This window comes from Lepisma saccharinum, chromosome 7 (genome assembly GCF_977018435.1).
Source record: "Lepisma saccharinum chromosome 7, izLepSacc3.1, whole genome shotgun sequence".
Taxonomy (NCBI): Eukaryota; Metazoa; Arthropoda; class Insecta; order Zygentoma; family Lepismatidae; genus Lepisma; species Lepisma saccharinum.
Genome location: NC_139235.1, coordinates 38,850,028 through 39,138,385, shown reverse-complemented (window position 1 = coordinate 39,138,385; position 288,358 = coordinate 38,850,028). Strand labels below are relative to the sequence as shown.

The following is a 288,358-nucleotide window of genomic DNA, read 5'->3' as shown; positions in this document are numbered from 1 at the left end:
TCTTCGTCTTGGTCTTCCTACAGGTCTCTTACTATCAGGTTTCCCAAAAATAATCCTGTAAACTCTTCTTTCCTCTCCCATTTGTACCACATGGCCTAAGTCTTCTTGATTTACTTATTCTAACAATATCTGGACATGAATACAATTTATGCAGTTCTAACTTATGTAACCTTTTTCCACACACCTGTCTCCTTATCCCCTTTAGGTCCAAATACTTTTGTAAGGATTTTATTTTCAATTACTCTTAATTTATGTTCCTCTTGTTTATTGTTGTCAATCTTGCTTAACCCCCCCCCCCCTAAATGTTTATGTGAAGTTGGCGTCTCTGGGTACAGGCCAAATGTCCATCGGTAGATACTAACGCATTTGCTGAAAAGAGTTTTGCGTCTGTTGTATTACATTCCCAACTCTGATACAATCCAGAATACTGTATTTCAGCAAGTGAACTTGATAATAACTTTCCCTTCCTTCCTTCATGCGTTCTAGCCTCCCGTCCCCGATGGCGCAGTGGTAGCGTCGTCGCCTTGTAATAAAGGGGTTCTGGGTATGATACCCGGTGGAGGCACATAGTGGTTCGGATCCCACTTTAAACTGTAGGTGCAGTCCCGATTAGCCTTACTGTACATAAAGTGGACTTAAAACACCAAATCAATCAATCAATCCTTCAGGCGTTCCTGTACAGTCTCCACTGATGCACCCACGCAAAACGTACACCACCACGCTTGACACGAACCCTAGTATCGAGTTGCATTGCATCTAACCCTCTCCCTCCCTCCCTCGCTATTTTGAATAAATATTGAAACCGTATCTCCCCCTCCTCCCGTTCCACGTCTCGCTGCTCAGATGATGACAAGCTTGCAGGCTGGCCAACTGCGCGGCCTGTTTCATGTGGCGGACGTGTCGGGTGACGCTGGGGGTAATAGCTCGGTCACGTGACCCTGTAATGAGAGGGGTTGCCGGTTCGGGCCTGTAATCGGCAGAGACCTGTAATGACCTGTCATTAAGCCACCCGACCTGTGCTTGTTACCCGGGGTAACCCCATCTCAGTCTCCCTGGTGGTTGTGTCTTCGAAACACGACTCCAATTACAGCCTGCATTTGACCCCGGTGTCCCCAACTCCCAGAATTCACTTGGCAAACAGTATTCGTACCGCAAGATCCCCGCACCACGCATGATAAAGGCAAGTCAAGAAATGGCTATATATACACACACCAAGGACGTATTTATGGGGGAGTTGCAGGGGGTCTGGACCCCTCCCCTCCGATAGACTAAAGTACTGAAATTAAATAATGAAAATATGCTTTTTTAGTATTTGTTGTATAATCAAAGGTTAATTACTTCCGCCGAACTTATTGAAAGTCAAGAATTATATTGGGATCATATGGTTGTGAAGGACAGTATCAAAGAAGATTTATGCACACTGCTACTTATAATAATATGCATAAAATATTAATTAGAAACTTTACTTTTAGATCTAACATTCTTTTTTGTTATTCAATAAATATTCAATTCTTTACCCATTTGACATTAATTTCCTAGCCAGGACACTTGTTTTTATGCAATGTTTTGTGATATTAATACATATAAACTAGATAATGAATACCGTAGTGTTGTTATACATTCTTATACCGTCTTTTCACCTATTCACGTAATAATTTACATTTAATTAATGTCATTAATTTAATTTAATGTTTTATACGAGATTATTATTTCTGAAACTTGGTTCGGACCCGCCCCCCGAAATATAGTTCTAGATTTGTGCCTGATACACAGACACACATTACACAGTGTGGCTACCGAACAGATACGATGAGCGATTTCTTTGCAGCCTCTTAACCCGTAAGTAAAATATGATGGCGCATTACTAAGGAACATCAGTGAAAAATTGTAGAATGAGAATACAACAACGTGACGACTCTATAGGGAAGTGATTGCATTCTGATCACAGGAATTGTACAGTGGCAAGCCTCGTCTCGTCTCGTGAAAGAGTCTCCTCTTCAGTCTCGTCCCGAATAGAAAACACCCGCCCTTTTCGCCTCTCCGTTTCCAAATGATCGATTTCATCTCTGAACGCACGGCCATGAAAATAGGCGGCTGGGCAGAATTGCACTGGTGCCACATGTGGGAAAAGCAAAGCGAGAGCGGGACAAAAGTAGCTGGTTCCGGCACACTGTGTGGCAACGTCAACCGGGCTGCGTTGCCTAGTTCGAGCGTCAGACCGACCTCTCTCCGGGGCACTTTTGTGTCATCCCTGGCCTTTGGAGCAAATACTGTCAGTTTGTATCACATGGATTAGAAAGATCAACTCTACAATTCTACAACGAGATCTTTCATCCTCTTAAACCTCCGAACACACGGGACTGTGCTCCGACGTGGCAACAGCACGAACTTCTGCCACCCGCCTAATTTCATTGCCGTGCGTTTAACTGAAATTTCCAGTCTCGTTCTGGGTTCTCTTCGAGCTAGCATAACATATCAATCAAACGACTGGGCGAATTGCACCCGACTTCCTCGTGACCAAACAAGCGAGTTTCACCGGTTCCGGATACATGACGTCATAGCCAGTGCCCGTCTCTCTTCTAGTCAAACAGGCGTTTACATGTGCTGTGGTAACGTGTGTTGCCTGAAGGTACGTAGAGTGAGATTACTTTCGTAACATCTCTGGCTGTTTTGCATTGGCAGCTTTGGAGCGAGTCCTAAGTCCCGGAGCAGCCAATCAACAAACGAGCCGCTGGCGTCATTTCTACCCAGCACCTATCGCTATCCCTGTTGCACGCGCTCTGGACTGTTGGTAGGCTCACTAACTGGACTAGCTCGGTCAGTTGGAGTTGTTATGAAAATAATCTGACTTCTACCTAACTTTGTTAGTATCGAATGTCTTATCGTTTGTTTGAAGTTTCTTAGTAATAATGGATTCTTGATGAGCGAGAAAGGACGTGGGCTTATGGTTTACGATATTCATAAATTTTACAGGCAGCATGAAACGCAAGAAGGACTTAAATGGACTTAAATGGAAAAAATGAAGCAGAAATATAAGAATAAAGGAATAACACGATTTGATTTCTTAAAGGCTATTTCCTACTACATTTCAATGAAGGACAAGAAGAAATAAAATTGAAACATAGAGGTAAAATTAGACAAAGGAAATCCATCCGCAAATTCTTAAACACGCCATGAGCTTTTAGCCATGACAGTCCTAAGGCTGTGAAAAGTGTGAAGGGACAATTAGCGGAGAAAGAGTAAGCGGTGCAACTGACCCCTTGGTTCGAAGAGTTTAGAGGTGCATCTCGCCCATTTAGGTGGTCTCGGGGTGCAACTAACCGTTGCATCTTCGAGCTGAATTGCAGGATGATTTATTGATTTATTTCGTTTATTTTACTTTGCTTTTGTGCCACTTTTGGCTAATCGCGATAATGAGGATGAGTGATGATATGATGAAATTGATGAATGGACACTCACAAAGATCAACCATGCTCAGCCCTGGATTCGAACCCATCAACCCATGGCGTCGTAGCGTGCTGTGATAACCACTCCGCCATGAGGTTCCCACAGCCAGTGTAATCAATCCTCCGCGGAGCTTGTATTGTGTGGTCCATATATATGTTTGATTGTTCCTTCATTCACTTCATAAACTTCAATGAGCACATTATACTACTAAAAGAGCCAAGCGTCTCCTTGGTCTTCCGTACAGGTTCACTACCAATCATCCGTTAGCATATTTTTCAAATCATTTATCTCCCCCATCTGGACCATGGCTTCTATAACTAATGTATCCAGGATTGATTCTGTCCTCAGCTTTTTCCTCGCCATTGCTCGCCATAGAATACCTTCCTTCAGACGCCTCCATAAAACAGATATTATGTCCACTTTGAATATCCAGTCACCACACACTCGTCACGAACTAGCAGACATGAAATTTTTGCATAAAATCGTCAACAGCAGAATTAAAACCGAATTATTGGTCAACCAATTTCATCTAAGAGTACCCACACGGCCAACCCGCAACGTAAAGCTTTTTCACATTCCCACTACAAGGCTCTCCCTTCTACAGCAGTCTGTAATAACCTCCCTGTAAATATTCATATTTTCTTGTCAAAACGCAGTTTCCGACAATCGCTGAGAATGTACGTGTAACATTTTTTTCTCCGCCATCTTGTATTGTCTTGTTTTGTTGTTGCTGTTACTGTTTTCTTGTTGCATAGTTTCAGTATAAAATGGTATTTTAGCACTGTTTATATTTATTTATTTATTTATTTATTTATTTATTTATTTATTTATTTATTTATTTACTCAGAGTTTCAGATACAGTCTTATTTGGTCATTTTACACTGAAACAACATAAAGTAGAAACAAAGATAACAAAAGATAAAAACAATAACAATGTGGGATAGATTTACATGTTCTTGGTCAGTAATATACAAAAATTACGTTCTGGAAGGAAAATATCTACATTCATCCCCATAGTCGCTATTACCAAGAAGGTGCACAAATGCGACGTTCAATAAACTAAATCAATCGAGCTGAAAAACTGTCTCGTTCTCACTATTGTCCTGATATCTTTATCCAAGTCTTGTTAGGCTAACCTATACAAAAATTTGAAGAAAAAAATATTAATAACAATTTTTAAAAACGCCATCATAACTCATAAGCCGATTTTCATCACGGGGATCTTAGACACAGCAAAAGCAGACCACAGGAAGAAGAATCACTTGGATGCTTTGAAAATAATACTAAACAAACGTAGTTTTTCACAATTTTCAATACCTTAGCGGTTTTGCTAAATAAGATGAATTTCGAAAACGATTTTGTTAAATTGACTCAAATTGGGCATCGACCAGGCGCGGATCCACGGGGGTGACGGGGGCGACAGAGGCGATCACCCCTCCCAACTGCCAGGTATAAAATATATTGTCATGCCTAATATTTTTGAGGACTCAAATGTTCTGTCCTTATCACCATGTTTAACAGTCTTGATAATATTTCTAAAGTTTGATTTAAGTCTAGTTTTTGTACTACAGACAGGCTAATTAAAACTGAGCCCATTTAAATTTGAATCGAAACCACTGTACCTCAAAAAGGGATCGAACACGAGACTCCTTGGGAGAATAGATTTTTGTTTTCTTTGTGTGTTCATTTTATTCTTCAAGTCTGATTGTTCAGTTTACCGCGGCAGGGAAATTATTCAAATGGTAAAAAATATTCCAGCTCTGACTGTTTTTGCAAAACAATCTGGTTCCTGATTACAGTACGATTTATTGTTTTTTCAGCAAGGTGAGGTGAGGTACCCCTCCCAAAAATTTAAATTTAGGCTTTTTTTTAAAAAAAAAAAAATATTTTTTTACATTTCCTTCATTTCAATTCACTAGTCTCGGTATCGCCTCAACAGGCATTGGAGGATTATACCCTGTCCCAGATCTAAAAATTTTCTTGCTCGCTTCTCTTGCAATCTGTCATTGTTTTCTGGATGCATTGTAAATTACCAGACAGAGAAATAAGACTTGTCTTAATCGATTTTCTTTTAAATGTATGTAGAATTGTTTTGAGGAAAGGGAGCGTGCACAAGCACATTCGAGAGACAATTTAAGTAATTAATTTTTGCTGTTGGTTTATTGTGCGATGAATGAATTGACTGTGTAATGTATTTAAATAATATATGTTGTATACATAACATAGTATTAAAGAAACTTTGAAAACGTACACAATTTAGTGTCCACGTCGCTTCATGTTGCATATGTGTGAAATATATATTGTGTATGAAAGTTATACATGTTAATGTAAAAAATAATGATATTTGGAATGCATTTATCAAGCATTTTCTGTCTCTCAAAAATAGTTTGTGTGCCTGTTTTCCATTATTCATTTGAAATTGAACGTGTTGAAAAAATAAATCAAATCGTTTGTTCGAACACAAATGCTCTAACACCAACTTCTACCACCTTTTTGCGTAATTTACGAGGATAATAATATTCTTCATACTACTACTATACCCTGTCCCAGCTAACTGTGGAGCAAGGCCGCGCATAGCGTCATAGAAGCGAAGGAATATTGGCCAGAGAGAAGCAGTACACGCTGCTGGGAAGGCTGCTAACTAGAGTCGCTTTCCACCACTCCGTTCCTCTCCCGTGTTCATTGGTGGAGCCGTCTCGCGTCACTACTTGCGCAGAGACTTGTTTGCGTTCGCCTGCTCGACAGTTGGCTGGGACGGAGTATAGTCTCGTTCATTTCTCGATTTTTGAACGAGATCGTGAAACGATCAATCAATGGACTGGGGCATTGAAGCATGTGCGCGCACACTTATGTTCTTGTTGTGTTTTTCAATAACGATTTTGGTCCCCTTGTGATCAAGGTGTCCCGGGTTCGATACCCGGTGGAGGCACAGCACAGTGGTTCGGATCCTACTTTAAACTGTGGGTCCAGTCCCGATTAGCCTTTCTGTGCATAAAGTGGACTTAAAACCAGAATTAAATCAATCAATCAATAATGATTTTGTTATTTTGTACATGTTATTTCGAGACTCAGGACGAGTCGAAGACGAGATCGAGGCTGCAGTTCGAAACGAGAGAAAGAACAAGGCAAGCACTTGCAACTTGAGACGAGACGTGAAACGAGACACGAGTCTCCACTCACGAATCGTGATCATGCTATGCCCAATCTAACCTCGTTTCGTTCTCGTAACTTCCCTATATACAACAATAATAGCGAATATAATCCGGCTAGAGTAGAATAGAACAAAATATAATTTAATAATAGTATGAACCTTTGCAGTTGTTCAGTCATGGACAATTAGATTTAGATTTAGATTTATTTTCTTTTTGTGCGAGCGAGAGGCTGTACGCACTACGTAGTTTCGATTTTTCTACAATATTTTGTTACATTTAGTTTTCTTTTAAGCTGTCTCTTACTTTGTCACCTACAAACACATTCTTCCCCTCCCTCAACAGTTTTTATTCCTTCTTCCTCGCCCCACTTCTCTTTTCCTGCACTCTCACCAAAAAACGCATACATTTTGCTTTACAAACACTTACACTATAAAGATGGCTCGTCTGGAGCATGATCACTCATTTCGCTGCCTTCTCTAATAGCTTCCCCCCCGTTCTCTTACTTCCCCCAGGTATTTGCCCACTTGCTGCCCCGCTTCCTTTATCTTTATTCTGTCGTCTACCACTTCTATCACCTCCCTCCCTGTTAAGTTTTTCATCCATTTGTCCCTTAGGTCACGTGTAGAAGGGCAGCTCAGTAGGATATGCTTGTCCGTCTCCTCCCCATCGCACAAAGGACATATCGTTTCCCCTGCTTCGTTTCTCTTTCTTAGTTCTTTCCATCCCCTAATCTGAACCATGCCAGCGCGCCTCTTTCATTTTTTCCCACAACCTAGATATATTTCGCTTTCCCCCACTCTCTTACTCTTAGCTGCTCCCTGATTGAGGTCTTTGTTTGGCAGTCTGCTATTATTTCTTGTCTGTCTATGTCATGGACAATTATGGGTTGTAATGATATTATTGACTTTCAACTGGGTCTTTACTACCCAGAAATGTCCATGACTGTACATATGGTACCTTACAATATTATTGCACTTTTTTCTAAATTCCATACCTCTCTTGCCCTTTTCCCCTCTTCATTTATTGCGAGTCCACATCTACCTCTACTGTATTTTCCTTTCCTTGCTTTCATTAGGTAATTCCGGGAGAGATGGAGCAGAGGGTGAGATGGGGACCAAGTTCGTTATTTCTGAAACTAGCTGCTAGAATTCACCGGTGGCGATGTTGCCCGCTGCAGGCCCGTAGCCAGGATTTTATTTCGGGCCAGGAGCTCATCCCTTATCAGCACAAGCGTCACCACAAATATTTGTCAAGGGCCCAGGCCACTGATAAGACTTAATTAGTAGAAATAATAATAATAATATATATTACCACGGTTATAATTGTCATTTTACAATAATAACTATTACAAGTTATTTAAAATAAAAAAATCCAAATTTATTATTGTTGTTGTTATTATTATTATATAAATGGAGAGACGTTGCTACTCGATCCACCGTATGAGTGAATATCTAACACAATTGTCCATTATTTTTCTTATATTTTGTACAGTTAGTGCACTGAAATTCATAGTTATTGTATTTTGTTATTAACTTTTACACATTCCGTTAAAAAAGGCTTTAAAAGTTAGGCACAAATTTTACTCATAAAATTTATATTGTGTGACCTCTCACAAAGAAAACTATGCATTTTGAGAGCTGTGGATCCATTAATTCTTTGGATTAAATGGTAGAATATAAAAACATAACCTGGTTCCTCTATTATATATTTTTTTGGGTCCAACCCAGGACATATTCGCGATCAACTCGTTGCTGCTGAATTTCAGCTTTTTTTTTTACAAAAATAAATTGAAATTACTTAAAAGCCTTAACATATTTGAACTATCCATCGATACTGTAACATAATTAATGTTTTCTAAAGAACGCAACACATTATCGAAAATAAATTGCGAAATAACATTAACAATTATTGCCTCGGTTTTGGTTCTAGCAGATGAAACTTTTGGGTCATATAACTTTTTAAAAAGTGCAGTCTGATGTGTTGAAACTGAGTTCGTGTCTTGCAGTGTGGTATGAAAATGTAGCTTCTTTAGCAGCACACTCCAGATCACTGTTATTCCCATCTTTGGATTTAAAAAAATCTCTTATGTTTGCTGAAGCAGTAGCATTAATAACACTCCTATGTTTAACTGTTTTCACGTGGTCTTCAATATCACCTCTTCCTTTATGTGCAACGTAAAATACTCCATTACAAGTGTACATTGCGCACGTTCACTGTCACTGTCGTTACACAGTTTCAAGAATTTGTGTTTCTGCTGCAGGTCTTTTGCCCATTGCCAAATGCAAAGTCCTTGTAAATAGTGTATGATTATCAAAAACGTGTAGACGAGTTACTTCACACGCTTGCAAGACCACGGAAGTACGGAAACTGAAAAGCTCGGAAGTCGATATCTCGGAGAAGGAAAAGGTATAGTCGATCCTTATAATCGATCGATCCTTGCCGGTCATAAATTCTGGTCGTGAATATTCATACAGTCAATATTCAGATTCTCAAAACCCCGGACAGCACAAAAAAACAGGACTGTCCGGGCTAATCCCGTATGGTAAGCCTAAATATACACTATTTTTTCTCGATCTAATGTTTAATCCTGCTAAGGAAGTAAAATGAATTACCACTAGTCCTATACCTATTTAAATTAGATATTCGTAGGATTTCGGGGGCGGCTTCAGTCCCTTAGCCCTCCCCTGGCTATACGTGCCTGAATGGCGGGTATTATTGACACTGTTTTTTGTGTTCATTTAGCAATTATTTTTCCCACTATACCGTCTAAATTGAAATCAGTTGTGTCAAAGTTATTCATGTATTTAACAGTTGGGCTGAAAAGTTCGTAGGCTAACATAGTAAAAAATATTTTTTTGACAAAATTCGATTTTATTATTCAATATAGTTGCCTTCGAGGGCGATACAACGATTATAGCGGTCATACAATTTTTCGATGCCATTTTTATAGTACGATTTCTCTTTAGCCTCAAAATAGGCCTCAGTTTCGGCGATTACCTCTTCATCAGTGCTAAATTTCTTTCCAGCGAGCATTCTTTTAAGGTCTGCAAACAGGAAAAAGTCACTGGGGGCCAGATCTGGAGAATATGGTGGATGGGGAAGCAATTTTATTACGGTTGAATATCGCTAAACATTGCTCCGAATCATCAAAACGTTGTTGCTTTTGATCGATTGTGAGCACGCGCGGCACCCATTTTGCACACAGCTTTTGCATGTTCAAATATTCATGCACAATATGTCCAACATGTTCCTTTGATATTTTTAAAGTCTCAGCTATCTCGATCAACTTCACTTTACGATCATTTAAAATTATTTTGTGGACTTTTTTGATGTTTTCGTCGGTAACAGCCTCTTTGGGGCGTCCACTGCGTGCATCGTCTTCGATGCTCATTTCGCCTCGTTTAAATTTAGCAAACCACTTCTCAACGGTTGATTTTCCTGGTGCAGAGTCCGAATAATGTTTATCAAGCCAAGCCTTGGCTTCAACAGTATTTTTTTTTCGCCAAAAAGCAATGCTTTATTAACACACGAAATTCTTTTTTATCCATTTTTTCACAATAACAAAAGCTGCTTCACTCACAATGCTATATCTCACGAACTAATTATCCGGCAGCTGTGAAATTTATACACGTATCTTTTGAAGGTTAGTACTAAGTAAAAATCACATGGATTTAATTATAGTAACGCCATCTATGAGTCAGCCTACGAACTTTTCAGCCAACTGTTACATGGAATGGTATTACGCATGTAATCTGATAATATTTTTGAACCAGCGTCTCATACAAAGTTAAAAAAGATATCAGTACATCGTTATTCTCTTTCTTAGTGGTGCTAGCACCAACGATGCCATCATGGCTCCCAGACATTTGGGAGAGTTGAACCACGTAGTCACGGCCCACGGGAAAGATGAACCATTTGGTATAGCTATGGGTAAGATGTAAGTTTTCGGTAAGTTATTGATAGTTGCATACTTCGGAAATCCAGTCCATGTAAGGCGTTTTCTTGAAAGATTGATTGATTGAATTGTTGTTTTAAGTATGCACAAAAATGCTAATCGGGACTGGACCTACAGATTAAAGTGGGACCCGAAACACTATGTGCCTCCACCGGATATCGAAGAATCGAACCCGGGACCCCTTGATTACAGGTCGACGACGGTACCACTGCGCCATCGGGGAGGGCTTTCCTTTATAAGAGTACCGTAATCTGTTTATATAGGATGCGTGTGCGGCTGTGTATCTAATGTACGTGTTTGTGTGTGTGTGTGTGTGTGTGTGTGTGTGTATGTCTATGTGTGTTTGCAGTGGCGGCGATTAGGGGGCGATAGGGAGCAGTTGCCCCCCAGTTTTCGCCACTTTTGCCCCCGCACTATGCTACTTAAATCTTATATCTACGAAGGGAAATGTACTGCCTTTGCCCTCCAGTTTTCGCACCTTGCCCCCCACCCCCTCGGTTTTGGGACCAATCGCCTCCACTGTGTGTTTGTGTATGTGTATTTATGGAACTACTGGCACTGAAGACTGGATTCGATATACTGCGTGTTCCCGTTGGCTACATGAGAACTGCAAAAAATATGATCACAAATGTGACTTGTATGCGGAGAACGGATTACAAACTAAAATAATTAACATTTACGGAAAATTGTGATCTGATGTTTTATTTCGTCACAAAGTTTTATTTTACATGGAAGAGACACCTCAAATTTACTATACTGATTATATAGTGTTTAAAACTAAGGTATTGTTCTTTTCCTGCCCTCACTTTTCGGAGGTCCATCTCTCCCATACAGTATGGTCCATCTAAAGCCACGGGTGATATGGGATCGATGGACAACTGGCATATTTTATCCTTATTTTTTTAAAAAAAATATGTTTCTGTTAGTTTCACATTTATAATATTACTTATCGTTAGCATATGTTGCCAAAATACTATGGTTTAATATTCTCACTAGTATTGTCATAAATTACAAAATTATAGCGATTCTTAAAGAGGGGACTTACCCTATAGTTTTTACTATTATCACTAATTTATTGTTTATTTTTGTCAAGAATTTTAATAAAACCCTATCATTACTTCACTCTCTTAACATATTTTTCCTCCTTGTCCTAACACAATGTAAGTAAGACTCCAGGGGTCCCGGATTCGAATCCCGGTCTAGGCATGGGTGCTCCTTGTGAGTGTCCCATCATTAATTTCATCAGATCATCACTCATCCTCATCTTCGCGATTAGCCAAAAGTGGCAGAAAGCGAAAAATAAACGAAATCAATTAATCAAGTTCCCAGATTCCTTATTTGCGCTTCTTCTCCCCTCTGTCTCTCCCTCTTCGTAATCATGTTCATTATCCACTCAGTTCTGTATTCATTATGTCCGTACATTTGTCTTGCATCCACTGTTGTCTCTTCTTCCCCACATATCGCACATTCATTCACGATTCCTTTGGTTGGCCTCTTCGACAGCAGTTTCTATGACGTCATGAGATACGTTGCTTAACCATGAGCTCGTGGAGCCTTTTTATGCATGGCAATTGCCATTGTGTCTTAACACGAAGACTGCAGATGGCAGCAGTGGTCCGCTGATTGTATCTCAACTCCAATTATAATGTTTTCTGCCACCGTGCATCCGTTCACAAGCAAAACAGCCACCGCAACATAATATCTCGGCTGTCTCTGAGCCCTTTCTCAGTCTGTCCACACCGCGGGAATCCATCAGGTATCTCCCGCTGAAGCCTGAAACCAGAGATCGCCCCGGGCAAAACTAGCAGAGCTGCAACAACATCGTTTGTGTCTCGTTCGTATATTTCATCCCCGGTTTCTAAGACCCTCTGACGGACATTCAAGTCCATTAGCTCGAGATGGACTTGTCTGAAGCCTTTGATTGACATCTCTCACATTGGTACCGCCACGGGGGGTGCGCCAGTAGCACAGGAACCGGAGGCTCGGGTTACGATTGGCCGTTTGCTTCCACATGCTAGCTACCTAGGCTATTCTGAGTATCACCTTTCCGGCAGCCACCCATCTGTCCATGTAAAAACCATCCGGGGTAACCGCAAAACCAAAACCAAACAAATACTCCGTGGTTCTTCGGGATCGGGGTCACGGGAGTGTTATGCGTTCCTCCCTAAAACCACAAAAGCAGGAAATGGTCCAAAAAGGAGCCATTGAAGAGAAGATTCTTTAAATCCGATTCCCGTTACCGTGTAACTAAGAGGTCATCTACCTATAACAGAAGTGTTATCCGTGAACGTAAATCCGGTGTTAACATAATCCCATTGACTAAGCTTATTGTGAAGTCTTGTAGGAAGGAATTCTTTACACTGGAATTGACTGCACATGACAAATACCGAGGAGGTAAATTCTCTCCTTGCCTTCATTAGGGACATTTCCAAATATGTCTAGAGAAAAATATCTGTCAAACAATTCAATATGTGGAGGCACATATTGGTTCGGATCCCACTTGAAACTGTAGGTCCAGTTCCGATTAGCCTTACTGCGCATAAAGTGGACTTAAAACACCAAATCAATGAATTAATCAAATCAATAGTTCTTGGGCGAGGTTCAGCAAATGCTGTGCTGCCACCTAACCCCACAAAGAAAGATATACCAGAGTACATGATTATACAGGAAAATTATAAAACACAACACGAATAAAATAACAAAAGAAAAGCTTAAATAAAAAGCTATTGCTACTACTACACAAACAAGACTTAGATGGGCAGGCCTATGCGGCACGAATGGGAGAGGAAAGAAGAGTTTACAGGATTCTTGTTGAGAAACCTGATGGTAAGACACGTATTACGGCTGCAGCAACACAAGCCTTCCATCTGTCCCTATTCTGGACAAAATCAATCCAATCTTTTCAATCCTTACCGATTTCCTTTAGGTCCATCTCAACGTTATCCCTCCATCTTCGTCTTGGCCTTTCTAAAGGTCTCTTACCATAAAGTTTCCCAACAAAAATCTCTAGTAGTCCGTAAACCGAAGGTCAAGACGAAGATGGAGGGATAACGTTGAGATGGACCTAAAGGAAATCGGTATGGATTGAAAAGATTGGATTGATTTTGCCCAGAATAGGGACAGATGGAAGGCTTGTGTTGCTGCAGCCATAAACCTTCGGGTTTAAGAAACTTAGAAAGTTAGTTAGTTAGTTAACGACTACACAGAGGAATGATAAAAGTAAACAGATCAAATATAGGCCTATATACAGGGCATGTATGCAAATAAATGGTAGAAATAATAATAAATATATTATTACTTAGTTTCAGTCCAGTTTAAGCTAATATATTTTCTAATAATTCGCAGCAATTTTCAGTTTTAATCAAATGTGGTCTTTATTTGCATCTGATCATCAATCAGTGAAGATCAAGAAATCTTGCGAAAGTGTTTGTATTTCTGTAGTTTTACTTCGTTTGGGAGTGCATTCCATATTTTAGGTGCCATATAATATGCGTGTCCACAATGAGACTCCAACATTTTGAAAGTCTATTACTTTTTCATTTTAAATTGTACAGCTGTGATTCCGGAAGCAGCAGAAGCAGAAACTCAAAAAGTTTATGTGGTAACGTTTTAGTGTGCGCAATAGCCGTAGTGGCGCTGCAGCACTCGATTGTTTGAAAATTGAGATTCCAAACGAGCGTGCACAGGTTGTGTGGTGGTGTGCAGAAACGAAATCACTTATTCAAGTGCAACGAAACTTTCGTCGTGTGTACAATAAGGATCCTCCGACATTCACGACTATAAAGAAGTGGTGTGATAAGTTTTTGGCGACCGGCAATGTTTTGAAAGGACACTGTGGTGGTAAACCCAGAATCCAGGAACAGGTTGTAGAAAATGTGCGGAGGTCATTCGAAAGGAGTCCACAGACGTCAGTAAGACAAGCAGCGAGAGAACTTGGTATGAAACGGTCGACAGTTCACACAGTTCTTCACTGCTTGTCTTACTGACATCTGTGGACTCCTTTCGAATGAACCTGTGCACGCTCGTTTAGAATCTCCATTTTCAAACAATCGAGTGCTGCAGCGCCACTACGGCTATTGCGCACACTAAAACGTTACCACATAAACTTTTTGAGTTTCTGCTTCTGCTGCTTCCGGAATCACAGCTGTACAATTTAAAATGAAAAAGTTATAGACTTTCAAAATGTTGGAGTCTCATTGTGGACACGCTTTATAACTAAACAAAGATTGGTAAGCAGAAGTTCTAAAATGTGGCATAGCCTATTATGATTAGTGGCATTTCTGGTGGAGTATCAGTGCGTTTCAATTCTACACACAGAACCCGAAACGCGTTAATTAGACCCATACATTTTGACTCCAATAACACATTAACGGTCAGGGATGCCCACAGGGGGAGGGGGGTGCGGGTTGGCGCAGGCTGCGCCATAGAGATTTCCGGGGGGGGTCCCCTTCAAATATAATAAAATTCAACATCTACATATTTTTCCAAAATATATGTAAAAAATTTACACCTTAAACGCACCATATTTAATCCATTAGATGAAGAAAAGGAAGTGTTTAAGGGTATTATCGAAGGGGGGATATACAACTCTTACATATTAGGCCTTAATTGACACGTGGGTTTAGGGGGTTGAATTAAATATTGGGAGAGGACAGTATCCAACTCTAAGTCTTAGATTATGGCTGGTATTTTAGTTAGAGGGGGATTGAGCATTAAATTCAAGGGAGTATCCAATCCTTGTGTATTGTCTTAGACTGTTGCGGAAATTCTCGTGTGGAGACTGAGAATTATTTTTTTGGAGAAGGCAATATCCACTCTTCAATATCAACAGCAAGTCTAAAACGGGTATGGAAGTTGTGGTGGTAAGGATTGAGTATTACATTTAAAGGGGAGATAGGAAGCTCCTTATAAAGTGTTAAATCTTAGATTGTCAAGGGATTTCTGTAGTGGAGAGAGAGTTAGAATATTCAATTTTGGAGACTGTATTTAGCGATATGGTTTCCACACGTTTTCGACCCCGAGTTCCAAGGATCCTAAGAAAATCTAGATACCACGTTAAATTAATATTCTTGAAAGCCTGAAAAGAAACGGATATAAAAATTTTCTTGCTTCGCTCGCATTCATGTGTTGCGAGAATCGCGCTTTACTGAGGTGAATATGAAATTTTATATTATATTATAGTACTATAGCTGCATTATAAGACATAAACGATATTCTCGATATTCATTAATAACATCACTTCTTAAAGTGTAATGCTTAGTGTTAGTATACTAGTATTAATTTAAAGCAGATGCATCGTATTACATTATTGCCCTGAGCTTAAGAATTTCTAGGTATAGGGTTCTGTAATGTCTGGTGAGACAAAAATTGAATCGCTCATACATCTGGAGCATGTTATTTGTTTTGCCAAGGTTGAATTTTCTATCTCTATCTTAAGTTGTGTAAAGATTTGTGTTGAATATGCATATTTACATAATTTAATTTACTACATTTAACCAATCAATGTGCTAGCTTTAAATTTTTTTCGAAATCGAACAATTAATAAATATGGACAATTTTACATGGTATTTCATTCAAATAAACATCAATTATTAAGTATTTATCCAAACTATTTTGGGGGATTATGATGAACGATCTTAGGGGCGATCTTGAGTGATGGGCACCCCTGTTTAAGGAGGAGGGCAGATCAAGTATAGTGTTCAGGAAAGCTAAGAAAAAGTTACTTTCTGTACACTGTAAAAAAAATACACTTCTTGTACACTTTTGGTACACTTTCTTGCATATAATATGCACAAGATGTGTACTGAAGGTGTTGCAAAAGTGTACTTAAAGTGTTCTAGATGTGTGCGACCCGAAATGACGAAATTTTGTACACTTGTTGCACACTTTGGGGACACATTCAAAGTTGTGTGCACTTCTTCAACGCTTTCTGTACACTTTTATTTAAAGTAAGTGTACACTTCTTGTACACTTTTGTAGCACATGATTTCATTTTGTGTTGTTGGTCATATCGATTGTTATTTTATACTTTTTTTACAAATGAATATCTTATGAACATAAATCAATTTCATTATATAAAGCAGTAACACACTTGAAAGCAAGCAACATTAAACAATAACAAAATATAACTATTTTTTTTTCCTGGAACACATGGAAATCGCATTGCATCATGAAACTATCAATACTTTTTTATTTAATGTACCAATTTGATAATTGGATAAATCTCATTGAAATTGAAGAAGGATAAAGTTGAATGTTCCGAGGAAATTAATAGATTTTCTTAAATCGAACTATTCATCTTTAAAGCACACCAAAACAGATCGTTAACTTCGGGGGGCTGGTTGTTGCTGGAAACTTGTCATCATCATTATTATGTAACGCCACTTAAGTGCACTTTAAGTACACAGAAAAAACTGGTTTGTTTGGAATTACCAAAAAAGTTTGGTTGAGCTGTTTGGTTATGCTTTTTGTTTCCGATAACCAAATGTTGCTTGTAATTACTAAATAATTTTGTTTAAGAATACCAAAAAATTTGGTCAGACGAAATTTGGTACTCGTAAACAAAATGATACATATGTAAGTAAAGAGAAACAAAACGTTGGGTTGGGTTAAATTTACTATATGTGCGTGAGCGTGCTTCTGAATTTGAAATAACGATTGTCCAGTTTCGTCGAGTGTAGTATGAAAATACTTTGTCGAAAATTGAAACTCATGTATATAGATAATTACTCGAAGCGAGTCTTTATGTTGTTGTGTAACCTAATATTCTGTAAAAAGCTCAGAATATACTTACTTTATACTGAGTTTCCTACACCGGCCGCTAGATGGTTCTGACAAAATGTGTACAAGAAACATAAGTTTTTGTACAACAAATAATGATACGTTTGATTGTAATCATAGTGAAAAATTGTGCTTTAACACTCTTCGAAAAATATGTGAACATCTAAGATACAAATTAAAGAAGAAAATGTACTGCAGTGAATAAAAGTGAATCTCCCATGAGCAACCTTTTTGATTGTGGACTATATAAGTAGAAGGTACGTGCGTCGCAGAACATCATGGCATCCGGGGAGGCCCAATCCCCGAGAATCAAGGTGGAAACCTAACGGTGACAACTGAAGCCCTGATTGTGCATCGCGAACTGTGCTGCAATCCACGTTTACAGCACTTTGTATTCTGCTTAACTGGAAGCGAACTGTGCTACAATCCACGTTTGCAGCACTTTGTACTCTGCTTAACTAGAAGCGAACTGTGCTACAATCCACGTTTACAGCACTTTGTATTCTGCTTAACTGGAAGCGAACTGTGCTGCAATCCACGTTTACAGCACTTGGTATTCTGCTTAACTGGAAGCGAACTGTGCTACAATCCACGTTTGCAGCACCTTGTACTTTGCTTATTTTGCAACACCTGAAATATAACTGTCTCCTAATTGTTTCGTCTTCGAAAAGGATTACTAGGTTGCCTCCCTTCGCTCACCATGCATAAAGGGCTCCCCCAACAAGTTGGGGGTGCAAACTCTCGAGACAGGATAATCCAAAAACAAGACCGAGGCAACTCAAGAAGCACTTCAGCCGATTCAAAAACACCCAGGGATCGCTCTCGATCTCCTCTTCAACTACCAAAGAAACAAAAATATCAAGAACAAACACGCAATCCAAAGTTAAATCCCAGAGATACCACACAAATTGATGATCGAACTGAAGAAAATTCCACTGTCTACAACTTCCTACTACAAAATTACGACCCCAAGTACAGAACTCCTAAGTTGCTCCTTCAACAGTTACAAAAATACCTCCCCCGAGCACAAGTAGAACAAATTCTATTCACCAGAAATGGCATCATTATCAAATCCAGAGATCCGCAATTTCTATCCACTTTGAGAAACAAAGTTTCGTTCGAAATTTTTGGACCACAGGCTGCTCTATCCCAACTGACACCCAAAACTGCCAAACAATCACCACCCCCAAACAAACCACCTCATATGTCAGTCGTTATTAAAGGCGTAGATCCAGAACTCGCTGACCAAGAAGTATTAGAAGAACTACGGTTGGAAGGGCATGAAGTTATAAAATGCGTTCGAATCCAAAACAACAACGGACCAACTTACCTGATGCGAGTAATAACAGACTGTTCCAGCACAATCGATCGCTTACTTCATGAAGGGGCTTATATATATCGCCAACGACATAGGGTTGAACCATCGCATTCAAGGGCACCTCTTCCGTTACGATGCGAACGCTGCCAGAAATACAACGTCCACACTACGGCAAATTGCCCCGAAACACCTATCTGTGGCTATTGTTCTGGCCAACACACGACTAAAGAGTGCACAAATCTGAATGCACCACCCAAATGTAACACGTGCAAACAGGCTCATCCCTCATATAGTTACCGTTGTGCTGCACGCCCAAACCCCGAAGCCTCACGCCCTGACCTAACTGTACCATTAAGAACTATGGACTCTACAACTCCACCACAGAACTCTCTGAAACAACCAGTGACTGTTGAAGATCTACTTAGATTTCAAACATTAACCCTACAAAATATCCACCCATTTCTACGCCAACATATATTACAACAGATAGTACAGACAGCTAAGACTCTTTTTCGTGTCCACCTCTTCGCTACATATTCTGGTCCACATGTACATTTTCAAATTGTACCACTGGAAACTGAAGTTTAGAAACCTAACTGTTATTTATATAATTATGGCGGGCTATATACAATATAATTTCCTATTTATGAACATCCGTTCTCTACCGAAACATAAAGCTATATTCCAGGAACTTCTCCTGGAAGAAGACATTCATTTCTTTGCACTGAATGAAACCCGTATCCCCAAAGCCACACCCCTTTACATACCCAGGTATTCCTTGCTACATACACCTGGTCCTACAACGGCGCAACGATTATGTGGTGGAGTAGCCCTAGGGATCAAACCAAAATTTCCCTATAGAACAAATATATTACCACCTCAATTTCCATACCAAGAATATTCTATTGCCACACTTTATCTCAAAAGTATAAATGTGACATTGGCTACTGTATATATACGACCCACTAGCCCTCTACCTACGGAATTCTTTCTTTATATCGCTACTACATACCGTCACTACTTCATACTAGCTGATATTAATATACATAGTCGAACAAATGCAGAACGAACAGCTTTCCACACTACCATCGATAACAATACCACAGGTATATTTCAAGATTTACCATCTGCAACTCGTCCAGAGAGTAACACAACCCCCGATGTAGTTTTTGTATCACCTTCCTTAGCTGACAAAATTAACATAGAAGTCCTTGCACCGATAGGAAGTGATCATGCACCAATTAAAATAACTCTACCAGTGCACCACTATACTCAACACAAACAGGTTCCTACAAAGCGGATCTACGATTATAACAGAGCAAATTGGGAAGGTTATCGAGAAGATCTCTCCACTGTCTTTCAAAATCTCACCCCTCCAACGAACTCTAACGAATTAGATAAGGCTGTAGAAAACATCACGTCAGAAGTAAAACAAGCAGCAAGTACACATATACCACAGATAACTGTGAACAGTTTTAAACCTAAACTACCACCTAAATACCTTCATCTAGTAACTGCATCACGTCGTGCCTATCGGGAATACGTACAAACAAGGAATCCTGAATGTCTGCGAGTTCACCGTCAATGGATAAGAACTGTCCATAACTACATAAAGGCACACAAACAACGTCAGTGGATCGACACTTGCAATCACCTTGATGCTGAAAGCCATCCTAGCAAATTCTGGAAACGATTTCATATGCTTACAGGAAAACATACAAGTACTACGTATCCTCTTCTCTCACAACAACAAGCTCTTACAAATGATTACGAAAAGGCAAATGAATTTGCACAAATTCTCCAAGACACATTTACTCCTCCGCTCCCGCTTGCTCCTAATAGCAGATTAGAATCTCAAATAACAAGGAAGGTACATCCTGAAAATAGACAACTGCAACCCAGCCCTCATCATGCTATCAACGCAAATCACCCTCTTACTACTTTAATTACCACAGATGATATAACAAACGCAGTCCGAAACAAAAGAAACACTGCCCCAGGGTTTGATTCCATAACATATGTTTTGATAAAGAAAGCTCCACTAGCAATGTTGTCATTTCTCGCCTTGATATACAACTTAATCCTTCGCACTGGATATTACCCTGTCGAATGGAAAGTGTCGAAAGTACTCATGTTTCCGAAACCTGATAAAGATCGTACAGATCCAAAATGCTATAGACCTATACAACTAACATCAATACTCAGCAAAATCCTTGAAAAAATTTTAGTCCGCCGATTACACTCTCACTTACTGTCAAATAATTTTCTCCCGATACACCAAGCCGGATTTAGGCCACACTTTAGCGTCTTGGATAACCTACTAAGACTCTCAAATCGAATCTACAACCAGTACAATACATCGAAACCCTCTTGTTTAATACTATTCGATCTTGAAAAGGCATTCGATAAAGTGTGGCACACCGGCCTCATATATAAACTGCATAAGTTTCGCCTTCCTTTCTGTTACATTCGTTTAATTTTCAACTTTCTTACCAACCGAATGGCATATGTAACAATAAATAACAATATGTCTCACCCTATCTTCTTGAACGCCGGAGTACCGCAAGGATCGGTTTTATCTCCACTGCTCTACTTACTTTATGTCGCAGATATGCCAACATTCTCTCAGGTGTCAACATACCAATACGCTGATGATACAGCTCTACTGGCTTGTGGTTCTACAATTCAAGCAATAAATCGCATTATGCAACCAGCTATTAATGTATTTCAACGATGGTGCGACACTTGGAGACTCACCATCAATAGCGCAAAAACTCAAGCCATAATATTTCTTCCTACAGGATGTCGCTCACGGATACAAAGAAATCCAAGTCTGTTAGATCTTAAGATCCGTGGCACACGCATAATACCAACCAACAGCGTCAAATACCTTGGTGTCATATTTGACACAAAACTAACATGGACACCACACCTGCAGAACATCAAAAAGAAAGCCAAAAACAGACTACAACTGATGAAGAGACTTGTCGGCACGAATTGGGGACTTCGAGCAAACATCCTCCTAAATACCTACCTGGCCTTTCTTCGGCCCGTACTTACGTATGGACACACAGCATGGCTCTCAGCAGAGGACTCGTTCTATGAACGACTACAAATCATAGAGAGACATGCATGTCGACTGGCATACAGAATCAAACTACCAAGTCCAACTCGACTCTTATATACCCGAATAAGTTTTCCACATATAACACTTCACCTAGAGGCATTGCGAAAAGAATATATAAATAACAGGATGAACAAAGAACACCCACCGCTGGTTCACACAATCCGTGAAGATGCAATACACGACTGCTACCCGTACAGATTGTATACTCCATTACAACATCTTTTAACTCTGTATACTCTGACCATCGGGCCCAGACATCCTGATTATGAACTATACACCATTCATCATCCACCACAATTACGACCACATTTATACCCTTCATATTGCAACTAATAATCACACTACAAGAAAGGGTATTTATTTACTAATATAAAAATGAAAGTAGGGTGTTATATAATATAGCAATGAAAATCCAAGGTCATTTCAAGACCAGGTTAGTGTACATTTCATAATCCCAAAAATAGAAAAAGTACACTTAGCCTATCTATTATTATTATTATATATTTAAAGTATCAGCACGTACCGAAGAGAGGGACATAACCCCCTAAACGGATGAACGGAAAAAAAAAAAAAAAAAAAAAAAAGCGTCGCAGAACATCAGGTATAGGTAATCGTAAGTCGGTCTCTCTTGTGTCACGCATCGTGGGCCAATTATTGCAGGTGGAAGCCGTAAGTCTGGAACGGACAAACGGTACCAATTGTGCCTATACGGTGGTTAGGTGATTGCGAGGAACCTTTTTGGTTGAACACGTTGAGTGGAGCAGACATACGACTTGCACTATTTTTTGAAGCTGTTTTCCCTTACTACCTTCATCCTTCCTCTTCTTTTGTCTTGGGCTCTACAATTAGTTTGGAATTTGGATTCGCTTCTTTGGATTGAGTTGTCAGTTGGTTTGAGTTTGTGCCTCTTTTCCCATAGGATTTGCGTTTGTTCTATTGGATCATATAAACAACTCACGGTTGTGGTCTTCTGATATGCATCATGGTCTTCCTGCAACGCTGCTACGACAGCGAGAAGGGGCGAAAACCTTCACCGGAGGTACTAAACGGACGGACGGTCCAAACTCCGAGACGATGCTCGATTCACGAAGTACCAATGATCCAATGCAAACGTCCAGCTATTCCACAAAACACCGACGTCGCAATTCCTATGAAGGATTACCTCTACCTCAACGTCAACGATCTAGATCACCAATTAAACGAGATACAGGAAATACAGCTCATGCAACCCAACTAAAATCCAAACAACAGGATAACAGCTTATACAACTTCCTGCTCACCAATTACGACACCAAATTCAATACAGCAAAACATGTGTTCCAACAAACATCTAAGTATGTACCAAGGGCACAAATTGCACAAATACTGTTCACCCGTAATGGCATCATATTGAAATCACCAGATCCAGACTTTGCAAAACTAATTAGAAACAAAGCTTCTTTTGAAATCTATGGAGCCAAAGCAAACATCCAAACACTAAATGCTTCCATTCAAAAACAACCACCACCACCACATAAATCCCCACTACTATCAGTTGTCATCAGGGGTGTAGAACCTAGCCTAACAGACGAAGAGATTTTTGAGGAACTGGAATGCGAAGGTGTACAAATCCGCAAATGTATCCGTATTCGCAATAACAACGGACCCACATACATGGTGCGGGTCCTAACAGACTCACAAAATGCTGTAGACACCCTACTACACAGTGGAGCATATATATACAGACGCAGGTACAAAGTTGAACCATCCCGTTCTCAACAACCTCTTCCATTGCGGTGCGAAAAATGCCAACAGTATAACAAGCACACTACCGCTGCATGTCCAAACCGAGATAAATGCGGATACTGTTCAGGACCCCATTCAACCAGAGAATGTCAAAACCAAACTGCTGCACCAAAATGTGTCACATGTACGGAAAACCATCCTACATACAGTTACAAATGCAAAGCCAAGCCAGATGCAATACCTGAACACCCTGATCTAACAGTTCCCCTGCGCACCAATGACACTGCTACAGAACCTGACAATTCACTACGACATCCAGTAACAGTGGAAGATCTAATACGTTTCTTCACCCTGACTCTCCAAAATGTGCACCCATTTTTAAGAACGCACATATTAACCCAAGTAACGGCATCTGCAAAAACAATTTTCAACTTGCAACTCCATGCAACATACTCTGGTCCTCATGTGCATTTCCACATATCCCACTTGGAAACTGCGGTTTAAGGTTTTGAATATGGCAGTACGGAATATGTATAATTTCCTATTTTTAAATATCCGATCTGTTTCTAAACGAAAAGCTTTATTGCAACACCTGCTTTTGGAAGAATCTGTTCACTGCTTTGCGCTAAACGAAACCTATCTTGCTCCAAAAATGATCTGTCATATTCCACCATACAACATCTTACGCCACGATGGTCCGCCGGGCTTAAGAGTAAACGGCGGCACAGCAATTGGAGTAGATAGAAAATTACCATATCGAACAGTTACCTTCCCACCACACTTCCACTTGCCAGAACATACTGCTAGTACCATCTACTTTCCATCCCGGGTCGTTACATTTGCTACCATCTATGTAAGACCAGGGGAAACTATTCCATACCAATTCTTTCAACATATCCAAACCCTTAGCAAACATTATATCATAGCAGCGGACATCAATTATCATAGTCGAACCATGCAAGACAAAACAAACTTTTTACAATTTCTGGACCAAAACACTACAGCAGAATTCCATGTACTGCCCAGAGCCACACGTCCCATAAGTAACACTACCCCTGACGTTGTTATAACATCAACATCTCTAAGTGCCTGCTTGAACATATCTGTGCTGGATTCCATCGGCAGTGACCATGACCCAGTGAAAATTACCTTAAATCTTGGTAACCGCAATACGAGCAGTACAATACAACCTCGAAAAATCTGGTGTTACAACAAAGCGAACTGGGAGGCATATAGTGAAAAGCTACAGAATGCTTTTTCTCACCCGCATCCAGAACCAAACAATTCAGAGGAACTCGATACGGCGGTGGAACATCTTACTGCTCAGATTACCAGTGCGGCAACCACTAACATACCTACGACCACTCTGAATAGTTACAAACCAAAGCTACCTCCGCAATATCTTCACCTAATCACAGCATCACGACGAGCATACAGGGACTACCTCCAGACCAGAAATCCTGAATCCCTTAACTTACACCGTCAATGGCTGCGTACAGTACAAAACTATATAAAAGCTTATAAACAACGTCGATGGATTGAAACGTGCAACCAATTGAGTGATGAAAGCCATCCCACCAAATACTGGAAACGTTTCAAGGTGCTCACTGGACAATCCAGTAGTACTCCTTATCCAATAACAATCAAGGACGCAGCCCTAAACACCGACACTGAAAAAGCTTATGCCTTCGCAAATGTCTTGCAAGACACTTTCACTATAACACCACAACTAGCTCCAAATCTCCGCCTCCAGACCAAAATTGACAGAGTCACCAACACCAATAACAGGCAACTGCAACCCAGTAATACGCACACTATTGATCCTACAAATGCTCTAACTGTTCCTATCACAACAGATGATATTATCAATACTGTGCGTAGGAAGAGAAACACTGCTCCCGGATTGGACAATATCACATACGTATTGATTAAACAGGCCCCGCTTGCATTGCTGTCCTTTCTGGCCATTATCTACAATTTTATCCTCCGCACAGGACACTACCCGACAGACTGGAAGATTTCAAAGGTTCTAATGTTCCCAAAGCCAAACAAAGATAGTACCAACCCAACAAACTATCGACCTATTCAGCTCACATCAACATTTAGCAAAATATTCGAACGCATCATTGTTCGACGCATACACATGCACTTACAAGCACACAGTTTACTTCCGTCGCACCAAGCAGGCTTTAGACCTCAACACAGTGTCCTTGACAATTTACTAAAACTAACGACTCGCATCACAAATCACTTCAACACATCCAAACCATCCTGTCTAGTACTATTCGACCTGGAGAAAGCATTTGACAAAGTATGGCATACTGGGCTCATCTACAAGCTCCATAAATTCCACCTACCGCTTTCCTATGTCAGATTAGTACACAGTTTCCTAACAAATAGGGTCGCTTATGTCACTGTAAATGGAGCAATGTCATACCCCATTTTCCCTTACTCTGGCGTTCCACAGGGTGCTGCTTTATCACCATTACTCTACATACTATACGTTGCCGATATGCCAAAACCCCCACAAGTTTCTATCTACCAATTTGCTGACGACACCGCATTTCTCGCCTGTTGTTCAACCATCCAAGCCATAAACAAAACTCTCCAACCAGCTATAAACTCCTTCCAAAGATGGTGTGACACATGGCGTCTCACAATTAATGCTCTCAAAACACAAGCATTGGTGTTTCTACAGACAGGCTGTCGCTCGAAGATCCAAAGGAACCCAACATTATTAAATATCAAAATACGGGGAACTCCAATTCTGCCTGCCACCACTGCAAAATACCTGGGAGTCATATTTGACTCCAAGCTAACCTGGAAACCTCAATTGCTCAACATCGTCAAAAAAGCTACAAATCGTCTGAGCTTGCTCAAACGGCTAATTGGAACATCCTGGGGACTCAACTCCCAGGTTGTCCTACATACCTACAAGGCTTTCCTTCGACCAGCAATAATTTACGGCCACACTGCATGGATATCAGCGCCAGACTCATTCTATCACAAACTACAAGTTCTGGAAAGACATGCTCTTCGTTGGGCCTTCAGAGTAGTCCTACCAAGTCCTACACGACTACTGTACGAGCGAATAACCTTCCCGGAAATCACAACCCACATCGAAGCCATCCGTCACAAATATATAAGTGGTCGAATGAACTCGCACCATCCACAACTTCTCAGCACAATGTACGAAGATGCTCTACACGACTGCCTTCCCACTTACCACTGCACACCATTACAGCATCTCTTAACCATGTATACCTTCCTGATAGATCCACAGCATCCTGATTATCAGCTGTACATAATCCATCATCCTCCGGAACTACGGCACGTGATATATCCAACACATGCCGCACCATAGCAATTATTACTTTCCTAAGAAGTAATTTTCCCACTACTGAATAAATAACATCTAAGTGAACTACCCCCAGAATAAGTAAATCTGTACCACTTCAATACTGAAAACACACTTAGACCATCACCTTGCAAGAGAAAACATTTATGAAAACAATTCACTTACCAAAGAGAAGGTGTAGCCTTCTAAATGGAAAACGAGGGAAAAAAAAAAAAAAAAAAGCGTCGCAGAAAAACAAACACGCATCACATAAAATTTAAGGTTCACATTTGAAAGTTGTTGCTTTTTCCTCCTCCTTCAATTGTCAAGTTAAATGTGAGTCAACTGTATTTTTATTCTAGAAACTAAGTATGAGTACTGAATTGCGATATATCTCATGTGTGCAAGAAGTGTTCCAAATGTGTAAAGTGTACCAGAAGTGATCAAAAGTAGTTTCTGCAGCACACTTCTTACACACTTCTTCTTTATATTGGAAGCACTTCTTGCACACTTCCTGTACACTTCTTTTGCTGCACTTTTTGTACACTTTTGAAGCACTTCCTGTACACTATTGAAGCACTTCCTGTACACTTCTTGTGCACATTTAATGTGTACAAGAAGTGATCAAAAGTAGTTTCTAGGAAGTGTTCCAAAAGTGTGCAGAAAGTGTATTTATTTTACAGTGTAGACACGCTGTCGTAATTAAATACTCTGTGGGGATTACGATATGATTTGGGGAGGGACGCATAACATGATTTTGGGGGGTGCATCATTTGGCAAGATCATTTCAAAAATAACAAAATTACACATTTAGCTGTGCCAATTGTCATTGAAGGTGAAATTTTGTGAAAATTGAATGGTGCTGAATTTATAATTTTAAACTCTCCAGAAGCCACATTACACTCACAAGGGAGGTTATCTAAGTGTCCCCCTCCGATTTCCATGAAACTTGGCAGATGTATAAAGGGGCCCAAAGGAAGAAATACATGTTTTTTTGTTTCGGCTAAAAAACGGTTTTAGGGGGTAAACCCCCTCAAATGTCTAAATGAGGACAAATTGAAGTGGGCGTTTGATTCCTGTCCCCCCCTCCGATTTCCATGAAACTTCGCAGGTGTATAGAGGGGCCCTATACCCCTTGTTTCTTCCTATGCCATATTTACGTGGTTTCGGGGTCATATCCCCACTTCAATTTGTCCTCATCTTGACAGTTGAGGGGAGGGGGGTGCCTCCTAAAACCGTTTTTAGCCGAAACAAAAAAACACGTATTTCTTCCATTGGGCCCCTCTATACACTTGCCAAGTTTCATGGAAATCGGAGGGGGACACTTAGATAACCTCCCTTGTCAGTGCTTGAAGGGGAGGAAATTTATGTCAATCACTCCCCAGATGTCCAATTGTTACAACATAGGAGCATTTTCCCCAGATACCAACAAGACTCAAGCAAACATCCTCCTAATAACGGTTTCAACTTCCATCAGTGCTAAAGGAGGCTTTGTGGAGGGGCATCCGCATACCATCTCTTTTTGCCCTGCATTCCTGTAAAAGAACTTCAAATGTAGCAAAATGTCCCGCACCGTAGCTTTGCGTCATGCTCTGGCTGCGGGACGCCCGCGGGTTCGAGTCTCCTGGGGGGAAACGTAACAAGTTTTCCTGAGATTTCGGCCTGTGTATGGAACCGTTGGCCACCCACCATCGTGAGGAAATTGGGGAGCTACAAATGAGTAGTGTAACCCGGTCATGGAGACCTGCAACAACGAGTGAGGCTGGTAGGTTATAAATGTACAGTGGGATCCATGAGTATTACCGTGCAAATTGTCCATGACTATTTTCATTAATTTTTCTCTTACATCCTGTGTGTTTTTAAGCGATGAATTTTTATGTATGTTGGTGCAGAAGTTCTCAACAGCTTGTTTTGAGTTTTATTTTAATTCTTGAAGCTCTTATTGGGTCAAATAAAGTGCACGAACATGGTGATGGACAATTTGCACGGTAATACTCATGGATCGCACTGTACGTAGAAAAGTAAACGTACGCCCCTTACGTAAATCCTGGGCACGCCACTGCTTACACCCTCCCCGACGAAAAATCCTAGAAAAATTTTCCCGTAACCAATCATGAACTCGTTCAATCTGTAGAACCAATACTGCCCAGACACCTTGACGGTCGTCAATTTCAAGATGTACATATTAGGCAAGTGCTAAATCTCCCCAGCGCCAACCTAATGAGGCGGATAACTTGGGAATCCTCGCCATCAGGTGCAGCAGACCATCCCGTCCGTGAGGGATCAGTGGTTCCCAAGAACGCGACACCTAATCCAAACATGACACCTGCAGAGGTTGCCTGTCATGGTTTTGTGGCTTCTGTCAGCTCAGGTGTAGCACTCCAGATAACCATCGATGGTTGTCAATCTCCTCCACAGGGCTTAGAACCAACGAATGGTTCTTTCCCATATCTTGGGTCTTCTTCTTGTCGCTCCAGCCCAGGTGGCTATTATTTTTGCAACAGATGTGAACAGAAGATGCTGTAGTTCTCATTGCGTTTTCACAATTCACATCTTACTTGCTTTTTTTTCCCCTTTCATTATTACTACTATTTATGGTGTATTACATTGCTTCAGAGGTATAAAGGCTTTAATTCTACGATAGGATGCGTAAATTGCGACCATTGACTCAAGTGCGCATGCGCCAACCGGACGAGTTCATTGGCAAAATAGTGGTGAAATTTTCAAGTTGGACGGATATGAGAACTTGAAAGTGTTGTCACATGTAGGGAATTTCCTACGGCAAAGAGAAATTCAAGCGGAATTTTAAGTGAAAAACGAAAACATTGCTAGATTTAGCTTAGTTTACTTCACCTTTCTGCCACTTTTCGCTAATCGCGAAGATGAGGATGAATGCGGGAATGAAGGGACAATCAGAAACATGCATGGACAGAACACACGCCCCACAGACAGGCCCATTGCCAGAATTTTTTTTTTCGGTGAGGCTCATCATCCCTTATCAGGAACCACCACCTAAAGGCGAAAGAGTGGAAGCCCCCGCCCCCCCCCCCCCCGATGGAAGCCATGAAGATAAACTTCTTAATATATTAATAATAAACTTATTATACAAGATATTTGATCCTGCTAAGGAAGTGTAATTACCACTACACACTATTTCCAACGAAATATTTGTAGCATTTCAGGGGGCTTCAGTCCCCAGAGCCCACGCCCTGACTACGTGTCCACAGATAATTATACTGGCTGTGAGTCCAGACGCCAGAGCCTAGCTAGTCCGCAAAATGAAGTCCAGGGTGTACTACGTGGAACGGAGGTTTACATTTTGATGTTTTCGGAGATGGTGACACCGTCCCGAAAATTGAAGATGAGAAAATTCATGAAAAATATCGAATTGTAGAAAAGCTTGAATACATCTGGCTCAGACAAGAAAGTCAATGTGAAAAACTTTTCCTCTCTTTTTCGCGATTTTGAATTTTAGGCTTGGGGAAATTAATATGTTCCCCCTTATCATATTAACTTTTAAAATTATTGGAAAAATTTAGTAAGTAGCTATAGAGTAAAAATTTTGATATTTCGTATAATTTTCGCAAGTTTTCAGTTACCATCGATAATCCCTGATTTTCATCAATTCAGTAAGTGAAACACTAGTAATTTTTCTAATACTACTGCTAATAATACTAAAGATAGACAATAAATATTTGTAATTACTGTCTCATTTTCTTTTAGATGAAGGGAAAATTAAAAAGGAAAAATATAAGTTTTGCATCTTTAAAGGGGAATTGAACTTTCTGGTTGTTGCGTCACTGGAACCAGATCCCGTGAACGTGGTCTGGGAGCATTCCATGCTAATGCACCCCTGAATCTCTTTCTAAAATTAAATGGAATGCTGTAATTTTATCTATCTTGTGAGTCAGCAATCTAAAATTGTAATTTGTATAGAAATTCAAGTATTATACATGATTTCGTTAATAGTAAAAGATATTTTACATATCGTTTGATTATTTTAACATTTCGATTTACATTTGTTTTGTATGGTGTGCCACACGTGACACCAAACAACAATTTATTTCTCCTTTAACTTTACATTTCCCCTTCAACTCTACTAGAATACTCAAACAGGTCAATTACTTTCTCTCTTTGTCATGCGTATCGTACCCAAGGTATTGGGTAAGAAGTATAAAGTCTTAGGATAGCAGGAAGCAGAGAAAGGAATGCAGAATAAGCAATTAGGCAAACGTGAGGTGAGTGTTGGGATTGTCAGGTAGTGTGGGCAGTTGGCGAGAATAGGAGAGAGATTAAGGACTACGGATTGTGAGAGAGGAGCAAAGTGGGGAACGACTATTGGACAATGGTGTGTGACAAGAGACAAGTGATAGTTGAGAGGACAAGCTAGGAACAATCTCCATATATTTGTAAGGCAAGTAATATCCTTTCCTTAACCAATCCATATCGGTTCAGTCACGGAGAGTATAAAACCCATATCTAATCTAAGTTAATTTCTATCGCCATTCCTTTAAAAGGTAACCTCTTGCATTTATCACATTTAGGCCAAGCGAGTGATAACCATCTGAGAGATGAATGAGGAATAGCTACATCACCCAGTTAAATCTAGAGGTTCTTGGTTCGATCCCAAACGCAGCATGGGAGTTGCGTTACGTGGTGGAGTCTGCTTAGGGCTTCTCATCCATTTTTGCAAATATGATGAGAAAACACTGCAGTACGTGAAATACTGCGATTTTCATCTATTTCATCCCGAAATATGATGAAAACAATAGAGCCTTCTAGCTTTTCAAATTACTTACGTGAGATATGGCGCCGGAATTTTCACTTGTTAGCGCTTCACGTTGTGTTAATTATCAATTGTTACCAAAGATCAAGAAAAGAAAGCAAAAGGTAGGCCTAGCAATATGCTACGCGGTAAGGCGCAAATAAATAAGAGTAGAGTTTTAACTAGGTTATTCGGCGATTGGCTTGTGAAAAGATGAGAATTAACATTAGGATGTTGCATAAAGGTTGGTTAAATATTTTAAAGATGTGTTCGGTACTGTCGTCACTCTGTTACGCGATTGTTGAACCTAACTTATCAAATTTTTGGGAGAGTAAACAATTGAATTGCTGATAATGTCCTGTCAAAGCCACGGGGGGATGAGAAAAGAAAACAAGCAACTTAGTGCTAATTTTAAGCTAATCAAGCATTTCTCCTGCGCATAGGCTAATCATAGAATCATGGCCCAATCTAGATTTATCCACCCCGACATTCTCGAAACTATCCAGTTTCAAGGTAACATTCACGAGGATGTATTAAAATTCATTGACAAATTTGAAAGTTTAGCTATTCTTAATGAGTGGAATGACTCAAAGAAAAGGCAAATGCTACCGGCATTTTTGGCTGATTCAGCATTGGAATGGTTCAATACTTGGAGTCGAACTCAGGAAGCACAGGATATAGATTTTGTAACTTTAAAAACTAAAATTGTGGAAGAATTTACGGAACCGGGGGATACTTTTCAATTAGAAGAACAAATCAGATTACGCTTCCATCAGGAAAATGAACCTGTTTCAAAATATGTAAGAGAAAAACAGTTATTGTTATTAAAATTAGATCCTGCCATGGACATTAGTGAGCAAATTAAGCAAATAAGCGGGGGTTTACAACCTAACTTTATGAAAGAAGTTTATAACAGGGAATATGATTCAGTGCATGAAATGTTACGAGACCTGAAACATGTTGAACAATTCAAATATCTTGTGCAAAAACGTAAAATTCTAGAAACTGAATGTGAGACAATGAAAGCTCTGTCGTGTTCTGAATCGAGTCGAGCCTACATGCCGACTCAGCAAGCTATCACGTTGCAGCGCACGGTCAATGGTCATGTTGACATAAGTTATTCTCAGGCTAATCGGGAGATCGAGGAAAGATTAAATGCGCTACAACAAGACCTTGATCAATTACAGTCGAACGCGGGACTCCAGTCTCATGAGTCAGATTTAGTTTTGCAATTTCAGAATCTTGAGGCTAAAGTAAATGCACTTGCAGAACATCGGAAAAAACATTCATTCACTGAGTCATCATTCTCATATCCAGTTAGAGAATATGAACATACAAATAGAAACAATAGGAGAACCTATTATCATAATAGTAATCATAGAGCTCAGAATAGAAATACTTGGCATAATAACCACAATAATAATCTCGACACACAGTCGCAAAGCTCGCATAGGGGGCGATGGCGCAATGGCGGTAACCCTCGATTTCAGCGTTCGCATTTTTCATCTTCATCGCCGCGAACATTTTTGGAGCAACAACAGGGACGCGAAGATCCAAATAACCCTACTAAACAGGTTGTTAATACAAATCATTCTACTTTTCGTCAGAACAGAAGCAATTTTAAACGAGTAAGACCTGCATATGACGGGGACCTAGGTGTAGGACCTTCGGGAAAAACTCTAACGGTCTCTACTTTTCCTTCTGAAGATCTGATTTACATCAATGTGAAAGTAGATGGGGAAATTCGACAGTTTATCCTGGATAGTGGAAGTCAAATTTCGGTAACGGGAGATAAGAACATACCAGTCAATGCCAAGCGATTTAATATAAATACTGCGATTAGAGGGGTCACCAATAGTCAACTGATGGTTAAGGAAATTGTGTTACTACCATTTTCTATACATAACCAAACATTTGTTCATCCATTTAGAATCGTTAAGGATTTTAATCAAATTACCATATTAGGAAATGATTTCTTGAAGGGACAAAAGGCTAAGTTAGATTTTGAGGAAAATAAGCTTACATTGCATAGATTCGGCACACCTCCAAGAAACCAAATTAAAAATGAGAATAAGAAAGCTTTTGACGTGTCAATCAAAGTTTCCCATTTATTACAGCATGTTTTGCAACCAGAATTTGTAGCTGCTAAAAAGATAAAAGTGAAACCCAGGACACATTTGTGCATTCCACTGAAATTGGCTAATTCATATGACAAAGATAGGACACTCTTGGAACCGGACCTACAGTTTCAAGAGAAAACGGGATTGATGGTTGCCAGAGCAATTATTAATCCGGATTCGAATCTCATTTGGATCACAAATCCTTTAAATTATAATGTTACAATTAAGAAAGGCACTATTATCGGGAAAGCTGAAACATGGGATAGGCCAATCATGAGTAACACTAATGATGAGAATAAGGATGAGATTGGTGAACAGGCACAGGTTTTTGCGACGGAAGAGTTAGGGAACGTCAGTGACGCACGGGCGGACCCTAGTCGGTTTGATGTGAATCCGAATTTAGAACCCCAGCAAAAGGAGCAACTTTTGGCTGTTTTAATGAAATATCCACATGTTTTTGCGTGGTCAAAGGATGATATAGGTAGAGCCACGAATTATAAACATAGAATTCAACTAAAAGATGACACAGAATTTCACTTAAAATCCTACCCGATTCCAGTCCACCTTCGTGATGAAATTAAAGATCAGATTGAGACTTTATTAAAGCAAGGTGTTATTTCTCCTACAAAATCACCCTTTAACTCTCCAGTTATCCTTGTAAAGAAGGCAAAGGGGGGTTATAGATTATGCCAGGATTATCGCAGATTGAATGTTTCGTCTGTATTTGACGCTCTGGGTGTGAATAACATCAATGAAATATTATACAATATGGGGGGCAAGAAATACTACTGTACGGCAGACTTGAAGAGCGGATTCTTTAATATTCCTCTCACCGAGGACAGTAAGAAATATACAGCATTTACAATACCAGGAATGTCACAGTATCAAATGAACGTCGTGCCACAGGGCCACGTCAGTTCATCAAGTGCGATGACTCGTTGCATTCACCTAGCGTGCACAAATTTGGATCCCAATCACTTTGCCCATTATGTGGACGATTTGTTTTGCTTTGGAAATACCTTTGAAGAAATGCTCGTAACTCTGGAGAAAATGTTACAATGTTTACAGGCCGCGGGATTGAAACTTGCAATAGAAAAATGTCACTTCGGCTACACTGAGATCATTGCTTTAGGACATAAAATTTCAAAATTTGGCTATCGGATCAATGACAAAATCATTTATTCTATCAAGAAATATAAGACACCGACAACTGTGAAACAAGTTCGCACATTTCTCGGATTAACATCTTATGTCAGGAAGTTTTTAAAATCATATTCTGAGATGGCACTTCCCTTGCAAAAATTGATAGGAAAAAAGAAGAAATTTCTCTGGGGGGAAGAACAGCAAACTGCGTTTGAGAGGTTGAAAGAGGCTTTACTTACAGCTCCTGTATTAATGGCATATGATCCATCCAAAGAAGTAAGGGTATATACGGATGCAAGCAGTAAGGCTATTGGCGCGGTGATTTTACAACCGAATGCGAACGGTGATTTTCAGCCTATTTCCTACTGCAGTAGAGTTTTAAAAGACCATGAAACTCGACTTTCAACCATCGAGCAAGAATTGTTGGCAATCATATACGCATTTAAGTCATTCAGATTCTTTTTACTTGGGAGACATTTCGAATTATTTACCGATAACCAAGCAATCACATTCATTCGCTCCTCAACGCAACTTTCAAACAAATTATTTAGATGGTACACGTTGATGGCCGAGTTCGATTTTACGCCAATTCACTGTAAAACTACACAAAATATGGCGGATGCTATCAGCAGGGAAACAGAACATGATCCAAAGGATGAAGACGAGGAGCTTCCAGAGCCACGTACATTGTTATTGTTAGATGAGACAATTGATGTTGCTATACACCAACGAGAGGATTCTTTTTTTGGAAATATCATTAATATTTTGGAAGGAAAAGAAGACGAGGGGGGCAACAACCCACCCAACCTCTCCCTGCAGAGGCAAGCTTGCTATTATGTTATGGAAAATGGACTTCTTTATAGACAACATAAACTGGGGGCTACGACTAAGAAATTATTATGCATACCGAAGTCACTTCGCAACACTGTCATTGAGACATTGCATAGTTTACCAGCTGGAGGAGCGCATTACGGCTTCACAAAAACATACAAAAATGCACTGGATAGGATTTACTTTCCATTTATGAAGAACCATATTCAGAAAATGGTCAAGGAGTGTGTAATTTGTCAGCAGAATAAGCGCATAAAAGGAGCACCATATGGAGAACTTTTAAAGTTCAACTCACAGAAACCATTCGATAGAATCGCTTTAGATTTTAGCGGACCGTATCCACCAAGTGGTTTGCTCCGCCATAAATATATACTAAGTGCAATCGATCATGGTACTCGATTTTTAATTGCTCAATCAGTAGCAGATACTTCAAGTGAGACAGCAGCTAACTTCCTTTTTGAAAATGTAATTTTACGCTTTGGATGTCCCTCTTTTATAGATACGGACAGAGGTACTTCATTCACAGCTAGTTTATTTAAAGAACTATCGGAGAAATGTGGAATCCATCTTAAATTCGCTCCAGCAGCTAATCACAATTTAATTGGATTATTGGAACGATCACATGCTATTTTACAGGGACTTATGAAGAACTTCGTGAACTCAAAACACACAGATTGGCTTTTATACTTGCAATCGGCCGTGTGGTCGTACAATGTTAATTACCAGGAGAATTTGAAGAACAGTCCATTTTTTCTTCTTCATGGATTTACGCCTAGATTAGTCTGGGAGAGCGGACTACATTTAACGCCCAGTGTGAATGTAAACAACGAGATGAGATTCAAGATTCTCGAAAAAGCACGAGAAGCAGCTTATGAGTCTCTACAGAAACGCCACCGACAAGCAAAGAAGTACTACGATAAACGTCATCAGTCCATTGAATTTACGCCAGGAGAATTGGTTCTAGTATACGATGGCAGTCATCGTGTACACACCGCTAAATGCTTTTCGGGAGTATATAAAGGACCTTGTAAAATTATAGCAAAAGAAAATCCCAATGTTTACAAAGTGGAATATAAGACAAAACGGGGACAGACAGTCGTGGACTCAATTTCGGTCCAGAGATTGAAGAAATACTATGCTTCGGAACACGGTAGCGGCGATGAGAATGTAAATGGTGATGATGAGAATGAAGAACAGGAACAGTCAGGAGTGAATGAGTGAGAACATACCTTTTACCCTGTACGTAACTTACTTTTCAGTACTCTAATGCACTAAATAAATTTTACATCTTGCAAATATTTTTTTAAACTAACAAACACTAAAATTATGTGAAATATTATTGTTTAGCCCTTAATAATTGCACGGAAGTGTAAAACTAGTTATTACCACACTAAAATCATTAGTTACAACACGTATACATCAAGGTTTCATAATAATGAACAACAAGTACAGTAACGCGCAAAAATAATAATAATTAATATTATTGTATTCACGGATAGTGAACAAAGGGAATGAATGTAAACAGCGCGCAAGAAATTTTCCTCAGGTTTTTGTAGGCCTGCAGAGAACTGATGGAAATAATCTTTTGTGAACTACAAAAGATAAATAGTGTAAGTCGATAATAGACTTTAGTATTTTTTTTTATGAATAAAATGTGTTAAACACATTCGGTAAGGAAAAATGAGAATTAAAATTCTCTATGATTTAGCGTGGTTAGTCAAAATAGGGTTTAAACAAGTACACATTTTAATATTTCAATTGTTAAATTTATGTTAATTACATTTATAATTTTAATAACTAAATAAATGACAGAAATATGAGATTGTCAGTTTTATAAGTTTTAAATAACGTTAAATAAAGAGAACAGTTATAATAAGAGCTGACTAGGCATACAGCCAGTAAATTATTCAATTAAACGAGCTACAGATCAATAATAACTAAATAAGAGCGATAATAAGAATTATAATATAGATAATTATAATAACGAAGAGAATAGTGAACATATTGAGTTCTTTGATATTTATAATAAAATGTATCACATGGAAATAATATAAATATTAAGATTACCTTTATAATTATACGCATTTTACATTGAGATTTAATTATTTTGTATATTTTTCTTACATAACTTTACATAAAAGCTAGATTTGAAATCTAATATGAAGAGTAATAAGTCAATTAAGAGCATAGAAGAAATAAGTAGTATTTTACACATACAGTTACGATCATGAGTTATCAGCAGCCACTTGTCACATTTTATTAACAATTTAACGACACAGTCATGAGATGAATTACGACAGTCTTGAAGAAGTAAAATATCTTTCATTAAACATGTACATTACATTGATCCATCTAATTTAGGATACTTCATTCCAAATACGACTCAATTAGTTTATTGAATGTTATAATCAAGTTACTTAGAGTACTTCCTAAAAAATTTTTTCCGCATGGTAGAAATTTCCCATCTTGTAAAATTCCCACTTAAAATTTCCCTCACATGTATTTCATACTTCTCGAAGCGATATCCAAAGTCAATTTCAACTGCCTTCATGGTAAAATGTGTTTCGTCAGCAAAAGGATAAGGTTCAACTCGGATGCACCGGGAAAATTCCTTCCTCTTTAAGCAATGGGGAAACTGGAGTGACATTCAGGAAGACAGAACAACTCAAGAAATATGCAAGTGAGGCATTCTATTCGTTTCTTCCGGCAACGATATTTATTTACATCGACAGAAGCAAAATTCTCTCTTAACATGAAGTAACCAACACGTTGCAAATTACACAGCAGATATCTTCCATTCCACATTAACTGGGGAACTGAATAAACTGCGACAGAGCATTCTTTCAACTCAGGTTATCAGATCGAAAGATACAAGGGAACATGGAATTGTATGTCTGTTCAGAACGATATTTCTTCATCTGGCAACATTTGGAATATAAATTGCAATTAAGTTTTTATTTTTATGTTATTTAATGTTAGATGCATATGCATATAGTTACACACTACCAATTGTCAACTTTCATTTTTTTTCCCTCCATATTTTTTTTGTATACACAATTGTATATTATTTTCCTTAAATATTCTTACGCTGATTGCAATATCATTAGGGGGGAAAGAGTCAATAATGGACAACGAGATTTAGGATTCTTAGAATATTATTTTACGTATTCCAATTGTCATGGACACTCTCAGCAAGTTGTTTATTCTACAATTAATCTTTATTAATGACGATATTTTATCAATATTATACTAACAGAAGGACGATTGATCAACACATTATTTTTTAGTAATATTTAAAGTATTTCATTCATTCAATTGTTATTTATAAATATTTTCAGTTAATTTAAGTATTCATATATTTTCAGAAATCAATTATACGTAATTTAAATTTTGCAGTAGTCTACAGTATACACTCATAACACTCTCAAGAGTATTTACAATATTACGTTCAATTCATATATAAAGTTCAATTTGCTTTTAGTAATTATTAGTAGTTATATTTATTTATTTATTTTCTCCATATTGTAATTATATTTGGTGTGTAAAGGATGGCATTAATCAGAATTTGGGTAATTTATAGAAAGAGTAAATGTTATGACTGAATCGGTACTCCTGTTCAAATTCCATTTCCTCAAATATAACAACCCTCAACTACAAGATTTTTCATACTTGTAATATTTACAAGTACTACTTTCTTAAAATAAGGGTGACTTAGAGGCGCCCTTGTCTCAACAAAACCTCTACACATACCGACATATTAAGTTCTCTCACACACACAACATTACACTAACGATCAGGAGGAAATGCCTGTTCGGTATATGAAGCAAATTTCCTTCCCAAAACCTACCTGAATTGCCTCACAGATAATTCAAATTTTAACGGTGAAATGAACATTTTAACAATATTATGAAACCATGTTAACAGTCCTCAGTTCAGCTTTTTCACAGATGTCAATGTCTAGAGATGGTCACCAGCTAAAACCTTGGAGAAATAAGAAATCAACACGAATTACACCTGAAGGACGCAGAGGAATTATTTGTCCTACGATTTTTTTTGAGAATTTCTCAAGATTTTTATTTCTGAGATTTTTATTTTATTTTTTCGACACGTGGAAACAGGAATTACAATTAGACCTTTCATCAATTTATATTACGCAGTTCAGCGAAATCAGTTGATAAGCTAATCTTCAACGCTGATAATATATACATCGATTTGAAGGAATATTTACATACAACTAAATACTTCACATTCACGATTCGACGATATGCAGTTCTCTACTGTACGTTTTTCTTCAATGACAATATTTGTAGCTGCAAAGTTAATGCATCACAGTGAAAAACATTTTTCACGGCCACAAGGAATTGACTATATACATATATATACATGGTTTGGTTCAAGAAGAAACTTCATTGCTATACGCAGAGACTATTAAGTGATGTTAACAAGAGTAAAATTATGGTATTTTACTTGAACTCTTTATGAGAATCAGGATAACTCAAGGATTATTTTATGGACAAATGTTAGTGCTGTGATTTTATCTATCGAACACTATTATATTCTTATCTTCAAATACATAAATTCATGTACATATATTATTACTCAAGGACAGTTACTGATACAGTGTATATATTTTGATTAACTTCAAGTTTTTTAATTAAATATTTACTGTGATAATTGACATATATTATAAATAAAAACGACAGCGATATTTACATGATACACTAAAGTAAGAGACGGTGAAATTTACATCGATAATATGACATATGTGGGCAAGTGTAACTCGGATGAGTATCACAAACTTTGCCGATTTTGTAAATAATTAACTTCAAAATATTTAATAGTGTTGTGCAGTGTCAGTGTTTACAGGATTGATGACATATTACCTCATTAGTGTGTTACTGTGCCACACACCTTTTAACTAGGTCAATACGGATGGAACAATAACCTTATAATTGTGTTACGTGTTGTGTGTTTACATATTTTATGCATAGACAATCATAACGTCAACGTGTGTGAAGTAAAACTCTCAATCATTGCATACATGAGTCAGCATAACAAACTCACATGTCAGTGTTCACCTTTCATACGCTGACAAGTATTGTTTATTTATTTTGTTTATTTATTGTTTATTTTTCTCCATTCCTTTTCCTTTTTTCAAGAACAATATTACTCAAATTTCACATTTTCGGTTATGGTATGTTAATTCAATAATTTTGGGACTATATTTTGTAATAAAAAAAAAATCTCTCCATAGAAAGGATCGATATGGAATACAGCTTTAAAATTTTCATCTTTAGGTGAAAATCAAAAGATTTTCATTAGGGGGTAGAGGAGCGTATCGTACCCAAGGTATTGGGTAAGAAGTATAAAGTCTTAGGATAGCAGGAAGCAGAGAAAGGAATGCAGAATAAGCAATTAGGCAAACGTGAGGTGAGTGTTGGGATTGTCAGGTAGTGTGGGCAGTTGGCGAGAATAGGAGAGAGATTAAGGACTACGGATTGTGAGAGAGGAGCAAAGTGGGGAACGACTATTGGACAATGGTGTGTGACAAGAGACAAGTGATAGTTGAGAGGACAAGCTAGGAACAATCTCCATATATTTGTAAGGCAAGTAATATCCTTTCCTTAACCAATCCATATCGGTTCAGTCACGGAGAGTATAAAACCCATATCTAATCTAAGTTAATTTCTATCGCCATTCCTTTAAAAGGTAACCTCTTGCATTTATCACATTTAGGCCAAGCGAGTGATAACCATCTGAGAGATGAATGAGGAATAGCTACATCACCCAGTTAAATCTAGAGGTTCTTGGTTCGATCCCAAACGCAGCATGGGAGTTGCGTTACGCATGAATAATTTATTTTTCGGATGACTTGAAAATTCACAGAAATTAAAATAAAGTTTTTATTAAGTAAAGGAAGTATTTTATCTGTCTCACCATTGAGAAAAAAATGTTCAGCTATAGCTATAAATCTGGGAATATATTCTGCTTATTCAACAGCGAGTTTCATAATCCAAAGTTCAGAAACTGAAAGAAAGATGTTGCTTAGTAAAATAGTTACGTAGTGTCAAAAATGTAGTGTCCATCCGTGACAGTGAGTGCTGGCACAAAATTGGAGATTCACAAAGAGTAATATTTCCGGCAAAATACGTTATAAGAGGTGATGTTACGAATTGTAACACCCATCGCAAATCACAAACACAACAATACGAACACATGCAACAGGAAAAAAAAGGATCGTTGTTTCGCACATGTTCCTTCATACTTTCCTTTTTTTGCGGATGGATTCGTCTTCTCGAATTATCTTGTCCTTCGTGAAGGATAAATGTTAAATTGAAAAACTGGGTCATCGAAGAAATGGAATTGTCTAAATGATGGAGTGACAGCGCCAGAAAACATTACACTGGCATAATTACATGGGATAGGCAAAGAAATGTAAACATTATGAAAATTTTACGCACATACAAGCCCGTTATAGCCAAAATTTTATTTCACTGGTGTTCTTCCCTTGTCCTCCAGCCGCCATCTAAAGGTCAAAAAGTGGCGGGGTGGGGGGGTAGAAGCACTGAAGATGGATTTTTCAGTATATTTAAACTTTCATGGAAGATCCTGTTTAGGAATTAAAATTAATTACAACTATACACTATTTAAATAGGATTTTGTACGATTTCGTGGGGGATTCAGCCCGCCGAGCCCTCTACCATGTGCTTAATTGTTTTGCTCTCTCTCTCTCTCTCTCTCTCTCTCTCTCTCTCTCTCTCATATATATCTCATTCCATATTCCTCGAATCTCCCTCCTTCTATTTCCATTATATGTATCTTTATTCCTTTCTCTCTCTGCTTCTTGCTCTTATCCCATTCTTTGATTTGATGCATCTTTTTCTCTTCTTATGTCTTTTCCTCTCTCTCTTGCTTTCTTTCTCATTCTGCGTAGTAGTTAGCACAGCACAGCGCATTAAGACGACAGGGGTCCCTGGTTCGAGTCTCGCCCATATCATCACTCATCTTCATCGACGCGATTAGCTAAAAGTGGCAGAAATGCGACGTAAAATAACCTAATTCATTCAATCTTTCCATTCTGTCTCTTTGTGCTGTTTTCCTCTCGCTCTCTCTCTCTCTCTCTCTCTCTGTTTCCCTTTATCTCTTCCCCTCCCTATTTCTTTCCTTCTCTCTAGATTAATCTGTTGCTCTCTCTCTCACTCTCTCTCTCTCTCTCTCTGTCTCTCTCTCTCTCTCTCTCTTTATATCTATATCCTTCTCTTCCATTGAGTCCAATTTTTCTCTTCTGTATTCTCTCAGTCTCTCAGTCTCTCTGTCCACTCTTTTCTTCTATATCTATTTCTCTCACTTCCGTGATCCATCTTAATCTTTCGCTTCCTTCTAATTTTCTTTACCTCAAACTTTCAAGGACAAACGTAAAACATGTGAAGTTGAATAGACATGATTTAATTAATTACATGTAACAGGTGATCAGTGGGATATTTGCTACGCAGTGATACTTACGCTCCGTAACACCCGACACTTCCCTAAAGTTTAGTACAAAAGCATAATTTCATATCGTTTCTGTGTTAAACTTTCTTTAATACTTCCATAAAAATGACCTTACACCTCCCACCTCCCTCCTAAGATCGAAAATTTTGAAAGTTGCATGTTTAAAAAACGTATGGCCTGGGTATATACCATGACTCATCTAGGTAATCGGAGATGACCAGTCTGTAATGTTTAAAAATATATATTTTTTTTGTCTTCGTGATTTTTTTTTTCAAACCAATCTTCGAATCATTCATTTGTTTACTTGCAGCGCGCGAAGTGTTTGCTCGAGAATTCACGAGTGATTTGCCTTATTTTACTTCGCTTTTCTGTCACTACTTGGCTAATCGCGAAGATGGGGATGAGTGATGATAGGATGAAATTGATGAAGGGACACTCGCGAACACCTTTGCCGGGATTCGAACCCTGGATCCCAGGCATTGTACAGCGATGTGCTAACCAATACGCCACGGAGGTCGGCTCAGGAATTCACGAGGTTTCTTCATCCGGGTGAACCTGGCGGGTGAGACGACCCCTTGCCCTCGGGAAAAGGTGCTTCTTCAGTCCAGTGTGCTCATTCAATTCAGTGACCGCCCCTTTTCGGACAGATTCCACAGTAGTACGCCATCTACCTGACACATTCTCGGTCCAAGATCCTTTGCTGTTTCCTCGGTTCGCGATCATTGACCTCTCTGCCATTCTCCCGATGTTCTCTGTGACGGTGCTAAACATAGAAACTGCTGTTTCCAACAGGGAAATTTCCCCAGGAACGAAAATGTCTGAATTCAGAAATAACTGAAATTATTGAATTGGTTTATTAATTGAATTCTTGTCTTAAGTCCACTTTATGCACAGAAAGGGTAATAACAGAAAAGAGAAAAACATCAAAAATGTGAGAAACGATTGATTGATTGACATATCAGCACATAGGCTATCTTTGCCCGTAACACAATACGAGGATAAGCCCCTTTACTAAAACAAAATTGAGGACAGTGGACTAAAGCGCGATCAAATTAATCATGTATACAAGTCGTTGAATTGAACGTAATTGAAAGTCGTTGAACAGCGTTCTTATTGGAAATCTTGAATGGTCTGAAATTGCTAATGTACACGATCAAAGAAACTTGGACAAGTTCACATTTGACCAATACGTGGCAGTGCGTACGGCATGGAAGGAAATAAATAGACTAGCGATTAGCGGTAACAAATATTATTTTTTTCCAAAGGAAGAAGTACGACAGAAAGAAACTCCAAAGAAGTTTGATGCTGATGTATTTTCTCGAGACCGCTTTAGACGGATGAATTTCCTTGAACATTTTTGCTAGCATTAATCATAACTTTAAGTAAATGCTTCAAAAAATCTTATAGCAGATAGACGAAAGCATTTCTTGGATCATTTCGGTTAGCTGTTCCAATTATAATGTATAATACATACAGCACGAAATGCACGTCCAGTTACAACGTCTATGGTGAGTGCACGGTGTTTTGTTTACAATTGAAAAAACCAAAATATTCTTCCATACGTGTACAGTAAACGCTATAAAGTATGTATTTAATCAGCGCCATTCTTTTGTACCTAAAACCATTTAATACGAAGCGATATTCCTCTCCGTTGAATAGTTATCGTCTTTTAAAAATGTGAAGTGATACGTTGTTTACATCTCACCCGGCCGCCATTACAACTGCATTCGTGACCTAGAGGTCGCTTTCCGATAATCGATTTTAATAGCATGTGCTCTGATTGGTCAACAGTCAGGCTTGCGTGTTAATTAGAACCATTCCTAAATAGAAATTCTTTGACCGAACCTTGGATCCAATGAGAAAAATGACGTTGTCTCTGACGTCATTTCATTTTAAGCGTTCAATTCAAGGACTTGTTCATGATTTATTTCATTGTGTACAAGGCGCTTTACAAGAAAATAAAATATGTTTACTAAAAGCTTCCTCACTCAATTTTTAAAAGTACGTCGTTCATGAATTATTTAACAAGAACTAAAATTATACTATTTCCAAGAATAGGATCCCCTTACCTATAAAAGCTGTAGCTGTAAAGGGGCACTAAACGTCAGCAGTCGCCAGTCATACACAAGGACAAACACAGGAAAACATGAATCCTGACCATGAATTCAGGCGCCAGAGCCTTGTTAGACTGCAAGAAACCGTTACCAGCAGCGCTTGAAGTGGAAAATGTTAACTGGGGACAGGGGTGTTTTGGTCGAGCCTTGGGGTTAGCTGGGGGGAATGCTCCTATAGTTTAACATTGTAACAATGAGGCAGGTGGGGGAGGCTTTGGGAAAACTTTTAAAAAACTGAGGTGTTTTTCTAAAGTGCATATTTATTTGCATATTTTGCCTTTTCATATTTTTTTTGGCATAATTGCATGCATATTTTATGTATTTTAAGTGCATAACTATCCGGACCATACTAATAAGCATATCACATTAATAATTATATTGTATGTGCGCCCTCACACACACACACATTTGTATGTATGTGTGTGTGAGAGAGAGAGGAAATTATGGGGGAAAGAGATTGTAAAAATCGGTTGGTGAATTTCGAAACCTGTCTTCACTTCTGAAATAAGTTCCGACGTCCTTGGCTTGTAGAATGAAAAAAAAAATGCTTGCAAGTAAGGAAAACAGCGCCCCCTGTGGTTGCCCTATCAGCAGGAGCTCCTGTTCCTGCAAAAGCTTCCCATTAGTACCTTGAGCAACAGGTGCGAAACAATGCAGTGTTGCCACATAGTTTTCAGTGTTGCCTTATTGTCCTGAAAAGCAAATCGAAAATTTTCACAGAATATCTGAATGGCAGAAACATGGCTACATATAAAGCTGAGGGTTTAACAGTCTAAAACCGTCCATTTGGTTTAGTAAACGGTTGGAATTCTTCTTCTATCTAAACCAACCTAACCTAACCTAGCCTAACCTCACACTAATGACCTCACGTCAGCCAATAGGATTGCTTAAGACTGTTATGGCAGCAATCACTCACTACCTTAGTAAACATTTTTACATTATTTACAATCAAATCAACAATTAATCATTTCATTATTTCTTGGAAGAATGTTGAAAATACAATTTTAATGAAAGGTTTCTCTCAGGCTATCTACCATTTGGAAATGTTAACTTCAGGGTAGAAATGTTTGGTGAAATTCGTAATTTTGATAAATTAATTTCCTTCAAAATTTGGTAACATTTAATTGACAATACTTAATTACGTTAACTCTCGAAACATTTCATCATTCGTCGCCAGGAAAACTTCTAGACTTAATTCAAATTATTTATGTTTCTTTATAATGCATGGCCGCACATCTTCCAATTACAATAGGCCTATTGTTATTTCCTTCATAACCTAAGTGTGTTTCAGGATTTGTTGTAGAAAAATATACTTTAATTGACAATGTATGTAGTGTCAAAAAGTGAAAATTCAAACATATTTTGATAAAGTTTTCGAAACGTTGAAAATATAAATATGAATGCATTCTTACAATAAACAACATGAAGAATAAGAATATTAATAGGTGTACATTGACATGTATAATGAGATTGTTTATATGGAAATATACGAGCATTATTGATTCGTGCACTTTCGACGTTGCCTTTGGCTTGACCACGTTTTGTGTTCATCAATGCTCTCAATGTCTTTGAAATTGTCAGCATGTATTATATTGGAGGAAGGAAAACGAGTGAGTATGTTCGCTTATTTGAAAAGTTTAGAACCTAACGTTGGGTGCGTCACAGACCTCTAATTACAGACTGGAGACGATGCGCTTTTGTTTGAAGCCGCGCATCTTTGCTCGCGCATAGCCTCAAGGGAGTGGCAATATGGCGGAGATGCGCATTCTGATTTGAATCTGCAGAATGAACCATTGTTGCCACTCTGTTCATATTACCTATATTACTTTTTTAATTTGTTGTATTTGCATCCACTGCTCATTACAGTGCTTCAGAACATTTACAAAAGATGTATAAGAGAGTAGTATACTCAAATCTGTAATATTCAAATTATTCAGACAGTATATTGCAGACCTCCGTCACAGAGTGGTTAGTACTGCGCGCTATGACGATAGGGGTCCTGGGTTCGAATCCCGAACTGTGCATGGGTGTTCTTTGAGAGTGTTCCTTAGCAATTTCGTCACATCATCACTCATTCTCATCTTATTATTATTTATTTTTATTTTAACTTTCTCTAGAAGCTTAAATTCACCAAGGTTCATTCACTTGTTCACACCAACTGTCCACTCCTCTTAGTTATTTGAATTATGCACAGTCGAGTGTTAAGCAGACTTCCACTTCCTGATATATTGAGGCTACAAGGTTTACAACAGGTAAACAAGGAGTAAGCAGCTGACAATAATAGGAAGGTAAAAACTCACGTATCAGCGTATAGGAAGTGTCCATGGACAGGGGTTTAGAGGAGCGGACAGACTGGCAGGGGATTCACTTTTGGATTTGATTAGAGACAGGCAAGAGCAATTTGGGAAGGAAAGGAGAGAAGGAGAGCAGTCTGCCTGACTTAGGTGAACAACCTACCAAGCCTGGAGAAAGGATAGTTTCATTTAACTCTTCGATATTAACTTCATTATCATTCTTCTAAGTCTAGACAGGTATTTATCCTAATCCTTGCCATGTATGATTCGGGTTCGAAGGTTCTAAAATCCAACGAGTGACTATTTGCCTTTTCTAGTTGTTTAAGGTATTTTATTTCAGTTGTGCCTTTTGCTGCCAAGCATTTAACTTGTCGTTATGACAAGTACTCTCATCATTAATGAGGATGAATGATGATTAGCTACATCGTCCATTGGGAGTGGCAGGTTCGATCCCATCATTCATTAGAATGATACGGTACAAGTGATAAGCGTATGTAATTCACTAACACTTCTAACCTGTATTTATTATTCCCATTACATATCAATGTGTGTTTAGTGAACCGAACTACGCCAGGAAGTTAGTGTAATTTTAGTACGATTTTTTATTAATGTAATAATATTGATATAAATCTATATCTTGGAGCAATATTGTTATGAGTATCTGGTTATGTACATGACAGTAAATATACAATTTTGACTATTCAAATTGTCAAAAATAAATGTATACATGTGTACATAAATTGGTATTATGAACATTGGTATGGGATAGATACTCGGGTTAGAAATTCTTCTCATCGAATTTGAGATCAGGAACATTAAGGAACATTTACATAAACTCCAAGATTGAAATCTCAAAAATTATTATAATATTTACTGTACATTCTGTAGCAATAAAATATCGTAGTTGCAATGTATGGATAATTATTATATTGGTAAAAAAAGAATGGCTCCGTCTTTAATGTATGTGCAAAATACTGAAATAGGGTATTGGTTAGGGTTTTTCGAGATTCGGTCAACCACAGCGAATAATTGATAAATAATAGTCCTCTTAGAAGTATAAGTTCATTCCAAGAAGAAAAAAGGAACACTTTGAAATCATTAAATTCAGTTTGAATATTATTTGTCCACATGGCAATCGAGCCTCCCCTATGGCGTAGTGGTAACGTCGTCGACTTGTAATCAATAGGTCTCGGGTTCGATAAGCGGTGGAGGCACATGTGGTTCGGATTCCACTTTAAACTGTAGGTCCAGTCCCAAGTATCCTTTCTGTGCACAAAGTGGACTTAAACACCAAATCAAACAATCAATCAATCAGTCCTCATGGGAATCGTTATTGGACGTATTACACTATTGTAACTGCGCGAACATTCACTTGTACAATTACAATCAGAATCAAAAAGTACGTACAGTTACGCTTGTTTCGTCGGTAAAGAAGGGGACGAAATATGCTTATTATTGTTTTCATTTTTATAAAGAAATTATTTGTACTAACTTGTGTAGATGTATATGTAAAGTTATATATTTCCTAGTAAACTTACAAAATGCAATCTTGTGTGGCGCAATGACTCACAATCTTCAAAATATTTGTTACAACTGGAAATATGAAGGTAAGGTTGCCGTCATGATACCATCCCCCGGCTTCGAAATTTTGGCTTCAAGTTGGCCCATGTTAAAAGGCGCACGTCTCTGGTCTGGTACCTTGAGGTCTGTGGAGTATGTACGTGTTCTAATGTAGTACAAATACTCAAAATACTATTGTCTATTATTTTAAAAATAAAATGGGTAAGTATAATGCCATTTCAAAATAGTTACATATTTTACATAAACTAATTCAATAGCGACACTAAATCGGAAAATTATAATATCTACTTCTACATTTTATAAATAATTGAAAAATAATTGTTTTCCGTCATATTCCGCAAATTCCTATCTTGCCCTTTTAATAAATCCTGAGGCTCATACCTTGAAATTCTGGGATAAAATAACATTTATTTAAGTTTCCTAGCAAAGTCCGTTTCCACGGCAAACACGAAAGTATTGTTACATCTCTAAACATATTTTTAAAGCCATGATATATCTATTTTCGTATTGAATAGTAAGTTATGTAATCTCTTATGTAAGTGAACCCAATATGGCCTATTTGCTGTTTCCAATTAGTTACATGTTAATTCAATAGATGACGTCATTGTGTTATTTAGGCTGTCCGAATGACGTGATAGAACCTGTTGACTGTACCTATACTACAGTAACTTGAGGACAAAGAAGCGACCTCGTGATTGTTTTCTACGTGATCTAATATTCCAGAGGTAAGTAATTTCTTACTACATCTTCCAAGTGATGGGTGTTTATATCTAGTACATAGCCTATTATGATAGCTCAAAATTTCTACTTTACAACAATGTACTTAGTTTAGACTTTAAGTATTGTAAAGTAATGTTTATAACGAAGGTAAAAATAACACTATGTAAGGTATATAGACTTAATATGGCCTACACAGGCATATTTCGTGAAAAACATGCGCAATTTAGAGCAAATGTGACATTTGTTACTCTTACGTTCGCGTAGAGTGTGTGGAACTCTCTAACTATGATAAAGAACCTTTCCTTTCCTCAGACTTTGATGTGTAATCCTTGGTCTTCTGGTAAGAAATTGTAACATGTCACTCCCTTGTTTATTGGTTTCTAAACAATGTGATTTCTTTGTGCAAAAGTCTTATGTCATTATGTAAATAAAATGTAAGTGTATCAATATACTTATCTATTTATAAAAACAACATTGTGATACTTTCTTTACAATTCATGTTGCATTTTTATGTGAAAGAACAAAAGATATGGCATAAACGTAACTTCTTAATAAAATCTTCCCTGCACCTATGTTATTATTTCGAATTAGCTCCAATTTTTAGTAAACGTCCACAAATGTTCCCTCTTTTGAATCTTCTGATTAGTTTTACTTTTCTGACTTTGTACACCATTAGAAACAATCGCAAACCTTGGGTAGGCCATATTGGGGTCAGGTTCCTTAGATGTTACTCTTGTTTGAAGCACGTTTTCTAAGTAGGGATTACTTCATATGTGTATTATTGATCTGTGAACGGAAACGGACGTTGCTGGAGACGTAAAAAAAGGGGCACTTTCACCCTTAAAAATGAGGTGAGTGATTTTTCTAAAAAAATTCTTGCTATTTTGGCATATTTTTTGGGGGGGATCATTATTATACCTCCGGGGCTTATTTCACGGAGAACATTCATGTCAGTGGGTCGATCAGTCAGTGGTGGGATTGGGGCTTTACGTATGTTGTACTTTCGCAATTTTAAAGTTGCCTTGGTACACGTCTTGTGTGCTCGTCGATGTGACCTTCGGCCACATTTTAGTTTCTGCAATGCTCTTTAATGTCTTTGAAAATGTCAGCATGGAGGAAAGGAAACGAGCGAGTACGTTCGCTTATTTGAAAAGTTTAGAACATAACGTTATGTGTGTACGTGACCAAATATTGTACAAATACTCAAATTAATTGTGATTTTCCTAATAATAAACTGAGTAAGTACTGTCCGTTTGAAAATAGTTAGTTGGATGTTTTATGTAAACGAATTCAAAAGCAACACCAGCTTGGAAAACAATATTACTTATTTTGTCATTTTTAAATATAGTTGAAAAATAATTGTTTTCCGTCATTCAACACAATTTCCTACTTTGCCTCTGTAATAAATTCTGACGCTCATATCACAGAAAAGTATATATATATCCGTATATATCCTAATCTGCGCTCATATTTTGAAATACGAAAATCCTCAAGTATCACTCACTTACCTTAGTTTTCGGGGCGATAATAACCTTTTGTTTTGGTTCCCTGGCAACGTCCGTTTCCATGGTCAACAACAACCATGGTCAACACAACATTGTTACATATATAAATATTTCATTGAAACAGCCATGAAGTAGCTATTTTAGTATTTTAGGTACTAAGGTGTATATAACTGTTTATGTGGTGTCGTCCTAATTGCGAACACTTCCTGCCTGAACAGGAATATACTCGAAGGGGTGCGTCCCCCGCAACCGTTTATGTAATCTCCGGACTGATTCTTCTTCTTTTGTAGATGTCATAGTCACTTTTGTATGATGCACGTTTTCTAAATAGGAATTGAATGATCTGGGTTGCTGTTAACCTCGAGGGTAAAATTTGAGAAAAACATATCGGATTTCGCCGTGGAAACAGACGTTGCTTGAGACGTATAAAAAATGGGCTTTTTTCCCTTAGGCAGGGAGTAAGTCAGTGATTTTTGAAATTTTCTCGGTGTTTACAGACAATTTCATGGTGGGTCGTAATGATGTTTTTTTTGCCTCCGGGCCTTCCTTCATGAGGAACATTTTATATCAGTGAGTGAGTGAGTGAGTGAGGGATTTGGGCTCACCTCTTTAATTATTATAATAATATTAAAAACCCTTTAACAAATATAATCATTAACATCAAGAAGTAGTTATTACTATTATTATTATAACTATTTAAATTTACTTTTCTTCGGCTGCTGAAAGTTGAACCCCTCCCAATATTTATGTATAAGTACAGCTATTGGCAGACATCCCTGAATCAAGTTTCGTGGTACTAGCCAGAAAACGGTGAGAAAAATACCGTTACGTGCCAGATGCAAGACAAAATTCGGTGAATTGATAGACTTTAATAGATTGGTAGACGTTAATATCTCTACGAAGTTTTCATGTATAATCAGAATTTTCTTTTAAAAGGACAGATTACTTCTTCTTCTTGATTAGGTTAGCATTAGAGGCTATAGTGTGGGGGCAATTGACCCCCACGTCCCCCTAATCACGGCCACTGACTGAGAGTATTATCGATTCTTGCCCACATGATGCAAATCTACATCTCAGATTCCACTGTACATGTACAGTACAAGTGGACTTAATACAAGTTGACTCAGTTTTACTTTTCAAACTCTCAAAACAAACGTAATAGTGAATTATTTAGAAAGAATCCTCAGATTTATGAAGACTGTTGATCAGGGAGTCGTAACGTAACGAAATGAAGCGGTATTTTTAATTACGGTTTCCGTTACGTTACAACCTGAAACAGAGTAACTTCTTTCGTGAACAGAAACGTTACCTCAGGTATATGAAACATTACGTTACAGGTGTGCATAACGGTACCGAACCATAACTGATTTGTAGAGCATTAGGTCGTTAGGTGACACTTTAACGTTACATCCATTGCCGGCAACCAGTAACGTTACAGGGTAAGAAAGAGGTTCGTCACGTATTGACTAGTAACTTTAGTGTATGTGGAAAGTGATAGTAACGTTACAATTAACCAGTAACTTAATTGAGGTCACGACTGTAAAAACGTTACACTCCTTTTTTCAAAGCAACAACGTTATTTATAGCTGGTATCATACAGACATTCCGATGTGCAATACCGTGTCCAATGCCGTGTTCCGGAGAGAATAATTCTCTCGTATAATTGTGCTCGTTATTTTGTAACGTTACAGTTCTTTTCCTCCACAAAAGTCTGTTTCGAAAAAGTGATACACATATCCGTTACGAATAGCAAATACCGTTATCGAAGGCGTTTTCGAAGAAGCCTCATAATTATGATCGGCAGCATACTAACATTACAGTACTTTGACCCCTTGAAAGTCACTAAGTTATAATACATATTTTCGTTTTGGATGTCAGTGAAAAAATTAAATTGTAAAACAAAACGTTCGAAAACATCCGTAAACAAGATTTGGCGTGACAAAAGTTCTGGTTATTGGAATTTACTGATTAACTATGTATTTATCACAAATATATTTATTTTCTGCATACTTAATCGCTTTATGTGAATTTGTTCTAATTTGATTATTTATGCAAGATGAATTTTAACATGTGCGTTCACTTTATACGATAGCAAAACAATCGTTTGTTGAGGGAAAACGTAAAAGGACAGTATAATTTATCATTTACAAGGGCCCTCATCCGCTTACAATTTTGAAAATTACTTTCAGTAATTCTTGTCTTCTTGGTGCATTAAACTTTTTGGTGTAGAAACAGACAGAACGCCCGCCTACCTACCACGTTTGTAAGAAGAGCATAGACAGACAAGAAAGTAATTTTCAAGAACGCAAGAGTGGCAGTCGACATGGACATTTAGCAACATGTGACTGAGAAATACAACCGGAACAAAGGACAAGATTCTTCAAGAAACAGTAATTTTATAAAACTTCCTATCATTAACTCAGTTCATCCTTTTATCCTCTTTTGTTTGTTATACTTTTGTATTATTCATGTTTTATATCGCTTTTCTGCCACTTGTAGATAATCGCGACGATGAAGATGAATGATGATCATATTAAATCTATGAAGGGATGCTTACAAAAAACACAGCCATGCCCAGATGTCTACTTGAACTTGAAACTTGATCCTTCATTTTACTTAAAAAAAAACCTTGATACATGAGATACTACAAATAATTTCAGGCATACCCTCGAATTTTGATTACCTGGCACTTTTTTTTTAACTAAGTAATGAAGTGACGTTTATATTCATATTAGGCATACGACTAGCTCGAACTAAAAACTCTTGTGTAATACTGTGTATATGTTATCCTTGTGAAGTGAGGAACTTCATATTTTGCTAAGAAAATATGTATGAAAAATTATATTTGTAGCTACTACTTGAAAAATTCAAATTATTATTATGATGAAATTTCAACTTACGTATACTCTGCATATAATGTGTTATCGGAGAGGAGTTTTTGTCTCGCAGTCAACATATTTTTAGTTGAGGAACTCGAGAGTAAGTTGGAAATATATAATAACCCACGTTGTGGTGTGCTGTTCGATTAATCAGAATTGGAGTGAGAGAAATCTGTAGTTAAGTTCATTCAACACGTCAATTTGTAACTGTGAATGCAAGTTTTCTTTGATTTAGCAGGAAATCAGTCTGCTATTGTTGTAAGTAATAAATGGAAATATATATATATTTTCTGCTCGAGTAGGAATCCGCAGCCGTTATCCAATCAATCAGTTTCTGTGAGTGAAACTTCTGTCTAGGAAAGCTACATACAATTTGCTTTTACTAACAGCAGCTTCAAAATAACCTATCCATTCTTGTCATGCCAAGTAATGTTTGATTTTGATGTGTTATATTTAACTTTGGTTTTATGCCACTTTTGGCTAATCGCGAAGACGAGGATGGGTGATGAAATGACAAAATTGATGAAGGGACATCACAAAGAAAATAATACACAGGCTGGGATCCGAACTCGGGACCTGTGGCGTCGTATTGCCCTGTGCTAACCACTCCGCCACGGAGCTCAGCAAAGTAATGTTTGACCATACATTGTTCACGAAATAAAACATAACATAAACAGTGGCTCACATTAGTAATCGAATACGTAGCATGTTGCTGCATTTCTTCACAATATTTGAAAATTAACAACATGTACATAAATATAAACGATGGTGAAATATTTATACGCATTTCTTAAAGTTATATGTAACTTTTTTTAATTTTGGGTGCGTCAGCACTTAGGCTATTTTGCACCCGCCACGTTATACGGTGTGAAACCCCTTACCATAACAAATAACATAACTGTAATGTCGCATAACTGAAATATTAAAGTATTCTGACTTAGGTTAAAAGCTGAGACTGTAAAGAGGCACTCAGCACACATGACAGAAAGCAGGAGAACACACAGAATTATACTGGCCATAGGGCCAGTCGCCAGAGTCTCGTTAGTCTGCAAAGAGCAGTCCAGGGTGTACTACGTGGAATGAAGTTGAGAATTGGGTGTAATACGTGGAAGGTCACCCCTTACACCCCTGTTACGTTTTCAAATCTGAAAATAGTTATTTATGTTTGGGTGTGAAAAAAGAGATCACTTTAATATTCAGACAATTCGTGAAAGTCTTCTGTTTCTGTTAAGCTACGTTTCCATTCTGACAAGTTCCAGACCCATGATGCGCAACATGTGCCGGCGCGTCATTTAGTGCACTGGTTCCAATTCAAAACTACTTCTGCAAAATACGCCCGCAACAACACCGGAGTGCAGGACTTGATTGTAGCGTAGTTCGATTGTGCTTTAGAGTAGTCAGTGTTTCTTCTCTTGTATTGTAATAATTTGGTGGTGATTTAACTTGTTTAAAGATGAACAATACAACTATGGCGGGTTTTGTGGTTATGGCAGGCGCGTACCATGAACTTCTAAAAAAAAGAGGCGAAAACGACCTAGATGGTGGATTAGAAGTTTTCTAGCGAAAATAAATTAGGAAGGAGCGTATAACTCGTTGATGAGAGACTTACGTCTTCAAAGTGGATACGAAAACTTTGTAAGAATGACTGTAAGTGATTTTGCATTGTTATTAAATCTTGTTGGACCACAGATTGTTGTCGCGTCGTCTGTTTCTACTCTAGTGCATGCCCCAGGAACTTGCTGCAGGCTGTTTCCATTGTCCGTGGCACATGTTGTGCATGGGGATTCAATTTTCGTGGGGGTCTCTGAACTTCATGCTAATAGCAGTATACAGGCAACCACCGGGATCAAAATTCTACTCAGAACAGTTTTTCGATAACTTTGGAACCTGTCTGTTGCGTTTGGGGGAGGATCACCCGGGAATCAGCATCGTAGTCACGGGCGACCTGAATGCTCGCATAGGGGGGGAGGAAGTTCCATGGGAAACTTACCGAGAGATCGATGGGGACCAAATGACGGATGACAGAATGTATTTGGGACATAGGAGAGAAAGCAGGGACAAAACTTTAAACGCTGGGGGGAGGGCGCTGTTGGATCTCTGTGCGATACACAAGATGCAGATATTAAATGGCAAATTTTTCGATGATCAACCAGGACACTTTACATACGTGGAGGAGGGGGGAAGCAGCACAATTGACTATACCATATGCTCACTCGATATGCTGAAAGAAATCAGGGATTTTCGTGTGCATGCCAAAACGCAATCCCATCATATGCCTCTCGAATTCTCCCTCCAGTACAAAATAAACGGGAAGGCAGTTTTCAATAACAGTAATACGAAACTCAAGACAGAGCCGGGAAAAAATATACGTAAATACATATGGACAAAGGAGGGGGAGGAACGATACGTGGGTTTTATGGGGGATGACATAACAAAAATGATGCGTGAACGCATGTGCGCAGCCTTAGACGAATCCAATATAGACGAAGCGGTCCAGCTGGGATATCATATCTTCGAACGTGCAGGAAGAAATATGGTAAAGGGAGGGGGGAAGGGGGACAGACCAGTAAAGACAGGGTGGTACAACGGGAAGTGTAAAGCGATGAAAAAGAAACTAGATCACGCGTTAAAAGGGTATAGATACTTAAATAGCATGGAAACCAGAAACAACTATATATCTAGTAGAAAGGCTTATAATAACATTTTAACGGAAGAAAAGGAGAAATGGGAACAGGGAAATTTTGAAGATATAAAAAAGGCCGTAGCAGAAAAGAATAACACCGCTTTGTGGGGCATATTACGGAAATTACGGGGCCAAAAGAGCAATTGGGCACATATTGAACCTTACATCTGGGAAGCACACTGCCGTCGTGTCGTCGGGGGAGAAGGGGGGCCACCACGCCTAGAAGTTACGCGGGAAATATACTTTTTAGGGGATTTCGTTCCGATTCTCGACGAAGATATAGGGGTCGATGAGATAAAAATAGCGATAAGGAAACTGAAAAAGGGGAAAGCGGCAGGACTTGACTCCATTGGGGCGGAATTTTTCAAAGCCAACGAAACTGACATTCATATGGTGGAAGCACAAAGCAAACTAATGGACAAGATTTTTAAAGAGGGGTACTTTCCGAAGGACTGGGCAAGCTCCATAATCTGTCCTATTTATAAAGGGAAAGGGGACAGAAATGACGCAAATAATTTCAGGGGCATTTCTTTATTACCTATATGGAGTAAAATTTACACACACATCTTAAACCGTAGGATCCAGAAATGGACAGAAATATTCGACAAAATCTCACCACTACAAGCGGGCTTCAGGAAAGGGTACAGCACGGTAGACAACATATTCATATTACAAACACTAGTACAGAGGAAAATTAAACAGAAGCGGGGGAAATTATACGCATGTTTCATTGATTTTGAAAAAGCATTTGATAAAGTTCATAGGGAAATTTTGTGGGGAAAATTGTATGAGAAGGGAATGTCCGCGCGCATGATCAGAGCACTGCAAGCAATATATGCGAGGGTAGAATTCGGAGTAAGATGCGAAGGAAACCAAGTCTCGGCACTGCAGCCTTCGCTCAGGGGACTGAAACAAGGATGCATCCTATCACCAGTGCTATTTTCACTGTTCATAGATTGGGTAGCGCATGAAATTAAAATGGATCAGGATTCTATCCCATGTATAGGAGTGCAAAGTATACCAGTCCTTATGTATGCAGACGACATAGTCATCTTGTCCGAGACAATAGAGGGTCTTCAAAGGGGCATAGACAGCATATATGAGGGGTGCATCAAATATAAAATGAAGGTAAACATTAAAAAGACAAAAATCATTGCTTTCAAAAATGGCTACATATTTAGCAGACAGGAGACATGGACGTACGGGGGGGATTTAATCGAGCGGGTTAAAAACTTCACATACCTGGGGGCATCACTCTCCATGACAGGGAGTTGGACACACCACATAAGGGCAAGAAAAACTAAAACAAAATTTGCAATAGAACAAGTCATAAGGACAATAAACAAGGCACCTCAAATGCCTTTCCCGGTCATTCAAAACCTCTATTCATCAATAGTATTAGGTACATTAAACTATGGAATAGAACTGTGGGGGTTAAGGGGGGACAACACAATAATTGGCATACAAACAGAATTTTATAAGAGAGTAATGGGCGTAAGTAGAGGCACGGCCAACTGTGGGATTCTTAAGGAATTGGGACTGAACAGAGACACGGTACAAGCACGGATGAGGGTTGTTAAATATTGGATGCGATTATCACAAGAGGGCCAAACTACGCTGAGGGGACAATGTTTGGAAATACAGACAAGGGAGGAAAACGTTTCCAGCTGGGGTCTGGAAGTGAAAAATATCTTATATAATAGCGGAATGGGTTGGGTATGGGAAGAGGGAGGAAGGGGGGGCATCTCATCAGAAATCAAATCAGAAACAGGTTACTCGACATAGACAAACAAGAAATAATAGCAGACTGCCAAACAAAGACCTCAATCAGGGAACAGTTAAGAGTAAGAGAATGGGGGAAAGCGAAATATATCCAGGTTGTGGGAAAAAATGAAAGAAGCGCGCTGGCATGGTTCAGACTAGGGGGATGGAAACAACTAAGAAAGATAAACGAATCAGGGGAAACGATATGTCCTTTGTGCGAGGGGGAGGAGACGGACAAGCATATCCTACTGAACTGCCCTTCTACACGTGACCTAAGGGACAAATGGATGAAAAACTTAACAGGCAGGGAGGTGATAGAAGTGGTAGACGACAGAATAAAGATAAAGGAAGCGGGGCAGCAAGTGGGGAAATACCTGGGAGAAGTAAGAGAACGGCGGGGGAAAGCTATTAGAGAAGGCAGCGAAATGAGTGATCATGCTCCAGACGAGCCATCTTTATAGTGTAAGTGTGTGTAAAGCAAAATGTAGGCGTGTTTTGGTGATAGTGCAGGAAAAGAGAAGTGAGGAGAAAGACTGGAAGAAGAACTGCCGAGGGAGGGGAAGAATGTGTATATAGGGGACAAAGTAAGAGACAGCTTAAACGAAAACTAAATGTAACAAAATAATGTAGAAAAATCAAAAATATGTAGTGCGTACAGCCTATGGCTCGCACAAAAAGAAAATAAATCTATCTATCTATCTATCTTAATCGTTTGGGGCAATTTTGTCCCCGGCATGTTGCAGACAGTTTCCATTTCAACAAATGCTTGGCACATGCAGCGTCGCATGCCGCGCGTCATGTTGCGTGGCAAATTTGTGGTAATGGAAACGGGGCTTTACATAGTTTTTTACCGGTCAACTACAGTGCGGGGAAGGAAGAATTGATGCTACTTCCTGACTACCTTTGTTACCAGTAGCTGCATTGCTCCCTGACTGAAGGACGAGAAAAATGGGTAACAAAAACAAAAAATACAACATTTGACGAACGGCAGCTATTTATTTTTACTGTACCTAACCAAAGGGTGCAGGTACAGGGAAATTGAAAATGTTAAGTACATGTAAGCGTACCGTGGGTGACGCAATAAAACGTAATGAAAAGGAAAATGAGGTAGATTCCGTATCTCAGAAAATTCAACAGAGAGAAATTGGAGAACGAAATGAACAAGCTTCAGTATAAAAAATCAAGACCCTTTCCTCATCCTTACCCTCTTTCCAAACCAAGGGCTCCGAAAGCAGCTGCGCAACTTGGAGCAGTCATTGGGACTGCTGTACGGTTCAGTAGCGTTTCGTCCGAGTTGCAGTTCGTCCGAAAGCGAAATTCGTAGAAACATGCTACAGTTCGTCCGCGACTGTTTAATGAGTTGCATTTCGCCCGAGCCTGGCTGATGATGAGTTACACCTTGACCAACCGGTGGCAGCGATGGAATTGGTGACTAGGATACCTCAGTTTACAACTTTTAAAACTACATTGCATAGACAGCGGAGTGCAGCGCAGGGAGTGCAGACTCAGACAAATTGTCGAGAGAGAGGTCCCGGGTTCGATACCCGGTTGAGGCATAAGTGGTTCGGATCCCACTTTAAATTGTAGGTCCAATCCAGATTAGCCTTAATGTGTATAAAGTGGACTTAAAACAACAAATCAAATCAAAACAAATCGTCGAGAGGAAGTGAACTTGGATCTAGAAATTTTAGTCATGGCAGATGGCAACACTTTCTTACTATGTGACAACTATGAAGGTGAGATTTGCAATTTCCAGAGCGAAAGAAATATTAAAACAACAAAAAAATATTTTCTTGCATGGAGCATTTAAGAGTGTTAGCAAGAGTTTGCTTCATTAAACACTATTAGGATGGTAGCCCTCGGACGAAACGCTACTTGGTCAGGTAACCGTAAGCTGCCTGTTGCTGGAATTCGGACGCGAAACGCTCCGCCACGTGCTGTACACCCGAAATGGTAATCTGGCGGTTCAGAAAGCGAAGATGAGCATGAGCGACGAATGCTGAAACTGATGAAGGGACACTCACAGAGAACACTCATGCGCAGGTCGGGATTCGAAACCGGGACCCCTGGCGTCGTAGCGCGCTGTGCTAACCACTCTGCCACGTAATATTTTTTATTTACTCATTTTTAGCTACTTCCTTTTAAACTAACTAACTAACTCTCTAGCCTTCTTAAACCCGAAGGTTCATGGCTTAAGCAACACCCTTCCATCTGTCCCTATCTTGAGCAAGATCTATATACTCTTTTCCATCCCTACCGATTTCCTTTAGGTTCATCTCAACGTTGTCCCTGCATCTTCGTCTTGGCCTTCCTATAGGTCTCTTACCATCAGGTTTCCCAACAAGAATCCTATAAACTCCTCTTTCCTCTCCCATTCCTGCCATATGGCCTGCCCACCTAAGTCTTCTTGATTTAATTATTCTAATAACATCTGGACATGAATACAAAATATGTAGTTTTAAATTATGTAACCTTCTCCACTTAGCTGTCTGTCTCCTCATCCCTTTTAGGTCCAAATATTTTCCTAAGAATCTTATTTTTCAAATACTCTCAATTTATGTTCCTCTTTCAATGTAAGAGACGCGCCTCCCTGATGGCGCAGTGGTAGCGTCATCGCCTTGTAATCAAGGGGTCCCGGGTTCGATACCCGGTGGAGGCACCAGTGGTTCGGATCCCACTTTAAGCTGTAGGTCCAGTCCCGATTAGCCTTACTGTGCATAAAGTGGACTTAAAACACCACCAATCAATGTAAGGGACAAAGTTTCACACCCATATAATACGAGCACTACAGGCAAAATTACTGTTTTGTATATATTAACTTTTAGTTTCTTAGTTATTAAACCACAAGACAAAAGTTTATGAAGAGAGAAGTAACATGCATTTCCTGAATTAAGCCTACTTTCTATTTCGTCTTGAATATAATTTTCATTTGTTAATATTATTCCTAAGTATTTGAATTTAGAAACTGGTTCAAACGAGTTGTTATCAATAATTAGATTTTGATTGTTACCTAACCCTTGGTTTCGGCCCGTAAGCATATATTTAGTTTTCTCTTTGTTAACTTCCAAACCTATGTCTTTAGCAGTTTTGAAAAATATTTTAGCATTATTCTTAATTGTATGTCTATCATCCCCTAATAAGTCTACATCATCTGCATATGCTAACAACTGAGTCACACCATTTAATTTTAGTTCTTCGTTAGTTTCTTTTACCTTCCTAACAGCATATCCTAAGGCAAAATTAAAGAGCAATGGATATAATGCATCTCCTTGTTTTAATCCATCATGAATTGTAAATTTGTCAGACACATTAATACCCACACGAATTTTACTTTCAGTTTCACTGGTGTATACTTTTATCATATTAACAAGCTTCTTAGGTATTCCAAACTCGACTAATATATTGTATAATTTATCTCTTTTGACCGAATCATATGCTTTTTTGAAATCAATGAATAGCTGATGGACATCTTGATTATATTCCCACTTTTTTTCAAGTGACTTCCTTTTACCTACGCTAAAAAAAAAGAAATTAAAAAATGAATATTAGCCTTTTTTTTCAACATGTCCATTGAGAATGTAAATGATCAGTCCATTTTTCATTTTGTCAGGAAACCTTTAAAGTTTGACATTATAGTTATTGGACCTTTGTCACCATTGCTCTGAAAGTTTACATCATTGCAAAGGTTGATATATCTATCTACCAGATAGAACACTGGAATTGAATGAGATTAGGTAGTTGTTCTGTAATGGAGATAACACAATTCCATTATAACTTTGTCATTGGGTAAAATAATCGATTACTTTGATTTCACTATTATTCAAAATGTATCTATTTGTTAAAAGCAAAAGTAAGAACCGAAGTCCACCATGCAAGCAACACTACTACTTCTAAGCAGCTCCCACAAGTGACTGAGGTTAGAATAAAAGTTTGTCTTGTTTTAAGTTCACTTGTATGCACAGATAGGCTAATTGGGAGTGGACCTACAGTTTAAAGTGGGAAATGAACCACTGTACCTCCACCAGGAATCGAACCCGGCTAGAATGCAAGTGGTTTCTCATACTCAGATGGCAATTGTAGTTGGTTGAGGGAAATTGTAGGCTGCAATTGTTTCATCTCTTATCGTCTGATGTCTACATACAAACAATTTTGGTATATTGAGTGTGTTTTTCGTTCATCTACGCAATATGGCAGCAGCCACGAGAATGCAAACTCAAGACAGGCACACAAATTTGGAAGTAGTAAATACTGTATAGATGAATGAACAGGGCAAATTTAAATTAACACACAAGTATTGCTTTTGGTTTCGCATTAAAGGGAAGACACGCGAATACCACTACTACAGCGCCTTGAATAACGTAGTGTGGAAAACGACCCAAGAAACTGATTCCCCAGACGGATGAGAAACATAGACGGCAGTGCGATCAATCTCGGTGCTATTTTTCTTAAGAAAGTAATGCGGCTTAGTTAGTTTTTGGAATATATTATGTAGATTTGTTTGTCTTGAAAGGCGGTAAGTGAATTGATGGAAACAGTTATATTTGTGGAGTGATTTGCAGTCACGAAATTACATTAATTTGGAAAGAAAAGTAAAATAAAATTAATAAATAAATAGCATGCGTAACACAAGAAGAAACATCGCAAAGTGATTCCGGACGTCAGGTGTTGGATTGTGTACTAGAGTTTTATTTTTCTATGTTATTAGAATATAAATAGTATTCTGAGAGATATTTCATACCGAGGCGACAAACCACAAGTGTCGCTTGGAAGCGAGCAGTGCGTAATCAATGCAGCCTTTCGAACCGTAGGGACACAAGCTCTGACTGCACCGTTTCTTCAAGGAGATTTTACACCAAAGCGAGACGCGACAAACGATACGAGGATTTCACACCAAAGCGACACGGGTCCTTCGGTCCAAGGCAACTTTCACACCGAAGGGACACATGTTGCTTGGAAACGAGCCAATCAAGAGCAACATTTCACATCGTAGCGGCATGACGAAAAGCACAGGCCAGCGTTCGGTTGGTGAAATCCTCAAGCGATAAGTGTCGCGTGCTCCTTGTCGCTTTGGTGCGCAATCTCCCTAAAGCAAGACACTAATTGAATCGCGCATGCGCGAACAACAAACCACGGCAACATATTGCAAGCTATTGAGGAAATGGCCCAGTTTGAGTGACGCACAAGCGACAAAGCGACACGTGTGGCTTATCGTGTCGCCTAGATCTGTTGTTGTAATGTGCGTTTTGTCGGGTCGCCTATCTGTTGTTCGCACAATTAGCAGCGAACGCTTGCCAATAGACTGAAGGCAGCATGTCGCTTGTTACTTAGTTGGGAACTCCCCCTGTAGCGCGTCGCTTCGGTCTCACCACCCTTCCATTAAGGAGCTTTCCGACCGAAGTAACAAGTAGCACGCGAATACGCCATATGAACGCGTCGTTTGCTGTTTGGACCCTCATGTGAAATGAATGCTATTTTACAGTCTGGAAGTGTGTGTCACTAGTGTGACAGTGTGAACATCCCGTGTCGCTTGTCCCATTGGTTTGAAAGTTTCCTTACACCCATGTCGATGGCACTAAGAAAGTTTTGTGGGGTTCCCCTTGTCGTTTCATGGAATTATCATTATCATCATCGCCGCTATTAGTTTAAAGCGGAAGAAAAGAGACAGTAAATATCCAAAAAAATACAAATGCTTCAGTGTGTATATCTTTAAAAGAAATGATGAAGATGATAATAATAATGAACCTAATTCATACACAAAAATTTAGTTGCCAAGAACATTCCACGCGTATTTTTTCTCCCGTATTATTAACGAAAGTATGACGATAACAGGACGTGGTCGACTGTCTAGAACGTTCGTTAATATCTTCGCAACCACTGTACCAAATATCATAGCAATTATCACATTCATAGAAATGCTTCATGTAAGAGAATCAGACGTTGCAGCGAAAACTCCATTTACTTCCATTATAAGCAGTCGAACATCAAGCACCGGGTTCAACACCAGCGCCTCTAGCGGATCATTTTCGAGTGGAACCAGCCAGAGCGCGCGGAACTGTGCCGTTTTCCACACTACGTTATTCAAGGCGCTGTACCACTACTCACTCGTGCATGCAGTGATCGAAGTGGTAGTTTGTATCTAGGGTGGAACGAGCCTTGGAAATCGGTCGGGAAGTTGTTTGTTATTGTTTCACATAATTTGTAGGTAGTCACACGTAGTCTGAGAAACAGAAAAGTCACACATACAAGAACCTTGCTTGCAGGCCACGAACAATAATCTTCATGGGTAAAAAAGTGTAGCTTTCCTGGCGAAGTGTTCTCGCTCGGCTTGCGAGCCAGCTTAAATCGGTGTTAGCGTCCAATGTTCCAAACTTTGGACGCTAATGCCTATATAACCTGGCTCGCAAGCCGAGAATACTGGTAGTCAGACGCGTTACCGACTGATCCACCGCGGCCATATCAAATGTATAGGAGAGGAAATAATGTATTCTTAGGAATATGACTCTTAAACGTGACTCCGCCTTACAGATAAGAATTAGAAGTGGAAAAATGTCGATTTACTACAAATACTCTTCAGAGGATTTTTTCTAACAAAACTGAAAACAGCATTATTGTAGTTACGTTCCTCTGATTCCCGTAGGACGTTAAGTGAAATACATTTCATGAGTGATGTTTGAAAGATGTTGTGTTAAGATGTCAAACATGTAGCCCACAGCCATGCTGTATGAAGAAAGCATAGAGGATAAGCTCCAATCACACTTAATCTAGGCTCACAACAAAGATAGCAGCTGAGTGACCATGCGTAATGAAAGGCAAAGAAAACAGTTAATCATTGGAAGAAACAATGAGTTTCATGTTTAAGATCATTCTATCATATGTATAATTAATGCAGTTGCTTATAAAATTAAAAATGGTCCAAAATGCTTCAAAGTAATTTAAAATATGAGGCGTTGCGGATACGAAGGGCGAACTCAACAAAGTACATTGTGAGGGAAATGCGTTTCAAGTTGCCAGACACAGTGCGAACTCCATAAAAAAACTTTGAAAATCACGCATGAAACATTCCGATCTACTGTTACCAAGTTTTTGTGGAGCTCGAACTGTGCCTGACAACTTGAAACGCATTTCCCTCACAATGTACGTTTGTTGAGTTCGCCCTTCGTATCCGCAATGCCTCATATCGTCTCTAGGAAAAATCATTCAAACTAAAAACCACGATTTTCATACTAAATAGAAGGCACTTTCACCACGTACTTGAAATTAGTTTGAGAAAATCTAAAATGAGAAGAATTCCTATCCCTGTTCTCGTGTTGATATTTCCTGGCAAATAAGAGGCTGTCGTGGTCTATTGCCGCGCTATACATTGAAGAAACAATGCTTTATACTAAGAAGTCGATACCAAAGGTTCATGGACGTCTGCACGTTTTTTTTCCAGGGAGGGGCAAGCAAGGTAGTTTTTTTTTCAGGGGGGCAAACAAGGTGCATGTTCCCCCATAACAGTGTTGTCTCCTCAAAAACCATTGCTTTAATTTGAAGTTATCATGTTCATGCAATAATTAACATATATTATTGTAGCTAAAATGCAATTGCGCGATATATATAATTTTTGGTTGACTTTCATTTTCCAGGTGGGTCGTGCCCTTGCCTCTCTTTCGGACATTCATGCAAAGGTTCTATTTTTATTTCGCGTCTACCATTTTCGGTTAATCGCGATGATAAAGGATGTGATAGGTGATGGAAGTGGTATAAAGACAATTGACCCATCCATATTTTCTAATCCGACATTAGACTTCGCAGTGTATTACGCTAACTAATTTGCCACGGGATCGGCTTCTTCGTGTTTGTCTGCTCATCAAATGATTGATTAGTTATTCAAACTATATAGGTAGCAAAGCTATATAAAATAACGAAACAGAAAAAAAATCCACTTGACGTCTTGTAGTACTATCATCAACCTTCAATTTCATACTCTCAAATCACACACAGAAATCTTCTTGTGGCATTAGTTTTACGGAATGGCCTTGGGGAATAAACATCGCCCATTTCCTGGTTCAGCTCGAAACAATTCAGGTGCCTTATCGAAGTTGCTCTTGAGCACGCAGGGTTTCTAACCTACTTCGCCGTAATTCAGTTGTATCTTGTTTAATATGCTGTATTGTACAGCCAACCGCAGATTAAATAGGAGGAAAAAGATTTTTCCGACGGAAAATAAGTTGGCAATGCTGCGAACACCGAGGCATTCTTGATAAGACGCTTGAGGAGGGTCGAGAAAACTTTCCTGAAAAAGCGCAACCCCAGTATCGAAGGTCATGTTACACGTGGATTGGCAACTTTCGGGAGCATGCTGTCTGTCTACACAATTCTACCCAAATACCTGTTTTAAAATGAATCCTCTTCTCCCATTTTATTTTTCAAATGTAGTTCTGACATTGTAGTCATTTTGCAGTTATTTTTATTTGTTCTTATTTTGCTTTGCTTTTATGTCACTTTTATAATTAATCGAAACTATGAAGATGGATGATAAATAGATTAAATTGATGAAGAGACACCTAAAAAAGATATTCACAGACCAGGACTCGAACCCGGAACCTAAAGCGGATAGGTTGGGGGGGAGACCGTCAATAACTCCAGGCCACGAACTGGCTTATAATTTTTGTAATTTTTTCAGGAGTATTTTTTGTTGTGTTCATGCATAATGCCTGCTTTCGGAAACTTAATTTATAAGTGACACACTTCGTTCGGTGGGGACAAGCCACGTATTGTTTGAGAGGAGGGACACATCTCGTTCATATACTAGATACAATCATGGACTATACTTGAAATGGCCTCCCCGATGGCGCAGTGGTTGCGTCGTTGCCTAGTAATCAAGGGGTCCCGGGTTCGATACCCGGTGGAGGCACAAGTGGTTCGGATTCCACTTCAAACTGTAGGTCCAGTCCCGATTAGCCTTACTGTGCATAAAGTGGACTCAAATCAATCAATCATATACTTGAAATGTGACGTGCTAAACACTACTTTCGGAGATCAGATGGACATGGCAATTTTGATATACAAGTTGCATTTTCTCTACTTAGATTATTTATGTCCAAATTTTATCCTAATAGATAATCTCGCAACAACGCAAAATGTTTAAATTGATTCGAATTCACAATGACTCATATACAGTGTGTTTATAAATGAACGATACGGCTTCAAAAATTAATAATAAATCTATTTATTACCTTACACGGGCAAAACGTACACCGTAAGCCGCAGCAACTGTCCAAGTTTATATAATTTTATTTAAATTTGTATAAAGATAGAAATCGAGAGGGGGCAATTGCCCCTCTGTGCTCCCTTGCAGGTGCTCTTGGCCGTCTGGAAGAAATAGTGCACGAAAGACGTGAAAACTAAATCCATCTTCAGTATCCTTTTGTCTTGCTACTCTTAGATTCTGCAACCTTTCTTTCTATAGTCCAATGTGTGCCTTCCTTACCTCCTAGAATTGATTTCTGTACAAGTTTGAGGGCTAATCTCCCCTGCCCCTTGTGGTTGTGCCACTGCACCTTCTTCCGCCGTTGTTGCTTTGTGAACTTTCATCGGCTTCAAAATACTTCATTTTCTTCAAGAGCACAATATCGTTTAATAACCGGCGATATGATTCCTCTACTCTAAATTTCTGGATTAAAGTATAATAATATAGGGGCATGGAAATCTGGAAGGGGGGCGAGGATGGCCACCTCTCCCCTTTAGAAAACGAATGTCAGTTAAAAGTATATATTTCACACGTATAATTTAATTTGTCATAGTAATTTACATTAATTATTATAATGGGGATGCAGGAATGCGATAATTTCGAATTCAAGTGTTGTTTCTTGAGGGGGCAACACTATTATCGGGTTAATATGCCCCATGGCATATTTCCCTGCGTCTAAAATATCGACAGATGTCCATGATTAGGGGGGGGGCATTTGCCCCCTTGCACCCCGTTCGCACGCCTATTGCTACTCATTTCTACACTAGTTGGAAGCTGTATTCAATTTCGAGCCAAAAATGTAATTTAATATCAAATCAGGGTTGTTAAACGTCCACAAACCCATAAATTCTAATGGGTTCTATTGGGTTGCGCAACAAGACCGGAATCTTTTTTATCGCACAGTTTAAATTCGGTCCAAGTTGCGTATTGTTTCATTTCAATATGGAACTTAGACCGTCTTTAAATTGATCCGGAAAGAAGGTCCCTGTGCCGTATTTCAATTGATCCGGAGAAAAGGTGCCTGGAACGAATTGAAATACTTTAAACATAAAAAGGCTCTTTACGGTCCAGATCCATTTATGCTTGCTAATATTCCCTGCTGAACCGGAAATGAATTGATTTAAAATTCCTGACCCTTTAACAACCCTGGTTGAAATTCATTTTTTTACAAACAACCATATTTTTAAAAGCTATTTCACATTAATCCCATACGATAGGCTATACTGAGTTATTTTTCAAAATGTTCCAATGAAAGGTAAGAGATTTGGGCTATTCCTTTTTCTTCCTTGATGTTAAATAGATTATATTCGTCACGCACCTATAACGTTACTACGAAGCTAACATTTGTGAATTGTTCTTTCCTTGTAACGTTAACATCTATCATACTGAATTTATTTACGTTCCTTATGCAGATGGTATGTACCCAACTGCATTTTGATCCGTTCCGCTACAGTGGTTTACATTTTGTTACATTCCTATGTAAATTAATTAACCATATTGCCTTTCACTTCATTCCGTTACGGAGGATTTCATTCAATTACGTTCCTATGTACCGTTATTTACTACCATGTTGCATTTCGTTACGTTTTTGTAACGCTAGTATATACAGCCCCTGGCCAAATTATTAGACGTACCTCCAAATTTTATGCAAAATTTTAAGGATATGTTATTATCTCGTCTAAATTTTTTGTTATTCTCCATTTTTATTCTATATTTTATTACATATTGGTTACACGTAAACCTTAACAAAAAACAACAATTACTTGACACATTAATAATTACAAATATATTTTCTTACTGTGTTTCTTGAATATTAGCTATACAATACAATACATATGACTGGATGTCAATTTTAACATTTGGTTGAGCTACCTTTGGTCTTTATCAGTACTTGGATTCGTCTTGGCATACTATCAATGCATGCTTCATATGAGGATGGTGATTCCACACTTGAATTATTTTTTCAATTAAGCCAATTCTTGTCGTAATTGTTTGCTTTGCCACTTCTTTTTTCAGTAGGTACCAAACATTTTCAATTGGGTTCATATCTGGAGAATTTCCTTTCCAGGGCAAGAGAGGAACATTTTCACTCTGTAGAAACTGTTTTATTGATTTTGCGGTATGGCATGAGGCTCCATTCTGTATGGATACGAACGGTTCTCCATTTGGGAACCATTCTCTTATTTGAGGTAGCAACTTTCTTCTAAGCACTTCCCTAAACTGTTCTTGCCTCATTCTTCCTCGAACCAAATACAGACGTCCTGTACCTTTGCCACTAATGACTGACCAAGTCGTAACTTATATTGGATGTTTGACAGTCTGCACTACACAACCAGGATTGCATTTTTCACCTGGACGTCTTCTCACAAACAGAGATTTATTCCCCAAGATTTCAAACGTGCACTCGTCACTAAAGCAAATAGATCTACAAAAGTTCAAATCTTTGTGAGCTTTTGCCCAATGAAAACATTTACGAATTATAGCAGGGGTTAATTTTGGCTTCTTAGCAGGTCTGAGTGCCTTCATTTTCATATCAGAAAGCCTAAGCCTTACTGCTCTTTCAGATGCAAGAACACCACTCTTTTCAAGTTTATCTTTAAGTTCCTTTGTACTCGCAAATCTATTCGTGAGGCAAATGTTCTTCAAACAGCTTAAGGATCTTGGAGTAAATATTGTTTTATACCCACATCTGTGTTTCCTTTGTGGCTCACACTCTCTACCATATTCAATTTTCTTCTCTATTCGCCTCACAAATGCTTCAGACACATCAGATCTTCAAGAAATCTCTCGATTAGAGAACATTCCATTACTGTCTTAATTTCAGCAATCTTTGTCGGTGTCAAGACACTTTTTTTTACCATGACTCCCTAATGTTAATAATTAAATTTAAAAAATATACTGACAGTGTACAAACACAATATCACTGCAAGACGTCCTCCTCTCAACTTAGCTTGAATTGAACTGCGGCATGTTCGATCAACAACAATGACGTTTGGTGTTGATGGTATTGTGTTGTTTGTAACAACAACAACAGTACCTCCTCTTTTCATATTGATCATTACAATAATCAAAAGTTCAGCCACAAAGAACCCCATTGCAACATTTTTAATGTGAAAAGTAAGAGAACTGTTAAGTGTCCACTGTGTCGAATTACATTACTTTGTATTATTATTACTATTATTATTATTATTATTATCAATGTTGTGCAAGAAAGTGCATTTGTACGTATTACTCGTATCTGCCAGGGTTCAAATAACGTACAGCAAACTTTTCAGATAACTAATGGTCAATTTTGTACAAGTTTCCCCTTCAAAACACTTATTTTCAAAAAAAATTGCAATGCGTCTAATAATATGGCCAGGGGCTGTACCATATTGCATTTCGTTACTACGTTCCTTGTAACGGTAGTATATACCATATTGCATATTACGTTATGTTCCAATGTGCTCATTTCGTTCCGTTCCTTTATAACGTTAATATCTACCATAATACATTTTGTTACGTTCCTTGTAACGTCAATCTATAACATATTGCATTTCGTTACGTTACATGGGTACCAGCAGTTGAACCATACTCTTCCTCCTACAAAATGGAACGTACCGTGTAACGCAAATTGGGTACGTTACGACTCCCTGCTGTTGATATCTTGCATCAATTCAAGAACACTATTTTTTTTTAAAGAATATGAATTTGTCCCTATATATTAGGAAGAGTTTGGTGAAGTTTCATTGGGAGTTGTGCTGTGGTGTTCAAAGGCAGCTAAGATTCTCATGTTCCTGTTTCCATCTTTCTCTCTTTTTCTTTCAACATTTTTTTAAATGCTTTTCTCCGTCCTCTCTCTCTCTCTCTCTCTCTCTCTCTCTCTCTCTCTCTCTCTCTCTCTCTCTCTCTCTCTCTCTCTCTCCCTATCTCTATCTTCCTCTGTTTCTAGCTTCTTCGTTCCGTATTTCTATTTCTTCCTCTGTTTCTAGCTTCTTCGTTCCGTATTTCTATTTCTTCCTCTGTTTCTAGCTTCTTCGTTCCGTATTTCTATTTCTTCCTCTGTTTCTAGCTTCTTCGTTCCGTATATCTATTTCTTCCTCTGTTTCTAGCTTCTTCGTTCTGTATTTCTGCTATCTTCCTCTGTTTCTAGCTGCTTCGTTCCGTATTTCTATTTCTTCCTCTGTTTCTAGCTGCTTCGTTCCGTATTTCTATTTCTTCCTCTGTTTCTAGCTGCTTCGTTCCGTATTTCTATTTCTTCCTCTGTTTCTAGCTGCTTCGTTCCGTATTTCTATTTCTTCCTCTGTTTCTAGCTGCTTCGTTCCGTATTTCTATATCTTCCTCTGTTTCTAGCTGCTTCGTTCCATATTTCTATTTCTTCCTCTGTTTCTAGCTCTTTCGTTCCGTATTTCTATTTCTTCCTCTGCTTTTTTTTCTATTTCTCCATCTTTCTTTCTTCGTACATTTAGTTCTTTATTACCACCCCTCTCTATATTTCTCTCTTCCTTATCATTATTTCTCTTTACACACTCTCTCTTCCATATCATTATTTCTCTTTACCCTCTCTCTCTGTATCTATCTCTTTCATCCTCTGCTTCTTCCTGCGTCTTTTCTTCACGTTGTTTCAATCGCATTATTTTCTTTTTTTTGTGTTTTTCCTCTCTAACTATTTCTATTTCTATTTCTATTTATTTCTATTCTATTTATCTTTCTGCATCTTTCTATCTACCAGTCTGTCTACAATTTGTTTCTCTCATTGTAGTCTCCAAAGTCGACTCGGCGTTATTTCCGGCCTCCAATAGCATTCATTAAAACATTATTAATTAAGCTACAATTTTTATTACAAACAATTCCCTGTCACTTTATTTATTCTAGAGTTGTAAGATAAAAACTTTAAAAGGTAGCAGAAAATTTACATTTCTTGCAGATTATTTTTTTAAAATTACTTCAAAACCACAGACATTGGCGAAAGATCAAACAATATATTTTTGTGCCACATCCCATTAAGATCCAGACTAATGAAAAATGATCTGCTTTAAGACCGTTAGTTACGGAGATTTGGTCAGAAACATCGTCTGGGGTTTAGGAGGTGGGTGGCGCTGGCTGGGAGAAGGGATGGGACTCTGGTAGTGGTCCAACTACTCAAAAGATAGATTTTATGGAATTATTCCCGACATGAAACTTTACTGACTGCGCTATGATTGCATTGGCACTTCGCTCACTTCTTCAAAATTCGAGAACAACGTCAGAGGGTTTTTCTCATCTTGCCGAGCCGTACTTTCAAAAATTTTGCACAAATATTGAAATTGTGTTCACCTTGCCCAATGTTTCTTTTTTGTAAGTTGTACTTATACGACACATTTTCAAAAAAATCATATTTCAGAAATATACATTCAAAAAGACGTCGGATAAATTAATATTTTAATTCATATTTAAGGCTGTCTCACCACTATAATCGTCATTTACCGCCGCGATCGAGCCAAGAGATAGAAAAGCGTCGTAAAATAAGCGAAATAGAAAGTATTTAATATATATTTTCCGATTTGTTTCGCTAATATGAATCATCTTGCTGTAATGAGTGTAATGAAGTTTTGTGTTGAAGATATTTCGAGCGGAGTGATATTTCAGTTTCCTGAAGGTAATTTTGGACAAAGTAGGAAACTTTTACTGCTGCTAAAGAGAAATCTCGCTAACAGATAATGGCAACACTGCCTCAGTGTCCATTCAGAGATAAAAACCCATTGTCCAGCATTGCAGGAGTGCTTAGATCAACCCTCTCTACTTCAACACTTTCTTTCTTAACACTTTGCCTGGAATGTTTGTCCCAGGTGTGCAAGGACCAGCTCACGAGATACATATCACTTCCCCCCCAAGGTTGACTTCACTCGGAACCTTCTCAGAACCGGGACAAATTGCTGTACCTCTCTTTATTGTGAACCAGTGGGTGGGTAATGTTGTCACCTTGCTTTTACCCGCTAATTTGTATCTTCACTGTCTGCATTCACAGTAATCTTGACATGTGGAAACGGACTCAAGTCTTGATGACATTGACCCATCCTTTCCAGTTGTCTTGTCTTGTCCCCTGAAGATCTATATTTGTAGCCTGCTACGAACCGAGATGGGAGGGGGTACAAGTAAGAGTATATTCTCCCTCCGCCGGAGCGTGGGAACATTTTAAGGGAGGATGACAAGAATACACTAGCAAATGTACTCTGGAAGAGGGATAATTACTTGGGCAGTGTTCGTTCCGATTTTGGATGAGGACCATGGGCGTTGGGAAGGGGGGTCGAAAGGGTCCGTCGACCCCCTCTCCCCGCTCTCATAGAAATTCTAAGTAAACATAACCCTATAAGATTTGATAAGTAAATTATTACGGTGAATTCTTATATACAAGAATGACGTCATTTAACTTAAAACCTAAACTTAACTCAGGACCGACAGGTTAGGCTAGTCTCTCTCTCTCTCCCTCTCCCTCTCTCTCTCTCTCTCTCTCTCTCTCTCTCTCTCTCTCTCATGGTTGCCAATAGACAAAACTGAGTTTTCGACCAATCAGGGGTCTCCTCGATGGCGCAGTGTGTCATCGCCTTGTAATCATTGGGTCTCGGGGTCGATACCCGGTGGAGGCACATAGTGGTTCGGATCCCACTTTAAACTGTAGGTCCAGTCCCAATTAGCCTTACTATGCATAAGTTGGACTTAAAACATCAAACTAGTCGAAAATCAGAATGACTTGTTGATGTCATGCACTGTAGCAGATTCCTCTTTCGTAGTCCACAAATTGTCTCATGATGTGGATCAGACGGTTTTAAACTTAACGGCAAAATAAGCGACAAATCAACAACATAATCAGCAGAGTGGAAAGTATATTGTCCTTCACACAGTTCATAATTTATTCATTGCAAGGGCTATGCAGTTGGCAACCTCTGCAGTAAAAAGCAAAAAGAATATTAATTAAAATAGAGATGGACCTTTCTACTAATATTTATACATCCCACTACATTGCAGAAGATAACTCGAAAAAATATTTAATTCGCAAAAAAATCAGAAAAATCTAACGGACTTTTTCATTTTTTTAAAAGTTGTTTATCTTCCTTTTTAATGAACATCTCGCCAAGCTATCAGATTATGGAGAATTGATTAAAGGTTGTTGAAACAATAAGCAATTTGCAATTTCTCTCGCTAGATGGCATTAATGTCTAAGCCAGCACTGCAGAGCGGGTAAGCAGATTAGTGCAGGATGAAACCTTGTTTTGTTTGGCATCCTGGACCGTGCGGTAGATTAAAAACACGTTCCTGCAACCGGGTTTTGGCTGTAATGGAACTAGCGTTTCGAGCCGGCAGGAAGATGTCGCTAGTGCATCTGTAATTAATTTCCTCAGTGGGTCTCAGTGCGGAGGTAACGCACCGTGTCGCTCAGATAATCACTCAGATATTACTTCTGAAAGCGAGAGAGAGAGAGAGGGGGGTAGGTGGATTCGGCTAAGTTAATTGGTGATTAACGCAGTAATTATGTGTGTATCTTACGGCCCTGAGTAATCTGTTTCCTCTGCTCGCCGTGGGGCGGCGCCACCGGCACGCTCCGAAGGAAATTGGCATGACGACGTGGAACAGCGGGGGAGCAGCGAAGCGGCGCGAATTGACGTGGAGCTGGCAAGGAAGGACTGAGGTTATTTAGCCGGAGCCATCTCCGGGGACGAGTTGCTCGCTTTCTACGCACCGGAGTTTGTTACTGACCAATTTCCGGGGATCCGGAATTGTCTCCGGGTTTTACAGCTCTTCAAAGGCTTGCGCGGTGTTATTTTCGCTTCGAGAATAAACGAGAACATGGCATGTATTTACGCACATGCATTCTAGCCAAGTGTGAGCGTGTGTGCAGAGGGGGGAGGGGGGTATCAATGCCCTGGGAAGAAATTATGCTTTTGACACTTTATAGAAAATTCTGTTGTTCACTTTTGACACGCAAGTGTGTACCCCAACGGCGAAAGAAACAGTAGGCGAATTGTCCACCACCATATATATTCATTCTGGCTGTATTACACAATGTGATGACAATGAATTGAAATAAAGACGTCAATTATCAGAGAACAATGCCTGCTTCGAACCAACATAGTTTCATTCCTTAAAACAACACAGGATGTAGAATAAAAAAAAGTAATGAAAATAGCAGGGGACAATTTGCTTACCATTATCTTTGCCGTTGACTGTACCATAGAGGTGTCCAAAAGTACTCGAAAAGTGTGCAAAAAGTGAACTCAAGGTAATGTCATGTTTGAGACAATTTTTCCAAACATTTTCTCTACTTTGAAAACTGTTTAGCACATATTTAACATGCGCTATAAGCAATCAAGGGGGTACTTCTTTTTAGAAGTATCAGAAAATGTGCAAAAGCCTCAGCGTGCGGTCACATGTAGGAAAATGAATTTATGAAACATGTTAGCAAAATTACTCAAGTGACAATCTCCGAGATAATAGTTCCCGTTAAAGAAAAATGAGTGAGGATTATTATTCAGAGTTGCGTAACAATTGCTATAAAAGTAGAAAAAGAGGATCAGAGTTGCCATATCCAGAATAGTTTGGGAATGAGGTTGTACAAACAAGGAATAAAATTAATTGAGAGAAAGAAAGTTAAAAATGTCGGCATTTAAAACAGTGATTCACGAGATAAATCATTTCTCCGTGCTCATGTAAAGTTAGATCATTTCCAGTACAATGGCTCTCGAGATTAACGTGAACAAAATATATTCCATTAACTTTGCACAGACTTCATCCAGAGAACTCCAATTCATGAAGTTAGCCTTAATGATAAGGCGCCTTAGAATATACAACTAACTGTATCGTTTTAGCTTGTGAACGATTTATAAAGGAGGAGTGTCAAGATTTCATTTTTTTTTTGTTGCTTTTCTATAATACATGTATTAAGTTAATCGCGATGTAAGTACGTAATGAATCGAATGTACAGCATACAAATATCCTATGGATATCTTCTGGATATTTGTGTCGAAGTTCTGGATATCCATAGGATATCCAGGAATGTCAAGTGGACATCCCCTACATATCCATATGTCCATCCAGAGGACATCCACAGGATATCCAAGAAGGATATGATTTAGATGTTCTCTGAATATTTCTTTATATGTTTTGGAGATTGTGTGGATCATTTTTGGATACGTTTTGGAAATTCTGTGGATCATTTTTGGATACGTTTTTGAGATTCTGTGGATCATTTTTGGACATGTTCTGGGCCGATCGCACCGATTTTTGAAAAATATCCAAAAGTGATCCTATGGATGTCTACTGAACATTATCTGGATATATAGGACGGTATATTCCATGGACGTCCTATGGATATTCATGACGGGATATCCTATGGACGTCTAATGGATATCCATAATATACATGGATCTTATCTGGATATTTGTGGATATCCTGTGATTATCCCTTGAAGATTTGTGCTGTTAGGGGTGTGCAACAAATTTTGTTTCAAATTGGGTAAGACCTTCAAAGAAACGCTCAAAATGTTGCAAGGAGCATGTGGGGAAGAGTGTGTGAGCCGGTCACAGTGTTGTGACTGGTATGAGCGGTTCAATGCAGGCAGGACATCCATTGAAGACGTTGCAAAGCCCAGGCCATCAACATCGTTTGTTGACGTGCATGTTGAACAAGTCCGTGCTCTGGTGCGAGAAAATCGTCGGTTGACTGTCCGTGAAATAACAGAAGTGGAAATAAGCAAAACGTCGTGCCATATGATTTTGGTGCAAGAACTCAACATGCACCGGGTTTCTTTCAAACTTGTTCCACGGTTGCTGACAGATGAACAAAAAGAAACACGTGTTGACATCAGTAAAGATCTTTTGAACCGAGTAAATGAGGACGATAGCTTCCTGCAGAACGTCATGACAGGTGATTTGGAACCTGCGGAATTCTTTTTGTTTCCCAGGTTAAAACCCACCCTGAAAGGGCGCCGATTGCAGTCCATAGAAGAGACTAAGGAAAATTCGTTCGGGGCGGGGCCTATAGTCTATTCCCCAAAATGCGTTCCAGAACGCACTCCAACGGTGCAAGAAGCGCTGTGCGCAAGGTAAATACATTTATTTTGAAAACGTTCGGTTTCTTTAGACAAACCTCGTACGTATAGTCATTTGGAAATATTGTAAGCAAAGTTTTATTTTATCATGTTATAGCGGGACAGAGACAACGTACAAAGTACAGTCCGGCTGCCTTAGCCGAAACCATGGACAGAAGTGCGCATGCGTCAACTGGACTTGTTCAGTGTCAAAATAGGGGTGACGGCAGAAGTCGCAGACCTCTAATTTACAGACTGAAAACGATGCGCTCTTGTTTGAATCTGTGCATAATCCTGGGGCTAGAAATATGGCGGAGATGCACATTAGAGCTTGTTAGGTTTTCATTTTTGTGAAGAAATTATTTTTACTCACTTGTGGAGTGTAATATGTAGAGTTATATACTTCTTAGTAAACTTAAAAATTGCAATCTTGTGTGAAACAATGACTCTCAATCTTCAAGATAGTTGTTACAATTAGAAATATGAAGGTATGCTTGCCGCCATGATAGTATCACCCTCTCTACGAAATTTTGGTTGACCATAATAAAAAGGCTCACGTTTCCTGTCTGGTACCTGGAGGTCTGTGGCAGCAATGGCATTTTTGGAAGGTAAGGGTTCCGTGAAAATAGTTTGCTGTGGAAACATCAATGAAGTAAGTAAAGATATGTTTCAAATTATGGAAGGGTTCAAAATAAAAATGAAAACAAGCAAATCTATGTAAATGAAATATCACAGTGTAGTTTGGCTGGTGCTTCTACCTACTTCCCCTCTAGCGTTTGGAATAGACCTTTCCAGCTAGTTTTGTCTTCTCTGGCTGGACTGTAGGCCCAATAGCCCAACCCCACTTCGCTTAATCTCTGAATCTAAAGCTTAACAATTACAATCCCGATTTTACATATGAGCATGTTGCATGCATGTTACTGTTAAAAGCACACAAAAGCATGACTCAAATTTCAATCTTTCAACTCTGATTGAAGTTAGTGTTTCTCACGCGAGTTACAGCATTGGAAGCTTAGAAGTGTCGGAATTTTCCGGCCTTGTCTCCTCATAAAGCGACTCTGAGGCTCACCCAGCCTCAAATCCACAGGTCCCCGGAGGCAAACGTGGGGGGTAAAGGCGGTCGGAGCGTGGTGTTGATCACATCACCTCCAAAATAGCCGAGATGGAGAATGTGTGGAGCCCTACTCCCACATACAATAAATGTGCCTTCATGCACGGGGAACTTTACCTTACCAAAAATTACCCTATGCGAAACTTTATTAAATTTAAGAAAAATAATTCCACTGATATTACCATGTTGGCCACTAGAGGGTACTAAAATTACATAAACAGAGATTTTTGATAATCGACAAAGGAACATGTTTTTTTCTTAACATATATTTGAGGAAAAATTTGGAGAAAATAGATTTCTTAAGAGTAAAGAACAAAATTTCATAACAAATGACAGAAAATTACGTAAAAATAAAAAATTACACTATTTTCCCAAATTTCATGATTATATTATAGCCTACAATTACACTTGCGACAGTGGCAAGTGACATTTACCCTACCCAACTCACGATTAACCAGCCATGACAAAAGACAAATACGATTCACAACTATACGAAGGCAAAGTCTCACGACTGGAACTTCAAACCATAGCAACCGACATGACCCAGGATGCGAGGATGAGAGCCTACATGAAGTGGTCATAAGGTGTTTTGTTAATTTTTAGGCGTCCATTTATATGTATTCGCGTGGTTTGAAATGCAATGAGATATTTCTAGATATGAAGGTGGGTCGTTAGGATGATATGGTTTTCATAACAATATTATTAGTGGAGGAAAGATAATGTTGGCTGGTGAACTAATTGCAACAGAAATGAAACCAACTGAATCTATAGTAAAAAAAATGTGAAGAATCCGATTTTGAAGAGCCTACCACACACTGACATGTAGGTTCGCCGCCATCTTGAAAAAATGGCGTTATAACACCATTAAGCCTTGTTTCCATGATAATCAAAAACTCAATATGCTGACCAAGGCAGAATTTATTTTATTTTAAAACATGAAACTAAACGTTACGTTTCAACCTTCTAGCAAGGTCTTCTTCTGCATTTGGTACAGAGTCTGAAGAAGACCTTGCTAGAAGGTTGAAACGTAACGTTTAGTTTCATGTTTTAAAATAAAATATATTCTGCCTTGGTCAGCATATTGAATTTTTAAAAAATGGCGCCAAAAATTCACCTTCAAAATTAACAAAATATAATATCTCGAAAACGGTACATTGTACACAAAAAGTAAAGATAACCAAAATGAAAGAGCAGAAAATTTACTAAAGTATGTTTTGTTTTTGATAGAGCTACTATAAATCTTAATTCAATTAGAAAGCTTCAAATATTTTCTTTAATTTTTAGAATTAGCGTAAAAGTTGGTTTCCGACACAAATAACAGCAAATATGTAACAAACTATGCAATTTACGACCTAAAGTTACTGGACCAAATTCATAGCTCATGATTTCCTCTAGAGAATGTTTATTGTTTTGTGCCGGTAGGGTCATGGGTTGAGGAGATAGCTATGTAGTTTAAAACAGAGTCTTGTGTTACCATTTATTTGACGTGTTCCATTTCTTTCGATATTCGTGAGAACTTAGTAGATCATTTCTGCAGTGTTTCGTTCATTTGCGATTGTTATATGTTGTTTTAAACTATATGCACACAGTAACGGCGATTGGCTGTCAAACATTGGAAGGGGGAGGAGAAGGCAAGGACAGTTTTCTTCCTCTTGGTACAAGCTTTGGCAGACAGAAAGCGGGGTGTACTGCTACCCCATGCCCCCTCGTCCCTGTATTTATATTTAACTAATCTGATACGGTAAAATACGGTTCTATAACAAGATTTGTTGACAGACCAGCCCAAAACCGGTCACTTCGCCCAATATATATACTCCATTGCAGAAATGTTCGTATATACCAGGGGATAACATGTTCAATTTCATATTTTATGTACATACAAACGTGCACTTGCAGCACAGGTGTTGCCCCTGGTACAGCAAAAGGAGAACATATGCGTAACTGAGTGAAGATATAAACTCCACTTCTTAATATGCTCAGCTTTAATGAAATTCCGAAGAATATCGAGCATCCTAATGTATTGCAACCACAGAGCAGCAGTACCCTGTTATCTTTCAGAATTGTACCAAATGTGGATAAAGATTTTTCGAGATTTTTCAGTCCCTTGGAGCTTGAACTTACATTAGCATCTACTTCTGAATTGAGCATACCAAACATTATTGAACATGTCTCAGAAAATGTATATTTGTGATGCACTTCGCTTCTTCAAGTAGGTACCTGTCTGTGGCACGTCGTGTGTCAAATAAACGAAAAAGGCGACCATCCACGGAAACCAAGGATTTCTTTGCTTCCAGGAATTGCATGCATGGGGCAGCAGCGCGTACTGAACTCCACCCAGTACCCACTTTTTCTTTTACCTTCTCTATCGTCTCCTGGTTCTCAAAGTGTGGGCCCTGGCTGGCTTACAGGGGCGCCGCGAAACGTTCCAATATTTTCACTGAAATGATATGATTGTTTCAAATAGGTACTTATTTAGTACTTTTTACACATAAAATGTTTATTTTTTAACTTAAGGCAAGCAACCTAACCTCACTAACTGAGCCTTACAAGTGTTAGATAGGGCTGACTTGGGCGTCGCGGAAAAAATCTTCAAACACCAAGGGCCCCGTGAAACGCAAAGTTTGGGAACACCTGAGCTAAACTGTTCGTAACTTGACGAGATGAAACCGAGAATGCGACAAACTGCTTTAAAACGAGATAAAACCGAGACTCGCTGGTTCAGTTCGAGAATTTAGTAGGCCTAATATGCATCTTACACACAGAAAACTAAATGCATCATATCGATTGATGCACCAGAATGCATCGATTGATGCACTAAAGTGTGTTTATGGCTTCTTCAAAGAATCAGATTCACATTTGGGTGAATTTTTGAATGTCGTGAAAGAGACACCAAAGTGCATCATTTGATTCAAGTGAGGATTACTTTCAGTCGAGATGCACTTCAATGCATCAGTTGATGTTCCTTGACGCATCTTCCTGCATCTTTTTGGATGATGCACTTAAACGTTTGGTCTGAGCTACAGAGTTTATGTAGCTCAGACGAAACGTTTAAGTGCATCATCAAAGAAGATGCATTCTGGTGCATCAAAACGCATCAACTGATGCATTGAAGTGCATCTCGACTGAAAGAAATCCTCACTTGAATCAAATGATGCACTTTGGTGTCTCTTTCACGACATTCAAAAATTCACCCAAATGTGAATCTGATTCTTTGAAGAAGCCATAAACACACTTTAGTGCATCAATCGATGCATTCTGGTGCATCAATCGATATGATGCATTTAGTTCTCTGAGTGTGTCCATCGGTCAGATCCCTTTGCTTCCATTCCAGTCAGTGCCAGTCAATGTTGCCAGTAGATGTGTGGCTTTGTGTTTATTGGAAAGTTGTGCGAGTTTCGTGCGGATTATTTTTGCGCTTCTTTTCTTGCCCAAATAATTCATATCAAAGTATGTGCTTTTGTTATTTGTTAAAGTAGTGAAAATCTACCTTGCAAACAAGATGATCAGCGGTCGCTACTGAATTAAAATTGTTATTGTAAAAAATCATCATCATCATCGTGGTTACCTAAGAGAACAGATTGATTGAGTTGGTCTTTTAAGTCCACTTTATACACAGTAAGGCTAATTGGGACTGGACCTACAGTTTAAAGCGGGATCCTAACCACTATATATCTCCACCGGGTATCGAACGCGGGACCACTTGATTTCAAGGCGACGACGATACCACTATGCCATCGGAGAGGATCTTAGAGAACAGAAAACGATGTTATGCCTGAATCAAACGAGGGTAGGTCTCCTGCTGTATTTTCCAGTTGCGCTTGGACTTGTGCTGTACTGGTTCAGCTGCTAGTTTTCGCCTCACACGATAGACCGTACTTGTCGTTACACTTTAGTTCCCACAAGGCATTGCGCAGAACAGGCAAGCTAAAAAGATGGACGAGCGATTTGAAGAACGTTCTAGAGGAACAACTATTGCTGTCATTAAAAATTAAAATTCAAAGAATTAAAAAAAGCATGGGCTAGAAATTGGCTCGAAAGGTGTACTTAACAAGCTTTTTTAATGAACTCGAGTATGCATATTCAATGAATATTATTCATGTATGAGATTCGCAGGGTTCATTCATAAAAAAAATATTTTATTCAACTAAATATTTCAAACATTTAATACACTGGTAATTCATTATTGGCTAATCACATTAGTCGTGTACAAAACTCATCGCTTTGGATAAATTCCTAAGATGTTAATGAACACGAATGTATTTTTCTTTCATCGAGCAGAGTGCAAGAAACAACAAACACTCGGAAACCACAAACCCTTCCAAAACAGATTATCTTCACATGACAAAACTATCTCCCTGATTGGCTGTTCCACAAAATCTAGCAGAGAAAGCCAGTTGCAATTAGAACACAGTCTAGTCGTCAAAACCAGTCAAGCACCCAGCCTGGCAGCCATCATGTACAGCCAGGTAGCCAGTCCAGCGCTAACTATGGCATTCCTGCTGGAAATCCAGTTCCGTGTGATTCGGCCTTTAGATTAGCTAACAAGTATTTTCCGTTGCTGGCTCCGTGGTTCAGGGCCGTAAGTGGTGGACTTTACAACTCCTCACAGAAGTTGCAGAAAATATAAAAAAATACAAAAAAGTAATTTCTGTATAATTGTTATTAGTTGGCTACCCTGCAGCAGCAATAAATGAACGAACAAAGCTAGAGTTGCCATCCCCAAAATTATATTCCCACCATGCGGTAACCAATTAAGGACTCCCAACGCGCTTTCCATCAGATGGACCTGATAAAGCCTCCAACCCCCTTTCCCCCACTCCCCCCACCAAGAACAAAAGAGCATCCACACAGTTGCATCTCTTTGCCTGCTCTGATTAGAGAACTTTCGCCAACGCCGTTCTGACATGTTATCTCAACTTCTGCCGGGGGAAAATAAACATTCGCCGCCTGCGAGGAATGAGTTTTGTCACTCTCTCTGCTGGACAATATTACAGGCAACGTTTATCTTTTCTGAGGATCCTGTTGGCAACCAAAATAAACATGGCGTCAGCGAGAGAGCTTTCAGACGGAGAGAAACCAACCTGACTAAAAGAGGAGAGAGAGAGAATTGACTTTTAAACGGAGCAGAGAGGAGACAGAAGTCACAACCGCCTCGTTGGACGAATGCTGGGAGTGGACGACTCTCATCTCGCCAACGAATATCCCCGGTTCTACTGTATCGCCATGATGTGTGGGCCCTCGATTCATTCCAAGCGAATTAAACATTCCACGTAATCTTTCCGGCCTTGTCCCTGCATAAAGGGACTCTGAGATTCACCCAGCCTCATATCAATGGGAACCTGGGGCAGTCCCGTAGTCAGAATTGATCTCCAGGGGGGGTCACGGTTTATGAGGGGGGGGGGCTTTGTAAATCAACTCCATTTCTCAAAAGTTTAACAGTGTTAAATTAAGGTAAATTATGTGTGTGGGGGGAGGGGGGTCATTAAGTTACATAAAGTTTAGAAATATCACACAAATACTACATTTTTTCTACATCTTTTAAAATATCACTTGAAGTGTTGGCCGCTACTGAAATCATCCCTTAATGCACACTCCATACTACGTTTGATGATACAGATATCACACAACAAAAAGGGGCAATATTCAATCATAGTGCCAAGCATACATTCCACTCCCCGGTAGAAACAATAAAACTCCCCTTCGTTCCCAAAACTTGGGAGCTGTTAACCTTTGACGAAGATGCGGAGGGAATTTGTATAATGACATCAAAATCACAGATTTCTGTATAAATGGGAGGTTGCAACAGAGGCAACGAAGGTACAGATAAAGAAGCTCCCCTGTGAAGGAACTTTCTGAAGTCTAGAGAAGAGAATCTCCTAAATACTTGCCGCTACTACACACAGAACTCAAAGTGTGTCAATTGACACACAAAAGTGCATCATATTTTTGACTCCAACGACACATTAAAGATGCATCAAACCGAAAGATACACCTAAATGCATCAAAATAAATGTGTCAAATGATTCACTAAAATGCATAAAACTGGATGATGCACCTAAATGCATCAAAATAAATGTGTCAAATGACACATTTAAGTGGATATTTTGTTTGATGCACCAAAACGTGTCGTTGGAGTTAAAAAATTTGATGCACTTTTAGTGTGTAGAGTGACACGTTTATGTGCGTTAGGGTGACACGTTTAAGTGCGTCAATTTTTTTCCTTTCCTTGCTCATGGGGGTTGCATACCTGAAAGGGAAAAGTTTCAATACATTTTTCCACTGTAAAAAATATTTCACTTTTCGTACACTCTCTTGAAGCACTTCACATTTAATGTGCTTTAGAAGTGTTGGAATTGCTGAAAAAGTGATGGAAAAGAGTATTGTCAATATTAAATATTCTACAAGTGTGTAAAGTGCATTATGGAAATTATTTTTTATCATTTATGGTACATTTCACACATTTAGAACATACTGTGAAAACTTCTTAGTACACAATGAGAGAATTCATGATTACTGGAAATTTTTAGGTGGAGGGATGCTTAGGCCTAGTGTAAATTTCTCTACTGCAGGGGAATGTGGGTGTTAGTATCCTCCTACTTAAGAGTACTGACTTGAAGCTGCACTTAAATAAAAAAAAAGGCTTCTCTTGTTCACATATACACACACTTTTCTGTTTCAAAGTGGTACCTTTGGGATTTTATGCTTATATGTGCAAATATTAAATTGGATATTGAATACATAAAAATAACACTTTCAGGACATTCTGAAAATAACTTGTGCACAAAATGAGAAATCAATCATTTTTAAGGTGAGAAAAAGAAGTAAATTGATTTTCCTTCTCATTTAATCTACATGTTTATATCTTACCGTGCACATGCAGATTAACAATCACAGAAAAATCGAAAAATTTCAATTATGAACAAAAATTAAGTGATGCAGGAGTAAAAAGCATTGTCGAGAAACTTAGGTGCAATTCATACTAACAAATTATATAGAAGATCCTGAGACGGAATATTTATTGTTTGACACAGATACACTGGTGTTTTAATGCACATTCTGTTTTAAAATAGCATGTACTCGCCAACTGCCATACATGTAGCACAGATTTCGGGGTAGTCTAATTAAAAAAATATAGTACATGCCAACAAGTGCACAGATAAATGTTTGTAAAGTGGCACATTGCACTTTCTACCATCCAGCTATCAGGACAACTTTCCTCCCACTATTAGTGCCAGCCAGATAAGGTGCTTCATTTTCAAAATCTTCTGTTAGCAAATGGAGATACTTCCTGAAAATAAATGATAAAGTACTCATAAATATGATATTGTTCTTGAATTTTATAACAAAACATCACATTTCAATTGACACTGGGAAAACATTACCAAATGTAGGTGGTGTAAATATAATAGCGATAATTATTTTATACTGTAAAGGAGACAGATTCTGTTATATGCTTATATAGGCCAAAACGAAGTGACATAATACTTTACACAACACACATAGGTTAAACAAAAACTTTCTTATTGATAACCTGCTCAAATCAATTTCCAAATCCAGCCAGTTACAAACGATATTAGCAATTGAAAAGCATAAACAGGAAACAAAGAGAACATTCAATTCTGTTCATAAACGTTTATCTTCTTTAATATATAAAAATTTGATTTAAAAAATACAAGACAGTATTTTTTTTGTTCTAACATATAATATGAATGTGAAACAGTCGGCACTTTACCACAGAGAAACTGACGTGGAGCTTTGAAAATATAATAATTAGGGAGGGACTTATGTTGGACAAAAACAGATTAAAGCAAGCTGAACTGAAAACATTACATAGTTTTGAATGGTGTAATGTGTACTATACAAATTAAATCAGGAACCCTTCTCTCTCTTGCCTCCACATAAGAAGGATAAGAAAGTAGAGCGAGAGAGAGAGAGAGAGAGAGAGAGAGAGAGAAAGAGAGATAGACAGAGACACCCACTTAAACCTTTAAAGATAGTAAAATAGAGAGATAACTTCCTCTCTCAAATACACACATGTCTCTCTCCTCTCTCGCAATCTATCTCTCTCTCTCTATCTTGGAGAGAATGAAAAAGGAAAGAAATGCAGTGAGAGAAAAAGGGAGAGGCTGGTAGAGAGAGAGAAAGGGGAGATAGAGATGACACACACACATATATTTATTTCTTTATCTTTCTGAAAGAGAGATTCTCTCATACCTAGGTATATGTACCTTGAAAAGAAAAATGACAGAAATGCAGTGTTGGCCATTATGTATATATAGTTACTTAAAATTATTTATCATTTGCATTTAAAAAAAAAGAAAATATTTTCAGGGTGTGTCCTGAATTTTCCATATGTGGGTGTAAGTTTGTATTTAGGGGTGGTAGGGTAAATTTATAGCCAAAATGACTTTATGACTTAGAAATGTATATTCCACATGTCATTAAGATAATAGACATTGTGCTTGACTTTGACTGTAAGACCACTTTCTTGGAGTATAAGACTTAATACATATCATAATGGACGTCCAGGGGGAGGGCAAGGGGGGCACAGCCTACCTGGAAAATGAGTGTCAATCTAAAGTTATTTATTTCGCACATACAATTTTATTTTAGTCAGTAATTTATGTTAATCAGTGGCGCCGATTAGGGGTGCAGTTGCCCTCGCTCTTTGCTATTTCCCCCCCCCCCGCACTATGATAAACCTTATCTACCAAGGAAAACTAAATTGCCCTTGCCCCCCCCCCCTCCCCAAGTGTTGGCACCCTGGTCCCCCAGTTTTGAAAGGTTGCATGCGTGTTTCATGTTTTTTATATATTCAGCATCGCACCCCCTAAATTTCTTTCCACATCCCATCAGCACCCCTAGATGATTAATCCTGGCGCCGCCGCTGTAGGCATGCAGTTTAATTAATAAGCCTATAATCTATCTAATCTTGAAGCGAAGGAAAAAATATTCACAAGACATTTTCAAATTTATTCAACATTGAAATATACCTACTATTTATATTTGTTAACTTGCAAGTCCTAATTTAAAATTTTCTGTTGAAAGTGAGATTTTCTTAGCACTGATTGGTTTGGAAATGTAATTTTTCATGTTTCGGATAACAATGTCACATACACTTACCTTTTGCTTGCCACAGAATAATCCCTCTTCAGTCTGTTCATATGCTTCACATATGCACAATAGTTTCTGAATATTTCTATCTTGTCTTCATGACAGGAACAAGTAGTGCCTTAAATAATAATAATAAAAAACCTTTGCATGAGACATTTACTTGGAATAAGCAGAAAAACAAAATACTAGTTGAGTATCATTTTAATGGCCCATTTAAGAATTTTGAACAACAAACACGTAGCATTCAAAATTAAAATTTCAATCCTAATTACTAAGATAAGTAAAATATCACTTTTTTTATTGTTTGAAATAATGTTAGCATGGAATGTTAATTCGACATTATCCATTGTCTAGTTCTTAAAACTACACTTATTAAAGCATTAGACAATGGATAATATCCAGTTAACATTGAATGCTAATGTAGAACCCAGTGGCGTGCCCAAGGACAAAGTTGGTTGGTGGGGATCATAACACTCCTTTGCTCCAGTACTCTTAAAAAATAACGTCAGAGGCACGAAAATATGGCAAAGTGAGGGCTAACTACTAAAGAAAGTATACGTAAGCTCCTTCCCCCTTTTGAAAATCCTGGGCACACTAGTGGTAGAACCATTATCTCTAACATTCAGGGATATTAAAATAATATTTCTGAACTTTCGTAAATAAGGTTAAGATATTCTAGATTTTTACTGTATGTACGTCTACTCCATTTTTATAGAAGAAAAAACATAATTCAGTTTGTGTAAATTCGATGTGGGGAGACAGGAGGGGAAGGGAATTGTTTTTTGTTGTTTTTTAGATTCACTTTGTGGACAGTCACGGACAGTTCTGGGTTGTAACGAATGCATTGACTTTCAATGGAATCATTACAACCGAGCAGTGTCCGTGACTGTACATATAGCCTGATCGGAACTGGACCTACAGTTTGCGGTGGGATCCTAACCACTGTGCAAATAGAGAAGCGAGAGAGAGGTAAATAAAAAAAAAGGGAAACGAAGAGAAATAGAGGAACAAGATAAAGAGAAAGGAATAGAGAAACGAACGTAGAGAAGCAAGAAAGGGAGAGAATGAAAGACATAGAGATAGAAAGCGAGATAGAGAGGAAGAAGTTAAAAAGAGCAAACAGAAATAGAAAAACAGAGATAGAAATAGAGGAACGAGGGAGGAAGAGATATATAGAAGTAACGCAGGCAGAAAGAAGAGGAATAGTAAAATATTAATGGAGAGAAAGAATAAAGAAGAAACAGACCGAAAATATGAGGAGAATATAGAAGAAGAAATTATCGAGAAGAGAGGAAGTAAACAGGAAGGAAGAGGTTCTAGAATGAGAAAAGAAGATCCGAAACTAGAAAGGAGAATATACAAGAAAAGAAATACACTAAAGAAAAGTGGGAGAGGAATGAGAAGGCAATTTTTCCTTATTACAATAATGTATATGCTTCACGCCTAAGACTTGAAGTTTTTGCAACTTTAGATGACAGTGACAACGAAGTTTAGTGTGAAACTATTGTGCTATGTTAAATATTGGGTCCTGAAGCTGATCTCCCATTTTATTTCAATCGTTTGAGCTGAACACGTGTTTTTTTTTACTCAAGCGTTTGGAATATGGCAGTGAAATCAGAACTTCAACGGAAAAAGGAAACCATAAAATAAAATTTTCGAAAAACATATATAGATACTTACTTTTGTTACTCCGAAAATCTGTAGTTCTTCTCTCCTTGTGAAATCTGCATACAATTACAGCACAAAACACTCTAAAACCAAGCGTGTATCGCAAATTCACAAGACGCCACGCCACGCCAACTACGAAAACGGAATGCTTGCTTCTGGTGGTCAGGGTTGCCAGGTCATATTTTCAAAAATCGGGAGATCGTCCCCTGAAAAATCAGGAGATCTGCTTAAAAAACCAGAACTAATAATAGCGGATTATCAACGTTCTGGGGGGTGGGGTTGAGTGGGAAAAGCTTTCCACTGTCATTATTGAACGTTAAATATTAATTTTAGATGTCAAAAGATAATACTGTTATGTTAATACAAATTTTATTATGAATTTGCAATTCAAGTGGTACGATAACCCCACCCCCTTAATTCCTAAGGTTGTTGCGCAAAGGATTATTATAGTATTATTAAGACTAGAGCTTCAGCCACTACGCATTCGGGGATATATTTTTGAATTACTCTACCTGATAACACCTTAGCTTGCTTTTATTTAAAATTAGACAAAGTTTGAGGATGTAAGAACGCCCACAGCTTTTTTTTAACAACACATTCAAAGCATACTCGCATTAATGGTAATGGAGAAGGGCTATCATGCCTGAACCCCCGAAATATCATTGAATTAAAACTTGACTTTCAATCCCACACCCCCTATACGCCTTCAGGGCGTGGTGCTATGCACAGGGTAGCACTTTACCTTTTTTTTACTTTTACCTTTCAATCACGGAAGGTAACCAACCAGTATTAGACAGATTGATTGATTGATTTGGTTTATTTTACTTTGCATCTGCCACGTTTGTCTAATCATAAAGATGTGAAATTGATGTAGGGACACTCACAAAGAGCACCCGGGACCCAGTATCAGACAAGTCGCAGCTTTTTTCTTCAATTTTTTTCCCCAGTCACTCCAGACAATGTAAATGTTAATTAAATCGCCTTTTGCATTCGAGGATTATCTGGTATAAAATCGGGAAAGAGAATTTCTACCGCCACAGTATTGATTGAGTATAAAGGGACATAAGACCAATTGTAGTAGCAGTTACGCTCAGAAATGGCTTCAATAAAAACATTAACTATTATTTCTAAGTTAAGAGACTGCGACGTAAACAGCAGTTTACTAAGCCGACCTCCGTGGCTGAGTGGTTAGCACAGCGCTATGACAACAGGGATCCCGTCTTGGGATCGATTGATTGATTGATTGATTTAGTTTATTTTACTTCGCGTTTTGTGCCTCTTGGCAAATTTGATGGGGATGAGTAATGAAATTGATGAATGGACATTCACAAACAACCAAGCCCGAGCGGGATTCGAACCCGGGACCCTTGGCGTCGCAGCGCGATGTGCTAACCACTCGGCCCCAGGGTCCGGCCGTCTCGGGATCGAATCTCGGCCTGAGCAGGGTTGTCTCTTTATCAATTTCATCATATCATCACTAATCTCGTTTTCGCGATTAGCCAAAAGTGGAAGAAATGCGAAGTAAAATAAACCAAATCAATCAATCGACAGTTTACTAAGAGCTTTTGTAACCATACCTTTAGCTGCATTCGTTATGTGGACTACCTTTTTTTATCTGAGTAGCTATCTAGTATTTGCAATGAACACTACCACAAAACTGAAAACTTGTTCCTATGTGTGGGTGGCAACATTGGTATTTAGTTGTAACCAGTTTTTCAGTTACCTCCCCTTTGACAAAAACCGCACCAGATGGGCGTCCGGAAGGGAGGGCAAGGGGGGGCCGTGCTCCCCCCTGGAAAATGGAAGTCATCCAAAAATTATGTATTTCACACACATAATTTCATTTTAGCCACAATAATATGTGTTAATTATTGCATGAACATCATAAATTCAAATTTAAGCAATGTTCTTTTAGGGAACAACACTATTTTTGGAGAAAATGTGACTTGTTTGCCCCCTTGGAAAAAATACCTTCCTTGCCCCTCCCTGAAAAAAATCCTGCGGACGTCCATGGGTATAACCCTCCTCCACCACCTCTACCTCTCTCTCTCTCTCTATGCGGAATATTCATGGGTCTTTGCATTCCATCAGCTGAATATGTAAATTTTAAATCAACTTTCCATTTTTTTAAAAATAATTGTTCATTATAAAAATATTAAAGGAAGCAAAAAATCAGGAGATTTCCACATTTTCCTGAAACTTGTCAGGAGATCAGTAGACCGTGCTTAAAATCAGGAAATCTCCTGCGAAATCAGTAGACCTGGCAACACTGCTGGTGGTGAAAGTTGTCCTCAGCGCATAACGTCAGCCAGCGCCCCTCAAGAAATTCCGTTACATTGATGAGTCAGTCACCTAGGGGTTGTTTACAAAGAATTTTCCTTATCGGGCAAGTGGGAGGTGGAGGAGTTTGGAGTAATAATAAATAAGTTGGGCCTATGCGAAAAATTTTAGGGGGTGTTACTGACATCATGTTAGGGAGGTCATGGTGGAGTGTATGCACCAAAAATCTTCTATGTCTTTATTTGATTTTTGTTATTTGCGTCGCTTTTCTTACACTTTTCGCTAATCCCGACAATGGAAATGAGTGATGATATGATAAAATTGATGAAGAGACACGCACAAAAAAATCCCCAGTCCGGGGTTCGAATTCGAGACCCCTGACGTCGTGGCGCGTTGTAATAATCACACCACCGCGGAGCAGATTAAGGTGTCTTTCATATCTGTATGTCGTGAAAAAGTACAAAAAGTCAAAAAACTGTTCATGAACTAAGTGATAGATGCTTATGGAAAGAAGCAAAGCGAATCTAGTTTCTACCTAAATAACGTACACAAGTCTGAACTTGCTAACAACTCCAAAGTATTTTCAATCTTATGATTTGTAAAATAAAAATAATAATAATAACCAGCACCTTTTTTCTGTCACCTTTTTATTTATGAACATGCCAGAACATTTTGAGTAGTTTTTATAATGAATTCAAGAACAAACCAATTTGAAGAGTACCGGAACGTGTCCTCCCAGATCAATAATAAAACTGAAATTTTAAGTTCTATGACTGGAGGGCAATATGTGACCACTTCCCCCTTTCCCCCGAGGAAAAAATCCTGCTCACACCCTTACAATGCTGTGATAGATCAAAGAGTTCAATTTATTTACAGTGCCGAAACAATGTATCAAAAATGCATTATTAGTGACTTGTACATGTACGACTGGCACCAATTTTGACATTTAAGTTAGGAAATATAATTTAGTTACTTCAAATATATTTACATTTGCTCTTGACACTTTATATTTTTTACTTCGATCAATTTGGGAGCTGATGAACTCAAAATGCCTTTCACATTTTCGTAAGATCAAAATTTATATTTTGTATAAGGTAAGTAAAATCATCGAACAATTGCTTCGTATGAATTATGCATACAAATGTATAACTTGAAAAAATATGCATTTAGATGCATAAAATCCCATCGGAGGGGCAATTGACACACTAAGGTGCATCAAAAGACACGCTCCACAGCCGATATTCCATTTGATGCAGTGAAAGTGCATCAGACCCGGATACAATTTCCAATAATCCAAGATTACACGTTTAGATGTGTCATTTGATGCACTAAAAGTGCATCAAATTCGCTTTGATGCACTTCGAGTTCTCTGTGTAGACTTCTTATAAATAAGATCAACGAATGTAATATCGGCTGTCTATATATTCACTCTTCACTGCAAAGAAATTACACAAAATAGTTTTACCTCATGTCAAGGGGGCTGACCTGCCTGGCCTGGGGTTAAAGGCGGCCGGAGCGTGGTGCTGATCAGATCACCTCCAAAACGGCCGAGAACGAGAATGTGTGGGGCCATAACCCCCCCCCCCCACATCCCCTAAATATGACTTCGGACCTTTGCCTTTTACCTTACCCTTGAAATACTTTCCTAGGTTTATATCTGTAAGTGAAGAATTTTGTGTCACGGGTGGGACTGCCTGTTTGCTTAATAAGAAATTTATTTTATATTCTGTAAATTTTCAAATTATGAAAAATAAATTATTAAGACAGAGAAGGTAATTGACCTTTTAATATTCTAGTGGAATTGAAGGGGGAACGTAACAGTTAAAGAAGAAATTAATTGTTTTTCTGGTATCACGGGTTGGACACAAAACAAAATAAAAGTAAATTAAAAGGTTAAAATAAACCAACAATTTGTAAAATACCTTCCACCTGTAACTTAATTATGTAAAATACTTGAATCTTTATCCAAGTGACGTCTAGATTGTTGACTCACAAGATAGAAAAAAGTTTCAGCGTTTCAGTTAATTTCAAAGATTGAGATTCAGGGCATTTTGACATGTAATAACCCATATCATATCATATCAGGCGCGTATACAGTCTAGGCTAGGTAGGCCATTTTGCGGTGGCTCAGTCGGTAACGCGTCTGACTACCATGCTCAAGGTCCCGGGTTCGATCCCCGGCCGGTTCAAATCCGGGAACTTTTCTAACGGTGAAAGCGGCCCCGGCGCCCACCCAGCGTCGAATAACATGGGTACCTGGGGGAAACCCTGGGGGGTAAAGGCGGTTAGGGGCGTGATGCTGATCACATCACCCCCACTCACGACCGGATCAAGAAAGTGTGGGGCGTTACCCCCACACCCCCTATACGCCTTCATGGCGTGGTGCTATGCACAGGGGAACACTTTACCTTTTAAACTAAATTACAGAAAATAATCAATTAGCAAATGTGTCTGATATTTCACTCTCACGTAACGAAATCGGGATTAAAAACGATACTTTATGATCGTCTTTACTTTAAACTATCCAGATATCCTCATGAAGATTCCCTCAACGCTCATTATATTTTTTTAGACAAAGGACTGAGTCTTCGTTCTCCCCAGCCGCTTGTCCCTCAACAATTTTACATGGTTTTCTTCCAGGCAGCTCTTGCCTAACAAATATTTCCGTCTTACTTTCGCATGCTGCCAGAGCTATTGATAATAACTCCCAACTTTGACACTATGTATTTGGACATTTCGAAAGCCTTTGACAAAATTAATCATAAATTTCTCCTTCATAAATTATCATCCAGATTTAACATCCATGGCAAATTTCTCTTTACTCCAGGACTACCTCCATGAGCGTGAACAACGTGTTGTTCTTTCAGGTACCTCTTCTAACTTTCTTCCCGTTTTGTCTGGAGTTCCCCAGGGGAGTGTCTTAGGGCCGCTCCTATTCCTTCTGTACATGGATGACCTCCCTGAAAAACTGTCCTCCCTCCCTATCAATATACTTTTGTTTGCGGATGACTGTAAACCCTTTAAGGAGATCGCATCGCATCATGACATGATGATTCTTCAAAATGCTCTCACAGAACTTGTTAAGTGGTGTCGTCAGTGGAATGTAGAACTAAACCCTCAGAAATGCTCTTTCCTTACTTCGTAACGAACTGCTGTGTTCGTGGGATCTTACCAAGAATCTTAACCATTATGCTTGGGTGATGTAGCTTTGTCGTTCATTCATCCTCACTGGTGAGCACTCGAACTTGGCAGATAACTTGATGGTAATGGGCGAGAGGTTACTTTTCACACATGAAATGGCACAACACTAAGAATTTGGGTTTATATCTTCAAGTTTATATCAACATGGTTAGAGAAGGATATTTATTACCTGTCTATTCGATGATGAAGATTTCCTCGGAGAAGACTCTTAGAATTGCGCTATACAGGCTCGCTCAAGCTCCCCGATGTTTCATTTTCCTCGATCCAAAGCAAAAGACCCCACGTCGCCCATTACGACTTATTCCCTTAAAAAGAACAAAGTGGTGTCTACTTATTCTATTGAAAACAATCCAATCCAAAATGTTTCCACCCAAAAGGTATTATCATGGATGAAAAACTCACTTTTAATTATCATATTATAGCTACCACTCAAAAAGCCATGCGCCTTCTCGGTCTTCTATACAGATTTAGCGAAATTCAAAATCCATCATCTCTTGCTTTATTATTTAAATCTTTCATCTCGCCCATCCTTGAATACTGTTCCCCAATTTGGGCAATGACCTCAAAAACCAATCTCACTAGAATAGATTCTGTTCTCAGTTTCTTTCTTGCAATTGTTCGCCATAGAATACCTTCCTTTCGACATGTATCCAAATCAGACACCATGGCTGCTCTGAATATTCACACTCCAACCTTTCGTCATGATCTAGCTGACATGAAATTTTTATACAAGATAATAAATGGCAAAATCAGAACAGATCTCCTAATCAGTAAATTCACACTTAGGGTACCCCAAAAGCAAACGCGCTACCTCCAACTCTTCAAGAACCCAACCTTCTCCAACGCTCCTTGTTTTACAGACTCCCAGAAATCTACAACAAACTTCCCCATAATGTATATATTTCCTTCCAGAACGTAATTTTTGTATATTTCTGACCAAGAACATGTAAATCTATCCCATCTTGTTATTGTTTTTATCTTTTGTTATTTTTGGTATCTACTTTATGTTGTTTCAGTGTTGTTTAAGCCTTGTACACGATCAAATAAATCATGAACAAGTCCTTGAATTGAACGCTTAAAAGGACATGACGTCAGAGACAACGTCATTTTTCTCACTGGATCCAAGGTTCGGTCAAAGAATTTCTATTTAGGAATGGTTCTAATTAACACGATCCAAGCCTGACTGTCGGCCAATCAGAGCACATGCTATCGAAATCGATTATCGAAAAGCGACATCTAGGTCTCGAATGCAGTTGTAATGGCGGCTACGTGAGATGTAAACAATGTATCACTTCACATTTTTAAAATACGCTAACTATTCAACCGAGAGGAATTACGTTTCGTATTAAATGGTTTTAGGTACAGAAGAATGGCGCTGATTAATACATACTTTATAGCGTTTACTGTACACATATGGAAGAATATTTTAGTTTTTTCAATTGTAAACACCGTGCACTCACCATATATGGTGTAACTCGATGTGCCTTTCGTGCTGTATATATTATACATTGTAATTGCAAAAGGTAACCGAAATGTTCCAAGAAATGCTTTCGTCTATCTGCTATAAGATTTTTTGAGGCATTTACTTAAAGTTATTGATTAATGCTAGCAAAAATGTTCAAGGAAATTCATCCGTCTAAAGCGGACTCGAGAAAATACATCAACATCGCACTTCTTTCGAGTTTCTTTCTGTCCTACTTCTTCCTTTGGAAAAAAATCTTTGTTACCTCTAATCGCTAGTCTATTTATGTCGTGTACATTACAGGTTCTTATTCAATGCTAGTTTCCAAACAATACCATTTGCCAGAAAGGACCAGGATACTCCACTGGTGAAACTCATGCTCCGGCGAGATATTTTCAGCACGTACAAAAGATGGCAGCACTGCATTCACGAGAGAAAAACAAGAGCATGGCGCCAAGAAGGGGCAAGACCTGCGTTATTTTCCTGAAATAATAAAAGTTAGGAAAACACTCGTGGCGGGTCTTGGAAGGCGACAGACAGGCTTCTCTGTGACAGCTCCAAGACGATGTAACACGATACCCAAACGGAAGCGAGCTACCATGCAGAAAACATCGGGAAGGGAAGACCCAGGTGGAAGGCCTCGAGTGCCATTAACTCTCGATCAGCTTCTGTCTGGCATCTTTTGCAGAGAAAATGAATGCAATTTGTTCGAAATGCTCACGGATGGCGCCAAGCATAGGCGTAACTTGGCGGGGGCAAGGGGGGGCACTTGCCCCTCCAAAAAATGTTTCAGGTTTATTTATTAAAGTTTACAAGTTGGGGGACCTGCGAAGCAAAGTAATAAAGAGTAATATTTGTGATTTCGCAAACGTCACAGTTATTTAGCAAATAATCCTTGATGCTGTTTTTATGGGATGGAAAACTTTTCGATTCTCTTTCCCCAAATTTAAGCCCCATGTTTGATTCTACAACCTCAAAATTACGCCCCAAGTCTGACTCTGGCTCCTCAAAATTAGGCCCAGTTTGATTTTACCCCTTCAAAATTAGGCCCAAGTATAATCCTACCCCGTCAAAATTACGCCCCAAGTCTGATTCTGGCCCCTCAAAATTAGGCTCAGTTTTATTCTACCCCTTCAAAATTAGGTCAAAGTTTAATTCTGCCCCCTCAAAATTAGGTCCCAAGTTACGCTCATGGCGTCGAGGACAGGCAGGGGTGGGCAGCCGCCCCCTGTAAATTCCTCTGCTCGCCCCAAATATATTCAAAAAACGTGCATGCAAAAGCCGAGCTCCGTGGCGGAATGGTTAGCACTTCGATTTCCGGCCTGGACATGAGTGCTCTTGTGAGTGTCCCTTCATCAATTTCATCATATCATCACTGATCTTCGCGATTAGCCAAAGGTTTCAGAAAAAGTGAAGTAAAATAAACCAAATCAAAATCTTTAAAAATCCATATGGAGGTAGAGGTTGTCGAACCAGTCCGTCGACTATCCCCTGAAAATCGACATCCTTTATTTGAAGTTACAAAGAAGCAAGGGTTTTTTATTTCTATTATTGACTCTTCTCCCTCTGTTTCTCTAGCTTATTCCTTTGTTTCTCTTTCTTTCTCTGTTTGTTCTTTCTATCTCCGTTTGCTCTTTCTATCTCTCTTTCATTCTTTATCTTTCTCCTTTTCTATATCTCTCTCTCTTTCTCCCTTTCTCTTTCTCTTTATCTTTCTCCTTTTCTATCTCTCTCTATATTTCTCCCTTCTCTTTCTCTCCCTACCTCTCCCTCTTGCTCTCTCTATTTCTCTCTCTTCTCTCTTTCTACTTCTCCCTTTCTATTTCTCCTTCTCTCTCTATCTCCATTTCTCTCTTTCTCTCTTTTTCTCTCTCTCTTCTTTTCCCCTCTCTCTTTCTCCCTTTCTGTTTCTCTCTCTCTTCCTTTCTCTCTCACTTTTTCCTCTCTCTCTCTCTCTTTCACCCTTTCTCTCTTACTCTTTCTTTCTCCCTTTCCCTCTCTCTCTCTCTCCCGTTTTCCTTTTCTCTCTTTCTCCCTTTCTCTCTCTCTCTTTCTCCCTTTCACTCTTTTCATTTCTCTCTCTCTCCATTTCTCTCTCTCTCCATTTCTCTCTCTTCCTTTCTCTCTCTCTCTTTCTCTCTCTCTCTTTTTCCCATTCTCTGTTTATCTCCCTTTCTCTCTCTCTCTTTCTCCCTTTCTCCCACTCGCTCTTCCTTTCTTTCTCTTTTCTCCCTTTCTCTCTATCTCTCTCTCTCTCTACTTTTCTCTCTTTCTCTTTTCCCTTTCTATTACTCTCTCTCTCTCTCTTTCTCCCTTTCTCTCTCTCTCTTTCTCTCTCTCTCTTTCTCTCCCTCTCTTTCTCCCTTTCTCTCTCTCTCTCTCTTCCCCCCCTGTGAGTGCAGGCGCCAGAAGCACTTATCATGGTGTACTATCTGTGAGGCTGACCTTTGGGCTCCTTATCAGAAGGTCGCCCTTTACGCGCCCTGTGGAGCTTTCAGACGAGGCAACACGTGACATGTCGCTTGTCGTTTCTCGCCTGTCGCGTGTCGCTCGTTCATTTCGTCAGCAAGCTTCAGAGCCAAATGACAAGTGACAAGGGAGTTTCACACCGAAGCGACACGGGGCCACTTCAGTTTACAAGGAAGCTTTCACCGCGCATGCCTGAACAACATTCCGAGGCAACACGACGCACGATATTCAGAAAATTATTATTCCTTCCGGACGCCGGACATTGGGTTAAAATGTAGGACATGTCCGGAAAAAGAGGACGTCTGGTAACCCTAGATAGGACATCTGATGTAAGAGCTCTGCAGAATTCTATAGATGGTTCCCAGCCAATCTAGGTTTCCTAAGATCCTGAAAAGATGCGTCAACTATTGTTGGTACAGGTAGATGTTAGTTTAAAGGCTCACAACGCCGTCAACGTCTCTACCATCGGTGAGGGCCTCTTTGTTTAATTTGGAACGGGGACGCAAGGCCATGTGTACCTTACAGCCTTGTGCCGGAGAACCAACTACAATCGACTTGATATATCGATAGCAAATAGACCCGATATAAAATGTCGATTGCATCTGTGCAGTGGCGACGATTTGGTTCCAAAACCGTGTGGGTAAGGTGCCAAAACTGGGGGGCAAAGATAGTATATTTATTTCCCTTTGTAGATAAGGGAAGTGGAGCGGGGACAACCGCCCTCCTCGCCCCCTCCCCTAATCGGCGCCACTGCATCTGTGTAAAACAAGATAAAGCTTTCATGTCCACAGCGACCTCTTTTAGTACAACATGAAATGATACTTCCTTTGAGCCTGCAAATACTGACATATAATATGTATAAATCTAAGGTAATGAAAATTGCATAAAGCACTCGAAATGCCTCACTTAACCTAACCTAGCTTAAGGAATTAGCCTACTTCGCAGACCGAAAAGGAAGAACCGTTAGTGGTCTTACGTTACATACCTACTATCTGCATACCTACGTACTGGCCGCCAAGACTTACTTCATTACACACATTTGCCTGAAGTGACATGGGAAAATCTCAGGGATTACTGTAATTGTACTGTGGCAAACTGACAAAGCTTACAACAGCATAACAACAGTGAATGTTGAGCACACGTGGAATCTTCCCAACAAGGTAGTATTCCAGAGCTGACGAACTCGTACTAGCTCGGAAAACGTCATATAATATCATACGCTAGTATAGAGAGCCAACGCAGAAGCAGGCTCAATCGTTGTCCTAGGTGGAACTTCCACAACGTCCCCTACCAAACATGCAGGGAAGAACCTTATCGGGAGCGGTCCTACAGTTTTACTTGCCATCCGAATAACAGCAATCCCCTTTTCATTTCGTGGGTGTCGAATCCGGGAAGTCCTGTAAGCAAATATAATATAGCTGTAACCTTATAGACGACACCGTAATGGAACACTTGTTTTTGGTTTGTAAAAAATAGTGGCCGACAAATGGTAAATGACAGTGTTTGGTTTAAAGCACGAAATGTTCCTGTTTTTTCAAGATAGTTCAGGCAAATTCTGTGTGTTATCTTCACTGCTAAGCTATTGTCAACAACGGAATCGGCAGATAAAGAGATTAGCTATCATTCAGACTGTGATAGCTATTGATAGACATGTATTAGCTAATCTTCTAATCTAGCAAATTAGACAACAGCAGCGATGGAACTCGATGAGTTTACTAGTTGCCACCTAACAAAAATGTGGATGGCAGGCCTTGGCACTCTAAGACTTGTCGGCCACAGGTCTTGCCTATTTTTACGAACATCTTAATGCTGAACACCTTTGCACATTAACATTAAGAACATAAACACGCCGACTCAGTGGCCGAGCATGTTAAGTAGTCGACTTTAGATCTCGCCACCAAAGTTCCCGGGTTCAAATCTAGAGCATGGGTGTTCTATGTAAGTGTCCTTTCAATAATTTCATCACATCATTATTCATCCGCATCGTTTCTATTAGCCAGAAGTGGCTAAAAAGCGACGTAAAATAACCAAAATATAAATAATACATGGTGATTCAAAAGTCTCATGATATTTCCCTTATATCGATAATGAATGGTTTTCAGGATAGGATAAAATTCACTGTTGTTTTCCAGCAAGATGGTGCACCACTCCATTTCGCAAGATTCATTCGGGACTACCTCTTTGACACCCGCCCCGATAGGTGGATCGACCGTGGCTCACCAAGATTTTGGGCTGTTCGCTCTCCAGACCTGACTCCACTAGACTTCTTTGTCTGGGGTTTCATTAAGTCTAGGGTGTACCACGTAAAGATCAACACCATAGAGCAACTGACTCAGCAACAGAGAAGAATTCGCCAGCTATGTTGGAGCATGAGAGAGGTGGTTGCTATGCCTAGACTTACAGGGCCACCACATTGAAATGTACTGAGTTTGTCTTCTAATTTTTGGTAAGTATGCTGGTGTGCGTACGTGTCTCGTTCTTAATCTGTTGATGAAAACTATGACTTGCTGTGGAAGTTTATATAAATAAAACCATGGATTTTTATATACTACATATACGCAATGTTTTTTATAAATTTGCAAACATTGTTTTTTATTTCAACAAATCAATTATACATACATTATTGACATGAGTGCTTCAGCACAAACAGAAAATTAAGTTTCAAAATAACATTATGAAAGTTTGCACATAAAGACTACATTATATAATTCCTGTTAGGCCCGTATCAAAGTGGGGCATTGCGATCATGCCCGCCCCCCTCGGGCTGTGAAAATTTGTAATTGTTAACATATAAAAACCTACGAAAATAAGGTCGATGATTTTTCAAATTTTGCAAGAATTTCGATTTTGTTCTTGCACAAAGCAATGGTTTGTTTCTGGAGAGAGACAATATTAGGAGAGACAGGAGAGACACAATATTAGGAGAGACAGGAGAGACACAATATTAGGATAGACAGGAGAGACACAATATTAGGAGAGACAGGAGAGACACAATATTAGGAGAGAGAGGAGAGACACAATATTAGGAGAGACAGGAGAGACAATATTATAGGAGAGACAGGAGAGACACAATATAAAGAGAGAGAGGAGAGACACAATATTAGGAGAAACAGGAGAAACAATATTAGGCGAGACAGGAGAGACACTATTAGGAGAGACAGGAAAGACACAATATTAGGAGAGACTTGAGAGAGACAATATTAGGAGAGAGAGGAGAAACACAATATTAGGCGAGACAGAAGAGACACTATTAGGAGAGACAGGAAAGACACAATATTAGGAGAGACAGGAGAGACATAATATTAGGAGAGACAGGAGAGACACAATATTAGGAGAGACAGGAGAGGCACAATATATTAGGAGAGAGAGGAGAGACACTATTAGGAGAGACACTACCAGGTTGAAGTCACCTATCTTAACCGTTCCCTTCAAGTAATTCATTTACAGAGTTCCCACTGACCTGAAAACCCTGGACAAGTGCAGAAGTAAAAAAACAGGCTAGGAGTGAGAAGATCATTTAAAGCAAAGGAAAATTTTTGAAAGCGTTCAAAACCTGCAAAAGTCAGGGGAGTTAAATGATTCTGCTTGAAATAATTATAGTAACCGAAAGCACATTTCGTTTTTATTTCCCAACAATCTTTGTTTTGGGGTTATTTAATTTTTTATTTAATTTTTCTTTTATTTTCAAAAGTGTTCAACGAACTTGAGTAATGTAATTAACTTGCAAAGTTGAAGTTTAACTCTTATTTAATGTATTAGCATGTTAAATCATTATGCAGTAGTCTGGAAAGTTATGTAAAATACCTGGAAAAGTTAGGAACTTTTGATTTTGCAAAATGGGCGAACCCTCACCTATCACCGCACACACACTCATGTGTTGCTTATCGTAGGCTCCTTGATTTCTTTTGCATTAAAAAAATAATTCGATAGCTTTGTAAGATATACTTACAATCTACAGGATACCTGTAGTCTATACGTGTCATACTACCTAGTGTATTTTTTTTCGCTCTCTGTCAGAAATGGATGTCAGTGTCAACTGCGAATATTTGTCACGTGGTTGTATACATATAGGTTAGAAAATGTTTTTCTTCAAGGATTCGTAGCATCGAAATGAACAAAACGTTGTAGAGTGCATGGATATTGTCTATAATGATGCAGAAGTCAACAAAATATTGTGTATAGTGTATTAAATATGTCTCCAGTACTTTCTCTACATCTCTACAGATCTGTGTGTATATATAGGATAGGTACCTGAATCCAATATGGCCTAGTACCCAATATGGCCTATTTGCAGTTCCCAAGTAGTTACATGGTTCGACAAATAACGTTATTATGTCATTTAGACTGTCTGAATGACGTCATTGAACCTGTTGGCTGGACCTATAGTAGTGAAACTTGAGGACAAAGAAGCGAAATAGCTGAACCTCGTGATTTTGTTTTACTTGATCTAATATTCCATATGGAAGTTATTAATTACTTACCACATCTTTCAAGTGATAAGTGTTTATATCTCTAGTATATATTACGATAGCTCATAATTTGTACTTTACAACAATGTACTTAGTTTAGACAGTATTCTAAAGTACTGTTTATAACTAAGGAAAAAGGAACACTATGTAAAGTGTACTAAATATAGCCTACGTAGTAATATATCATGAACGAAATGCGCAAATGTGATATTTGTTACTCTTATGTTCACGTAGAGTGTGAGGGAGTCACTAACGATGATAAAGGACCTTTCATTTGCCCAGACTGTGATATTTAATCCATGGTAACAAATTGTGACATGTCAGTCCCTAGTTTATTGCTTTGTAAACAATGTTATTTCTTTGTGCAAATCTCATATGTCATTATGCAAACAAAATGTAAGCGTATAAATATACTTATCTGCCTATAAAAGAACATAGTTGTACATTATTTACAATTTCTGTTGCATATTTGGATGTGAAAGAACAAAATATTTGAATGGGCATAGCCTGTACTCAATATGGCCTAAACGTAACTTATTAATAAAATCTTGTCTGCACCCATGTTTTTATTTAGAATTGGCTCCAACTTTCAGTAATCGTCCAGGAACGTTTCCTCATTTGAATCTTGCCACTAGTTTTACCTTTCTGACTTTCTACACCACTAGAAACAATCGCAAACCTTAGGTGTGCCATATTTGGTTCACGTACCTTACATACATGGTGTGTGTGTGTTTTTACAGCATTTCAGCACATGCTGTGCTGCTCCGGATATAATATCTAGATCCGCCTATGGATTGCCCTCTCCCACTCTCAAAAACATCCTGGGTACGAGCCTGCACGCTCTATATCTTTACAATTCAGCAGCAATTATTTTTTAAAAAAATAATAACAAATGCAGTATTATTCACAGACTCGTATTTTTCTCACATGTTTACAAAATATCCGTTCTGAAAGAAAGGAAAGAATAAACTCCACATTTTAAGAAAAAGTAATGCTGACATGGCAAATCTAAGCACAGATTTACAATATGCTCTATTTGTAACTAGAATTCCGTCAGAATAGCGCATAACATAATCAATCATTTCTCTGTTAGTTCACACCTTCTTCCTCGTTCAATCTCCAGACGAAAACAACATTGATTGCATCGATCCCCAGTTACGCTTGCGTGATTCGTATTTTGTTCAAGAGATGTCGCGACGGTCTCTGTTGAGTAGCATTGCGCAGGTTGGCAGAGTACATTCACTTCACGCAGTGATAAATCAGAGCGATATCCAGAGTTTTATCTGCCATTATTGCAACGTGAAAGCACCATGTTTTCTAGAATCCAACTGTTAGATAATTTGTTATATCTGTAGTATTCAATAGCATATTTATGAAGGAATAATTAATCTACAACTTGTTCTTTTAGTAACTTAATTTTCCCTCCTTAAAACACCATCCAACTGTTTTTAAAATACCAAACTGAAAGGAGGAAATTAACATACAGTGTTGTCTACAACTGATACTTCATTGCACAATAGACTCCCCCCGCCGCCCCGAAAACTACAATTAAACAATTATCAAGTATTTAAATGGAAAAGTAAGGTATTGTCTTGAATGCTAATAATTTGCTTCATTGTGAAATGTGAGTAAAGATTAAAATGTAAAAATGTTCATTTTTAGAAAATGTATTGCTTTTGTTCATATTTTATAAATGACAAAAGCCTACCGATCACACACAACGACAAATGTGTCAATTGACATTGCCTCCAGTAAAATAGTGTGTATGAACAGCTAACAATGCACTTTTTGGTGCATCAAAATACACCGAGAAATGCATAAACGGGCACTTTTGTCAGCTAGTGTTCCCTGTGATGCATTAAAATGCATCAGTGTGTCAAATGATGCATCAAAGTAGAATGAACCGTGATTTGTCGCACTTCGGCTTCTGTGTTTATTGAAGATTACGTCACAACATTCATACAACAACCTAGGGTAGATGGAATTAATACCGAAGTTCCCATCCAGTGGCGTACCCATCAATTTCATAAGGAGTGTTGTGTTTTCATCAATCTGATGTGTTTTTTTTTTTTTGTTTTCAGGAAATTCGGCTCATAAAGCTGGATTTTGAAATCTCCGTTACCTCCACCTTGAACGTGCCACTGTGATCAACACCTACATTGTTGGTAAGTAGCCATAAATAAATATTTTACTCATAAATATGGCCGATAGTTCGTATAAAGACTGTCTTTTGTTCGGCGACACGACCACCACAATAATAATAAAAAATAGCGTTTGGAAAGTTACTTAGTTAATTTCAGTTAATTTGAAAATGTAATTCACTTACCGTTACAGTTACCTTAAAAGTAATTAAGCTACTTTTACAATTACTTTATTCTAGATAAGATACAACTCGTAGCGGCCTCTTCTTTTCCCCTGATTCAATAATGATAAATTAATGTTAAATAAACCTCGTATATTTTTAAATATACAGCATATGGAAGTAATAAACTTTAAAAGCAAACCCCTATAGTTTTAAATGAAATGTAGTATTTTATTTCTTATTTTGTTCAGCATACTGTTGAACCAAGACGGTGTAGCTTATCCTGTATGATGGTTGGAGATTACTTAATGTAATGCAATAGTCATGGGCGTATATATAGTTCACGTAAAGGGGGGTCAACTTTTGATATGATTAGGATTGCTTTATTTCATAAGTGGAAATCCAGGGTACTGCTGACCGGAAGCTTGTTGGGGAGCGAGAGGGAGGAGTGCTGGAGGCGGCAAAGTTGTGTGTGTGTGTAGTCACGAAGTCACGTTACTTAGTATTGATATTTTTCTGTTCATCCTGTGTCTAACAACTTGGGAATGTTACGATGTTTACCTGGTTTTCTTGCACTGCCTTTTTAAAAGCAGATTTCTTTAACAAGACTCGAGGGATGAAAATTAAAATTGATTTGACAGTCCCAATACAGTTTCTTATCGCAGAAATTCAGAAATTATAAGGAAATTCCAGACATTTGGTCTGTAGTCCCATCTGGTGTGTGGAATTACAATTTCCTTCCCATCCGTATCCCATCCTATACGTCTCGAATTTAGGAGAATAAAATAAGTCCGAAGAAATGTTTATGACCAAGCTGATGGAACAGGTAATCTGGTAAGTTTACTGAACCAAAAAGCGGGGTTGGGCCCGTTGAACCCATTGAACCCCACCCTTAAATACGCCCATGGCAATAGTTCTAAAATGCACTTGGAGCATATGCTATGCCATATTTTCTGTTTTTGTTGTTATTTATAGGCGCCTTTCTGATATTTTTGGCTTATCCTGAGGAAGGGTGATGATTAGATTAAATTGATGAAGAGACACTCACAAAGATCATACATGCACAGGCCAGAACTCGAACCCGTAAACTTCGATGGCGAGAAAGAAAGGCGACCATATAAATATGCAGTGGCGATTTTGGCGACGAAGGTATAAAATTGTTCTCAAAATTTTGGCAGAAATCACGAACGCTCGCTCTATTAGCTAAACATTTTTGTTCAAGAAACTGTACACAGATAAAATGTTTGTTTGGTGTAAACAAAAAATCGTTTCTCGTAACCAAATACTTGCGACAAAGAAATGCTTGTCAAGAAACAAATTCTTTTAGTAATCGTGCACATTAGCTCAGAGTTACCAAATAATTTAGTCAAATTAACAAATTTAGTAAGGCTACATTTTCTTGTTTGGGGTTTGCAAAGAGATTAATCAAAGATGATTTGTTTCAATCAAACAGATATATGTTTTTCTGTGTAAGAACCTGTCTGAAAAAAAATATTCCATCCGAAAGTAACAAAGTTACTGTGTAAAAGTAACTTTGAATTTCGTTACTTAAAAAGCACCTCGTGATCCACCAAGCTTTCTGAAACCTCGGAAAATATGCGAACTACAGCTTCCCCGTAACTTTAACTAGCGACATTAGCGCCACTACTCCCGCGCCAGGGTCTCAAATGTCGTGGTGGATCTTATACAATTAGCGTTACCAGAGTTGGAGAGTTAACGCGTTATTAAAACTACAGGATTGATTGATTGATTTGGTGTTTTAAGCCCACTGTATGCACAGTAAGGCGAATCGGGACTATACCTACAGTTTAAGCTGGGATTCGAACCACTATGTGCCTTCATCGGGCATCGAACCCTGGACCCCTTGATTACAAAGGCGACGACGCTACAATCGTGCAGGCCCTACTACACAAGTAATTGTGTACTTCATTACTTTGCATTACTTTTCTCGTGTTGGTGTTACCTTCATAAATTCAGAGCTAAAGGATTTAATTGCTATGACAAGACATTCATCTTTGTTAATTTTGATCGTCTCGGAATTCCTCACGGTACCAAAATGAGCGACTTGTGTACATTTACTTATTGAGCTTACGACAGTCCGCACACGTCCGTTGTTTGGCCCTGAAACCTCGAAATCATCGTCTAGAGTGGTAGAAATGCACAAGACGTACTATTAGATATACCGTAACGTCTTGTGCAATACGTATAATTTCCTACGTATTGCGAAGGTGACGAGTCGACACTGTGGCAAGTCTGGTCTTGCCTGAGTTAAAAGGATGTTTTCTTCTTTTAGTCTTGGCTCGGTCTGGATCTCGCCTCGAGTTGCAGATTCCTCTCTCGTTCTCGTTTTTCTTTCTTAAAATTCTCGTCCCGTTCTCATCTGAACTTTCAAACCTTTCAGGCGTCCATTTTTACTCGCATTTTCCAAGATTTATTCCCGATTAAGAGGCTCTGTCCGCCAAGGTACAAAGTGCATACTTGAAGTATGGTCTTGAAGGAAGTGACGTCACCTATACAGTTCGATAGCGTCAAGTTCACGAGGTATCGAGAGCACAGGGCAGAGCACGCCAAGTTGCAGGTTTGGTCACGTGACAAGTGTACTTGTTGTTCATTTGTTTGAAATCGCGGAGGTAGAAAAGCAGCAAGTTGTTTGTTGTAGTTCTTCTAATGTGTGTAAATGTATGTATAAGAACATTTGCAAATGCTATGTGTTATCTGTGGTGAAAAACAAGTGTTTAAAACGTGGAAAACCAACGTGTCCTCAGTTTTATATACTGATCGTATTTGGCGCTGCAGTCGAAGTGCAGTTCGAAAGATCTTCACTTCCAGTCCACGACTTCAAGACCGCACTGCGAGACCATTCTTGAAGTCTTCCACCTTTCGGACACGGCCAGAACTTCCCAGCTTAAGACTATGGGAATTCCAAGGAAAACAGTGACATTTCAGAAACCATTTGGATATTTCAGTGAAATATCTTCCCTACTTAAGACGTCCAACTAATCGCCTCGGGGGAGGATGAATTGTCATTGGAAATAATTGACATTTCGTACAACTGCGTAACTGCTAACCTAACCTATCCTACATGCAAAAGATCTACAATATACTCAAAATTGAAGAAACTTCCCGTAAAGCACTGTAGTTTTTCTACAAATGGATACATAGTATGCATGTAGTATTTCAGAACAACGTGCAGTAACGATAAGAACCTCTCAACAACCGGTCCTCACCTCTCCCTCTTTCCTCCCGAGGCAGTGGTCCCTGATTTGGGAACATTCCACTTCACACGTTCGAAGTGAAAATATCGGTTCCTGAATTGAGAACATTTCACGTCACATATTGCATGGGAAAATATCGGTTCCTGATTTCGGAAAATTCATTCCACGTCACACATTGCACGGGAAAATATCTGTTCCTGAATTGGGAAATTTCGTCATAGTTCCTGAATTGGGACGTCCTGAGTTAGGACATCACATTTGAGATAAGTAACAGAGCAGGACGATTTTGTTTTAGGATCAGTTTTCAAGTCCCGAAGGAAATCTAAAAAAATTGCGACACGGACAAATGCGATTAAGACAATACTGGGGACAATTGCGATGACTTCTTGGAAAATGCCCTTTTAAAAGTTGTAGCTAGGACAATTGCGACCAGTTTGACTGACCTTGGATGGAGGCAAACTGGAATTCCCACACAACTTATACCAGTGGCGTATGTTGAGTCCAAGATCCCGGCTATCTCACTGTGACACGCGGTCCTAGAGAGAAGAGGCTGGCGTAAATCCCCGGTATCTAAGTGGTTAACTTTCTCGTTGACATCTCAACAGCAGCCAGGTTGCCAACTTCGGAGAATTCAGGTTGCCAACTTCAGAATCGTCAATATTTTCTTATTGAAATGAGTAAATTTATTCACAGTTTCTATTCGATTTTTTTTCTGTATTTTACTCTCTAGGCTTCGGGCTTCGCAGATAGTCTACCTAGCCTAGAATATACGCTCCTGACTTATACGTCATTCACGAAACATTGCAATCTCAACTGAAATTTAGAATAGCCTATTCATGTTCGATATGGAATTGTATATGCAAGTTTACGATCTACTTCCATCAAACTTGCATGAATTCTAGAACTAATATAACTTTATTAGTTATACAAATATATCAATCAGGACAGACAAACACAAACATACATGTCTTATCGGGATTCAAACCTTGGACCCTTGGCTTCATAGCGCGCTGTCTTGTTTGTTTGAATTGTTGCTTTAAATCCACTTTATGCACATATTGGCTAATCGGGACTGGGCCTACAGTTTTAAGTGGGATCCGAACCACTGTGCAATGTGCCTCCACCGGGTATCGAACACGGGACCCCTTGATTACAAGGCGACGACGTTACCACTACGCCATCGGGAGGTAACCACTGCGCCACAGAGGTCGACAGGTGCAATAAAGAATGGTGCAGTACCGCAATTCCTTCTTATCACCGCCCCCCTAAAGATACTTAGAAGTTTCGCATGCTCAGTGCAATCTCTTGCACTTTTGGCTTATTTTACTTCGCTTTTCTGCCACTTTTTGTTCAAGATGAGAATGAGTGGTATGATGAAACTAATGAAGGATAACTCAGTCATGCATAGGAAGTGATTCGAACCCGGTACCCCTGGCGTGGTAGGGCGCTGCTCTAACCATTCCTCCACGGAGGTCGGCATTGCAATTGTATAAGGACATTTAATTGTTTATACTATAGTATTACACAGAGTTGGGAAGTAACGTTATGCAAGTCATCCGTTACTTTCCGGAACTTGCATTAGTAACACGTTACAAAATTTACACGAGTAATTATTTTGTTATTTTGCGTACCTTAATCAATTCGAAAGTAAACACGCCTGATCACATAAAGAAGAGGGGAGAATGGGAATGTGAAAGGCAGCCCGAGAAATAGTGCAAGGGGAAAGTCTGTGAGGGAAGTGAAAGATTGGAATAGAGGTATATAGAGACTGGAGACCAAAGGAACCAGACACATAACTTTATTTGATTGCTAAACTATACTTATTATGTCTAATTTTCTTATATCTAACTTTCTTACTTTCTTATGTCTGATCAACTACTAAGAGTATCTGTATATTAACATAAAGAGGGTACAATATTAATACATGACTGTAAGGAAAGAGAAAGTATGTGTAATGTAAAATTTATGTAGTGCGTACAACGTACAGCTCGCACAAGGAAAATACAAATAAATAAATAAAACTGTAGGATTAGTTTGCCAGGAAGAAGCTTGCTTTGTTGGGTTGTTCTAAACTTGCGGATGTAAAGTTACACTGGAATTTGATTGATTGATTTGGTGTTTTAAGTCCACTTTATGCACAGTAAGGCTAATCAGAACTGGACGTACAGTTTAAAGTGGGATCCGAACCACCGGGTATCGAACCTGGGACCCCTTGATTACAAGGCGACGACGATACCACTGCGCCATCTGGGAGGCCCAAAGTTACACTGGGAAAGCAAACACTACATATGATACATACGTAAACAGTTGAATGTACTTATTGTATGACAGAGTAACGGGAACGCATTACTTTTAATGAATTGAGTAACTTACCAAACTGTTGTACAACATAATATGTTCTTTGAACCCGAGCCCCTTGGCGTCGTAGCACGCTGCTCTAACCACTCCACCACGGAGATCGGCTTGCCACCATTGTATAAGGACATTTAATTGTTTATACAAGTATTACACAGAATTGGGAAGTAACGTTACGCAACACACCCGTTACTTTAGGTAGTGTAACTTTACACACACACATAAAGCAACATAACAAAATATGTTTCGTCTTGGTAAATGAATATAGTTCTGAATTAATCGAGGTAACTAAAGTAACACACAGTAACGAAGTAACGTTACTTTTGTAAATTCGATAACGTGTTACTAACGCAAGAAGTAACGTCTTGCTTTCGTTACGTTGCCCCGCCACTCTCCTCGGGAGTCAAGTACGGTGGGTATTGATTGTCCCTTTTTATTTGCCGACACCGTTCAATTGATCAATTCCCTCACGACCATAGGCCACGCTGGGTGGAGATGTTTGCAGAGGAGACTCATCTTTGTTTGTTTGTTCCGGACGCATCAAAACCAGTCTGAGAAACGAATCGGGCAGAACGTCAAAAGGGGACAAAACCCCCACCAGACCCTCCGCCATGATTGCAGAACGAGTTTCGGCCCTTATTCACGAAGACGAAAACAAATCCGTGCCCTTCTCCCTTCGATAAAATACCCTTCTAGACTCCTACCACCGTCTCACCCATTATTCATCGTTTTTGTTGCCAAACACGCCTGTAATGTATCCATTCGCGGATGCCTTTTGTTCAGCTCGCTCGTGATTGGCAGCCCTGACGTTGATTGACACCGTTGCCATGGCGACCGCTGAAGGGATTTACGAGCGGCCAATCAGGTTCGAGTATACTAACAAATAGCTTGCGTGATAATGTTGATTAGAGGGGCAGTGACACTGGGTGTCTTGATAGAGCCTGACACGTATACGTGCATGAGACTCCTCCCCCTACGCTCGGGAAGAAAGCGTGCCCCGAGAGAGTGGTAGCATAGTGGTTGCGAGGCGAGCAGTGTGCTGGTTGGTTTCGGCGTCAGCTGGGTTCGTAGCGGCCTGGCCGTGTGAGTGCGCGTCTACCGCAAGCTAAAAAAAAAAAAAGTTGTTTTTGTGTAGTTAAGGTGGACGAAAGCAATCGCCGAAGCTGGCCTATGTCGAGGAAAGGGTAGGCCACTCGGTTTCCCGGTGGCCCAGCATGGCACTCGGTTTGGGCGGACTGGGGGGGCTCGGGGCCATGGGTGCCCTGGGTTCCATGGGCTCGTTGGGCGCCGGGGCCACGCCGCCCATCATGCCGAGCCCGATGTTCGCGTTGCCGACGCTGAACTTCACCGTATCTCAAGTTGCGGCGGTGTGCGAAACCTTGGAGGAAAGTGGGGACATCGAAAGGCTAGCGAGGTTCCTGTGGTCCTTACCCGTGGCGCATCCGAACATAGGAGAACTGAACAAGAACGAAGCCGTTTTGCGAGCAAGGGCCATCGTAGCCTTCCACAGCGGCAACTTCAGAGAACTTTACCATATCTTGGAGCACCACAAGTTCACGAAAGAGTCCCACGCCAAGCTGCAAGCGATGTGGCTGGAGGCCCACTACCAGGAAGCCGAGAAGCTTCGTGGACGGCCGCTGGGCCCCGTGGACAAGTACAGGGTCCGCAAGAAGTTCCCGCTGCCCAGGACCATATGGGACGGCGAACAGAAGACGCACTGCTTCAAGGAACGAACGAGGAGTCTCCTGAGGGAATGGTACCTTCAGGACCCCTACCCGAACCCCACGAAGAAGAAGGAACTGGCGCAGGCGACCGGACTCACCCCGACGCAAGTGGGGAACTGGTTCAAGAACCGGCGACAGCGAGATCGAGCCGCGGCTGCTAAAAACAGGTACGTTTAGCTTTAGAAATTAGTAGGAGAAACGCTAAAGTTGAGCGAAAATATCCGTGCGATCTTTACCTGTACATTTATTATTTTCTTTCGGAACTTATGTTTAGCAAACACCAGACGGTGCCCATTTTTAAGGGAATTCTGTAAAATACTAACAAGCCTAAAATATATCTAAACAACACGTCCAAAATTTTTCTTCAGCCGGAAACGGCAAGAAAACTTTATCAAAACTAGGTTGTTAATTCCAAGTTATTGTCGGCTTCGATTTGTGATTTCTAAGTCGAACTTTACATTACCGGAATTTGATGTAAATCTACGACTACTCCCCATCTATGATGCACTAGTTAAAACAACTCTTTCCCCTGAAAAAAAAGAGCGTTATGTATGAATTAAAATTAAATTGGGAAAGATTTATCGTATTTTCTTGCACCTACAGTTGTACATGTGTAAAATAAAGATTTAATATTGTTTTGATCTTACAGTAATTATATTTTCCGGTAAACACCACAAGAACATACAAAAAACCAAATAGTATAGCTATAACTATCACAGAAGATGGTAATTATCGTCTGCTATGTTCTGTTCAGTTACGTTCTAGATTATTACATTTCACAACTGTAACGTAAAGCCGAAATAACATCAAATTAAAATGAAACATTATTTATCTTTTACTGTGAATGTAGGACTATATCTCAAAAGAACATTGTTTTTGTTACTATTTTCAATATGTACGGTAATATAGTTTATTTACGGTGTAGTTGTTCATTAGTCGTTTATTTTGGCACAATTTCCAGTTATTTTGCGCTACAAACTACAAGAGATCTCGCTGTAAATTTTATACAGAACAATTTACTTTTTCTGTATTATTTGAAAGCATTTAATTTGAACCTCAGAAACTCTACCAGAATATCCAACATTCTACTCAGAGATGGCACAGCTTTGAATATTGTAAAGCGATATCCATTTTTGCCGTTAAATAGCACATGTCGTTTCTATTTTGAAGCGTATACGCGCATTTTGTACTCCGTGTAAATTCGTGTTAAATTCTTGAAAGTCAGAAAAGATAGCAATTTTTTTAAAAAATACGTGCACATTCCCTTGAAAATATATTACATTCCTATGCCCTTAATTTAAGAGTAATTTATCGTCACTGAATATACTTTATTTTTTAATTCTTCACATACAAAGAACGGAAGTTGAGTTACATTGTAGCCACTATTGTCAAAAGAGCGGTTATAGTTTAGTTTCTGCACCCCCGGAGCTATTAGACAAAGCCTAGGAATGTATATATTTCCTCGTGAAAAATATTTTCGTTCTACAATTTCCTTTTTTTGAACTCTACGCTGCATTGCATAGTGCTAACGAAATTTGAAATTACTTATTGGATCGTTCTGTTCTTACTTTTCTAGATCATTAAATACCTAGATAGTTCGTTCATGTGCATTTTAAGCAATTTTAGCAATCCTCTCACTTGATCTCGTATTATTGCGTAAACAATGTGAACTCTTTCCCGAGCTATCAACGATATTATAGTATTATGGAAGATTTATTTTAGTGTACTTCTAAAACAAGATTTCGTTAATAAATTTGCATTACGATATTAAATTTTTCCATATAAATAAGTACAAGAGCTAATGAATTAATTCTAGACACAAATTTGATATTTAGGGTTAATTTATCGCCTAGAAATAGATTTTCAGATTGTTAACTTGAAGGGCTTTCTTCATTACGCCTATGTTCACGTTTAATTCATGTAGGAAATGCACTATAAAAATATTTAATTTGTGAACAATCAATGCATAACCGAGATGAAGTATTTTAGATTATTGCCATTTACATAAACGTTTAACTTAACATAAGTTCACAGATAAACCTTTATCAAGAAGATCTCGTTTATTCCAATACCCGGGTTCGGTTCCTGATTGGTCCATTTACGTGGTGAGAATCGAACGTAAAATATCCGATTTCCCATTTCCTGTATAGTTCAAGTTAAAGACATTGTTTTCCTCATATTAGTGACGTTATACGTCTTCTTACTGTTTTTATACACCGTGTAAATACGAAAATGCGTTCACACGATAACATTACCTTGAGTTGTAAAGGAATTAGTATCGTACATTTCGCATTCGAATACAAACTAAAAAAAATATAGTTAATTCAAGATAAAACTTTCAATTCTATTAGTATTCCGGCAGAAGGTGCATAAAAGTTAATAACAATTATAATAACTACACATTTCAATATATTAATTAAATAAAGAACTACACGGGATTTTCACTTGCTTGGTGGATCAAATAGAAGTCTCTCTCGAAAAATATAATAATAAAGAGGTTTTATTACTTCAACAATTCGTTTTTATATCAACTGTCTGTCTGGCCAAGCTTACAAAAATGTCTATCGAAGCGGATGAAGGAAGTAAGAATATGTCATTGTTACGGATAGATGGCGGCAGGCTGTTCTCCTACAATAACTCATCTTCAGATTTATCTAATTTTCGCGTATATATAAAAGTATTTGAATAATTATGTTTATCATTACATCATCCTTAAAACCTGTAGAGTTCCTTAATACTATAAAAAGAAGTTATTTCGATTTTGGATATTCACCTTTAAATCCAGACAGTATTAACATGTTGTGGTACATAAAAGAAACTACGGTAGTTCAATATGTGTACTCTATGAATACCTCCTTGTGCCAACCTTGGTTTCACACCATTAGATTCGTAGAGTTCAAGACTATAGGTCATACATGCAACCAATTACTTCACAGAACAGTTGCTATTGGCAAATTAAATACTGCTGTAAACCATAGACACTCAATGTGGCAATAGCTTTGTTTCCTCGTCTCGTATCTTTGCGGATCTTCCATGCAACATTTCGAAATAATAATCACGGAAGTATTTTTACTTAATAGAAAAAAAGCATTTCCCTTTCTTAGACGGCATAGAATTTTAATACTAGTAATTATTCATCGTAATGATTTCACCGGCCTCTACGTGCCGCCTCGGAGACTGAGCGTGTTTCAACCGAAGATTCTCTGTTTGAGTCCCGACCTGATCATGGATGTACGTTTGTGAGTGTCCATTCATCAATTAATTTCATCTCAGTATCATTCATCTCCGACGTCGAGGCTACCCTATTTGTGCATAAAAGTTTTTGTTTTTTTAAACGCATATATGTTCACCGATCAACATGTCTAGCGGTTCGGTCGACGTGTTGCGTAATCTTGTGGTCTTGGGATTTACTCCCGGTCGGCGTATTTTAGTTCACCATCAATCCTCATAGCAGGGATTAATCTAGACAGAAAAACAAGATGAAGGGATAAAATAAACCTGAAAAATAAAACAACTATACTCCGTGGTGGGACAGTTCGTTGAGGGACAAGGTCCGAAATGCGGCGTTTAAATTGGTTGACGCGAGGTCGGCGCATCGAGTCCCATCCCGCCGCTGTTTTCTGACTTTCTACAGCGGAGTCCGTAACTTCCTGATTGTCCTCACAATGCTGAGGCAATCACGAAGTTACGGTAGTTACGGTAGTCTGTAGAAATAACGGTCTAAAACCGTCATTTTCCACTGTAAATAATGACTATGACCGTTTTTAAATTATTAGCGGCCATTACGTAGTTACCGTAATTAATATAATTTTGACGATTCTGTTCTAAAATATGTTTATGATACACCCAGCTGTACTTCGTAATTTCTTCATGCAAGATAACACATTCAAATTTAAATTAAAACGGCTACATCCCACTTTCTGTTAAATTTTTAACGGTACGGCATTCTAAAATGTTGCCATAACTTTTAACATTGTACGCGAGAATCCAAACTAATATAATAAAATACCTGTAAACATTACCTCACACAACTTTCTATAATACTGTACTTAGTCAACACACTTATATTAATAACAAAACAACTATAATAGTAATAATTACATAACTGTTAGCAGATAGCTTATGTGTTTATTACATGATACTTATTTAGAGTAAAACCATTACATTTATATGATTTAAGTGAAAATACAATTAATTTGAAACTGAGATGAAATTATATTTTATCGTAACAGAGTCCGGGAAGTTGCGAAAGAAACAATGCATGGGCGCTTGGAAGTAACTTCATTACTAACTTTGAACGTATTGCGTTTCTTTGTCATACGTGGCGGAATGGTTATCACAGCGCGCTACGACTCCAGGGTCCCGGATTCGACGGCCTGGGCGTTCATTGTGAGTGGCCCTTCATCAATTTAATCACATCATCACTCATCCTCATCTTTGCGATTAGCCAAAAGTGGCAGAAAAGCGAAATAAAAAAAGACGATCAAACCAAACATCAATCTTTTGTGTACTATCTCTTCTTTTTTTCTCTGGTTTCTGAAACCAAAGTTACACTTTTAACTGTGTTGGTTGAAGTGCATCAGCCTTGATTTGATGCATCTCAAGTTCTAAGTCTTTATTTGTAAGATTACGTTCTCGCGAATAAGGTAACCATTCTTGAATTTAACAGGGTAATGTAAACTATGTAACGTAAGAAAAGCAATCATTACTTCAAAAAGTAACCTTTTCCCTACGCAGTTATTAACATCTATAGATGTAACGACACAATAACGAAATTTCCGAGAAAAGCAACGCTTTCGTGCCTAACGTTATTTCCAATCTGATTAGAGTGTTGACTGAGTAGAGTTGAACAATGCTGTGATATGATCATTGTTGTTGTCTCTGGCATTATACAAAATTATAGATATGCGATCAATTATTCCGCCTGTCTGAAATTTTCCCAGCATCGTAAAGCGGTAACTAGTGGAAGAGAATGCTATCTGTTGTTTCACTTACGGTTGTGCTATATAGTGGCAATCATTTCCAAAATCTATCTTTGTATTTTAGTTTTGTAAAAACTCACTCTGACATAAATTCAGAAATATCAGATTTGTTTGTAATTTCTCCTTTTAAACTGAGGGGTACCTTTCGCAATTACCGGTAGTATACACGGAGCGAGAAAAATGCATCAAATTTAATTTATACACTTTGCATGCATTGACTTATACAATCTTACGTGAAATTGCTTGTTTCTTCATTTGTCGTACATCAAATCTTCTGATCAAATGCATTTTGAAGGCATCAACAGAGAAATGAAGCGTTGCGATTAATGAAAATTTAATGCATTTTTCTTGCATTTATGCATTTCGTGCACCTTTAGTTCATATGACTGGTTTACTTTCCATACATTTTTATGTTATTCGGATTACTACAATGTTATTGTTCTTAATTTGTTGCTAAAATGTTTTAAAATGATCTCTCAATCAGCAAGTTGATAATGCCTATTTTTTTCAAATAAGGAAGCATTATTCTAAACCTCAGGATGAACTAATTGCAACTTAATAATTTAAAATAGCTTACTATAGTTTGGATATAAATAAATTTATAGAATATTTCGTCGTGTACGTAATTCCAATATATAAAATTTACAGGAGAGGGGAAACAATATACAAGTATTCTTAGCTATGTCTGACTTAAAGATAATCAGATAATTATAGATAGGTATACATTACTGTTAAGGATTAGAAGTGGTGTCGATATGATCCAAAATAGATGCTCTTCAGAGGAGTTTATTTAAACAAAACTGAAAACCCCAATTTTGAAATTACGTTCCTCTGGCACTCATACCACGATTTCGTACATTTTAACACGTAATATTTCTTTTTAAAAAATCACATGCATTTTAGAGGATATGCGACATCTGATGCATCTAGATGTTTGGTTGTGGCTACGACTTTTGTGCATTATTAGCCTTAATGAATACATTTGCTTTTCTGTGCGTAACGCTCTAACGCGTTAATTTTTAACGTTATGTTATTTTAATCCATAAAGAAATGGACAATTTCGTTAGAACATCTGATATCTTACAAATGTCAAACGATGCGTTTATTTCTCTTATAAGCATCGTGACTGGTAATGGTGAACATACACAACTGTATGTTTAGACGGTTTACCATAAGTAAAAAAGTTCTCTGTTAAAATTTCTTACTTAATTGTATCGTTTGATAAAGCAATTTTACGAAAAATGCATTGTGACGTTACTTTTTTTTTAGTAACTTTCAAACTCGTGCTATTAGTAAATATTTGTAACAGAAGAAAGCTATATCTGAATACACACATGGAAACTAGTAACCGAATAATTATTTTACGACACGCTAAAAAATAATTGATCGCCAGTACCGATTAGCTTTAGTAAATATAATCAAATCAAGGAAATTTGTTTAGAATTACCAAATAATTTATTCAAAATTATCAAATTAAAGAAGGATTAAAATGTATTTTTGTTCAACCCTTTTTCTTTACCGAATACAAACGAATCCGTTTCTTCTGGGTACCAAATACATTCCACAGCAATATTTTCGAAATGTATTTTAAATAAATATATAATTTTTATTGAATTTTTTTTAATAACAGCATCACGTTTAACTTAGAATTGTGCACAAGAATATGTGTCAAATGATACACAAAATCCTGATATTCCTTGTTATACTGTGTACAATTAGGTACATTGAAATAAGTTTGCTGGCCCATGATAAAAATAAACTGATAGTATATAACGATTAACATGTTGCCAAAATTTTTAGGACTCGACTCCAGAATGCGTAGTTTCGGAGGGTGGGCTATCAACCCTTAGATTATGCAGGGCTATAGCATTACTTATAGTATTTTTCATATTTCCAATTATTCGGACCTCTCTGAGTCCGCTGGTGCAGTGGTAGCGTCATCGACTTGTAATCAAGGGGTCCCGGGTTCGATACCCAGTGGAGGCACATAGTGGTTCGGATCCCACTTTAAACTGTAGGTCCAGTCCCGATTAGCCTTACTGTGCATAAAGTGTACTTAAAACACCAAATCAATAAATCAATCAATATTACCAATTAACACATTATACTGTTAATTAAACTGAACTCCAACAGTCTCCTGACGAGCAGGGCCTGCCAGACCATTTTTTCATTGGGTGACGCATGGTCAGCTCATCGAGTCCCATCGTCGCTGTTTCCTTGCTTTCTAGACCGGTGTCCTGTACTTCTTTTCAAGCAACTGCCCAATTGTTCTCAAGATGCTGAGGCCAACACTGACATGTGGGGGAGGGGATACCGCTGGAAGTCGAACCAGGGACCGTTCGCACCGAAGGTGAAAGCGCTACGCGCAACGCGGGAGCCCTATACTATTAATTACTTTATTGACTTGGTGTATTTTACTTCGCTCCTCTACCACTTTTTGGCTAATCGCGAAGACGAAGAGAGTGATGGCATGATGAAGGGACATTCACAAAGAACAGCATGTGCAGGCTGGGATTCGAACCCGGAGACTTCGAAAGTCACGATGTTCTTTCACACAGAACGTAAAACATGTCAATTTACACAATTATGTTGACCATATTAACGCGTCAAAATTCCAGAATTTGCAGTTAATAATTACACGTTTAACTATGCCAATGGATGCACCAAAATTACATCAAACATTGATTTCATGCATTTTGAGTTCTACGTGGTAATTAAGGAGTTTCAGGTTCGAATCTAGTATTTTGAAAACCACAGCACAAAATCGATTAATCTCTGTGGACTGTTCAACATTTGCTGCGTTGTGCGTTAATGAATAGTCATATGTAGGCACTATTTGCATTTTCCTTACTTTATGTCACTTTCCTGATGATGAATGATGATTAGAGATCAAATTGATGAATGAACACACGCGAAGAAACACCTGTCTAGGTCGGGACTCGAACCCTGAACCTTCATGAGTGAGTCATGAGTCGGCCAACGCGGAAGCACTACATGCGTAAACACTGGTTCAAAGTATGCGCATTTAGTCTAACAGTGAATTTTTTTTATGTGGTCTGAGTATTAATAACTGCATTTGTGTAAATTATTCGAATATACATGGTGATTCGTAAGTTCGTGCAACATTTTGAAAATCCATGGCAGATGGTAATTCTTATGTCGATAGAACGACAAATTCTCCATGTTTTTATATGAAACTGCACGAACCATAGTTACCATGGTAACTGCTACGAGGTAATAGTAGCAGTAGTACCAAATAAACGTGAGTAGCCGTTTTTGTGGGTTGGAGTACGACAACGATTTCGAGCAGAATTTCAGAAAGAGTCATCCATGTACAACAGTATCAAGAAGTGGTGTGAAAAATTCCGAGATGATGGCTGTCCGTGATATTCCACTAAATGCTCATAGATCGTATGTGACGTGTATACAAAAAACTGAAAAGTTTATCAATTTATAGGTATCAGAATTGACACCGTCGGTTGTACACTCACCTCAGTTAGCATTCCGGCAGTTTGTTTCTTTATGCAGCATATTTGCAGAAGATGCAATTCAATTTACAGGTGTACAGCCTATACGCTGTATAAAACACAATTTATAACTACACACAGAGAACTAAATGCATCATACCGATTGATGCACTAAAGTGTCGAGATGCATTATAATGTATCATTTGATGAGTTTTGATGCACCTTCCTGCATCTTTTTCAATGATGCAGTTAAACGTTTCGTCTGAGCTACGGATTTTATTTAGCTCAGATGAAACGTCTAAGTGGATCATCGAGAAAGATGCAGGAAGGTGCACCAAAATGCATCAAAAGATGCATTATATTGCATCTCGACTGAAATAAATCCTCACTTGCATCACATAATGCACTTTGGTGTTTCTTTTACGACATACAAAAATGCACTAAAATGCATCAAATGTTAATCTGATTCTTCGCAGATGCCATAAAACACACTTTAGTGCATCAATCGACGCGATTTGGTGCGTCAAACGGTATGATGTATTTAATTTTCTGTGTGTACCTTCTGTACCCCTTATCTGTAGGAAATTCTCAAAATGTTTCACGTACTTTTGAATCACTTGCATTAATCGTCTGTGAAAATATTGTAAAATAATATCAGGAAAGGAATATCTGTGTCTTTACATGCACGTTGACTGTTCGACTCCCGGTTATCACACTTCCGTGTTTCATCTATACGTCCTCATCGTCGCGATTAACCTAAAAAGATGTAGGAAAGCAACGTCAGATAAATCACAATACAACCAGAAATGAAAAATGCTGGAATTGCGCTGACATGAGAACTGAGTGTCAGCCATCATAGCATTGCTCTCATGCAACAATGGTTCCTTTGTTGGCGGCTGCTCCCCCTTCTCGCTCAGAAATACGTGCCCTGAGAAAACTAGGGTTGGCAATGTGCGATTCCAACAATGCAAGAAATCGCCATGACGACAATAATGCCCCAGGAACCGAAGATTGCGTGTTTGCTCCTGGAGCTTGATGGCGAATTGAATGTCCTATACTCGCGCTTTTATCTTTCCAACGGGACAGCAGGCGAGCCTATTACTTGTCCATAACAGGAGAAATTGATTGCCTTTGCATGTTCCGGTAGGCGTTGAGGAATTGCAAACGGCCGCGATGTATAAGAAACACGCGTGCGAATTTTTTTTCGGAGCCCCCGCACACGAAAAACACATTTTTATGCATTTTAAATCCATGATTTGATACAACCATGCGTGTTTTTTTAGTAGCCAATAGACGTTGGCCAATTTTTCGGGCCCAAAGCACACGCATAACTCGAAATGCATCAATTCAAGTCTGATTCACTTGTGGTGCATAGAGATTGTGTTTGATCTCCATGTATGCATTTTTAGTGCATCAAATAGTTCATCATTAGCAGCTTATTCACTAATTTGTGCCGATTAACACATTTTTTGTTCTGTCCCCCGACGACACCCTCTCTCAGTTGTCAATTTCTAATTTTTTGTGCAATTAAAAACGCCGGGCACGTGGCGGAGTGGTTAGCACGTCGCGCTACAACGTCAGGGGTCACGGGTTCGAATTCCGGCCTGGGCATCGATGTTTGTGAGTGTCCATTCATCAATTTCATCATGTTATCACTCATCCCCATGTTCGTAAGTTAGCCAGAATTGGCACAAAAGAGCGAAGTAAAATAAAGCAAATCAATCAGTCACATTAGAAACGTTCGTAAGCAAGTATTCGTTAAGTATAATAGGTATGTATCAGTGAAGTTACAGCTAAATAGTATCGAGAAGTTGTTTAGAGAGACGAGTTGCGTTATTTTTTCTTTTTTTTCTTTTTGCATGAAAGAAACATGTAAATTTCTCATACAATTCAATCGATAAAAAATTCAAATGATGTCCCACCCTGTACACGGAGCATATGCATAAGCCTATGCTCACAGTCACGAAGTAATTAGTTTCTAAGAAAAGAAAACCCACCCCAATAATGTTGTGATAACGTTGTAACCTTGTAATCAAGGGATTCCGGGTTCGATACCTGGTGAAGCCACATAGTTGTTCGGATCCCACTTTAAACTGTATGTCCAGTCCCGATTAGCCTGTTTTTGCAGGAACTGGACCAATCACAGGAAAGCCCATCATTCTAGGTGCCGATATACGAATTGCCACTAAAATAGAGTAAGCGAAAAATTTACCACTGAAGTCAAAATACAGATTGATACAAAGAAAATAAATACCTTAATGCCACTTAATGATATTTTGATTTTTATACTTTTTTTAAGAAATTCGGAAACTAGTTTGTTTAACCTTACCTAAACCATGAAGTTTCTGTCCTTACCAGATCCTTGAGTTGCTTTTCACCATTATCAAAAAGTATAATCGCTTCCTTTTGTGAACTTGTGATTGTGTACTAAAGTCAGTGCAAGAAGTTGCTACCGCATTTATGTAGTGCAAACATGCACCACCTTAGGGTTTTTTCTCGAAATGTACAGTTTTATGTGATTAAACCACGTAAACATTCTTGATTGGCAAAATAGTGCTGTCAAGCGAAGACACATTTCTTTTCAACGCGCAGTTACAAAACATTTGAAATAAAATGGACATGGAAGTTAGAAACATTAATAATATAGGTTTTTGTCTTTTAATGGTTTAAACAATAAAGTACGAATGTTAGTATTAATGTAGATATCTCGATTTCCTTCAACTTTCGAGAAAATTCCCAACTTCCAACACATGTACGAAAATGTGTCTTGTCACTATATCGTCCATTGCTAAAAATCCGGTTTCCTTCTAGCAAATTCATGGACTACTTCTGAATTTAGAACCGTGACGCAAGTAAAGTAAAACAACGATCTGTATTTTTTTAAACGTAACACTGCAATAATAACAGAATTATCGAGAAAGTAAGTCCTGTCACCTTACTCTTCACTTGGAAACCTGGCTGATACAATACCAGAGTAGGGAAGTAACATAACACAAGTAACGCTTTACCACAATAAATTCACAACTGGAGCTAAAACATGCTTTGTTGTGTTATTTTAAACTTATTTTAAGTTACGAAGATCAGATGAGAACAGTTACTTCTGGATGCAAACTAAGAGTAAATGTAACACTTATTCAACTCTATGCAGAAGCTACGCGTAAAATATTTGCGAATAAATTGCTTCATTTCTGTGTTGCAATTTAATGATTAATGCCGTTCCCATTTCTACCGTCCTCTGTGGCGCAATTCATATTTTCAGGTGGAAAGTGCGTACTGAAAGACAGGAAAGCGCAGTAATAAGCGATTAAAAATTTCACTCGAAATGCATCAAAAGGTTCATGCATTTTCGGTGGATCAGTTAAGGCCGTTAAACTTGTAACATTGTTTATTTCTAATTGATCGTATCTGATCTCAATTAATGCATTGTAATGCATCACACTGAACAGCACCCGATCAAAGCACCTTTTGATGCATTCCTGTGTGTGTTTTGATGTATAAAAAGTGCATCATTATCAGTTTAACTTGAGTCAATGTATTTGTGTCAGTTGACACATGACTATTCATATCGGACGTATGTAGTAATCCAACGCCTAGCTGTCTGTTGGTTATTTTTACGTTATCTTTTCATGTTTTAGTAGCATTTCAACAGTTTATTCGCACGGACAAACCTGTTGTGTTATTTTTAGTACTATTTTATTATCTTCATTTCTCTATTACTAACTTACTTAGTTCACGTTTATCTGTAGACCAATATTTAGGGATGGGTATGGATGAGAGTGACAATCAAGTAAAAACGAAAACAAGATTCGATTTCTGTGTTTTAGGCGCCAATTGGCGATTAATGCATAATACTTAGATAACTTAGTCGTCAAAATACGATTGTGTGAAACAAAGTCAGATGCCAAAAATAATATACACGGAAAACTTACATTTCCATTTTCGCATTAAAAAATGCCTGGTTAGATGAACGAGGGGAGAGGGAGCGAAGTGCAAGGAACCCCCCCCTAATCTCAAGTGTCCACGGAAACAAAGGTAAATTTCCATCCCTGGCAAGGGTAATTTTTATCCCCTTCCCCCACCCCATAGCAGTACTCTATTAATATGTAATGCTGTAACACAAATATTTCTATCAGATATTTAAAAGTAAAGTAGTTGATGATGCAAGTATGGTTTCAAATGGCGTAATTCGGGCTTTAATATTTAGGTAAATAAATATATGTCTGAATGTTGAACTCGCAACCTACAAGCAAATTTTTATTCTTTTTTATATGCAAATACATATTTCTTCATACTTGTTCGTAAGTGCACAAGACACAGATTTTACCTAAACGTTTTCAAGTAAATTTTATAATTCAGTATTGGAAAAATTCTCAAGACTTGTCAGAAGGGAATCGAATTATTACAATTTTAATGTCTCGGTACTTACAAACAAAAGATGAGAATGTAAATTGAATTAATTCCAAAAATAAAATATTGTTTCGGCTAAATCTCAGAGCGAAAAAGAAAATGTATATTAATTTAGTTACATTGTGACAGGAAAATACATCGAAAAGTTTATTTTTGTTACATTTAGAAGGAACAAAAGTTTAAAATGTATGCACTGATTATGTGTGGTCAGTATATTTGTTTAAAATTCAGTCAGAGAGTTACAATAGCCATTAGATTACTAATACTCATTGTAATAATATCTGGATCATTTGAACATAATTGTTATTCGATATAAATAAGATAACGAGGACACGTTATTAATTTTAATCTCACAAACCAGACAAAAATACACGTGAACTCAGACTGAGACACAAAATATGTTTTCTTAAACCTGTTCTTAGCACTGTAGAAGAAGTCATAATGCCTTGCTCAATTTTCTTTTATTTATTAAATTTGTATTATTTGTGGGTGAATGATATGAAATTATGTAAGAAACTGAGATCTTAATTGCCGAGACTCGGATGTTTCACGTTTCCATTGTTGAAAAAGATGATTGACATTTTGACGTTTCTGGTGCTTTCTAACTTCAAATTTCTTGGATTTCCTGAAGAAAGTTAGACATTCTCCTGCCTCATATTACGTATACACGGCTTCTCTTGGATTCAAATCTGACGCAAGCGTTTAATAAATACACCTATTGAATGAAGTCAATTAATATTTTGCACAGAAATTTTTAATTTACAATTTGAATTCCAGACCAATCAAGTAATACATTTAAATAATAACGGTTGTTCTGTATACAATTTAGCGTAGCATAAACTGAAAAGCACTAAAACCGTATTTAAAATATGCATTTTGCAAGTTCTATTCAGACATAGGGTCGAAGGAACTAAAATAAACTATTAAAATAGGAATTATAGCTTTCCTGGCGACGTGATTCGAACAAGTGTTCTCGGGTTACCAGCCGATTTAACATGGCTGGTAAACGGAGAACACTTGTTCGAGAAACTATGTCATTTAATTTAAAACCTGAATTTCTAATAGTACTAATAACAGAAAGATTGTTACATTTCAAGTTTAGAAGTTTGTAATTCTTACAGTATACTTCACGTATTTCCTTGCATCATTCATCCTGATGGTTGACCTAAAACTGATTTGAAATTTAGTGCCACCTAAGATGTACTTGACTTGAAGCTATATAATACGCCTTTATACTGTGTGATACATCGCTCAGATAGTGTTAATAACCTCGAATTACTTCAGAGTAATGTGGAAAGAATTTTGCAGTTGTCGTCTTAGTATCTTTGACCTACCATCCAAATCTAATACTCTTAAGAAACTGGTTCGACTAGATGCGGTGGCACAATATCACGTTTTATCAGGGAAATGTTATCTTTGGTTTTAGAAATACTTTTCTGAATTCTTGCTCCAAGGGAAGAAAATTGGCTCCCGAACAGGAATTCCCAGAAAGAGAGGGTGGGTGCTCACAGTCCGTGAATCAGCAACCACATTCTTTCCACTTACTGTGAAGTTCCATACTCTGTAAAATGGTAATTTGATCGTTATCTTGTAAGTCATCCTGCCTGAGACAAACTAGGTCACGTTGGCGTCCCCATTTGCATCTATTTATACTATCGTAGCTATCATTGCAAATCGTCTGGTGTTGCTTCTAGCATAACTTTCAACCAGCCACAGGTGTTGCGTTCGAAAACCATGCAACATCTAGTCATCGAGAGTTGTTCACATTTCTCTCTTACGCTGTGCAGATCAACCATCATTTTTTGACCGTGAAAGACAGGTTGTTGGTATCTGTGCGACTTCAATCAATTTCTTTTGTAATTCTTGCGGAGAATGGAGGTATTGTTACTGACGCTTATCTGTTAATAACTCCAGTACGCATGTGCAACCCCCATGAAATTGGCATCGTTCATTTCAAGTTACAAGAAAGCAGAAAGCTTGTTATTTTTATTGTTAATAGCAGAAATAAATTAATTCAGTTAGTATTCGAATAGATATAACCATAGTAAAAACTGCATTCAATCGAAAAAAAAAAAAGAGTGTGAAATACAGGAAATAGGTTATATTATCATATTCTACCATTTAATCCAAGTCACAAAATTCCTATCTTCCCAAAATTATAGATTTATGTCATAGGTCACGCAACATAAAGTTCATATGTAAAATTTATTAATTTACCCTTAACGTTTGAAGCCTATTCTCGAAGGACGTGTGTAAATGTTAATAACTATGAATCTCAAACTGACTGAAACATTAGAAAAAAATGGAAAACATTATGCTGGATATTAGCTCGTACGGTGGCATCGAGTAGCGAAACCTCTCAATTTATGTAATAATAATAATAATAATAATACAGTTAAAATATAAATTGGTTTATTATTATTATTATTGTCCTCCTCCGTGGCCGTGCGGTCTAAGGCGCTGTGTTTGGGCTCCGACTGCGGGACGGCATGGGTTCGAGTCCGCCTGGGTTCAGTCTCTGGGTTCTCGATATATAGACTACCTAGGTAGGACCGGCGGCAACCCACCATCGTGAGGAAATTGGGGAGCTATGAGTGAGTAGCGTAACCCGGTCTCGGAAATCTTCTATAACGGCTCTGGGTTCGACGTGCTGACCCCACGTCACCCCATTACCGGTTGAAGATCTCCACACCTCTAGGTAGGATTGTGGTAGGGAGAGAGGCCAAGGCTCTTTAAGGGCTGTCGAGCCACAGGTTAATATTTATTATTATTAGCTTTTAATAGTTATTATTGAATAATAACAAATATAACATGGCATTATTGGTGTTATTGTATCAAGGAATCAAGTTTATTGTATGGCCTGTCAGCCTCTACAAAAATTTCCGGCCAAGCCCATGCTCTAATACACGATGCCTCGTTATTTTTGTGACTAAAATCTAAAATAAACTCCAGCAACTATAGTCATCAATTTCTGCTTGTAAAGAGTATCTATTCTGAAAAATGCAAATAACAGAAATGAAGTATTTTCCACAGTCCATGCTGCACAATTGGACCCTATATAAGGCACGAAATATGGGTAAAAACGAACATTTCTTCAAATCTTGGAATTATCTGGGTATTCGTGCGGTCATAAAGCATAGAGAGCATTCGTGTGTTCTCTTTTCTTAACGATACGCTATCCCCTAGTTTTGTTTACTTGTTAGCTCTATTGACAAGGAAGGGGACGGGATTGCTTCAATGGTGTTTAATGTACAGAGCACTTTACAAGCATTTATGTATCTATAGAGAGAAGCTTATTGTAGATGCTATAAGCGGTTTTCGGGGTCGTGCGAATCTAACATGTCTTGCTTCTATGCCTTGTTTTCTCACGAGATTAAAAAAAAAATCGTACGTTGCGTAATATTCTTGTTAGTACAAAGTTAGTATACGGCACTCAGGGTGCGAAATCCTGGAGGAGACAGGGAGAGGAGGGAGACACCCCCACCAACAATCTTGGCCTCAAAAATCCCCCGCATCAATAATTTCCGGCGGGGAGGTTTTTTTTTATAACAAACAAAATATAAGCAATTACTTTTTACTTCTAATATACTTTACTAAGAATAATTCGAAAACACACACAAAGTAGTGTGGTTGTGAGTGTTCAATGCTTTCTCTCTCTCAAGAGATCATTAACATATAAAAGTAAAACAAGAATGCAAGACAATAATAACTATGAAATCTAATTCATTTATATTAACGTAAAGCAAAAACTTATAAATAATAAAACCACTTAAACTATTTCATAATTTATTGACATCTTTTGCCATTTGTAAAGAATTAGTGAGCTGCTTTATAAATATCTGATACATGAAAAAGTAACAAATTAATTTCTGTATGTGTATTTAATAATAATATTAATAATGTATTTTTAATTATTTAGTAATTTATTTTTACATTTAATAACATTATAAATATGTATATCTTATATGTGGGGGGTGAGTTTGTAGATTAAGATCTTTCTCACCCCCCCACCAGTCTTCAATGATTTCACACCCCGGCACTGTTTAGTAATGTAAGCAGGATACTGTTTTTAAAATTCGAGACGAGAACGAGACTTGTAATCAAGGGCTCCCGAGTTCGATCCCGGTTGACCTATCTGAGCGTGAAGTAAATTAAGAACAAACTCTGTCAAAAAACCTTCTTCAGAACGAGAACGAGACGAGCCTTTGGAGAATCTATGTCAATATTTCATATTGTACACACATAACTCGGAATTAATCAAATCAAGGTTGGGATGTACTTTTGGTGCATCAATTGACGCAGTAAAATGGGTAATTTTGGTTTATTTGGAATGATCGTGTTAATTGATGAATTTTTAGTGCATCACGGAACAGCAACCGATAAAAGCACTCTGATTGATTGATTGATTGATTTAGTTTATTTTACTTCGCGTTTTGTGCCTCTTGGCTAATTTTCGAAGATTGGGATGAGTGATGAAATTGATGAATGGACATTCACAAACAACCAAGCTCGAGCGGGATTCGAACCCGGGACACTTGGCGTCGCAGCCCGATGTGCTAACCACTCGGCCACAGGATCCGGCTAAAAGCACTCTGATGCATTTCTTTATGTATTTTGATACATCGCTGTTCATACATTTTGATGTGTTACTATAGCCAAAATATTGGTGTTAATTGACACATTTTAGGTTCTGTGCGCACTATTTATTTATTACAATTAGCATGAAAAACACTACACTAAAATTATTCATCTAGCCAAGTCACTATTGACCAGTATAATAAGTGGTAGCATTAGTAATTTTCAGACCGCGTTGAAGAAAAATATTAAAAATACTCCTTCCCCACGCACTACAAAACTTGACTGAGGGCCTTTTTTTCGGTCAATTCAGGTAAAATTACAAAAATACCACTCATTCCTGGTATCTTTGAATTCAAATTCTAAACTGATAAACACGAAAATGGATAGTTCACTTCTGTGAAGTTTGCCTCCATGCCAATTTAAGGCTAAAAAGCAACTTTAAAAATGTAAATGATTCTGTATCTATCATTCTTTGTTTCATAGTTGTATTTATAATATTGTCCCTCAGTTTGCAAGTAGTCTGACAAGTAAATTTCATTACCCTAGTAGTCACGCAACAAAAATATTAGAAGATATAATATATTATGTGAAAGCAATGCGATGAAAATGTAACGTATGAAAGAGAATAATTACATATTAATGGAGTAAGTAATAAATTAGTAAACAATTTCATTATTTGAAGTAACAAATTAATAAATATTTTCGGTACCCCTCCTGTCTCTCTGTGACTGCGTGTGTATTTGTAGTAAATTTTGGGCCCGACCCTGTGGCCGAGTGGTATACAACGCCAGGGGTTCCGGGTTCGAGTCCCGGGTAAGGCATGGGTATTTGTGTTCGTCCAGTTGATATGTAAGCAAGAAAATGTAAGAATTGAAAAGTGTAAAAGTGATAACAAGAGTGAATGGTGGGGGATACCTCCGTGTAAGGGGTATTTCCTTTTTTAAAAAAAAAAAAAAAAAAAAAAAAAAGTGGTTAGCACATCGCGCTGCGATGCCAAGGATCCCGGGTTCGAATCCCGGTCGGGTGTGGTTGTTTGTGAATGTCCATTTTCATCCATTTCATCACTCATCCCCATCTTCGCAAATTAGCCAAGAGGCACAAAACGCGAAGTAAAATAAACTAAATCAATAAAAATAACAATAAATAAATAAAGTAGTAAATTTTGTGTTAGAATTTTTTTGAGAAACAACTGACATCTGTGTTCCTTATTTGATTCGCTAAAGGTAAACAGAATATGTTTCATCAAATATATATAGTTTTCGAAAAACTGTCATCTCTCGAAAGTACTAAAAATTGAATATGCATAAATTGAAATTATTTACTCCGACACGAATGCTTTCTATAGTCCTTCATTTATTACAAAACCGATATTACAAAAATCATTTTTATTTATAATATATTCCTCAAAATCCAAACAAGTTTACTTATTAAGAAGATGTGGAGAATAAATGTCTCCATGTATTTTATTCCTCTTGTTAAATATTTCGTGAAATCACAATTTAGTGAATAAAACAGAGCAATTTTTTTAAAAAAATGTATTTGCTTACTTTAAGTTATTAACTTCTCAAATTTAATTCTCCTTTTTAACATTAAAACTGAATTACTTTACAACGATATGAAGCGACCTTTCCGAGGGATCCCGGGTTTCGTTCCCTGGTGGACGCACATAGGAGTTTGGATTGGATCTCACTTTAAACAGAAGCCTACACACGGAAAAGTAAATAAATCAGTTGAAACAAAAATGCACAAAATCTGTCGAAACGGCAATTGATGCATTAAAGTGCTGATCGACATAGTGTATGCATCATATGATGCATTTTGACTTTACCTTTATAAATGATGCACAAAGGTGTATCAAACTGTAAACCAGGTTCTTGGAAAAGGTCAAAAACACACTTTAGTGTGTTGATAAACGATGATGCACTATATAATCGTGGTATGAACATGGAACATTTTGGCCCCCATTCCCGAGGATTGAACCAGGGGTAGCTCGCACCAAAGGCGTTAGAGTGTTAGCCATTGTGATTTCAAATTCGAATCCTGTTTCACACAAAAGTCACATGCTGTATTTTTCTGAGATTCGTCCTTTCGGAAGCCAAACGTCTGAAGGTTTTCTGTTGTGACAAGAAGTCTTCCATCTGCAAAAAGATGGATCAGTGTGAACAAATAATGTCGGGTTTGGAACGAAGAAAAAGTTTGAAAAATGTAGATTCCAGAATCCAGAATGACAAGATTGAAAAGTTGGGAATACAGAAGGATTTAGCATTGCTGTAACTGTCGCCATAAGCCCTTTATTTCTTCAAGCGTTCGTGTGCTTGTTTCCAGTACTGGAACTGCTGGTGCCTCCAGTTTTTCCAGTTTAAGAGTTTTTAACGTTATTTTCCTCATAGATTTCAGGTTTGCAGATTTTGCCCATTGTCAACACTTTCTACACGGTATTGAAATGAATAAAAATGTTGAAACTTAATAACACCCCTGGAAGCTTGTTTATCCTAAAAAATCACTATGACACATTCATATATCCCTCCAGTGCTACCTTAGTAACCAAAACACACTACAGAATGTATAGACTTAGGTTGTTGCTACTACGATTATTATAGTCAATGCTAATATAGCTGTTTTGTTATTACTACAGCATGTTCAATAGGGGCATTCCAGCGTTAGCCTACGTGTGTGACATTTCACAAACAAAAATTTAACGTTTTAGACATGATAATGGATTAAAATAATCATAATGAACTGATTTCATTGAATTATAATGTACTTTAGGGTGTCTGCTAGCAAATGAAAAAAATACTTGAGTATGATGGCATAGGCTGAATGCATGAAAAGCATTAACAAAAGTGCGTTACGTGCGTGACGCTTTAAAAATGTATCAAATTTTGACTTCATTTGTCTGTGAAGCATATAGGCTGCAGATGCTAGTAACTTTTATTGTTGAAATGTGAAAATTATATGCATTCACAAACATCTAAACCTTAATTCAGTTAAAAACAATAACAATTTCCATATTAATTCATTTTGTTATTCAGATGGAGTAGGACCACTTTCGTAGAATGCCCCAATAGCATATTTAAGCGATTTCATCTCAGAAAGGGGTCCAAACCTTTTTTCGGGTCGTTTTCTTGTCTCGATTCTTGAAATGCATCAAATCAAGTTTGATGCATTTTTCTGCATCAATTGAGGCAATGAAATGTGTAATTTGGTTTCCTTCGAAATGATCGTGTCAATTGATGTATTTTTATTCCACCGCACGGAACAATAGATGAAACAAAATCCAATTTGATGTATTTATCTCTGTATTGTGATGCATTTATAGTGCATCATTAACAGTTTATGGAGTTTTAAAAATTAAGCATGCATGTGTTAATTGACACATTGCGGATCTTGTGTGTATAATTTTGAAATGCAGTTGCACTCCACCCTAGCATGTTCATAGATCATATAGCATTTTTACACAGGCAAATTTAAAAGGTGATTTGGAAGTAATTCGTTGTAATTCAAGTCGCTTATTCACACCCCTTAAATGCTACATTATATATTAAAATATCAAAAAAATATAAAAAAAACCCACGAAAATTAAAAATCAATAGCGTCCCACAAACTTGAGGAAGTTGATCAAAAGTAACGCGTCACTTTATATTTATATATATATATGTATATATATATATATATATATATATATATATATATATATATATATATATAATATTACACGGACTTCACTTCGAAAAGTATACGTGTTGCTTTGTTAATGTATGTGGCACTCGAAACATACGTGTAACTATATTTACGCCATTGTGAACTACTATTGCATTCTGGGTGAAACAAAGCTACCATTAGTTTAGGGTAACAAATAGGATTTGGCCCCGAGGAAGAATAAATTGTTACGTTGTGAATTTAACAAGAAAATTAAAATATGGATTTTTAATTTTAAAAAGTAATGCTTTGCCTTATACTCACATGATTTTCGTAATGTGATGCGATCCTATGCGCAAAACAAAACAACAATTGTAAAGTGTTAATAAGTATCATATTTCCTGTAAACACACAACTCCTTATTAGAAAAAGTCACTTTGTGCGCAAAACCATTTCAACCTAGATTAGTAGCTAATATGTTGTGAAGCTATTGTGTAAAATCACCGTAAAAAAAGTTGTTTGGAAATTATGGTCTACACCGTCAATTTCAACATTCACCTACTGTAAAACATTACCATGGCCGTTTATAAAGTGTTAACGGTTATTACAAATTTAAGAAAGTTATTATAATTTTAATGATTCAGTTCATTAACATGTATTTATGGTGCACGAGACTACAATTGATAATCATTATTTATCTTTATGCATAGTAAAGTTTTCACGTTGAAATAAAAGACAGTTATGTTCCGTTTAGGTAAATTAACATGCAGTCTGTTAAATTGTAACGTAGAATATTGTATATTTTTACGTTAACTTCTAACAATGTAAATGCAGACGAAAGCACAACTGTAAACTCCAACAACACAGGCGAAGTTTTCATTGAAAAGATAATAGTGACTTGTAAAACGAAAACATTTAAAATAAAATAAGTTACCATTATTATTATATTCAAAATTTCATTGTAAAACTCAAATTGTGCATTAGATTCAGTGTTTCAAACTTGCACTCTTTTGGAGGGTTTTGTCGGAATATTTCCGACGTTAAGTGAACGGTCGACATTTGTACCATAATGTTAAGGATTATACATTTTTTTTGATCCTTTTTAATCCCCAGATGCTTCACGCAATGTAAGGATTATGATATGAACGGTTCGCTATCTACACGCCTTCCGAGGATTAAGCCGCAAGCTATATATTGCACAGTTTAAATCCACATTTGCCTTTTCCTTTTCCTATGAAATTGCCTTGGATCAGGCAAGACATGCGTCAGTGTTTCGTAGTAAGGTTGGGAAGCAACCAAACACAAGTAATGCATTACTTTTTCGGTTACTAACAGTTTACCAAAACTACGTGAGTAATTGTAACCGGATTATGTTACTTTATTGGTGTTACTTTTATAAATTCAGACTTGCAGGATTTATTTAACATAACGTGACGAAGTATGTTTTTGTATTGTGCTCGTCAAGTTACGCTAGGAAAACATGCTCTACAGAATACAGATGTGATATTGTGTAAACAGTTAAATGTTCTTATTGTATGACAAAATGACGGTAATAGTAACGTCTAACGTGTTACTTTTGAAACCAATGTAACGGTAAAGTGGTACTGTTCAAAGTATAGTAACGGTAACTGTAACTTATCTAATTTACTAAAGGAGTTACTTTTTCGAGTAACTGTGTCTTTATCTATACCCTGTCCAAGCTAACTGTGGAGCAAGGCCGCGTATAGCGTCAGAGAAGCGAAGGAAATCTATTGGCCAAAGCAAAGCAGCAGACACTGATGGGAAGGCTGGTAACTTCAGTCGCTTTCCCCCACTCCACGCAATTCCGTTCCTCTCACGTGCTGATTGGTGGAGCTGTCTTGCATCACTACTTGCGCAGAGACTTGTTTGCGTTCGCCTGCTCCACAGTTGGTTGGGACGGAGTATAGTTACTTTTTGGAACTAGCAACTGTACGTGTAACTAAATTGCTTTTCTTCCGGTAAAGTGTAACGAAATTAACAGCTACTCTTTCTGTATTTTGGAGCATGATGCTTTCTGTACCGGGTGGAGGCACATAGTGGTTCGGATCCGACTTTAAACTGTAGGTCCAGTCCCAATTAGCCATACTGTGCGTAAAGTGGACTTAAAACACCAATTCAATCAATCAATCAATTTTGAGCATGATGCTGATTATTTCACCTCCAAAGTGGCCGAGATCGGGAATGTGTGGAGCCCTATCTACACATCCCCTAAATGTGCCGGTGCTATATGCAAGGGGAACTTTACCGTTCTGTATTTAATAAATTTAAATTTATCGTTTACTAAAAAAATAGAAATACAATTTTAATTTTTGTCACTCTCATAGGCTCTGTATTATCATAACGGGGAAAAAAATGCTATTTCATTAAGTAAGAACATTTTTGCACATTGAAATATGTTTTTTAATGTTTAATTTATAAAACATTAAAATCCTGACCAAGGAAAAATTTATAGTATGAAAAATATATACACTAAAAACGCAACGTTTCCACCCTCTAACAGGGTCTTCTTCAGACGAAACTTCACAATAAATTAATCTGAAGAAGACCTTGTTAGAGTGTGGAAACGTTACCTTTTTTAGGGTATTTCTATTTATTAACATGGAGACAAGGCTTAACTGTGTTTAATTTAAGTACACAGAGACAGAGAGAAATGAAATATATTTTTTTGAAATATACGAAAAGCAAGTTAATTCTGACCAAATAGTACACATTTGTTTAGATTTAGCAAATAATTTAGTCAAATTACCAAATTTGGAAAATACTATGAATAATTTTGCTTGTCGTTAGGAATGTCAACCAATCATTTTGGTTAATTCACAGATATCAGCTTTTTACGCGAATAGATGGCAATACAAGCTTTACTTAATATGTTACTAAATATTATAAAATTCTGTTAATAAAACTAATAATGTTTTTATCTTTTTTGTCTCTTTATTATATTTTGAAAATTTGTTAATACTTGGTGGTGGTTAATACTTGATGTTTTAAATTTTTTCAGCGGATGTAGTATTTAATGGACTGATACATTAGTAACCACAAGTCAAACATATGTGTGAAGTAGGCTTTAATGATGTATTTGTAAACGTAGTAGTATTGCTGTTTGGTTTGTCTCTTCCAAGCACAAATATACAATGAGTAGAGATTAATAGCAAATTTTCTATTACATGTTCTGTCACCGCCGTAAAGTTAAGCAACACACATGCGCGTTGCATGTAAGCGAGTATTTCAGTATCTAGGTGTACCATTTTTATTGCACATGACTGTACCAACATAAACAGTGTTTTCCAGTAATTAATCATATTTAAACAGACGACAAGGCTAAACTAAATTTAAGAACCTTAACAAGCTTGATAATCATAAATTTATTTGCATTCCATGATTTTGTTATATACTATATAAACACAGGAATGATGAGAAAAGCTGCCAAATTGCGGATAAATACAAAAGATGAAGGAGACAGTAAACACTTACCACAGGAAAAGAAAAAAATTGATATTTCGTGACCCAGGTCACATTTTCTTCGGAGAAGAAAGAGGTGCACAGATTCACAAAGTGTAGGAGCACAGAATACTAACTGAAGCGTTGGTACAATGTTGCCAGAGAAAGTTAGAAGATAGGAAACAAAAGTAAGGCACTTTAACCAGTGTTTACTGCATAGGGTGGGTAAACACTGGTTAAAGTGCCTTTCCTTGCTTCAGTTAGTATTCTGTACTCCTACATTTCGTGAATCTGTGCACCTCTTTCTTCTCCGATGAAAATGTGACCTGGGTCACGAAATATCAATTTTTTTTCTTTTCCTATGGTAAGTGTTTACTGTCTCCTTCATCATTTGTGTGTATATATATATATATATATACACTCCGTGGCCACAGCCCTCGAAGGGCCAGGACCTGCCAGAGCGGTTTTTCATTGGGTGACGCGTGGTTAGCGCATCGGATCCCATCGCCACTCTTTTCTGGCTTTTGGGACTGGAGCCGCTACTTGTGCTTTTCAAGTAGCTTCCCAATTGTCCTCACGACGCTGAGTCAACGCCGAAATTTTGGGGGCTCCCGCCGGGAATCGAACCCAGGACCGCTCACACCAAAGGCGAGAGCGATAGCCACTTGGCTACGCGGGGAGCGAATGATTAAAATGTGATAGGATATTTTTGTAAGACTGCTAAAGTTTATTCTAATATTGTACCTTTCCAGTAAACTGTGAAGCAAGGTCTCGCATTTGTAATATGTGCATTCAATTCGTAAGCGTGTAGTGAAAGCTTTAGTTAAACTAGAGCCGTAAATTGTTTTAGAATTGGCTTTTCTTTACTTGGAGCAAATATGAGTTCAATTTCCGCATCAGAGTTATGGCATGCATATGCCTACAATTACAGTACAGTCTTTCCCAGTAATGTGTGGAACAAGGCCTCGCATAACGGTTGAGAAGGGGAGAAATTTAGTGGACAGAGCGAAGCAGTACGTGCTGCTGCAAACGACTGGTGCCTGCAGTCGAGATGCTCACTCCCCTCACGAGTTTATTGGTCGAGCCCTCTCCAGTCACCACTTGCGCCGAGGACTTGTTTTCGTTCGCTTGCTCCAGAGACTCCTGGGAAAAAGTATAAATGTACACAGGAATGGCATTTGGGGGGTCCGAAACCATCCTAGATACGTCCCTATTTTGTACGTATTAATACAGAGTTTGTAGAACAATGCCGCTAATCAGATGTCATACGCATGCCTAAGGAAGGGTGTCATAACTTTTCACCTGGGATCATAGTAAACAGCTTACATCTAGTTGTTCTCCCCTAATCGAGCGAAGAGTAACGTAACAACTCTAGTCCCAAGTTTGCTTCAAAGGTGGGTATACTGTATGTATAGTGCATTACAAGTAAAAATTATTATTATTTTTTCTTATCAATAAGAGATTTTCATTTGCGACTCTTCATAAAATAGTAAAGAAACCCAATTTTATAACTAATTTGTGGGCCTCCCCGATGGCGCAGTGGTGGCGTCGTTAAGGAGTCCCTGGTTCGATACATGGTGGAGACACATAGTGGTTCGGATCTCACTGTAAACTGTAGATCCAATCCTGATTAGCCTTAATGTGGATAAAGTGGACTTAAAACACAAGCTCAATCAATCATTACTAATTTGTCAATTTAGGAAACTTTCTTTTCGTATTTATGTATTTAGGTGTATTTTGAACGGGGGGGAGCAGCTTGAAAAAGTTGAAATAAGGGTTGTTAAAAGTTCAGGAATTTTAAATAAATTCAATTCCGGTCCAAGATAGAAAATCAGCAGTGTAAATGGGTCCTGGACCGTAAAGAACATTTTTTTATCTGTAAATTATTTCAATTCGGTCCAGGAACCTTTTCTCCGGATCAATTTAAATACGGTCCAGGAATGAAACATTATATAACTTGGACCGAATTTAAATTGTGCTAGAGAAAGTGTTCCGGTCCTTTAGCAACCCTGGCTAGAAATTCCTGCTCTTTTATGTGTAAGTCCTTCTTTCTGCTTCTGAAAATCTGCTCACGTTGGTCTAGAATCACCATTGATAATTCTCGCCGTGTGTATCAACATTATTTAATGTATTTCACCGTGTTACTGACCCCCCCCCCCTTCAAAAAAAAGTGTGCATGCTTGTGTCAGTTGACACTTTGGGATCCGTGCGCAGTTACTTGGCACATCGCATACGGCCTGGTAGCTAGGGGGATGGATTGACACCGTGGCCGATACTAATTTCACGGTCACGTATGCGGTTTTCACCCAACCGGCGACAGACACCACAAGTAAACTTCAAAGTGGCTAATTGGTGGGGGTGTGGAGGGGATGATTGAGAGGGATGTTAAGGGTTTATTCCCCACGCCAACCGCCCCTGTGCATGGCTGCATTGAAGAACCTCGTGGTCCCCCACCGCAACAAAATTGAGCCGAACGAATGACGATTGGTTCCGAGTATCGCGATGTGACGTGAATTTCAACGTGAGCCATTTGTGTGTCTCGTGTCAGAGGTCTTCGCGCTTCGTTGTCGTCTGAATGTGCTCCATTTCAAGCGGCTGCCTATTTGTCACACATCGTATTACATGGTTGGCGTCATGCATTATTCATGGTGACAAACATCGCCGTAATTACATGCAGACAATTGATAACTGTATATCTACACGGCGCCGACACGTTATAATAGCTATATATACAATTCAGTGCAAATTTTGTCCTATTGTTACCATTAATCTATTCTTATTTATTCCTAATTAATAGATAGATTGCGCTTTCTCATATCATGAGTGAACTATTTATGAAAAAAATAATAAATGAAAGCAAAAAAACAAAAACTATGAAATTTGTAAGCATGCAGTGCTACTTATTTAATAAAATAGTAAAAAGATGACCAAGGCATTCTTTAGGCCCTATTGTATAATATAATAACACACTATGAACGTACCTTTTCTAAAGATTCAAACTAAAAAATCAAAGTGTGTTTATAATGGTAATAAATACTGCTTTTATCAGCATTTTTAATGTTTCAATAAACATTAAAACAATCTTAATAGTGTTAATATAGTCTTAATATTAGTTAACTTGATCCGGCTCTGGAAATCATCTTTTCACTTCAACTGGCACAAGAGGAGTATATTTATATGATCAAAGAATTGCAAGAGAATGCGTTAAATTTTAGAGTCCAAGAAATCATTGTCCTATTTCATTCCCTTTCGGTGCATTCAAAATTCTCAGATTGGAAGATTCGACGAACCGAACCAAGAAAACAACAATTACACACACACGGTTGATTCAGTTGATGCATCTGTCGACTTGAGTGGTTAGCATAGCCAGAGCGTTACGATGCAAGGGGTCCCGGTTCGAATCCCAGCGTGGACATAGCCTTACTGTGCATAAAGTGGACTTAAAACACCAACTCAATCAATCAATCAAACCCAGCGTGGACATGTGTGTTCCTTGTGAGTGACCTTTCATTAATTTAATAATCGTCACTCATCCCCATCGTCGCGATTAGTCAACTCAAAAGTAGCAGAAAAGCGACGTTAAATAACAAAAATGAAAATACAAATTCCGTTGGTGCATTTGAAGTGCACAAAAAAAATTGTCCCTTCTTCTATTTCAGCAAGCATCTTCATCGTCGCGATTAAACCAAAAATGTATAAAAGCGAAATAAAATAACCAAAATGGAAATGGAAAGTGATGTTTTCTGAATATATCAAGATGTTGTAGGGAACGTAAAGATCATTACTTTTTTTTTTAAATGTAGTCTTATTTGTGTATAGTTTCTTCACAACTGTGCCGTTGTGGATTTACAATCGAAGCAAGTTTCAGTGAAAAATTTCATGTCCAATTTATGCGCAGACGAACGTGCCAAAATTGAACATACTTAATACTTAACACACAACACATTATTTCCTCTTAGCTTTTGCTGCTTAAAATTAACGCATGATTTATATGTTGGGCATATATCATCGTACGTACATGCAAAGGAGAAAAACCCTCTCGTACACATTTCCTGGACTGCTGACTTAATTACGAAAACAGGTTTTCCGCCTAATTAATATGCAAATTGTGTTTGTTGTTGGCCGAAAAGCTCTTTGCGACTTGTTGACAAAACCCGTCATGGAATTTTTGTATCCGATGCCTCCCTCTGCTCGTGGATGATTTATATCATGCACTCGTTCTTTACACTCTTAATTAGGTAGTCTTAAGCTGATTAAATGAAACCTGTGCGCGCTCTTGGTTCTATAGCTGTTGTGCGTGCATCTGCCGAGCACGAAGAAACGACACCACAAAACTATTTTATTTTACTATTTTAAACAGAAAGTACTTCTATCCAGGAATATTCTTATATAAAGCGATTAATGTTGACAACTTCTATCGTTATTTGTCCAGGTTGAATACATTCATCGAGTATATTTTTTGTGTACGTTCAGAAATTTTCATGTAGATGTAGATTGTAGTCTTACAAAATTGCCCAAAACTTCTGTTTTTTTTTTGGCTTTTATTTTTCAACCAATTCCATTCCAAGGTTAATGTAAGTAAACTGTTAAAATTATTATTCTATTATTATTCAGAAAGTCAAGAACCTCTGTCATCGTGACGCCATCTAATTGTGCTCGTTTAATAGTTCGGACCCACCTCTATAAATTTCACCTTGGTCATCCACAAGCTTAATTGTCGCGACCTTACTTTGCAAATTACTTTGAGTTGCAGCTTTTTGTTTTAAACGTTGGCGGCGCCACTGAACGATTTATTTTTATACACTATGCTTTGGATACTTGTCAACTGTCAATGTTCATGTCTTGTTGCATGGGAATAACTTCTTTTAACTGTAAACCCTATGTTCAGTTTAGAGAGATTTTTCTCTATCCTGCGTACTGTACTTTCATTGTTTGACTAATATCGATGATAATTGTGGCTTTTTAGTGTCAGTAAAGTGTTGAGGTTATATTTTTGCATCATAAACACCAGGCTTGTTGTATCTATACTATATCCCGGGAATATCTGGAGCAAGGCTGCGCATAAGGGTAGGAAAGGGGAGAAAGCGAGTACACGCTGCTGCAAAGGCTGATAACCGCAGTCACTTTTCCCCCTCCACGCAATCCCGTTCCATCGCACTTGTTCATTGGTCCAGACCTCTCAAGTCACTACTTGAGCCGACTTGCTTTCGTTCGCTCATTGTTACACAATGAGAGGAAAAATACAAAGATTTTTGGCCTCTGATGCATTAGGCGTAAGTTCGAATCCTGGGAAATATATGCATTTGTTATCGTGTTTGTGTCATAAATATGTTACGTCAGTTTAACGTTTATCTTCATCGTCGCGATTAAAGTAAAAAGTAGAGAAGCGACGTAAAAGAACCGAAGTAACAATACAAACAAGCATTTTAAACTCGAGACTCAAAACAATACAAAAACAAGAACAATATAAATTCCTTGAAATCGAATTTTGCTCATTGGACAACATCGAACGAGTTAGGTGAGAGAATAAGATTGTGTATCCACTTCTCGGAGGCAAGAGTGAGGTAGCTACTTACAGAAGTACCATGCTCATATGATACTTCCAGAACACAAAAGGTTAGGGTGGGGGAGAGACGAGGAGAGATGAGATACATGCGTGTGAAGATTGTGATGTAGCTCTGGGCATTGTTCACCAATTAAAATAATTTTATATAAACGACGACAACTGAAAATCGTTCTATATACGTCATATTTTTTAAAAAATAAAACTGACGGAAATAGTAACAAAAATAATAGCTAATAATAATCTTTCTTTTTACAGTTGGCTAACATACAAACACCAAATAATAATTCATCATACGCACAAACATTTCTCGACATTCAAACAAAAAACCATTTAGCAACCAAAATTTACATGTTAGTCCTGTAAAATTACACAATTGAGTCAAATACCAGAATTGACGTCATAACATAAGAAGCATTTTCTGTACAAAAACAATGCCTAACAGGCGTTACAAACTTTTATAAACTTATTGGAAAGTTACTAGTTTTAAGAGTGCAAGGAGTATTTATGCGTGTAATCTTTATTAGATTTTTTAAAAATATATTTTCGCTACTGTTGGCTTCTCCAAGCCGCTTTGCAGCCGACCGTTAAAAATGCAAACAATACAATTGCGATGCCACTTTGAGCACGTGTGCGCCTGCTTTGAAAAATCAATTTTGTAACTGGTTCCAATTGGCTCCGCAATTGGGTTTTTCGCAACGATTAGGTTTGCAGGTGCTCCAGAAAATAACAAATCTTATTACATCGCGGTCTCCCAAAAAGCAATTATTGTTGGTGTAAATTATTGAATTATTATTGACTGGCATTACGATCGGCCATCCGCAAAAAAATAAACGCTTGAATTTTTAATTGTTCCTGCGGCTCAGGGATTTGCGGTTCAAAGGATTCAACCCGCAAATTTTTATCAGTTGTGTTTTTTTCCCCCCGTAATTTGGCGTCCATCCGTTGCGGATTAAGGGAAATTACAAACATCAACCGCGGTTTAAGGAAAGATTAAATTGTTATATCACTTTGCGTGGGGAAAAAATGGTGTGAAATGTGTAACGAGACAAAAAATACATGTAATAAGTTTATATGCCTCTCTCGCGCATAATTTTACCGTGTATGCTCTTGAACATCTGAAATAAATACATACGGACAATTATTGACATTGCCACAGAGGTTTACATGCAAGGAAACAAAATTTTTTGGACATCACATCTTTCAAACCACTTTTATTTGCAAGATAGTATTTCAGAATCAAGTAAGTAATAATATAATAAGATTATCTTAGATTGTAATTAGTGTTAGGGTAGTCCATGACCTGTGCAGTCTAAGAGCAATTATCCCACTTAGAACATTGTTCATACACTGTAGAGTAGCTAATAAAGCAATGACATAGAAGTTCCTGAGGACTCTCCGATGGAGTAGTGGTAACGTCGTCGACTTTTAATCAAGGGGTCCTGGGTTCGATACCCGGTGGAAGCACGTAGTGGTTCGGATTCCACTTTAAACTGTAGGCCTAGTCCCGATTAGCCTTCTGTGGATGAAGTGGACTAAAAACTCAAATCACACGCACACACGACTAGAAGTTCCAACTTTGTATCCGCATCTGTGAACGAAGAAAATTACTTTAATTTATTTATTTATAGTTACTTATATTATCCTGCTGAAGAACAGCTACAGAGCCTTGGTAGCTATACAAAATACATAAAAATACATTAGAATATACATAATAAACACATTAAAATACCATGTGATCCGATCAAGACACAGGGTAGGCGTACAACACAAACTTAGTCTGATTGGCTGTTTGATTACTAGTTGCTGAACTCGTGTGCAAATTAAAATTGTATATTTATTTTTGAAGCTGTAATCTACATCTGTACGCCTCATTTCTACCAGAGGCTATACGAACTCTATTTACGCTGGAATACTTGTACGTATCGCTACTGATCATAATTTCTCCCAGAAGCAATTTCGAAAGGAACAGCAAAGCACTGATAAACCTCCATTATCTCTTAACATATTGTCTTAGTCATTGTTGGATTTCATACATTTGGCGATAATCATCAAGAATCGCTGCGAAAAACGAAGCCTTTCGCAAGGGAAGTGAATTACAGCGATAACAATTAGAATTAATAACAATACGGGGATAATTGGCATGGTTTTCTGTACATGAGTACCATTCTTGCTCGTGTCCTTGTAAGAAGTGACTGTTCTTGTGAGATTATAGAAGCCAGCGGATGTATAAGTCTAATTGGTAACAGAATGATAAGCGAGTGAGCACAGACAGCCATAAAACAGCAGGGATCTGCCATTTTGTGACGATAAAATGTGCTAAATGATGAAGCTGTGACTAAGGACTTGATGATTGTAGCGTGTAGTTTATTCCACATAATGAAAAATTCCTCGACATGCTCGTTTTTTTGCAGTATTTATTGTTCTTGCTGTTGAGACTAAAGTCCTGACAAAGCACAGGTTACTCACCACATTAATTTCTTCTTGAAGAAGTGACTCTATTTATTCCATTTGAAGGAAACATGTGCTGCACAATTTTCAACGAGATGGAAGTCTAAACGCACGGTCATGAAATTAGGCAGACGTTCGCGGCGTTGCCACGTCGGAGCAAACCCCGTGTGCTCGGAGGTTTAAGAGAATGAAAGATCTCGTTGTAGAGTTGGTCTTTCTAACCCATGTGTTAAAAAAAAAAGTCCGCGCGTTTATTATGTCCCCATCGGCAACCCTTTTATAAAACTTAACACTGACAACAATAGCAAACAATAGCCAAGCCGCTCCCGATAAGCGCGTGCACTCAGACGTTGTTGCCACATTTTCTTTACTTACATTTCTTGTAGTTGCAAGGCGCCTCTCATTATTTTTGCTCCATAACCACGTGCGGGGTTGATTCTTTTTAACTAGTTGTGTTGTGTTATGGTGCTGTTTTGTTGCTTTGTTATAATGTTGTGCTTTTAGTTTTTTCCTTAGACTTTGCATAATGCAAGTTATCACTCACGGCTGCTAGTGAAAATCCTAAGTATGAAGACAAAACTGCAGAATATTATTTCCTTCATGGAGAGCACAGGTGCCCACCCCCCTCAAAGCCAATGGCGCATTCCCCCCAAAAATCATGTCATGCGTCCCCCCAGATTATATCATGTGCCCCCCCCAAAAAAAAACACCATTCGCGCCCTCAAACCATATCGTAATTCCCACAAAGTATTTAATTACGACAGCGTGTCTATCGAAAGTAACTTTTTCTTAGCTTTACAGAACACTATACTTGATCTGCCCTTATTCCCTAAACAGGGGTGCCCATCACTCAAGACCACCCCTAAAATCGTTCATAAACCCCCGAAAATAGTTTGGATGAATGTGTAATAGATGATGTCTATTTGAATGAAACACCATGTTACATTGTCCATATTTTTTGATTGTTCGATTTTCGAAAAAACGTAAAGCTAGCACATTGATTGGTTAAATGTAGTAAATTAAAATATGTAAATATGCATATAAATAGTATTTTTGAGTGGGTTTATAAAACTCAATTTGAGTATTTAACACGTTTAATTCAGAATCCCCCCGAACACCGGTGTCAATTAAGGCCTAATATGTAAGAGTTGGATATTTCTCCCCCCCCCCCCTTTCGATAATACCCTTAAACACTTCCTTTTTAATCTTTATCTGTATTTATTTTCTCTTTCCATATTCTTTAATCTTGTTTCTCTTTCTTTTTCTTTTTCCTTACCATTTCCTTCTGTTTTCCCTCTTTATCTCTTCAATTTGGCAACATCGCTTTCCTACTCCAGTTTGTTACTTCTACTTCAAAAGAAAACCGCCAGCTTCTGTTTTTTTTTTAACAAAGAGTACCGCTCCCTTTGTTAACCGCTGGGGATATAATGAACGCGCGGACTTTACAAACTGACGGTATTTGCTCGAAAGGTCAGGGATGACACAAAAGTGCTCCGGAGAGAGGTCGGTCTGACGCTCGAACTAGGCAACGCAGCCCGGTTGACGTTGCCACACATTGCTCGGGAACCAGCGACTTTTGTCCAACTCTCGCTTTGCTTTTCCCGTATGTGGCAACAGCGCAATTCTGCCCAGACGCCTATTTTCATGGTCGTGCGTTTAGGTAGAGAGTAGAGTACTGGCGTACGCAAGGGGGAAGCTGATGCGACTACAGCCCCTCACGAAATTTTCAAGTGCAGGCAGTAAATAACTCGGGAGAAACGAGTGGTAAAATCAATCTCCACTTAGAATGAGAATTGCTTTCTTTGTCCTTGAACAACTTTAAAGACGACGCTTTAAAATTATAATTGCGAAATATTTTATGATGTGTACCGTCTCTACTTAGAAAGCAGTTATACAACTCCAGCCCCCTCCGAAAAAAAAATCCTGTTGGATTGAGTGACGTAAAACTTGAAATCGATAGTCTTTTGTTGAGGCAAATACGAAGAAAAATATGCACATTATAATTCCAGAGTTGCATCTTTATCATATGCTTCCATTATATTCTGTGATTCTCCCAGAATGGAAATCTAAATCCGTCTATGATTGTCCAATGATAGGCAAGTTTCAACTTACAGCTGAGTGTATAGATGGCGCTGTTTTCTAGCCGACAATACTTGACTCCTCTCTCATATATAGTTTGGCACAACTGCATATCCAATTTTCTTCTGGTAGCAAACAGCCACACTAAATGTAGGCACCTTAATTGTGTTGACACCAATGCACGATATAAATACCATAGTGGTATAATCTGGTTCTTTTGTTGGTAAGTAGTGATTTAGATTAGATTTTAGTCTCACGGTTTTGTGATCGTTGTCCACACCTCAAACGATCAGAGAAGCCCACCCAATAAATTTTCTTGTTGCTATTATTAATATTATATATTTGTTATTGTGAATCGTGGAATGCTTTTTGAAATCGGTAAATAATATTTTTTTAAAGAAATAAGTAAGGATGCATTAACATCATGATTACAGCTCGGAATTTTATGTAATATCAAAGTACAAAATATGTACATAAATATGTAACAATAATTGATAAAATATGTATTATCAAAAGGATGTGTAGCTAAATATGTAGTATCAAAGAATATGTAATATTAATATTAATCGAGTATCCAAGCAATTTCAAGAATTCTGCTAGATATTTATTTTATTTGAGCATATTCAACATAATTTTAAAGACATAAGTTGTTCAAATTAAAATTTGTATCAAATTTATAAACTCAAAAAGGACAGCAACGTGCACATATTTAAGAAACCGATTTTGTCAACTATTAATTACTTTTCACATCACAAATTCTTGTAGAATATGTAAATATGTAAGAGAGCTCTTCGTAACTTTCGAAACAAATTGTTAAGAAAAAAGCTTCTACAGAAAGAACAATCGAATGAAAATACGTACATATCTTTTGTACTTTTTTGTACAAGGGAACATATTGTGTAACTCGCTACGTACAGGAAAGTAGCTTTCTTGTCCACCGATGCCAAGTCTCGAGGTGTCTTGCCTAAATCTAAAAGCGAAACGAAAATATGTAAACAGAAAGGGGAGAGAAACTCCAGCATATTTCGATAAATAATAGTTCCAGTAATTTTTTTATTGTGTCTTCAGTCTGTCTTTCGACTTGGCAGTCAATTGTAGGTGACTGTAATCACTATGCATCTCATTGATTAGAAAATATGACATCATTTGAGATACAAATTTTCTTCATCATGTTTCAGAGATCGAAAATATAGAAAAAAGGATCAAGATAGGAAAAAATAGGAATAGAATATGTAATTACACACAAATCCTAGCTCTTAATCATGACACATGCAAGGAAGGGTTTGAGATTTTTTGTGAATTTATAACACAAGTGTTTGAGCACACCCAATGTGTTTTCAGTAATTGGCGCTCTTTGAACTGATGCATTTTTAGTGCATCAATAGGAACATTAAGTTTATGCACGTTAATGTGTCACTGGAGTCTACATATTTGTGTCAATTGACACATTTTGGATTCTCTGCGTATAATCGGGATGAGTCATTCCGTTCCGACATGCTCGCTTGTCTTCCAGCAACTAGGCAGAAATAGGAGAAACTGCGAATAATGCGGTTGTCCTGCACAGTTGCATAACTTCCTTTAAGATTCAGAACAAAAGTTGGCAAGTACAAATTATCTTTATTTTATATATTTTACGTAGCTTTTCTACTTCCCTGAGTTAATCGCAACGATGATTATAAATGGTGGAACTGCTGGATTAGATGTATAAGACTGACAACATCCAGGTTTGAACTCAAGTGTGAAGACATCGGAAGGTAAATGTGATATTTCCATTTCTTCTCAAATAAATATTCAAGAAGAAATGAGGTACCGTAGGCATCGCTATATATATGTATGTATAGCTGTAAAGGCTCATACTTGAAATAAATTCTATTCTATTCTATTCTATATTTTCTCATGTACTAAATATTAAAGTAGTTATAAGCTGGTACGTACCTAGAAATGACTTTGTGGGGGCAGGTCCGAACCAAGTGTCTCAGAAATAATAATAATAATAATAACACGTTTTTGATGAATGCGTTAATATCATTTATATGTCTATTGATAATATATTTTACTTAATATTGTATTGCTATTATTACAAGAAGAGATAAAAAGACAATAACAATAGATTCAACAGTACGTATACATTATCTAGCTTACGTGTAGTTAAGATAGTCAAATCTGTATAAAAACAACTGCTCTGCTAAGACCAGTTGCTGAAAAATAAAGTTTCTGATTAACATTTTATGCATATTATGATAAGTAGTAGCTTGCACAAATCATCTTTGGTATTGTTATTCAAAGCCGAATTATCCCAATCTAATTCTTGCCTACCAGAAAATTCAGTGAATATAAATAACTCTCGATTATAAAACAATCGGCAAACAAGTATGTTTTCATTTTTTTAATTGTATTACTTGTCTTTCTGGAGGGGCCCGGACCCCTTTGCACCCCCTAAATACGTCCTAGGTTACAAGTAGTAATATTACCTTACGTTAAAGTGTGCCAACTTACCACGCAAACAAAACAGGTTGGCAAGCTGTGATTTCAGAGAAATATAATTAACTAGCAGATTTCCTGGCGTTGCCCGGGTATTTATTTATCACAATCTTCTATTAGACAGGAAAATAATCAATTCTAACTATAGTGTAAAATGTAACTAATTTTATTTACAGGTATAAGTACAGTATACAAATTATAATGTGAAATCTTTTATAAATTCACTATAATATTAATTTAGCTGGAAACTTGATTATAAACAACATTTTTAGTGTCACTATTCATCTTAGCGACACCGAAAGCTACGGATTCTACACTAATATCGGTCGTTTTCAATTATTTTTACATGTCACCCCCCTTTCCACCCCTACCCCTAGGGGTGCCAGGGGTGTCTTACCCCCACAGTATTTCTTTCCCGATTGTAAGTCATGTATGTACCAAGTTTGGTTGAAATTGCTCCAGGCGTTCGAGAGTTATGCCGGAACAAACATACATTAGAAATTAGAAATTCTTTATTCATGGGCGAAGTTCAGCCTGTGGCTGCTCTACCGCTTAACCCACTTAACATATATATACACACATGCATCCATTTATATATATATATATATATATATATATATATATATATATATATATATATATATATATATATATATATATATATATATGGGTGAGTCAAAATTATGTGAACACTCAAGAGTTTTCGTTATAGAACAGATTGTTCACATAATTTTGACTCACCCTGTATATATCATTATCTATATAAATATAGATGTTGAAATATCTCTTTAGTTTCATCACTCATTCTACGGCCTCCCCATCGCCTTGTAATCAAGGAGTCCCGGGTTCGATACCCGATGGAGGCACATACTGGTTCGGATCACACTTTAAACTGTAGGTCCAGTCCCGATTAGCCTATCTGTGCATAAAGTGGACTTAAAACACCAAATCAAATTTTTAAAAAATCGAAAACTTCATTCATCCTCATCGTCGCGATTAAACTAAAGAGGCATAAATTAACGAAAATCGAGCGACGAAACATCAACCGATAGCCCAGCAACAAATCGAGTCATGATATCATCTTGCAAGGGTTGCCTGTTCTCTCGATTTGGGAGTAAAAAGGGGGAGGGGGAGCGAGCGAGGGGGTGAAGATTGCTCTACCGTTGAGGTTTGCGTGGCATGATGTGCGGCAATAGATGAGTCGGGCGTAGGGGAACGTGGGGGGGGGGGAGTTATTCCACCATGATAAGTACCATTTAGGATCTTCAAGGGGAAAATTTCAATTATCTTCAACGAGCGTGTTGCGCACATTTTGCAGGTCTTAAACGCTCGGAAAAGGGGGGAAGGAGTGGTTGTACAATATTGGTTTATGTTCCTAAGTGCCTTGGTTCCCGTATCATGGAACCACCTGCGTTTTTTTCGCTACGTCCTTACACGAGCCGCGTCCTTTTTTGGAGATTTCATGCGTTAATTCTAGTTTTCTGGAAATTTCTGCGTTTTTTTTCTCTCCAGGAGTCTGCTCTTGAATTAAAACGGCTGTCACTCTTAGGCCAATCGTGAAATCCACTATTCACGGTGTGCTTGTTGAAAATGAAATGTCCTTTTTATGTCGGCAATGACATTTTGAGAAGCTTGATATATATGCAAAGCGGAACCAAGAAAAGACAAAGAATCCAAAACTTCCTACCTAACACAGCACGTAGATACTAAATTCCGTACCAGCTAACTGTAGACCAGGCGAACTAGAGGAAGTCTGTGCGCAAGTAGTGACGCGAGGCGGCTCCACCAATGAACAGTGAGAGAAACGGGATTGTGTAATGGGCGACTGGAGTTTTCCACATTTCCTCCTTCGCTATGCAGCGTTGCAAACTTTTGAAAAGGATAATACCAGACGCACAAAATGCAAATGGACCGTATTTTTGTCACCAGGTCCGTATGATTGGTTTAAGAATTTCTTAGGGAAATATTAGGGATAAAACTGCAAAGAGCAAATTTTGACAAGCCGTGCATTTAGCGTACGGGCTAAGGTCTGGACCGTACTGTTGGCAACGCTGCGATTTTCCTCCTCCTCCTCTGTCGATATACGCGGCCCTGCAGCTGGGACAGGATATACACTACATTCAGTCAATTTTAGAGTTTTACGTGAGAGTCAACACAACATAAGCCTTATGAGTCAAATATCTCCCTAACTTTTAAAGCCTTGTTTGATAGTCAAAAAGCTTGAACGAGAAGTACAAATAACAAAAATAGAATAACTATTCATTTTAGTGCAATAACTATATGAAATGTAAAAAAGTAGGAATCAATTACGCTGAATATACACTCATTTCGTGGATCACTAAGAATATCGGCCTAATAATAATGATAAATTCGGAATAAAATTGGTTTATTTTGATTGATTGATTTGATTTATCTACTTCGCTTTTCTGCCATTTTTGGCTACTCGCGAAGATGAGGATGAGTGATATGATGAAATTAATGAAGGGAAACTCACAAATACCCATGCCCAAGTCGGGATTCGAACCCGGGACCCATGGCATCGTAGCACACTGTGCTAACCACTCCGCCACGGAGACCGGCGTTTATTTTTATTAATTATTCTTAGTTTTTAGTGTATAATAATAATCATAATCACGATATTATTATTATTTTTCTACTAATTAAGTTTAAGCAAATATTTCAGGCGGCGTTCATGTTTGTAAGAGTAACAAGGAACCGATAACATTATTTTTATCAATGCCTGTAATGGATAGCTTATTATTTAATAACTGACGTGACCAACGTTGCTAGTAACAGAGATGTAAAGATGGTGCAACGCTATTCGAGAATATGGCAGCGAGATTACGATACGAGCGTTTGGGGACAGAATCAGCACCTTGGGAAATACATGCTAACTGCATCAAACCTGGTCTGCCTAACCTATCGACGTATGCATATAATAGCATAAGTGAGCATGTAAATAGGTTTGGCAAGTTATGTTTTGTTTATTTAAGCTATGATATGCGTACGTGGGAGTATGTTAGTTTTACCTTTTATGGACAGATGGCAGCCTTTCTGCTTCTTGAAATGTCCGCTTCAAAGAACAATGTTTAGGTTATTTAACATTACGTTATTGATAGTTACACCGTTGTTCTTGTGCCCGATTTAATTTTTTACTCAAACTTTACTTATGAAACTTTGGTAACTGTCTGATATCGCCCGAACGGATTTTTTCAAATTTACAGGAGAAACTACTTAACTGAAATCACTTTCTGTATCGTTGTCGAGGTTCTTCGAGGTATTTTCTTTCGCGGAAACTAAAAACTTCCCCATAGAATGCTGCAGAACAATAAATAGTCTAATCAGTTTTTACGTAATGAACTTGCATCTTCTGTAACATTAGGCCGTTGTTTCCATTATGTACGTGCAGATGGCGCGAGCGTCGAAAGTCACGCGGTCTCGGCAGTCTTTCCAAACGTGCCTCTTTTTTGTACGACAATTTTTTAATTTTTTTTAACTATGCTTACCTAACCTAACCAAACCTAACCTAACCTTGCCGGAAATGGTACGTGGGGCTATCGTGAATGGTTTTTGGGGCTATCCGTCAATGGTTTTTGGGGCTATCCGTCAATGGTTTATGATAACATAATAAACACGAAAGTAGGTACTTTTCGGTTAAGAAGGTTGAAACACTGCATACCCATTCCAAATCGACAAAACACAAGCACGACTGCACGCCATATTGCCTGTTACCCAAGCATAACAAGGAAGACAAATAATGACTTGTAATACGAAAAGTTGACACTATTTTATGGAAAAAGGCATAACTTCACCTTAAAGAATCTTCCGCAATGCAGAATATGTAAGTATCAATGCTAAAATTAAGGAAATAAACGAGTGAGAGGTGTTCGGGCCTTATCAGACAAGTACCGAAACTTTTAATACATGCGTAAATATTATTATATCTGAAGCACTTGTTATCATGTATCTTGTATGCTACAAGTTTATTCATTAGAGAACCAGGTGTATTGTAAATTTAATAATAAAGGTACAGATAAAAGGATGGTATATCGGTGGAAATGTTTGAATCACTGCATGAAACCAAAGGCAGCCTAATTTTCAAACTGCAGCAAGACGAAAGGTAGTGAAAGTTTTCAGTACACAGTCTCTCTCCAGATTCTAGAAAGAAATTTTGATGTACATATTTCAATAGGAAACTGCCTCAAATTAGTACCAGATCCCTCTTTTAAGAAACGTGTGAAATCATGGAGGAAAAACCGGTCTCATGGACTCCAGGACCCATTTGAAAACAGGAAAAGTGATTTTTTTTACTCAATTGTGAAGAAAAGGACCTTTCCACGAAGCGGATTTGCGTATTGTCCCCAAGAGATTCAAAACGGAGAGGCTTTGTTGTGCACAAAGAGAAAGTCCTCTTTCGCACAAATCCCTGGACAGAAACCTGGAAAGATTTGGTTTTGAGGACGCCAAATTCCTTCCCCAGCACGCTTAGGGTTTGTGTCACGCTCCAGTACACAGCCACCCCTCATCTCCTAAAATATCGTGGTGTTTCGAAATAGACACCTTATCGTGATTATCAGGGAGGGGTGTGAAACTGCAATGGATGATGTTCACTGGCGAGTAAAGGTAGCTTTAAGGGGGGGTCGGGGGGATAAGTAAGGTATTCGAAAAGGGAGTCACATCAATGGAAATCAGCATGTTTCTTTAGTCAAACATCTGACTGCTTCCCGTTATTCTGCATTCCTCAAGATGCTTGGGAACATGTTTCCCCGTGTCAATTACTCTATTTCATTCGAGGGGTGACCAAACTGCCAGAAAATACAGGCCCGAAACAAAGGATAGGCTAGGAGGGATGATGCCTAGGGCGCCTTCAATAGGTGGGTTTCATGTGACGTCAGGATGCGCACAGCCGCCATGTTTTGGGCCAATTTTATTTGTCGTTTGCAAGGAAATATCCACTACGTAGCGTTCGTTGCATCTGCACCAACTGCACGTTTGTTTCAAATCACGAATATCTGTGTTAGTATCTGCGGTCCGTACGCTTGAATTCCGTATGTTCTCAAGCACTGGCCTCAATCATGTCTGCTCGAAGCCACAATGCAACAGTTTGTGACGTAGGTGAAAACACACCTACGTTGTCAATTGAAATATAAAATGTAAAAACGGTCAATTTTGATACGATAATTGACGCCTTTGCTTCATTGAAATCAATAAAAGTTAAATTATACGAAATAATTATTTTCTGTCTGAGATATGTCAAGTTTTATAAATATTTTGTGACTTTTATTTAGAGTAATGTGTAATGCCTAGTTTATAACGGATATTTCTTACAATCACAGTTGGATAATTTTAAATGACAAAATTGTGTACTGAGAACATACTGCACACTGTAGTATTTATTATAATTATGGATAAGAATTTGGAAATTTTGCACACTGAATAGGAAATGTGTGCGGCAACACTGCCCAAGACCATAGCCTACTTGGCATAGTTCTAAATTTAGCTTGATGATCTATATACATTTTCTATTTTATGCAATGTAAAAATTGGAATATGTAGAAATAACATTAATAAGAACTTACACCTGTTCATGGAGTAATGAAAGGTAAAGTTCAGGGTTAAGAATACTTCACTTCATATGAGGAGATAAACCCCGAGGTAAATATGGTTTGTACAGTGGGACACACTAGTATTGCTCGGCAAATTGTCCATGACTAGTTTCATTAATTTTTCTCTTACATCCTATGTTTTTAAGCGATCGATTTTTATGTATGCTGGTGCAGAAGTTGTCAACAGCTTGTTTTGAGTTTTCTTTTATTTCTTGAAGTTCTTATTGGGTCAAATAAAGTGCACGAACATGGTGATGGACAATTTGCACGGAAGTACTCATGGATCCCAAGTTTGTCATCTGCTATTTGTTTCTAATCGCTGTTCAGGAAAGAAAAGCTGACACATACGGTCTACAAATGTACGCGACAGGCCCGCCATCTTTTGGTTCAAAACCACAACTGCGGTACCATGTGGAAACTACACACCACAAACATGCACGCAAATAACATGAACACGCGTCATATCTATTCCTGCTTGTTTGATGGCCCCTTCGCAACTTTGTTTTGCCACAGAGGGCAACACTGGGGCCTGTGACGTTGCAGTCGCTACTAGCGACACCTGCTCATCGACAAACACCGCCATCTTGGCATGCAGTCGACAGTAATTAGATGTGTCATTATCCACGCCAGAAGCAAATTTCCCTAATCTGAAAGGAACAGAACGAGATCCTATCATACGATGGATGGAAAGGGGAGGGGGGAAACGTAAAGGATAGGAGGAGGAGAGGGGAGAAATTGGTTCGTAAAGGAAATACGGGGATAATTAATTTTCTAATCGCAACGACACGGTATAGACAGGCTTCTTGAGCATATATTTATACACATCATGGAGGGGTTATGGCAGCCGACATTGACTGAGGAATTTTGCTGAAAGATTCAATTCTGGAAGCACCTGTACCTTCTCCAGTTTTCCTCTGGAACTTAATTAATCTCTTTGAGCGGCTGAACAGTGGGGGGAGAGGCTGGGTTGGCGTGAGTAGAGAGGCAAGTTCTTAGCGTATACGATTAGAGGGGAAAGGTTGGTCCCCTGTACCGCAACTTTGATCTAACTTAGTGACACCGTTGTGTACAGGCAGTGTAATGGCAAAGGGCGGTAGATGGCAGCACTAGAGCTTGTAACTTGATTTTGTTCACGCAAAGAGTGCTTGAGAGCTAGTGATAATGTAATTGAAATAAAAAGTGATAACAAATTCAGTTTATCTTTTACTATCATAATTTTTTTATGTGTTTCGTATTCCTGCTCTTAAGATAGTTACGCTTCTTAGAAATCAATGGAAATAATGGCAAATTTCAGAATAGATATATTCATTATAATCTAATAGGTGTGCAAATAACTTTACCCTATACCTTGAAGTGTTGGTCTTTATAAAGAAGCTACAAACTCCAGTTAGCTATTACAATAACCCCTCGACTTAGGTAAATTCGCTGTTACGTAAAAAATCTCGAAAATTACAACTACCAGCGTGTATGAACATGTTTACGGCTTTTGCGTCTTTGACATCCATTGCAGTATGCAACGACATACTGCAATGAATGGCAGTTTTTTTAAATATTTTTCATCCTTTTATAGTTTATATCCGAGTAGATACTGCTGCATGATGCTTCATTTATAAAATAATACTGTGTAAATAATATACGTATATACATACATAAAATAATAATAACTATTACAGTAGTTTCTTACGAAGTTACACTTAAGCAATTTACAAATTCGACTTACGTAAAATTTAACTTACGTAAAAGTTTACGGAACGCATACGTAACTCGGGGGGAGGGTTCTGTATAAGAATTGTGGCGAATAAGAATGCTTAATAAGCTGTCTAATTCTCCCCAACCGAATGCTGGGTACCTGGGTCTGTCCTGTGTTGATAGACAGATATTTTCATTGTAGCTGCTACGTAAAAGTTGCCAACTCTAATCGTTAAACTCAAGTCTGCCAGAGCAATGTACAACGCATTGCTTTGTTACCGAAGCTTCTTTTGTTGTCCGTGCTTTGACTGTGTTACAGTGTTCCCAGGTACATGAATCGAGAAAACAATTTGCAGGCAAGACAATCGCATTGTAGAATCACAACGATTCGATGGAGTATCTACGCTCGGCTCTGATTGGTCAATTCCCTCCCGTTCCTCCCGCGCAACTCTGCTCGTGACGTAACGGGTCTTGGCTGACACCATGTGGGAAGGAAGTGTCCTCATAATTACTACTTTCTGGCGGGTTTTAATTCCCAGCTGAGGTCGGCAGCTATTAGCGTTTCCTCTCTTGTGGCAAAAAGCATCAATCTTAAGCAACAGGAGATGAATGTACCCAGCGCTTACTTAGCATATCTCCTACGGTCTAATACTTTCCACACGAGACACGGTCTAATTGCGACAAATTGGCTAATTAATACGCGATAGCTTTTTCGCTAATTATAAGTTACTCGCAAGGGATGACGGGACTGTAGTTACGTGTGGTCCAATATTACTTGTTTCATTTCACGATTTTGATAGTAGCTCGGCTATTTATGTTTAATCTCCAAGCTGTGTAAGATATCTACATACAGGTTGGTCAATAGCATTAGGCGAACGGGTATTGGTGACGAAAAAGACGTCACATAAGAATGCGGATTTTTGCCTATTTGCCTATTTTATTGTAGTATCTTTGCATACTCATACTTTCCATAATCTTGCCTTGAAATGTCTTTTCTGGTATATTTTGCTTTCTTTGGATATTTTGGCTCCCTGAACAGTACGTTGTAGAAGGTAATTTATTTTCCTTTGCGAGCGCCTATTCAACAATTCCACTTAACCATCATATAGTCATTGTAATTAACTAAAGGTAACAAAAAGTGACATGTCAATAATGACAATATAGCAGAACCCAAAATAATCAAGACTATAAGTGTAAAACAGACTAATAAAATTAATAACAAATTCATATTAAATGGTATTCAAATATCCAAGATTTCTACGAAAATAAGCCTAAGCACAACACACTATTCAGATGGAAGGCAAAATACTAATAGCCATTTGTGCAAATTTCTAGCGTACTAGAATAGGCTTTGGAATGAATGATAAATGCTGACATTTAATTTGTTATTGCCCAATTTTAATGAGGAAGGTCCATTGGAATTGTATGTGTTATTATAATTTATTCAGTATTATGCATTTCTAACAACATTGTTAAATACTCGACGTGGTATTATGTGATTTTTATCGTACATTTCTTTGTTGCTGCTCTTGTAGTCAACGCTTACAAGTATGAAAGAAATGTTGTTTTCTAAACATTAAAATGTCAATCAAAATTCAAATAACAACATATAAAATGATTGAATTGTTGCGTGCAAGGGCAAGCAACATTGTTTCGGCAATCCCTTATACTTCACGCAAACAGTTTAAGGTTTACCATTATGTGATTAAAAGTAGCAGAAACCAGGGGTCCCAACTTTAGAAAACGTTGGGTGGGTTCATCATATACATACTTGAGTTAATGTAGGCTATCACGATATTAATGCATATACGAACAAATACTTATTTTTTATTTACTATTTGTTTATTTTAATCACCACGATAATAAATGATAATAAAAACACAAATTATTGGGTGGGCTCGGACCCCATGGACCCATATAAGTTGGTTCCCCTGTACTGGCAAGAACTAACTCGAACTGAGAATTCTAGTGGCAGGAAATAATTGGCCAGAATTTAACTACAATATTCCTGTTGACGTTTTGAATTTTTTTCCAACGCTGTATTGCAAATTTTTTAGTCGTTCATGCAAGCTTTCAAAAAAAAGAAAAAGCAGATGAACCTTAGGGAGATAAACTAATAGAAACCGATGGCCAAGAATTGACCGTTACGCTGTTCACAGCTGCCTTCGTAGCGGAAGTGACGATGCAAAATTTGGTGGCGCCATTATACCAACCGCTGCTCCCCCTCCCTCCCCCACCCGGGTCCCATTCGAAAGGTGTTTCTCAGCTGATAAACAAGGGTTGAGGCGTTCCTGAGTGACGTGGATGAAAACAGGGAGAAGGAAATGTCCTAAAGAGAAGACGCTGAGCTCCAAGTCAGCCATTTTGTAAACACAAGCTGCCAGAGAAAAGAGTACACGTGTCCTATCCTATCCATACATTAGCTTAGCAGGCTAGCTTCCATGCTCATTGTTTAAAAAAATGTGATTTTCTGCAAAGGAACATAGCTAGTAGGCAAGGACGTATTTTGGGGGCGGGGGGGGGGAGTCCAGGAGGTCCGGACGTCCCCGAAAGACTTAACAAGTACTAAAATTAAAATATACTTGTTTAGCATTTGTTACATAACCAATGGTTTCTTAATTCCTCTGAAGGCTAGAAATTGGGATCGTGCGGCTTTGAGAAAAATGGTTTCAAAAGATTTATGTACACTTCTGATAATACAGGGTGGCGCAATAAGAACGCATGTTTTTGGAATAGCGTTGTTGATTTTTCAAGATACAAATGCTTTATTAACACCAAAACCATCGGTAAGAAATGCAGTTTCGATAAGTATGGAAGATGATGCCGGAAAGATGACGTCATTGTTTCTGTCCCCACCACGTAATCTCACGTTTCGGTGATGTCTCTTGTCCCCCACGTTCCCCAGATTTGTTTGTCTGTGACATCTTTCCGTGGGATTACCTCAAGTCGAAAACCTCGTTCAGTCGACGAGCTGAAAGTTGCCATCCGTTAAGAAATTACAGCTGTGCCAGACGAAATGTTGGCAAGGGCAATGCGGAACTTTGATGAGAGACTCCGGATGTGTGCAGCAACATTGACGTCATCTTTCCATGCTTAAATCATCACTGTATACCAATTCAAACTGCATTTCATAACGATGGTTTTGGTGTTAATAAAACGTTTGTATCTTGAAAATCAACGACGTTACACTTATTCCAAAAATATGCGTTCTCTTTGCGCCACCCTGTCTAAATAAAATATTCATCAATCGTCTATTTGTATTTCAATACATATTCAATACTTTATCTATTTGGCATTAATTTCCTTACCAGGGCGGTTGTTTTTACACAAGTGTTGTACTTGTAAACTAGGTAATGAAAACGTGCTGTTATATTTTTTTACCTATTCATGTAATACTCAAAATACAAAATTAATTAATATTATTTTAATTTAATATAATTATTCTAATTAAATCATTATTATTAGTAGTGTTATTGATACAATTGGTTGGACTCTCTCCCCGAAATATATTTCTAGATACGTGTTTGACAGTAGGCCTAAATCAGTCTTATGTTCGTACGATTCGTATTTTCAGACATTGTACAGTTGTTCTTATCCCACTTTAAACTGTACTGTACATAAAGTAGACCTAAAACAACTAAACAACTCGGACAACTTTACAAATCTTTTACATTCGTGATAACACAGAGAAAAAATGATTGTTAATGAAAGTGTGAGGATACAATGTTATGCAAAGGGAGTCGTGAAATAACGCGAATTTGATCATTTACACGATTTTTAGTGTATCTCGCGAATTGATCCAGAAAAGCAGGGTGAAAAATCTTAAATTTCCAGCTACGCAAGTAGGCCTATTCTGTGAATCGATAATGCACATGTAAGAAAGTGAATGCCTTGTGTAGTAGTTTGGAGTTGACCCTTGTCACACTTTGAGAGTCGAGGCCTCCTCGCTGCTTTTCCTTGGGTGACAGATGGTCAGCGTGTCGAGTGCCATCACTCCTATTTTGTGGTGAACCGGCATTCTCCTCACGATGCTGGGTGAAAACAGGTATTGGCACTTACTGGGTATCTACCGGTATTGGGACTTACCGGCTCTGGTTTACATAAAAAGTGACTGTAAATCTAATGTGAAATTTTCAATCCCCTTTCAAAAAAATATAAGATACCGTAAGCAGAGTCCGATTACTTTCGGAACATCCCCAGCCCCAGCTGACTGCGCGAGTCTACCAACAACGTAGAGGTTGAGGTGGAAGGTCAGCGATAGGTGCTGGGTTGAGATGACGTCATCGGTTCGCTTGTTGATTGGTGAATTCGGAAGTTTACGAGTACGACCCACTTCCAAGCTGCTAATTGTCAAAGAGCCAGACATTTTAAGGAAATAATCTCACTCTAGTAATAAGTCAGGTTTTAAATAAATCAAATGCGCTTTTGACAATTTTATATTGTTAGCAAGGCTTTTTAAAGTTACAAGATGTTAAATGTTTGTTAACCCTAGCTTACTTACCTGAGGGGAGAGCGAGGGGTACTTTTTTATATCACTAAGGAAAGAATTTTGTTATTGAAACGTTGCTTCCTTTGTTGCTTATATAGCTGCAGTTTTACAAATGCATGAGTATCAGTCACATTTTTTTATCACTTCGGGTTTAAGAATGCTAGAGAGTTCGTTTTGCATCAATACTTCCTTTGTATATTTAGGTGCAGTTATCATACATAACTGAGGGGTTACAAAAATGTATTGCAAGTAAAGTATTGAACTTACATTAATGAAACCAGTCCAGAACGAACGAGGAACTCAGTTTTTTTTAACATCTACAAATGTTAAATGTGTGCACCAGGGGCTACACGGCAAACATCTACACGATAGTATAGTTCTTGCCACACTCGTAGACAACATGAGCTTGTCGATAGTGCCTATCGCTGCCATGATACGCCCCATTAGGGCTGCGATATCACGCGGCATCCGTGAGACGAATACCCTATCTTTGATGAAACCCCACAAAACGACGTCACACGGTGTAAGGTTCAGTGATTTTGGGAACCGAAACACTGTGAGTGATGTGGGTGATTTGAGTGTCGCCTAGCGGCAGGGATGTGAACTCTCAGCTTAACAAAACATACACGCCCAAACTGTTTGCGTTCCTCGATCGTTGTGGCCTGGTTTCATTAACATAAGTTCAATAGTTTACTTGCAATAAATTTTTGTAATCCCTCAATTATTTATGAAACATCCGGTATATAAAATTATAAATATTACCGTAATTAATAAAAAGAAAAATCAAGAATCAATTGTTCAGTCACTTGCATGAGTGTCAAGTCAGAACATGCATCCCTAAGGGATTGCTGGTAGGCTACAGTGTGAATTTTACATTGTTTTGTAAATTGTTCAAATATTATCGGAGGACATTTAAGGGGGGGTTTGCATGTACCACTTTTTCATTTGGAAATTTACATTTTCTCAAACCTCCAGAGGGGGCTGCAGCCCCCATCAGCTCCCCCTGTGTACGCAAATGATTCGAAAGAATCGTTGTAACTGAACTACATACAGACTCTGTAACTGAAGTAGGCGAATTGGACCTGTCATTGGTTCAACACAGGTTGATTTCTAACAAAACACTGTTCAAAAAACTCAAGAAAATGTGGCGTATAGAAGTTTTATTCTATTGAAAGAATACTACGATTTTTGCAGTTTGGAAATCATGCAGATTGATTGTTTTTGTAGTTAGTTGTACTCAGGCAATATTAATCCATCCGCTTGTGTAAGAAAACAAAAGAGTTCGTATCTGAAGAGAAAAAGTAATCTATCTTTGTGTTCGTGTTTATGTGAGTCTAAAACAAAATGACAGAAACTTATTTGAGTTCTTTTTTGTACCTCCCAGGAAGCCTAGTTACCAGCAGCAGCAGGTGACACTGCTAAATTGAACTCGCCGCCTCTCCACTGCCATCTAGGGACAAAAAAATAACGACAGACTTATTCCATTATGGGAATGGACACACACGCGACAAAGAACAACTAATCAAGAGTTGTGATACGAATATCTAATTGGAACGCAAGGCAATGGGAAAAAACAAGTTCCACGGAACATTTCTGGATGAACATAGCGACGTTGACAGTAGAACAAAACGGCGAAATGTGTCGCCGCAATTATCAATTATACAAGTAATAATATGCTGACCTACTTTTTAGAACTCACCACCAGGTTCGCTGTTGTAGAGCTACATACGCAACACAAAAGATAGAGATTAATACGTTGCGAAGACTTGTTTTAGGCTTAAAAAGTCTGAAACAGTACTTTCAAATATAATCACGTCCTATGTGACAAGAATACCTGTAGAGCCACAGTGGCGTAACCAAGGAAGGGGTTGTGGTTGGTTTATTTGGCTGATTATCCCCATAACTGCGATATTAGCACATTTACACAAACTGTAAGTTTGGAGAACATTAAAAATGACATGCATGACTTCTTTTCCCCGGAAATAATTCGTTTATCACAGTTTTTATCAGTTATTTTAATTTCTCATGACCTCGGAGGGAACTGATGTTTTTTACCATTTCCAAATCCCGTCTATATATGTACCCTGAAGGGAATGAAGGTTGCATAGTTGGAAAAAAATGGGGACAATCAACTCTTACAAGCTTAAAAATCAAAGAGAGAGAGAGAGAGAGAGCGATGTTTCTGTTACTCCTTTCGTCTTCTTTTATTTCACTTATCTATTTCTTTAGGTTAATATCGCGACGATGAGGATGAGTGATGAAATCATGACGCAACAAACGCACACCTGTGCTTTATTCACGTTCGAACATAGAACCCTGATGTTGTATCGCGATACGATAACCATTATGCCGCATAGGCCTGCTAAAATAAAGCAGTCGCATTGATAACTACTCCTACAATGATGAATACAAGATTCTGATTTGTTTTAAGTCTGCTTCACACACATGTAATCTAAAAAGGAACTGGACTTACAGTTGAAAATTCATTTCGACTGTCTGAAGAATGTCCTCACCGCTAATCTAGGCCGAGAACGTTTATCGGTGAGATACACATTGTTTCTATTTCCATTTTGGTTCTTACGTTTCTTTTATCTCTGGTTAATCGCAACGATGAGATGCATGGTGAACAAATGCAATGGATGATGGGGTAAGGCATCATCAGGGTTCGAATCTAGGACCTCATAATTTAGTTTCCTAATTAGAACAAGACGAGAGGTGGTTTAATTTTGTCCCGTCTCAAGTTGCAAATATCTGTATAGAGACAGTCTCGACATGGATTTCTTCCAGAGAAGAGCAAGCAGGGTACTTTTTTTTCATAAGCGGGACACGATGTTAATTTCCCACCATAATAGTGTTGTGCCTTAAAAAAAACAACTCTTCAGTTTGAAATTATCATTTTCTTGCAACGCCCCCGCAATTACTGTGACTCAAATAAAATTATACGTGTGAAATATAAATGTTATTGTTGACTTTCATTGTCCAGGGAGGCGTGCCCCCGTCCCTGGCTCCCCTTCCGGATATCAACGAGTCTCGATGTTGTCTCATTATAGAAATAAAAGTTACAAAACTGTAACTAAACTAAAAAGATCTGTAAGTTTTTGTGCAAAAAAGTAACATATAACGATAAGCACCCTCTGAAAACGTTCTATGAGGATCAAAACGAAAAATTTGTAAAATGCATATTGAAAATCGTGACGTCATATTTATGAAAACAATTCCGGGAGGTTTACCCAAGCTCTTCCTTCCGTGGCAATGTTACCAACTTAGCTCTCTTGGAGCCAGATCTGTCTCCTTCGTACACTCGTTTGGCTGTGAACTGGGACTGCCACCCTAGTGCCCCACTATGATGCCATCACTGGTTCCAGCCCACATAGATCAAATTTTGCCATGAGTAAACATTTTGCACGAGACGTGATATTGTTATATATATTGGGCCCCGCCTCAACTACTTTTTTATAGCGCCGTGTTTGAAGGGAATGACATAATATTGTTATCCGGGATTCCTTCATTTTCGATTTCATACGACCATCGGTGGATTATTGAGATGGGTGATGCCGCCGGATCTAGATGGTGAAAACTAAGAATAAATTGTCATCACTTTAAAGTTAACGGTAACACCATCGCCCCCACCCCTTTGACAACTAACATTACCCTAGGTTCCTTGAAAGTAAGTCTTAACTCCATTTAAGGTGAAATTTAGCTCTATTATGCGCATCAGGTTTGGCAACACTTCCAGGATGGACGTGGGAGGCAAGGAGAAATGCATAGAGCTTAAGGAGTATTATTTCATTTCTTCTCTTGGAAATATAAAACTTCCGATGGCATGGAAAAAGATATCAACGGAAAGAGGGCAGTTTGAAGATGCATTTGACCAGCGGAAAAGTCGAAACTACCATTTGATTAGCCGTAACATGATGTTGAAGTTGATTCCCCGTAAGGAGTACTGTCCATTCGGACGATATTGTAATAAATGCACAACTTGTGCGAACTATAACTCCCTCTTAAAGACAGAGTGAAAGAAGCGAAATGAAAGAATAAATGAGAGAGAGAGAGAGAGAGAGAGAGAAGAAAAGAAAGGAGAGTAACAAGTTAAATAGAGAAAGAGAATGATAAGGAAAGAAAAGAGGAGAGAGAGAGAGAGACAGAGAGAGAGAGAGAAGGAATGAATGGAATAAGATAACAAGGTACATAAGTCGCATTGGAACGAAATTTGGATTGAGGACATTTCTTTCCAATTTATTGAATTCTAGAACTAACCGACCTCTGTGATGGAGTGGTTAGAACTGCGCGTTACAATGGCATGTGAGTGTCCCTTCATTAATTTCATCATGTTATTATCATTCATCCTCATCTTCGCGATTAGCCAATGTGACAGAAAAGCGAAGTAAAATAATCCATGAGACACTTGAACATTTGTGCTCGCCCAATTTCGTTACGAGCTTTTCTGCAATAAACGAAATGGTACTTCCCAATTTTCCCGTTAGATGTAGCACTTTATTGTGATAAAAATCATGCACTTAGAAAATAGAATATAAATGTTAATAATCCTTACATTTCTGAGTTAATTGTTAATATATATATCTTTGTATTAAAGCTGAGAAAATAAGAAGTAGTTTATAAGGATAAGGCACCGTTAGTTTGAATGGCTCTGTATTTCCCGAATTTAAAAGAAGTATTCATGTTTTTAATTATTTTAAAATTGCAGTGTGGTTTGAATAATCTCTCTTCATATTTTTTGTATTTTGGAGAGACATTTCGGATTGAAACGTGAAGAAATGTTGTTCGTTCTTTATAAAATTGTTCGTCACCCTGCGTTCTCATCCCCTCCGTAACGCCTTTGCAGATATATGGAGTAACGAAACACAAGTGTCGCGCCACCAGAATTATATTAGTAATTGTAATAGTAACGCGTTAGGTACTATTTAACACTAATGATCATTACATCAAGTTAAATTGAGAACGGGTACATTTATCAGCTTGAACATATACTGATTTATTTGAAATGGAAAATGTCGATTTTGTTTTTATAGCACCGAAGTAACTTCAAACGCTATTGATCATGATTTAGCGGCAGGGGCACGATGGCTAAAGCCCCTCCCAAAATGAAAGATTACGTATATTAAAAAGTATTGATAGTATTGTATTAAGTATGACAAACAATGTTAGATTCATTCTTTTTTATACAATAAAAGAAAGTTTAGCAAGAATACATTAATATAGATTTACTAGAAGCCTAGATAAGTCGACATTGCAATATAATTTTGGACTTGTTGGTTGCAAGGCAATAACGTTAACCGATGTTTCCCATGTTTGTGGGAAATTAATTGTCTAGTTTATTCCTTTCTGTGATCATTGTTAATACAAATTTCGTAGAACTACTTCAATTTCGCAAAAATCTATTGATGTTATCACATTATCATAAATTCGATTCCTGGTGGAGGTATCTTGCACAGCGGTTCTGATTTTACTTTGAAGGGCCAGTTTAGCTGACTCCAAATTGGGGCTAAAATAAGCCCTTCTTATTGTCTCGGCGTGAATACACACATATGCTCAGGGGTGCCCACATGGGAGATTCATGACGCACCTGCGTCATGGTAATTTTTTGGGGGGACAAAATTTCATAGTTTAGCACCAATTCTATACATATCTTCATATAAAAATGGGGGTTCATTTCGTTTGATTGACTTGTTATTGTTTTTTAGTTATGGTTATTACTCGTAGATGTTCAGCATCTACTTCATAATTTAACAACACAAGGATACTATTTCCTGTAGCAAACATGAAAGTTAGCCGGACTTTTTTTTCCATTAGTCTTTTAATTTCAACTGCAATGAAAGGTTTCAAATGTCATGCGCCTTTCGATTGTTGGCATCTTGGCCAGTGGTAAACAATGCCTGGTGTTTCCTTTCAATTTTGGATGGTTTCAGGCACGATTAATTTCGCTTGTATGTGTTCCTGTGCTACGACGGATTAGATAATTGTTAAATACTGTCAGTTTTCGTTGTCGAAAGCTTACGTACATTGTTAGAAAATTTAATTTTTAAAAAATGAAATCAAATTATCCACATTGAAACAAAAATCAATATCTGCGTGTTTATCCAAACTATATTCGTGTGTATGGGGGGGTATGATGAACAATTCTTTTGGGGGGGGATTTTGATGAAGGACTTTGTGGGAGATGCGTCCGCGGCCTTGGGAGGGGACACCCCTGCATATACTTCAGGCAGACAATTTTACACATTGTATTTGCAGTGCTCAGTGTCGACCTCCGTGGCGAAGTGGTTAGCAGAGCGCGCTACAACGCCAGGGGTTCTGGGTTCGAGTCCCGGGTAAGGCATGGGTATTTGTGTTCGTCCTGTTGATAAGAAACAAAGAAAAATGTAAGAATTGAAAAGTGTAAGAGTGAGAAAAAGAGTGAATGGTGAGGGATACCTCCGTGTAGGGGGTATTTCCTTTATTGAAAAAAAATTTAAAAAAGTAAGTGGTTAGCAGAGCGCGCTACAACGCCAGGGGTTCTGAGTTCGAGTCCCGGGTAAGGCATGGGTATTTGTGTTCGTCCAGTTGATAAGAAACAAAGAATAATGTAAGAATTGAAAAGTGTAAAAGTGATAAAAAAGATTGAATGGTGAGGGATACCTCCGTGTAGGGGGTATTTCCTTTATTGAAAAAAATTTTTAAAAAGTCGGTAACGCGTCTGACTACCATGCTCAAGGTCCCGGGTTCGATCCACGGTCGGTTCAAATCCGGGAACTTTTCTAACGTTGGAAGCGGCTCCGGCGCCCACCCAGCGTCGAATGACATGGGTACCTGGGGGAAACCCTGGGGGATAAAGGCGGTCAGGGGCGTGATGCTGATCACATCACCCCCAGTCACGACCGGATCAAGAAAGTGTGGGGCGTTACTCCCATACCCCCTATATGCCTTCATGGCGTGGTGCTAAGCACAGGGGAGAACTTTACCTTTTTCTCTTTACCTTTTATTTGCAGTGCCACTGTGTGTATCATATTCATAAGCATAATAATCTGTGCTCTTCCCCCAAAAAATTCAAGATCCGTTAAGCACTGTTCTGTATGCGTAACTTTATTTGATTAACTTTCTCAAGTCTACAGCCATGCGTACATTGTCCCTTTCCCAGAAATCATTGCACGAGGCAGATTCAGGGCTGGATTTAGAGAGGTTCCGATCTGGGCCTCCGCTGGGGAGGAGAAATTCTTTGGGAAGGCCCTCAACGTGAATAAGGTTGAGATGCTGTTAAGAAAGAAGAATATTTGATCTAAGTCCACTTTATGCACACGTAGGCTAATTGGGACTGGATCAACAGTTTCAACGCTGTATAATTTGCCTCGCCGGGTGTCGAACCCGAAACCCCTTGATTACAAGGCGACAATGTGACCAAACCGTAACCGTGAATACATATAATATAGATGGCTTTTAGAATTGAAGCGAGTCTAAAACCTCCAAAACATTACCATTAGAAGTTTGTTTGTCTTGATGCGCTGTTCACACTGTGAAAGTTTGTCGCTATTGTGTAGAGACACCCTGTAGCCTTAGGCCTCCAAATCCTGGCCTAGTGAGACACGTGATTTGAGAGTAGATTCTGATTGGCAACTCTATAGTGAAATCACGCTTACTCCCGGCGCGGGAACCGCCTTTATGGCAGTGACCCTCTGTTGCCGCGTTTACCTACAAAGGCGGTCAAACAACCAATTAGGCCTAGTTCTTGGGCAAGAATCGGCAACATTAAAATACTTCCTCCCGAAGCAGCCAGCAGGGAAACATGGTTATGTCGAAATAACCGTTCTGCTCTGTGATTGCACACCGGTTCCTACCGCGGCGACACTGTAGTTGCGCAAACGAGCACTATCTGATTGACCAAGTCAGTTGACCAGCCAATTGGATATCTATACTCGGAGACACGATATCAGGAGTCTGGTAGAACTTGCGATGTTGCCAGATCGTCATTTTTTCGGAGGTTTACTCCAATGTATGTTCTCGAATTTTAGTCCGTCTGCATCTGTGCAATATAATACGTGATACAGAAATGACATTAATAGTTATTAGCAGAAGCGGCGATTGGGTGTAAAAACTGAGGGGGGGAAGGACAGTTTACTTTTTTTGGTAGACATTAAGAGGCCAAAAGTGGTAAAAAGTGGGGGCAACTGTTCCTCCACGCCCCGCCAAACGCCGCCACTGGTTATTGGTAAAATAATGGAGACAACCTATCTTTTCCTTTGGAAAGAGGGCACGTTTCTAGTGTTGCCAACGGGACGAGACGGGACAGGCTTTTAAAAATTCGAGACGAGACGAGATTGATCATGTGTCCCGAGACAAACGAATATTTTCGAGACGAGACAGCATTTCACAGCATTTCCACTAGTGTTGCCCACGAGACGAGACTTTGCCCTGTCTCGTCTCGTGAAAATGCTGTGAAATGCTGTCTCGTCTCGAAAATATTCGTTTGTCTCGGGACACATGATCAATCTCGTCTCGTCTCGAATTTTTAAAAGCCTGTCCCGTCTCGTCCCGTGGGCAACACTAATTTCCACGAGACGAGACAGGCCAAAGTCTCGTCTCGTGGGCAACACTGCACGTTTCCACTCCTCCCCCCTGAATATGCTCAGCTTCCACCCGCATACTGAGATATTTGACAGCTAATATCTATTAAAATATGGAAGTGATAAAAAAAATTACAATATCTACTGTTAAGATTCATCCTTTCTAATCAATTTGCCACAAAGCTGACTCAAATGCCTCAAATGGTTTTCGAGAAAAAGTGTTCCGAATGAATGTCTGTTTTCTGCTCCCTGGTGCCTGAATATTTAAAACCAGGGAGTCAGTTCCCCCGTTTTCTTGTGTGTGCGTGTGTGTGTGTAAAGGATAAAAAAACAAACAATGATACCAACCTATTTCTTGAGTGTTCAGAAACAGGTTGGTTTACAATAGTTTGTGCTACGTGATTAGATATTTTGGTTATTTTTAGTGGTTTCTACTGTATTTAGATGAATTTCGCATTGTATTGTTGAAAGAGCAGGGATTGGTAGCACGGAATGAGAAAACTTCTGTGCATTGGTGGGATTTGGCATTTAGATTATAGTTTTTTTATGATTTTTTTTATTAAAATATTTATTTATTTTTTATATACTGGAATGGCTTCAGTAGTAGGTTAGAGAGGGAGCAGATGGGTTTCCTGGGCACGCTTCGACTAGGCAACACTGAATGAGAAACGTTGCAACATCTTTACCACATGTGGCACCACTGTATTTCGTGGCCGCTGGTATATAGTTCTGCAGGCTTTGGCTTTATACCGGACACTATTGCTTGAAATAGAGTTAAAAAATGGGTACCTCGACCCCACTATGCGAAACAACCACACTTGTTGAGAGTTCTTATCATTACCATGTCTTGCTTTAACATAATTACATTCCGTGCCTGTCGTGTTTATCGCAAACAGTTGTCATAATGGCTACACTTCAATTTTATTCTTCCATTCTTCTGTCTCTTTTTTCTGGTTCCATTCTCGTTATTTGCCTCCTTGCCACCCAAGATGAGGTGAACTGGCTTATAAAACTCCTCTCGAACATTTCTTCTTTTTTCCTCGTTAAGGAAATCTCATTATAGAGCGTCAATCATCCTCACAACTCGCAGCTTTGGGTGATCCACTGTGACATTCGAGCGGGGGGAGGAGGGGGAAGGGGATCTCTCGCATTAACGCCTATTCTTTCCGCTTGTACCGAGCGTAATAATTCAATTATCTTTATTCATGCCAGTGTGCGCAGATCGTAGGGTCCTAATAAGGACTGTTGGAAATCGTCAGAAAATACTCTTTCCAGTCATTGTTACGGACAGCTTTGCGAGAACTGTTGTACTCTTCATCACAACACATTTCACTGCGTGGACGATGTATAAAAAAGACGTAAACCACAGAAAAGTCGTTGATCTATAGGTGGGTCTCGATCTCGTTTTCTCTAAGACAGTGTAGCAGCATATTGGTTTATAATTGATTCAATTGAATCCAATAGACTTTACTGCTGTGCGAGGCAATTGCTGGCAACTATGCATTGTTGTGAAATACAAAGTAACCGTGCAAATTGTCCATCGCCGTGTTCGTGCACTTTATTTGACCCAATAAGAGCTTCAATAATTAAAATAAAACTCAAAACAAGCTGTTGACAACTTCTTCACCAGCATACATAATAATGCATCTCTTCGAAACACATAGGATTGGAGAGAAAAATTAATGAAAATAGTCATGGACAATTTGCACGGTAATACTCATGGATCCCACTGTACAATACGTTTGTATCTGAATGTAGCAGCAATTCAGCTTTTGAACTTTTCATAATCGCAATTAGGCTAAATAAATTTGTTCATTACCGGTATATTACGGTAGGTGGTGGATAGGTTCCCGGGTTTGAATCCCGGTCAAGATGAAATGTAGAGAATTGAGTTAAATTGATATGAGGTTGATGTGGGGAAAGCTGCCACTTTGCGGTTTTCCTTTAAATTATACAGTGCGTTCGTTTTGACTTTGGGCCGAGATAGCGCGTGAACAACTTTGAACAACTCTTATAATACAGGTTACTGTACTCGTCATGTAATATAGATGAAATTGTCTACATGCTAAAGATATGTGCGTAAATAAGCGAGACGTTAAGGGACGGAAATGATGTCACGCGATATCTCGGCCCAGAACCAAAACGAAGGCACTGTATTGAAAAAGGACGGTAGTGTCTCCACATCTGTCACGCTGGGGACCCGAGTTCGATTCCCGGGGTGGGCGATCTGAAAGAAAAAAAAATCAGAGCTGCTCCAGTGTTTTCTGAAAATTCTCGACTAACCTAGTTTGGAGTACGACAAGAAACTGTTTGAAATTATTTTTTTCTAATGCTTCATTCTTTCAATTCAAGTTTTCCAAGGATAATTCTACCTCAGTTAAAACACGTGGTGCATTAATTACATACCAGGTATGGCTAGAAAAAAACCGGATTGGTGTTGCTGTTGACAAACGGCAAGCGCGTCAAGGTCAAGCGGTGCATGAGTGTATAACGTGATATCCTGCCTATCGACTGTGTGATTTCCCAGGGTGCGCCGCGCTCAGTTCCGCTGTAGTTTGTCGACAAAGTGAACCGTACATCTGTGCTCCGTCGGAAAAATGTTAAGTGTGAAAGTGGAACAGTGTATCAATGTGAAGTTTCTTATGAAACTCGTAAAATCCGCCACAGAAACTTATGGTTTGTTGAAGGAAGTATACGAAGATGAGTGTTTATCACGCATGCAAGCGTTTGAGTGGTTTCAAAGGTTTAAAAAGGGACGAGAAGTGATTGCGGACGATTCGCGTCCTGGACAGCCTTGCACTTCGAAAACGGAATCAAACATTGCAAATGTCGGTGAATTGATTCGAGAGGATCGTCGCTTGAGTATTCGAGCTAATGCAAAACAACCAACATTATTACATTAAAGTGCTGACGACCCTTCGTGAGCGAGTAAGAAAACGTCGACCTGATTTGTGGAAAAGCAAGTCATGGATTCTTCATCAGGACAATGCTCCTGTCCATACGACATTGTCAGTCAAGGCTTTTTTGGCCAAGCATGGGATCCCAGTGTTAGAACATCCACCCTATTCGCCGGGTATCACTCCGTGCGACTCTTCTTTTTATTCCCAAAGGTCATATCAGCACTGAAAAAATAAAAACAGATTTACGACCGTAGAACCTGTGAAAACCAAAGCGACGGAAGTCATGAACATGGTTTCAGAAAATGATTTCCAGCACTGCTTCCAGAAATGGAAGATTCGTATGGAGCGATGTATCAATAGTTCAGGGGAGTACTTTGAAGGAGATAATGTTCGTATTGTACAAAATTACCGATAAAAGATTTTGTAGCAACAGTCCGTTTTTTTCTAGCCACACCTCGTAAAAGTGTTAAATTATATTAAATCGAAAACTTCGTGTTACACCGTCTTTGTTCGCTGAATATTTTCGAACGAACCGGTCTACGTATAAATGACAACACCCGTCCTGCTACACCATCCTAGAAACAAGTGGCGGCGATTAGGGAAGGCATGGGGGCAGTTGCTTCCCCCCCAACGTTTTGCCACTTTTGCCCCCGCACTATGTATACCTTATCTACCAAGAGAAAGTAAACTGCCCATGTCCGTCCCAGTTTTGGAACCCAATCGCCGCCACTGCTAAAAACAATCGCAGTAAAAAGGTAAAAAAGAACTGCGTTTGCTCAGTAGCACAGGCAGTTTTTTTATTTATCTATTTATTTCGTCTTGTTTTACATGACCACGTTAAGGCTGTGGGACTTTTTATTCCACTTGACCATGTTTACACAATTTTTGAATATGAATTTAGTGTTCTACATTGAAATATTCTAAAAGAAGAAAAAAATATGAAATTACAAAGGAATAAAAAATACAAAGAAAAACATTGCATATAAGAATGGAAGTCTACCCTATTAACACGGGCACACAACAACAAAGGAAACACACACACACGCAAGCACGCACACACACATGCTTATATATTAATTACACTAATTTGGATTTTGAAATAGTATGTTGAATTATGAGTTTCAGCACTTTTCTGCAATTTGGCAAATTCAATTTGTAATCGAACTACTTAATTCCATCAGATTTTGACGTGTACATCATTTGATTCTTAGCAAAGAAAGAAGTCAAACTGCTATGCGATACAGATACTTTAGATATTCTTTCATGAATTAAGTGCCTAAATTCCGATATAATTCTCATGCTGGTTTGAAAAATATTTTATAGTAAGGTAAAATTTATAATATTTAAAGGAAGAACGCGGAATTACGGAAGAGTACTTGGAAATGAAAGTAACATGTTAACTCAGCACCATCTAGCGAGAACAAATGGAAATTCCGTTGACTTGGCACTTGTCTTGGTCGTTCGTTGTTAGTAGTAAACTTTCGGGTGGAGATTCTAGAACGAAATTAATCCTTGGCAAGAGCTTCTAATTAAGACGCATTCTACTCGAGGAGGAAACTTTATCGATGTCGAAGTGGCTTAACAACCCTTGGAACCTGGAAGCCGAACATTCTTCGCGAAAATGTTCCGCATTGAAATTTCCACCGACGCAGATGGGATCAATGTTGCCAGATGCTAGCAAATGAGTGATGATATGATGATGAAATTGATGAATGGACGGACACTCACAAACATCCATGCCCAGGCCAGGATTCGAACCCGGGACTCCTGGCGTCGTAGCTCGATGAGCTAACCACTCCGCCACGGGAACCGGCGATCTATGTCTGTGTTCGTACACAAAAATAATAATAAACTGCATTATTATTATTAACTATAACTGGAACAGAACTTCAAAATTAAATAAGATAAAAACTACACATTGATTTCCTCCATTTTCCAAGTGTGCGCTGTTCCACCACTTGCTGCGTTGAATTTTCATTGTTTGCGAATTGTTATCGCGTTGTGTAACATGACGTATGCTAACCTGGGTTATCTCACAAAACCGTTATGTTCGAATGGGAAAAATGTATTAGGGAGTCTCCTTTTCGTTCATTTTGAGGGGGAGGGGAAGGGAGTTGAAGTGAAGTTAAGAATGTGATTACAAATAGCTTACGTACCTCGCAATGAGTTATGAAAATGTATAATTAAGAGAACAACATTAAGGAAGGGATTTCACGTAATTTATGCTTTTCAACGTAAAACCGTATTTTTTAAACTAATTTCCTTGTATTTTGCCTATGTAATACCTTTCTTCCACTTATTTTATTTCTTTACTTCCTTAATGCCAGTTACAGATTTGCCCACACTAATTTCCTATTGCTACGTTGCATTAAACCTTTTTTGCTTCTCTGCACGTCAAAACTTTACTCCCTTATCCATTTATTCATGTCATTCGTCTCTTGGGAAATATCATTCATTCGTTTCGTGCACTGCAATGGGAAACAAACTGGCCATTCCTCCTATGCTTGATGTAATCATGTTGGATCGTGTCGTGGTACATTTTTCTCCCGCCGTACATATTGGTGGCAGCACAATCGACCACATATCTGTCCTACTACATGGACTCTGGAAAAGATAGACGCGATTCGCCGTCCTGATAAAAACCAATACTCCTCGCCCAACAATGGCACGACATTGGTAGGAGTTATAAACACACACAGGGAAGTGTGACGTGTACATGAGAGCTAGAATTTGTCACTGTCGAGTCGGTGCTTTGGCGTGGCAGCGTGTAAAGCAATCAATGTCTCCGTTATGGCGTCATTTCCTCTTTCTGCGGTCCGGTATTTCCCCCATTTTCCTGGCTAGTGCAACTATTTTTAGTCACAAGGGACATGCTGATAGTAAAGATTGGATATGTAGATATTTGTAATCTGCGATTGTAAACTTACTCTTAAAAATGGTTGCGGTGCATTTTTCTATGTTAATATTGAAGTAACAGAAACCTTGATGGAAGACTCAAGTAAAGTTCGTTTCCATTGAACGGATCGTTGGATTGAAGAATCGCGCTGAGTTCGATTTCATTGAACGGACCGTTTGAAGATTCACGCTGAGTTCGATTCCATTGAACGGGTCGTTTTGATTGAAGAATCACGCTAATTTCGATTCCTTTCCATTGACGAATCACTTGATTGAAGAATCACGCTGGGTTCGATTCCACTGAACGGATCGTTTGATTGAAAGTCGCGTCGAGTTTGATGACTTTGAATTGGTCTGATGTACGATTCAAGGCAAGAACTAATTAAGAACATATGACTCACCTTCATGGTCACATTCGAAGGGTGAACATTTTGTGGGCTAATCTCACCCTCCGTAAAGGTAGCAAAGTAAGGTCGAGGAACGTGGTTTAAATTCTAGGGCAACGCCAGAGAGATAGTACACCAAATTTTGAACTAACTCAGTTATGGCTATTTAATGCTAAATGTATCTTTACACTTTTCTAATTTTGACGAACCCTAAAAGCTAAAAATGATTCTAATAAGTAGGGGGCGGAATTTTGCATATTGCATGTTTTTTTTCCTTGGAGAAAATGCATGTGCTTTCAATGGATTCATTCACTTGATTGGGAACACTCTGCTAAAGTTTTATATGCATAAATACATATTTGAGCTTAATGTGCTAATTATTTGCGTATATTGGAATATTGGAAGTAATTTAAGGCAAGCGTTTATTTCAAGTTTGCCTCTTCCATTTAATTGTCCTTTGTGTGAAGAGTAACCTACAAGGGTTGGATAAAAAGTAATGGCAACATTGCTGTCCCGTGAAAGGGGTGAGTCACAGCGCCACAAGCGTTTCGTGGCTGATAAAGGAATGTCAGACGAGGAAGTATAGTGAGTGGGGGCGATTGTATGTTATTCAGTCAAAAACAGCAGTGCTCTGAAGCAGAGGACGAGAGTGCAAGCGCCCTAACAATATGTTTAGGCAAGAAGAACAACGTCTCTCAGGCAGACGGTCAACGCAGCCTACTTCTGCACCTTCTTGCAACACCACCTTCGTCTCGCATTAAGAAGGAAGCAACGGCACGGTGTCCCATCATCCTGCTTGACAATGCAAGGTGTCACACTGCGAACAATGTGACGGCGCTCCTGCATAACTGGTAGTGGGAGGTACTGGAACATCCGCCGTATTCACCGGTATGAGATCGTGTGATTACGACCATTTTGTCAAAATGAAGGAACAACTGGCCGGGAAGCACTACGACACGCGCGAAGCGATCATACGTGCTATAGGGCGGTCACTGCGGGACATCGACAGAGATGGACGCGCTGACGGTGTACGACGCCTTCCATACGTGTGACAGAAGGTCGTAGAGATGAGGGGCGATTACTTTGAAGGAATGTAACACGTGCTCCTCTGCCAATACAGTCAAGTACCAATTATACCAGTGTTGCCATTACTTTTTATCCAACCCTTGTATATTGCCCTACTTGGGCTAAGGTCCTGGAAACTACAGTTGTTACAAAGATCAAGGAAACTACCCTCCCTCCAATCACCGGTATCATAAAGAATTGGTCACAGTTCCAGGTGTCAGTGACATCAGCAGGGTAACATTATTTGTTGCTTGCTTTTGATATGTTATCTTCATAAACCTGCGCGAGTGCCTATGTCTGAGTGGTATTTTTTCGGGAGAGGTAAAGCGGACATTTCCCTTCCTGGTTTAAACTGTTCATCCCTTGGAGGAAAGGAGCAGCCATAAAGCATATAGAGATCGTTATACACAATTTTTAGAATACCCTTTTTGAAATTAAAGCTTATTTTGCCTATTTCTAGATTGGACTCTTTAGTGCAAATAAATCCGCCCTCTGCTAATAAGAGAAGTCGATTCTCCTTCCGTTGATGTTCCAAGATACGAATACATTTGAACTGAGTGTTCGTTTAAAATTTCGTTTCGAAAAATCACGAAGTCATAACAGCACAGCGGCAGATTTGTGATAAAGAATCTGAATTTCGCGAGAACGAGATGAGAACAGAAGAATTGGGGGGGATGAGGAACAAAAAAGAACAAAGAATAAAGCAAAGGAAAACAGAACTCGAGGGGGAGAAATCCCTTGGAGTTGAAGCGATTGATTCGACATTCACTAAAACGAATATGCCCCATCGGAACTTCCTCCGTTTTGCGCATGCGCACAACGATCTCGCACCCACCTGCTCAATACTTCTTCCTCCTCAATGTCTTGGATTTTGTTGAGAAATCTGACTATTTTTCTTGGATAGAGGAAGGGAGGTGGGGGTGTTGGGAGTTGAAGGATGAAGGGAGGGGGTGGATATTGACGAGGAGTGAAAATCACTGGTTCTAGAAAGGTGAGGGGGGAGGGGGAGAGTGTAGCTGCCGGAATAGAAGATCAAGAAAAAGCACCAAACTCGGTAGCATTGCAGATCTCAAAGAAAATCGTTAAACATTGCCAATGTGAGGCGTTTTTATCAGTCAAGAATATTCCCGGAACTAAAGATTACATGGTTGCTAACTCTTCTTGCATGTGGGGTGAGTTAAAGTTTACACTTTTTTTTTTTTTTTTTAATCTACGTCTTCCTCCCTACCCGCAACATTTGTTCTTAAACAATCCAATTCCATCTGATATAATGGCAGATTTGATCGGCTTACCACAAACTACAGGGTGTGCACAAAATATTTTAAGAATTTCACTTCAAGGGCACGGTATTGTCTGTATTTGTTACAATGCACAGTCACAATCACTCAGAGGGCGGATGCGGGAAAATGTTTTCAATTCCATGCTGAATATTGTCCTTTAGTTGCTGTAACGTCTCTGGCTTATTCACATAAACCAATGACTTCAAATATCCCAAAGATCTGAAGCGGTCAAATCGGGGGACCTGGCCGACCATGGCAAATCACCAAAACGGGATATTACTCTGCCCGGAAAAGTGTCACGCAAAAGAGCTAATGTTTCGCGGGCTGTGTTTCGCACACAATAAATTTCGTGAGTATCTTCTATTTAACTGAAAATACACTACTGATATAAACAACAAGATGTCAAAATAAACGTCAGTTCAAATAGGATGATGACTTTTGCGCCACCTGTTATATAGTTAGTTTCCACCAAGGACGATCAGTTAATTTTAGACGTCCAAGGAGGCTAATTACTTTGTGTTAATTGAAGATTTATTGTTGATAATGGAAATTTGAGTGGAGGTGATGATAATGATGATTCCATGAAACCGCAAGGGGAACCCCACAAAACTTTCTTAGTGCCATCGACATGAGTGTAAGGAAACTTTCAAACCAATGGAACAAGCGACACGGGATGTTCACACTGTCACACTAGTGACACACACTTCCAGACTGTAAAATAGCATTCATTGCACATGAGGGTCCAAACAGCAAAAGACACGTTCATATGGCGTATTCGCGTGCTACTTGTTACTTCGGTCGGAAAGCTCCTTAATGGAAGGGTGCTCAGACCGAAGCGACGCGCTACAGGGGGAGTTCCCAATTAAGTGACAAGCGACATGGTGCCTTCAGTCTATTGGCAAGCGTTCGCTGCTAATTGTGCGAACAACAGATAGGCGACACGACAAACCGCACATTACAACAACAGATCTAGGGAACACGATAAGCCACACGTGTCGCTTTGTCGCTTGTGCGTCGCTCAAACTGGGTCATTTCCTCAATAGCTTACAACATGTTGCCGTGGTTTGTTGTTCGCGCATGCGCGATGCAACGAGTGTCTTGCTTTAGGGAGATTGCGCACCAAAGCGACAAGGGGCACGCGCCACTTATCGCTTGAGGATTTCACCAACAGAACGCTGGCCTGTGCTTCCCGTCATGCCGCTACGATGTGAAATGTTGCTCTTGATTGGCTCGTTTCAAAGCAACATGTGTCGCTTCGGTATGAAAGTTGCCTTGGACCGAAGGACCCGTTTCGCTTTGGTGTGAAATCCTCGTATCGTTTGTCGCGTGTCGCTTTGGTGTAAAATCTCCTTGAGGAAACGGTGCAGTCAGAGCTTGTGTCCCTACGGTTCGAAAGGCTGCATTGATTACGGACTGCTCGCTTCCAAGCGACACTTGTGGTTTGTCGCCTCGGTATGAAATATCTCTCAGGATACTATTTATATTTTAATAACATAGAAAAATAAAACTCTAGTACACAATCCAACACCTGACGTCCGGAATCACTTTGCGATATTTCTTCTTGTGTTACGCATGCTATTTATTTATTAATTTTATTTTACTTTTCTTTCCAAATTAATGTCGTTTCGTGACTGCAAATCACTCCACAAATATAACTGTTTCCATGAATTCACTTACCGCCTTTCTATACCAACAAATCTACACAATATATCCTAAAAACTAACTAAGCCGCATTACTTTCATAACAAAATTAGCACCTGGTCCGATCGCACTGCCATCTATGTTTGTCATCCGTCTGGGGAACTAGTTTCTTGAGTCGTTTTCCACACTACGTTATTCAAGGCGCTGTAACAAGGGTGTAGGATAATGGTTAATGTATTGTTCCAGTTCTTGAGCTCTCAATTAAATCTTGTTAAATATTTAGTTGACACTTTTGAAACATAGATGGCTCTGTCGTGTAGATTTCATATCCTGCTAAAGATATTCAGTTTACGAAGAATACATTTATTCATATCATCAGAATTTCTAGGTAAATTTCCGTCCATTAGAATACTGAGAAAGAAGAGGTCATAGGATAGGGTCTTGGGTATGGCGAAAAACTATTCTCCTTGGAGGGTTTTGTCATATTAAAAATATATTTTAATAATTTCGTTATATGTGAAATATCGGAACATCCAGAAGAGAGTCACTTACGCTTTTATGTAACATGTAGGAAAATTAGTGATAATGGAAATGGGGAGTAACGTAACTTAAACAACTCGTTAGTTTTTCGGAACTTGCGTTATTAACGCCTTACAGTTCGGTACTTTCCTTTAGCTTGATATATTCTGAACTGGGATATGTATTTGCCAGGACGAAACATACGTCGGTCCTATAAACGTTCGTATGTAAATTTACACTGGGAAAACATGCATTACAGAGAAGAGATGTAAATAGTTACCGCAGAATTTCTTTCATCTCTTCCAGGAATGATTATATTCCATCTCTTACACTAAACGATTAAAATAGTCACATTTATAACAATATTATTTCACGAATTTACACTTGTCCTCGTGTAATTTCAAAACTGACATTACATGGAACTGTTGTGAATATATTGTACCGAACTTATTATTATGAAATATTTAACAACATATAAAGTATGAATTCAATCGAAGACTTTTCATTTCGTCCCTCACGCATTATAAACGATTGCGAAAGAAGATTGAACTGGCTATCTGTTTTCGAAAGGGCATATGCACAGTAAATATTCCATGAATATTTTATTATTCCATGAAATCAAAAGCCGTAAACTTTTGTTGTATAATGAGACTACCAGACTAATAAGTTTTTGAAAATGCAATAATGGATGAAAAATAAACATCTGATCTGATCTGATCACATATGCGTGGTGGCTATTTGTTTCTGGCTTTGTTACTGTTAAAGAGTAAATAGTTTTCTTGTAGCGAAATATCCGCATATCTATACGTATGAGTCAAAATTGATGTAACTTTTTCCAGCAGAATCCAGTCAGAAATAAACGCTAAATTGATTGATTGATAGTCCACTTTATACGCAGTAAGGCTAATTGGGACTGGACCTACAGTTTATAGTGGGATCCGAACCACTATGTGCCTCCACCGGGTATCGAACTCGGGACCCCTTGATTACAAGGCGACAACGCTATCACTGCGCCATCGGGGAGGCCCAAACAAATAAGCTGCTAAAGCCTGTTGTACCAGCACATCACTGTTGCCGGTTAACCAAGCGTTTGAAATAAACGACGTTAGAGAAATAAACTGGGTCATATAAAAATTGAATGATGCGTGATGATAAGTCGCTGAGAAAGCCACAGGTACGCTTCCTTTTCATCGCCAAATGCCGATTATTACATCTGGAGGTTTTTCTGAAGAGACAAATGACTGCAGCAAGCCGCAGGCAGGGTAGGTGAAGAACGACCCACACATCAAGTCTAATGAAGTGGCGCTGCCTGTTCGCTCTGTGACGTTCAACCAGTCAGGCCGCATCGCTCAACATCAAGCGAAACAAAAGAAAAACGATATCGTCCAAGAAGCTGGAGTTAGCAGCTAATAGCGTCGTTTCTTCGCCTGATAATCGCCCCTTTTCCCCACCCCCGACCCTCCCCCAACTCCCCATCACGCCAAGGGAGAGAAATTGAAAGAAATAGAAGGAAAATACTTGCAGAGATGGAAAAAAAGGAGACAAATTTCTTTCCCGCCCGCTTGATGGCGCCATATGTCACGTTGAAAGAGAATAGATTGAGGGTGTAATTGCAAGCGTGTTTGTGTGGTTCTTTTCGGATTACTGCTCTAGTTGGTTCGTCACTGTCTCGCCCTCACCCCATCACCCCCCACAATCAATCGACAACATGTCTAAGAGAGAGAAATATCGTTAGGGCAAGAAAGATGGATAATCGAAAATAACTTATTAATCGATCAACAACAACAACCGCACCTGAAACATGGAGTTGCTTTGTTTTCAAATGCAACGTGCACAATTAATTGTACAGTGGGATCCATGAGTATTACTGTGCAAATTGTCCATGACTATTTTCATTAATTTTTCTCTTACATTCTGTGTGTTTTTAAGCGACGGATTTTTATGTATGCTGCTGCAGAAGTTGTCAACAGCTTGTTTTCAGTTTTCTTTTAATTCTTGAAGCTACTATTGGGTCAAATAAAGTGCACGTACTTGGTGATGGACAATTTGCACGGTAAGTGAAGTGAGTTACTCCCTCAACTTTACCAAATAAGATGCCAGCAAGAAATGAGGGTTGCTCTTGCGAAGTATGAAGTTACAATATGAATTAAAGTAAATAAACAATCAATTGTCGTAAAATGTGAATATACATGGAGAAAAAGAAGTTTATCTGGAATAACTAAAAAAAAAAATAGTTTCTAATAAGGAAATAATTGTTGAAATAGGCAAGAAACAAACGATCTATCACTAGTACCAAAGATTTTTAGTAATTGTGCACATTTCTTGTAATGCCACGTTGATAAGAAAGAAAGATATCTCGTTATCACTGTCACTGTTATTAAACAATTATTATTGTGGAATAAAGTGAATATATGAAACTGGTAAGTTGATTGCTATTTATTATTAGATTAACAAATTTCACGATTTTTATGTTTGTTGTTAATAGCCACATCTATGACACTCGATAATGTGCAGGTGTATCGCGGTGCCAGGCTGATGCAAGGAAATAACCTTCAACCAGGTAGAGGAATAACGGTTTTCAAGTTCAGAAGATTCAACAAATGCCTGTCTGCTTCTTTAAACGTTCACTTGATTAGTTAACACGCACCACGTGGTCATACACCACGCACTACACCGCTCCAGAACGTAGTGCAAGCGGTGCAGTGCAGACACCCAAATACACCTCTTCAGGGGTTTCCAAACTTATTTTGTTTCACGGCGCTTTCAGGGTTTCAGTATTTTTCCGCGGCGCCCAAGTCACCTATCTAACACTTGCAACACTCAATTAGTGTGGTTAGGTTGCTTGCCTTAAGTAAAAGAAAATAAACATATACCGCAAAACCTCGTTAATCCGAAATAATGGGGGGATAAGTTGACCGGTTTAACGAAAGTCCGAATTTACTAAAATAACCTAAAAGAACAGTGGAAAGTGCATTAAAACTCCGTTTATAGCAACAAAACACGTTTATTATGATGTATTTACAGGGCATCGGCCTAAATACACTATACAGTACAGTACAAAGTCTGCGGGAAACAGAATTTCATCAGTGGTTGACTGCCTTTTCTTTGGGAAGTTTTCTTGTTGACTTCTAGCCACATTTAAAACCTTGCATTCTGCTTCTTTTTTGCCTTTTTCCTGTCCGGATTAAGCGAAGTTCGGCTTATCGGGGTCCGGATTAATGAGAATTTACTGTATTTCAAATTCAGGAATATGTTTTTGTAAAAAGTACCCTTTGGAAACCACTGCACTACTTGCTATCAAATCAAAGTAGCAGACGAGTCGGTGTTGCATCGTGTAACCAACTATAATGCAGCGAACTGGAAGGGGCTATTGTGAAAACCAACAGCGACATAGTAAAGGCTAACTTTGCAATTAAGATAAAGAGTCCCATATGTTATAGCTATAATAACCTGTTAATCACTCTATTGCTATGAAATTTTCGTTTATTCGAATTTTTCAAGTTTCACCAGTCTCAAGTCCTCGGTGACCGTGCTGTACTCACCGACCGTCCCAAGTTCGAGTCCTTACGTGTGCATACACGTGGCTAGGAGAGTGTCTATTAATTTCACCTATTCATCATCACTAGGGGGAGGGGAATTATATGCACTAAAAATTTTCAAAACAACCTATATTTCAAAGTTCTGTGGGCCTTGCATGCAAAGTAAATATATTAGTAACTCACTGACCGAAATTGTAGAAATGAATGTGTCTTAAATTGTGCTATTTAGGCTCACCAAAAATACTAATTTACAAATGATTTTAGTTTCATGTAACAAAATGATTATATTACACGCATTCCTAACTGCAATATTGCAATTATAATAATGTACGTATCTTGTTGGAAGCACTATGCTCATTCTTTTGCATTAATCAATATCTTATTCAATACAGTGGACGTTATTTATCGATGTTTTCAGCTAGCAGACTCTTGCGATTGTCAGAAAGTAAGTCTTTGTATTTTGAAAATGTTTTTCCATTTCACAAGATGCCACTGGACAGTACTTGCTCGTTTCATTTCTTGTGTTGTTATCATGATGTAAAATGGATTTTTCTGTATCCAGGATTTTCAAAAATATAAATAAATTTCAGTAGTGGAATACCCAGGCAAATCCTGGACAGGTTCCCCTGTGGAGAAAATCACCAAAAAATCATATTGTTTAAATATTTAGCTGCAATCCATCAACAGACATAATTGCAAAAAGTTATTGCATTTTTATTCTGTCTAATTTAAGAGTACAATACGCTCATAGCTGCATATCTTCATCATCTGACCATCGTTCCCTTAGTTCCTACTTTCTTCTCATTCTGTACTCAAATAACAGAATAATCCTTCACTAGGTTGTACAGCAGCATTGTCAGCAAATATTAACGTAAGTTTATAACAATCACAGTGTCCAGATAAAAGTTTTCTGTTTCCAAAAACGGAAGCTCTGTTTGGGCATCGTAAATTTGCATTTCCGCAAATCTCCATTTAAGCTGCCAAAAGCTACTCCAAATACCTGAAATGTATTACATGTTTAGAGCATACTTGGCAATAGATAACTCTGCATTGTTGCCTCCTACCCACTGTTGGAGCAATATGCCGTTACTTCTTCTCTCCTTAGGCATTTATTGTCACTTCTGCAGCACCACACACACATTCACAGATTTTTCAAAATGTCGCATTAACAGATAATCCTCCAATAACGCGATCCCGGTGTTGACGCTGGAATTTGGAAATGTGACTCTCATCTCTGAAAGGTCGTTGGTTGATGAAGGGATGGGGTTTCTCTACCTTCGTAATCAGACCAGATGCAACGCTATGAGATGAGTTTTGGAATGTCCTTCGCCCAACTAGTGCCCATGATCAGATGAAGTAGCCTGATACAAAGAACAGGGAAAATGAGGCAGACAAACTTGAAACAAACAATTACATGAAAATTACTCACAATACGAGGGCTGCTGGAAAAATTTCTGCAATCAATATGAAAAAAGACATGTGAAATTTTGGGAATGGCTTTATTGTTTTTCAAAGTATTCACCCTTAAGATTGATACACTTTTGCATACGCTCAAACCAATTTTGAAAGCATTTTTTCCATTCTGAAGCTGTTACGTACCTCAGAAACCGCTGTTCGGAATGCGTCAACAGCTGCTTCAGGCGACACAAATCGCTCACCACGCATCTTATTTTTCATGTGTGGGAACAAAAAGAAGTCATTAGGTGATAAATTAGATGAGTACGGACAATGAGTCATTAATTCGACATTTTTACTGGACAAAAAATCAACAGTTTGGTGTGCTGAGTGGGAATAACGCAGTGAAGAATAATGTGACGATTTGGGTTTGCTTTACGCAAATTCATTGATGACCTCTGGCAAACAAATTGCTGTATATCACTCAGCATTTACAGTCCTTCGATCTTCTAAAGCTATTCTTGCCACATGTCCGGTATAACCGAAGAAACAAGCAATCATTTGCTTGGCAGCACTACTCGAGCGAACACCTTTTGTTGGTGGCTCACTTTGAAACACCCAACAGTGGATTGCTTTTTAGTTTCGGGTTCGTATGAATACATTCAAGTTTCGTCCCCTGTAACGATGTAGTACACCAAATTTGACTTGCCTCGGTTGAATTTTTTGAGCATTTCTTTACATCAATTTACACGAGTCTGTTGTTGAGCTTCGGTCAAGTTGTGTGGGATCCAACGGTTTGAAAGTTTCCGTACGTTCAGAAGACCATGCAAAATCGTATGTATTGCTTTCATGACAATGTTTAAGGATGCCTGAATCTCACGGTATCTCACATGCCGATCTGTCTCAATCAGTTCACGCACAGCATCAACATTGCTGGCAACAACAGACGTGGATGGACGACCTTCACGAAATTCATCACTGAGAAATGTGAGACCACGCTGGAATTCGGAAAACCTAAAAAGTAGAATAGAATAGAATAGAATTTATTTCCAGTATGAGCCTTACAGCTATACATACCATACAAGTTAAAAATTTTCGTGCACTTTCCTTACACCCTTCCTCCTTTTAGACTGCTTCCACCTTCACACTGCTTGGGAGTTCACAAACACTATTTCACTTCAAATCTTTCCCTATACTTGCACTGTTACCTGAGTGGTTCCTAAATTTTCTCAAATATATTTATTACTTTATTTATTTGGTACCCTCCCCCCTTTCACACATGTTCGCTGTCCCCACTGAGCTTCTTTGCTCTCTTTACCCAGGCATAGTGTAGGAAAGTTCCCAGATTCCGTATTTGCGCCTCCCCCCCTCTCGGTCTCTCCCTCCTAATAACGCTTGTCATTATATTCTCAATGTTATCTTCATTTATTTCCCTGATATATTTTTGTCTTGCCTCCCCTGTTTCTTTGCACTGGAGGAGAATGTGAAATTTCGTCTCGTCTTCGCCGCATAACGGGCATTCTACGCTCCCGTCCTCCCGTTTAAGTCTAACTTGTGCCCATCCCCCCAGTCTGAACCAGGCCAATCCTGACCTTTCTTTTGCCCCACACAAATCTACGTAGTTCCTCCTTCCCCATTCTCGATCCGTATCTACTATTTTCGCCGATGTTAACGATATTTTTGCGTCGCATTCTGCCAAAATTTTCTGTTTGGTAATATCTTCCAGCCTGGCACGTATGGCCCCTAGCATCTGCATATCAATTCTCCCCTCTATTCCCTCTTCCCACACCCATCCTAGCCCTATACTGTATAATTCCGTCTTTATTTTTGCTACCCATTGCCTCCCATTACCCCCCCTTATCTGTGATTGTACACAGAGTTTCTTCAAATTTCCCCCCTCCATGGTGATCAGTTTTGCCCAGTATTTAATGCTCCTCATTTTGGCATCCACTTCCTCTCTTAATTTTCCCATTTCCCTAAGTGCCCCACATGTTGGCGTACCCCTCCCTACTCCTAGCCCTTGTTTTAGGAATCTAGACTGTACGACGTTTACGGTTTCCCCTCCCTCCCAGACCCATAGTTCGATGCCATAAAATAGTGTTGCCTTAACTGTGGCCTCGTAGACCCCCTCCAGAATTTTGATTGGAATATTTGGTACTTTGTATTTTATTTTCCTTGTTTTCTCTAACGCAAAAATTGCTTTACATTTATTCCTGTGTACGTGCCTTGCCCACCTACCCGTCATTGTCATCACCATGCCTAAATAATCGTACTGTTTCACCCTATCGACACTTGTCTCTCCGTATTTCCATTGTTCATCCTTACCAAATACGTACCCGTTCTTAAATACCATTATTTTGGTCTTCTTCATATTTACTCGCATGGCCCATTTCCCGCAATACCCGTGTAACGTGTCTAGACCGTTCTGTAGACCTGCTGTTGTGTTCGAAATCAGTACCAGGTCGTCTGCGTATAACAAAAGTGGTACCTTTACGTCGGATATCGTTGGTGGATCCGTGTCCCTCTGCGTTATTTCCTCCACGATATCGTTGATGAAGAGGATAAACAGCAGAGGGGAGAGAACGCACCCCTGCTTCACCCCCAGTATTGATTCATTTGCCCCTGTTACGCCCTCATTCCCGCACTTTACGCAAAACTTAACTTTTTCATATGCCGCTTGGAGAGCTCTGATCATTCTGGCGGATACCCCAACGTCACACAATTTTGCCCACAACATTTGCCTGTTTACCGTGTCAAAAGCCTTTTCGAAGTCGACGTAGCAGCAATATAATTTCCCCCTTTTGACCCCTAGTTTTTCTTGTATCAATGTCTGCAATAAAAGTACATTGTCTATTGTCTGATAATTTTTCCGAAATCCAGCTTGCAGAGGAGAAAGAACATCAAAAATTTCGCACCATTTTTGTAATCGTCTATATAATATCTGGCAGTACACTTTGCTCAGTACGGACAGTAATGAGACCCCCCTGTAATTGTTAGGATTGCTTTTTTCCCCTTTACCCTTGTAGACAGTCCTATTGGATGGTGCTTCATTCCCAAAAGCCAAATGAAGTCGCTCGATGCATTGTTTCGGTGTTAAACTACATTTGAAATCTTAAAAAATCATTGCCCGAAAGTGTTTTCTCGAGATATTACCATTTCTCTACTTGTTCAAACTGCTGTGAAAAAAAACGAATAGCCTTAAACAAACAATCAAAGATAATTTAAACATAAAAAGGTCTATTCTTCCGATTTTTATAATAGCGAACTAGCGCCACTGTTGGTGGTAGTTTGCAGAAACTTTTCCAGCAGACCTCGTATATGCAAATAATACGCATGATAAGCTAAAATATGCACTAACGTCCCAAATATGCATTTATATGCACTATAAAACTTTACCAGTGTAATCCACATAAAGTGAAATGAATAAATCCGTTGAGAGCATATGAATTTTCCCTAAGAGAAAAAAAGACATGCAAATATGCAAGAATCCGCCCCTTTATCATCACCACTAGTACACTGCAATTTTTCGGGGCTTGACCAAGAATATATTATTTATGCTGAGACCTTTACCTAACAAGCCTAACATAACAACGAAGGCATTTAGTCTGACGTCAGAAGGCGAAGGGCGGGGCTTGATCAAAAGGTTGTTTTAGTCCGACAAGTGAGACACATTAGCCAAAACTGCCGGTAAAGCGACCAATTTCTCGTTCTCGTCTCGATCTCGTTCTCGTCTCGATCACGTTCTTCGAGTTAGTTATGTTAATATGTGGATACGCTGGAATAAAATATTTAATTATGGTTTCAACCCGGGCTCTTGATATTACAGCACTATGCTGAGAATTCACCGTCTTCTAACGAATCCATCACATCTACCTTAACCCAGTGGCGCGCCCAAGGGGGGGGGGGTGATGGGGGGGTATAACCCCCTTTGGTCCAGTATTCCTTAAAAAGAACGTCAAATGCAGGAAAAATGGCAAAATGAGGACTGACTTCTAAAAATAAGTATACGTAACTCCCCCCCCTCTCGAAAATCCTGGGCACGCCACTGGGTCAACCAGACTGTATACCTTCGCTCTCTGCTTCGGCGGGGTCTATAATAGAAGCAGCAGCACCCGCTGTTGATAGGTAAATATTGAAAGCTTCTTGCTGGGACAATTTTGACCATGTCCTTTTGAAACGCTCTGCTCGTGGTGCTTGAGTGACAGCTCCCTCTCAGCTGGACGTAATTCAGAGAGAAAGAAATCGCCAGGGGCGCTCCAGTCGCAGACGGCCGCCATAATGGAGGGACATATTTTTGAGTCCATTGAATTCTAGATTTCGCTCCCCACCTCTGCGGGGCAGGGATGCTGAAAGGCGACTCTACTGGACAAAACGGAAGCTGATTTTTTTTTTCCTTTCCCAGGAAGCTACATCCAGTCGTTCTTCTGTGGAGTGATTTTTTCTACATCCGTTATTTTGTAGTCTTCGAAACGTTAGTGAATACTTGCTTGTAAAAGCTAACTGAAATACACTTACTTGGCTAAACAAGTAAGTAAGATGCGATTACTTGGTTTGAAAAATAAACAATATTTCGTTATTTGAATGCCTGGCCAATTTCATCATATCATCACTCATCCCCATCTTCGCAAATTAGCCAAAAGTGGCACAAAAAGAGAAGTAAAAATAAAGTAAACCAATCAATCAAAATCAATCAGTTACTTGGTTGAAAAGTAATCTAGATAGAGTTAGGCCTACTTGGTTTGTGTCATACTATATTTAGTTACATAGTTGAAGAAGTACCGGTAATGTTTAAATATCTTTTTTTTTAACCAAAATGAGCAACTGAAACAGAGTTACTTTTTTGAAAAGAGCAACTGAAACCTAGTTAGTTTATTTTTAACGAAAGGAGAAACTGCAACTAGGATACGTTTTTCAAACGAATAATTGAAAACAAGTTGCTTTTTGAATTGAATAACTGCACTTCAATAACTGTGTTTCAAATGATCAATTGCAACCCAGTTTCCTTGTGAAGTGAATAACTGCAATCTAGTTTCTTTCTTGAAATGAGTAATTGAAAAGAAATTCTTTGAAAGGTGAATAACTGCAAGAGTTAATTTTTTGAATATCAGTAACTGAAACCGAGTTATGTTTATAAAAATAAATAACTGCAAGTGGCTTACTTTTTTGAATGAGTAATTGCAATCGAGTTCCTTTTTTAATTGAATGATTGAAAACGAGTTACTTATTGATTCTTGTAAATGCTATAGTTTTCTTTTTTTTACATAATTATGTTCTGCGTTCACTCATAGCCATAAAAAGCTGACACTTTGCCAATGCAACCAGTGGCCGTGGCTGGAAGTGACGTCACCGGCAGTGTTGCCAACTCGTAGCCTTTTACGATGTATATTTTGAGGGCCCACAGCCTTTTACAATGTATGTTAACCTCACCGGCAGTGTTGCCAACTCGTAGTCTTTTACGATCTATATTTTGAGGGCCCACAGCCTTTTACGATGTATGTTAACCTCATCGCCCTCGGCGAAGCGATTTACGGTGTTGCCAACTCATGTTACCCTAGCAACCGGCAGTGTTGCTATCCCACTGGGCCCTCGTCGTAGCTTTTTACGGTGTGTTCGAGGGGAGCCCACTCGGCTCTTACAATAAGCAGTGTTGCCGAGTCATGTTACCCTAGCAACCGAAGAGTGTTGACCCACAATCTCATCATCGGCAGTTCTAGATTCGAGTCCTGGCGTTGAAATGGATGCTCTTTTTGAGTGCCCCTTCATCAATTTATTCTAATCATCATTCATGTCCATCATCACGGCTACCCTCAAAATGAATAGAAGCGACTAAGATAAGAAATAAAAAAAAAATGCATAGCTGAAACCGAGGTATATCTTCAGCCGGACAATTGCGATGAACACAGTTAGAAGTGAAAGGGCAGGTGGACAATTGCGATGACATTTTACGTCTTCTATCAAATTGAAGGGTGACTTAACACCCCGTGCAATACCTCTTACAAGAGGATTATGTGAAATATTGATATTTTCGGCTGGGAATTTGGTTCAATCTTATTTGAACATGGGCTAGAGCCAACATACACCTTTTGAAGTGTCCCGTTTGCTTATATGTACGAATACACTTTCCAACTCTCTTGACGATTTTAATGTCACGCTTCTTCCTTTTCTGACCTTCTAGATTAAGTTCCACCCGCATGTACTTTTTGTTGGTGTCTTCTGCTTGGCTCTTGAGGCAGGCCAGAACATCATGCATTTTTGGATGCGGTATTTAAAGCCACCCATTTATTTTGTTGTTCCAACCTTCTGCATCATTATTAGTTCTGTGGCGCCTTTGGTTAGGTCAGGTTACGTCCTGATCGTGGCAATTGTCCTACCATTAATTTTTAAAAGTACCTTCACCGTCAAAATCATCGCAATTGTCCGTGATTTTGGCATAGTCGTAATTGTCCGCCATCGCAATTGCCCTAGATTCATATTTTTAAACCAAGTAACAACAATTTGATTCAACTTATCTATTTTCACAAGACTATTTTGAAACCAGCCTAACAATAAGACGGGCTAGGAAGTCCAGAACAATCTTTTCCTGCCAAGATCGTGTGGCAGCCGTATAAGAGACTTAAACGCTAGCTCTGTACATCAAGATGGCAGTTCAATTACAAAGCATGCGACAATTAATCTTAGGCACACTATCAGAGGAAGAACGTTTCCGAGTGATGATAAATGAACGCATGAAAATCCCAATGATAGCGCAGCCATTAGCATTGTTTGCATTGTGAATGGTGATACAATGTTATCTCTTTGCGCAGTGTAATTACTGCGTGAAACAAGGCGGTTGAGCTCATTGTTGAAGTGCGGGATGCTCAACAATGCGAGAAACAAATAAACAATTGCATGCTGCAACGAGATCTCCTGGTTTTTGTTCGCGTTCGTAATTATGTGATTCTTCTGTTGGTTCAAGTACAGTATGCTTCGTATTTTCCCTTGAGTCCAGCCAGTGAGCCTACTCAAGGAGTAGCGCTTAAGCAAGATGGTTAGGGATAAGTGTTTTGTTAAGATGACGTAAAAAAATACTTGAACCTGACGTGGTGATTGGACGGGCCAGGTTGTCAGACTCGCTCTGAAGCTGCTAATGCATAACAGATACAAGAGTTACACAAATATATGCTCACTCTACATGATGCCGTCCGGTATCCATATTAAAATATTAGTTAGAGGCAGTTCTCCATTTCTCTCCTTTTCACCTTAACATTAAGGTTAAAAAGAAAAACATTAGAACCAGAGCTTTGAGAACACTCAGTCTTACAATAGGCAAATAGGCCATGAAATTATCATAGTATATGCACAGAGAGGTTAATCGGGACTAGACCTACAGTTTAAAGTGGGATCCGAACCACTGTGTCATATGCCTCCACTGGGTATCGAACCCGGAACCCCTTGATTAAAAGGCAACTATGCCATCGGCGAGGCGAAACTACCATAGAGGAATGTACATCAACATTATCACGATTGTTTGATTGAATTGGCTTATTTTACTTCTCTTTTCTGCCACTTCTGACTAATCGCGACGGCGAGGATAACTGATGATATGATGAAATTGATGAAGGGACAATGAACCGCCGCAACCGAATTGCGCACACTTTAGATCCAGAATTGCGCACAGATTTTGATCGAACGTTGCCACTTTGATAGCTTTAAAGTCTGTGCGCAAAACTGTTTTTTTTCTTTAGACAAGAAGAGAGAGAGAAATTAGAAATAACTAGTAAATCTCTTAAGGATTACGTAAATAAAAAATATAATTTAACCAGTAAATGTAGCAAGTCAAGATACAATTTTCATACCAATTTACATAATACAGTAAGTCACTATTGATGTTTTCAAGATACAATTTTCATACCAATTTACTCAAACTCAAAAGTTAGGTTAGGTTAATGACTGCACAACAAACACTTCTGTCAATCGAAGCTCGTGACCTTCGTTATAAATACGGAGATACACCGACCATTACATTCTAGTCCACCAATCAGGTTCATCCTCTATGCCTATCTAAAGCTACCCTTCCAGCAAAAACACGTGTAAGTCCACACACACACACAAACACAACAGAAGTGAGAACGGCTTGAGAACATTTTACATCTGACAACATCGCCTCATTTTTTGTGCGCAGTCCTGTGCTTTGTGACAGCTTGTCAACGGCTTATCAGATACCACTGATAAAACCTGAAAAGTGTACGCGATCCGCCCAAGGAACACTCATGCCCTGTCCAGGATTAAACCCGGGACCCTTGGGGGTCGTAGCACGCTGAGCTAACCACTCCGCCAAGGATTCGGTTCTTCATGTTAATGTCCCTTCTTCCTCGATAATTCCAGACCTAGGTAGCCATTATTCTTCCTCTCCTTCCTAGTCAAAAGTGGCAGAAAATAATAAAAATAAAACTGAAATAACCAGGTGTTTCCAAGACATTGTTGACGAACAAACAGGGCAAGAATGGACTGAATGGACGTCAAGTTGTGCTGTTAGCATTCCTGAAATAATCAGGTACTGACCTATCTTTCCGAGAGCCCCCCCAAAGGTAACTTGACATGCTACACCCCAGGTTCAACATTCAACAAACCTTAAACACTGCTGGAAGTATTATTACTATAATCCTATCGCGAAATCTCGAGTAAAAATCTAAACGGAGGCTAAGTTGCAGTTTATATCTTATTCTAGTAGGAATGCATTTCTCTCTCTGTCGATAATGCATAGGCGTTCTCACAGACTTTAGTGAGGGCTTTACATCTTCAGAGTGAAAGAAAATGGTGAAAATATTTTGGAATCTGACACAGGGAGAGGAAGTGAATTTCCTCCAGGTAGACACGTTGTGAAGGTGTCCGAGCAACCACGATATGGAGGAGTAGGCTAAGTACATTCCATAATGTTTTTTTTTAAGTTCCGAACTTGCACCCACTCACATAATTATATTTAGTTCATGAACTTTCTCTTCCATACTACGTGGAGAAGTGATTTAACATTGAATCATGGTTCTTTTGATTATCGTTAAAAAGACAAGAGACCAATTTAGTTCATTATTAGTTCAGTCGAATAAATACCCATCAAACTGGCTAAAGTGATAAGAGACAATGTTTTTCTTTCAGTGAGTTTTATTATGGTGCTTGCATATTATGTAAATAAACTCGCATCAACTGGAACAGTGTTGCATCTGTAGATTCGTAAGAGCATATTGCCTCATAGCAATTTAAGTAGACTTAAGGCATGAATCACTGCGCTCAGACTTCAGGTTCACTAACTAGTGTCGCATTTACTATTTCGTTCCTGTATGGGCTGTTCCATCTTCGGTGTCCATTTCTAAGAGTATCAAGGTTGCAAATTCCAGAATTTTATTGTAGTTGTTTTTATGTTAGGACATTCAATAACATATTCATGATATCATGTATTTTTAGTTCGTGACATTTTCGTGGGACCCTAAACATCATTGGCATTGATTGCTAAAAGATTGATTGATTTGGTTTGGTTTTAAGTCCACTTTATGCACAGAAAGGCTAATCGGGAATTTCAAAGTGCCTTCACCGCGTATCCAATCCGGGGGCCCTTGATTACAAAGCGACAGATTGCTAAAATAAAAATTCCAATGAGAGAGATTGAGGCGGGGATAAGAAAGAATAAAGATCTTTAAGGCATGCTGTATAACTTTATACACTACGGAAATAGCGGCAGTTTGCAGTGATGTGAAAAAACTTCGTATCAACCTAATGACGTCATAATTACATTTCTCTATTGTGCATTTCCCGTATTTGAATCCGGGACAGATCATATTACCAGGAATGGACTCTGCTTTAAACTTTATGCACAGTCTTGATTAGCCTATAAGTGCATGAACTCAACTGAAAACAAACATTGCTTACCACAACGCTAACCAATCGTGGAGCTCTCGCAACCGTCAGTTTCTGCAATTCATCTTTGTCAACCAGGACTGTTGTTTTGGTGCTTCTAAATCATGGTATTGTGTTTTTTGATGAGCACAAGTGTTGAGAATAAACTCATGGAATGCAAGAATGTGAAACAGGTGAAGATCTATTGTCGTTCGACCCTGTTCATAATGATATGCTCGCTGACAATCCACAAGACTCCCTCGAAAGTTACAAATAACGAAGCATGAATAAAAATTCGTGTCGCCATGACAGCTTCCTCATCAATCATATGGCTCATCGTGCCGAATCCATGAACAATCAGTGTTGCCACTGCAAGCAGAATGCTTATAGAAAATCTCGTTGCCAAAGGGAAATTCGACGGTAATTGCTTCACTTCGAGATATTCAATATGCCTTCGAATAAGTTTGTCATGTATAATATGCAATCAAATCATTGCAGTCTTGTCACTTTTCACTGGACTAGTAAAATAATAATTATAATAACTTGTAATCCTTATCACCAGAGACTCTTAACATGTTTATATAATTGAATCGTATCTTCCCAATATGTAACATACAGTCTCTGATATATTTATCAGGTGGTAAACTTTTCTCTGCTAGGTAAAAATTATTTAAAACACTTAGTGTTCTTGCTTTCAAAATGCCAAGAGTCAAATAATAACTCGAAATTCCAAATCTAGTGTGAAATATTTTATTCAAAATAGACTTCACTAACCAAATCAATGTAATCTCCATTATTAATTCTTATTATTACAAACGTTCGTTCCAATTATCGAGAATCAAATGACATTATCTTCCTCTTTTGAATAATCTTGATGTGAATAAAAGCAGCACAATATCGGTAGAACAGTTAATTTGAGAAAACAATTGAACAATGTATTTCACACTACAAGAAGTTACAACCATTACCTGAAGTATGTTGAACATGATTTGGAAGAGATTTCAACATTTTATAATGCAATTTAAATCTGATATAATTGTAAACAAAAGATACGCAAAGTCTTAAGAAGTCCGACAGTTCTTGCATTCGGAAAGTCTAGATAACATTTTATAGTTCTGGAGTACCTTTCTTAAATTTTCTCTGCGTTTACAATTGCTGCACAACTACGAGAGAAGTACCTATCATTCCTTAGAATTATGAACATTCACTGCAACGTATGAAGTAATATATACAAAATGTTTTCGCGATTGGTAAAAAAAATATATATAGCTTTTGTCTCCAAGATTGTCACATATGTATTTCTCTGCACGTGTGAGAATTTTTAGTTGTACATTGGATTGAGTTCAGATGGATATATACGATCGACATTATTGAAAATACCATTTAACTTCAAAATAATGTTGTATAAGTCTCGATCTTGTCACACGAAAAACCCTGAACATAAGAAAACTGTCTAAAGTGCCTATCTCTAGATGTTTCGAATTTCTAACCCTCAAACCTGATACCTCTCTTCCAGATGGTCAAATGCATTATTGGATATAACATTTCAAATGTACGTTCAGTAGCGCCGCCACCGTCTAAGCTTGAAACTAATCGACCCAAGAAGCTTCCTGATAGATCAAAATATCTTATACTTAAATGTAAATTGTTAATGTGCAATATAATCGAAATACGTGAAAATTAGACACGAATTATTTTTGTTAAGAAGCGGTTGATATCATAAATCCGTGATTCCGATTCTGATAGAATGAAATATTTTACACACAAAGAGTTATTTTGATATCAGTGTGTGGCAACACTGTGCACAATGAGTCACCGATTCTTCACGGATGTGGTGTTGTTATATCTCTTGTCATACTAGGGAGAAATTTGTAACGTTCTGCTCTGGGAATCGTGCTTAGGAGTTTTGAGTTTAACGATACGGCCTCGTTATTCAGCACAACCCCCCCATTTGCATCAGAAACCCGGCCACCGATCCAAACATACTCTAATCTCAGATGATCACGATATCAGAAATGACACCACTTCTCATTATGTGTTCATTAAGACGTTGGCTGTACACATTACTTCTTTCCCTACCTTGAAGCTGATAAAGGAGGCGTTGCTTTTCAAGCCCAACTTTTTTCTTGTGATTAGCTTGTGATTGCCCTTGCACGGCATTGTTTCATGTTCCCTTCTTTTATCTGTGTTCCTGAGCTTTTGTGTTACGCTGGCCCTAAGCCTCAATGGCCGTCTTGGAAGCAAATGTCCGATAAGAAGGGGATTTCCCACACTTGATATCTTCATTTTTAAGCCATGGAATGAGATTCTCATGCACAGATCGTGCAACGTATTAAACTAAGTTGGAAGCTTTTCTGCTGTCTGGAGAGATATGGCCGTAATGCTTTGTGAGCAGGAAATCTCCGTGATAGAAGCTAGAAGTAGCAGGCGTGAAGTAATTTCCCCCTCCCACATGGCGATTTAGGATTTATTTCAGGCAAGACAATATGCTGTTAGATACATGCAAGCTAAAGAAATGTCTCGCAATTGTTGAAGCGATGTTTTTTTTTCTTCAGAACGAAAGATTTATGCATCGTCGGGTGGTCTTTCCGCACCACTCCTTCTTGGACCCACCTTCCTCAACCCCTCACGAAGTTCATGAGCGTGACACTTTGTATGGCAGGATGTCGTAGCACAACAAATAATTTATAGTAAGAAATACCTACATTTGTAAAGGCTATCTGAAACTAACAGTAAAATATCTCCAGATATTATTAGAATGATTAAATCAAGAAGACTTAGGTGGGCAGGCCATGTAGCACGAATGGGGGTGGGAAGAAGAGTTTACAAGATATACTTATTGGGAAACCTGATGGTAAGAGACCATTAGGAAGACCAAGACGAAGATGGAGAGTTAACGTTCAGATGAACCTAAAGGAAATTGGTAGGGATGGAAAAGAGTGGATGGATCTTGCTCAGGATAGGGACAAATGGAAGGCTTGTTTAATTATCTGAAACTAACAACTGAAAACTCCGTGACAAAGAGCCCTTTGAGTCCCTGGACCTACCAAGCGGCTAGCAACAGTTGTACCAACTTGGAAGTTTGATTGATTGACTTGACTTATTTTACTTCGCTTTTCTGCCACTTATGGCTAATCGCGAAGATGAGGATGAGTGATAGTATGATGGAATTGATGAAGGGACAATCACGAAGAACATCCATGCCCTGGCCGGAATTCGAACCCGGGACTATATCAACTTGGATAACAACACCAAATCTGACGTGCCTAACCTACTCATGTACACATCTAATAGCATAAATAAGCACGTGAAGAGGTTAGGCTGGTTAAGTTTATAGGTGTTAGCATAGCGCAGCAGACAATAAATACGTGATGTCATAACACTCAATGCTGGCAATATAGTTGGAATAGATGTTGCTGGCCGCTCATTTAAAGGGCCTTTTGGTTGAGTGACGCGTGGTCAGCATATCGAGTTCCACGACCGCTGTTTTCTTGTTTTGGAGGCCATAATACATAAATATTATTTTCAAGTAGCTCCCTAACTGTCCTCACCATGCTGGAATAACACAAACTTTGGAGCTTCCATCAGTGATCGAACCCTGAACCGCCCGTATCAAAGGATAGAAAGCTAACTAATTTTAAAAGTTCTTTCATGCGTTACTTTTGCTCTTTTAATTTTCAACAGGACACAGACACAAATATCTATGTCTTACAAAGAGTTCAAACCCGGGACTCCTGGTGTCAGAGCCACGACAATTCAACTAAGCGAGAGCTCTGTAAAGGTTACCAATAATATTTATTTATGATTACAGAAAGCAAGGGCGCCCGGAAGGGAGGGCCAGAGGGGCCACTAATCCCCTCCCCTCGAGATATCTGGGAAAAAGTTCGTGTAATTCGAATGGTGAAGTTGTAGCGATATTTTATTAGAAATAATATTGTTTGTGATTTACAGGCTGTAAGTTACAGGAATTAACTGCCATGGTGCACAACAAAATAACCAGAGAATGTTTTCACTGGAGACATTAGAATCATATTGACTGCCAGATGTGTGCTGGACGGACATTTTTTGATAAGGACGGGATTGGAAAGGGAAATGTTTATAATCTCGACGTCTAGGAACGAAAAAATTGCCATTTCTCGATGGGAACATTTTCCGAATCTAGGACAATTGCGATGAACTCAAAATCGCGGACAATTGCGATGATTTTGAGGGTGAAGGTCATTTTACAATTCAAAGTAGGACAATTGCGACAATCAGGACCTAACCTAACCAAGGCGCCACAGAACTAATAATTCTGTAGAAGGTTTGAACAACAAAATAAATAGGTGGCTTGGAAGACCGCATCCAAAAATGCATGATGTTCTGGCCTGCCTCAAGAGCCAAGCAGAAGTCACCAACATCAAGTACATGCGGGTGGAACTTAATCTAGAAGATCAGAAAAGGAAGAAGCGTGACATTAAAATCGACGAGAGAGTTGGAAAGTGTATTCGCACATATAAGCAAACGGGACACTTCAAAAGGTGTCTGTTGGCTCTAGCCCACGTTCAAAAACTTGATTGAACCAAATTCCCAGCCGAAAATTTCAATATTTCACATAATTCTCTTGTAAGAGGTATTGTACGGGGTGTTAAGTCACCCTTCAATTTGATAGAAGATTTAAAATGTCATCGCAATTGTTCACCTGCCCTTTCACTTCAAACTGTGTTCATCGCAATTGTCCGGCTATTTTCCTCGTCGGAGAATTTTCGAAATTCCCGATGCGGTGAAAATCTTGAATTCTACACACTAACCTCCACCCCCTCGAATGATTGTTTCGCACTTCTGAAATAAAAACTGTTAATTTCAAGATATTTTAGGCACTTATAGCACAGAAAATACTAAGAATTGATCACTTTAAATAGGATCCTTTAGAATTTCTCGAGCACCCTTCGACGCTTGAAAACATGGGCCAGAGGTACCATGAAGGAGAGCAAATTAAGTGGTATCCATTTGACATCTGTGCATCGTGAAAGAGTACAAGAAGGCAAGGAACTATCCATCAACAAAGTGATAGAAGTGTATAGATTGGAAACACGGCGAATCCAGTTTCTATTTAAATAGCGGACTCAAATCTGAACTTGTCAAAAACACCAAAGCATTTTAAATTAAATTAAATTTTATGAGTTTGAAATAATAGTAATAATAATAATATTAACAAAAAATAAATGGTAAAATGTAACTTTCCATAACTGAAAGGCAAGGTGTGAAATATTCCACCCCTCCCCTCTTGAGAAGAAATCCTGCGTGCTCCCTTGCTGAGAAGCTGAAAGAAATGATTGATTGATTTAGTTTATTTTACTTCGCGTTTTGTGCCTCTTGGCTAATTTTCGAAGATGGTGATGAGTGATGAAATGATGAAATTGATGAATGGACATTCACAAACAACTAAGCACGACCGGGATTCGAACCCGGGACCCTTGGCGTCGCAGCGCGATGTGCTAACCACTCGGCCACAGGGTCGGGCGCTGAAAGAAATGTTTTTAATTAATTCATTCACTTTAAGTCATTTAATTAATCTTTTTCTAACCTTCAATGTGAGCTTTATCTTACACCAGTAGCTAGACACCGTGATGCATGCGTACATGTGTGTGTGCATATATATGGTTATGCGTACCCTACGCACTCCTTTACAGAGCGCAGCACCGAGACAGATGTGACCACGTCATGTTTAAACGCATCCGACGCGGTCACGCATGATTTGCTAAATTTGTTTCCAAAAATGTATTCAGCATTCTGTAAAAAAAAAAAAAAAATGAAGTTAAAGAAGAAACCGAAGCAATTTCACTTGCAAATAAAGTCACCCCACCACATCATTTCTAATGAATGCTTTAAAAGCGTTTCCTGGATTGGTCTCCCTCCCCCCCACCCCAGCCCCCTTCGCCTAGTAAAATGACTCCTGTCCCCATGGAGACCGAAAACGCTTTAAACCGTGGGGTTTTGAGCGCGGGGGAATCCCTTCATGTGCGCAAAATACGATAATGCGACTTGTCTGCGAGTTGAACCCGAAAAACATTTTGTCCGCCATGCGAGGGGAGGGGGAGAGGGGAGCTGTTGTCCAACGGTCATTCAATTGCATAGCAGCTGCCGCGGCTACAAGATCTGTATCTCGCTGCGTAGATATCTGCGATCCTGGCGAAATTGTCCAAAGAACGTTTGCTACATGTATTGGAAATACACGTTCGTCCTTGCTTTAAATATTTAGTAGCTAATAATTGTGTAATTATAAAATATAATTTATCATCGTGGCATTCTATTATATTTAAAGCAATACCATTACAATCTACTGAAATATTTTTTTTTACGATTTTTCGGTATGCTGTAATTATTATTAATTAAACCCAATTCACTACATTGTATGACATTGTAAATTACTCAACAGAACATCATAGCCGAGTCAATGAAGGACAATGTCGGGAATAATTCCGTAAAAGCTGAATTTTGGTCAGTTGTTAGAACACTACTAGTAGTGCAAAATCCCAAATGTCCCCGCCCTCCTCGAGGTGCTTCCCCCCCAGCGCCCCCACAAACATCAATTTCACAGACTCTTCGTTATTGACCTATATCTCCGTAACCAATAGTCGTAGACAGGTAATCTTTTTTTTTTTTTTTTAGTCGTAATCCTCATTACATGGACTACAACAAATATTATGTTTAATGTTTCGATAATATTGGTGATTTTGCCGTAATTTAAAAAATAATCTTTAAAATGTGAATCTTTCTAGTAGTTTTTAAAGTTTTTGCCTGGTAACTTTTGAACAAATTAAATAACAAGAAATTGTTTCCAATAAAAGTTGTAGCCCATTGTATAAGCTTTAAAACTATATACGTTTTAATGTATTTTCATTACAGATACACCATAAAAAAGTATCTCCAAATGGAGGATAGTACCAAAAGGCGTGTCTTGATCACAGATCGGCGGTTAAGTTCGAAATCATTGATTTTTCGATAAGAGCAAGAGACTTGGTAGAATTAATTTTATACCACTTAGAACATGTTTAGTTGAGTAGCAAATCGCCATCTTCGTGCTGATGGCGGCCATCTTGAAAAGAGTCCGCCGTATTGGATATTTTTGATTTGATATATCTCGGGAACGGTGGCACCTGTCAACTTCAGGATTTTATAGAAATGCTTCAAATAGCCTAACTTCCATAATAAATCAATACATCTATTTTTGAAAATAAAAAAAATAGTGGTTTTGAAGATAAATTCACTACTTTATGTGAATAACTGCGAGTTAAAAGACTTAATAATTTTCGTTGTGAGTATCTCTTCATCAAATGCATTACATCATCACTCATCCTATCGTCGCGCTTAGCCAAAAGTGGCAAGATGCGACGTAAAATAACGAAAATGCAAATTCAACAGAACATCAGTAAATAATATCAAATAAGCTTTTCTGTCACTTTTGGCTAATGTGTATGATGAAGATGAATAGTTGAATGAAACTTGTGAAGGGATACTCGAAAAGAGCAAGCATGCCCGACCTGGGAACAGGAACTTCGGTGACGAGATCGAAAGTCGACCACTTAACGCGTGTTTTTTTATATATATATCTATATATATTTTTTTTTAAGGAAACCCCTTAAGCTGCAGTTTCATCCTGCCATTCTCTCTTACATCTCTTCGTATCACGTTTACTCAGTTCTCTAAGTTTCCATTCAGGAAAGACAATCATGTCTTACGCAGGATTCGAACCCGAGAACACTTGCATCGTAACACGCAGCGCTGACGAGACTTGGCGCTCGACCAGCCGAGCTGAAACTAAATGTGCTTCTGGAATTATTATTTTTTTTGTCGCAGTATTGCAGATAAGACAAAAAAAAAGAGCTAAGAGTGAAACTGAGATAAAATTGTGATCATTTTGCCACGAATTTGTATTCAATCAATAACTTTATTCATTGACATTGTTCAAAATGGCACCTTCTTTATGAAAATTGCCACCGCCCTCTAGGCAGTCCCAGTCTGTGTTGGAAGTATTTGGTAACTATTAAAATTTCAGCTTAAAAACTTCTCCCTCCTAAACTAATGGTAGACAGTGCCGGATCTACAACCCGCAAAACCTCGCGGGGGGGGGGACAAGTAAGCCTTTAGGGGGGCCCCTCAGCCATTGACATAGTAGAGGGTTCGTATATGAGCATATAAAAAAATAAACGTAGTTACTCAGATGTACAGAAACGAATACAATATCACAGGTAAAGTTAAAGGACCCCACATATTTTCGATGCCGGACATCTTGGAGGTGATGTGATCAGCACCACGCTCCGGCCGCATTTACCACCCACCCCCCATCCCAACGGGTACCATTTGATTTGATGCTGGGTGGACCCTGGATCAAAGCCGGAAAAATTCCGACCTTAGATCAAATCAAGCTACAATTTCATGAGAAAATATTGTCATATATGTATATCACACCACCACCGGTGTCAAAACCGGGAGGGAGGGGCAGAGGGGCCCGGGCCTATCCAGTTCTCGTTTGACTCCCTTATAAGGGACCCAATGCATATCTTCCAACATATTACATACCTTTTGCACACAGAAACTTCACACACAACAGGTGGGAAATTACGCAGGATTCTGCTCCGAAATGGGCAGAATCAATAATGTGGGACTATCACTCAGTTTGAGGGTGTTTCTTGTGCTTGTGCTTTTACTATTTCAGTATTTCCTTTTTCAAACTGAAAATGAATTAAGGAAAACGCTTGGCATATTATGAATGAAATTGTGTGAGAATAGAGGAAGAAGCATGGGAATACTGTAGTCTTCATGCTCTTGAATGAGCCAGTCCATTGCAAAATAGGCTCCTTTGTTTCCCTTCGGAAATGGCAAAAATCGCTCGCCCAGATGAAAATTTTATCTTGGGCCTTCCTTTTTTATGTAAATATGTCTGAAGATATTAAACTCCTATAACAGATTGTAAAAATAAGTATTATAAACAGAATATGATTTAAAAAAATTCAGTCAAAAGTTACATGTAAAGTATTATGTTGTATAATTACATAATCACAGTAGTGCAGTGAAGAATTTTTTGCCCAGCTAATAAAGTTGGATGTACCCTGATATACATGTTTTGTTGTCAAATACAGTTATTGCAATTATTATTTTTCAAAGGTTAATTCAAGTGTATTAGGTTTCACCCTAAGGAAAAAAAATTGTCCCTCTTCCCGCAAACAGAAATAAATGAGTATTTATGCTTTACTTAGCTTTAACCCCCCAACAAATATCTTAACAAATCGGCGCCTATGCACATCATCCCCTTCCCATTTAAAAATAAAATTGAGTTGAATTCAATATGTCGGCCACTAATATGGTGGACATCCGCTTGGAACACACCAATGTGGTTGGTTCCCCCTAAGCCTAACATGTTTCTATCATGACCAATTGTACCCAGCCTAACTCCTTTACTTTCTATAGGGGTCTTAACGTATTTTTGAATCACCCTGTAGGCCCTCGTATGTCGGTTTGTCAACATGAGATCAAGAATTACCCACACAGACATTATATATATGTGTGTGTATATATATATAATGTGTGTGTGTGAAGGTAGGTAGATTGGGCCTTTGGTAATATTTTGCGGGGGGGTGGGGGGCTGGTAGACTACATGATACCCAAGTCTCGATGCCGTTTCGATTATGCAGACGTGTGGTTCCTTCTCGACTTTACTGCTATCCGTACGCCCTTAAGTTGATATATTTAATTTCTGTGACATAAACATACTTGTATGTGTGTAGTTCCCGAAGGTTCGGATTCTGGACGAGGTTTTTCTTTAACCGGAAGAACGTATGTAGTTCCCGGAGAATCGCACGCTTAGTGTGTACCCAGCCTAAGGATACTTTTTCCATCATTACTGCTTACTAATCTAATAAAATAAAAGCGTGCTGTAACGGTTCAATTTCCATTAGCAGAAGAATAAATACTCAATTTTTAATCTTGGTTTAAGTCTAATATGTTATCAGGACTTCCAAAAATGAAACTTGTTACTGAATATCATCTAGCTTTTACAGCACCATCAGCATTCCTCAACTGACGGAAATGTCATGTTAACAGATATAAACTTCCTTCTTTCAAGCCCCCCCTTTCTCTTTCCCCCCCTTACCGTGGTCTTCCTGCAGGATCTCTATCATGCAGAAACATGTCACGTTTTTTTCCCCACCATGGCAGGTTTTCAAACTAGTGTTGCCAGAGACAATCTAGTCTGAGGCATAAAATCAAAATATACAATACACTAATGCACTGTTCCTTCCTTTCCAAGTGTCATTGAAGCTCGTAACACCTTGATGACAGCTTCTATGCACCTATTTTCCTACCAACAACAAAGAAAGAGATTGCCAAATGAATGTTTACGCAAGTATCTACGTTTCAGTTTACACAACCTCAAACTTTAACGTCTGCATCGGAAGTGTCCAGTGCGAGTGTGTTTTGTTTGAATCGGACGGAAACTGCTCTTCGTGCCCCCATCGGGACAAGTTGTTTCGTATCAATTCTGAAGTGGCACGTTTTTTCCCCACATTCGTTCCACAAAGGTTCCCTTCCATCAAGGTTGATCCAGTGTTGCCATATCATCAAGACAAATTTTCCCATTAAAAGGTGAAAAAATTCACTTTTCCTTCCTTATTTTAAATCTGTTGTAAAAGTGACATGTTCAATATCAGTGTTATATTTTACGTTTTCCTTGCTTTTAAACACGGATCAACGATTATAATGCAGACTATACATTAAGATAATGGGAATATTGAGCAAAATAGGGAAATTTTGCTAAAGGTGCCAATTGTGCTCTCCGGTACGTACAGTAGAGTGCTGTTAATTCGATTTACAAAGAAACTCGAACTATACGGAAAAATATTTTTATCCTATTAATTATATTCTTTATTACACATTATTAATACATGTGGGGCATTTGGTTCGGACCTTTCCCGATACGTGGCAGATCAGGCAAGTAACCAGAGGGGGGCTCTAGGGACTGAAGCCCCCTCTGAAATCCTACAAATGTTGAATGAACTTCATTCTCTTTATTTGCATGTTAAAGCTCCTCAGATTGGTCAGAAATATATATTTTTAAAAAATCTGCCCGAGAAACCTCCAAGAGAAGGGAAATTTGTTTTGGCAAAAGAGCGGAAACCTTACATAGGAAAATCCTTGCTCAGGTCAGAACTTGAACCTCGAACCTTTGGAAACAAGCTCGTGGTGGCCATGTACATCGTAATACATGATTATGTATAGGTCTACGTATTCTTATTGGATCTGTCCTCCGTAGCGGAATGGTCAGCGAAGGCCGGGGTCCCAGGTTCGAACCATTATGTTCGCTCTACCACCAATCTCATGGATTTATCTTCATCGTCGCGATTAAACCAGGATGTAGAAGAGTGACGTAACATAATAGAATCATAAAACTTTGAATTCAAGCAAAACTAAGACAACCGTAACGAATTTGCACCGAAAGCAAATAACATCCTTTAATTACCGAACAAATTATGGTGATTGGTCGTTGACTCAGGAAAATACAATTGCCACCACCTTTCTGCCATCTCTAACCTTGGAAGAAAAATCATATTTTGAAAACGAATTATTACAATCTTAGTGAAAATAGGAGCTTTATATCAAAATGTCCCTTTACCTGTTGGAATTTTGCAACATTTTTCTCCTATACTGTAAAATTTCTTATAATTTCCTTGCGCCAAAGGGAATTTCTCTGCACGTGGCAACACTGTATTGTACGGAGCGAAGCGAGAGTACAACGAGCGGTTGAATCGGTTTAAAAGGTCTGCAGTTGTAAAACCACTCCTAGTGTGTCTTCTGTTACAATCGCTCATTGATGACGTACTTGAATCTCGCTGTATACTTTCAATGGGGTTGATAAAAATACCCTTTTTTTATCAAGCTTCCCTTCACCACACAGCTTCTCCCGGGACCGAATTTGTCAATCCCGCCGAAATACTCTGTGCTTAACCCACCCCCAGTGACGGAGCCTGAGGGGGCGAACCCCCAGGGGTCTATTAGTTTGGCACTCTATAGATCCGCAGCAAACAAGAAATACTACATAAATAAACGCTCATTTAACCATACATTTTTATGGTATAGTGTTATTAAATGTGACTGCTACATCGCCCACTCTTAATGTGAGTCAGGGCGGTAGCTATTCTTTGTCCACCGTGAGAATGAAGTCAATGTAAACAGATACACGTAGCTTGCGAGAAATCATATTGGTTTTTCTATTGGAAGTAGTGCAGGAATCTTCCGTGTAGGAAAATAGTGCATGTGATAAAGCCTTGTCACTCTTTGTAGATGCTACGTTGAAGTTGTAGGACCTTATACGTATTATGAGTTGTACGCGTACGACCAAGTTATTTACGAGCAAGATAACCAACAAATAGGAAGTATTTTTTTACAGTGGATGGAGAATAGAGATTTTGACGCTGAGGTAGAAGTAGATGTCGGCACCTCTTGCTTGATACACTGAAATGCTATTATTTCCTTTGTTAATTATTTATTTTTTAAAATTCGTTTGAAACAAACCACTTTTCAACTCCTTAAATAATCCTTATAAAAATATCAAATTTGCCTACAATGCGTGAGTTTCCCTGCAACAATACGCTCTGAATATGCAACTGAGTTTCCATCAAAAGTGGTGTAACAGCGCAATTGGTGTAACACAACTAATCGAGTGTTAACGGCAAATGGTGTAAGAATATCATCACAGATGGCGCTCAACAACAGCAATTCAATATTAACACAGAATAGAGTACCCTGTTGCCACAAATTTTGGTTGTAGCTCCCTTGCGTACTTTTCTAGAATGTACTCTTGATTTGTAACTAAAGAAAAAGCGAAACGGTCGTACAAGAAACCTGGAAGTGCCTACTTTGTCCTATCTCTCTGATCAGTAATATTCCATTTTTATATTGAGTGCGATAAGCACCGTTAAAACAATATATATAGTTTTTCCTGTGGCAAATTTATGCATGTGCTTTACTTTTCTCAACCTATCCATAATTGTAAATGTAGAGTCAGCGGCAATATAAATGGGGCACTTAGAGCCTGAAATACACGCTTCACTGCCAGGCGATGTGTGTATTGACTAACTATACGGCGCAATAAGTGGAAATTAATAGCAAATTTTCAATGGCAACTTCCACCACCGCCGTACAGTTAGGCAACACACTCTACGCCTTGCAAGGAAGCGAGTGTTTCAGGATGTAGGTGCCCCGTTTTTGTTTGTTTGATTGATTGATTTGTTGTTTTCAGTCCACTTTATGCACAGTAAGGCTAATCGGGACTGGACCTACAGTCCGAACCACTGTGTGCCTCCACCGGGTATCGAACCCGGGACCCCTTGATTACAAGGCGACGACGCTACAACTGCCCCCATTTTTGTTGCAGCTGTCTGTGCCTACAGTATAATGTTCCACTTTAGTCCGGCCAAGCTAAGAACCGGCGCGGGGACCCGCTGTTGCCGCGTTTACCTGCGAAGAAACTTGCAGTCGAATTTCAATTTTATGAATTTGAACTTAAAATTTTGGGTGCCTCAGCACTTAGGCTATTTTGCACCCGTCACATTATACGGGGTCCAGCCCCTTACCATAACTAAAATAGCATAATTTCAGTGTCGTGTTACTAAAATATTAAAATATTCTGACTTTCGTTAAAAGCTGTGCCTGTAAAGGGGGCACTCAGCACACACAAGGACAAAAAAGGACAACACACACAAAATTATACTGGCCATAGTGCCAGTCGCCAGAGCCCCGTTCGTCTGCAGAATGCAGTCCAGGGGGTACTGCGTGGATGGTCACCCCTTACACACCTCGAACAGATGATTAGGCCTACCGCTGCCCCCCTATTTGCGCAAAAGCGGCAACCTTAAAATCCCTCGTTCCAGAAGCGGCCAGCGCTGTGAATGGGGGCCGAGAGATAGCGTAGCCGGGGAATAATTATCTTCTCTAAACGTTTTCGCCATTTTTGGTATACTCTGTCCCTGGTATCTCTGGAGCGAACGAACGAAAGCAAGTCTCTGCGCAAGTAGTGACTCGAGAGGGCTCGGCCAATGAACACGTGCGAGGGAGCGGGATCGCGTGGAGGGGGAAAAGCGACTGCCGTTACCAGTGAACTGCTTCGCTCCGCCCATTCGTTTTCTCCCCCTCTCTACAATTCATGCGCGGCCTTGCTCCAAAGATTGCCGATATAGAGTGTAGTAATTATCTCCATGACAAAATTCAACACAGTATCAAGAATGTAACTTCATAGAACATAATTATCTCATTAACATACATTATTAACGGTTATTATATATAAGTAATGCAATTTTTAATGATTGAATATATCTACGGTACACTCAACTCCAAATACCCGTTACTGCTTTAAAAACGGTCATGATTATTTTTTTTTACGGAAAGAGAAATCTTAATTTATCTGGTCAATTTTTTACAGACCTCCCTATTTTACATGTCTTAGTTCTTACATCTCCATCAGGCACGTATCTAGAATTAAATTTCGGTGGTATCCGAATCAAGTGTCTCGCATGTAGCTAATAATATAAAACTAATAATAATAATAATGTAATAATAACAGTAAAACATTTATAATCAATAGATCAATAAGATTAAATAATGACATTTAAATAGATTAATAAATAAATAGTATTGTTATTATTGCATTAAGAGATAAAGAAAGGCATGTTACTCTTTTTCTGGCTTATGTGTAGTTAATATCACTAACATTTGTATAAAAACAGTTGTCCTATTAAAGAAATTAAGTATTTTTCTTAAATTTTGGACTTGGTTAGTTTTTCTGGGGGTGGGGGTCCGGACCTCCTGGACCCCCCTAAATATGTCCTTGCTTTCCATGCATATTTGTCTCTCTATCATGCCAATGTTTTCTCAATCCGTCAGTGCCTACTTGATTACGTAGTTTAAATGTTTCTCCTTAGTAAAAGGGAAGAAATTTTTGTTCCATCTATCCTTCATTATTGCTGTTGTGAAACAAAATGGCTGCTCTCAAGCTGCTTCTTCGTATCCTTTGCTTCTTTGCTGATTCCGTTCCTACTTTTCTCCCGGCCTTGTTTAGAGTGTTTTAGTTTCTCATCGCGTCTGTCTGCCAACCCCCTCCCCCGTCCCACCCACCGTAAAGCCCTTCCACCGCTACTTTCAGAACAAGAGTCACATCGGACTGCTTGTTACTCGAGGGGGTTCAATCCCCTTTAACTAGACCTGGCTTTGGAACGCCTAATCCCCTATACGTTTCCCTAATAAAATTCAATAAAAACAAGCCGAATCGACAGTGATACCAACCTCTGCCAAGAGTTCCTGATTTCCTGGGGAAAAAATCGTGGCTGTTTCTGTGAAGTTGGTACCAGTCTTGTCCGTGAAGTTCGATGATTTATTTGGCTTTACGTCTGGTAACTTTCTGATCATATCTCGAATAAATTTTGTGCAATATCATCAATGTCAATTAATGAAGTCTTTGTGGCTTTATGTGCATTATCTTCATTTTGTCAGCGGCCTCCGTGGCAGAGTGGTTAGCACACCGTGCTAAGACGCCAGAGGTCCCGGGTTCGAATCTTGGCCTGGGCGTCGGTGTTCTCTCTGAGTGTTCCTTCATCAATTTCATCGTATCATCACTTATCTTCATCTTCGCGATGAACCAAAGTGGTAAAAAGACAATTAATCAATCAAACCAATCTTCCATGTGTTACTACTGTTGAGTGCTTCTTTTCCTTTCTAAGTTCTTGCTGACCTCCGTGGCGGAACGGCATAAACGTTTAAATATTGGAATTATGAAACACCCTGTATTTCAATTCGTTAAAGAGCTATGGCGTTGTGAAACTGTTCAGATCTTTTTACTCACCCTGTATATTCATCTTTCATACTGCTTACTTTTTCTTATTTACAACTTCTCTTGCTATATTCTCTAGAAAAAACACATCAAACATTGGAATTATGAATCACCCTGTATATCAATTCGTTAAAGAGCTATAGCAAGCATTGTGATAGTGTTCAGATCTTTTTTATCACCCTGTATATTCGCCTTTCTTACTGCCTACTTTTTGTTATTTAGAACTTCTCTTGCTATATTCTCTAGAAAAAAACACATCTCCACCTGTTTTACAGATTTTCAGTGTATTTGGACTCGTTTGAGTAGAAGTAACTGGTTATAGTTCCAAGCATGATATTTCATAGCGATATCTTCCCCTTCATGGTTGGCAACACTGGAGAGGAGAAAAGCCAAGAAAGCGTTGAGTGCGAATCTTCTCACTAGCGCCACTTCCTAAGCCTCCTATCATCCTCTTCTTTCTCTAATGCGGCTTCCTTCTCTTTGCAAAACTTCTGCAAGATAAATCGGTAAAAAAAGAGAAGAAGAATCCTTGAGACCAAACGTACCCCCTGCGGAGTTTCGCATTACGTTTCGACTCTTTGATCCTTTCACCCCCGGTTCTGACTCCGGTGAGTAGTTCAGTTGGGGGTGAGTCATTGTCAAGTAATTATCTCGGTCCGGATCGAGAATGCCAACCTTTGTTACGGCCCGAGTAAGTCAAAACCAATATTTCCACCCCTTCCCAATCTCCACCCTCTCCCCTTTTATTTGTAGTCTGATACTTCGGTGTCCTTTGTCTTCGGTTACGGAATCTCGGGCTAAGTTGCGACATAGTTGGAGGTTCAAAGGAAGAAACGGCTATGATAGGGTAGTGAAACCTTATTGGAGTTGGATGTTATCCTTCTTCAAGGTGCTTGGTTTGTGAAGGCTGGCCTGAAACTTGTATCTTTGTCGTTGGGAGCCAAATTCGAGCAGCTTCACTTTAGTATATGATTCATTCCTATCATCACAGTAGCCTTTGAAATATGACATTTACTTCAGTTTTATACCTTTAGAACAGTGTTGCCACAATCTGAACACATAGTTTCCCTTTGCAAAGAGCCAAATTTCCCTATTTATAATACAGAATATCCTCATAAACAATAAAGCGGGGAACGTACCAATGTACGGTCAACGAAGTTAGTAATAAGTTGTATTTTATACAGCGTATATTGTATGTCGAATTGTATCTTCTGCAATAAAATATAAAGAAACAAACTGCCGGAGAACTAAGTAAGGTGAGTGTACTGATATAGAAATAGATATGGGAAAAACTGCTTAGCGGTAATCCCAAGTAAAAAATGTAAATAAATAAAATGAGTGTACTGATATGTATCCATGGAGCATTCGCGATTGCGGAGTGTTCGTCTACCCTCTGGCATTGGGGGAGATGAGTAAGTTACTCAAAAAATGAACGCGTTGCATTTACCTTTACTTCAGTTCCAAAAATACCGGTAATGTATTAAGTTGTACAATAATGTTGTACAAAATAAGAATATTTACACGATTATCACATTTAATCTCTGTAATGCATGTTTTTTTTCGATGGAATTTTAGATACACAAAAATACAGAGCGTGTTTCGTCCTGGCAAAATGAATTAAGCAAGGCAACGTTAAGTAACGAAGTACTGTCACAATTATTCATCCAAATTTGGTAACAAGTTAATTGTGTCACGTTACTCCCTAACTCTGGAGTGGGAGGAGGGGAGGTGAATTCCCATCTTTTAGAAACCACACTCGTGGACAAACAACGTACCTAATATTTCCTCTACTTACTGGAAACACATTTCAAAAGGTTTTTTTCGCAAAATTCAAGAGAAAACTGGGATGCAATCTTTAAAAAAGACCACGGACGCTTTTCCGCTTTCTTCTTCTGCTTTTCCTACCACAATACCTTTGTCTCAGCTAATCTGCCAAGTTAGTGGTTACGAAAATCCTGTATCGAAATTACTCTCACACTGAAAAGTGTGCTTTTAATGCATTTCTAGTGCATTTTATGCACTTGAAATGAGAACATATTGGATCATCTACGTCCCTACGACATCGTAAATGCTACAATATTTGACATTTTACAGACATGAAAGAAAGGTTCTTGAAACAGAGTTATATTTTTTTTACGATATGATTATGGCTTGTTTACGGATTGTCACATTCTGAGTTCATTGCATTCGCTGTCATGCACGAATTGTCAAACAAAACCGCGCTAGATTGTTCTGGCTACTTCGGTTCATGGTGTATACGACACAACTAGTTAATTCTTTATTGTTTGTTTTCTATCTATTTGGGTTAATCGCTACAAGCACGAAGGATAAGAAGAAAATAGACATAACAACAAATCCCAACCTTGAATCGAACCAAGAAAATTCTCTGCAGAGATCGTTTGTAGAACCAACTCTCGTCAAAGATTCTTACAGGCGCAAGACGGGCATACAAACAGTGAAGTCTATGAAAGACAGCAAACGATAATTGGTTGACGAAATTAGGGGTGAATACACGAATATATACTTAATTAATAAATAAAATACGCAGTTCTACTGCACTGTAACTAAATCACATTGAAATGTATTGCTAGAATGTACGTACGTACTTATTTTCCGTTTTATTATGCACCGTTGCTTCACAACTGATTCTTTCAAACCATCCGCATAGCGGCGCTAGTAACTTGCGCACTAGCATTACAGACGAAATTGGCGTATCCTTTTGTAAAATGCAACGCATGCGCATGAAACGCTTCACAAACGTGCGAAGATTTATCAAAGTGTGCAATAAATGTATTTCATGTCCTTTGAAGGGGGAAGGTACACTCTCCGAGCACAAATAATTTTTAGTCATCGTTGGAGAATCCAGCTCTAGGCGATTCACAATTGCGCAGAATGAAGAAAAGTTGGTGAAGTAATCTTCGGGTTCAAACATTCAAACTATTTGAACAACAAATTTCTTCTTCATTTTTCTGATGTCTTACATCTTGAAACGAGTTGACCGATTTCGCTGGAATGCAACACTAGACCAATTCTCAAAGGTACACGCTGCTATAAATTTCAGTCCAAAAATTCTAATACTCAAATATGTTTCTCTCCATAAGATCCAAAAATGTCTGCAAAGTTTTTTTAAAATTTCGTATTTCAAGTGTGATACCTAGTTTTCTAACTGTCGTTAGTTGTACAAGTTGTACAAGTTGTTTCTAAGGGTGATTTTAGACATCAAGGGGAGGCATGATTATCGTAGTTGATGACCAGGGGAGGCTTGACGACCGGGCGACTGCCAGGGCCAAAACGTTATTTCTGATTACATAAGCGCTGTTATTTATTTTTAAAAATACTTGGATTTGTGTAGAGGAATCCGTTGAAGTTGCTGCTGCATATTATAATTCGTACAGGGTGGCCCAAAATAAAGGTAACCGAAATGTAGAACCGTTACCTTATGTGTTCGGTTACCTTATTGGGGGCCACCCTGTATATTGCAAGATCATTTAGCACAAACCTACAATGAAGGCAACTTTAACGGTAATACTGAAAGTATTTAAACATTAAGCCTATTATTTTTAGACATTAAAATCGAAAAAATATAAGATGATGATGTTTTCATTGTTGGAAAGTTCTGGGACCAGGGTAGAATGTTGGGGGGGGGGGGCAGGGTGAATAGTAGGGGTCGCGAAAATCCACCTCGCCCAGGAAAAATTATAGTGAGTCGCCCCTGTTGATGACGTAGATATCAAGGTACGTGATTAGCTTTTCAGACGTCTAAAGCGATTTTCATTACTGATTCTTATGGTTTTTAACTATTTATAGTTAGTTTTACACGTATCTGAGGTGATATCTAAATTTTAGTCATCAAAGGGAGAGTGAATCGCCATTAATTCTGGACTCTGCCCAGAGCAGATCGAAGTAGACTTCTTTCCGCCAATTTATTTCGCAGTCACTCAGTGCTGCCAGATAACGCCATAAAATTGAAAGCATAGTTTACCAAATAACACACCATAATGTATACCAAGTGGTAGCTGAGCAGAAATTTTAGCGAAGTTTTCCTAGCTATTCAAAGCTAAAGAGTTCTTTATTGTCGATTATTTTCCCCTTTGCGTCTTGTTTTGTCTTTCTTGACCCATGTGGAAGTATTTGCTTCTTTACCTTTCAATGCTTGTTTTGTTTGCTCCTTCAACCCCTCCTCTCTTCCATTCTTCTCCTGCCATTCCGCTACGTCCCCCCCTCTCCCACCCCCTCCTGAAAGCGGAAGAAGAAACGGTTAGTTTGGCTTCTCGCTACAAATAGGCCACAGTGTTCGCCCTGCTCCCACCACTGCTGCGCTAATAGCCTATTATTGCACGCTACCCTACAAAGGGATTAATTGAGTCAGGCTAATGCAAGGAAAATACTGCTCGCCGGGGGGAGGGAGGACCGGGGAGGGGGGAAGAGACTCACATCTGATTGTCCTGGAAGGGGAGGGGGGAGGTTAGAACCATGGGCCTGTGTAATGTGAGACGACCGGAGCATTGAAACCCGACCCTGTCTTCCAGTTCGGTACTGGAATGGTTTTTTTACGGATGGTTGGGCTGCTGACGAGGAATAAAACCATAACAGACGGGAGCATATCAAATGGCACGGCTGGAACAAAAAGTTTTCAAATATAGGCCTCGGCGACAGTGGCCCCATGAAGCCCCCTTCCCAACCCCCCTCTTTACTGCGACCCCTTACTGTCTACATTGTGGGTCAATCATGCACAAAGTTCTCCAGAACAGTGTTGCAACAATCAGAAGTTCAAAATTCCTATTATTTACAAAATTTCCCCCAATTTTATTCAAAAGTATCAATAAGGTAGCGAACACTTCGCATGCCACGTGCTGATTCCACGCATGCGATGGAAGTCTTCAGAAATATATGTAAGCTTTCACACCCAACCTCAGTCTAAAGATAATATGGAGTTGGTTATCAAGCGCCAAATATGGGGAAATGTTCATATTATGTGATAAACGTTTTGTTAATTGGCAGTGGTGCCAACTTATATGAGCCTGTTGGACTCGAGCCCACCAAATCATTTGCCTGTTATTATATTTTATTTCAGAAATAAAGTTCCCCAAATAAATTATGAATAAAGTACGGAAGACAGTCACTATAAAATTAAGGAATAGCCGGAAACGGTTTTTTAAAATTAATAGCCTACATTTTCTAGCCTAAGAAGAAAAAAACATTTGAGGACAAATCGTGAGCCTACTCATAACATATTATTGCACAAAATTACGAAACAAATCCCCGAGTTTAGCCCACACAATGATTTTTATAAAAGTTGGCGTCACTATTAACCAGGGTTGAAAAAATTCATGATTCTTATTTAAAAAAAAAAAAAAAAAATTTTTGTTGATTAGATTTTTTTATTTTAAAAAAACACGCTTAAAATTGTTGGTGTGGTTTTTGGCACCATACATAGGCTATAGCTATGTCTTCTTTATAGAAAGAGTTTTTCTAGTAAACACCTCTGTAAAATATTTGAACACTTTGATTAAAGCAAATAAAAAATTGTATGTAAATATACATTTTTCTGTTTCTGATACTACACATATGAACCTACTATGGAAATATTCGAGTGTGTTTATGAAACTATATACAATACATAATGTCAGTAACTTTTCTTCCAGTGAAAATAAAAAAAAATTGGACGTACTCTATAATTGTAACTTAAAATATTTTTTTAAAGTCTTTGTAGCTGAATTTTGGCAATGTTTTAATGATAATGTGCAAAATTTCAGCTAACAAGTTTATTTACAGTTTAATGATAATCACACTATTTATAGTTTAACTTGATTAGTATTTTGTATATTTTTCCACACAAATTGTTTACTATTTTTGCCTACAAAATTATTGAATTTTAAATCAAGATAAATCCTCTGTTTACATTTCCTTTCGTATGAGCTTCACACCAACAGTACATGTATTTCCTATATTTTCCTATCTTAGAACCTAATAAACACCATTAAATGATTACGAGATTAATGTAGTTTCACCAAAAGTAATTCTGGTATCTACAAAATCCTTATGTACATTATTATATAAATTATATATTTAAATCTTGATTTAAATCGATCCACTTTGCTATTAATTGATGCAAGTAGTGTACTTTCGTTTATTCCTACTCACATTGAGTGGCCATAGCCACAATGGAGCGACTGGTCGGGCGTCTGACTGTCACATGGAAGAACCAGATTTGATTCACATGATAGGTGGCATCAGGCGGGATTGTTACCGACAAAAAGCAGCTCGAGGGTTCACCAAGCATTTTATCAATGAGTAACTGAAGACGTAATGGAGGTTGGAGCGTGTTGCTGATCAGATGACACCCCGCTGTTGCCGAGTTTAAGAATGTTTGAGGTCCTATATCAACATCACTTTCGTGGTACGGAGCAATGCACAGGCTCCTGTAATAATATCAGCTTATGCTTTGTTCATTTTACCCTGATTTTTGCCGGCCCTCGTGGCGGAGTGGTTATCACAACGCACTACGAAGCCAGGGGTCCCGGGTTCGAATCCCGGCCTGGACATGGATGTTTGGCTGTCCATTCATCAATTTCATCATATCATCACTCATCCTCATCTTCGCAAATTAGCCAAAAGTGGCACAAAAAGTGAAGTAAAGTAAAGCAAATCAATCAATCAAATTTACCCTGATTTTTAAAATTTAGCCACCACCTTTTTCTATCCCGTACGGCTCGAATGAAATTCGGAATAAAAGTACCAAATGTTAAACCACTAAAATACTTCAATTATGTTTAACTTTTATGATAAGCTTCCGTGTTGCTGAGAATAGCATAGAGTGGCTCGGAACTAATGGTTCCAGTTTGTGTGATGCAGTAACTTCGAAATAAATCTTAGGATTATAAATTACTTTACGTAATTTGTTTAATCACGACGATGATAGGTTTAAATGCTCAGTTTCTTAACACAAGTTGCGAAATATAAATAGTAAGGAAAAACAAACAAAAAAAATGTGGGGAGATAATTTCTGGTGGGGAGAGTGAGTTTAGCAAAATTTGTTTCAAATCCACATTATGCACGCTATACGGTATAGTGGAAGGCAAAAGATTATGCGCCGACCCGCGACTCCTGTGCATAGTACTCCCGCGTAGAGGGGAGGGGCAGAGTGGAGCATGCTTCCTTACGGCCCGAGTTCAACCGTTGGAGGGGAAGGTGCGCGAAGGATTTTGGCCGAAGGTTCTTTTCCTTGTGGTCGCTTTATAGCAGCGATTGGGTGCCTAATCTTAGGAGGGGAGGGTGGGGGGGGCAAGGACAGTTTATTTTGTCCTCCGGTTAAAATGCGATAGCTTACCAAAACGCTGTTGGAATTCGGGGACGGGGCAATAACACGCAATATACGGTACCTCTGAGTACCACGTAAAATGTATATTAAGGCTAAACGAGCATTTAATTATTTATTTTTACTTGTTTGTTGTAGGGTGGACAGTTTGATCGAAAAAATTAGAAAAAGTGGAGGGTGCGATCTATCTGAATAATTTCCAGCTACTTCGTGGCTATTCTTCACTTACAGTAAAACATCGTTAATCCGGTAATGGTGGGATAAGTTGACCGGTTTTACGAAAGTCTGGATTTACTGAAATAACCTAAAAGAACAGTGGAAAGTGCATTAAAACTCCGTTTGTAGCAAAAAAACACGTTTATTATGGTGTATTTAAAGGGCATAGGCCTAAATACACTATACAGTACAGTACAAAGTCTGCGGGAAACAGAATTTCATCAGTGGTTGACTGCCTTTTCTTTGGGAAGTTCTCTTCTTGACTTCTAGCTACATTTAAAACCTTGCATTTTGCTTCTTCCTCTGTTTTTTCTGTCCAGATTAAGCAAAGTCCGGCTTATCGAGGTCTGGATTAACGATTTTTTACTGTATTTCGATTTAGGAAAACTGTTCGTACAGCTATTGAAGTTCTAGATATTGTCTCGACAATGTATCGATAGATCTGTTGTAATTCTCGTATGGGTTTTTTAAATAGTGGTCGTCATCCTTATATTTCACATGGAAGCTCTATATTACTAATAAAGATTTTTTAAAAAAATATTGATAATAGATAGCATAGTTTTCCAGTAATGTATTTAATGCAATCTATCGGAATTGAATCCCTTTAAATGTTCTTGAACAAAAAAAGGAGAAATATTGCTTGATTTAAAACGCCTAAAAATATCATCACTTGTTTACTTACAAATTATATCATCACATGTTGACATGCAAATTTAAAAAGTTATAATTTTTTTACTAAGATATCTAAGAAATATTGAATGTTGAGTTACAAATAAAAATTATCAATAGTTAACTAACAAATCCTAAAATATCATCATTGGCCTCCCCGATGGCGCAGTGGTAGCGTCGTCGCTTTGTAATGAAGGGGTCCCAGGTTCGATACCCGGTGGAGGCACATAGTGGTTCGGATCGCACTTGAAACTGTAGGTCCAGTCCCGATTTGCCTTACTGTGCATAAAGTGGACTTAAAACACCAAATCAATCCAATTATCCCCCCATTAGTTCGGATTAACTAGGTTTTACTGTACCACTTATGAATAAAATATATAATCACTTCTTAACTTATAAATACAATACTTATAAGTGCATCTGGATTTTTAAATGGTGGTCTGGTGTCATTCTTATATTTCACAACTTGAAAGTTGTAATAAAGATTTTTTTTTTAAAAAAAATAGTGATTAGTGTATAGTGGAACCATGGGCAAAAGAGACAGCACAGACTCGCGACTCCTGTGCATTGTACTCCCCCACGTGGTGAGGAGAGGCAGAGTGGAGCATGCTTCCATATGGCCCGAGTTGAAGCAATAGAGGGGAAGGTGCTCTGAGACGTTTGGACGAAAGTTCTTTTCCTTATGGCCTCTCAATAGTTGTAATGACCTGGACATTACATTATAATTCTTTGTTATGTAGTTAAAATATTGTGTTTGTTCGTTTTTTTAAGTTTGCAAATATTTATGATGTCATAGACAACTAGTGTCAGATAGAAAATGAACTAATCTTGATGCGCCATGACCTGGCAACATTTAACAAACTGATAGATTTATCAACAAGCATATAGTCGAGAATAATGGGAATATGTTGTTTAAAGTTTATAAATTGCTGTTGAGAGTATTTATCTAAATATAAACCGTTTATAAAGGTGAAATAGTAAGTTTCGTTTTCCACACCTGGTGATTACAAGAGTATTTTGACAAAGACAAGATTAGCGAAGGGTAAATTCCTGAGCTGACTGAAAGGTACAGTGGGATCCACTAGTATTGCTCAGCAAATTGTCCAATTGTTCATTAATTTTTCTATTACATCCTGTGTGTTCTTAAGCGATGGATTTTTATGTATGCTGATGCAGAAGTTTTCGACAGCTTGTTTTGAGTTTTCTTTCAATTCTTGAAGCTCTTATTGGGTCAAATAAAGTGCACGAACGTGGTGATGGATAATTTGCACGGTAATACTCATGGATCCCACTGTACGTAACATAGTGTAATCACTTATTAAGCTCCAACATTTGGTTATTTATAATTATTAAGCCGAAACTGCATTAAAACGGTGGAGTAAGGAAAATGGTAGTTACCGATCTGTGTAGCGTAACAGGATCTAACCCTGGGTAAGATATTGTGTTTGTCCACATAATCAATTTCAATATTGTCGCGATTAACCTGGAGAGTCATAGAATACACGACAAAATAACTAAGTTATCCCTTTTAGCCCCTCAAGTGAAATATTGTACATGATTTTCCCTTTACCGAAGGGAAATTTTGCACGGTATGGCTACACTGCTCGAGACAAACGCAGAGGAACATAAGAAAGAGTTTGGTTTCTATGGAGAGCAATGTAGGCGGGACTTAGTCGTGTCAAAATCCTCCGGTATCGATGTCCTGCGCATGACATTACCCTTTTGGGAACGGCGAAGACCAGTGAATTGAACCCAGCAATGCTGTGGGATAATAATATCCCGGCTCCTTTACGATTTCTTTTTCTTTTTACCCGCTCGTTCATCGTACAAAGCTTTCTGCGATGCAAGATACCGTACACAATGATATAGATACGCTCCTCGCTGCAATGGTATGGGCGTGGTCTGTGTTTCAGATGACAAAACTTCGTCCATTCTGCGACAGCTTGTACGGGTCTATTGTGGTGCAGGATTTCGAGCCCTTTCAACCCCTCTCTCTTCTCTCCGTGGAGGGTTATCGATCGTGAGTTTAAGATGGAAGGAGGGGGGGGGGGAGATCCCGGATGGGGTGACCAAGAGGGCTCCATTTCCTAGGACAGTCCTGCTTTTTTCAGGCTGTGTTCTGTGCAGTCTGATTTATTTTGGAAAATTTAAATACAATTGTGTTTTTCTTGCAGCTCAGGTAATATTAAGGCACGTACTCGAAAACATGTCAAGTTTTTGTACATATAAAATATTTTACAACTTAACAGGGGCGCATATAAATTAGTCAGCTTCTCCCTTGGTAGGTAATGTTCAAATAACCCACGTATTAAAAGCAATTTTCCTTTCTATCGAAATTTTCGTATTTCTTACATTCTGATTTACTGAATTCTCGGTTTTGTCTCGAATTTACAGATGTGTCATTGTGGATGTCGTCGTCTCGAAGTGTCTCGAAGTGTCTCGTCAAGCCTCGAAATGTCTGGTTACGTTTTGACAAGTTTCGAAGTGTTTGGTCACTTCTCGTCAAGCCTCCAAATGTCTGGTCACGTCTTGACAAGCCTCGATGTGTCTGGTTAGGCATAGAAAAGTCTCGATGTGTCTGGTCAAGCATAGAAAAGTTTCGATATGTCTGGTCACGCATAGAAAGGTCTCGAAGTGTCTGGTCACGTCTCGACAGGTCTCGGTGTGTGTGTGATCACGTCTCCTTCAAGTTTCGAAGTGTCTGGTCTCGCATCGACGTGTAGTTTCGTCTCGTCAATTCTCGAATTACCTGGTCGCTTCTCGTCAAGTCTCAAAGTGTCTGGTTACGTTTTGACAAGTTTCTAAGTGTTTTGTCACGTCTCGACAAGTCTTAAAAGGTCGAGACGAGACCGAATCCAATAGAACGTTCAAATATGAACTATCATGGTGGACAGGGGCGCAACCACAGGAAGGGGGGCAGGGGGCATTACCCCCAAACCTTCAACCTTATTGGTACGTTTATCCTGTTACTTGCCCCCCCCCCCCAGGTGAAATTCATGGTTTGCGCCTCTGATGGTGGGCAGTGGACTTCATCAAGTCCTCGTATAAAACAACCGAATACTTACTCCAGCCAAACCAAAGAATGAAAAAGTAGGTTTGGTTTTGTAAAAGATCCACGATTACGTGTTCAGGGTATCTAACTCGAGGCAGCAACAAGATTTACAGGTTTTTAGAGGAAACAAATATTACCAGAGGCAGGTGATCCCCAGTTAAGGGCAATTTGTGTCGCTTCGCCGAGTGTGGCTTGGTGACAAATGCCATCTTTCCTTGCCGCTCGCTTTTCGTTTGCAGGAGTTCCAGAAGTTGTCTGGAATAATGGCCACACGGCTCTCTAATGACCCTCGCGATTAGTCAGTAAGCGGGGAGGGTCCTTCATATACATGGGTATCTCCTCTCATCTGGTACAATTAGTGTCACGTCTATCTGAGATAAAGTTGTCCCGCTGGCTAATGTATGGGACCTTTGTGAAAAACAGGCGCAACGAAAGGAGTGATTAAAATTCTACGCGGGATTTCATTTTCCATGCAGCTTGGAGGAAGGGATCAAGGAAGACATCGGAAACAATGGAAAAAAAGGAGGAATTTATTAGTGGGACTTGGAAGAGTAGGTTAGGCATGGCGCTTTTAATAATGTGCCTAGTCCAGAGTCTTTCTTCCAATTTATTTAAAGCACTAATTTGAGTCTGTGTACTGTAATGGCTTTTGCAAGTTGTACAGGAGGATGACAAAGGATCCAAAACATATATATATATACAGGGTGTTTCAAAAATACTTTTACAAACTTTGAGGGCTGGTTCCTCAAACCAAAACAAGAAAAAAAGTTCTTATAAACATATGTCCGAAAATCCTTAGTTTACCAGTTATTAATTAAAGTTTACGTTCAACGCATTTCAAGGTACAATCCACCAGCTTAAGTTGGTAACCAATAATAAAATTAATTTTGTTTGATAATCAAATGATGTTATCGAGAGAAGTCTGCTGATGCACTCATTGTATTCTAGATGGCGATGTGTTGCCAAGGAGTTGCCAACATGTCATGGAAGCCTGCGAAACCGTTCGACACCGTCTGGGAGTATGTGAAGGGTGCGTCAGTCCATGATCCGACGCGTGCATGCGTGTGTGGAAGCAAGAGGAGAACATTTTGAACATTTATTATGAGTTTCTGAGTTGATGACAGTTTCAACACTTGATAATAAGCTGACAATGTCTAACAGATGTGTCATTATGTTCTTTCATTAATAACTGAGAAACTAAGGATTTTCGGACATATGCTTATATGAACTTTTTTTCTTGATTTGGTTTGAGGATCGAGCCCTCGAAGTTTGTAAAATAATTTTTGAAACACCCTGTATATTGAATACATATGCATGGGCGTCCGGAAGTGGGTGGGGGCAAGGGGGGTCATATCCCTCCTGGAAAATGAATGTCTATCTAAAAATGATATATGTCACACATAATTTCATTTCAGTCACAGTAATTTATGTTAATTATTATAAATTCGTTGAAGAGACATGATAATTTCAGACTGAAATGGTGTTTTTTGAGGCGGAATACTATTTTGGGGGAAAATATGCGTCCTTTGCCCCCCTTAAAAAAATTACCTTGCTTGCTCCTCCCTGGGAAAAATCCAGCGGACATCCATGTACATATCCACTATGGGTGGTCAAATCAGGATAAAATTTTATCCGGGTTTAAAATATCCGATATCAGATATCCGAATACATGCAATATCCGGAGTTTTATCGTTTAACCGCTTTACGGGATTGCATTTGTCATGTTCCTATTTCTACTGTACTAATTCTTTACAAACCCTTGTCCGCTTATCCGTTTTACGGATTCTGCGCATATATATATATATTTTTTCAACGTTCACCTTTTTTGTCTAAAGCAGATTTCTGCATTACCAAGTTCAGTATAAATATATAAAGTTTTCTGACGTAACAAAGAAAAAACGTAAACAGATACAATATAGAATATAATATTCTTACTTTGGTGTCCCGATCCTTAATTTCAGGCACCATTCTTACCAGAATAACTTACTGAACTTGAAAAAGTAAATGGCGATCTACATATACAGATGATCTGAATTCAGTTTTAGAAATATTTTTATGGTGCTCTCAACTGTAATTTGTGACCATTAATTATCTTTATACGTGTTAAAATATTCAAGTAAATAAAAGAAAGTTGTTTTCCATTTTTGTACCGTGCGTCCATTTCGATCTGCAGCCGAGAGATCGGGAGAAACGTGGCGGGCGGCGCTGACGGAGGTGCCGACATTTGCGGCCTGTAATGCCCGCTTATTTTTATGGACATATGCAGACATTTATATAAATATTGCAAAACAAGCACTAACCTGTGTTATAAGAGTACGGTATTAATTTTAGTAGCTTAGTGGCTGAATGTGCCGATGATTTTGACACGCCCAGCTCTTGTGAAACACGGCGTAGAGGTTTGTTTGGAGAACGTTCTAAAGCTGCACCAATGTCATCGAGTCTTGCTTCAGTTAGAATCCGTCGTTTTTGCTTAGGCGTTTTAAAATTTAACGATCCAGTTTCTTGTAATTTAAGGACAAGATGTCTAACCGTATCTCTGTGTGGAAGTGAAACGCCTGGGAATTTATGTACAAATTGCCTACACACTTCTCGACACGAGTCTGTTTTCACGTACGTGTCATACATAAAAAATCTTTGTTCTAACGTGAACCTTGCGGCTGGCATTCCAATCGTCTCACTGACACAACACACATACACACTGCAATAACACAAACAAGTAACGGCAAGTAACCAAGAATAACACTCTTACGCACAGTACGAAATTAACACGCTCTTGGTTTACATCTGCCTGCCACTATATTTACAGCTCTGTAGTCGCGAAGGAACAAAAAACTTGAGCTAGGAGATTTCGGATTGCAAGGAAGCTCACGAACACCATTATCTTTTAACGGTTCGTCTGCAGCGTAATCTTGATACAGTGTTGCACATTCGAAACCTCCAAACGATCCCCATCGACACAAAACTCTTTCAAGGATATAAACTTAAGCAGGACGTTACTGGTCAAAACTATGATTAAAATGTTTTACAGAGTATTATCTGTGGCTCTTAATATAATTTCTAAAGCGTATTTATTTGTGTATATAAGGGTGGAACTTGGAAGAATTACAGAAGAACTTTTGCGTGTTATAACACAGGTTAGTGCTCGTTTTGCAAGATGTCCACAAAAATAAGCGGGCATTACAGGCCTCAAATGTCGGCATCTCCGTCAGCGCCGTCCGCCACGTTTCTCCCGATCTCTCGGCTGCAGATCGAAATGAACGCACTGTATATTGACAAGCAGACTATTAACTTTTAATACACAAATACACAATACTTTTTTTTTTCTGGCGGTACTCAAAGGTACAAATTATCATACCTTTCTACGGGTGAGTATTTATGAACATACCACAATGATTTGAGTAGTTCTTATGATGAACACAAGAACAAACTAACTTGAAGAGTACCAAAACCTTTCTTCCCAGGAAATTGATTGATTGATTTGCTTTATTTTACTTCGCTTTTTGTGGCCAATTTTGGCTAATTCGCGAAGATGGAGATGAGTGATGATATGATGAAATTGATCAATGGACACTCACAAATATCCATGCCCAGGACGGAATTCGAACCCGAGACCCGTGGTGTCGTAGCGCGATGTGCTAACCACTCCGCCACGTCTTCCCTGGAAGAAAGCACTGTTTATGTGTACAAACATACCTCCCCGAAGCGTAATGGTAACATCATCGCCATGTAATCAAGGGCTCCCAGGTTGGGTACCCGGTGGAGACACATTGTGGTTCGGATTCCACTTTAAACTGTAGGTCCAGTTCCCATTAACCTTTCTGTGCATAAAGTGAACTTAAGAAACAAACAAAGAACAGTTTCTAAGGGACAGACTCGATCTCATTCTCGTTCTCTTCTTAATTTCCAAACGATTTTCTCGTTCTCGGAACAATCCCTAGTTTTACAGCACGACACTGAGAGTAAGCTCCTAGAGGTGGCGTTGATGAGCGAAGCGCTGTCAAATATAAACCGTGTCTCACCCAGTGGGGATATAATTGCATTATATCCACTATCCCAGCAAGCGATGATGATACTCCTTCAATAGCCCCGTCATTAACAAGATCGCCGCGGATGACGCTGGGCGGGGGGAAGGGGGGGAGATAACCTACAACGGGATGAAAATTCGCTTTGTGCAGCGAGCAAACTTTATAATCTGTCGACACCGCCAATGCGTTTCGCCCCCGTAAGGATGGTGAATTGGCTCCCAGCAGAGGGTAGTCTTTCAACGGCTTAATTTGTTCTTCCAGGGGGTCCCTACGGGGTTGGGGAAGGGGGTGATCTGTGTTTTTTTCTTCTTACTTCAGCGCTTTGTCACCACCCCTCCAGCCTTTGTAGATAAAATCATTCTCGGCTTTCGTAACTTTTCAGTTGGAAATTATGATCTGCCTGTCTACATGGTCTAGCGGCTAGCGTAACTCGATGTGAAGGCTGAAACTGGGTTCGAACTGAATTTTGAAGCACTCAGCGGGAACCACTGGCACCAAAGTGGCAGCGCTAACCATTGGGCTATGCAGGAGTGTCGATGTTCGTCGGTTCATCATTAAATCATCATCGCCGCGATTTAGTTAGAAAGGCGCTAAAGAGACGGGAAGTAACTAATATACACATACATTATTCTATATTACGGTAAAGAAATTGACAATATTGTAGTTATAAAATAATAATAATAACCAGGGTTGTTAAACGCCCAGGAACCCATTAATTCTAATAGATTCAATTGGGTTCTGCTGCAATCCCGCAACCTTTCTTTCTCGCACAATTTAAATTCGGTCCAATTTGCGTATTGATTCATTGAAAAAAGGTTCCTGGACCGAATTTAAATTGATCCAGAAAAAAGGTTCCTGGACCGAATTGAAATACTTAACAGATAAAAAAGTTATTTACGGTCCAAAATCCATTTACGCTTACTGATTTTCTCTCCTGGACCGGAATTGAATTTATTTTAAATTCCTAGACCTTTAACAACTCTGTTGCGCAACAGCCTGTGAGGACCTACCGACTGTCAGCCAGTATAGTAAACCTGATAAGTTGTTTCCTCTTTTTTATGCACCCTGTACTGACGAAAGTGTTTATTTCATTATTGATGGAGAAATAATTATTGACGAAGAGCTCACATGTCATTATGTATTTACAAAACAATAACTATCGTACTCCTTGATAAAATTGACAAATGCTCACTACGTAGAAGTAATTGCTGAAAGTCGCTACAGGCATATGCTGAAGAGAAAACAATTACTGACAATGACTCGTATGGCATTACACGTTTGGCATATACACTGACTTATCTTAACGGATCACATCACAGTGATATGCGTGCGTGCATGCATATGAGTGCGATGAAGAGTCTACGAACCAAACGGAAACAGAAATTGTGCGAGCAGAGTGTCACATGACATGAGCAATAAACGCCTGCCTTCTAGTCTTCAAGACTGACAACCCGAAACAAAGGATTATATATATTTTTAAAGAATCTTTATACTTGACGTACACAACAGCTTTTCGATGAACAATCTAACCGGGAGATATACCAGCTTGAACATATAGGCAGGGCGGTAATAATTTCGAAAACGTTAATTAACACATTGTTAGTTACTTCTTCTTGTTTTAGATCTTTATCGGCTCGCTGTGTGCTTTCTTCTTTTCGCGAATGCTTCTCGGATGTCACGTTATTCCATCCCAGATCCGTGATGAATGGGTGTCAAGAAGTTACAGTCTCACGCGCCATGTTTGTGGGCGTTTTAGAATTCGGTTCGATGACCTCAATCTTTCCTGTATCTTTAGCTGCCATGACAGGCGAACATGATCCAGCATGATTTATATCATTAATTTGCAGATTCTTACTTGCTGTTTCCATGTGGGATAGAAATAAGCTGTCGTTAATAGTCTATACAAGCTCTTAAATCAGGTAGCTTATTTCGCACTTATAGTTTCCACTGTTCTTGTTTTTCATCTTCAATTGCAAATTCTATCTTTAAATTCCTATTTTCCTCCATTTCCGCCATATCAATCTCTCGTTTAGTCTTAGCTCAGCCTCACGTGGATTAGTTCAGAATTAAAATGATAGATAAATAGAAAGAGGAAATAACAAGAAAGGAAACCAGATAGAAAAAAGAAGGAAAGAGTTAAATTATTAAAAATAAATGGAGATAAAAGTAGCAGAAGAAATAGAAGAGGAAAAGAAGGAGATGAAGTAAGATAGGGAGAGAGAGAGAGAGAGAGAGAGAGAGAGAGAGAGAGAGAGAGCAGAGGGTCAAAATGAAATAGAAAGAGAGAGAGGAGAGGAACAAAATGAAATACAGAGACAGAGATTGAGGAGAGGAACAAAATGAAATAGAGAGATAGAGGAGAGGAACAAAATTAAATAGAGAGAGAGATAGAGGAGAGAAACAAAATGAAATAGAGAGATAGAGATAGAGGAGAGGAACACAATGGAATAGAGAGAGATATAGAGGAGAGGAACAAAATTAAAATAGAGAGAGATAGAGGAGAAGAACAAAATGAAATAGAGAGATAGAGATAGAGGAGAGGAATGATATATTATATATATATATATATATATATAGGGGAGAGGAACACAATGAAATAGAGAGAGAAATAGAGGAGAGGAACAAAATGAAGTAGAGAGAGATAGAGGAGAGGAACAAAATAAAATAGACAGAGATAGAGGAGAGAATCGAAATGAAATAGAGAGATATAGAGGAGAGGAACAAAATGAAATAGAGAGAGATATAGAGGACAGGAACAATATGAAATAGAGAGAAAGATAGAGGAGAGGAACAAAGTGAAATAGAAAGAGAAAGAAACAGAGGGAGAGAAAAGCAACGGAGAGACAGCGAGAGAGAAAACAATATATAAAGAGAGAGATGTGTAAGGAAATATCGCGAGAGAGAGAAGTAACGAAGGTCAAGAAAAAGAAAGAGAGGAAACAAAGAAAGAAGAGAAACAAAAATATATAGGGAAACAGAGAAATAAAAACAAAATGAAATGGAGAGAGAGAGAGAAAGAAAGTAACGGAAGCACGAGAGAGGGAAGAGTAAGAGAGGAAACGAGAGATAAGGAAAGGGAGGAAGAAAGAAGCAACGGCAAAGGAAAGAAATGAAATGGAAAGAGAAGAATAGTAAGTGAGAGAGAGAGAGAGAGAGAGAGAGCAGCCATCATATGATTGCCGAAGCCGAGACGTTTGAATGTGGGGGCGCCACTGCATTGACTCTTTTATACCCTTTCTTCTCTCTACATCTATTTTCTATTCTACTCTTTATTTTAGCTCCATTTCGCCCCTTCAATTACTTTATTATGCGAATATTCTCTTTCAGTTACGAGCATGAAGGCATGGTAAAGATTGAAGAACATTGTACTGTACAAGTCCGAATATTTAAACACCACCAGCCATGCCGATCCTCAACTTACCCCACTTGTTAACAAAATATCTTGTACGCTTCTCCTCTGATCTTGTAACGTTTTGGTGACGTAATATCATAGATATCCCCCCCTTTGCATATGAAGCATCCCCTCTTGAAAAAAATCTCCCCCTCGCCTTCCCAACTGCCGCCAGTTCAACTCGCTCGCGAGTTATTGGATTGGCGCGTTACTAGCAATTGGATTAACTTCGATCAGCCGGAAAATTAACTTCAATAAGTTTGTTGAATGCGTGAAAGAAAAACCAATTTGTGATCTTCCACGGCGTTTTGTACATAAAGTCTTCTTCGGTCGTTCTTCTCTTGTTATGAAAATTTGATAGCGGGAAGTAACGAGATGAAGCACGGTCTGATGGTTTGCCGGCGAAGCTGTTGTGTGGCGGCGCATCGTCGTGTTGGAGGAGAGCTTCAATGCACTGCTTCAGTGTAGAGTTTCCAAAATTTTGCACTGATGAATTATATTAATAATGGTGTTGGTGCTTCAGTAAATTGTATTGTATTTTTATCTTTTGCGTCTTGTTTTCACGTGGTCGGTCACGTGTTCGATCCCTGGTGGGACTCCAATATGTCGTTGTTGACCCAGAATCGTGGAGACAACGGTGTTGAAAAGAAGCAAAAAGTCAAAGAACAGGAGATGGAACTTGACACACTTCACTCAATGAAGACCAGCTTTGAAGGTCTTAACCCTCAAAGCAGTGTTGCCAACTTTTCTTTCACATATTCTCCCCCTTCATCAGCACCAATTTACAAAATTTTCCAAGAAGGATTGAATGACTGAAAATAAGAAGAAGACAATAAAAATTAAGGTCTGTGATTCCAAATTATATACTTTGCGAAAAAATACAACTAACGAATTATTTTATGACAGCCTTTCATATTAGTTTTAAAATAATGAATAATTTAAATAAAGCAATGGGAAGGTGTTGATTATTTCGAATTCAAATTAAAAATTATCCTTCGGATATCATCAATATTCCTTCAATTTTGAATTTTTTTTGTGAAAAATTCTCTTTCCGCTTTTCACTCGAAATTTTTGTTATTTTGGTGTGGCAACAGTACCTCACTGCCACTGAAAGAGAGACAGAAGATTCAACCGTAGGGGAAGAATGAAAAAGATACAGAAACGGAGAAAAGACAGAAGGAGATATATAAAAGAGGAGTAAAAAAAAAGAGAGCAATGAAGAATAACAAAGGTGAGGAGAAACAAGCGTATAAGAAGGATGCAGATAGGGAGAAGAAGAATATAGAAAGAGAGAGAAGAAGAGGAATAAAAGAAACAGAGTAAGACAGAAGGGGAGGGAAATAATGTTGGAAACAGATACAGAGAACGAATGAAAGAGAAGGATAGAGAAAAGTAGTGGGAAAGAGAAATGTACAGAGTAAAAGGTACAGAGAAAGAGTGACAAAGAGAACAACCATCAATGCAGAACTCACCTGAAAATATTTTGTCCATCCTTCAGTCAACTCTACCGATGGTACCGAGACCGAAAACCGAAGAGACCTCTCGGAAATCAAGAGAAGAGACTTACGTAGTTCTGTGAGATTCTCGATCTCGTTCTAAACTTTAGTAAACTATCAATTACATTGAAAACGTATCCGAAGCCATAATCTGCTTAATTATGGATTGTAATCACTAAGGCTAGGATTTTTATGACCTGAAAATCACAAAAATATGCAAAATAAAATATGCTCTTATGCCCTAAAATTTCACAAAATATGCACTGTAATTTGAAAAATATGCCCTTATAACTGGACTGTTTCAAACATCAATATCTAAGTGCTGAGATATTTTCACATATTTACTATTTTTAGTTCACTTTATGGGGTCTGAGTTGCAATGCACAATGAATACTTTCTCTAAATTTTCAAATAAAAATTAAAAAGATTTTGCTACAGTCCAAGAGAAATAAAAAGAACCTCTCCAGTAAACATGGGAGTAAGAACGAATCCACTTCGAAAATGACTGTATATTTCTCGAAAAAAATATGCTGAATATGACCGAAAATCCATCAAAATATGCTCTATCATGCAGAAATATGGCAAAATATGCCCTTAAAAAGCACTTTAATTTTATTAGTTCCTTCGTAATATGAATTTCTATATGTTTGGGGAACACATCACCCTTACGAGAAAAAATATGCTAAGTCATGAAAATCTTAGCCCTAGGAATCACTAATCAGTGATGAATTCAGATGGAGGCCGGAAATCCTTCCCGGAAATTGGAAAGTCCAACTCGAAAATTTCAAAATGTTCACTGTGGCTTTTCATTCACTCTAATTTGACGTAGGACGTACTTTTTCTGTTGTTTCTTTCTCGCAATAATAAGTTATGTTTCAGTCCTCTTTAAAAATTAAAATTAAAGGCCAAAATAAGGAAAGAATTTAAATTATCGTCCGTTTAGATAACTGCTAGCTAGTAAAGTATAATAAAACTTCAATTTCATTGAAACTCAACAATGGACACGTGTAGAGCGGCAGGGCTTCTACTCAGTGGCGGCGATTGGGTTGCAAAACTGGGGGGGGGGGGGGCAAGGACAGTTTACTTTCCCTCGGTAGATAAGGTTTAGCATTACTGAAGCAAAAGTGGCAAAAAGTATTTTGGGGGGGCGCCCCCTTGCTTCCCCCCTAATCGCCGCCACTGCTTATATTGTAACAAATTTCAACTTCTTACAACCAATTTAACATTCATCAACAGTTTAGAAAGGAATGCTCGTGTGCAGTCTTATCGACATTAATTTAACTATTGTGTAATGGGTAATTTTAAAATATTAGTATTGCTATTATTAGTATTAAAATGTGTTGCCTATGACATCCACCCGAGGAAGTTTGATATCACCCCCCAACCCCCGAGTAAAGTGGTTGGATTGAACACTGATTGCAATGTGAACGAGTCTTTATGAAGTTACCCTAACCTGAGCTCCAACTTTATTCTTTCATTTCCTGTGTCATGCGCCGTGTCAAATCGCAAACCGTATCGCATCTCACGACGAATAATTGAAACAAAGGCGAGATAAATCTCCCTCGATCCACCATCTCCGAGGACAGATCTTTCACAGTTAGATGTTCCGAAAGGTACACCGTGCCTTCCTCCCATCATGCAAAGCGATAGCCCCTTTTCTCACCATTGTCTCTTCCCCTTCATTCTACGGAAAGACATCCTACAGATCGGTTGGGCTAACAATCACTCTCCCGACCATTGTTGCCGCTAATGAATGGAATCTCACTTAACGAGGTTGGTTACCAGGGCATTTAGGGGCAGTGGGGGTGGGGGGAGGCTACAAAACCGAAAGATCCCCACTCGATCGCCTGATAATCAACCATGGGAAAGGTGTTACAAATCGAACTCATTGACCCTACAGACAAACCGAAATTAATGATCTTCGCCCCCCCCCCTTTCCCCTCCTATCCTCACGCCGAGGTTTGGGTAGTCGGCACTTCTTTGAGTAACTAATAGTCACGAATTTAGTCCCATTATCCACGAAATGGTACTCAGAACTTTTTGTTCCGCGTGTACTGGTACAAATACAATAAGATTTGTAGCGTAACCTTTCAAATTAAATGAAGTTTTATTTTACCCAAACAACAAAAAGTAACAAAAATAAATGGAAGACTTTCATCTGGTTGAAAAAAGATCATCATCCATTCCATTCACGTATCCACGCCGAAGCTTGAAATATATCAATTGCTTCAGCACCTGCCTTCGATGTAAATAATGTTGCAAGGCGATAAAAAAAGGAGGATTGGGAAGACAATTCTTTTAACTTGCAACTGACTACAGAAATAATACATTTTCGTATTCATCTTTTTTGTTCTAACAGTTCTAATCATGCAGTAAACAGGTTTTAGGCACAAAGACAAGCTGGGGGAAATGAATTTCACGAGTCTTGCGTACAGTGACATCTAGTGGCCGCAATATAAATAACAAAATATCAATTGGTCACAGGCTTTTTTCCTCGGATTGAGATAAATCTGTTTCTTGAATGTAAATGTCGTGAACAATTAAATTATAAACGAATGATAGAATTATTCTCAAAACTTGGACAATTGGGTTACTTTATAAATACACTAGGAAATAACAGGGACATAGGCAAACAAATAAAATACTACAATGGAACATACAGTGCGATGCATAAATATTACTCGGTAAATTGTCCATGACTATTGGCACTAAGCCGCGCGTCAGGCTAACTTTGCAGCAGGTTTTATGTATCAATCCGCGCAAGAACTGAGCTCAGAATCTTGGTGCCAGTCTTGCTTCAACCGCCGAGCTGCTTACATCGCAGACACATAAGAAAATCCGCAGTGTTTCCAACAGCACAACACATTAAAACCCGCATGCATATCAAGCGGAATGTATTTTTGCTTCTTTTTGACTCCTGAAACATAATGTTTTTTAAAGTTCTTTCCGCGCATAGATTATGTAATAAATATGTTATACTTAATATATATCGCGAAATATCTTCGAAACATGAGAGCATATGTGTATATTTAGAGCAAGAAAAAAACACAGGAGTAAACAACGATAGACCCCTCTTGACAAATTATTGTTTTTGGTTTAGAAATAAATAAATTTATGAAAGACTTAGCATCCTAGAGGAATGCATTTTTACATATTTGGTCAGCGACTTCTGTGAAATTTTGTTTCAGGTCTTGTAGATCTCATTGCGTAAAACTGAGAGAATAAATGTGGTAATGGACGATTTACTTAGTAATACTAGTGGATCCCTTTGTAGTCATGGTGTAGTAATAATTCCATTCAAAGTCAACGGAATCATTACAGCTCAGAAGTGACCGTGAATGTACAAGAGGATTAATCAAATAATCGTTAACACTGACATCTAGTGGTTGGATGAAAACTTAATAAAAGTTGGCCAAACTATTCTTTCCTGCTGTATTATATCGAATAATCTTGTCAGAGAAGAACGAAGGTGTAACATATTAGATGGCTTGTCTTGCCACCAATAGCCGCGAGGTTTAGGGATCCCGGAAGTTTGTTGTATTTACTATATAATAACTTCAGTATTTAACGGATACAGTGACATGTTTAGTGAAAAATTCGAAATAAGATACATACATGCACATTGTAAGTTTACTTGAATTTATTAGCAGCCCTTGTGAATTCCGGTTGTGTGAAAGATAATTACCCCAAATTGGATCTTACGTTTAATTTAAGGTGAGAAATACGTCGAGGGTATTGCAGAAATTGGCGAAATGGCAAGCACGGAGTTGACTAGTAGGTGTCGACTTCTAATGCGAAGTGGTCATCGCAGCGGGGAGTTCCGAGGTCGAATCTTGGGTTTGACTTTCTTTTTGAAAATTAAAAGATTAAAAATGATTCATTGAAAAGAAGAAAATGAAAAATGAGATATGAAAATAGTTTTAAAGAAAAAGTAAGTAGGGCATCTGACTGCCATGCGGAAGATACGGGTTCGATTCCAGTGGTAGCTAGATAATCTCAGCTGGGGAATTTTTCAGAACATGTCTCTGCACGAGACAGGTCTGGGGTTCATCTAGCCTCTGATAAAATGTGTACCTGACGCGGAAGGAGCATGGTGTTGATCAGATCGACCTCCAAAACGGCCGAGATCGTGAATATGTGGGACTCTACCTCCACACCCCCTATGAGTCTTCATGTGCATCTTTTTAAATATGAGAAGGCAGTCATTTTCTGCGGTAAAATCTTCCGAAAACGAAATATACCCAGTCTCGTGCTCGTCTCGTCATTTAGGTCTCCTTATCGGTATCGTCTCGTCCTTGAACTCGGGTTATTCCTGTCTCGTTGTTAGTCTAGTGCCGAAACTCTCGTCTCGAGTCTAACAATATATAAATAGTTCTTTATCTTCGCGACTGTGTTCACTTTTACGTCAAGGACACGTGATTTTGTACATGATGCGTTCAAATTCCAATATCAAGAACAAAACTTCAGTGTAATCAATTGAATACTCTGAATATGTTTTTCTTCATGCATTTTCTAATATGGCGGACGAAACTCGAGTGTTACTTTCGGTGACTTTCTGAACATTTCCAACAAACTTAATTTCTTTGAGATTTGTTTTCTAGTTGGCCACCAATACTCTTGTACACTTCTGGATTGTAACGTTATCATTAACTTTCAATGGGAACATTAAAATACAGGAATGTTTGTGACTGTTCTGTAGCATGCAGTTATGGCACAGCAAGAAAGGGAGGAGGGAGAAATGCATGTAAGTGGCTCCCTCTTTCTTCCTTCACCAAAAGTGATAACTGACATTCAAAGCGTGCTTCGATGACGCGACAAGGGCAAAGTGATTCAGCACGTTAACCACATAACAGCTGCTGCACAAAGTGAGCAACAGCAACAGTTTCAGCGAGGCCAGATGGAAGAGAGATCCTCACAGATAAAGGCAGCGAACACCACTTGATTGAACACTACAACTTTATAGAACGTGTACAACTCCACTCAGGCGATCCCAGTCGTTAGTTTTCAATGGTGTTGCTTATCAGTCGATGGTCTCACTTATTGGACCAAACTCAAGCACCTTTTTGGTAAAGCGCCATATTTCGTCATCTGACGTCAGGCTAAATACTTTCGTTTTTAGGCTAATTGAAGTGCATTTATGCCAGTCCCGAAACCAGGATTTTTTAGGGAGGGGCCAGATCCGAAAAAACAATATATATATATATTATGTGAAGAGATTACAAAATAGTTTAAATGTGTTTACCAAGTGTTCGATTTTACTTAATTCTTGCTTTATAATGATTAGTATTGATCAATAAAATTTCATGCTCATATTAGGGTCTCCCCGATGGCGTGCTGGTAACGTCGTCACCTTGTAAGCAAAGGGTCCTGGGTTTGATACCCGGAAGAGACTCATAGTGGTTCGGATTCCACTTTAAACTGTAGGTCCAGTCCCAATTAGCTTATCTGTGCATAAAAGTGGACTTGAACAAAATATCAAACTCATATTCATATTAGTCTTACATTTGTGATTTATCTTTATTTTGTATATGTTGCCATACGCAGGTTTTTTGGGGGGGAAGGGTTGGTGCGAACACTTGGAACAAAGTGAAGGTCAGGAATGCTGTGAGGTTGATTAAATTAGGTTATTTTGCGTTGCTTGTCTGCTAAGTTTGTCTAATTGCGACGATAAGGATGAGCGATGATATGATTAAATTGATGAAGGAACACAAAAAGAACGGCCCAGGCTAGGATTCGAACCCGGCTCCGTAGCGTGATGTGCTAACCACTCCGCCACGGGGGTGGGGGGGCTTTCTTTTCTTATATCAACTAACTAACTCTCTAGCCTTCTTAAACTAGAAGGGGGCCTCCCCGATGGCGCAGTGGTAACGTCGTCGCCTTATAATCAAGGGGTCCCGGGTTCGATACCCGGTGGAGGCACATGGCACAGTGGTTCGGATCCCACTTTAAACCGTAGGTCCAGTCCCGATTAGCCTTCCTGTACATAAAGTGGACTTAAAACACCAACTCAAACGAAACCAATTAAACTCGAAGGTTCATGGCTGCAGCAACACAGGCCTTCCATCTGTCCCTATCTTGAGCAAGATCTATATACTCTTTTCCGTCCGTACCGATTTCCTTTAGGTCCATCTCAACGTTGTCCCTCCATCTTCGTCTTGGCCTTCCTATAGGCCTCTTACCATCAGGTTTCCCAACAAGAATCCTGTGAACTCCTCTTTCCTCTCCCATTCGTGCCACATGGCCTGCCCACCTAAGTCTTCTTGATTTAATTATTCTAATAATATCTGGACATGAATACAAATTATGTAGTTCTAAATTATGTAACCTTCTCCACTCACCTGTCTCCTCATCCCTTTTAGGCCCAAATATTTTCCTAAGGATCTTATTTTCAAATACTCTCAATTTATGTTCCTCTTTCAATGTAAGGGACCAAGTTTCACACCCATATAATACTACAGGCAAAATTACTGTTTTGTATATTTTAACTTTTAGTTTCTTAGATATTAAACGAGAAGACAAAAGTTTATGAAGAGAGAAGTAACATGCATTTCCTGAATTAAGCCTACTTTTTATTTCCTATTTAATATAATTTTCATTTGTTAATATTACTCCTAAGTATTTGAATTTGGAAACTGGTTCAAACGAGTTGTTATCAATAATTAGATTTTGATTATTACCTAACACTTGGTTTCGGCCTGTAAGCATATATTTAGTTTTCTCTTCGTTAACTTCCAAACCTATCTCTTTAGCAGTTTTGAAAAATATTTTAGCATTATTCTTAATTGTATTTATATCATCCCCTAATAAGTCTACATCATCTGCATATGCTAACAACTGAGTCATACCATTTAATTTTAGTCCTTCGTTAGTTTTTTTTTACCTTCCTAACAGCATATTCTAAGGCAAAATTAAAGAGCAATGGAGATAATGCATCTCTTTGTTTTAACCCATCATGAATTGTAAATTTGTCAGACACATTAATACCCACACGAATTTTACTTTCTGTTTCACTGGTGCATACTTTTATCATACTAACAAGCTTCTTAGGTATTCCAAACTCGACTAATATATTATATAATTTATCTCTTTTGACCGAATCATATGCTTTTTTGAAATCAATGAATAGCTGATGGACATTTTGATTATATTCGCACTTTTTTTTAAGTGTCTGATGTGAAAAATTTGACCTGTAGTTGATCTGTTACGTTTAAATCCACATTGATAATCACCTATAATTTCATTAGCATATGGGTTTTTTCTTTTATCAGGACCACTGAAAAACCATGATAATTCTATGTTTTAAAAATATATATTTATATATTAAATTATATTTGTTAGCAATTATAATTAAAATAAAGAACATGCCTAAATGTGAATTTTAAAATACGAGATAATTTCGCATCACATTCGTAGTTCGAAAAAAGTCGAGACAGGGATCAACTGTTCCGAACAAATCGGTACGTTCGGAATCCTTACATCAATGCCAATATGCTAAAATTACCAAATATTGCACGCTGCTGACTTCTGGAGCCTGCCTCTCTATACAGCAAAGACATTTATTTGTGCAAGGACAATTAAAATTTGAAACTTTCACAATTTTTGGAAAATTGTCGATGTTGTTTTCGTAGCATTTTATAGGTTCACATTTAGATATTACAGTTGGAGGTGGGGGACATGGTCCCCATGGCCTCTCCCCTGGTTACGGGCCTGATTTATGCTAAGAGATTTAAGCCTATCAAGCCTAACCTAACAACAAGACGAAATACGGCGCTTGACCAAGAAGGTGTTTGAGTTTGGTGCGATAAATCATACCCTCAGTGGACTGACGAGCAGCTAGCGACAGTCTTAGCAACTTGGAAATACGTACATGCTAGCATCATCAAACCTGACCTACCTAACCTATTCACGTATGGATGAAAAAGCTTGAATAAACAAAGCTTAACCTGCCAAACCTATTTAAATGCTTATTTTTGCTATAATATGCCTTACGTTGATAGGTTAGGCAGGTCAGGTTTGATGCTGATAGCATGCACGTATTGGGTTTATCGCACAACGCGAGAACAACCTTGTGTTCTGACGTCAGACGAGGAGTGAGTACGTATGTTAGGTTTGGTTCTGTTAGCATAAATGCACTGTAAATGTATTATTTATGCTAAGAGAACTAAACCTAACAACCTGACAACTTAGGCATTTAGCCTAACAATAAACGCATTCGCCGGTGACGTCAGAACGCAAGATTGTCCTCGCGTTGTGCAATAAGGGAGATACGTATATACGTATTTCCCAAGTTTCTAAGACTGTCGCTAGCCGCTTGTAGTAAACTGAAGTCTGTTTGATTTTACGAACGACAGAGGCCTCTGGTGTGCTTTCTAGATTTTTATGTGAAAGTATATCAACACAAGTTACAGTTGAGCTGCAGAAAATGAAGAAGAAATGAGAAATCAATTTGTCATTATGTACTTTTCTGTAGAGGAACAATATATTTTAAAAATAAATAATGTTTGGCTCAATTATGCTATTAACTACCTAAAAGAATAGAAATGAAGCTGCTAAATAACAGGATAGAAAAAGTAATATGATCTGCCATCATGAATCAACCTACTTTTGCATTACAACAACCCACCATCGTGAGGTATACAAATTAGCGGAACCTTTTTCTAATGTGCAGAAAACTTATATAACTATAAAAACCACACTATTTTTACTTTATACTAGTATTCGCACAGTATTAGAACTGTAGGCTACATATTGCTGCATTTATTCCGCAATGCCGCTTGGGGGGGGGGGGGATGAACTTTTTTTGCCGTAGTTATAGCGGAAAAATTGAAAGCACATTTCCTCACTGTGCCCTGATACGAGTTTTCCTATATAGTTTGCAAGGTATCGAGCTTAAAGATATTTATTTGTAGAAATCGTTCTTCTATCCAACAACCTTTAAGAATCTGTCGCTTTATCTCGAGAATTTTCAAGATGGTCCCGTAATTCAAGATTGTAGCTAGTCAGGTCGGGCACATAACATCGGGAGAACGTAGAGTGGTGTAGATTAAGTGTGCAAAGGTTTGATACTTTAATCCAACGTGTAGCGATTTTTTCATCTTAAATACTGTTTATAAATTCCGCCTTGGCTGCAAACAGAAGCTAGCTTCTGTCATTTCTTGTTAAACGTGGCGTACATAAGCAACCCAACCAAAGCTAACGAACTGTTTTGGCCTCGTTTGATCAACGTATAATCATAATGAACTTTCTTCCCTCTTTGCAGAGACTTCGCGATTTTTATTCCGCAAGTAAAAAAGAAAAAGAAAAAAAAAGACGATCGTCACTTGACACTAGCGCCATTAATAGAGAGGAAGTTGGAAGCTTGCGTTTTTCCCCGCTAGGTGGTGCTTTTCGCAGCGCATGATGATGCCAACCTATTTGCAGTTGGTTACCGCAATTTCCTCCCCCGTTCTTTGCCAACAAAGTGAAGCTGTTGTTCGTCGTTTGTTCATTATTCGCGATCTCGCTGGTCTCCTAATTGCATTAATCTTGAGTTGACAAACTTGAAAGATGCGAAGTACAGACTGAGGGCTTCCTCTAAAGGGAGAGTGCGTACCCATAATGCACTTCGTATCTCTTCCTGCCTCCTAAAAGGGCCTTAACCGTAATTTGGATGCGCCATCTATTAAAGATGTTACTGGTAAGTTACCGTTTTTTAGCTAATTACATTTAAAAAAAAAACTAATCCTGCAACACTGACTCTTAATTCCATTCACGGTGAGGTTAAAAATAGCATACTTAGCTCAATATCAGAGCATATTTACTATCATTCATGGAAATCTATTACGAAAAAATGGTGCAAAGAACAATTAATATTAGAATAATGCCTGGTTCAAGGGGGGGGGGTGAATTCAGGCAGAAAATAACGATATGCTTTTTCTCCGTTTTGTCACATGCTTAATCGTGGCATGATTTTAAACAAATAACAGTACGAAAACAAATCAACACCTATGTCTAATCCGAGAATCGGACCCAAGAATCTTTACTTTGCGATGTTATATGTTAACTACTACAATAGAAATGCCGGGCCTCCCAGATGGCGCAGTGGTAGCGTCGTTGCCTTGTAATCAAGGGGTCCTGGGTTCGATACCAGGTGGGGGCACATAGTGGTTCGGATCCCACTTTAGACTGTAGGTCCAGTCTAAATTAGCCTTACTGTGCATAAAGTGGACTTAAAACACCAAATCAATCCAATCCAATAGAAATGCCTTACAGCCTACCTCCGTAACGGAGTGGTTAGCACAATTCCAATAGTAGCAGAAAAGTGACACATAATAACCTAATTCAAACAATCAATCAATCATTTCTTGCAGTTTTTTCTATAAAGCGAAGGCTGTCAATGTGGCTAATAGTCTGATTAATAGGATACTTATCTATCTTATGTACTAGAAACAATTCAGGACATATTATTCGGGCTAAACGACTTTCGTCTCCAGTTATTAAGATAGTTTATGTGGGATTGCTTGAATGAATTTGGGTAAAACTGGGCCTCACGACTTGGAAAAGTTTTCACACTGCCCGCTTGAAAAAGCATGGGTGTGTTAAGTTTCGTAATAAATTGTCTCCCCTCCTAGAGACATTTAAAATCTCCATTGAGTATATTGAACATGGAGGCTAAAAAACGTCTGCTGTCTACGAGAGGAGGCAGTTAATCCTCCACTGCATCAAATTCAAAACTGAAATGGTTACAGTGGGTTGCAGCAACGTAACTTGGAGTCAACTTTGAAGGGAAGGGGAGGGGACAGAACATGAACATCAGGTTCCAAGAGGTTAAAAAAACACCCCCAACATGTAATATGTGTCTGGGCATTTTGGGTTACGGCCTCGTTAAGTTACGCCTTTGGTGGGATGTTCTGTGTCATCCACCTTACGCTCCCGTTATGGTGTTACCAAGTTTTCACTCGTCCCTTCTTCGAGAACATTGAAACGATTCCTTGACGGAAAAACTGTCTTATCTAGTTCATTATGACTGGCTAAATATCCTGAGCAGGCTTATTTTTTAGGGTATAATTATTGTTCATATCAATCACATTCAGTGAAATTAAATTACTGCATAAATACGACTCTGAAAAGGAGAGGGAAATATTTTACCTGATACACTCTTTTATACATACCGAATGTTATGCCTTACTTCTTATGTTGTAGCATTTTACAGTATCTACAGCAGCAGTTGTTATTATTCAGATTGTAGCTCAAAAGTAGACCACTACTTTTCTTGATCTGATTATGCTTGAGTGCAGCGAAGAGAATTAAGAGGAAGAACAAGAGAAAAGTAGTGGCGACATCTATTTTCCATTTTTTCGTACACTACCAACCACCCTCTTTCAAAAGGCGACTGTGGAACTGATCTGACTGTTGATAGGGGATGGGATGTTTTGTCCTTTACACTCTTGCCGCTAGGGGGATCATGTAACAAGTCCAATGCTTGCTCGACCGTAAAGAGCCATCATTTAAATTTGAGCGAGTATTCTGTGAGATCGCGCGGCAGGAAGCGATGCGCTCTGGCGTCCGGAGATCGTATTACAGCTACCGATGGCAGCGCCAGGTGATAGGTGAGCGAGTTCCTATTGTTCCAGCTTTTTCTTCCACTTTTTTTCTTTAAACAGGGAGGGAGAACCAAGGACAGTCATTTGTTTCCAGAAGCTGCTCATGGTCGAGTAATCGAAGCGATATGAAAGCGAGCGTGCGTTGTTTATCCATCGGCGTGCGGGCCAAATTCAAGATTCCTGCAGATATGTGTGGGGTTGACACATTCCACTAGCCTTGAAATCTTGCTCTAACATATTTGTACAGTTACGTTCAAAGATACGTGGACACAGTGTTCAAATTGGACAAAATGGGGGAGTTTAGTATCTTTAGGTATTATATTAACTGTCGTGACCTTACCTACTAGATGTAGGCACTATTTAGAGTGTGTTCATTGAACTGAAAGAAAACGCCAAAAAAAGTTGTTGACAGCCTTTGTTCCAGCACATGCAAAAATTCAGTCCTCAAAACGCGAAAGGCGCAAGGGAGAAATTAATGGAAATAGTCATGGACAATTTTCCGAGCAGTATTTGTACGCAATGGAATGGAATAGATTTGAAACAAACTTAACAACAAAACAGTTGACAACCTCAGATCCATTATCACTACACTTTCGATTTTAAAATTATTCTGTTCCTCTCTATTTCAGTTGTCACCAGGTGGCGCCCTTTTCATATATTCAGAAAACGAGTTATTTAATAGCAGTAGTTTTTTAAAGAGATACTGAAATTAATTACGATTTAGCTTATAAAACTTACACCTTTATATTACAATATAATATTTATGAATCAGTGAATAATATTCACTCTCTTAGAAAGTTAACTCTAACCTAACTGTATACTTATTCTTGGTTCACTTATTTATTTTCCATCGCTTCTTCATTGTCACGGTTCATTGCGATGAGAATGAACCGTGAGAAGCTGAGATGATGCACAATCCACAGAGGATTCGGACGCCAGAACCTCGTTAGTCTGCCAAATGTAGCCCAGGATGTCGTGGAAGAGAGATTGACATTGGTGTGCCTTATTAAAAGGTCATCCCTTACATCTCACTTATTTTTGGGAGAACAAGAAAAGTAAAGTATCTCGCTTTCTCCTTCTCACTGAAATGGTTTACCACGTGCCTGGGCTTCCCAGAGAATGAGTTCTGCTGGAAAAGTATAAGTTAATACAGAAATATTTAGAATATGCTCAGACTAGTATTTTATTTGGAATATTTTTTCATTGTCAAAACTGCTTCTCTTTGGATTTTTACATAGATAATTTTCTTGGACCAACATCCGAGTACTGTGTTTAAACGTGTTTGCTCCTTGATATATATTCCGTCTAGTTAGTGTGTCCTACTGATCGCGAAAAACAAAATGTAAATGGGTAGGGAGTAAGGCTAGGATTTTTATGACCTTAAAATTGCAACAAAAAAGTCCTTTAAAGATGCATTTATGACCCAATACATGCAAGAAAATGCCCATTGACCTTAGAAAAATGACCTAAAAATTCTGAAAGATTTGTGAAACGAATGTATAAACTACCAAGAGAAATTCAAATTACAAATTAACGTTACAGTATCTATCACATGTTCATTGCGTATGGTAGTACAAGTAAGAAAGTTCACTTTTTGTCATCTTTTACACTTTAAGTACTGAGTTGCATTACACAACGAAAAACATATGCAAATTTTCAAAAGTGAATGATTGTCGGTAGTCGGACAAGAGAGCCTTTTGTACATGAAAGAAAATCTCTCGACTTGCACCGACACAACAGGAGCGTACTTGAAATGAACAATATTACTTGCTGTTAAGTCACTTTCAATTCCATGGAGTGCAAATTGCTTCCCTGACAAAATGTCCGATACAGAGCACAAAACTTTGTAGATACAATAATCCGTCTGGAGACAATGTATTTACTGATAGAAGGGGAAATCATATTGTTTGAGCTGAATTGTTACACATCTTGTGTCAACAATACTGCATAGAATTTCTTTGTTTCTTCAAACACAGTCGTTCAGAACTGCACTGAAGGCAATGAGACTTGAGTCGGGAACCTCTCCCCTTCAAAGAGTTACATTTGCATGTAAAATGCCTCTTCTTTCACCAAAGTGTAGAAAAATGCATAATATGACTTTTAAAAGGCTGAAAAATGACTTAAACGGTTTAAAAAGTTTAAAAAATTATTTTTACTCCAGAAAGAGTAAAAATGCCCTAACAAATAATTAACTTACGTGTAAAGCACGTTCCTGTCTACTTATGCAATGTTTCTGCCTTACCAAGAAGAAAAAAAAGATGCATTTGCATCATAACCCTAGCCCTGGTAATGACTTCTCTTCTTTGTTACCACTGAGAACTAAAATGTAAGCTTGAGATTGAGAATCACCGACAGAAAAATTAATAAAATAGACTGGACTTGGCCCAAGGTTTACTTTGCGAGGGTGAGTTGTGGAGAAGTCCTTCAGAAGGGTACCTTTTTTTTCCGTGCCCACAATGATCCTTCAAGTCAGAAGGATGAGTTTATCTTCCGACTCCAGTGTTGTCTTCCAGAAAACTTTTGTCGACAAACCACTGCATGGAGGCAACCTCTGGTCCTCATTAAACTCTCCTCTTGTCTGTGACACACTGTTTGAAGGGGGCCCTGTTGAATTTGTCCCGTGCAAACTTGCCTCACTCGTACCCTTCACCTGCTCGCACCGTTGCCAAACCTTCCCCCTTTTCCTCCACTAAATTGTTTTCGAGATTCCCCGGATCTGTGCATAGTGGCCAGGTCCTTTACCTTCGAGGACGTATGGTGGCAACAGCGAGCAACCGGAAGTGTCTAGTGCAACTTCTGGCGGCGCCACTGTTCAACGATGTTCGTTTGTCTTTTTGATGGGGAAGTTTTTCCTTTTTCTCTCTCTTTGGCCATTGGGTCGCCGACAAAACAATCGACTCAGAAGTATCGACTAGTCAACATCGATTTTGGAGTGCTTTCTACTCCCCTTACTGACCCCTATCCCCCTCCCTCCCTACTCTGAATCTGTTCTTTGTCGTTCCAATGGCAGTGTCGTGTTTCTTTGGGCAAAGGCGTGGGAAATGTTAACTGTTCTTGTGCGTGTGTAGAACCTTCGTTCAGCAGCTTGATAGTAACCTTTCTCAATGGAATAGGCTACTAGCCTTGGTATAGATCCCTCACCTTCAGCCTAACAAAAATTATTCAAACACTTACCTCATTGACTATCCATCTCAGCTTTACAATTGTTCTAATAAATACAGAGTATACAGTTCAGTATTATATAAACCTTCACTTGTCACTTCTTTCTTCGTATCATCTAACTCAAGAACTTAAAGATGCATCAAATTTCAAATGAAGTGACTTCTTCATTGAGAGAGCATATGTTGACAAGCAAGAAACTTACTTTTTCATAGTTACCGCTAGATGTCTCCTTGTAGTTAGTTTTTACTCAGTAATCGAAACTTCGCACAGGGAAAGATCCTGTGACAAAGGGGACCAATTATGGAGCACTTTCTTTGTGGATGCATTAAGGATGCTGTGTGGCGTACTTTTTAAACTAAACTTTACCTTTACATCCTGTCAACAAAGTACTCACACTCTAGATTGAATATTCAGAGTGAATTAGGTTAAGGGCACCTAACGACCTGTTGAGTGAGATGAGTCAAGGCAAGAAAAAGGTTTATAGTATCCTTGCCTTGACTTATCTCACCCAACAGGTCGTTAGGTGCCGGGGCTTGCCCCGAGTTAATAGCTTCCTGGAGATGAGGCGTGCTCGAAAGGATTATAGTATAGTGCGTAGTTAGAGATCGGTTAGTTCATTTGAACTCTCCAGTCTAACTATTGCCTATTTTTATGGGAGTAGGAAAATGTTTATTATCCAAACCATTATGACTTCTCGCCCTCGTAAATTCCAAAGTAATGACTCTTATAAATGTTATCACGCAGGTCCGTGGTGATACATGGATAGATACTTGAAAATAAGAAATATATACCAAACAGTATATTTTAAGGGCTCAAGAAGTCTACCACAACGTTAGTCACAAAATTTGAACAACGTAACATTATTGCAGCCTCATATATAACCTGGACTCTTTATTAATTCTGACTGACTGACTGATATTTGGCGATTGATGTCGTAAAGTTTCGTTTCCCTGACTTCCATTGGTGTGCTGGTTCTCAGGCGCTCTTCGTGCGGTATGGATTTTGTGATCGTTGCACCTGTTATTTGGAGTCCAGTCCATCTTGTGTTGAGTCTGTGGTCATTACAAGGACCGAATAGCTCCTTGCAAGGCAAATTGGATTCAGAAGAGACGCCAGGGGTGACTTACTAATTTGGAGAAGTCTTAATTTGGAACGGTCAATTTCTATAATTATTTCAAGTACGAACTAAATTTTTCTCATCCCTTTCAAGAAAAAAAGTACTTGGTACAAAGCAATTACAACTTTATTTTTTTCAGTTCTTTACATAAAAATATCATGTTTCACTTATGTCATCTATGAATCAGAAATATTGATCTCTAAAGCTTAATATCTGTAAAATGTAAATTAACTGTAAATACAAGGCGGATTAATACATTTTTAATTGATACAAAATGTTAGTTGGGACGATTGGGCTCTAAAGCCCTTTCTTTTATGTAAAGGCACCAGGACGAGTAGGGTAGTTCGATTCTGGTTCTGAATTACTTTAAACGTAATTTTTATCCCTATGTGGTTTCTCATTTACGTGCTTGTGGGAGTGATAATGATTCTTCCGTTTTCACGAAAAAAATAACAATTGAATTGTTATCCCTCCATATTGAAAAACAGGTGAACGCCCTTGTCAACTCATCAGGAGAATTACAAACTGAGTTCATTTCGCTTAAAATGTCTTCCGAAGCAGCAATTAAGTATGTAAAAATCAATCGCTTAGGATGAATTTATTACTCATGAGCGTCTTCTATACGCGGACATTTTAACGTACATTAACGGGCAACCTTTTTTTTTCCCCCTTGTAGGCGAGTTGGTCACAAATGCCCAACCCACTATCCAAACAGGTTTCATTTTTGTATTTTTTTGCGCCCATCACACCGAAACATGAAAATGAATTAGGAAAGAGTGGGGGGGGGGGGAGGAGTGAGACGGAGAAATAAAAGCGTACTGCGGAAGTATATGTGACAATTCCCTGGATTTGCATCCACCTCAGCTGTCCTTTACAGCATATGTTCCTTTCCTTTTTTTTTACCCCTTCTCAACTTCTAACCAAGAAAAAGCTGTCGAGCTTCGATAATTTCTCTCTCTCTCTCTCTATTTCGGTTATTCCATGTCGCCTCTCCTCTCTGTGTTGCTTAGCGTCCCACAATTATGGTCAACTTTGTGTGCAACCTCATGATCACAATTAATTCATCAGAGACCTTTGTCCAAACCACTACCGGATCAATAGTGTTGCCAGAACATAAACAGTGGGATTAAAAAAATGGCGCACTTTCCAGGTTTAGGGTAATTAGGTGATAAACCCGCTGTGCACAGTGAAACGCGATACCTCTGCCGAGGGATTAGCAGGCACGCAACATTAACGCATGAATTCCCTTCCCCTCCCAAGCTCTGCATTGTTTATGCGTGGTTGCGTATCCTCAAACGTTGTGGCTTTCCTCCCTCCCCAGCCCTTGCCCTTCTAGGGTACTTAATTTTCTCTTTCCCTCTCTTTTGTAAGTTAAATGCCACTTTATTTCTGCCCCTTTCTTTATTAACTTCGAAACGATTCGGAAAAGTTTAACTTTATTAGTGAAAGATATAACACAACTATGTAACCTTTTGAGTCCATGTGATCACAAAATTATAATTTTTCATAAATTGCTTGTGTACAACTAAGAACACAGGTATGGTACCTTAAACAACTACCTAATCATTGCAGATACAATACTAAAATAGACTTACTGACTTCAAAAATCTAGTCAACCACTATAGGCGTACAGGGTGTCTCACAAGTAATAGCCCAAACTGACACAGGTGAAAGTACACGATGGACCCAGATTAAATCATTAAATAAAATATCAGCTTTGAATGAAAAATAAGTTTATCTATCGTTTACAATCTGATACTTGGAAAAAATCTACGGTAATAGAAACTATCTTTTATGTTGCACATTCTTTTCAGATTTCTTTGGTTTTGTGTTCATTTTGGAAATATACATCCATATGCCTAGGTCTCCAATAACTTAAGGTTAATCCTATCATCTATTGATTCCACATGATGACATCTATCGATAGTTTATGAGTCCTGTACAGTAGGATGCTTAGGTATTGCGCGGCAAATTGTCCATGACTACTTTCACTAATTTTAACTCTTGCTTTCTATGTGGTTTTAAGGAATATATTTTTACGTATGCTGGTGCTGAGGTTTGTCACAAGCTTGTGTGTTGTTTTGCTTCAATTCTTAAAGCTCTAACTGCTTGAAACAAAGAGAATAAATACAGCGATGGATAATTTGACTGATAATACTTACGCATTCCACGGCACACCCTTTCTTGTCCAAGTAGACTGAACATCGAACGCAGACTACACTTTGAAACAAACTTTGACCTTGGAAATAAATTCTTGATAACATCTCTATTTTTATAGTTTGTTGTAGTTCTGTTTTGTATCATTAGTACTTACATACAAAACAATTAAAAAGCCGATTGGTCGAAATTAGAAGCCTATTTAGCTGACAGAAAATAATAATTCTAGTCCTCTTAATTCAAGTTTCTTTGAATTAAAACATGCAGTTAAAAAAATTTAATTCATCTTTCCAATAGTGCGCATAATAAAATCATATTGACTTACCTTTTTGGATCTGTAAACTCGAAAGTTCATATAGAACTTGAGAACATGGAGTTAAGCTACTTTCAGCTATTTTGTATTTGCTGTAATTCGTATATGGGCGATCTATTTGTGTACATAGTGTCAAAGGTAAGAAAAGGAATCCAGTTGATAAAATTAATAGTTACAATAAATATGCATTGATACAAATTACTTGTCACTGGTACGAGGAATTCAAGTTGGAATTTTCGTGGGTCGTAGAATAGAAGAACACGCAAATTTCCATAAAACGACAATTTTTTTGCAATTCAGGCTTTCATAGGATAAGTGAACGGAAGTTAGCTCACATGTAGACAATTAATTGCATCAAAGCGTTAAAATTTTAATTGTAAATCTTCAGAAAGTCAAGGCCCTCTTTGTGGCGCCACCTAGTCAGTGATATAATAAGTGCTTTGTCTTCTATTGCTAGACCTACATGTACTTTTCGAAGACCTTGCTGTTTCCCAGCTACATCTTTCCAGAAGCACATGCTACTCATTTCTGTGCAAATGAAGATGAAAATCCTTGCTGTGTGCTGTTTCAAGCTTCTTTTTCCTCTCTCTCAATATCGTGGGCGAACTGTAACGTCCGTGTTCTTACATTTTTATGGCAGAACGTGTGTGTAGAATAGTCTTTAAAGTACTAAGAAAATCACATTACCACAGTTCTGGTAGTAAAAACATTCTCATGCGTCTTGTTTCGAGCTGTTATCGCAAGCAGGAAATTAAGGTAGCGTATCAGTAACAGAGAAAGAAGTAACTCCCCCGAAGGCTAAATGGACTTGCCGTCATACATCATGCTGATAAAAATAATATAACTCCTAACCTTCGCTCAGTGTTGCCAATGCAGTGATTTTACTGAACTTCTAGCGTAATCTTTGTACTTCTTTGGTGGCGATATTTACTAGTGGTTTTGAGTTTCGTGTTTAATGTTATTGGTCTGATGGGCACGGGCGTCGGTAGCGGGTGGACACAGGAACACATGCCCCCAATACATTATGATATTGGTGCATTATACACTGTGACCCCAACACTTGACTTTGTGATCATTTTATTCAAGTAAGGTATACAAGAGGAAGAGAGATGAAGTAATGAAAAAATAACAAATGTATGTTTTTACTTTTGGATACTAAAACTCCCATATATCGAAATAAGAAAGTTCAAGAATGTCAATGAAACAAAATATAAAAATAAAAATATTGAATATTGAAATTTCAAAGCACTGAAATATATTTCAAATTACAACGATAAAGAAAAAACAAAATTATGAAATTTCTAAATTCTGAAATATTGAAATTTATTATACGCGTAACTTCATATTTTGGTAGGTTAAAAAATCACCTAACAAAATAATGAAACATTTAAATACTTGAAAACAGAAACTCCTAAATCCTCAATTAAATAAATGTCAAGACATCAAAATGCAGAATGTTGAAATAAACGTAAACATAATATTGAATTACCTAAATATCAACATCTGAAATATTAAAATACCGGCTTTTGGTTGGTTGCTTCTGTGTATGGAAATATTCAATTTGTAATATTTGTATTTTGTACTTTTTGTTATTTTACCTCGGTTTTCTATCACATTTGGCTAATAGCTACGATGAGGATGAGTGATGAATAAAACTGATGATGTGGCACTCAACATAGAACACTGCAAGTCGACCTAACGCTTGATCACCCAGGCTACGATATATTCAATTTTCAATATTTAATATTCTGGGAATATTGCATGTATCTATATGTATTTTCTGTGTATAATGTCTACAAACTTTGCAAAAGTTGCAAAAATTACTATTCCTCAATATTTCCGTTGTATCTAAATAGAGATAAACGGATTTACTGGTTTTCATTCAAGTTCAATGATTTCTAGTGATTTTAACTGTGATAAGGTGGAAATTTTAATCACGGCATTGGCAACGCTGCATCCAAGTTAAAGCCACGACATTGAGAATCATAATAGGCAAGAAATTCAACCCAAATGAACGCTCCGTTAACAGGGAGTTGCAGGTTTTTTATCCTTCAGTTTTTGCTACCGGTGCGTGGTCTTTGTGGGTGTGTCAAAGCCATATAAATCAAACTGAGCTTCTGCTGTTATGAAGTTATTCATTTCACATGTGTGGTGGCAACAGGATTGCTTGGGTTTGTATAACTCGACTTGACATTTTCGTGCTAATAACATGCACCTCGAAACTGGGTACAGACACGAACGTCTCGGAACCGGTATACGGCCGAAATGGGTAGATACGTTACCAGACAAGACTTCATTGTGGTCTGATGTGAATAATTATGATATATTAGCAGGCCTTGTTCGTTCTTGAGGGAAATTTATTTATTAATACGAAGAGGGCGACACCTAGGATTGTTGGATTTGTTCATTACGATGCACGTTGCTGTTTGAACTTCTCGTGTGGGTAACTTCTGGGGATTTTTCTTTGTCATGCTTCAAGACAACTTGTTAGCCAAGCAAAATTGGCTCTGTATTTATTGTGGTTGGTTAAAAAGATCACACGAGAATATACCAAACCTCTTCCTTTTCTTTACGTGTGTCGCCACAAATTTATTCGTTGCAAGTTAAATTGGAATTTTAATTATACTTTTTTTTTTGGACACATTTATTTTGCATTATCATGTTAACTTTTTACTAATGAGTTAACCATTCGTTAAAATGTAATCAGTCCATAAAAAATCTCCGTAATGTTAGTGTAGTTACAGCAGGCCTTGTAAAAACTAATTAATATCGATGTCTGATATAGAGTTGAGTAAGCTAAAAGAAAGTAACGAGTTACAGTTACAGTGCTTCCAAAAGTAACACGTTACCGTTACTTTGTCTTACAGTAAGGATATTTAACTTTGCAGTGGAAGCGATTAGGGGAGGCGTAAGGGGGGGCAGTTGCCCTCCCACTTTTTGCCTCTTTTGTCCCCACATTATGCTAAACCTTATCTACAAGGAAACTAAACTGTCCCTGCTCTCCCCCCAGTTTTGGAACCCAATCTGTTTAACTGTTTATTCAAGTAACACAAACATAATATCTGTTCTCTGTAGTGCATGCTTTCCCATTGTAATTTCACATGCACAAGAGTTTGAAACAACACAATAAAACATGTTAAACTGGCAAATTAATTCTCTACTTGAGAATTTATCAAGTTAATGCAAAGTAACGAAGTACAGTTGCAATTACTAAAACAATTTTGTTAACGCGTTACTAACGCAAGTGCCGAAAACAGGGCCGGCCCTAGGGAGGGGCAGGCAACTCAGGCACTCGCCCTAGGTCCCACAGTTCATGGAGCCCCGCGCCAGATAAAAATCATTGTTTGTGTGCGGTTTATTAAGTATCTGGTGCTTCAAATTAAGAAACTAATCCTATTTCTTATTGATTTCATGGATTCTTTTGACGTCCTTAAAAATATCCACGATTACTGAAGTCATACGTGTCTAGACAAAGTACTTTATAAAAATCGTGTTAAAATATTTTAATGAAAAATAGTTAATTTGCACAATTATTTAATTATATGTGAAATCAAGAAGTGAAAATATTATTCTATATGAAACAGTGTAACTTCGAATCTAGGACAATTGCGATGATGCCAAAATCACGGACAATTCCGATGATTTTGACGGTGAAGGTAATTTTAAAATTAATGGTAGGACAAATGCGACGATCAGGATGACTAACCCACAGGTGCACCATAATTGACAACCCTTCATTCCTCCCCAAAGTCTGAAATCACAGAAAGTAGAAAGTTGAATCCAAGCGTCTGCTTATCTGTCCTGCGGAATACAGGTTTTCTATGCAGGTGTCACAAATAGCTACGTATCTGGAATGGTGTCGTCCTAATTGCGAACAGTCCTAATTGCGAACACTTCCTACCTGAACAGGAATACATTCGAAGGTGTGCGTCCTAATTGCGAACACATTTTCTTCCCTTGTGACCTACAACTTTCTCTCCATTTCCTGAGTCCTTTTACCTATATTTTAAAAGAGACTCAGTGTCAGACTTGAGACTGGTCAGTGGCCTGTGGGTCACTCACTGGTGGTGTAAAAGTTGCACATGAAATTGAAGCATGTCAGATGTAACATAAAATCCGACATGATTAAAGCCTTCGTCGAAGTACATACATTATACATATTGTACAAAAATAGCTTATCTAATATATAATACAATTAATGACTTTGTCAATTAATAATGCGGTGAACGTTACCTAGTCACATTTCAAAATATATGATATTGTTCTTAGAAAAATAGGGATATCACCAGTCTCCTTGTATTTGTCGGTGCTTCCTACTATCCTCTCGTCCAACAAAACATATATTTTCTTCCGCTTGACACCTTCCATGTTCAATTCCATTCTCATAATTATATCATTTGACTTTTCTGCCTCAGCCTCTAAGCATTCAATGAGCTCTGCCACTCTTCGATATGGCTTACCAAGCTCGCTGTTGATTTTATGATTCCATCCCTCCACTGCATTATTTGTCTGGTGCCTCCTGTTGAAACAGTTCCACATATCTTTTGGCAGTAAGGGGTTTTTCGAGCCACCGGTGCACAAAATAGTCGAAGAACTTCACAAGGTTTTCATTACGAGGAGCTTGCTCGTAAATACGTAGCCATCCTTCTTCAAGATCTTCTAGGTTTAGAAAAGCTAAAGACGCTCAGATACGAATGTTCCTCTTTATTTCTTCATCTTCATTGTAAGATGTCATGCGAATTTCTTGAACTTTGCTTCAAAGACTTTGTGTAATGTGGAAAGAAACAACCGTGAATGTTAATCTCCGTTAAAACTTCTTTTAAAGCCTCGAAGTCAATATTCACCGTTTCAGGGTTCCATTCTATCAAGATTAATCGATACAATCGTAAATGAATGTCTTTCTTCTTGTCTGGTGAAAACGCAAAGACAAGAGGTACAACATTTACTTCTAAATTCGTACGTCCCAAGTCTGGATGTATGGTGTATATCTGAGAAAACTGGCTAGCACAGCTTATGAACGTTTCATCCATAAAAGAATGTGTTTGGGTCTTCAAAGTCTCTCTTCTTTCGATGCTGGCAAAGACCAGAATTCTCGTGTCTTACCCTTAGCCTACCTGTTTTTAAAAACAGGCTTTCAGCTCTATGTGTTCGCAATTAGGACTTGGAAATATTTCTCAGTTTCATGCGTTCGCAATTAGGACGATTCAGGCACTGTTCGCAATTAGGACGCAACCATCTGGAATACCTCACCCACCCCCTGTCTAGCAGGGAAAGTTTGCTAAGGGGTGAAGCTTTAAAAATCTGCCATTGCTGATCCACACTTGCTCTGGTTGACTTCACTTGGTAGTAATTCGGATAGCATGCTTAATTATGGAAGTTATTCAAACGGAGAAAGGAAAACCTTCCGCGCTGTACGATGGTCATTCTTATCGTCAAGTTGCTGCAAATAAGAAGAATGTCAATGTTACGTGGCTGTGTCTGCAGGGGAAAGCTAAACATTGTAAGGGATGGTAAGTGAGTAACAACAACCTAACCTAACCTTGCCAGTCTCAAGCCTGGAGAAAGTGTGAGAGGAATCAGTGTTCTATTCGAAAATATCATCAATATTTCACATAATTCTCTTGTAAGAGGTATTGTACGGGGTATTAAGTCAACCTTCAATTTGATAGAAGATTTAAAATGTCATCGCAATTGTCCACTCGCCCTTTCACTTCTAACTGTGCTCATCGCAATTGTCCGCCATCGCAATTGTCCGGCTACCGTAACTTCACTACAGTGTCAAAATTAAATGAGAAGTAAACGAATGAGATTAGTGGAGAATGCTATTGGATACGATTAAAAATTGCCACTTTGATACGTAAAAAATATAATAATTTGATATTGAAATCACCCAGTTTTTTAATTCAATATAATGAACGTCTGTGACACATTGGAAATGAATGGAAACACAAATTCTTGGCTTTAACCTTCAACATGTTCTATTTACTGCTCTTAGATAATACGAAATATATATATATATAAATTAATTTGTAATAGTATATATTGTGACTAGGACACCTATATGTGACTTTCTCAGACTTCTGAAAAATTTGCTTATAGGTCCCAGGCCTGGCCGAAAATGTAACACGTTATTCGTGGCACGTTACTCCACAATTCTGGTCAGATCTAAAATAATTGTACATAAGTTTGTTTCATTCTATTCAATGATTTTCTTTTAATGAGAAGCTGTCATGATAAAGCAAATGGGGCACAGTCTCGTCTAGTGATTGAGAGGATCTGTCTTGTTCTCGGTTTCTCGTCGAGCCGAAAATGCTTTCCTCGTTCTCGGCCGTTTGCTATCGGCTATCTTCCAATATTTTACTTCACTGGGTTCTCAACAGTATTGGATTTAGTTCTTGAACATATTTTGTCTTGATCAATAGAAGATGTGGAAGGTTACAATTTTACAATTACAGTAAAACCTCATTAATCCGGACTAATAGAGGGGATAAGTTGATCGGTTTAACGAAAGTCCGGATTAACTTAAATAACCTAAAAGAACAGTAGAAAGTGCATTAAAACTCCGTTTATAGCAACACAACGCGTTTATTATGGTGTATTTAAAGGGCATAGGCCTAAATACACTATGCAGTAGAGTACAAAGTGTGCGGAAAACAGAATTTCATCAGTGGTTGACTGCCTTTTCTTTGGGAACTTCTCTTGTTGACTTCTAGCCACATTTAATTCAAATCCTTGCATTCTGCTTTTTTTTCTGTCCGGATTAAGCAAAGTCTGGCTTATCAGGGTCCGGATTAACGAGGTTTTACTGTACTTTTAAATTAAACATTGTTGATATTATGTTTCAATTTAAAAAAAAATATGAAAGAAAATCGTTACTTCCTTGTTTATACCCATTAATTGCGTGGACTTCTTTTGTCATTCCAGGTCTAATATCTAAATGCGTAAACTGATCTAGTTCATAGAGTTGCCTCAATACAAGTTCTACTCAGCAACCAAGACTTGCCTTTTTTTTTGCAATCAGAACTTGAATCAGTTATTAAGTCACCATGTAGCTTGGGACAGTATGCGCACACGAGTCTGTGTCGCTTGCACCGAGGGTTCTTATCGGTTCATATCCGCCGCGACATATTTCAAGACCTTCCTTGGTGGGTTTTCCCACAATCCGGAGTGTCATTACCGCCGCGCGCACGTGTGTCTATGACGTTGCCCAACTGGCGCTGTGTTTATCTTCGATTGAAAAGGAAGGTGATTGGTAAATGAATGTAAGATGAAAGTATGTATGAGTGATCTACTTTGGGAAATTAGTATTTATGTAAAACTGAGACTTGTAAGAGACGACAAGATGGCTGAGAATATGAAAATATCAATACATCGAAAAGGACAAATGTGTTGAGTGTGTTCTTTCGAAGTACAGAAGCTCAGGCGATCTTCGAGCATGCCTTCGAGCATTTGCATACCTACAAGAATTCAAATAACGTTTGTACTGTTCTTGTGCAAGTGTATCGAAATATTGTGTTTATATATACGTAGCTATTACTTATATAATGTTTGCAAAAAATAACACTGTATTTACAATGCTTTTTTGACGATTAACGATAAATGATTAATAGTTAATATTCTGATGCTGATTTATGTATTTTGTGTTGTGGAATAAAATTGATACAAGTAATCCTGTGTAACGTCTTTTGAAATAAGTAAAGATAAGTCATATTTGACTCTGTGGATAGGTTTAACATTTCAGTGTAAACACAGCTGTGCAACGTCATAAACATACGTTTGATTTTATGTTTTAAGTCCACTTTATGCACTATGCACCATGTGGCCATAAACACACGTGCGCGCGGCGGCGATGACACTCTGGATTGTGGGAAAACCAGCCGAGGAAGGTCTTGACATATGTCACGGCGGAAATGAACCGATAAGAAGCCTCGGCGCAAACGACACGACACCTGCGCACACAGCCAGTAATATTATGATCACATCAAGTATGTGCAATGATAGTATGTGGATTTATTTATATTGTTTGAATTGTTGTTTTAAGTCCACTTTATGCACATAAAGGCTAATAGGGACTAGATATAAAGTTGGGATCCAAACCACTATGTGCTCGGATTTATTTATATTGTTCTGCATATAGTCATGATTATACACAAATTATAATTATGAAGAAGGTAGGCTACATGTTGTATCGCAAATGTTAGTTATCATCCAGCGCACTTGAACTGCTGATAGTCAACATCATGGTATTTTTTAAAAAGGTCATTAGATTACATAATAAGCCTTGATACAAAAGAGTTGACTACAGAAATTATGGTCTAAGGCCAACTATTTCGGATAACAACCAACTAACACAGTAATTTGAAGCTCCTTTTTAATAGCATTAATGCTTACTCATTTCTGGTAACCAAATATTTGTTTAAATAACTACAAGTAAATTATTGTTCACCACTACCAAATGATTTTAGCAATCTTGCACATTTATTTTCAGTTACCAAAAAAAATTGGTCGAAGTTACCATATTTGGCAAAAGCTACAAAATTCTTTATTTATGGTTATCAAAAAGTTTAACCAAATGTGTTTTGTTAATTCTGTGATTACGTTAATGAACTTAATTTCATTGAGACAGTTTTTAGGAACATATTTATGGTGTTCAACTGTATAATTATTATCTATCTTTATCCATGATAAAACACTCACGTTGAAAGTTGGGAATTCCCTTGTGTCCAAATGATGTACTGTGATAACGTGATATATTCAATTTACGGGACGGAAACTATGTTTCAATTCATTAAACTATTTTGATATTGAAAGCAATATAAGTTGTGAATTACGAAATTAAACTGAGTTTTGCAATATCTGAAAAAAAATATAGCAACATTCGAGTTTAACTCATTTCCAACAGGAAATACACACAGTAAAAATGTTCTTCCCAATATAATTAACTCTATGACTTGGTCTTGAAACAAAATACTCTCCTTTTTGTAATCCTAGGACGTGCAACAACCAATAAGACCCCATGGATACAAAGAAGGCTCTTTTTAGAACAGTAGTGTATGTGATTAAAATCTTTGACTGAAGGTAAATATTTGATTATACGGCCTTTCACTTCTTTAAAAGCGACAAGCCAACCATCATTAGTTCTATGACGATGCTTTGTACCACAAGAAGCTCTTATTTCCTTTATCTGCGAGGTTGTTTACAAGTTACTTGTGGATTGAAGAGTTCTGGACTTTTTTTTTTCTTTTTGCGAGAGTGGTTTCGCTGTGTACGTTCTTGTCACACTACATTAGTCTTTTAAGCCCGAAACAGAGATCTGCCAATGGCGGCAGCACCGTCGGAGTTGTGTTTCTAAAAGATTTCTTCTTATTGAGTAACTCGAAATGTTTGCAGTTGACTTCTGTAGTTGTTTATAGAATGGCTCTTATCTTTTGGGCTAATTGGATAAACTCTTGAAGCAAAGCATGTTATTTATTCTCTTAGTGTCAATTTCTGTAATCACATTGCTTTGAACGTTCATGATTCCTGAATGATCTTGACGTACGGTTGCATGTATATAGTGACTGCAAACAACATACGTCATCCGAACGTTACGTTCCCATTGTGCACTTCAATGGGGTACGTTTAATCTTGTTTGTAAATGAGTGCTTCATTCAATTTTATGCGAGACTCGCTTTCTCTTATTATTTGGATATATGACTCTTACATACACTGATGAATTTCGTAAGAGATTTGGCAATACGTGTTTATCCTAGTTCGCATAAACAAACACGTTCCCAGTGAAAAACCTACGATTGTTACGTAACTATTAAAATACTCATAAAATGTACTAAAAGCAGCAAAATTTGCATAATCCTCTGCCCTTTTGAAAGACAAAATGAAAAAAATATTAGGCATAAGGTTACTGTTCTATTTTAGAATAATAGGCCTAATAGTAGTAGAAGTGTTTTCTGATTTGTTAGTTTCTTTCTGAACTATTGGTGTATACATATATGGATCTACACATTGATTTATAGGATCGTCAAACATTTAAAAAGTGCTAGAATTATATTTTTAACTTTCAATTAGACATTTGTACTTTAATGTAATACGCTTCACTAAAAAATATTGCTTTCTTGTATTGCGTGCAATATACTTGACAATAAAAACAGATATTTATAATTTTCTTAACTTGTACAAAAATCCAAAATTTAAATAACTAAAATGTATGCTAGTTTAAGATGAGTTTTTCTTAATAAAATTCAACATTATGCGAATTTTACAAAAGTTAAAACCACAAGTTTCATGCTGGTTTTCTTTCTTATTCAAATGTAAGAGCAAAAATATAATTGTTTCTTCGATTACTAAGGAGTCCTTAGTAAGGACGTTATTGCAGATGGAAATTACTCTTTGTTCCTCGCAAAATTTTATTGAATTTCAAGGATTATAAGGTGTGTGTGTGTGTGTGTGTGTGCGTGCATGCTCGCGTAGTACAAATAAAGCTGTTCGCAAAAAGCTTTTCTATAATACCTCCTGAAGCTCTGTAATTCCAGTTCGTCTGTATGGTACCGGTGATTGCGTGCCAAAACTGGGAGAGGGAGGATAGTTGACTATTTCTTGGCAGGCTTAGCATTAAGAGGTCATAGTGCGGGGACAAAAGTAGAGGGGGGGGGGGGGCAACTGCAATCACCCTGCCTCTTATAATGCAAAGACAGTTTAACACGTCGGGTAAATTCTGTACCTTGCTTTTCAGTCGTATCGTTTCATAGATGATTCGTTCTCTCGAGGTTAGTGAAACTTGTTACAAAACTAACCTACGTATGTTTTTGTACGATCATTTTCAACTCCTTTTTATCATCTTGGCATTGATTAAATAACATAACCAGATGTCGGCACACCTGGTACTGATCTCTAACACGACCAATGTTGCCAGTACACCTCGTAATTAAAAAGAAATTCACGATTACAACACTATAAATGGTGTGTAATCCATAAGATTCGTATTTTTTTTATTCGATAAATACACCATCGATCGAAAATTTTTGCAAGCGACTCCACTTTTATCCATGTTTCTTTACACTTCGTACAAAAACTTTTCAACAGCTTATTTTTTTTTGCGCATTTTTGCATAGATAATCTTTGAATCTTTGACTTTTTTAATGTGGAACAGGTAGGCTATACACATGGAAACAGTTAATTTTAATACCATATTGCTTAGAGTTAATTAATATATAATTTTACTTTAAAGTGAAAATTCTTTATTTTTAAGGGGACGATAAGACCCACCTTTCGAGAAAAAAGAATATTCAATTAAAATTTAATCCTCCCTAATACAAGAAGTACGATTATTAACATCTCCTATAATAAAAATCAATATTTCATATATTTAATAAATCCCAATCGCTTTTTGTACACAAGTTAGGTATGTTCCAAGACTCAGCTGCGTGACTCTCTTGGACACCCTGTATTTTAAATTGTGATTCCATGTGCTAATATTATTTTGAGAAAATCGATTGAAATATCAAGTTAATATTGCGTAGCTTATAATAACATTAATGATGATGGACTTGCATTGTTATTGTTAACACTTGAAACTTTGAAATGCTGTTGCCAGCGACATCTTTCTTTGAGTTTTCTCACTTATTTCCCCATATATCCATGTTCGGATATAACCAGAGATCCATGACTCGGGTTTCAACGAAACGATTGTTCACCAAAACCAAATTATTTTAGTAATCGACCATATTGCTTAGAGTTACCAAACAATTTAGTCAAAATTACCAAATTTTTGGATTGCTTTTACCAAAAAGCCTAAATAAACGTGTTTGGCTGTTTCAAATATATTATTTTTTTGTGTGTAGATTATAATCATTGACATCTTGATCTAACGCCCTGTTTTTCTCTGTCGTTGCAGGATGCAGCAGCAGCAACTCCAAGCGCAGTTAGGACATTCCTCACGGCGCCCCGAAAGTACGGACAGCCGCCCCAATTCGGAAGGGACGACGCCCACGCCCCACAGCCCCGCAGCCGCCAGCACAACGTCCGATTCCAGCATCAGCATGGGTGCGCACTCGCCCCTCCCCTCCGCATCGACAGCCCCGCCCCCCGTCATCCACAGGCCGTTCTCCCCGCCAAGGCTCTCATGATATCGGCCGCCCCTTTTCACCTGCTGGTGACCTCCCCCGCCTCCGAACGTCTGGTCAAGTGACGCAACAGGGCCTAACTGAACAGCAATCGCAATAGGTGATAAGCTACAAAGCTATAAAACGAGCACTGGAACCTTTAAGATAATAGTCCAACGATAAGGATTATGGTTGGGAAGAAAAGTGTTGCCGTTTCGAAAGACCTTTACATAGTTGATGCAAATTGACATGTTCAAATGTGGTTAAACTGCATGCGTGTACAAGTCGCATATAGGTGCTGTAATGCTTTGTTAAATTACTCAAATCGGATCACCTAGACGTGCAATAACTGTATCTTTAAATTTCTTTTATATTACTATCCTTCTTCAAAGAATGTATTTCACACTGTATAAAATATAGTACGTACAGCAACTGTCTCGTACAGTGGGATCCGTGCAAATTGTCCATGACTATTTCCATTAATTTTTCTCTTACATCCTATGTTTTTCTAAGCTATGGATATTTATGTATGCTGGTGCAGAAGTTGTCAACAGCTTGTCTTGAGTTTTCTTTTAATTCTTGAAGCTCTTATTGGGTCAAATAAAGTGCACGAACATGGTGATGGACAATTTGCACGGCAATACGCATGGATCCCATATATTATAATTATTGTGGAATTTCTAGATAATTGTTATTCTCAGGTACGGGCCGCAACGTTCGGACAAAATTTTAACTCCACGCTCAGATAGAAGTTTTGTTAATTTATGTACTATTATTTTATGAATACGTTATTGAAACTTTGTATTTTGTAATTAACTTAGGTAGAAATTGAGACATCAATTCTTTACAATGTGTGGTTCCATATGCCAATGTTTGTTGTCAAACTGGTTAATATTGTTTGAAAGTTTACAGCACTATCTTCGACATAAATGCAGTTGTAGTTAACAATGTTGGCCCATTTCGAACTTCGTTCCCAGAAGATATAAATATACAATTCCAGCAGGTGATTTGTGTGACTTTTAAAAAGACCTGTTACTGTGTTTGTGAATGACCGGTGAGCTAATCATAGACTAAAGAAAACGAGATGCGGGATAATTCGACAAACAAACGCTTTCTCGATCTATCGTGCTAGACCGAAAAGAACGATGGCGAAGTCTTTCTCTCTACAAAAGTAAACTCCTTACCTAACAACAAGAAAAGGCTGTATGTGATTAGCATGTTCTGTCTGTAAATGCCCTTTGATTATAATGTAGATATTGTAGTGTTATTCTCGATTTGTAAATAGGATATAAAGTACACGTTGCATTTTTGTTACTACGATGCTATAAAGAGTGTAAAGATATCGAAGTGTCGATAATATATATATAAAATATATATAATATAAATAATAAATAGGTGATATTTCAGGCCTATAAAGAACAGCTTGGAGCTGTTAAGGATTTTTTAGGCAACTCTGCAAATCCATATTAAGTCGTGTTTGAACATGATTATAAAACTCCTATTGTGATTTTTGGTTATATCTTTCTGTTAGCAGTGTATCTTTCGGGTTTTATGAACAATAATACTTTTTCCAATTAATTATCAGTGAAATATTGCATAGACTGTTACTGCCAATTGCATAAATATAAGCAAAAAACGAATCTGACTCATTTTAACACTCATGTTGTGACTGATTGTATGAGTACTTGGTGTTTTTTATGCTTGTTCTCGACTTCAGCTTTGTTTTACGTTTGTCTTTTGTTTCTCTCTCTCTTACTTTAATGAGCCATCATTCTGCATGACAAGAAAGTTCCCTTTCACGCAATCAATTTGTGGTTGTTCTGGCAACAGTGGTAAGACTGGAATGGAATGGAATCGTGTGGAGTCGAAAATTGCTCAGCGCTGGCTAAAGTCGCTTTGAAGGAAGCCATTTTCCGAGGCGTGCAGCGAGTCGTTTGCAGGGTGGGGTAGAAACTGTCACGTCTCATCAAAACAAATGAAGAATGGGAGTTGTCTGCGTCAAGGAGGAGCTTGTGAATTACACTACGCCCATCAAGATGCACGAACGTAGAAACACGTAGGTAGTACATGAATAACAACAAAAAACAAGCAGAATGGATTCTAATGGGGTAAATTCCAGTGCAAACATTGCACTACATTTGACCTCGAAGCAAAAGTGTTCTTTGTTTGGCACATGTGCACAAATGTTTATCGAACTTTCTGAGACCACACTGATCAAATTCTAAGAACTTCGAACAGATTTCTTACGCGGTTGTCTAGAAATTGTTAATAGTTTCGTGCCCAAGACTTTGCAAGTCGTTTTCTCGTACTTTACTGCCACCGTGGCATATTTTACATCTGCGTCTCATATTAAACTGCTGTACTGAATTCTGTTAGTTTACATAAAGTCAGTAAAACTTTGAACGTCTTATCATGTAACTGTTTAACTACAAATTATTCAGCTAGTAAAAGCTAAATGAACATAATGTAGACTCAGACATTGCCAAAAAACTCTTCCTAGCTTCCTAGGCTCAACATCTGATCTAGTTCAAATAAAATTTGTGTTAGTATATCAAACAGACATTTGATTCTTCAAATTCAGAAAATTTAAACACCCACGGTACACAAGAAACTAAATTAGTTTTCAATCATTGTTAACGTTTTTACAATAACTTCCATTCTTTTTTATACAATTAATTTAAAATTAAGGAAAGTGAAGAGCTAATTACATAATATCCAGGAAATATTATGTACTTTGAACACCCAATGAATAATATTCCATTCCAGTCTTGCTTCTTTTGCAGTGGGACAATATTTCTACAGGTTTTACCGTGATGTGTAAATCAATTTTCATCTGCAAGTAAAGCTTGTGCACCTTACATAATTGTAGTTTTATTATTTCAGACTATGTTATCCATATAATTTAGTGTAAGCATATTGTGTAAAAGACACTGTAAAGAAAAAAAACTTTCTAGAAATTACTTGTTAACACACTATTATAAAAAGCAAGGAAAGCAAATTTGTATAGGGTGCTTCGAAGGTGTTCTTTCTTTACTGTGTACCTTGTAATCAAGGGGTTCCGGGTTCGATATTTGATGGAGGCCCAAGTGGTTCGGATTCCACCTAAAACCAACACTCAAACCCTTTACAGCGTGACATAACTTTACTTTAATAATATTGCCAATACAGTTGAGTTATCGTGACCTATTTAAAATTACTTTTTTTAACGATTGATATGCTTTATTCTACTTCGCTTTTTGTTCCACTCTTGGCTAATTTGCGAAATGGGGATGAGTGATGACATGATGACTCACAAATATCCATGGCCAAGCCGGGATTGGAACCCGGGACCCGTCGGAGCGCGATATGCTAACCACTTCACCACGGAGTGAGTAGTAACAGATTTAAGCTTGTCTAGAGAAAAGTAACATTTACTACACATATATCTTACATTTACTACTATTTCATATTAAATTTGTTAACACTATTACATCATTCATGAGAGGGTGAGCATTCTCACACACACACATTGCATAAAGTCAGTAATCCATCAGTGTATCAATTCAATATGTACGTTGAACGGGTTTAAATTTTACGCTAAAATATATTTCATCAATAATATACTGCTGGACAAAGAAAACCGGACACTTTAATATTTGACATCTGAATTGCAATTACTTATGAATTACGCTCTCAGTTTGGTAGTTTTCTGTAACTTTCGTTTTTGTTCTAATTTAACTTATTAATGCATGTAGAACATCCTCAAAGTTTGTTTTCTGTTGAATATATTTCCAATAATTTAGTTAGCCTTCGAATCAGAATGTATGCGTTATCACAAAAAATGCAAGTGTCCGGTTTTTTTTGTCCAGCAGTATATAATTCTTGTCTCTTTAAGGTAAAAGTGAAATAGGAAATGTTTATTCAAAACTGTTTCTCAGTAATAACTAACTAATTTCTTTTTATGTATACACCAGAGTACAATTATAATACAAGTAGTAAACCGTTTTACCGCACATCTAGAACTTATTATTTTTATTTTCTTCATAAATTGAGAGGCTTTTAACTTGTACGAATAAGTAATGTTCATTTCCTTTTCTTATATTTATTATTAATTTCGATACAATTTCAGAACTATGAGTATCTAACATAGTTCCTCACTTCATATGTTATAACAGTTACAATTACTCAAAAGTCCAATTGTTTGTATTTGTTAAATCGTTACATAATTTAGAACTGCATATATTCCTGTCCAGATATTAGAATAAATAAATCAAGAAGACTTAGGTGGGCAGGCCATGTGGCACGAATGGAAGAGGAAAAGAGTTTACAGGATTCTTGTTGGGAAACCTGATGGTAAGAGACCTAGGAAGGCCAAGACGAAAACGTTGAGATGACTCTAAAGGAAATCGATAAGGATGGAAATGATTGAATTGATGTTGCCCAGGCTTGTGTTGCTGGAGCCATAAACCTTCAGATTTAAGATTGCTTGAGAGTTAGTTATTCGTTAAATTTCTGTTATTGAGAAGAAGAAACACCATTCTGTCTGGATACAAGCACAATTTAGAGCAAAGAATTCCATTTGTATATCGCTGCATGTCTACAACAACCCCCAACCCCCATCCACACTCTCACACTCTGTATGATCAAATACCTTACCAGGAGCTATGGAGAAGTCACTGAAAGACAAGGGTTAGTAATGTAATTAGAGTTTAACTTCAGACGCCACTCATATGATTAGGATTCATTTTTGTTATTTGGCGTCGCTTTTGTTCCACTTTTTGGCTAATCGCTTCGATGAGATGAGTGATGATTGAAGGGACGCTCACAAGAAACACCCAGGCCGGCATTCGAACCCGCGACCCCTGGCGTCGTAGCACGGAGATCGGAAGCTAGCGATGACGATAGTGTCATCTGGTGTCATTGAGCAAAATAAAACGTAATCAAGTGCAAAATATGGCGGAATAGAGACAGCTAAAACAAATCATGTGACCTATCGAGTGTCACGCCACTGAGTGCTAGAGTCCAGCCATTCTAAGAATCAGCGTGGGGATAGCTTTTATGGCAGTGACCCGCTGTTGCCGCGTTTACATACGAAGAAACGTGCGGCCAAACAGGCAGCGTACGGCTGCCTCGCTATTTGGGCAACAATGGGCAACCTTAGAATCCCTCCCCGAAGCGGACAGCAGGAAAACAATTTTTTTTTCTAACTAACCATTGAATGGGGGCCGGAAGATAGCGTGGCCGGTGTATAAATTCCCTGTCCTACCAGCCTTTTTATATACTTCTTGGATACAAGTATGAAACAGATACACACACAAATTTGTGTGAATCTGTGCGATGACCTTCTAAGGCACCAGAGGGTGTCTGGTCGAAATTTGATCTCGCTACCAGAGGTTCCGGGTTGGAGATCCTGCCTGAGCATGAGTGCTGTTTGTGAGTGTCTATTCATCAATATAATTTAATCCTCATCGTCACGATCAGCCAAGAGTGGCAGAAAGCGACGCTACATAAAAAGAAAATACAAGTACAAACTCGATGGCAAGAGTATGGCCCAATGCTGGTCAAGTTATTCATTGATTGATTTGGTGTTTTAAGTCCACTTTATGCACAGTAAGGCTAATCGGGACTGGTCCTACAGTTTAAAGTGGGATCCGAACCACTATGTGCCTCCACCGGGTATCGAACCCGGGACCCCTTGATTACAAGGCGACGACGCTACCACAGCGCCATCGGTGAGGCCCTCAAGTTATTCATGTCCTATAGTCTATTCCATCACATTCTCATTCGTCCTCATCGTCGCGACACAGAAAATCAGCGCAAAGATATATAGTGAGCTTGTGGTGCCGTGCTCGAAGCTATCTATTGTCCGTACAGAACAAATTTTGACAAGCCGTGCATTTAGCGTACGGAATAAGGTCTGTATCGTACATCCGTACATGTACGGTTGGCAACACTGCGCTTTCACCACTCTGTTTTCCTCCTCCTCATCTGCCAATATTCGCGGCCCTGCTCTACAGTTAGCTGCGACAGGGTCTAAAAGGTTGAATCTTTCTTACTCCTGAATCTTGGGGATCTCCCTTATTGTACGTAAGTCAAGCACCTTCTCGGTCAAGCGCCGTATTTCGTCTTCTGACGTCGGGCTAAATACTTTCGTTGTTGGGCTAAATGTAGTGTATTTATGCTAACCTAACAAGCCTAACCTAATCAGGAAAGCATTCCGCGCTTGCATCAGATAAAACACGGCACGACCGAGAAGGTGTTTGACTTACGTGCAATGAGTTATACCTGTATCTTGCCTGCTTTCTGTTATCTACACCTAACTTCGTGTTCTTTTCATCTTGGTGGAGCCACATAGAACGATTATTATTTTATGTATACGGATGAAAGTAGTCAAGCTACTTTCGGAGGTATACGCTTATGCCCTGGTACCTGAAAATTAACCCAGGGCGTCAGTTCCGTGAATTTTTTACGGATTCCCCCGCTTTTCTTTGATTCATCCTTGATTTCCATTATTTTTTTTAATTACAATAATTCACTGTGACATTGGCAAGAATGTCCCAGTGTGAAGAACCAAATTTGTCCGGTTTTCCTGAACAAAGTTGGTTTCACATCATTCTACAAGGTAAGAAGATTAAGATAAAAGTTAGAAATAGTAGGAAGTAAATAAGTGTTAGTGTTTAACATTAATATTATTTATGATCACAGATACGAAATTACATAAGTGTGTAATTGGGTGGGTAATGTTTTCTTAGGATAAGTTTTATTGTGTGTCGTGTGCATTAGTGTTGATGGATGAGATGAGGAATGGACATTAACCCGATTCTATGAATGTTAAGCAGGGTCTATGTTCTAGTATGTTATGTTTGAGATAGTGAGAGTATTATTGGCTTTGAGATGTACGTATTAATAGAAGGAAGAGATGGTAGCTGATGCAAGGAGACTTGCGGGAGACCAGCAAGAGTTGGTCGGACTGGGATGAGCATCGGTACGACGATTGGTACCCGGGACATCATCAGGAAGGAAAGAAGTAGGGAGGGATTTCCTGGGAAGTATCGGGTACATTAGTACGTTCGGTAGTGGAAATATAGAGAATTGTCAAGAATCAGTGAGAGAAGTTTGCAGTGTGTTTAGTAACGAGAATAAAGAAGGGGGTGTAAGATTACAATTTAAGAGCCACAGTCACTCTCTCTGTGCTTGTAGTGATAACGTTGCGAACAAGAAAGGTCAGTTTTCGCGTTGCGTTTTCTAATGGTTTAAATGAAGGCCACGCAATGTCAGTTTTTTTTTTGTTAATATGTACGAATTGTTTTTACATTGTGCTACATTACTTGTGTCGTGTATAACATCTATTCGATGTGCTACTGCAATTTAAGTAGACTTGAACAATACCAAAGATGTAGATTTTTGTTTAATGAAACATCTCGATAGATAGATTAAACTATTTATGGTTAGAGAACCGTCAAGTACGTATATAAAGTGTGGCTCTCGACAACCGACAATACTTATAGACTGTTATTTGAAGGCTTGAATTTTGAACGACATCTGAATCTTGTACAAAGAAGCGTTAGAATAATTGTAATACGAATGTCGCTCCATCTATTGGACGTAATCTAATTAAAGTGGGTTTGTCATTGCCACATGACTTGTACCAATGGTGACTCTCCGTACACCAGCTAGAAAGTCGAAAATTTTGCGTTTTTTATGAAGATTTGCTTCATGTGAATGTCTGCCATTATTTTTATCTCGCGGAGATGCATTATAACCCAGTAATTACTGATTTTATGTGATATAATTGAAGGGGTCGGGTGTAAAGCATGGTAAGTGACAAAATGCAGGTTTCGAGGTATGGAAAGTTCATGTTTAAAAAAAATCTGATTTACAAATTAAAATAAATTTCTAAATTATTTACAGCAAATATGATTCACTTGTATGTTTACTATCATACAAACATGATATTTCATCCGAATTATTTTTTTCGGTGGTGCTACATGGGATTTGTTTGAGGGTTGTTCAAGGAATTGCTGTAGTTACCTATGCTTTACATGCAACGATACTATTAAAATGAGTGATCAGATACCGCTTTATTCAAGCTAACTTGTGATGTCAGTTCAATAATAATATTTTGGCATTAGACTTTTTATAGCAACTATAACAATTTGTAACACAAAAATGAAAGCCTTTAATAATAATAATAATATTCAATAAACAATAACCTGAACTACTTGTTGTAACAAGTTTTTGCTTTCCTATGTCTATGACTGAAATGAACACCATTAGAAAAGTTGATTCCATCGTTTTATTACGTTAGTATTTAAAATAATAAGTCCTGAATGCTTGTGATTAGAAATAACTTCCTTATACAGTATGTAACATTCTTATTCGTACACACGGATTTTCAAAGAAAATGCTGTAATATCTGAAAGGAAATACACTCTTTTGAAATTGTTTCTTTACAATTCAATAACTAATATCATTAGGAACATAAAATCTTGCCGAAATTCTGTATAACCAATGACAATAATAAATTAAATGAAACTAAAAGAGAAACATGCCATTTTTTTTTACAATTTTTCTATTCGTACACTTAATAATATAAAAGAGAAAAGTATATTCAGAGCAAATTGACTGACAGTTCTAATACTTTGATGCGTATCCTTTGGCTTTAATTACTGCTTGACACCTGTTCATAATAGAATTAACCAGTTTCCAACATGTTTCAGAGCTTATTTTATTCCACTCGGCTTGCACAACAGTTTTCAACTCTTGTTTGGACTTGACGCCTGCTTTATGAACTCGCCTCTTCAAAATTGCCCATAAATGCTCAATGGGATTTAAGTCTGGACTTTGAGCTGGTGTTTGTAGTAGTTTGGGACATTCCATATTAGCGAATTCATGTTAACTCGCGCCTTATGCTTACTGTCATTGTCTTGTTGGAATCTGTAGATAGGCGGCATGTCCATTTTTTGGGCACTCTGCTTTACATTGTTCTTCAATATGTCCAAATAGACATATGCATCCATGATACCATTAATAAACTGGATGGTACCAACACCTCTGGACGACATACAGCTCCAAATCATTAACGACCCACCACCGTGTTTAACTGTTGGAACTATGTTAATGTGATCATTGTCTTTATTTGATTTTCTCCAGACCCTATTTATCCCATCTGACCCGTATATATTAATCTTGGACTCGTCTGACCATATTACACTATCCCAAAATTCCTGCTCTATGTGGATATGCTCTTTCGCGAATGAAACTCTATTATTGTGATTCACCTTATTTACATACGGCCTATTTCGTGGTATTCTGCCATTATATTCCTGCTTCCACAAGGCATGTCGGACAGTTTGATCGGACATCATCTTGCCAGCAACATTTTCTACTAACGGTCGTAACTGAGGAACACTTAGTCGGGGGTTTTCTCGCACTCTTTTTAAAATAAAGCGTTCATCACGTTTATTCAACCGTCTCTCTTTTGGTTTTCTCGGCACATTCTGTGTTGAAAATTCCTCTCTAAATTTATTTACTATGCATTGAACTGTGGAGTGTGATTTATTGACTGTTTGTCCAATTTTCCTTAACGAATAACCTCTAAGGGCCAAATTTATAATAACATCCTTCAGATCGGAACTAAGTTCCTTCACCTTGCCCATTTCGAACACGCTGATAGATAGACGACAGGCCTACAACAATACCTACGCCAGCATTCCGCTTGACGGGGAACGCGCCTGCATGTTCAAACTTGTTACGAAGTTGCAAACTACACGAAATCACCCGAATAGCGGCGCCGCTGTATGCGGGGAAGATTGAAACTCTTGCCTGTACGAATAACAATGTTGCATGAAACAGCGTGTTTTTCTCTTTTCACACAAATTATATGCTCTGTTTATACACTTTGAACATACATTTTTATTGAGATTTGTTGGTGAAACCTTCATTAACATTAATTTCCAAGTACATATGAAAATGATTATATTTACTAGTAGATATGACATTTTTTCCTCGGAAATTCTGTGTACGAATAACAATGTTACATGCTGTATCTATATGGAGATCAATATTCGTAAAAAAATGTTTATATAAGCGGTTTTTCAGCTTCACATATCTACTTCACACACACAGAGGCTCTATATATTTCCACCAGCATGGCAAGCAGAATGCGATTCACAAGCCTCTTTTGATACAAAGTTGTGTTACGTAGACTATCCAAATCGCATACAATGGCAATATTAGATTTTTGTGATTCAATAAGCAATTTATACATAAAATAGGAATGGCCTCTTTTTTTCGAAAAATTGAAAATCTAAATATATTTTTTCGAAAATGAAAAGTGGATGTACGAAAAAATTTCGAAAAACAAAAAAACGAGAAGCGAGAAACTTTTTTCGAAAAACGAATTTTTTTTCGAAATACGAATTTTTTGCAAAAACGAAAAACTATTTTTTTTAAAAAAAACAATTTTCTTAAATTTTTTTTTCGAAAAACTAATTCTTTTTTCGAAAATCGAAAAACATTTTTTTCGAAAAGGCCATCTCTAGTTTAAATCTCTATCTTCAAGATAACAAATACTGGCCCCGTGGCATTAGGTTAGGAAACCGTGCTACGACGCTAGGGGTCCCGGGTTCGAATCGCAGCCTGGGCATGGTTGTTTTTGAGTGTTTATTTATCAATTTCATCATATCATCACTCATCTCCATCTTCGCAAATAAGCCAAAAGTGACACAAGACACGAAGTAAAATAAAGCAAATCAATGAAGGCACAATTATGACCTTGTAACTTTCTGTTGTATTTTTCTTTAACTTGACATGTTTGTAAAGAATGATAGCAAATGTTCACTGATATTTAGCTCTTACGGATTAAAATAGTTATAATTTCGAACCAAGAAGACATAATTGCAACATCAACAATAAAATAATTTGCTTCCATCAATTCACACACATCATAAATACGAAAGTTAAATAAATTACAAATACGTTATTAGGTCCATCATAAAATATTATAACTTTTAAAATGCGCATTACAGATTTATGAAAGAAAAAAATTATAAAAAAACTAAACTGTTCCAAATAATTGATATGATTCAGATCAAATTACATATTCCTTAAGTGTAATACATTTTTGACGTTGCTTGTAAGGCATGGTATCTTAAAGCAGGCTTAATTGCGCATACCCAATTAAAAATCAAACTAATTTCTATGTGACTACAGTTATTTATATCTAGTAGAAGAAAAGTATGTGCTTCTCTACTAGATCGGAGTTCACATCCAGGTACGAGAGTAAAATTTAACTCGAAACTGCCATTATGAGCACTGCTGCATGTAAACAATGGTATCTACAGTAGATACCACGTTTTACATGAAATGGAATGTACGTGGCCATGAACAGTTTTAGTCGCATTTTTGATTGGCAACCTCTTCATTCTCCTCATTCTTATTCGGTGGTACATATTCCGGGTCATTATGGGAATCATATACACTTTCTATCTCGTTCTCATCTTTTCTGTTGCCTCAATACTCGCGAACTTTCTGAGACACGTTGCAATCAGTAACTGCCGTTTCGCTGCCATCTTTGCTATGAAACAACTGGTAGATACCTTCAATTTGTAAAGTCATACCAACTCCGCGTGATGCGAACTCATATATGGGGACAAGATTTTGATAAGGTAAAATTTTGTTCACCTATATTCTTAAGTTAGGCAGGCCAGGTTTGGTTCTCTTAGGATTAAAATAATGTCCCTAAATGCATTCTACTAAGGTTCCGATTTACTTCTACATTAATTCCCATTAGTCTACGATACTTATATAGGATACATTGTCCATAGGAAGCGCGCTTGCTTGCGTAAAGTAATTTTTAAGTTGTTTTTTTTTCAACATATATAACTTTTTCGAAATCCAAACATTGCTCGTTACTTAAGGAAGGTTCAAAATTCGTATGACAATGATTGCCAAAATTCTACGATAATTAAACTTCCTGTATAGGAGAGTTTGAAAAAAAATCCTAAAACAATCGGAACCGTTACCCAAAAAATATTGTATTCTGTGACTTACAGACCGTAAGATACAGCAACTATTATTGTTATTATTTTCCATAACCTTTCGGCACGTTAAAACATGGAGCACAGGTACCATGAAGGACAGTAAATTAAGTGGTCTCTGGCTCTGATTGATATCTGTGCATTGTGAAAAAGTACAAAAAGAAATAGAACTATTCATCAACGAAGTGATAGCCTAGATGCTTATTGAAAGGAAGAAAGCCGAATCCAGTTTCTATCTAAATAGTAGACACGAGCCTGAACTTGCATACAACGACAAAGAATTTTCAATTCAATTTGAATATTATGATTTTTAAAGTATTAGTATCAATAAAAGTAGTAATAATATAGTTTCTATGACTTCCCCCTTCTGAGAAAAAAATTCTGGCTTTATTGTATGGGGAGTTCCACGTTACGTGTTTTTTCGTGTTATGTACAAAATATAACTGTTTTTTTAATGTTATGACGTAGTAAAGAAATGGAAATGTATTGGAAGGAAAGCAAGCTTCATGTGATTATGTGGTTTCAGTGTCTAAAATATAGGATTATTATGAGTCGGTTGTTGAAAGTCGGTGTGACGTCAGACTCAACTGTATCTCGTTATCTTCTTCTTCTTTATTTTTTGGCTCACACCGCGTTTGCGATTTCTAGCCAAAGTTACTGAGTGCAGGTACTATTGCTATTATATATGTTCCAAACTGTTGTTGAATATCTTTCACTTTCTTCGAAACACTAATGACTTATTGAGTGTTGTAGTCCATTCTGTTCTTATGATATAACAGTTTTGCGAGGTCTTATTGATTTAAATTGTCGTGCGAGTCATCATGGCTGTTTAGATTGTAAACCTATGTTTTCTAGCGAAACTATAACTCGTTATCTTCTGTTGCTGCGCTTGTCGTACAGATGAAACTGGAACCTCGCTTGCAAGGTTGAAAGCGTTCGTTTGTTCCACTATACGAATTGGAGTGTTAAATTTGAAGTCTGTAGTAATTTTACGTTCTTGTTAAGTTATAGGAGAGTTAGGTTTCATATCAATTTTACGTAATTCTTCGAGGCTTTGTAAAACGTGTGTCACTTGACAAATTTCGCCCATACAGCCACGTTGTGAGAAGTGAATAATTTGCAAAGTTTGTAATTTCGTTTCAATGATTTTCTTTCATATGTGATCGATTTATTTGACAAGAAATGCGGTGCTGTATACGTTGTTGGTTCGTAGCGTTGGGTTTGATGTTGATAGTAATCTTTTTTTGTTAGGTTCGATGCTTACAGTAATTTTACGTTATTCTTCGAATTTGCACGTGTTTTTGCGCTAGTTGAACGAAATTTGCTTTAAAAAGTGGCGAAAGTGGTCCGGGACAAGGTCCGTCGAAGCCCACTTTCCCCCGCTCAGTTTTACAACCACCTCGGCTTGCTCGAAAGGCGCGTTATGAACGGACCTTGGTCCGGGATACAAGGAATTGGATGTACGCTGGCTACACCTCTTATTTATGGTTTTCGCGTCTTGAAATAAATTTCAGGCTTTGTTTTTATTTCATGTGAACTTGGAACACAAAGATTATTATATTTCGATCATACTGCTTTAAAGGACAGTATCAAAGAAGATTTATACATGCTACTACTCGTGAAAATATGCATAAAATATTAATCAGGAACATCCTTTTTTTATTATTCAATAAATATTATATTATATATTATCTGACATTAATTTCCTTTTTTATACAAATTTGGCGATGTTAAGTACAAGCAAACTAGATAATAAATATGTTCTGTTACATTTATATTCTTATACCATCTTTTTTAAGTATTCATGTAATAATATTACCACATACCTAAAGTTTTTTTTATTGTATTGCCTGCACACTTCATATTACTTAAAGCCACTCGACAGTTTTTCATACTTCAATGTTTTCACTCACGTGATACGGCAAGTTACATGGTAGAACAAAGCAGCTCCACCCATTAAATATACATAACTTTGATTTTAACTTATTCAGTTGACACGTAGGCATAGAAGTATCAATCGAAATGGTTATAAGTGCATAAATACCAGCTAACTGCGATGTATAGCATTGCGATATCTTCCTGCTACTCGTACGTGTTCTCATTACACTAATTAATAATTTAAAAAATAGAAAACATTGGCATTTATACTCTTGATGCTTTTTCTACCAGCAATATCTGTCTGAGCTCGATTACAGTGTTCCACTTTGGAAGGTGTTCATCAGTGGAAAGTCAACACCATACGTTTCGTTCTTACAATGTAAGGAAGTTATGACGCTAATAAAATGTGGTTTACGATAGTTAACCCGTTAATTGCACGCAAGCATGTTAATTGCCATGATATGAAAAGCTTTAAAAACAAATAAAAACAAATGAAGATCGCTGTTACGTACGCTCAGAGTAATGTCTGTGGGAGCGGTAGATCTTCCTTTGATCAGTGCTCCTACTATTTACCGACTTGTCCTTTACTCCTTTAATTACAGTTGAAAGACTATCACTGAAGTTGTTTGAGGATATTGTATGAATCTGTCCCTGAAAAACTAACAGAACGTCGCACTTTCCATATAAGGCAACGTTGGCGCCATCTTATGAGCTTTTATCAATGTAAATGTCTCCGGTCGGCAAAAAATGCTTGCAGGAAAGAAGAAGAAGAAGTAAGGGCATTTGTATCTGTGTCACGTTTGGATTTTTAGCCACGGCGCATGTGCAAACAGGATAACGGAGTGTGTCCTTTTTCAGCTTGTATTGTTTTTGTGGACTTGTAATGAATGCTATAGACTAAGAACACAAACTGCGCTATCTTTGTCCGCTCTTTTTGCCCACGGACTCTTTCTCTCTGCTCTTCCTTTTTATTTAATAAATCCACATGACAGCAGATAATGCTTCCAGTGTCCTCTGTTATCCCAGAATTCCGTGTGGTTTGTCATTACAACCAGTTAGTTGGAAAAACGTGATAAGAGATGTTGTTTAGCATGCTGCTGCTGTCGGATATGCAGGTGGGTGTAAGATAGAGTTAATGCAGCAACAAAGCTTCGACCAATGAGCTTTTAAAGTGTGATGACCTTATGTGAGGGGAAGAGCTAGCTACGCATTTTCTAAATGCATCACATTTACGCCAGGAAAGATAAACAAAACTGCTGAGCTACGAACTCATAATAATGACATGGTGGAACCCAACCAAAGATTATTCACTTCAGTTTTAGCAACATGGATGTTTAGTCATGGACGTATGAACATAACAAACGCGTTGTTTTATATATTTTCTGACACTCTATCGTAACTTCAATAAAATTTAAGTATAATCCTAAGTTATCCAATAGAATTTTTCCAAATTCGCGACTGGAGAAGGATTTTTCTTAACGAAATAAATGAATTCTAATTGTAGCGTAACATAAACATTTTCGTTTCTCTTTCGAAATCTAACTACATACATTTGTTGTGGAAGTCTCGTCTCAATTTATTAACATTCTCTATTTGAAACAATGAATCGACAGCGAATTCTCGACCATTTCTGTAAAATATCTTAATTACTTTCTGTTTAATGATTCACACAAAGCACAGAATGTGTCAACTGACACAAATATGTACATAGGTGTGGGTGTGTATATATCTATCTATCTATATATATATACATGGTAAGTCAAAATGATGGACCCGATTTCAGACATTTATTCTGTGAAATATAATAAGCAAATGTTAATGTGAGACATGTGCTAAGAAAGGTAAACTGTCAATGTTTTTTTTCAAACAAATCACAAGTGTTCTATGTGAGCACCTCGCGTAACACGGCACACATCAAGCCAATAGTCTATCTCCTGCCAAACCTTGTGTAGCATGTTGCGGTCAATATCAGCAATGGCTGCTGTGATGCGGGCACGCAGGTCATCCAATGTTGTTGGAAGTGGTGGTACGTAAACATGATCCTTGACAAAACCCCACATGAAGAAATCACATGGGGTCAAGTCGGGGGAACGAGGTGGCCAATGAAGGAGAGGTCGATCCTCCGGAGATGCACGGTCTATCCAACGTTGTTCCAATGCCCCATTGAGATGGTCCCGAACGCTGCCATGGTAGTGAGCAGGGGCAGCATCCAATTGGAGAATGAAATCTGCGCTATCCTCTGCAAGCTGTGGAAGGGGCCATAGTTGCAGCATATCAAGGATAACAAGTCCTGTCACAGTACGTTCATGGAAGAAAAAGGGCCCATAAATCTTTTCATGGGAAATGGCACAAAAGGCATTCACTTTTGGGAGAATCGCGTTCGTGTTTCACAAATTCATGGGGTTTAGCAGTTCCCAAAATTCTTACGTTGTGTCTATTTACTTTCCCTGAAAGGTGAAAAGTTGCTTCATCACTGTAAATTAACCTCTCAGAGAACCCATCCGTTTTCATTAATGCGAGGAAATCAGCACAGAAGGATGTGCACAAAGCATAATCAGTGTCTTTTAAGGCTTGAACTAGTTTCAAGCGGTAGGGTTTCATTTGTAAACGTTTCCGCAGAACCCGCCAGACAGTTTTCTGTGGAAGTTGAAGTTCTCTCGCTGCCCGGTAGGTGGACTTCCGTGGACTTCGCACGAAACATGTGCGCACTCGTTCCTCAGTCGACGGACGGCCAGTCGATTTTCGTTTACAGATGCAGCCCGAATCTTTGAAATGTTCATACCACTTACGAATGGCCTTCCCCGTAGGTGGTTCTCTCCGATATTTGGTACGGAAATGCCGTTGGACACTAATCACAGACTTGTTCACATGATAATCAAGCACACAGAAAGATCTCTGTTCTCCGGTCAACGCCATTTTCCTGCTCGCTGCTCGTTGCTGACTCCTAGCGGTAGAAAGTGGAAACACTGCATGGAAACTAAACTTTGAAAGTTAATCTTTCGAAGCGCATGTCTCACAATAAAATATGTTTATTACATTTCACAAAATAAATTTCTGTAATCGGGTCCATCATTTTGACTTACCCTGTGTATGTATATATACATGTATATGTATATATACACACACACACACACACACACACACACACACACACACACACACACACACACACACACACACACATATATATATATATATATATATATATATATATATATATATATATACACATACTCCAATCAACACATTATAACTCATAAACTGCTAATGATACTCTGTTGGTAGAGTGGGGTAAGATTACGCATTTATTGTTTTGGTTCTCGTATATAGCTAGGCCTACTAATGTAGAATTAATGTATCATTTCATATGTTGTGAATCGAGTCAGTTTGTAGGTATTACCATAAAATGTATTGCTTACGTCACTAACATGACCTTTACACTTTGAACTGCACCAGTAGCTTATTCTCCCATGTTATCTGGTTTACCTCCAGCAAACCAACTTTTTAAATATATCGCTGGAAAATTCGAAGTTATCGGACTTCTGTTATCGTTTTATTTCTATGTAATAAATATACACAATACATAAGAATTATTGCGGTAAACCGGGTCTAATTTTCGAAATACGCCACTGAACTGCACAATTTCCGACAACGAACGCACAATATTAGGCCTACGGATATACAAATCACAATAAACATTAATCTTCCGTTAAATAAAGGAATTAATGGTAGTTAGAGGTTATAAATCCATGTAATCAGCATTAGAAATCATCTATGTTCACAAATTCTTAAATGTGGTACCTCGCACCATTTTAAGCACCAACATTAGTCTACTCATCCAGATTTTCTGTTTCGGCTATCTCCTGTGTCAGAATACAATCACGTTTAATTTGCAATTAAATAAAAATATTTGCCACCATGATACTGTCCCCCAGTTCGGAAATTTTGGCTTGAAGTTTCCGGTCTGTAATTAGATGTCTGTGACTGAATTGAATGGATTCACGCATGCGCAGATCGTTTCACGTTAAATACCTTTTTCGAGAAAGCCCCATCTCCAGGTATCAACTTAAAAAGGGCAAGCCCCGGCACCTACCGAACCTTTGGGTGAGAATGAGTCAAGGCAAGGCCTTTTGAAAACATTTTCCCTACTCCATTCTACATACTAAAAAGTAAATGCATCGGTTGCAACAAAAAAATGCAAAAAATCTGCAGCTCAGACCAGATGTTTTAAGTAAATGCAGGAAGATGCATTAAAATGTATTAATTGATGGATTATTGCAGGGCCTACAGCTAGATATAGAAGGAATTACTCACTTGAATCGTATGATGCACTTTGACATTGACGTTACCGTTACAAACGCAAAAAATGCATCAAATTTTAAATTAAGGTCAATAAACACAATTCAGTGCATCAATCGATGCGTTTCTGGTGCATGAAATAGATTTGATGCATTTTTCTTTCTGTGTGAACCTTTATTAGTTGGTGTTCCTTGTGATTTGGGTGACCCAAATATTTTAGCCCAAAAACGGGACTCCAAAGTAGGTTAGTTATCCCCCCTCTTAAAAATCCGTTAGGCCTAATTGTAACATTAATGTCATTATTATTATTATTATTATTATTATTATTATTATTAAAGTATGGATCACATGAATGATACATCATAAACAACATAAATTAAATATTATCTTCCGCTGTCAAAAGGTAGTAATTATTAATATTTTGGTATGGCTTACGTGTTTCTGTTCTCTTCTGATTAACCTTTTGATGTAATCTTACGCTGAAGTTGAAGAATACCAGAAATATTTAGCAAAAGAACCATTCTTCTTGAGAACAGCATTATTCTTGACCAACCATTCATAAAACTCTCCGAAATCTTACCCCAGATAGCCTATCTGACATAGAACGCGAGACTTGTCCTTTGAGTTTGCCTCAAGACGCAGGATTTTGAATTATTCTTGCATGTCCGTATTGAAACAACATGTACGCATCTTGACCATGCTTATTCACTGCTCTACAAGTAACTGGACACACACAAAACAAAACAAACCTCGATGTGAGCTAACAGTAAACTAGTGTCTCGTAGAACGTTCTCGACGACTATGAAATATATTGATTCTTATGAAGTGTTCGAAACGCAGTTCAGTTGTTTTACCATGACGCTAGTTTAAAAATCGCATAAACATTTTGTTGTACGAAGAGTTTCTACTGTGCTTTGAAACATTATAGTTTATTTCAGTTGGCTGATCTGCAATAACGCTGGATCTAGTACATCAACTGACCTCACTGCTGGTGGACTGTATTTTGACCCTTGCAGATCGTGGGGAAACGTTTCCCTCTATATGAGCTAGCGTCTCATTGGTTGGTTCAAGGTCGCCTATTTCTGTTTCAGGTTCCTGCTTGCCTTGGCTACACACTGGCCAGGGTAATCGGTCGCTCATGTTTTGTCAACACGCCACGAGAGGGTGTTGATGACCCCATATCTGAAATGTCTAAAATTTAGACTCGATTTTCATTTCCTAGATTTTTATAAAACGGGGCAAATGGTGCTTTTTAAATAACATAAACGGGACGACCGGGACACGCGTCTGAAACGGGACTGTCCCGGTAAAAACGGGACGTGTGGTCACCCTACTTGTGATGCACTACAAATTTGTCAATTGAACAGATCAGACGCGATCATTTCAAAGAAATCAAAATTACACACATCAATTTGATTCATTTCGAGCTCTGTGTTTGTGTATTTCACGTAAGCATCATTCATCCTGATCTTCCAATACCGCACAAATCCCCAATGTTCAATTCAGATGCACTGGTATTATGCATGCCCATTAGATATGCAGTACATACATTTTATTTCTGGATATTAACGAGGCATTGACATTCTTTGGATGTCCAAAGAGGGCGCCTAAGACATGTTATTTCATTTATTCAATTTTCCCTGCATTATAATGCCATCGTTTATGTTAGATTTTCTTAGTGGGTTATAATATTACGCGCTGTAAAATAGAGAGAAATGTTACGAAGCTCGATTTATAAATGAGGTCTGATTTGCCCAACTTTATAAAGACGACAAGAACATTTGTTATTTAGATGTTAAAAAAATCACAACAAAATGTTTTATTCACTATTTCAACACAGAAATCTCTAATCCATGCCAACATTGAAAAAAAATTGCTTGTTTTGTCCACTTTATGCTCAGATATACTAATCAGAACCACTGGCGTACGCAATATTTTTTTTCGTTAGATGCTGGAATTGTAAAGATGGATAGTAAGTAGTACATGGCTGCTTTCTAGAAGGGCAAATTAACAAAATATTTCATATATTAAGCAGTCTCCGTGGCGGAGTGGTTAGCACATCGTGCTACGACGCCAGGGTCCAGGGTTCGAATCCCGGCCTGGGCATAGATGTTTGTGAATGCCCATTCATCAATTTCATCATCATCATCACTCATCCCCGTCTTCGCAAATTAGCCAAAAGTGGCACAAGTAATACTTATAAAGCAAATCAATCAATCAATTTCGTATATTAAGAGTATTCCTCTCTCAAAAATGGCAATGGGGGGTCAGTTGAAGGGGGGTTTGCATTTGCGATTTATGTAGTGTATAGTCTAATAATTAAGTGCCATAGACTGGCACATTTATGTTGCTTCAGAAATTATGTGTTTTGTGTTGTGGAATAAAATTGATACAAGTAATCCTGTGTAACGTCTTTTGAAATAAGTAAAGAAAACTCATATTTGTCTATCTGGATATGTTTAACATTTCAGTGTATACACAGCTTTGCAACGTCATAAAAACACGTTTTTATTTTATGTTTTAAGTCTACTTTATGCACTATGCACCATGTGGCCATAAACACACGTGCGCGCGGCGGTGATGACACTCTGGATTGTGGGAAAACCAGCCAAGGAAGGTCTTGATATATGTCACGGCGGAAATGAACCGATAAGAAGCCTCGGCGCAAATGACTCGGCGCAAACGACACGTCACCGTTTATATTTGAAAATGTTGATTTTCTCAAAATTTCGGAGGGGCTGTAATTTCATCTGCGTAAGCCAGTGGTCAGGACTCGACATACAGTTAAAACTCGAGACCCCTTAATTGCAAGGAGACAACCCTCATCATACAATATGGGTGTTCTGACGAATATTGAAATAATGTAGCAGTACGTTTACGAAAAGTTATATTGACCGAAATATTTAGGTTTTATAAAAAATATTTTTAAGAAATTCTGATTGCTTTAAATAGCCTATACCACTTGCTGTGTAGTTCAAAAAACAGCACCATTGTATAGATGTCTCATGTTTTTCTTACACACTGATTTTGTAATTTCTTTGAATGAAATATGGCGACTAATTATTCAGCTTTGGTGACTGAATGTTTTACACTAATCGCCAAATGGTGAATAAAGGCTTCAGTTCTATGTAGGACCGAAACCAAAGAACGTAGACTTTTAAAAAAATTCCTGTGTTATAAATATCTTTAACAAGGAGGACCTCCCCGATGACGTAGTGGTAATATCGTCACATTGTAATCAAGGGAGTCTGGGTTCGATATCGGTTGGAGGCAATAGTGGTTCGGATGTAACTTTAAACCGTAGGTCCCGTCCCGATTACCCTATCTGTGCAAGAAAACATAGCATATTCCTCAAACTCTTGGCTTTTGTGTGTCCATTTCTCTTCATCTTTATCCCCAGTTTTTCACTTTTCTTCCTTAGTTTTAGATCCTACTTGTTCTTAGCTACTTACTAATCTTTGTTGGTTAAAGTTTTACTAAACTTTTATCTTTCTTATTTCTGTGTCGTTTCTTTTCTCTCACGAACTTCATTCATTTCTTCTTCTCTCTTGCTTCTACCTCTCTCTCTCACCCTGTTGCATTCCTCTTGGGTCTGTCTCTGTCTCTGTCGTTTTTATCTCCTGTATCTCCCCCTCTTCTATCTATCTTTCTCTCTCTCTCTCTCGCACTCCCTCCCTCTTTGTCGTTCCTTTTGTCTTCCTCTCCTCTCCCTGCTCTGTTTTTATTTTTTCGCCTTCTCTCTCTTTCATTTCAATTCTAATTTCTCTCTATCCATTTCTATTTTCTTATCTATCTTTAATTGTTATTCCACCTGTAAAACCATGACGCCACACGATTTCCAAAATACCCTACAATATCCAATTTCAGGACATCAGTTTTTAAAATTTGACCTTGTTACACTGTTAGAAGTTACCGTAAAAATGACAGCATAACACCGTTAAAATTTAGCAAGCTTCCTGTTGTTACAAAAACTGGATGCAACCTTTTTTTTCGTGATCTCAGGCGCATTCTTGTTTTCCTTTGTCTTGTGCTGTGGCTATGCGTCGGTGAACGTTTGGAATATAAAACACAGATTCGACTATGCTAACCACTCCGCCATGGAGGTCCGTCAATAAAATTACATTATTTCTCTAGCATCCTGAAACCCGAAGGTTTATTGTTGCAGCAACACAAGCCTTTCATGTGTCCCTAACCTGGGCAAGATGAATCCAATCTTTTCGATCCTTACCGATTTCATTTAGGTCAACGTTATCTCTCCATCTTCGTCTTAGCCTTCCTACAGGTCTCTTACCATCAGGTTTGTCAACAACAATACTCTAAACTCTTCTCTTTCATTAAAATTAACTTAATTAGGTTATTGTTATTACTTTTAAAATTGATTTTTTAACGGTAGTTGTAGCTACCCAACAAGTAAAGGTATTTTATCATTTCTTTAATCAATTTTTTACAGCTTAGAAAATTATGTGCGGCCAAGTATTCATGCGCGGGCATCAAGTAGAGCAAGGCCAGCAGCGCTAGCTCACAGGATTAGAATTGCAAAGTACTCGTTTTAACTTTTAATTTTTCATTATTTCTTCCCTGTTGCTTCAACAGAATCAAACTCTTAAGCCTCCAGGATTCGTCCAGTTCCGATATGGGGCCATCAACACCCTCTTGTGGCGTGTTGACAAAACAGTGCGACCGATCACCCTGGCCAGTGTGTAGCCATTACCTTCTCAATCTGAAAGCCTGATGGCTTGCTCCGGTCACGTGACTAAACGTCATCAACTGGAGGCGAGATAGCTGCCATGTTTGATTTGCTTCTTCGGAATCAATGTTGGACCTTTTTAGTGAATATGGAATTGTAATGCAAATTTAAGAACTGTAATCGAGTTTACATGACGTGTAAATATGCTTAAATGTGGAAGAGGTATGGTGTACAAGTCTTGTGTACTCAATTGCAGAGGCAATTACAATGAAAAAGGTAAGAGTAACATTCACATTTCTTCAAGATGTTGTTAAAAATGAGAAATTTTTAGGGCAATTCCATGTGATTCAGTCACTACGAAAATATACAAGTAACAAATGTATTATACTAAAAACTAAATAATAGTAATAGTTCATGATGTAAACATTTCATGTGTCCGAAATAGGCATCAAATATACTCGTAAATGTGGACAACATGTCAACATTCTTTTTAGAATTATCAAATAATTTACCCTGAATTACAAACGTTGGTTAATATTACGTCTACCAAAGCAATTTGTTAGTGTAAATTTTATGCAAGCATTCGATAAATTATTCATATTATTTACACAAATTTTCAGTTTCAAAATGTGCTTAATGAAAGAAAGCTATACAACAGGGCAAAGTTGATACATGTGTACATTTATTCTTATTTTATCCAGCTTTATGCTTCTTTATGCTAATCGGAGGCTAATGGAAGATATGTTGTACATTTAAATACAAAGGTGCGATGTGTAACAAGAACGTCGATGAAATATTCGTGTGTAAAACTATCCAAGAATATATATATTATGTTTCAAATACAAATGTTTTCACACAGAAAGCATTTTGTTACCTAGCTATGTTAATATGAACTACAAATGTATTAAATTTTTAAAACTGTTTCATATTAACTGCATTTTATTTTTTGTCTTTGTGAAGCTTCAATGTTCGTAACTTTGATTATTAAATCAGTGATAATGTTTATTGTTTCATAATTTATTAACATTCTTCACGATTTTTTTTAACAGAATGTAAAAAACAATGTAAGGAAATATTCCAAATGTTTATTTCCCAAGTGAACGTTAAAATGGAAATCTGCTTTTTTCTCAATGAAACTCTTAAGTTATTGTCACAAAACTTACTAACGACAATGAAAAGATTCAATTTGTTTATTATCTTTCGTTCAATAAAGTCAATAGGATCCAAATTACAATGTGACAAATTATTTACGTTTAGTCTTTATACACAGAAATGTAACATTGCCCTTGTACCAATTTCTTTCGCTTTTGCTGCAAGAATATAGAAATTAAGGTTTTGTATTGAGATTGTATAGCTACACAGAATATCTGCATTATCTGGTTGATTAATTTTGGGTAAACTTAAAGACCATTTAATTGATTAGGTAACTTGGAAAGTTTACGGTCAACCTAACATGTTTTTTATTTAATCAATTGATTTTACATACAAAAGTTCATACAAAACCGGTTACGAGGTTTACTGTAGCTGACCAATATTCCCGATAATATTTTTCAAAGATATACAATGTTTAAATATTTCCGACAGGAAGTTTCTAACGGTTTTCAACTCTTTCTTTGTGCTATGGTAGGAATTTTTGTGGTGGCCATAGTGACTTCCTGAATGAAAATTTTGGTGTAAATATTCAATATTATACATTTTTCTTCTAACTATATTCGTCGGGAGGGTAAATGTCAAAATTTAACTTCATAAGAGAAATAAATATACCTTAATCATCTACGGTAAAATTACATCAAGGAGTTTACAGCGTTAAGACGATCGCCTCCAGATGATGACGTCTTGACTGAGCGCTGTGGCCTGAACCTCAAGATGGTCTTGGTGTAGCCAAGGCAAGTATTGGCCTGAAACAGAAACATGTGACCTTGAACCATCCAATGAGACGCTACTTTATATCTTTATATGGAGAGAAACTCCCCCCCCCCCCCACCCCGATCTGCAGGGTTCAAAATAACAGTTCACCAGCAGTGGTATTGAGAGCATTTAGCGTTGTTGCAGATCAACCAAGCGGGTTATATTTTATATATTTTTAAATAAACTATAAAGTTTCAAAGCACAGTAGAAAATCAGAAATATAATTGCTCACATACGCATGATATATTCTGTGTGAAGATACATGTTTCAGTATAGATCTACTAAGACATCTAATACGTCAATAGACACATCCGCCAAAAGAGTTGGTAACACTCACTGTCCGCGGTGAAACTTCTTGCAAATGAATTTTCTTTCAATCACCTGTTCGTCTGTTGTATTAAATACATTTGGCAAGACACCAAATGAAGTTGGATGAATAATTGCTCCAAGACATTCACCTTTTTCCTTTGATTGAAACCTTCCTGGAGGATTGATTGATTGATTTGCTTTATTTTACTTCGCTTTTTGAGCCACTTTTGGCTAATTTGCGAAGATGAGGATGAGTGATGATATGATGAAATTGATCAATGTACACTCACAAACATCCATGGCCAAGCCAGGATTCGAACCCGGACCCCTGGCGTCGTAGCGCGGTGTGCTAACCACTCCGCCACGGGGGCCGGCCGTAGAATAGAGACGTTAAGGAAACATTAACAGGTAAAGTGCTCTTTGTTTCAGTACAACGCAACATGTAGAAACAATGAATCTTTGGTTTCGAGATCTGCTTCCTCAACGAAAACTGTC

The 288,358-nt window shown here is 38.3% G+C and overlaps 2 protein-coding genes across 2 annotated transcripts; both read left to right on the top strand.

Moving 5' to 3' along the window:
* The first annotated feature begins 77,457 nt into the window (after nucleotides 1-77,457).
* Nucleotides 77,458-78,024, top strand: LOC145990430 (protein GVQW3-like). Its single transcript, XM_083126123.1, has one exon. The coding sequence runs from the start codon at nucleotides 77,458-77,460 to the stop codon at nucleotides 78,022-78,024; it is 567 nt and encodes a 188-aa protein (XP_082982249.1).
* Nucleotides 78,025-112,767: 34,743 nt separating this feature from the next.
* Nucleotides 112,768-262,853, top strand: LOC145990200 (homeobox protein SIX6-like). Its single transcript, XM_083125863.1, has 2 exons — nucleotides 112,768-113,542; nucleotides 262,555-262,853. Exons 1-2 carry the CDS (start codon nucleotides 112,866-112,868, stop codon nucleotides 262,784-262,786), a joined length of 909 nt encoding a protein of 302 aa, XP_082981989.1. The 5' UTR covers nucleotides 112,768-112,865; the 3' UTR covers nucleotides 262,787-262,853.
* The last annotated feature ends 25,505 nt before the right edge of the window (nucleotides 262,854-288,358 follow it).

Bases quoted from the DNA above. Each gene is read 5' to 3' on its own strand.
- LOC145990430 (XM_083126123.1), top strand. From the start codon at position 77,458: ATGTTGCAAGGAGCATGTGGGGAAGAGTGTGTGAGCCGGTCACAGTGT.
- LOC145990200 (XM_083125863.1), top strand. From the start codon at position 112,866: ATGGCACTCGGTTTGGGCGGACTGGGGGGGCTCGGGGCCATGGGTGCC. The intron at 113,543-262,554 runs GTACGTTTAGCT...CTGTCGTTGCAG, and splicing joins GCCGCGGCTGCTAAAAACAG to GATGCAGCAGCAGCAACTCC.